Source organism: Myotis yumanensis, unplaced genomic scaffold (assembly GCF_028538775.1).
Source record: "Myotis yumanensis isolate MYYU_CA2020_CCGP unplaced genomic scaffold, mMyoYum1.0.hap1 SCAF_18, whole genome shotgun sequence".
Taxonomy (NCBI): Eukaryota; Metazoa; Chordata; class Mammalia; order Chiroptera; family Vespertilionidae; genus Myotis; species Myotis yumanensis.
The window spans coordinates 2,232,078-2,482,088 of NW_027223769.1; the positions used below are offsets into that span (position 1 = coordinate 2,232,078).

The 250,011-nt window shown below is 53.0% G+C and overlaps 12 protein-coding genes and 2 non-coding genes across 34 annotated transcripts; 6 read left to right on the forward strand and 8 right to left on the reverse strand.

The window, feature by feature from the left end:
* Positions 1–21,349: 21,349 nt before the first annotated feature.
* DEDD2 (death effector domain containing 2) lies at positions 21,350–41,771 on the reverse strand. 2 transcript variants are annotated; one of them, XM_070397841.1, is made up of 5 exons: positions 41,692–41,771; positions 40,713–41,078; positions 39,192–39,314; positions 34,320–34,460; positions 21,350–22,569 (listed from the first exon to the last, which is right to left on the reverse strand). In XM_070397841.1, exons 2-5 carry the CDS (start codon positions 41,038–41,040, stop codon positions 22,178–22,180), a joined length of 984 nt encoding a protein of 327 aa, XP_070253942.1. In that variant the 5' UTR covers positions 41,041–41,078; positions 41,692–41,771; the 3' UTR covers positions 21,350–22,177. The 2 variants fall into 2 exon arrangements, with proteins under 2 accessions (XP_070253942.1, XP_070253943.1); XM_070397842.1 differs by having other exon boundaries at positions 40,713–41,088; positions 41,692–41,755.
* Positions 41,772–42,952: 1,181 nt separating this feature from the next.
* Positions 42,953–43,059, reverse strand: LOC138997483 (U6 spliceosomal RNA). Its single transcript, XR_011468947.1, has one exon. It is a non-coding gene; the product is annotated as a U6 spliceosomal RNA (small nuclear RNA).
* A 736-nt stretch (positions 43,060–43,795) lies between these two features.
* On the forward strand, positions 43,796–48,465 carry ZNF526 (zinc finger protein 526). Its single transcript, XM_070399090.1, has 2 exons — positions 43,796–43,886; positions 45,882–48,465. The coding sequence occupies exons 1-2, from the start codon at positions 43,796–43,798 to the stop codon at positions 47,867–47,869; spliced, it is 2,079 nt and encodes a 692-aa protein (XP_070255191.1). The 3' UTR covers positions 47,870–48,465.
* A 456-nt stretch (positions 48,466–48,921) lies between these two features.
* Positions 48,922–49,024, forward strand: LOC138997497 (U6 spliceosomal RNA). The gene has a single exon (XR_011468960.1). It is a non-coding gene; the product is annotated as a U6 spliceosomal RNA (small nuclear RNA).
* A 1,686-nt stretch (positions 49,025–50,710) lies between these two features.
* Positions 50,711–60,522, reverse strand: GSK3A (glycogen synthase kinase 3 alpha). 2 transcript variants are annotated; one of them, XR_011468932.1, is made up of 12 exons: positions 59,807–60,521; positions 57,962–58,149; positions 56,485–56,568; positions 56,207–56,317; positions 54,286–54,416; positions 54,086–54,192; positions 53,294–53,391; positions 53,122–53,217; positions 52,535–52,721; positions 52,096–52,188; positions 51,211–51,385; positions 50,711–50,918 (listed from the first exon to the last, which is right to left on the reverse strand). XR_011468932.1 is itself a non-coding variant. In XM_070399064.1 (12 exons), exons 1-11 carry the CDS (start codon positions 60,087–60,089, stop codon positions 51,312–51,314), a joined length of 1,452 nt encoding a protein of 483 aa, XP_070255165.1. In that variant the 5' UTR covers positions 60,090–60,522; the 3' UTR covers positions 50,711–50,918; positions 51,275–51,311. The 2 variants fall into 2 exon arrangements, 1 of the variants encoding a protein (XP_070255165.1); XM_070399064.1 differs by having other exon boundaries at positions 51,275–51,385; positions 59,807–60,522.
* A 4,397-nt stretch (positions 60,523–64,919) lies between these two features.
* Positions 64,920–71,662, reverse strand: ERF (ETS2 repressor factor). Its single transcript, XM_070398246.1, has 4 exons — positions 71,506–71,662; positions 66,945–67,179; positions 66,491–66,606; positions 64,920–66,390 (listed from the first exon to the last, which is right to left on the reverse strand). The coding sequence occupies exons 1-4, from the start codon at positions 71,525–71,527 to the stop codon at positions 65,117–65,119; spliced, it is 1,647 nt and encodes a 548-aa protein (XP_070254347.1). The 5' UTR covers positions 71,528–71,662; the 3' UTR covers positions 64,920–65,116.
* A 9,316-nt stretch (positions 71,663–80,978) lies between these two features.
* Positions 80,979–108,243, forward strand: CIC (capicua transcriptional repressor). 8 transcript variants are annotated; one of them, XM_070398721.1, is made up of 21 exons: positions 81,652–81,832; positions 84,256–87,054; positions 98,957–99,106; positions 99,190–99,424; positions 99,504–99,633; positions 99,729–99,911; positions 99,991–100,156; positions 101,182–101,384; positions 101,480–101,705; positions 102,080–102,183; positions 102,390–103,611; positions 103,694–103,881; positions 104,307–104,428; positions 104,753–104,919; positions 105,022–105,324; positions 105,418–105,743; positions 105,992–106,275; positions 106,373–106,527; positions 106,604–106,735; positions 107,029–107,160; positions 107,242–108,243. In XM_070398721.1, exons 2-21 carry the CDS (start codon positions 84,267–84,269, stop codon positions 107,607–107,609), a joined length of 7,584 nt encoding a protein of 2,527 aa, XP_070254822.1. In that variant the 5' UTR covers positions 81,652–81,832; positions 84,256–84,266; the 3' UTR covers positions 107,610–108,243. The 8 variants fall into 8 exon arrangements, with proteins under 8 accessions (XP_070254820.1, XP_070254822.1, XP_070254824.1 ...); XM_070398723.1 differs by having other exon boundaries at positions 106,376–106,527; XM_070398722.1 differs by having other exon boundaries at positions 105,421–105,743.
* Positions 108,244–109,068: 825 nt separating this feature from the next.
* Positions 109,069–112,291, reverse strand: PAFAH1B3 (platelet activating factor acetylhydrolase 1b catalytic subunit 3). Of its 2 annotated transcripts, XM_070398729.1 has the most exons (6): positions 112,274–112,291; positions 111,585–111,678; positions 111,317–111,406; positions 110,346–110,462; positions 110,147–110,269; positions 109,069–109,393 (listed from the first exon to the last, which is right to left on the reverse strand). In XM_070398729.1, exons 2-6 carry the CDS (start codon positions 111,660–111,662, stop codon positions 109,106–109,108), a joined length of 696 nt encoding a protein of 231 aa, XP_070254830.1. In that variant the 5' UTR covers positions 111,663–111,678; positions 112,274–112,291; the 3' UTR covers positions 109,069–109,105. The 2 variants fall into 2 exon arrangements, with proteins under 2 accessions (XP_070254830.1, XP_070254831.1); XM_070398730.1 differs by lacking the exon at positions 112,274–112,291 and having other exon boundaries at positions 111,585–111,999.
* Positions 112,080–116,302, forward strand: PRR19 (proline rich 19). Of its 2 annotated transcripts, none has more exons than XM_070398727.1 (3): positions 112,080–112,169; positions 115,107–115,731; positions 115,817–116,302. In XM_070398727.1, exons 2-3 carry the CDS (start codon positions 115,113–115,115, stop codon positions 116,269–116,271), a joined length of 1,074 nt encoding a protein of 357 aa, XP_070254828.1. In that variant the 5' UTR covers positions 112,080–112,169; positions 115,107–115,112; the 3' UTR covers positions 116,272–116,302. The 2 variants fall into 2 exon arrangements, with proteins under 2 accessions (XP_070254828.1, XP_070254829.1); XM_070398728.1 differs by lacking the exon at positions 112,080–112,169 and adding an exon at positions 114,513–114,533.
* A 1,734-nt stretch (positions 116,303–118,036) lies between these two features.
* On the forward strand, positions 118,037–126,527 carry TMEM145 (transmembrane protein 145). 2 transcript variants are annotated; one of them, XM_070398367.1, is made up of 15 exons: positions 118,037–118,367; positions 119,053–119,127; positions 119,241–119,318; positions 119,397–119,483; positions 119,576–119,677; positions 119,777–119,861; positions 119,973–120,044; positions 120,139–120,207; positions 120,505–120,585; positions 120,667–120,745; positions 120,897–120,990; positions 121,943–122,115; positions 122,596–122,716; positions 125,032–125,238; positions 125,726–126,269. In XM_070398367.1, the coding sequence occupies exons 1-15, from the start codon at positions 118,053–118,055 to the stop codon at positions 125,972–125,974; spliced, it is 1,887 nt and encodes a 628-aa protein (XP_070254468.1). In that variant the 5' UTR covers positions 118,037–118,052; the 3' UTR covers positions 125,975–126,269. The 2 variants fall into 2 exon arrangements, with proteins under 2 accessions (XP_070254468.1, XP_070254469.1); XM_070398368.1 differs by having other exon boundaries at positions 118,038–118,367; positions 126,183–126,527.
* A 397-nt stretch (positions 126,528–126,924) lies between these two features.
* MEGF8 (multiple EGF like domains 8) lies at positions 126,925–170,517 on the forward strand. Its single transcript, XM_070398765.1, has 41 exons — positions 126,925–127,807; positions 133,658–133,821; positions 134,063–134,269; positions 135,289–135,469; positions 135,549–135,637; positions 136,193–136,608; positions 137,003–137,148; positions 137,271–137,393; positions 139,507–139,661; positions 139,974–140,093; positions 140,446–140,590; positions 140,664–140,827; positions 144,141–144,341; positions 144,731–144,931; positions 145,349–145,585; positions 146,626–146,744; positions 146,832–146,963; positions 147,056–147,169; positions 147,618–147,866; positions 148,366–148,565; positions 148,886–149,096; positions 149,189–149,438; positions 149,953–150,085; positions 151,526–151,773; positions 151,855–151,965; positions 152,119–152,237; positions 152,547–152,754; positions 153,260–153,440; positions 153,962–154,125; positions 154,910–155,054; positions 156,074–156,305; positions 157,382–157,505; positions 157,639–157,852; positions 158,290–158,504; positions 163,032–163,239; positions 163,400–163,559; positions 163,880–164,072; positions 164,553–164,723; positions 164,813–164,943; positions 165,403–165,535; positions 167,605–170,517. Exons 1-41 carry the CDS (start codon positions 127,621–127,623, stop codon positions 168,871–168,873), a joined length of 8,370 nt encoding a protein of 2,789 aa, XP_070254866.1. The 5' UTR covers positions 126,925–127,620; the 3' UTR covers positions 168,874–170,517.
* Positions 170,518–173,716: 3,199 nt separating this feature from the next.
* On the reverse strand, positions 173,717–185,301 carry CNFN (cornifelin). 6 transcript variants are annotated; one of them, XM_070398710.1, is made up of 5 exons: positions 184,054–185,301; positions 175,044–175,149; positions 174,492–174,602; positions 173,999–174,135; positions 173,717–173,911 (listed from the first exon to the last, which is right to left on the reverse strand). In XM_070398710.1, exons 1-5 carry the CDS (start codon positions 184,114–184,116, stop codon positions 173,822–173,824), a joined length of 507 nt encoding a protein of 168 aa, XP_070254811.1. In that variant the 5' UTR covers positions 184,117–185,301; the 3' UTR covers positions 173,717–173,821. The 6 variants fall into 6 exon arrangements, with proteins under 6 accessions (XP_070254811.1, XP_070254812.1, XP_070254813.1 ...); XM_070398711.1 differs by lacking the exon at positions 184,054–185,301 and adding an exon at positions 175,788–175,860 and having other exon boundaries at positions 175,044–175,216; XM_070398712.1 differs by lacking the exon at positions 184,054–185,301 and adding an exon at positions 175,788–175,855.
* A 91-nt stretch (positions 185,302–185,392) lies between these two features.
* Positions 185,393–202,834, reverse strand: LIPE (lipase E, hormone sensitive type). Of its 4 annotated transcripts, none has more exons than XM_070398708.1 (10): positions 202,810–202,834; positions 193,964–194,499; positions 191,805–191,895; positions 191,543–191,688; positions 191,189–191,374; positions 190,692–190,986; positions 189,758–189,985; positions 189,351–189,527; positions 186,413–186,834; positions 185,393–185,958 (listed from the first exon to the last, which is right to left on the reverse strand). In XM_070398708.1, exons 2-10 carry the CDS (start codon positions 194,477–194,479, stop codon positions 185,734–185,736), a joined length of 2,286 nt encoding a protein of 761 aa, XP_070254809.1. In that variant the 5' UTR covers positions 194,480–194,499; positions 202,810–202,834; the 3' UTR covers positions 185,393–185,733. The 4 variants fall into 4 exon arrangements, with proteins under 4 accessions (XP_070254809.1, XP_070254807.1, XP_070254808.1 ...); XM_070398706.1 differs by lacking the exon at positions 202,810–202,834 and adding an exon at positions 202,321–202,583; XM_070398707.1 differs by lacking the exon at positions 202,810–202,834 and adding an exon at positions 196,900–197,002.
* Positions 202,835–206,627: 3,793 nt separating this feature from the next.
* CXCL17 (C-X-C motif chemokine ligand 17) lies at positions 206,628–225,062 on the reverse strand. Its single transcript, XM_070397892.1, has 4 exons — positions 224,812–225,062; positions 209,228–209,308; positions 208,201–208,302; positions 206,628–207,270 (listed from the first exon to the last, which is right to left on the reverse strand). The coding sequence occupies exons 1-4, from the start codon at positions 224,885–224,887 to the stop codon at positions 207,173–207,175; spliced, it is 357 nt and encodes a 118-aa protein (XP_070253993.1). The 5' UTR covers positions 224,888–225,062; the 3' UTR covers positions 206,628–207,172.
* Between the last annotated feature and the right edge of the window lie 24,949 nt (positions 225,063–250,011).

The window sequence follows — 250,011 nt, forward strand, 5'->3', positions numbered from 1 at the left end:
CTCCCTCTGACCCGGGACACACGGGGACACCTAACGAGAACAAGAACAACAACAATAACAATAGCTCCGTGCAGAAACGGTCCTTTCACATATGTGGCTTTATTTAATGTGTACCCTCATGGGCACACACCACGCTCAGACTGAGTGCATGCACGCAGCGCCTCTACTCTACCCGTGCTGCACATCCAGGCTCACACACCCGCCACCGACCCAGACATGGCTCACAGACCTGCACACGCGTGGATGCCTGCCACACACAGAGCCAAAGTGTGCCTGCCAAGTGTGCATGCAGCGAGGAGTCCGTGAACATCCAGACAAGGGAAGGACCAGTATGAATACACACCAACTCCCTGCTGCACACGTATCCCCTACAAGGGGGACCCCAGTACCCAGCCCCACATTGAGCACACATGTCCTGACTCCACACCTTCGGCTCCTCACTCTGCCGAAGAGCCCAAGCCCTGTGCACAGTCCGTCCGTCCTGAACACGGCTCGCCAGTCACACAGGCCTCGTGCACACGCGCACGGCCGCCATGGTGGACTCTGCACACTGCGCATTGATGCTACGCTCTCCCCTGTACCCCGAACAAGGGGGGCAAATCTACCTGACAGTACGGCCAGAGACTGAAAGCTACCAAGTGAAGCAGTTCATTGGGTCTCTCTCTAAATGCAGACCTGCTCCCCAACTCCACAGGCCGCCGGAGGGAGGGATAAAGCGGGGAGTGGTCAGCCGATCAGAGGCTTTCTCCTAGGGTTTTTTATCTGGGCCTCCAACGCTCTGAGGACCCTCTCACGTGGACCCTGGCCCCAATTTCCTTCCCTTTTCACTTCCCAGGAGTCATCCATGTCATTTTCTCCTCTGTCCACACCCTTCTTTCTCAGTGGGGCTGAGTCCATAGCCACGAGCCCTCACTTAAGGTCTTCCCCTCCCCCTCCCACAGCCCCAGTGAGCATCCAGCTGGACTTGGCCAGGAGGCCAGAGGAAATAGGGGGTGGCACTGGAACCCCAGGGCAGACCCAAGCCCCCAACAGGGAAAAGAGAGTAGAAATACACTGAGGTGTGGCTGAGGGGAACTTAGAGATTCTTATCTTTGCATGGAGCCCCTCTCCCTGGAACACCATTCAAAGCCAGTGCTACGAAAGTGATGAATAAATGGAACTGAGGGAGAGGACAGAACGGAGGGGGAGACGGAGGAATGAGTGGCAGGGAGGGAGAATAAAAGAAAGGGGGGAGGAAAAGAGAAAAAGAAAGGGAAGGGTAGAGAGAAGGGAGGTTTTTAAAAAAGAAAAACTGGGCGGGGGGAGGTTTTACTGAGAGCAGGAAGAGACAGAAAAACTGGAAAATGGAGAGGAAAAGAAACCCGAAAGGAGATGGAGAAAAAGGAGGCGAGAAAGGACAGGAGGAGAAGAAAAGAGAAGGGAGTAAAGAGGCAGGAGGACTCCGCTGAGGGTCCCCCAAGTTACAGACTTTGCCCAGAGAGCTGAGGGGCGCGCCCTGGATCCCCAACATCACTCCGGACCCTGGAGCTCCACGGCCCACCTCTCTGTGCCCCATTCCTGCTGCTCCTTCTTCCCACCTTCCACCCTCCAGCAGCCCAAGACACCCCGTTTCTTTCTCTGGCTCCTCGTTCCCACCCCCTCAGTCTCTCCTAGTTCCCTACACCCTCTTACCTACCCCCTCCCGCCCCCCATCTACGCTGCTTGCTCCGGAGCTCAGCAGTCTCACCAACCATTATTGTCACTATCATCACACTAAGCCGGCCCCCACAGCCCCCAGGAAAGGGGGGGGGGGGGGACGACAGGCGGCACCATCACCAGCCTTGACCCCCTCTGGCTTTATTTTCTCCACAGTCGCCCCTTCCCAAAATGCAGGCCCCCAAATGAGGATCCCGCCCAGCCCCCGGAGCCTCTCCGGAGCGCGGAGCCAGCCTGCTCTGAAGCCGCCTCGCCTCTTCTCTGCGCCCGCTCTTTTTGTATATGGTGGCTCAGGCTTCGACGTGTTTTGTTTTCGTCTTTTTAGTGGTTTTTTTTTTTTTTCTTGCCCCTTTTCTTTATTTTCTTGGCCTGGGAGCGGTAGCGACAAACGCCCACCGCCCGGTCTCCTTCGCCCGCGCCGGCCGGCCGTCGGCTCTTTCTCTAGTCTGCGCTCCTCTCGCCTCGCTCCTTTCTCTTCCGTCTCCGCTCGCTCCTCCGTCCTTTCAGCTCGGTCCTCGGTCGCCTTGCGCTCTCTCCTCTCCCTGCTGCCTCCGCTCTGCGCCTCTCCTTTCCCCAGCCTCCGGCCCCTTCTCCCCTTTTTCTCTCCGCCTTCTCCTCTCCGTCCTTATTTCTTCCCATCCCTAACCCCCCCACCTCCACCACCATCACACACATCTCTCCTTTGGTTCTCCCGCTGCCACCGACAGCAAGCCGACCCCCTCTTGCCCCCAAATAATAAAAATACCCAGCCAGGGGGCAAAACCCCGACGCCGGGCGCCGGGAGAGAGGCGAGGGGGCCGGGGCCGCAGCGGCGGCGGCAGCCGGAGCGCGGTGCGGAGCGAGCGGCGCCCGCCCGGCTCCCGCCCGGAGAGCTCTCTGCAATAGGCCGAGCCGGCTGCATTAAGCTTCTTGCAATCAATAAAGCGCGGGTCAGATTATGCAAAGCGCAGATATTAATATGCAAAGTTTTAAAGATTTTTAAATGGAAGGACGAGCGCGGCGCGGGCGGGCGGGCAGGGGCTGCGAGGGGAGAGGGAGGAAGGGAGGGCGGGCGGGCGGCGCGCAGGCGAGCTGAGAGGAGGAGGCTGCCCGCCGCCCGCCCGCCCGGCTGCGCCGCGCTGCCTTGCCTTACCGCTGCTCCCATCGGTAGGCGCCGCTGTCTTCGCCATGCGCGTCAGCTGCACGGCTCCGAGGGGATGGCCGAGGAGGAGCCGCCGCCGCCAACGCTACCCCCGCTCCCGCTCCCGCTCCCGCGCCCGCTCGCTGCCTGCTGCTGGCGCTGCTCTGGCCGCTGCTCTTCGCCTGAGCTGCCGGCGCGAGCCCAGGCGCGCGCCATCCCCGGCTCCCACCTTGTCCCCATGGCAACCCCGGGCCCAAGGATGCTCAGAGAGAGAGAGCGCGAGCGAGAGAGCGAGGGGGGGGAGAGAGGGAGAGGGAGAGGGCGGGGAGCGCAGGGGACACGGAGGCAGGGAGAGGCCCGAGACCCACAGAGACACAGAGATACACAGAGACAGAGAGACACAGAGATACTGAGAGATACGCTGAAACAGACAGACATAGTGACAGAGAGGGGAGAAGAGCTGGGATTAGAGAAGGGCACCCAGACAAGGAGAAGCCCAGAGACCCACAGAGACACGGAGAGACACAGAGACACAGAAACACAGAAAGAGACGGAGGGGAGACGGAGGGGGCGGGAAGCAGAGGGGGATTCAATGGCAGGGAGACACCCTGAGGCCAGAGGCTCTGAGACACCCAGAGACCTTCAGAAATAGAGAGAAAAGGAGAGGGAGAGGGCAGGGAGCACAGAGGACACAAGCAGGGGAAGATACAAAGAGACGCCTGGAGACAGAGACATGCAGAGATACACAGACACAGGGAGGAGGGGGGCAGAGTGGAACTCAAAAACAGGGAGAGGTCCTCAGACCCAGAGGCTCGAAGGGACACCAGAAACACAGAGACAAGGAGAAAAGGGATAGGGGAAAGAGCGGGGTACAGGGGACGTGGAAGCAGGGAGAGACTAACAGAGACAGAGGTGACAGAGACACAGAAATATACGGGCACACGCACAGCGGGGCTGGGGGTGAGGGGCGCGGGGTGGAGAGCAGCAGAGAGGGACACAAAAGCAGGGAGAGGCACCAAGAGCCACAGAGACAAGGAGAAGAGGTCCATGGACAGAGAAAGAGACGAGGAGCCAACAAGAGGGAAGTTGCAGAGAAGAAGACACAGACAGGAGAGACAGAGAGTCAGAGAGACAGAGAGACAGAGACGGGAGAGACAGACATGCAAGAATCAGAGAAAGAGCTGCTGCAGACAGAGGAATGAAGAGGCAAGACAGAGCTGGAGCGAGACAGAGACAGGCACAGGAGAGACAGGCGCTGAGTCAGAGAGACATAAAGAAACAACCACGGGAAGAGGGGCCCAGAGCCAGAAAGACACCGGCAGAGACCAAAAGACACAGAGACTAAGACAGAGGCAGGGAGAAGGGCACACAGAGTGATAGAGACAGACAAGGGGACAGGTGATTAGTGAAAAGAAGACAGAAACATAGTGAGACATGGGGATTCTGAGCGAGAACCTAAGGAACAGACAGATAGAAAGAAATGTGCAAAGAGGGACCAAGACAGAAAAAGAGACAAAAATAACTGCAGAGATAGTGAGAAACTCAGAGACAGGCAGACAGCAAAGAGGGCGAGTTAGAGGGTCAAAGTGGTGCAGAGAAACACACACAGAGACAGAGAGAGATGGGGACAGAGACTGTGAGACAAGACAGGAGAAACCTAGGAGGCGGAGAGAGATGGTGAGAAGGAGACAGACTGGAAGAGGCTTCCTGGTGGCCAGAGATACAAGACAGAGACAGCAAGAGATAAAGGGAGCCTGGGAAGTGGAGAGTAAGACTTGGGAAAAGAGAAGCAGGACAAAAAGACAGAGCTTAGGGGAGGCAGACTGGGGCAGGCTGGGGTGAGAGCAGGGACCGGAGAGTCACAGTGGGGCTGGGGGAGGACCCAGGGGTGAGGGCGGGTAGGGGAGAGGAGAACAGCGGGGAGGGAGGCAGCACCCGGGCACTGAGCACCTCCCCTGTGCCAGGCACAGCGGCTGGGGAGGGAGAGGAGGGAGAGGGGGGCTGAGGAGGAAGGGACCCTGGGCCAGAGGAAAGTCGGCCTGGGTCTGGGGAGGGCATGTGGCTCTCGCCCCCTGCCAGCAGGGGCGCGGCAGTGCAGGGTGGAGGATGGGGCTTCCAGTGGTACCCAGACCAGAGGTTTGGGGGGAGGAGGGGAGGAGGGGAGCGCGGGTGCGCGCCGCGCGGGCTCGGCTCGGCAGCCGCAGCCACCGGGCGCTTTGTTACCCGCGCGGCTGCTCCGAGTGGACTGAGTGGGCACATGGGACCCTCGAGACGTGTGCGTGAGAGAAACACGAGAATCACCAACTGCTCACGTGTACACGGGCTCCCGAGACCTACACTGCAAGTGCGTAACTGAAATACATCCCGGAAACACCTACCCCGCGGGCGTACAAAGTCCACGGGACCGTGCGGAGGGTGTAACAGACACGGAGCCACCCACTACCTCCTGTACCCAGCAGCCTCTTGGGATCCACGCTGTGCGCCCAACACAAGTAAATGCAAGAAGCAGCTACCCTACCCCATGTGCACGCAAAGTGGATACAGGTACCTGTGCAGCACGTGTGTGAGAGACGGGGGACCACTTCACACCCTCTGTACAGAGAAGGCCACTCCCCCGCCCCACACTGCGCGTGCATAACACAGGTAAATGAGGGACTGCCGCACCACCAGCACACACACTAGGCACGCAGCACCTACAGGGCGTGAACACGGGGGACACAGAACCACACACCCAGCAGCTCCCCACGACCCACGCCACGTGCACAACACAAGTGAATGCAGGTGTGCCCTAGGCTGCGCCTACAAAGCAGACGCCCCGCCGATGAGCTGGGGGCTGGGGCGGGGGAGGGGGGCATGGTAGACCCAGGAGCAGGCTCTGGAGCCCCTGGAGTGCATATGGCACAAGCAGAGCTTCTGCACACAGAGGCACGAGGGTGCACTGATGAGGAGGGAACTCCTGAAGGGATAACAGCACAGGCCCGCCCACCCTGCCAGGAGCAGGAAGGGGCAGTGGACGCGGAGATGAAGACCCTGACAGACTCCTGAGCGCCCTGTGGGTGCTGCAGGCGAGGGGCTGCAGAGGCCCAGGGGCCGCTAGAGGGGAAGCTGGGGCCAGGGCGGGGCCCAGGATGTGCCGGCCTCTGACTCACCCCCAGCGCCTACAGGACAGCAGGTGGTGGGAGCCCATCCCTTCTAAGAATGACCAGGTAAGCGCTAATTATGTGCACAACGAACACACACTAAACACGGAGTACCGATCTTAGGGGTCCAGAAGCGCTGACATGGGAAGTCGTATGAAATGCTGGCTGCACAGCACGCTGAGGCCCAGCGGCCTGCTGTCTGCGTGTGGTCAGTGTTCCTGAGTCACCCAGAGCAGCCACGGTGAGCAGAAGCGGGCGTTCCTCACGGACTCACCAGAGGCAGATCCAGGAGGTGACTCAAGCACCTGCGGTGCCGGCTGTCCTAAATGTTCGGGGGGCTCCACCCAGCCCTGAGTCCTGACCCCGTGAGGGTGAGTGCGGCCATGTACACATGCCAGATTCATGCAACGATGTATGCAGCACTGAGCACAACACAGGGGAAACATGAGTGCTCTTTGTGCTCCTAAAAGACCCCCATTCGAAAAGCACCGATTCCTCTGAGGAGTGAGTCCGTAGGGTCCGGTCCAGGCGAGGGCCGTCTCTGGCTATGGGTGTGCATGTCGTGCCTCTTGCTGTGCAAATGACCTTGTGTGCTCAGCTCTCACTCCCTCCTCATCCTGCCTGTTCACATTTCAGAAACATGTAAAGTAACAGTCCCTGGCCTGTTCTAAGTGCGGGACTTTGTAAGCTATGAATACATTTAGTTGTGTGTGTGCATCGGTGTGTACCTACACACAGATGCACATTCTCACTGATGCATTGTGTCTCTTCACACACCTGTGGCTACCTGTCCGTGTGTATGCGTGTGTGTGCGCGTGTGTGTGTGTGTGTGCTGGGTCACAAGTCTTGGCTCTCCCTTACAACCTCAAGGATAAAGGGGTAAAATAGGGGAAATAGAGGCACACAGGAAAAGGAGGAAAGGGTGAAGGAGGAGGGAAGTCAGGCAGGACGAGGGGAAAAGAAGAGAACTGGAATGGGACCTAAGGAAGGAAGGAAAGAAGGAAGGAAGGGAAGGGGGGAGGGAGGGAAGGAGGGGGCCCTAAGGACAGAGCAGCTGGGGAGAGGGTGGGTGAGGAAGGAGCACATGAGCAGGAAGAGAATGGGGCAGGAGGAGAATGGGTGTGAGAGAAAGGAGGGGCAGCTGAGAAGGCGGAAGGGGTGAGTGGGAACTGGCTGGAGAATGGTGGAGTGCAGAGAAAGTGCAGGGAGAGGTGTCAAGAAGAGAGAAGGGTAGAAGAAGCTGTGACTATCTCCATAATTACAAGAAGATCACTATATATGATAGCTGATCAATAAATCTTTTTGTTGTCGAAGAAGAGAAGGGGACTGGGGAGAGAAGAAAGGAGATGGGAACTAGAGGGAGGGAAGCAAAGGAAAGAAATAAGAGAGACAGAGGTTTTTCTGGTCTGTACAAAATTTAGAGATTCTCCCAAGGGCCTCCCATGGGAAGGTGTTTGGGGGGTGGGGGTGGGAATGACAGGAAGCAGGAGAAAGAAGGGAAGGAAAATCATAATGTAGTTCCCCAGGATGGGCCCTCAGCTGCCTCCAGCATCCTTCAAGAGGCACGGAGGAGCAAACCAGGCCTAGGTGCAGAGGGGAGGGTGCTGGAGGAGGTGCAAGGAGGAGCAGAGGCGGGCAGACTGGGGGAGGGGAGGAGGAAGGCCAGGGCTCAAGTTGACAGAGACTTCCAAAGGTCAGCAGGAAGCTGGGGTTGGCGGGAGTGGAGAACTGAGGACCAGGTGGAGGGATGAAGCTTAGAAAGGACCAGAGGAGGCCGGCCAGGCAAATGGAGGAGCAGTTGGAGGGCTGGGTGAAGGCCATGGGCATCCTGCAGATGGGCCTGCCTTATGCACATCCCAGGGTCAGACGCTCTCCTGGGTTGGTTCTTCCAGATCATTCCATTTAAGAAGGGGAAGGGGTGAGAAGGGGACGGGGTGAGTGGGAACTGAAAGCTCTATGTGCTAAGACTATGCTATAAGCTGAAGACAAAGGTGACGGAGACTCCCTCACTGAGAACCTCGTTTGGGGGAGAACAGACAATAAATACACAGTTACTGATCCATACGGCAACACAGACGTAACCCAAAGAGTGAGAGAAGCTGGACACAGAAGACTACACACTGTAGGATTCCATTTATATGAAACTCTAGACAAAGCAAAACGTTAGTGACAGAAAAGCCGATCAGTGGTTGAAAGGAGCTACTGGTAGGCATGAGAGGGGACTGTAGCGAAGGACCAAGGAAGGAATTTGGGGGAGCCATGGAAATGTTTTGCATCGAGATTGTGGTAGTGGTTACATGGCTCTGTGTGTGTGTGCATGTGTGTGTGTGTGTGTGTGTGTGTGTGACAGATAAAGTGTACACTTAAAATTGGTTAATCTGATTGTATTTAAGTCATACTGCAATAAAGCTGACCAAAAATAAAGAAACAATTAGCCCTAGCTGGTTTGGCTCAGTGGATAGAGTGTCAGCCTGCGGACTGAAGGGTCCCGGGTTCGATTCCAGTCAAAGACACATGCCTGGATTGTGGGTTCAATCCTTTAGTAGTGGGTGTGCAGGAGGCAGCCAATCAATGATTCTTTCTCATCATTGATGTTTCTATCTCTCCCTTTCCCTTCCTCTCTGAAATCAATAAAAATATATATTTTAAAAATAAGTTAACTAATAAAAGGAAACAATTACAAGCCAGAACAGTAAGACTTGAGATAGGGAAACACAGGCTCTGCGGGGTCCAGAGGAGGTGGGTGGGCGGTGAGGGAGGACTTCTAAAAGGCAGTGATGCCTGAGCTAAAACCTGGAGGATGGGGTGGGGGGAGGGGCGTTTTCATGGAAGGACTTTCTTTTTTTTAATATATTTATTTATTGATTTCAGAGAGGAAGGGAGAGAGAGAGAGAGGAGAGAGATAGAAACACCAATGATGAGAGAAAATCATGGATCAGCTGCCTCCTGCACACCCCCTACTGGGGATCAAGCCCACAACCCAGACATGTGCCCTTGACCAGAATCGAACCTGGGACCCTTCAGTCCGCAGGTCGACGCTCCATCCACTGAGCCAAGCCGGCTAGGGCCATGGAAGGACTTTCACAAGGAAGTAGGTGAGAACTAAAAATAGTTCAGCGTGGCCCAGTGTGGCTCAGTGGTTGAGCAGAGAGCCATGCACCCAAGAGGTCGCTGGTTTGATTCCCGGGGTTTCGGGTTTCAGGCTTGATCCTCAGTAGGGGGCACGCAGGAGGCAGGAGATTGATGTTTTCTCTCTCATCAATGTTTCTATCTCCCCCTCTCTCTTCTTCTCTCTCTAAAATCAATAAAAAACATTGTTTTAAACAGCCAGTATGTCTCACACACAGAATGCAAGGTAGGACTATCAAGAGACAAGAGAAGCAAGGTCCAAAATGCAAACCCTACGACTACTGGGTACTCATGGTAGTAAGCCCCACGTGCACCCCCAAAGGCCCACAAGAGGGAAACTACAAGACAGGACTGGGGATTTCTGGTCTGCTCCTGTCCCCCCACAGAATAGCTTCTTTCTTCTGCCCTTCCAGAACTCCTTCCCTGCCCGCTCCCCGTGGGGACAGCTCTCCTCACCAGGAAACAGCCTGTGCAACAGACTGACACCTGTCCCTGCACAGCTACCCACAGGCTCCCTGGCCCCAGCGCATCCCTCCCACCTGGATTCCGTGTAGCCACTGCCCCCTGGTGGCTGGAGTGGTGTATTACTTAGGACGAAAAGAGTCCCAAGGCCAGGCTTACTCTCTGTCCTTCCAGAGCTCTGTCCAAGTCACTCCCACTGCTGTCCCCACTCCCAGACGACCTCCTCCTTGCTAAATCCAACAGGCTTTTCAGTCCTATTCGGCTTTCCTTCTCTACATCACGTGGTCACAACCATCTTTTCAAAATCCTTTTTGTAGAGCTTGTTGCTGGATGGGATGCTGGCTGATTCATGAATCGCTTAATAAAGCCAATTAAATCTAAAATAAATAAATGAAATTTAAAAATATGCCCGGCCGTGTTGCTCAGTGGTTGAGCATCGACCTACGAATCAGGAGTTCACGGTTCCATTCCCGTTCAAGGCATATGCCCGGATTGCGGTCTTGATCCCCAGTGTGGGGCATGCAGGAGGCAGCCAATCAATGATTCTCTCTCATCATTGATGTTTCTATCTCTCTCTTTCCTTCTCCCTTCCTCTCTGAAATCAATAAAAGTATATTTTAAATAAATAAATAATCCTCTTTGGACCTAAGCAAGCTCACCCCTTTGGTTCTCCTCCTTGGTCTCGGTTGCTCTCCGAGGGTGTATCATCCCCTCCCACAATGGCCTTCTCCACGCTGGTAATCCCCAAATTTGTCTCCAACTTACCCCTCTCTCCTAGCCTTCAGACCCAGATATCCAGTCACCTCTTAGAGGTCTCAAAGGCACCTCAGGACCAACACATCCAACCTGAACAGGACACCTTCCCACCAGGCCCCCCAGACCTGGGTTTCCTCTCCCCATTGATCTGGCATTCAAGTCGGAAAAACAGCCCCCAGGCTTGACAGCCTCTTCCTCACATCCAAGTCAGGCTCGAAATTTCGTCCAGTTCATTTACCTCCTTAATGTTAAGATGAACCATATAAAACTGCCAAACATCCACTGGCTTTTTCTTACAAAACAATAATTTCATAGAATTTAACCAAATATTTCTCAAATCCTCGTCTTCTCTCCCCTGCTGCAGTGTCTCAGTTTGGGCCTCCACACCTCCTGCTCACCTGCTGCATCTGCCTCCCAGCCTTCAGCCCGCCCCCCCCCCGCCCCGCCCCACACACACACACACACACACACACACACACGGGTCACTGAGGTGTTTTTTTTACTACATGGCTCTGATTAAGTCACTCCTGGGCTTCAAACTCTCTCAGGGCTCTCTGCTGCCAACAGGTGAACGCCAGACTCCTTAGCCAACCTGTCAGTCCCTTTGCGATATCTGGCTCCCCTCCAGCCACTGCCCACTCTTCACCCTGTACTCCAACCACACCAGTCCACCACCACTTCCTTGAATCTGCCTCCTCTTACCTCCTAGCCTTGGCATATGCCATTCCCTATAACTGGAATGCCTTTCTCACTCTTCTTCCCCTAGCTAACGTCTATTAAACTTCAAGAACCAACTCATGCCCTGGCCAGTGTTGCTCCGTTGATTGGAATGTCGTCCTGTACACCAAGAAGTGTCAGGTTCATTTCCCATCAGAGCACATAGGTCGCAGGTTCAAACCCTGGTTTGGGCACATTCAAGAGGCAGCCGATCGATGTTTCTCTCACATCCATGTTTCTCTCTCTCCCTAAAAAAATCAATTTTAAAAAAGTGCCAACTCACATATCTAAGGCTATCATAAATATCCAGTGTATGCATTTATGCATCAATATACGCAGCTGGAGTACCTATATAAGTACAACCTCCATGGGAGGTGCTGAGTATGCAAAGGGGGAGAGGGTACAATTGTTGCCCTCAAGAGCTCATTGTCCAGTAGAGATTCAAACACATCAATAAATCAAACAATACAATGTGCCCAAGCCAGTTTGGCTCAGTGGATAGAGCATCGGCTTGTGGACCAAAGGGTCCTGGGTTGATTCCAGTCAAGGGCATGTACCTGGGTTGCAGGCTCCTCCCTGGCCTAGACCCTGGTCAGGGCTTGTGCAGGAGGCAACCAATCGATGTGTTTCTTTCACATCGATGTTTCTCTCTGTCTTTCCCTCTCTCTGCCACTCTCCCTAAAACTCAATGGAAAAATATCCTCGGGTGAGGATTGACAAAAATGTAAAATAAAATAAAAAAACTTCTTTGAATAAGTTCAGTGCCTCCTCCTATTTTCTCCCAGCTCAATAAATGGCACCTCCGTCCACCTAGGCATCTAGGTGAGAAATGAGACCATCATCTCTCCCACCCTGATATCCAAACATAAAACCTGCTGACTTGACTTACCTCAAGGTTTTTGAATCCTGTTGCTTGCTCTGTTCTCAGGATACCACTGTCATAATACCAGCCTTTAGCACCCCTTGCCTAAGCTACTGCAGCAACTTCCTGACTTTTCCTGACTCTACCCTTGCCCCCTCAAATGCATCTCTCAAAAATGCAAAGCTGCTCTTATGCAACCCCCATGGTCCCTGAGATCAAAAGATGCTCAGTGACTGGGCCCCATCCAGCCTCTCCAGCAGCATCTTTCTCTCAAAGCTTATGCCTTAGCAACCCCCCTGCCTTTCTGCATACAATTTGCTCTTTGCCACATGTATGCTTTTGTTCATGCTGTCCTCTCTGAGTTTAATGTCTCTTTAACTTTGGAATAACTATTTCTCCTTTATTTTTAAAAATTGATTTTGGAGAGGGAGAGAGCTTTGTTGTTCCACTTATTTATGCACTGATTGGTCGCTTCTTATATGTGCCCTGACGGGCGGTTTAACGGCCAACCTTGCCGCATCAGGATGATGCTCTAATCAACTAAGCTACCTGGCCAGGACAGAACTATTTCCCTTTAAAACTCAAGAATTTCCCAAGACTGGGTCTGTGTCCCAGCACACTGTATTGTTTTTTTTGTTTGTTTGTTTTGCAGGCCTGGGCCAGAAAGGAGCCTGCAACCAAGGTACATGCCCTTGACCAGATGCCCTTGACCAGAATTGAACCCGGGACCCTTCGGTCCACAGGCCGACACTCTACCCACTGAGCCAACTCAGCCAGGAAGGAAGGAGATCTTCTCTTTTCTCCTCCTCCTCCTCCTCCTCCTCCTCCTTCTTCTTCCTCTCTTTCCCTCTCTCTCTTCCTCTCTTTCTCTCTCCCTCTCCTTCCCTCCCTCTCTTCCTCTCTCTCTCTTTCTCCCTCTCTCTCTTCCTTCCTCTCTCTCCCTCCCTCCCTCTCTCTTCTCTCTCTTCTCTCTCTCTCTCTCTCCCTCCCTCTCTCTCTCTTTCTCCCTCTCTCTTCCTTCCTCTCTCCCTCCCTCTCTCTTCTCTCTCTTCTCTCTCTCTCTCTCTCTCTCTCTCCCCCCCCCCCCCCGGGGGAAACTGTGTCCTACTATCTCCCATACATACAACTGAAGCCTTAAGAAGAGACCGTGCCCCTCAGTGGAGGAGCTCATGGGTTCCTGAGCTGAGGGAACTATGAGATAATGAATGTTTGCTGTTCTGAGATGCTGTTTGGGGTTATTTTGTTACACCGAAGCCAAGAGGGGAAAGACTTTCAAGAGAGAAATGCTGGCCCTGGTCAGTGGAGTTAAAAACTGCACATAAAGACAAAAAAAATGTCCTTAGATTTGGCAAAGGTCATTAACAAGCTGGGTCCCAATAGTTTCCGTGAGCTGAGACTGCAGTGGGGGCTGAAGGCTGGGGCTGGTGAGCAGCAGCGCTCTGCAGACATGTGTTGTTTCTGCCTGCCCAGCATCCACGTCCCCATCATCCATGGCATCGCCCTGATTTTTCTCTGAGTAGCCACCCATAGCCCACCCATAGATACTGTTCCATCAGACTGTCCATCCGGGTGCCCAGCTGCCCACAGGCCAAGGGGAGGCCACATGACTCGAGCTGCACCAATTGGAAGCTCTCCCCGGAATTTGAATCATGAGCTTACGTGGCAGGAGGCCAGGACCCGGTTAGAGCTGATTCATGTGTCCGCCAGGACCCTGAGGAAACGGCCATTCCTTCCTGTCATCTTCATCCCTGCACAGTCCTGGTTCCAGGCCTTTCCAAAGCCTGGTTCTTCGGCGTCTCCTTCCATTATGGGTGCCATTCTCATTCCCTTCTAATAAATTCCTTGCCCCCTTAAATTAGCAAGAGTCAATCTCTGTTGCTGGCAGCCAAAGTACACTAACTCATACTTGTTCTTCCAAAAATTTTGGATGAAATGAGTAGGGGAACAAAGAACAGACACAGAGTAAATGGAGGTAGAGGTTTTTTGTTAGTTTTGAAGGTGGTAAAATTTTGGATAATTTATAGGCTGAGAAGGAAGGACTGTTGAAACAGAAAAGGGAAGAATGATGGAGTAATATGCTAGGAGTCCTGATGGGATGAGTGTTGGGGAGGTTGAACTAAACAGAGCCTGGAGAAGTGACATAAATCTGGGTGTAGGTTTCAATAGGAAGTTGAAGAAAGTTGATTAAGCTACATTTATTAGCCTTAACTTCATTGGTTGAGACTGAAAGGGTGGGGTTGGGGGATATTCATGGCAGGGTAGTGACTGAGGAGGCTGACCAAGAAGTTGAAGTGGTTCCCACATGCACCTCTTTGCCAATCTCAACTACAGGGGCCCAGGTTAGGGATGTGGTGACAGGTGAGGCGCAAGGTCGGGGTGGAAGGGAATCCAGGAAGTGCTGGTCACTTTCCATTTGCCTTTCCAGGTCCACCCTCTTCTACCCATATGGACAGCATCATCCAGGCTCCCTTGCCCTCCGACTACTACGTGGGTCACCCTGGGAAGCACCAGCAGCACGTCAGAGTGGGAGAAGAAAACATCATTCAGGGTATTATCTTCAAAATCCCAGCTCTGGTGCCCTGTTTCCTGATAGGACCCTGGCTATTAGGAGCTAGCAAGAGAGATCAGATGGTCCAATATGAGGCTCTGGCTGTGCAGGGAAGGGAGAGAAGCCAGGAGGGGTCTGGCCGCCTGGCAGAAAACAGAGGGATCAAGGGGGTGGAGCTCTCTGTGAGGTGTGAAGGCATCGAGGGCCTGCCAGGCCTGGAAGGCAGGTGCTGGGATCAGAGTGTAGGAAGACACAGAAGACAGTACTGGGTTGTAGTTAAAATACATATATTTGAAATACATATATTTATTTTTATTTATTGATTTCAGAGAGAGACAGAAATATCAATTTGTTGTTTCAATCATTTATGCATTCACTGGTTGATTCTTGTAGGTGCCCTGACCATGGCTATTGGGATATTGGAATGACTCTCCAATCAACTGAGCTACCCAGCCAAGGCAAACCAGGTCTTTTTAATTTGGGACCCAAAGAGTCCTGTGTTAGAATCCTGACTCTGCCCCTGTGCTAAATGTTTCATCCAGGGAAGTGACTTCACCTTCCTGAGTGTGTATCCTCACCTTTAAAATGAGGATATTAATACCCACCTTGCAGGTCTTGTGAGGGGTAAACACATGTAACCCATTTGGCATAGCGCCTGGCATTTGCTATGAGTGCTCCGTGAGTGTCTGCTATGTGTGATGCACTTCCAGGTAATGACTCAGACCAAGGTGTGGTCATGAAAGTGGATGGCTGGAGTGGGGTGGAGGTTAGCAGAGATGAGGTAGGAAGAGACTGAGAGGCTAGAGCTCTGGGTGGATGAACCATCACGGGAGGGTAAGAATCCCAGCAGGGGCAGGATGGCAGGGGCTGGGGTGGAAAGTCTGTGAGGAGGCGCTAGAGTCTTCAGGAATGAGGGGAAGTGACCAGGGAGCCAACAGATGTCAGTGAGGAAGGGGGACAGAGGGTGGTAAACCTGAGGACATCAAGCTCAAGGAAGCTAGGTCTGCCTCATCTGAGTTCCCACTGCCCCTCGTATGTCCCTTTGAGATGCTCGCAGTGATCATGTCCTGTTCTATGACAACTTGTCAATGGAGGGAGTGGGTCAGACCCCTCCTGTAGTAGCTAGAATAGACATATACCTTGGTAAAATGATTGCTGAATGACTTGGGGATGAGGGGAAGAGAAAAGTACTGGGTGACATTTAGCCAAGTGGTAGAGCCAGGATTCTAACACAGGACTCTTTGGGCCCCAAATTAAAAAGATCTGGTTTTCATCACAACCCAATACTGTCTCCCGTGTTTGAAATCCAATATCCTACATTCTGATCCCAGCACCTGCCTTCTAGGCCGGCAGGCCCTCAATGCCTTCACACCTGTAGCCTCAACTCAGAGAGGGCTCCACCCCCTTGATCCTTCTGTTTTCTGCCAGGCGGCCAGACCCCTCCTGGCTTCTCTTCTTCCCTGCCCAGCCAGACCCTCATATTGGACCATCTTATTTACCACTGGTTTTATTCCATTTATATCTCTACATTGTTTTTACTTTTAATAGCCTAATGCTTAAAAAACACCTCTTATTCACTTTAAATAAATGTTTTCTGCAATCTTCATACATGCTATTTCACCTATCTAGAATATTATCTACCCAAAGATCTCTTACTCCTCATTCAAGAATGAGCAGAGTCTGGCTGGTGTTGCTCAGTGGTTAAGTGATGACCTATGAACCAGGAGGTCATGGTTGATTCCTGGTCAGCGCACATGCCCGGGTTGCGGGCTTGATCCCCAGTGAGAGGTGTGCAGGAGGCAGCTGATTAATGATTTATGTTTCTATCTCATCATTTATATTTCTATCTCTTTCTTTCCCTTCCTCTCTGAAATCAATAAAAATATTTTTAAAAAGAATGAGCAGAAATTGCCTACCTGGTGTGGCTCAGTGGTTGAGTGTTGACACATGGACCAGGAGATAACGGTTCTATTCCAGGTCAGGGCACATGCCCAGGTTTCGGCTCAGTCCCTATTAGGGGGGTATGTTGGAGGCAGCTGATTGATGTTTCTCTCTCTCCCTCTCCTTTCCTCTCTCTGAAACCAATGTCTTTTTAAAAATGAGTAGAAATTAACCATCAGGGAATATAAAAATAAACCACAATGATATACTACCACTCGTCTGTCAGATTGGCAAAATTTAAGTGTATTGACAATAACGTATTGGCGAGGATGTGAAGAAAGAGAACTCTCATTCAATATGGTGGGAGAGTAAATTGGTATAAACACTTTAGAAAAAATGTTTATGAATATAGTAGACTGAAAAATGTCCCCCAAAAGATGTCCATGGCTTATCCCATGTGGCAAAAAGACTTTGCAGATGTGATTAAAGTAAGGACTTAGAGATTAGCCTGGATTATGCGGGTAGGCCCTAAATGCAATCACATATATCCTTATGAGAGGGAACAAAGGAAGATTTGACACAGAAGAGGCAATGTGACCACAGAGGCAGAGATTGAAGTGATGTGGCCACAAACCTAGGATTGCTGGCAGCCACTAGAAGTAGGAAGCTGCAAGGAACAAATTCTTCCCTAGAGCCGCTGAAGGGAGTGTGGGCCTCCTGACAACTTGATTTTGGCCCAGCAAAACTTGTTTTAGCCTTCTGGCCTCCAGGATTGTGAGAAAATACATTTCCGTTGTGTTAAGCCACCAAATTTGTGGTAATTTGTTTTAGCAGTCCTAGGAAACTAACAGGCAGTTATCTACCAAACCTGAACATACTTGTACCAATGTCCAGCAATTCCACTTTCAGAAACATTTGTTCTCCACGAAACATGCAGAAGAATGTTCCCAGCAGAATGTTCACAGTGATCAAGGGGGTGGAGCTCTCTCTGAGTTGAGGCTACAGGTGTGAAGGTAGCGAGGGCCTGCCGGCCTGGAAGGCAGGTGCTGGGACCAGAGTGTAGGATATTGGATTTTAAACACAGGAGACAGTATTGGGTTGTGATGGGAGCCAGATCTTTTTAATTTGGGGCCCAAAGAGTCCTGTGTTAGAATCCTGGCTCTACCACGTGGCTAACAGCCCCCAACTGGAAACAACCCAATGTCCATCCACAGTGCAATGCATGGGCTACTTGAGGGTTGTTCATAAAACTGAGTCAACTAAAAATAAACTCATGAAGAAACTCACACACACAACACTGAGAAAAAGAAACCAAACACAACAGTAAACATATTTTATTATGCATTGATGTCAAGGGCAAAAAGAGATAAAATTAACTATATCATCGAATGCTGTAAAACTAGAAAGTTAAAGAAAGGCGAGAAATTATTACTGTCAAGTATCTGGCCAGGTTGTTCAGTTGGTTTGAGCATCGTCTCAATACACCAAGATATCTGGTTCAGTCCCCAGTCAGGGTACATACAAGAATCAACCAATGAATGTATAAATAAGTGAAATAACAAAGTTGATGTTTCTCTTTCTCTCCCTTCCTCTAAAATCAATGATTTTTTAAAATTATTTTTCTTAGAAAGGACTTCCTTAGCTGGTTTGACTCAGGGGATAGAGTGTCAGCCTGTGGACTGAAGGGTTCCAGGTTTGATTCTGGTCAAGGGCACATGCCTGGGTTGTGGGCTTGGTCCCCAGTTAGGGGGCATGCAGGAGGCAGCTGATCGATGATTCTCTCTCATCATTGATGTTTCTGTCTCTCTCCCCCTCTCCCTTCCTCTCTGAAATCAATAAAAATATATTTAAAAAAAGAAATGATTACTGTCAAAGTTAGGATAGTGTTCCCACCTAGGGAAAGAGGGGAGTTGTGATCAGGAGGGAGCACATGACAGAAAGGTGGCGGGCTGGGGGTTTCCTGGGGTGCTGGTCATGTATTCCTAAACATGAGAGGCACCGGTATTTTATAACAACTGTGCATTAATGTTTTATGCTCTTTTCTGAATATTATAGTCTCAATTAAAAGGTGTCTTGATACCCTAGCTGGTTTGGCTCAGTGGATGGACAGTCAGGGGCACATGCCCAGTTGCGGGCTCGATCCCCAGTAGGGGGCATGCAGGAGGCAGCTGATCAATGATTCTTTATCATTGATGTTTCTGTCTCTCTCTCCCTCTCCCTTCCTCTCTGAAAACAATAAAAAATATATATTTTTTTAAAAAGATGTCTTGGTGGCGATGCTGGTGGTGGTATTAATTTTTAATAGAATGAACAGGGTGCTTCTCAATCCATGAAGCCTTCTTGGGCTCCTCCAGCCTCTGCTGCTTGTACAGTCACTGACCACTTTGGGCTATGACTTAGTGTCCCAGTCTGGCTCACCCACAAGAACAGAAGCCAGAGCACAGTGTAGAGTCCTCTCAGGGTCCCCAGCAGAGACCAGCCCAGGTGCTCCCATGCCTCAGACACAATGGGCCTGCCTCATGTTTCCACTCGTCAGGACCATGTCTGCCTGCCAGCATGTGGCAGCAGATGACTGCAAATGCAGTGAGGGGGGCTGACTGCATTGCCACTTACCTTTGACTCTGCCATCTCCCTCACATCCCACTCAGGAATGGTCCCTAGGTTTAAGCGAGGTTCTCTGCCTGGAATGTCCTCTCTGTAATTCTGTTGAACTGCTCATTTTTCAAGAGCCAGCTGCAGGCTCCTCTCCTCTGTGAAGCCATGGCCTGCCTTCCTCTGGGCTCCCACAGTCCCCTATTTCCCTGGGCGGCAGCCTGTTCAGGCCCTCCCCACACATCTTTCTCCACTTCTGAAGCTCTGTGATCTCCCTGGGTTGTCCTTAAGACCTGGGTCTGACCCATTTCTGGGCCTCAGGGATCTGTGGGGACACACACACCCAGCCTTCCACAACACCTGGTTCAGGAAGGCTCTGGAGGCAGGAAACACTGCCTTAAGGTTCCTGCCACTGGCATGCACTGCGCCTGTGCACGGCTCCCAGGGCCTCAGTTAGGATCCCAGCCCACCGGTATGGCTCAGTGGTTGTGCTTTGACCCATGAACCAGGAGGTCCGGTCAGGGCACATGCCCAGGTTGTGGGCTCAATCCCCAAGTAGGGGCTTGCAGGAGGCAGCCAATGATTCTCTCATCATTGATGTTCCTATCCCTCTCCCTTCCTCTCTCTGAAATTAAAAAAAAAATTAACAAAATATTTGAAGTTAGGATCCCTTGCTTCCCACATGTATGCATGTGCCAGCGAGCGGCATGAAACCATGGAAGGGGAACTTAAAGGAGACGGGGAGTGTGGGAGGGGCCTAAGGAATAGCACTGGGCTGAGGCAGGCGGAGGGACTTGCTATGTGGAACTAAAATGGAGGACAAGCCTCAGTCTAGTTCTGTGAGGGGGCTGGTGGGGCCCATCACTCACTAGGGGTGAAGAGACAGGCACCATGGCCTGAGGGAGAGGCGGAACCTGGAATTTAGCCCAGCCAACAGGCAGCAGTTCCCATCCTTCAGTACAGTAAGTTCCAGGTGAAGTTGAGACCCAAATCTGGGAAGGTCCTCAAAAGCCAAGGAGAGTCCCACAGCTCAAGTGAAGGATAAAGAGCGCAGAAGCTCCGGTCTCCCTCGCACCCTAACTTGGTCCTCTAGGGGAGAGCTACTTCCACCTCAGTGCTGCTTTATCCCTCAGGCAAGCTACTTCCCCTCTGAGCCCATTTACTGTCTAAGTGGTATCAAATCCCTACTTCACACAGGGGACTATTAAATAGATCTTAAGTAGGTGCCCAGTAGACCTTTGCTCCCTCCCAGAGAGGATGCAGGGACAGTCTGGGGTCACACAGCAACTAGCTGGACCAGGTCTTGGACAGGACTCAACTCCTAAACTTGCCACTTGATCCTCAGTACAACACAGGTCAAGGGTCCAGGACAGGTCCCCAGGTATGGGCAGGTCCATCCCTTCCCCCAGGAAAGGCCAGCAATCAGAGCCCCTGCCCACCCGACCCCCAGCTTCCAGTCCTGGTTCCCTTCCCCATCAGGAAGGAAAACCCTGGGTATTGTGTAAGAAACTTGAGTTACTAAGCCCATAAACAAAGGATGGGGCAAGAGTAGGAGGCCACAACCTCCTGAGGGCACAGGGTGGCAAGAAGAAGTGTTAGGCCTCAGGAAGAGGAAGAAGAGAGATCCACATTTGAGAAGGTGACTGTTTAGAACAGTGGTTCTCAACCTTCCTAATGCCACGACCCTTTAATACAGTTCCTCATGTTGTGGTGACCCCCAATTTCATTGTTACAAATTAAACATAATTAAAGCATAGTGATTAATCACAAAAACAATATGTAATTATACAGTGGGGCCTGATTTACGAGTGTCCCGACTAACAAGTTTTTCGAGATATGAGCAGTCTCTCAGCCGATTTTTTGCTTTGAGTTGCGAGCTAAAATTTGGGTTACGAGCCAGCTTCAGATACCCCACCGCTAGTTGGCGCAGCGAACGTCACAGTGAACGCCACAAAATCAGCCCAGCATCACGTGTCTCACTCGTTCACTTTATGATTTGATATACGAGTAATTTGAGTTACGAGCTCCGTCACGGAACGAATTAAACTCGTAAGTCAAGGCCCCACTGTATATGTGTTTTCCGATGGTCTTAGGCGACCCCTGTGAAAGCCTGGCTGCTGATTGGTTTGGTGTCCAAACCTCTGAGCTCCATCAGCCTTGCAGATGGCTGGCCTATGTCACTGAACAAGTTAAAAATACACTCCCAAGAAGCAAAGTATGTGTGAGTGGGGCTGGGAGGGTTTGTGACTACAAGGTAGTATTTTGACAGATAAGGAAAATGAGGCCCAGAGAGGACAGCAAGCCTGTGGTGGCAACTGGCAGATGACCCAGCATCCTGCTCACCCTCCAGCCTGATACTGGGCCAGCAACTCCAGGATTGGTACTAGGCCCAGGCTCTCATCAGCTCCTTCCACAGCCCATTAAGTAAGAGTCCCAGGGAGCCTTGATGCCCACCTATGCCCCTTCCAGGGCAGTTTTATTGGTGCCATTTATAAAATACCTTTCCCATCAGCCCCCAAGCCTTTGCCTTTCCCTTTCTGAGAAGGCAGCTGACTTCTGGTCCTGGCCCCATGGCCAACAGCAGCACACTTGGTCTGATCCTGCTGGCACACACGTGACACTCTGGGGGTAGTCCTTGTGCAAGTCTGTGTCCAACTCTGGGGAGCAGGATAAGGTGAAGGGCCAGGTCTGTGTGTGGAAGGTGGGCAGAGCCCTGGCTGGCTGTAGAGATGTGTGGGCAAAGTGAGCAGGCCCCATGTGTGCCCCAGCTCCAGTGCCTGGTGTGGCTGAAGCCCAGGGTTGGGGGCGATAAAATCAGAGATCCTGAGAGAAAAGCCCTTAGGCCAAAGAACTGTGTGGAGCAGGCCAGGACAGGAGCCCAGGGGAGACTTCCATGGGGCAGTGTGTGCACACAACCCAGGGTAGGGAACATAATGTGCAGGGGCCTTTGGTGACTGTGTGGCTGCCTCCTTCCCTTGGGACCTGCATGCCTGAGGCCCTGGCCTGCTGGAGCTGAAGGAACACACTTGAGGGTCGGGTTAGGGGGAGGGGGTTCGGGAAGGAAACTCAGCTGGAAGTGGTTTAGGCCTCAGAGCCCACATCCTGTCAGAGGAGCTGTCAAGGCGCCAGGCTGTTAGGGGGGCCTGGCCATCTGTCTGTCTGTCTCAGTCAGCTGCTGGAGTGACAGTCCCCTAGGGGCAGAGATAGTCTTCATCCTCCCGAGGTGAAGGTGGCCCAGAGGCTAGGAAGTGGGGTCAGTCCTGCCAGATCCAGGATCAGGAGGCCTCCGTTGGGCGCCGTCCCCCCTCGTCCTCCATCAGCAGCAGGCGGCGCCGGCCAGCCTCATAGTCAGCCTCGTCCACACTGACCAGCAGGCGGACAGCCTCCCGGCCCACAGCCTCACGCAGGGCCTCAGTTAGGAACACACCCCGCAGGGCCTGCAGCAGGGCACCACTCAGGTAGTCCCCCCAGAAGGCGTCCAGATAGGAGAGCTCCGAGAACTTGATGTCACACACCACGGAGCCCAGGTCTCGGGAGCGCAGCACTGCAGTGGCCTGCCCGAACACATCTAGCTGCCGTGCCAGCGCCTGGGGCCGCCGAGATGCCACACCTTGCTCCAAGGCTGGCCCATGTTCGCAGTACTCTGCTCGCACCCTGAGCCGGATGTCTATGGAGGAAGAGGGACTGGTCAACGAGGGGCTGACACCTAATACACTGCACAGGGGGGCCGCCACTCCTCCTCCCTCCCTTGAGCCTCCTCTGCAGGCTCCTCCCACTACCCTGTAGGTTGCACTGCACCTGACCCACATCCTTCCCACTTCTGGTAACCACACCCAAGTATGGGTAACACCCTCACACGGCTTCCCTCCTCTGGTCTGGCCTCTTGTACCTCCTGACCTGGTGCCCTCCTCTTCCCCTCATGTGCCCCAGTCCAGCCTCACCACCCTCCTTGCTGCGCTCCCGCCCAATACTGCCAGGCAGGTTCCACCAAGCCCTGCTCTCTGTCAGCCGGGGATGCTCTGTCCCCAGTCTTCACAGGACTTGCTCCCTCACTTCCTTCAAGGTCTTTGCTAAAATATCACCTTCCCAAAGAGACCTGCCACAACCATCCCATTTTAAACTTTACAACCACCACCCTGGCCTCCAGCATTCCCAGATCCCTATACCCTGCTCCAGTCTTCCCAAGGTGCTTACACCACCATCTTACCTGATTTATGCTTTCCCTCCTGTCATACTATCACCCATATCCCCACAATGTGAAAAACAGATTTTGGTCTGTTCTGTTCACTTGTATAGCCCCGTGGCCCATAGTAGTTGCTTATATATATTTATAAAGAAATCAACGCATGAATGAACAACTTGCCTTTAGACAACTGGCCTCACCCCTCTCTTGCCTTCAAATAATTGAGATTCATGGGGAGCCAACCACATCCCCTATCCTGCACCTACCAAGCAAGCACCAGACCCAGAAGACTTGAGGCTGGGGCTGGGCTGGTTTTATTGGAACCAGGTGCTCTCTTTCCACAGAGGCTGCTAGGATGGTGGGCTGTAAGCCTGGGACTGCTGGGGGCCACTTTGCCCCCAGGAGGGGAGAAAATGAAGCCCACCCAGGGCCAACGATAAGAGAGGGAAAGACGCCTGAGCTCATCACATGAGGCACTTTTTTTCTGCTTAAGTGAGTTTCTGTCACTTACAACCCTACCCTCATCCTCCCAAATGAAATGGCAGCTCTGTGCAGTGGACAGGACATGGGACTTCTAAGGTTATCCTTATAAATGTGACCCCGGCATACCACCTCCCTTTGGGATTACTGAATTTGCACTGTGAAATGGGGCTGCTAACAGAACCTCCTCTTCACAAACGGCACAGGCTGTCCTGAGGACCAGCTATAAACTATAAATAACAGCAGTCCATACCACAGCGCACTGACTACCTGCAGGGGCCACTCCAAGTGCTAGGCTCCTATGAACTCACTGAATCCACAAACAACACTGTGAGGGAGGCCCTATCCCACCCCCCACCCCCCACCCCACACACACACTGTAAAGATGAGGAAATGGAGGCAAAGAGAAGTGCACAGACTTGCCCAAAGTCACATGGCCAGGCAGTGGCAGCACATGATAGAGGTTGCTGAACCTCCCATGTCCCAGAGAGCAGCTTCAGGTCAATGGAGCCGATTCCAATCCAGGCACTAGCCGTGTGACCTGGGACAAGTCACAACCTCTCTGAGCCCAGGTCCTTGCTCACAACAGAGGGGACAATCTCTGTTGTGAAGGGCCGTTAAGAGGATTAAAAGGAGCAAAGAATATGCCCTGGCCAGTGTGGCTTAGTTGGCTGGAGAATCGTCCTGTTCACTAAAAGGCGGCGAGTTTGATTCCCAGTCAGAGCACATGCCCAGGTTTTGAGTTCAATCCCTCACTGGGGCACATGTGGCAGGCAAACAATCGATGTTTCTCTCTCTCCCTCTCCCTCCTTCCCTCCCTCCCTCTCTCTCTCTCTCTCTCTATCCCTTCCTCTCTAAAAAAAATCAATAAAATCAGCCCTAACTGGTATGGCTCAGTAGATAGAGTGTTGGCCTGCAGAATGAAGGGTCCCAGGTTCGATTCCAGTCAAGGGCACATGCCTGGGTTGCGGGCTCAATCCCTAGTGTGGGGCATGCAGGAGGCAGCCTATCAATAATTCTCTCTCATCATTGATGTTTCTATCTCTCTTTCCTTCTCCCTTCCTCTCTGAAATCAATTAAAAAAATTTTTTAAATCAATAAAATCTTAATTATAAAAAAAAAAAAAAAAGAAAAGAAACTAGCTGGCAAAGTGCTCAACTGGTGCTCCAAGAATGGCAGCCTCCAACAGCTCCAATGTGCTGAATGCTTTACCTCTGGGGATCCAGTAGGATTAGCAGGATCAGCCCTGTGGGGCAGGAACCACATTCAACCCATATGGCAGAGGAGGAAACTGAAGCTCTGGGAAGGGAAGTGTCATATCTCAGACTCTCTTCACCTTTCACAGACAGTGTGAGCAGCAGAGCAGAAAGTAAAAGGCAGGTCCCTGCTCCCCAAGATGTCTTCTCAGTACCACCCATTTCCTCCTACCACGCAAACCCCAAACCCTTCCTCTTTCTGCCTCAAGGGGAACCTCACCCTCTCTGCTCAAGACCCAGGGGAACCTACCTGGCCTCAGCCCCCAGAACCTCCCATTCAGATCTGGCTCCCTCCATCCTAAGGACCAGAAAAGACCTCTGGGCTCACATCCTTGACTCCTATGAATGTCTGACCATGCCCTCCATCAGTGTGGGCTGGGGAACAAGGGGACTGGGAGAAGCAGCACCTGTCCAAGGCCACACAGGGCTGGCTCAGTGGCAGAGGCACAGAGCCAGGTGGCGGAGTCCGACAGACCTTGAGGTGAGTCCCGGCTCTGCCACTCTCTAGCTGTGGGGCCTTGGGCATGTGACCTCACCTCTCTGAGCCTCAGTTTTCCCATCTGAAAAACATAAACAAGAAGTCTCTGCTACACAGTGGGGTCATGAGGATTAAATGAGACAGCTTGTGAAATGCTTGACCCAGGGCCCACAACACAGAAGAAACTCAGAAACAGGAACTATGATTTTGACACCCACAGCTAATCCCACAACCACTGCCCATCTCCTTCAATCCCAGCTAAATCTTCCCATCCCTGTTCTCCAGTCACAAGGGAAGTACTCCCAAGCCAAGCCTTACTCACTCACAAAAATGACCTGCCGGCCTCCTCTGACCACAACGGCCCCATTCACCCACCATGTCCTGCCCAGATGAATGCCTCCCAGATCACCTTTCTCCTCAGCACAAATTGCTACTAGACCTGTGGCATAAACTGTCTATTCGCACAGAACCCACCCCATAACATGAGGGGTGGTGTTTAGAAAGAGGACAGAACCAGAGTGGAGTCATGTGTGTCTCATTCATTCTTTTATTCAACAGCCGTTTACTGAGTACCAGCAACAGGGAAGTGACATGAGCACCCCGCCACAGGAACTGAAAGACATAACCCCTAGTTAGGGAGCACTTGCCATGGGCCTGACCCTACCCAAGTCTTTTCCCTATCTTGGGCCCCCAAGTCCTCACAGCACCTTCATTATCCCCATTTACAGAGGAGACCACAGTCCAACCTTGAGGAGAGCGCACAGAAGTCGTGCATTATCTGAACTGCTGCTCCATCACTGGCCCTGGATCATAGCACACGTGCAATTTCCTCTTGACTCCTCACCAAAATAATGTAATAATAGGTGACACCTCTATAGTACTTCCTGCAGGCTGACACACACTTCACACCTACTGACCCTTTTGATCATCCCTGCAACCGTCTAAGGCAGTGCTATTATCCCCTTTTTGCAGATGGGGAAACCAAGACACAGGGGATGAATCACCTGCTCAAGGCCACAAAAACAAGAAGTGGAAAAGCTGGAATTCCAACTGCCTGGCTGCAGAGCCCGAGCTCTTAACTACCCTTGTTTGCTGCCTCTCACAACCATACATAGAAATCTGTAATTAAAAGACATCCTGAGGGTGAAGAGAGAAATTATAGAGAATGAGGTGTAATTTAGATTGAAATGATCACAGAGGACCTCTCCAGGAAATGACATTAGAAGTGAAATGTGAATGTGAACAAGTAGGTTGAGACAGAAAAACAGGAGGAGAGAAGAGTAGCATTCCCAGAAGAGAGGACAGCATGAGACAATCCAGAGGCAGAAAACAACTTGGGACATGCACAGACTGAGCCAGTGTGGCTGGATCACGGTGGAGGAGAAGGGCACAAGGGGACAACTGGAGGCCCTGGCAGGGAGGAGTCTGGGATCTCCCGGGCTGACCACACCTCTCCGCGCTTTAGTGGCCTCCTTCGTGAGACACCCTCACCACAGCACCTGCTCTCTTGGGCCCACTGTGAGGATTACATGGCCGGATGCAGGTGAACAACTGAGGCCAAGTACAGCAGGGTGACAGGGACAGAGCCAGGGCACCAGTGGGGAAGGCTGAAGGTGGCTGGCCCAGAATGGAAGGGGTAGACATGGAGAGAAGTAGATGGGCTGGCTCAGTGTGACAGAAAGGACTGAGGCAGAAGAGCACCAAGCATACATGTGACCTGGGCCGGGGGGCTGGCTGAGCTTTTTCCTGTGGCCAGGAACACCAAGACTTTGTCAACAGGCCCTCTCTGCTTGGACAGTTGTAGGGAAATGCTCCCTGCCCCTAAGACAGAGGGTAGGGGTATGTCTTCCTATAGAAGAGAGCTTTTCCTGTTTCCTACACTCATGTGGGCCCAAGAACTCTCTGGTCCTCCAAACCCAAACAACACTGAGGGCCGAGGAAAATGGGAGGGACTTCCTCGTGAGGGATCAGGGAAGATATGAGGGACAGGCCCAGGGCCAGGAGAGCAGGTGAACAGCCTTGCATGCCAGTCCCTGTGCTAGGTGTGGCTTGGGGCCAGAGATAATTTCACTCAGGTCTTCTCCTGGGAGTTCCTAGTAGGAGGGCTGGGGGCAAAGAGGGCCTGTGCTCCCCTGGTACGTAGTGGAGGGAGGCAGCCAGCTCCAATGGAAAGACCCCTGCCCTCCACTGCCACACAGGGCCAGGACCACCCTCCTCTGGACAACAGTAGGACCACTCCTCTCCTCCAGTCTCTTTCCCGACAGAGCCAGAGTCTAGGTGCCAAATGTAAAGTTCTTCAATCTCTACTGAATTAATGGATCAAGATAATGAGGAGAAGCTGCCACCAATGTCAGAGAAAGGTTAAGCTCACCTGAGAAGTGAGCTTGAAAAAATGAACCAACAAGCCTCTGATCAAGCCTCTCGAGCCCTAACTACCAATTTTTAGGAGATACGTATAGATAACAGAGGAACACATGCAATCAACCTTCCCACAGGATGCAATTGGCAAAATCCAGTCTTTGGAAAAGGCTATGGGACAACTACTTTCAACAAACACAATGCAAGGAACAAAGAGAGAAAAGAGTGGTGGGGGAATACAATATTTTAGGAGAGATTCAGGAGAACCAATACTCATGAGACAACTGGAAATGTGAGTGCTAATTATATATTTGATAATAAAACATTATTGTTAACTTTTAAAAATTCTGGGAGAGAACCAAGATGGCGGCATAGGTAAACACCTATACTTGCTGCCTCTCACAACCACATCAAAATTACAACTAAAAGACAGAACAACTATCATCCAGAACTGCAGGAAAGCTGGCTGAGTGGAAGTACTACAACTAGAGAGGTAAAGAAGAAAGCGCATTGAGACTGGTAGGAGGTGCGGAGGCACAGAACAGGCTGGCACCTGGGTACGCTGCTTTTTTAATCGGGAGGGAGATACAAGCTCCTGCTTGCTCTGAACTCCAGTGCCAGGTGAGACTCTGGGGGACCCAGACACATATCGGGAGAAACTGGACTGTCTGGCATCTGGGCAGGAACACGGGGGCGGCTTTCTTCCAGACGGAGGTGCTCGCAACAGTCATAGTTCCTTTGCTGGGACCTCCCTGATGCAGGGCTGACTGGCAACCATTGCTGTTTGCTCCGCCCTGGAGAGTTCCTGAGAACCCGCCCTACCCAATTTACAACCCCACACAAGCTATGCACAGCAGCTTTTGCAGATGAATGGCCTGTCCTTTCTCAGCCTAAAACCTGTCAAACAAGCTGCAGCTGGGTCAGAGAGCCCCAAAGCTATCAAAAGAAGGCCCAAGGCTGGCACCAGCACCAGCCTGCCTTACTTCACACCTGGGCCTCATCTGGGCACTTCCAAACCCCAAACAAAGAGGAGGAATCTGCAGATCTCTCTGTAGCTCCTGCTAGGTGGCCCCAGGCAGTGGCTGACTTTGCACCTCCTTGGAGATCCAAGAGCCAGTGTACCCAGTGGTCAGTGTGAGACCATACCAGATTACAACTCTTCACATCCATGGGCAACACACTCAAGGGGCAGACTCAGTGAGCACCAAAGCCCCACTGAAGCAAGTCCTGCCCCGTAAGGGTTTCTCCTACACAGCAGCTCTTCCATTGTAGACAAAGCTGGTCCTCACAGCAAATTGGCCTGGAGTTCAATTCCTCCCAGTGACACCAACAGCAATCAAAGCTCAACTACAACAAGATTGCACCCAGCCCACAAAGGGGTATACCAAGAGTGTCCACCTCAGGTGATGGGGGAGGCTGAGCCACTGGGCCCTATAGGACACCTATTACACAAGGCCACTCTATCAACTCAAGGAGACTTAGCACCTACCCAATACATAGAAACAAACACAAAATGCAGAGACAAAGAAACATGTCACAAATGAAAGAAACAGAAGAAAGCAAACTATTGGATAAAGAGTTCAAAACTACAGTTATAAGGTTACTCAAGAATCTTCTAGAAACCTCCAAGGAACTTAGTGAGACCTTCAAGGATCTTAGTGAGAATGCCAAAAAAAAAATGGAAAAGGACCAGTCAGAAATTAAGCATACGCTGACTAAAATAAAGAATAATATACAGAGATTCAACAGTAGACTAAAGGATCCCAAGAATCAAATCAAAGATTTGAAATACAAGGAAGCAAAAAACACCCAACCAGAAGAGCAAAAAGAATCCAAAAATATGAAGATAGTGTAAGGAGCCTATGGGACAACTTCAAGTGTACCAACATCCGAATTATGGGGGTGACAGAAGAAGAGAGAGCGAGCAAGATATTGAAAACCTATTTGAGAAATAATGACAGAAAACTTACCCTGCCGAAACCGGTTTGGCTCAGTGGATGGAGCGTCCGCCTGCGGACTGAAGGGTCCCAGGTTCGATTCCGGTCAAGGGCATGTACCTGGGTTGCGGGCACATCAGTAGGAGATGTGCAGGAGGCAGCTGATCTATGTTTCTAACTCTCTATCTCTCTCCCTTCCTCTCTCTAAAAAAGTCAATAAAATATGTTAAAAAAAAAACAAAAAAAAAACTTACCCTACCTGGTGAAAGAAATAGACTTACAAGTCCAGGAAGCGCAGAGAACCCCAAACAAGAGGAATCCAGAGAGGACCACACCAAGGCACATCATAATTAAAATGCCAAGGGCAAAAGTCAAAGAGAGAATCTTAAAAGCAGCAAGAGAAAAACAGTTAGTTACCTACAAGGGAGTACCCATATGACTGTCAGCTGATTTCTCAACAGAAAGTATGCAGGCCAGAAGGGAGTGGCAAGAAATATTCAAAGTGATGAATAGCAAGAACCTACAACCAAGATTACTCTACCTAGCAAAGCTCTAACTTAGAATTGAAGGTCAGATAAAGAGCTTCACAGACAAGAAAATGCTAAAGGAGTTCATCACCACCAAACCAGTATTATATGAAATGCTGAAGGGTATTCTTTAAGAAGAGGAAGAAGAAAAAGGTAAAGATAAAAATTATTATTATGCCGAAACCGGTTTGGCTCAGTGGATAGAGCGTCGGCCTGCGGACTGAAAGTTCCCAGGTTCGATTCCGGTCAAGGGCATGTACCTTGGTTGCAGGCACATCCCCAGTGGGAGATGTGCAGGAGGCAGCTGATCGATGTTTCTCTCTCATCGATGTTTCTAACTATCTCTCTCCCTTCCTCTCTGTAAGAAATCAATAAAATATATTTTTAAAAAAATTATGAACAACAAAGTGACAACAAATATTTATCTATCAACAAGTGAACCTAAAAATCAAATGAATAAAACATCTGATGAACAGAATAAACTGGTAAATGAAATAGAATCAGAGGCATGGAAATGGAGTGGACTGACAATTCTCGGGGTGAAGGGAGTGTGGGGGGGGGGATGTGGGAAGAGATTGGACAAAGATGGACATGGACAGTGGGATGGTGAGGGCCTGGGGTGGGGTGAGAACCAGGTGGAGGGGAACGGTGAGTGGGGGGGGGGGAGAGAGGAACATCTGTAATCATCTGAACAATAAAGATTAAAAAAAAGAAAAGAATTCTGACCTTTTAGAGATACACAGTGAAAAATCTATAGATGAAATAGCAGGACACCTGGAACTAACTCCCAAACAATATGGCTGATGAAATGAGATCAGCCACAAGTTGACAACTGCTGAAGCTGGGTGATAAAAGATGGGGTTCATTACACTAGTCTGCTTCTCTATCTCCTCCACAGAAAGCACTGAAGGAGCGCTAGCCGCAGCTGGGCTCAATGGCTAGAGCTTCGGCCCACGGACTGAAGGGTCCCAGGTTCAATTCCAGTCAAGGGCATGTACCTCAGATGCAGGTTACCAATCAATGTGTCTCTCTCACATCAATGTTTCTCTCTCTCTGACTCTCCCCTCCCTTCCAGCTCTCTAAAAATCAATGGAAAAATGTCCACAGGTGAGAATTAACAAACAACCAAAAAAGGACTGAATGAAAAGCAAAGTACAGCCTATCATTCAAATCCTCTAATTGCTTTCTACCATTTAAAAAACTGCAAAACCATGGCCCATGGCTCACAGGCTCTGCCCTCACCTCCTAGCAGCCTTTTCTCGCTCCCTCCACTCCAGCCTTGTCAGATTCCCTGCCACCCTTTCACCAATACTGGCATACTCCCTCTTGGGCCTGGGGTCCTGCTGTCCCCTCCATCTGGAACATTCTACCTCAACCATCCACATGTTCTTCTGAGAGGCCTTCCTAGACCACCCTATCTAGAAAATACGTCTAGAACTGTGTTTTCCATCACTCTACCCCCTTGCCCTGCTTTGTTTCTCTTCTCAGCTGACATCTGACAACTGTCTCTTGGCTTTCTCCTCCTACCAGACCTCAAGCTACTAGAAGACAAGAGCCTCCTGTCCCTGCAGCGCTTAGCATGAGGGTTCTATAAATACATATGGAATTACCAAATGAAAAACCCCAAGTTTCGGCCCAGCCCCACCACTGCCACTCTGCACAATGGGGGCCATGACCCCTATACCTCAACACTGTCCAGAAAATTCAATCAGGTGGATAGCATGCCCAGCTAAGTGCCCAGTGACCGCCCTGAGAGGGATATGAAAACTCAAGAGGTCCTGTGTCTAAGCCCTCACCCAACCCCCCTGTGCTCTCTTCCTTACACTCTATGGCCTTTGCGAGTTTAGTCTGGTTCTACCCCTCAGTGGAGGGAAGCTAACTGGGGGCCAACCCCCACAGTTGTCACAAGTGAGAAGGGGGCAAGAACAGCAGGATCCTTCCGCACTCAGGTCTGGAGGGGCCTCCTTTTACTCTAGGGACTGGGCCTCATTAAAGGTAAGCCACTGCTGCTTTCAGCAGGGCCCTACTGGGGAGCACTTCAATCAGCCCCACCCTGCCTGATGAGTCAGCAGTCAGACCTGTTTACCCATCCCTCCTATCATTGCCAGCCACACCCCATGAACCACCTCCCTGCCCTCAAGAAAAAGACCTGATGCCTCTACTGGCAAAACCCCTCCCAGGCTCAGCTTGGCTTGCTCCCTAGGCAGGCGTGACTCCCTGGGCAGCCCAGCCAGCCTGGTGGCTCTGGTAATTAGCCCTGACTGGGGGGAGAGTCACAACCTGGCAGCCACCCTTCAAGCTGGTGTCTGAGGACACAGGCTAGCTCTGTGTCCTGCCCAGCACAGGTATCTGCAGTCTCATCTATGGGGGAGATAAGGGGGCGGGCACTGGGAAGTGGCAGGCATGGCTGCTCTGTGGGCTGGAGGAGGTGCTGCAGCATGGTCAGAGGAAGCATCCTAGGCTGAGGTGTTCTGGGGAATGCAGAGCTGCTTCAACCTCAAACCTTCCCACCTATAATTCTGCCACCCTCCCACCCCTGCCTGAGCATTTTACCACCTGATCCTGTGTCCACAGACTTGCCCAACTCAGAGATGTGAGCGGGGAGGGGGAGTGAGAGAGTGCCCACCAAGGCCTGTGTCCTTCCCTCAAGACAGGTGGATTTGGATTTTCTCCAGGGTAAGGTTTGAGCATGAGTCTCCAGAGCAGAGTCCTCCCAACACACCTAACCCAACCTGTCTGCAGGTTCAGTCAGCTCTACATTTATTTCCTAACTAGAGGCCCAGTGCACAAAATCTGTGCACACGTAGCATCCATAGCGGCTGCCTGCTGATGGCCGGGGGGCCTCCCTTCCTGCGGTTGGCTGGCCGGCCCCACCCCCTGGTCAAACTCCTGGTCAAGGGGATGATTTGCATATTAGGCTTTTATTATATACGATTAGTCCATCCCCTTCTCACCCTCTCCAATGTGACCAACACAGATCAGACCTCTCCTTCTTGCTGGATTGGGTAGCCTTGTCACTCATTTCCCTGCTCCCACTTTTATTTAACAAACATCTAACAGGGCATGTACCATGTGCCTGGAGTTGTTCTAAGTACTTTACAAATCCTAACGCATTTATTAACTGTTTTTCCAGATGGAGTCAGCGTTCCTTTCAAAACAGGTATCAGATTACCTCACCCCCTGCTCAAATCCCTTGATAGCACTTGCTGCAAGGAATAAAAGCCAAACTCCCACCCACTCGGAGGCCTGTGGGCTGCTCCGCCCCATCCCCACCCCCTCTTTGAGGGGCTTATTGTATAAAGTGAACTTCAGTTTCACTGGTCTATCACTCTACTAAAAAGGTCACCTCGCCGAAACCGGTTTGGCTCAGTGGATAGAGCTTCGGCCTGCGGACTGGAGGGTCCCAGGTTCGATTCCGGTCAAGGGCATGTACCTGGGTTGCGGGCACATCCCCAGTGGGAGATGTGCAGGAGGCAGCTGGTCGATGTTTCTCTCTCATCGATGTTTCTAACTCTCTATCTCTCTCCCTTCCTCTCTGTAAAAAATCAATAAAATATATTTAAAAAAAAAAAAAGGTCACCTCCACTAAGGCAGGGACCTCCCTGCTCTTCCTGCTCCAAGCACATGGCACAGTGACAGTGAGAAAACGAGTACATAGCAAGGGCCCAGGACAGATGCTGTTCCGAGTGTATTACAAGTGTTAACTCATTTTCTCTCTCAACAATCCTAGTTGAAAGGTACCATTAACAGCCTCCTTTTACAGATGTGAAAACTGAGGCACAGAGGGGTTCAGTCACCTGCCCAAGATCAGATAGCTTATTTAACTGCTAAGGCCAGGAGGTAAATCAAGCAGCTTGTCACAGGGTCCTGTTTTCACCCCCATATCACTCCACCACTGCAGAAGAAATGATTGTTGAATAAATATACCCTTGCAAATCTTAGCTGAATAAATGAAACTGGTGGCAGTGGATTATCAGGGAAGGCTTCCTAGCACGGGATGTGATCCTTTAACTATGAGCAGAACGTACATAAGCAAGATGAACAGAAGAATATTCCACTGCTAAACAGAGAGACAAGAACCCTAATTCCTGCTAGGTGTCACTAGGTATGCCACACCTCAGACAAGTACCCATTCCTATGGCTCAGCAGCCTGCCACAGACACTGTACATGCATTCCCCAAGGCCCACAGATACCTACCACAGGTCACTTTGCCTTCGGAGGTGGGTTTGGCCTGCTCCTGCTGCTGCTGGGGGGCGGCTGGGCCCCCTCTCCGCCGCCGTCTGGCACCACCACTGGGCCGGCCCCGACTCCGCCGCTGCCGCTTGGTTGGGGGGGAGCCTGAGAAAAAAGGGATGGTTGAGCCCTGGCAGGTGTTCTCAGTGGTTAGAGTATCGGCCTGCTCACCAGAAGGTTGTGGGTTTGATTCCCAGTCAAGAGCATGTACCTGGGTTGCAGGTTCAACCCTATCCCCGGTTGGGATGCATGGGGCATGTGTGGGAGGCAACCAATCGATGTGTCTCTCACATCTATGCTTCTTCTCTCTTCTCCTCTTCCCTCCCTTCCTCTCTCTCTGAAAAAAATCAATGGAAAAAATATCCAGAAAGAGCCCTGGTTAGTGTGGCTCAGTGGTTGAATGTCGACTCATGAGCCAGGAGGTTGAGGTTTGATTTCCAGTCAGGGCACATGCCGGGGTGCTGGCTGAATCCCTAGTAGGGGGTGTGTGGGAGGCAGCCGATCAATGATTCTCTCTTAACATTGATGTTTCTACTCCTCCCCCTTCCTTTGGTTGAAATCAATTTTTAAAAAAGAGAAAAATGAAGTGGTTGAGAACAAGATGATAGGTAGAGTACCAAGGCAGATGCCTGGGGAAGAGCTCGAGGCTGCTCTCTGCCATGAGACCCTGGGTGAGCACCTCTGCCTCAGAGGCCCTGTCCGTAAGATGGGGAGTAAGTACAACCTAGCAACATCTAGAAGGGCAAACAAACACATCCCCCACCCAGCAACCCCCCTCCCAGGTGTGACCATACAGAAACTCCTGCACTGTCACACCAGGACCAGTATGGCAACAGCCATAAGGCATTGTTTATAGCTGTTAACTGCATACACTTGAAAATAATGTAAATGTGTAGCAAAAAGAATACAGAGTAATTTCCAGTATAGACTGTTTAGTGAAGTAAACCAAGATGCAAAAGAGGTGGCTACAGCTTGCTATACTTCACATAAGAAAGGAGGCGAAACATAAATATATTTGCTATTCTTGCAAGGTGAAACACTAAGGATATACCAGAAATGAATAAAACTGATTACCTATTTACTGGAGTGGGGGAACAACAGGGGAAGTGATACTTCTAAGAACATGTTTTTTTACATACTTTATAGTTTGTTCTTTTTTGTTTTTTAAATGTTTTTATTGATTGTAGAGAGGAAGAGAGATAGAGCAGTGGTTCTCAACCTTCCTAATGCCGCGACCCTTTAATACAGTTCATGTTGTGGTGACCCCCAATTTCACTGTTACAAATATGGTTCATTGAACATAATTAAAGCATAGTGATTACTCACAAAAACAATATGTAATTATATATGTTTTCCGATGGTCTTAGGCGACCTCTGCGAAAGGGTCGTTCGACCCCCAAAGGGGTCGAGACCCACAGGTTGAAAACCGCTGGAGATAGAGAGATAGATAGATAGAAACATCAATGAGAGAGAGACATTGATTGGATACCTCCTGCATGCCTTCCACTGGGGATCAAGCCCAAAACCCAGACATGGGCCCTGTCCAGGAATCAAACTGAGGATCTCTTGGTTCATGGGTCAACACTCAACCACTGAGCCACACCAGCCGGGCTACATACTTTAGTTTTGACATAGACCAGTTGTAGTTCAGTGGATGAGTGTTGACCTATGAATCAGGAGACCACGGTTTGATTCTGGATTGTAGGTTTGGTCCCTAGTAGGGGGCATGCAGGAGGTTGCCTATCAATGGTTCACTCTCATCATTGATGTTTCTATCTCTGAAATCAATAAAATATGTATTATTTTTTTTAAATTTTAAAGATGAAAGAAGCAAACCATGCCCTGGCTGGCATGGGTCAGTGGTTAGAGTGTTGGCCTACAATCCAAAGGGTCACAGGTTCTATTCTGGTCAAGGGCAGGTACCTGAGTTGCAGGTTCCCAGTGCCAGTTGGGGCAACCAATTGATGTAGCTCTCTCACATCAATGTTTCTCTCTCTCTCCCCTCCCTTCCACTTTCTCTAAAATCAATGGGGAAAATATCCTCCAGAGAGGGAGGGAGGGAGGGAAAGAAACCATAAAATTAAACACAAACAGAAACAAATAAACTTAACTATGTATATAATTGGTAACATAAACAGGTGGAAAAGAATTATTTCAAGTTATTTGGAAGAACATTCTGAGTACAAACTCTCAGTGGGATACACTCCTAAGGACCAGGACTACAAATACGTGGTTTCCTTCAAAGAGTCAGCAGTGGTATTAACATTGTAATTTTGAAGCTATTTTTTGAAAAATATATTTTATTGATTTTTTACAGAGAGGAAGTGAGAAGGATAGAGAGTTAGAAGCATCGATGAGAGAGAAACATTGATCAGCTGCCTCCTGCACACCCCCTACTGGGGATGTGCTCACAACCAAGGTACATGCCCTTGACTAGAATTGAACCTGGAACCCTTCAGTCCGCAGGCCGACGCTCTATCCACTGAGCCAAACCGGTTAGGGCTGAAGCTATTTTTTAATTGTTGTAAAACAAAGCAAATAAATCCCTATCTCAATGTTATTAAGGACCAAGATTTTCAATATAAGAAAAAAAAATCCTTGTATGTTAATTTTGAATTAAAAATACTAATATGAACTTTTCAAAAGAATAGTTTCTAAATCTATTCACTGAAAGAACCTAGAAATGATACACACACTCAGCACCCAGATCTTGGTCTCTAAACACCATTACCTCTAAAAGAAACCAGGCTTCTGACAAAAGTTGATTCCAGGGCTGGGGAAGGAAAAGCACAGGTGAGTGCCACATCCTGCAATGACACCAAGCAGGAAGTGCCCAGTGCATGATGCAGACTCATCAAAAAGACACAGGAGCTGGCCAATTTGTACACAAGGAAGAATGACTAATTGATTATAACACAGTAAATAAATAAGAATGCATGAGTCCATAGTGATACTCTCCACCAAAAAAGGAGGGCAGAATTGGAAAGAAAAATTCCTCTTGAAAAAATACCAGCTAATAGGTGTAGAAAAATGGAATAATTAGAAAATCACCAGTTTCCAAACACCAATGTAATAACTGGTTCAGGCAGGTATCACCCTTGGATGCTGTCACAGAATAGGATGTGTCCAAGTGTCATCCCATAGATTGTTTATTAACCATAAAGGGGGTGGGGGAATGTCACTTTGCAAAGGATAAATATGGCAGACACTACCTTCACCAAGTGATCAAACTTGCTCCCTCATGACAGAAAAACCAGACCTCCTGCCTCCTGATGTGCTCCAATTCAAAGCACACCGCATCAACCGAGAAGCATTCCTGCCACAAATGTGGAACCTGAATCGAATCAAGCCTCCAAGACCCAATTCCCACTTCACAGGAAATATCGAGGGCAAGGGACAAGTTAAATAATACCATTAGGAAATTATTAGACACTTCTGAAATAATCGGGATATTCTACAAAACAACGGGCCTGGTAGGGTCAAGAAGTCAATGCCATGGGAAAAAAAGAAAAAGGTGTGGGTTGGGGAGGAGTTTCATTTTAGTAAGAGCTTAAGGAGAGGTAATAACTGAATTCATAACAACTCATCTATGAGTCGATCCTAAAAATGGAGACAATCTTACAGAGACATGAAAATGGACCATTCGAATATCAGAATTAGTGTGTACTTTCTTAGGTATGGTAATGGTCTTGAAATGGTAGGGGAGAATCTTCTTATTCTCAGGAGAGGGCTGGTGATTTAGGGGTAAAGTGTCCTGATGCCTGGAATTTACTTTCAAAGAGTTCAACAACAACAACCTAAGAACAGAACTATGTATAAATTCATGTAAAATAGGGGTAGGGAACATTTTTTCTACCAAGGGCCATCTGAATATTAATAACATCATTTGTGGGCCATACAAAATTATCAACTTAAAAATTAGCCTGCTATATTTGGTCAAACATTTCATTAACTCACCCCTAATGCCTTGGCAGGGACAGACCAAATGCTTTTGTAAGCCTTATATGGCCCTTGAGCTGGACGTCCCCACCGGATATAAAGCAAAAGCAGGACAATGAGTCTAAAATGACTAAATCTATGAGCATTTTCACTGTACTAATCTTTTAATTTCTCTGTATGTTTGAATAATAAAAAAATGGGTCCTGGCCAGGTAGCTCAGCTGGTTAGAGCATCGTCCTGATATGCCAGTTGTAGGTTCTATCCCCAGGGTCAGGACACATACAAGAAGCAACCAATGGCCCTAGCCAGTGTGGCTCAGTGGATAGAGCGTCGGCCTGCGGACTGAAGGGTCCCAGGTTCGATTCCGGTCAAGGTTGTGGGCTCAATCCCCAGTGTGGGACGTGCAGGAGGCAGCTGATCAATGATTCTCTCTCATCGTTGGTGTTTCTACCTTTCTCTCCCTCTCCCTTTCTCTCTGAAATCAATAAAAATATATTAAAAAAAAAAAAGCAACCAATGAATGCATAAATAAGTGGGACAACAAATCTCTCTCTCTCAATCAATAAAATAAAAAGAAAATAAAAAACAGGGGAATTGGGATTAATCGGCACAATTAAAAGATACCAGAGTTACTCAACATGAACCTCAGAAACATGTCCAGCAAAGACACCCATGTGAATAATGAACCCATGAAGTGATGCTATTTAGATGAAATATAAAACCACAGGAAACCACTCCATTCGTTGCTTCTGGACATGTGCTTCTGTACGAATAGCAAACACACAAAGCAAAAATGAATCACTGTGCTGCTTGGGCCCCTTCCTTGATGGAGGAGATTTATCAGGGTTCAGAAGGAAGAGAGGGAAACTGCCCTCACACCCACCCAGCTGAGCTCACCTGTCTCCCACTGGCCCTGCTGAGCATCTGAAGAACTGCTTGACTGCCGACGGCGACGGCAGCTGCCCTCTGTCCTCTTTGTAGAAGAGCTGGAGGTGCCATAGCTATAGCGTTCTGGAGACACTGGGGGAGAGAAAAATGGAAAGTATTCATAGCCTCTGGCCCCTCCCTGGCCCAGCCTCCCAATTCCCACCCCCTGAGATGAACACCTGCCCCATAGGGTTCTTGAGTTCCCCAGAGGTCAGAGTCCAGGCACCCATTCCCTCTCCAACACCTCCACCCAGTTGTTGCTGGCTGCCTCCTGACATAGAGGAGGACTCAGCCAGAGTTATTCTGTAAACTGAGTCATTATAAGGATCCGTGCAATGTTGCCCACCATGAACTGCGCGCGCGCGCGCGCACACACACACGCGCGCTCTTCCTGCGGCCACAGGGAGTAAGCAGGCCTCTTCGGTTTCCCCAAATCTTCTCTTCCAGAGCCTGACCATCAGACATATTTCTCCAAATGTGCTGTCCGTTCTTCCTTAGTGCTGCCCTTCTCCTGGTTATCCAAATCCCTGGGCTTACTCTGGTGAGCGGAGCCTCACAATCCCCCTCCCTAGACTAGCCCCTACACCTCGCCAAGCAATCCTGCCAAGGCCTCAACAGCCTTGGCCTATGCATGCATGGGGCTCTTGTGCCTTACTCCCTCCAGCTTCTGGCCTTCTTAAGACTGCTGTCCTTCACAAGGATTAAGGACATCAACTCTGGGCACAAACCAACCAGCTGAGTGTGAATCCTAGCTCTTGCTTTCTAGCTGTGTTATCTGCAAGGCCCTGCCCTTTCTTTGGTCCCCTCTGCCACACTGGCCTCTGAGGATGCCAAATTCATTCCTGCCTCAGGGCTTCAAAGCTTGCACAGGGCCAGCAGTGCAGCCTCAGTTCAGATGTCACCTTCCCAGAAAGGTCTTGACTGGTTATCCAATCTAAGGGGGCCTCCCTTTACTTGGAAGAACTCCTTATTCTCTCGACCATTACTTTGCTTTAGTCTTTCTATAACCATATATGAAAACAAGTCATTTAGCTGTTCCAATATCTGGTTACCCCAATAAATGTAAGCCTCATGTAAGTACTTTGTCAGTCCCATCACCTTAAATCTCCTGTGCCCAGCACACAGGATTCAGTTCTTACATGTGAACAAGCTGCTTAACTTCTCTGAATCTGTTGTTTTCCTGCACACTGAGACAGTAACAGTGCTTCCTCAGTGGATTGCCAGGAGGATATAAAGTGATAGTTCATATGAAGGGCTTACTGTGTCTGGCATGAAACAAGCCTCCATAAAGTAGCCACAAACATCATTATTGACATGGCCAAATTCCACAAGCTCGCCCCTCCCTCTTGCGTTTCCCGGGGAGGAGAGGGAGTGGAATGGGACACAGGCTGTCGGGTATGACCCTGTCCATTATCAGGCACCACGGGAGCCCAGGTGCAGAGCGAGGGCCTCGCCCCATCGGAAGTCTATCACCCTCCCATTCAACCTTACCTGGCCGGCGCCGCCTGCGCGCCAGGTGCGGCAGCAAGTCCTGCCGGGCCAGCACTCGGAGGAGTTGCCCCAGGAGCCGCAGGTCGCTCTCGTCGCACTGCCCGCGGCGCTCCAGCTCCAGCAGCAGCTCCAGGCCGCTGCGGGTGTGGGACAGGCCGCCGGGCGCCCCGGGGGCCTCGTCCAGCAGGAAAGCCAGCAGGTCCAGTTCGCACTCGGTCAGCTGCCCGCCCACCACCTCGAACATACGATGAAGCGACAGCATCCCGTAGTAGTCCAGGCACTCGTCCTCCTCCCAGCTCGGGGCAGGGGTCGACCCAGACAGCGCCATACCCGGGGGAGGGGGTCGGAACCAGCTCGAACCAGGGCCTAGAACCCACTCGGCGGGGAAGGGGCAGTGGTCAGCGACGCGGGGCCCAAACTCTACCCCCGCCAGTGCGGCCGCCGGCCCCCGACCCGCGGGGCAGGTCTACCCTCACACCCTAGCCGGCTCTGCCTCCCTCTTCCCCCGGAAGCGAATGGTATCGTCCGAGGTCCCCTAATAAGAGGTCGAAACGTCAGACCTCACTCGACCTCCGACCGGTCAGGCCTGCAGAGCCCGAACGCCCCTCCCGAGGTGGTATGTTCCGAACCAGCCTCCGGAACCGACCAAGTGATTCGGTCCGAACGAGCCTGGGGGGCCCACCCCGGGGCACCCTGCCGACTGCCCTTTGACCCCGGGTAATTCTGCCCGGGCGCACCCTGGGCTCCGTCCAGCGGTCCTGTCCGACCAGCCCCACGGCTCCACCCCGGCGGTGCCGTCCGAAAGTGACCCTCTGGCCCCCACAAGCGCGGCTGACCACAGCAGCGCTTCGCCCCACATAGGTGGTGCTGTCCAAACCCGACCCCCTCGCCCTGCTGGGACGGTACTGCGCTCTCCCCAGCACCCAGGTGATTCCCTCTACCCGCCACCAGTCGCCCTTCAGCCTCCCTGGGTCCTCACCGGAATCTGGCGTCTGCTGACTCCTGGGCGACGGCGGCAGCCACTTGTTTTGGATCTTTCTGGCACCTTCTCTATTATTACGCCTGCGTCACCTCGCCCCTCCTCCTTCCTCCAACTCGCGCAGGTGCGACCGCCACGCCCCTTACGCGCAAGCGCAGAGTGTGGTTTCCAAGCCCCGCCCCCAGGGCCCGCCCCCAGCCGCAGCGGCCGCGCCGGCCAGTGCTGCGCCTGCGCTGAGCCCGAGGAGTTCCGCGTTTGGGTTGCAGTTGGTACAGGGTTGCTAGGTTGCTTCTGCCAGTCAGTGACTTGAACCGCCGGGCCCTTGTTGCCCCACGCCATTACTCATCTCCTGGACTACAACAGCCCCTCCTAATCACAGTTTAGACACCCACAGTACCACTGCCCATAGCAAAAGACCACAGTCACCGCCGACCTTCCTGTCTGAGTAGTGCCCAAGCCCTTATGATCAAGACTTGGGCTCTATCCAACAGAACCCCAACACCCACCTATAAGTTCCTTCCCCTGATCAAGACAAGGACTCCTCCATCTCATGGTAGGACCCAATACTTCCTTCCTGATTGCAATAGGCCCCTCCATCCCAGCTGTGCACCTCCTGCCGGCATCCACCATGAACCCCGCTGCCTCTTATAACCCCTTCTGGTATCTATCTGCCCTCCAAGGTCACGGGATCTCCCAATGTCCCTTCTCTAACCTGCACCTATGAGTTTCTCTCTGGGGAGAGCAGGTCCCTTATCAAAAGAGTTGGCGTGCAGGCTGCTTGCCCCCGCCCCGCCCCCACACTTAGGTCACTCAAGATCATGGCCACACCTGCCTTAAGCCTGGTTCTCACCCCATAATTATCTCCCCTGGAGAAGCAGGAGACCTAGGTCCTGCCAGGCACTGGCTCAGCCAGCAGTGGTTTTGCTTGGGCTGCCGCAGAGACCTCGGAAGAGTCCCTTCCTCTTTCTGATGGCAGTTGTAACCTGTTGAAGCCCGTCCTGGGTCGGACACACATTGGCGCCCAATAAGTGGATATCAAACCGACTGGAGAGTGGGAGGGAAGGGAACGCAGACTGGGAAGGAGTATGTCCATGTTGAATGGGTTATAGTGAGCAGCCACGGTGTATCAGACCCCGTACTGAGCGGGTTTTATTTTTTATTTATTTTTATTCTTTTAAGCTTATAAAATGAAGATTATGCTTTAATCAATCAAAAACATATAGAGTCATCTAATCAATTCAGGAAAACAAGGCCATGTCTTAAAAATATGGAACGCTTCAGGAATTTGCGCGTCATCCTTGTGCAGGGGCCATGCTAATCTTCTCTGTATCATTCCAATTTTAGTATATGTGCTACCAAAACGAGTACTATTTGTTTTCTATGAGAGAGAGAGAGAGAGAGAGAGAGACCTCGATTTTGTTGTTTCACTTATTTATGCTTTCATTGGTTGCTTCTTATTGGGGATCAAACCCGAAACCTTGGCACATCAGGACAATGCTCTTACCAATTGAGTTACCCGGCCAGGGCCAAAATATGTTATTTATTTGAGAGAGAAAGGGAGAGGTAGAAAAATGGATGAGAGAGCCTGCAACCCAGGCATGTGCCCTGACCGGGAATCGAACTGTGGCCTCTTGGTTAGTAGGTCGAGACTCAACCATTAAGCCACACCGGCCAGTTTCTGTGTTTGATTTCATCCAGTTCCCTCAATAACCTTGCCTATGACTCAAGGCCATTTTACACAGGAGTAAAAGTGAGGCCCAGAGAGAAGTACTCCAAGCGCGTCTGGCTCCAGTGCTGTGTTCTCAGAGACGCTCGATCTTTTCAGCTACGACACCTCCGTCAAGGCCTCAGGCCGCCCAGTCCCCTCCGTGGGCCCTCACTTCAATCGCGCGCACCCGTCTCCACCAGCAGCCTTGGCACCCACGCGGCGGCCGGGGAGAACTGCGCAGGCGCGTCTCCGAGCCCGGAGCCCGGCCCACAGGGCACGGTCGTGTGTGCGTGGAGACACTCGCCGAGCCCCGCCTGAGCTTCAACACGCAGGCTCAAGGGCGCGTGCCCTACGCTGCCGGCTCTGATTGGCCGCCACGGGTAAGGGCGCCGCCCAATGGGAGGTGTGGATGGTGAGGGGTGCCGCACACCAGGAGCCGAGGGTCTGTGTCAAGAGCGGCGGGGGCTGCAGGAGACGAGAGAGACGGGTGAGGGTCACCGCGCCGCGGGGCGGGCGGGTGAAGAGAGCGCTGGGCCAACGGAGAGGATGGAGGGAGACGAAGGGGACCCTGGAGGTCGAAGAGCTTTGGGGCCTGCGCTATGGCGGGAGCGGCGCGGAGTGGAAGGTCGGCGCTCCTTCCTATGTGCCCTGGAGCATTCATTGATTGAGCGCCGGTGGAGTGCCGGACCCTGCACTGGAGCTCGCCGTTCCCCGACACTTTGCCGGGAGCGCTTAGGTTGCAGAGTTGATACGTCTGGTCAGAGAAGAGGGGTGTGTAGCTGTGCAGCGAGAAAGTTGAACTTCCAGGCCCCTGGTGGGTTCTTTCCTGGAAGGACTTACTGGTCTACTCCCCCATTCCTCCCCCCAATAGTTTACAATCCATGATTGGGAAGTGGGGGATGTAAACGAGGGAAATCCAAATGTTAGGTCTTTCAGGTTACCTTCTAGAAAGACCTTTACTGGCTACTACTTTGCATAAACTTCACACCGGGCACTGGACCTCCTCCTAGAGGAGTGCTCTGTTTAGAGTAGGACTGTAAAACCAGAAAAAATTAAACTCTTAGGCCCTGGCAACTCAAAAATTAGTGAGGGAGTTAAGGGCAGTTTAGCTCCTGGGCTTTTGTGAATTATTTACTCAAGGAGCATTTATTGGGCACCAACTGAAAGGCAGGGTCCTGTGCTGGGCTGTTTCTGTGGGAGTTCACATCTTAGGAGAGTTGGCCTGGTGGGGAGGTGGAATGTGCACTGGGACAGTTGAATACCCAGGTCCTCACTTCCTGGAAGGATTAGTCATTCACTAAATATCTCCTCAGTGCCTAAGGTGTGCTAAGCATTGTTCCTGGCATTGGAAATACCTCAGTGATGAACAGACTAAAATCCCTGCCCTCTGGGAACTTAATAGGAGTAACGTGTATGTGCCAGGCTGTAAACTGCCCTCTGGCATTAACACATGTGTTGAAGAAGAGATGGAGAAGGTGGAAATTGAATTTGGAAAATTAGCTCTTACACTTGTGGGGTTGTGGGGAGGGGGGGTCATTTGCTGAAGGGACCTTGGGCCTCTGCTATGTGAAATGACCGATATGAATTGAGCCCACACATTTAGAAGGGGGGATGGGGCACATAGATAAAAGTTTAATAGTTAAAGTCCCAGTCCCTGGTCAGTACTTTAGTTGGTGATAACAGTCCCTATAATGAATCAGAGCTGTCCTGCGGACAAGCTCAGTGAGGAACACAGACTTCATCCCAAGTTCATGATAATGGCTATAATAGAGGTGGCACTGGATACCATAGGAACTCTGAGGAGGAGGGGAGTGGCCACCAGCCTCAGGCTGTAGACATCAGAAAAAGCTTCACGAAAGAAATGCTGGGGAGGAGTTCGCTAGACTAGAAGAGGAGAGAACTTATTTGGTAGAAGGAATAGCAGCATCAAAGACCTAGGGTCCAAAAACATTTCTGGGTAACTACAAGTGGTCCTGCCTAGCCTTTATCAAGTACCAGGGACTTTGTGGTCAGTACTACTTTTAGCCCCATTTCACAAGTGAGAAAACAGTCTCAGAGAGAGGAAGTGTGTGGTGGAGCTCAGATTCAAGCCAAGAGCAGTGTGGTTCCAGGGCCTGACCTCTTAATCTCTTTGCTGCATCTCTGTGTCTCCATGTAGAAGGAGGAAAGGTGCTGCACAGGCAAAGGCCGAGAGGCCCAAAAAGACATGTGTTCTCAGAAAGGGTGCAACTAGCCCTCTGGGTAAGGAGGGCAGCATCAGAGGCCAGACTGAGGAGGGCTGTCTCTCCTGCAGATGTCTGGCCGCCATGGGACGTGTGTTAGTTTCAGAATCACAGGCTCATTAAAGACTGAGGCACAAACACTGGATCTAAACTTGGTGACTGACAGAGGCTAATGAATGACAGGATGGACAAAGGAACTCCTAAGACATCCCCTCTCCCCTTGGATTCCTGGTGTCTCACCAGCTCCCTTCTTTCTCCAGGCACTGCTTTCCTCACAATGGCAGAGATGGCTGAGATGGCCGAGATGCTGACACAGATATCACCAAGGGCAATGGAGATGTCAACAGAGGTGACTGATATGAAACCCGAGGAGGCCCTTGCCTCATCCCTCTTTTTCCAGCACCACCAGTTCATGTGCTCCGAGTGTGGCAGCCTCTACAACACACTGGAGGAAGTCATCTCACACCAGGATCAGCATGTGCCCACTGTCACAGAGGAGGAGGCACTGACCACCCAGGACGCTGGCCTGGAGCCAGAGCTAGTGCCAGGTACGGAGGATGGGCCTTTCCAGTGTGGTGACTGCAGCCAGCTCATCCTCTCCCGTGGTGAGCTTCTTGCCCACCAGGACTCCCACCTGCAGGCGTCTGCAAGCCAGATCCAGTACCAGTGTGGGGACTGCCAGGAGCTGTTCCCCTCGCCTGAGCTGTGGGTGGCTCATCGGAAGGCCCAGCACCTTTCTACTGCAGCAGCCAGGCCACCAGTGCTGCCGCCTCCCCCACCCCCTCCCTCAGCACCACCACCTCAATCTCCTGCTCCACCTGGAGTCAAGATGGAGCCCTATGAGTGTCCTGAATGCTGTACCCTCTGTGCCACCCCTGAGGAATTCTTGGAACATCAAGGCACCCACTTTGACTCCCTAGAGAAAGAGGAATGCAATGGGCTAGAGGAAGATGAGGATGAAGAAGATGATGAGACAGAGGAGGAGGAGGAGGTGTTGGCCTCAGAGGTTGGTGACAACGCTATAGAGGGCGACAAGTCCACAGATACCCGGACCCAGAACTGTGGGGATTGTCCCCAACACTGGACCTCAGCAGGGGCACGCCGACGACACCGGCGGGCATCCCATGGTCCAGCATCAACAACCCACCCCTTCCGCTGCAGCCAGTGCCAACGCAGCTTCAGCTCAGCAAACCGGCTGCTGGCTCATGGGCGGGCCCATGTTGGTGGCACACATGAGTGTACCACCTGCTTCAAGGTCTTCAAGAAAGCATCCTCATTGGAGCAGCACCTGCGACTGCACCGAGGGGAAGCCCGCTACCTCTGCGTGGACTGTGGCCGTGGCTTCAGCACAGAACTCACTTTGGTGGCCCATCGGCGGGCCCACACCTCCAACCCATTGCATCGCTGCCGCTGTGGCAAGACATTTAGCAACATGACCAAGTTTCTCTACCACAGGCGCACCCACGCCGGCAAGAGTGGAGTGCCCCCCCTCACACCAGGAGCCTCCCTGACTCCAGCTGAGCCCATGCCCCCGCCACCGCCCCCTACCCCGCCTGCCCAGCTGCCCTGCCCACAGTGCTCGAAGTCCTTCGCCTCAGCCTCCCGCCTCTCTCGGCACCGGCGAACAGTCCATGGGCCCCCTGAGCGACGACACTGCTGCGGGGTTTGTGGCAAGGGCTTTAAGAAGCTGGTCCATGTGCACAACCACCTGCGGACACACACGGGCGAGAGGCCCTTCCAATGCCACTCCTGTGGCAAGACCTTTGCTTCTCTGGCCAATCTCAGCCGCCACCAATTGACCCACACAGGGGTGCGTCCCTATCAATGCCTGGACTGTGGTAAGCGCTTCACACAGAGCTCCAACCTGCAGCAGCATCGGAGGCTGCACCTGCGGCCAGTGGCCTTCGCTCGAGCACCCCGCCTCCCCATCACTGGTCTCTACAACAAGAGCCCCTACTGCTGCGGGACATGTGGCCGCTGGTTCCGTGCCATGGCAGGCCTGCGCCTGCACCAGCGGGTCCATGCTCGAGCACGGACAATGACACTACAGCCCAGATCACCACCTCCTGCCCCACCCCCACCCACCCAGCCTCAGCAGACTATCATGTGCACTGAGCTCGGGGAGACCATCGCCATCATCGAGACATCCCAGCCGCTGGCACTTGAGGACACACTGCAGCTGTGCCAGGCGGCACTGGGGGCCAGTGAAGCGAGCGGGCTGTTGCAGTTGGACACGGCCTTCGTGTGACACAGCTAAGGGCAACAATAAGAGTTTGGTTGCAGCAGCAAGTGTGGGCTCCTCTGGGGAGGAAGGGGACCACACCCTGGCAAGTCCACCCCAATGGGTTCCAGGATCTACCGGCATCTTACCCACTGGCTCCTCAGAACAGCCCTGCCAGGTTTCTCTTGTCACCTTTCTCTGACTGAGGGGAAACTGAAGCTCTGAGATGTGATACGATCTGTCCCAGGTCACCCCACAGCAGGGTTTGCCAAGGTTCTTTGCATCACCCTGCTACCCAGAAACATCAGGTAACCTTTCCTGAGCCCTGGCCGTGTGCTCAGGTATGTGCCCCATACATCTTTAGGTCCTTTGCTGTCCCCCAGCCCAAGCTTCCCTGGACTTCCAGCACCCAGGACTCAGCCATGCCTGGTGGAGAAAGGTACTGACTTCTCTGGGCTTCCTTAATCTCACTTTTAACAATGGAAGGAAACCTATAGGTGCCCTAGTGCTCAGCTGCAGACGGTGATGCTGGAGACCCAGGAATGAGTCAGACACGGGGCTCGACCCAGGAGGCCTATAGTGTGTTAGGAACATGCAAAAGTACAGATGGCCTTGCTCTCTAAGTGTGCCTCGTTGATTCTTTATCAGCTTGAGTGTCCTAAGTCCTCCCTGAGTGCTGGGCGATGCTTGGGGTAAGAGACAAGTCACGCTTCTGCCCTGCCCCTCAGGGGCAGACAGAGCTCAGCCCCAGGTTCCTCAAGGTTGTGATGGGGGTGCACGTGGACAGTGGGTCCCAGAGCAGGGAACAAAGCTCAGTGGTGAGAGATCAGTAGAGACCTTCTAAAGGAGGTAGGAATCTGCTAGCATAAGAGAACATTCCAGGCAGACGGCATGGAGGGTGAGTTCTTAGTATACTTGGAGACCGTCCAGTTATTCACAGCTACAGTAACAGCGAACATTGGACTTCTAGCCGTGGCAGGCACTGCAGTAACCACTATACATGTGTTATGATCCCAACAGGCCCGTGAGGTGATCTGAGAATGATCCCTGTTGTACAAATGAGAAAATGAGCAGAATGCTTACTTCGGCAGTACATATACTAAAATTGGAATGATACAGAGAAGATTAGCATGGCCCCTGCATAAGGATGACATGCAAATTGGTGAAGTGCTGCATAGAAAAAAGAAAGAAAAAGAAAATGGGCAGAGACTTGCCCAAGGTCTCACAGCTAGGCAAAGGCATTGCTGAGACGTGCACTTAGATGGGCCCTTCAGCCCATGTCCATAACCAGTGCTATTGAGTGATTGCGACCTGAAACCCTTGCAGGAGCTGGGGGCTCAGAGGAGGATTCATTATAACTGGAGGAAAGGTGAGCCAGTGTCACAGAGCAGTTGGGGTTTGGCTGGGGGGGAGGGGGTCTTTCAAAAGATCAAAGGCCTTGGGAGCAGGAAGGGATCCCCAGTCTTTTCAAAGGTTCCTTGAGGTGACAATTCTTCCCTCTCTAAACAGATGATATATGGCAGGTCAGGGAATGGGGCAGAGTGAAGCAGGGTTGTCTGGGAGGGCTAGACCTGGGAAGGCCTTGAAGCTGGACTAAATTGGAGCAGTGAAAGAAGGGGTGGGCTCCTTGGGGTCAGGGTGGGGCTATGGGGAAGATTAAAGATGGTCCAGGAGGGAGAGAACAGGCCAGAGCTGGGCACAGACCATGGGGATAGGAGGAGGGTGAGGGACGGTGACCTCATGGCTGACCAGATGTAAGGGAAGGCGTCCCCAGCAGCCCAACCACAGGCCCCCTCACCCAGGCCAGCCCTCCTCCTCTCCTCTGGCCCACATGCTTTATGTATGTATTCATCATACAAAAAAGGTGATGCCCAAATGGTTCTGAGCAGGGAGGTTCAGGGATTTATTGGGCAATATACAGATGCCTGTGGGGCTTTTTAGCAGACACTACAGACGTCCTTGAACTCCCTCTGTAACACCTCTCTTCACCAGTGGAGCACATGTTGGTTGCTCCTCCCCAGATTCCCTTCTTCCTCTGCAGCCTCTGCCCTCACCTACTGCTGACACCATGTGGAGGAGGTGCCATTTCCCTCTGCCCATGGTCCTACTGTCTGGCCCCAGCATGTTTTCTAAGTGAGGATAAAGGCCAGGCTCTCTGCCTTAACCTTCCCCAGAGGTGTCACTTCCCAACAGGTGTGAGCCCTGTTTGAGACCTGGAAATGAAGGCTTGGGGATCTGCTAGGGATTGGGGACAGCACCTCTGCCCCCATGCATGCCCACTAAGAGTCTACATCAGGCCCTGGTCTGTGTGGGTCAGTGGTTAGAGCATCAGCCTGTGCACCACAGGTTTGATCCCTAGCCCCAGTTGGGGCATGTGAGGGAGGCAACCAATCAATGTTTCTCTCTCCCCCTCCCTCCCACTCTCTAAAAATAAATGGAAAAATATTCTCAGGTGAAGATTAACATAACAAAAAAATTTTTTTTAAGTTTACATCAGGCTAAGTTTTGTGTCCTCCAGACTCTGAAGCAGCAGGGGCTGAGACAGAGCTTTGTTAAAGTCTTGACCCTGCCACTTAGTCTATGGCCATGACCTCTCTGATCCCAGCTCTCCCTCCCTGGGTGGAAGCAAATGGTTCGACCTGAGACCAAGGGGCAGGCTCCTCCCAGGCCTCTGCAGCATATAAACCAGACCAGTTCATCCTCACACAGGAAGGTTGGGCCCCTCAGCCAGGATCCAGATTCAGGCCTCAGATGGCCCAGTTTGGGTTCACCCTACCCTGTCCCCCACCAGTGAGATACAGCCCACTCCTGTCCCAGGACAGCCCCCCAGACACCTCCCTCACCTCTGGAAAAACAGCTAGACAGAAGCAGGTTTCATGCCAATAATTTATTGAACGGAGGTCTGTACACAGGCAAACCTTACTGTGGAAACTAAGACATCAGGATCCCCCCACCATCCCTAACCCAGCCCTCCAGGGTGGGAAGAGGAGGGAGGAGACCTTAGGGCAGAGGACAGGAGGGGAACACAGCTGTAGGAGGGGGAGGAGCCAGGTTGGACGGTGCGAATCGACGTTTTCTTTAAGAAAAAAATTATAACAATCTATTTACACCCGGGGGCCAGGAAAGAGGAGAGGAGATGGGCTGGGCTGGTTCTATTTACAAGGGACACAGGAAGGGAGGGTGGGTTGGAGAAGGGCGGTCTGGGGGGAGGGAAGGGGGCCAAGGGATAGGAGGTCCTCATGCCCCCAACCCCGTCCATCCTTCCTTCTCTTCCCTCCCCACAACCAGTTGAAATCCTCTTAAAAAGCCCACCATAGGGGTGAGGCTGGTGAGGAAGGAACAGGAAGAGGGAACAGGGACTCATTTACCTCTGCCCTCTAGTCTAGGGGCCCAGCCAGGGCAGGAGCTATGGCCCCCCTTTCCCAGCCCCACCTGGGGCTCCCAGATGGAAGGGTAGTTGGCAGGGCCCTCAGGAGGAGTTAGTGAGGGGAGCTGTGGCTTCGGCTGACTGCCATTCTGAGCCGGTCTGAGCCTCACTTAAACCTGAAAAGGAGAAAGAAGCAGACCAGTTAGCTTTTGCCTTTCAAACACCCACCCCCCCACCCCCACCCCCCCCAAAAAAAAACCTCCACAAGCAGGAAGTCCATGTAAGATGCTACATTTGAAATTGAAAGCTGTCACTTTAGATCCATGGTTGCAAACTCAAATGCCAAAGGGCCTGAGGAAAGGCAGGCCCATTGCTGTCCCGTCTGATTTTCTTCCCCAGGAGAAACAGGAAACCTGGACTTGTACATGAAATGGCCCCAACTTTTTTTTAATATATTTTATTGATTTTTTTTTTTTCCAGAGAGGAAGGGAGAGGGATAGAGAGCTAGAAACATCGATGAGCTGCCTCCTGCACACCTACTGGGGATGTGCCCACAACCAAGGCACATGCCCCTGACCGGAATCGAACCTGGGACCCTTCAGTCCGCGGGCCGACGCTCTATCCACTGAGCCAAACCAGTCAGGGCCCCAATTTGTTAATGTGCGCAACAAATTCAACTGTTTGTTTGTATAGCCCAAACATGTCTTTGGTTTTCTAGTTAGCACTTCAACACAAACATAGGCAATAATACCCAACACAAGTGGCCATTCACATGTTGTAAAATATGCTTTCTATACCATCAAGCTGTAATTTTTACAGGAAACTGAGAGGCTGTGAAAACAGTCCCTTTCCCCCAGCTGAAAAATGCTGCTCTACCCTGACTTACCTTGTGAGGTTGGGGTGAGGGTGGCAGTGCCCGCCGGGGACCTCAAGTGAGGAGGGATGAGAATGGCGTTGAGAGATGGTTGGATGGAGAGTTCTAGAGACAGGAATGGACATGCCTGGTCAGAGGGCAGGACATCTGCAGACCCAATTGGAGTTAGAAAAGGGCACTGAATGGGGGACCCAGCTCTTGGCAAGGCCAGTGTTTGCAGACACATGTAGCCATCGAGTACTTAATAGGAAAAACTGTAAAGAGCCTAGCACAGATCATGGGGCACGGGTGAATCAGGTTTGGGTTTCCTTGAACCATGGGGGCCTCTCCCATGCCCCAGGCCTTCCTTTTTACCCACCCTCAACTCCCCACTCCTGTCTTCAACACCAAGCTCTTCTCCACAATCACTGGCTGCCCCTCCAGTTCCCCAGACCCCAGGCTGTGCCCTCACCACCAGGACTGAAATTGAAGAGGGGGGGAAGCGAGCGGTTGTTAGGGAGCTGGATTCCGTGACATCGCAGTTCATCAAAGAAGCTGTGGGCACAGGCTTCCAGTGGGGAGAGCCTCGAGGACGGTGTGTACTCCAGCAGGCTAGAGCAGAGTGCTATGGCCTCGGGTGGCGTTCGAGATTTGAACACCTGGAGAGAAGGAGAGAGGCAGAAGTCACAAGGGTGAGGCCCTGGATACTTGCATGCTCCTGCACCTCACCGCCACAATGCCTGCAGCAAATATGACTGCCCACCTCTCACAAACCTACTTCCCAAATGAGGAAACTGAGACACCGCCACTGAGGGAAGCTCAGTTTGTATCAGGTGAGCAGCCCACCATGACTGCATGGGCTCTGCTGTAAGTCTGTTTCCCCACTAGAAAAGTAGGGCTCTTGAATCTACTGTGGGTCCTCAACTTTCAGATTACTGGAAATTCCATCAACTGAAATCTAATGAAAGTCACTGACCCTCTCCAATGCTAGATCCCCAGACCACTTGGCCTCCTATGGGGACCTCAGCCATGCTATCTGAGCCCCTAGCCCTGCCCTACCTTTGTCCAAGGGTGAGCTTTAATCTGGGGGAACTTGAACTCCGTGTAGTTGGGATTCATCTCTCGGATCTGCTCCCGGGTTGGTGTTCCCAGCACCTGTAGGAAAAGGAGGGGTCTGAGCCAAGACCCCTATCACTTAGCCCCACCTCTGCCCACCTGGCTCTGCCCTCACCTTGATGATCTCCACCAGCTGGTCTACCCCACTGTCCCCAGGGAAGATGGGCTGGCCCAGGAGGAGCTCAGCCAGTACGCAGCCAGCTGACCACACATCTGAAAGGGGAATGGGAGAGGGTCATGGTTACCATGCCCACCCCTCACAAACACTTCCATCCCTTATGATCAGAGAAGAACCACCTTGCTCGAGATCATAGTTTAGGAACCCTGGAGTCTTGACTTTGACCTCCAGGTCTGCCTGACTGTACTGTACTCTTCCCCTTCCTAGTCTGTACCTTGAGCCCTATGACAAATTCACACCTAAGGACCAGGCAGTTCCCTCACACCGGCTGATGAATGTTCTCTTCCAAACCCTTCATGCCCTCTCCTCATGCCTGGAAGGTGGCAATGTCATCCCCACCAATTGGGAGGAATACAGAGGCCTGTGAGCAGGTCACACCCTCATGGCCCACCTCAGATTCCCCAAAGGTCACCATCAGCCCCTCCCCCTGGATGAGAAGAGACAGCTAACTGGGAAGTTCCGGTGTCAGTATGGACTCGAGTTGGGTCAGCTTTCAAAGCCCAGCCCTACCCAGTCCTAGCAGTGTGACTGCGGGCAGGTGGCCTCACCGCTCTAAGCCTGAGACTGCTCATCTGTAAAGGAGCGTAAGACAATATCGCCCTCCTAAATTTGTGAGGACGGCATAAAAGAATAAACATTAAGCTTTTATCGCCAAACCTGGCACACACACACAAAACTCAAAAACTGCCATGACTGCCATCCCCACACCCAGCCTCCCATAAGTCTGACCAATAGATGAGGTATAATCAGTGGCTCCAAAGATCAGCTCGGGGGCACGATAGTAGCGAGAACAGATGTAGGAGACATTGGGCTCCCCCCGGACCAGCTGCTTTGCACTGTGGGAAGAGGTAAGCAAGAGTAAACACAGGCGAAGGTTGGGGTCCTTCCTCACCCTTTCAGCCACTCAACACACCCCAGGTCAGGCCTACCTGCCAAAATCACAGAGCTTGAGGACAGCTGTGTCAGGGTCCACCAGCAGATTCTGGGGTTTGATGTCACGGTGACACACGCCCTGGGAGTGGATGTAGGCCAAGCTCCGGAAGAGCTGATACATATATACCTGGGACAGGCAGGGAACAGAATTCCAGCCCAGCTCTCCCCAGAGCATGCCACTCACTGCTCCACCCTCTTGGCCAGAAGAGCCATTCCAGGCCCTGGCTCCAACTTGAAAATCCTTTGGTGGCCCCTTGGTTCTCAAATTTTAGTGTGCACCAGAATCACTTGGAGGCCTTGTTAAAAATAGGGGCTTCTGGGCCCCACTCCCAGAGTTTCAGATTCAGTAAGTTCAGGATGGGGCTTCTGCAGCAGCTCCCAGTGATGGTTCCGGTCCACACTGAGAACTCCTGTTTCAATCCCATACCTCAGGAGAAGCCTGATGAATAAGATAGAGACATCAGGAAGACCTTGTTTTAGAGGCTGGGAGCCAGGCACTCAGCTTCTCCAAATCCACTGGCTGGAGGAAGGGCTCAGCTTTTTATCCACCAGTCCAGTGGTGGCAAACTCATTAGTCAACAGAGCCAAATATCAACAGTACTTCTTCAAAATAGACTTGCCCAGGCCGAAAACCGACTTCTGCGCATGGGCCACGAAATTTCAATCGCACTGTACGTGCGCACCCGCACGTGGTATTTTGTGGAAGAGCCACGCTCAAGGGGCCAAAGAGCCGCATGTGGCTCGCGAGCCGCCGTTTGCCGACCACGGCACCAGTCAAACCACCCACAAGCAGCCCCTCTCCAGTTGGGTGTTCTTGCCATTCTCCCATTGACTGACTAGCACCTAAGTGCCAAAAGAGCAGTGACCTTTGTGTTTTCATCACTGCCTCACAGGGCCTGGCAAGTAATAACTGCTTAGGCCTGCTTCCTGGGCCTTCTCCTCTGTTCGTGCTGCCCTTTCTCACCCTGCGCCTGGTCTCCTCCCACAAGCCTTCTTTGATCCTTCTCACCCCAAGCAGGCGAGGCTGGGGGCCTTCTGTGTTTCCAGAATTCCCTGTGCCCCTTCTAGGAAGGCAGTTGCTAGTAGTTTTATAGTTCTCACGTGTCTACCCTGCTAAACTGAGAGGCTTCAAAGGCAAGGCCTGTGTCTTAGTCAACTGGGCCTCTGAAATTGCTCATTGCAGGGCCTGACACACAGGCAGCCCAGGACAGAGTCACCGCACTGGAGAACTCCCTGCCCCGGGAGTGAGGTCCCATAGCACCAACCACTAGCAGAGCCCCTAAGAAAGAGCTTGCAAGGGCTCACCAGGAGCAACTGGGCCCTCGAGCGACCTCAAGTAAACTTGGACCCAGCCACCTCCTCCCAATGCAGCATTGCCCCAGCCTTTGTTCTCCACATCATCACTAGGCTCACTCATTCATTCATTCAAACTCCTACAAAGGGATAGGAACTCTCAGGACTCAGCACCAGGCATTGGGGAATGAACTAGAGACAATGGATGAAGGTGCCTGCTCTCTTGGCTCTGTGGACACTAACCTTCCTCCAACCCTGCGTCCTTTCCACTCCTCTCCCAGACTTCAGTGCGTCCCCCTCTGTATTTTCTGTCACCATCACCTGATTCTGAGCTACTGCCTCCAATACCACTGTTGTCACTGGGCTCCCAGTATAGACCCAAGCAGGTACCTTGCAGCCTCCCCAGCCCCAGTCAGCCTGCCTCCCTGATTCAGTCAGGCCTCAGGATGGGCTACCCTGTATTTAGCAAGCTCCATCTCTGGGGGTATGGAAACAAGGGCAGGGAACACGAGACCTCCAAGGACCAACATAAACTTGGAGAACGAGGGAACCCACAGAAGGTAGGAGGATTCGGAGCCACTAGCTTCCTGGGCCTGGGCCCCAGAAGCCTGCCTGCCTGCCCACCTTGACATAGATGATAGGGATGGTCAACTTGGCCTTGGTGAAATGACGGGCCACCCGGTACACTGTCTCGGGCACGTACTCCAGCACCAGATTTAGGTAAAGCTCGTCTTTCTGCAGAGAGCAAAGGAGAGATGTGAGGCATTGTGAAGAAAGAGCTTGCAAGGAAGGGGGGATGGAAGGTTTAGGGGAAATGGGGAAGGACTAGCAGTCATGAGAAAGGCAGGCAGGAAAATAGGTAGAGTGAAAGTGAAGGACTCCCCCTACCCCTGAGGTCTCACCTTCTCCCCACTGGAGTAGAAAAAGTATCTCAGCCTCACGATATTGCAGTGGTCCAGCTTCCGCATAATCTGCAGCTCTCGGTTCTTAGAGGCAAAGGGAGAGAGCCTCAGAAAACCACCAGCTGTCTTTCCTCCCCTCCCTAGCACCCTTCACCACAGCCCTACTCCCCCATTCCCACCAACAGAGCTAGGCGGTTACTACTCCCTATGTCCAGGTCCCCCTGGGGCAGCCCCTAACTCCTTAACCAACTCCTTATCTGCAATCCATCCCCCTCACAACAAGCTGGAGGTCTCTGGGCTAAACCCAGATCACAGATGTGCTTTCTTCAGCCCACTTTTTTTAAATGTTCAACTTATTGCTTTTTTAAATGTTTGATTTAAAATCAAAATCCAGTTTTGCAGCTTCTCTTGAAAAATCAGATGATATGGCCCCATGAGGTCCACCTCCCTGCATGGCACAAACAACAACAGACAAGTAGTGGCCATCCAGTCCACCCTAGTCCCCACTCCTCCCTATTGTTTCCCTGGCTGTATCTTGGTCCTTGAGCCCTGGCTTGGATCCTGTGTCCCAGACTCCAGGCTCCCAATTCTCATCTTCCCAAAAAGGACCCAGCCTCAGCCTCTTCCCAGAAGGCCTGGTCTCAGCATTCTTCCCTATTCTCTGTTTCCCTCTGGGGCCTCAAAACTCCCCACCCTCAGATCCTTCTCACTTCTGGGAGGCAACACTAATCAAATTCTGACCAATACCCTGGAGCTCCTCCTGCCCCCGAGACTACTCACTGCTAGGACCCAGGGCCTGACCTGTTTCCGTCCCAGTGTAGGCTATTTCCAGATTAGCCTAGCCTCCAAAATGCCATCCTTCCAAACCAATTATCCCTCAACTTCCACTCCTCCAGCTCCTTCTCATTCCCTGGGTATCCACTAGCTCACAGGGCAGCACTAGATGAATGGACACCCCTTCTTCAGGAGGGCAGAGCCCCACACCAAGGCATGTGGTTCGGTGAGCACTGGGCAGGCTGAATTCTACCCTGCACTCGCCAAGTACCTAGGGCAGAGTGAGACAAGACCTTTGCTTCCTTTCTGCTCTGAGCAGAAGCTTAACTTAGTGATTAAGTTAAGATGGAGAGCTTAAGAATCAGAATCTAGTCTTGACCTCTGGCAATTCTCTTATCTGAGTCTGTTTCCAGTTTCTGCTTACTTAAAATGGGAATAACAATACTTACACCTCCACACAATCTTTATTAAACAAGAACTTGCCTGCCAAAAGCATTTACAAAGAGCAAAAGCCCAATAAACTGTCAGCTCTGGGCTTTCCTGGAAACTATATTCCCATCTTCCACACAACTCACTCCCTGCTTTCCCCCTTCTCCTCTGGCCCATGCTCACATCCCCTGTGGGACCCAAGGCCAATGCTCTTGCTGGAGCTCTCACCAGTCATGCCCAGTTAAGCCTCCTTGTCCCCATTCCCACCAAGTACCTTGAACCTCTTGTCCTGGAGAACCTTCTTGATGGCTACCAGTTCCCTGGTATCTGCCAGCCGTGCCTGGTACACAACCCCAAATGAGCCATTGCCAATCACTTTGATGTCTGTGTAAGCCACCTCCTGGGAGCGCTCCGGGCCTTGGCCTAGAGTGGCTACCACTGTGGTCACCTTCCCGCTGTCACCTGGGGAACAAAGGAGACACAATATCCACTGACCTTTCCCCTCTGGCCACCTCCCTATCCTGGAGCTGTGGAGGGGAGGACAGTCTCCACAGGAAGCTCTCTGGGGCCTCTTTGTCCCTTTTTCCTTGTCCCTCCTCCCATAATGAAAGACACTGACATCTAAAACTCTTGCTGACCCCTAATTTCCACTTCTAATTAAGCAGCAAACCATTGGGTCTTCTTGGTCTCAAGAGACACTGACACCTCCAAATACTGAGTCCATCCAAGCTCACTGCCCCCTGGTCCCTCCCGACTGGGGAAAGCCTAGCCTAAACTCGTCCACTGAAGAGAGCAGTAACCCTGAGGTACTTCTACTTTAGGAAAGCACTAACCTCCCTCGCAGCTCAGGGGAGGGTGACCTCTATGTCCTCCCTGGTGGAGCTGGAAACTTCACCACTGGTTTTTGGTGACAGAAATAAATGACTCCTCCTGGCGTGAGTACTAGTGCCCCCACTCACTTTTGGGGGACAATGTGCCCTTACCCAAATGCTTTGAGGTTAGAGAAGGCACTGACCTGACCTCATCTGTGTGATCCAGAGTCCCAGACCCCTTCCTGTATGTGGGTGGTCCTTAATAGATCAGCACTAAATTGAGACTAGTGAACCTGATCTGTACGATCAGAGGGCTAGCCCAGCCTCAGTGCTTCATAGGAAAACGAATTCCCAGTTCCAGTCTCTGAATGGCAGCAAACTGTGGTGGCATTCTTTGGGGATAGTGATCCCTTTTTCTTCAGGGAACTGATGGAAGGTTCCCCTAAGAAAAGGGGTCACTGATAAGTCAAATCCATTTTGAGGGACCAGTTTGATGCCTTCTTTTGGAAGAGGTGATCCTACATAGCTATTTTTCCAGAGCTGCTAACACACCTAATAATAATAAAAGGGGTATAACCCAAATCCCTATCTATGGGAACTATAACCCTCACCCTCCCCCTTCCATTTATGTGAAAGGAGACCCACCAAGCCATGTTTTTTGAAAAACAATAACTATGACTAGGTCTGAAGAGCATGCTGACTCCCAATCTGGCCTTATTTCTAAGAGGTAGCAACTATTAATTTTCACCATTGGGAGTAAAGTTCTACATATTATGGACAGGTTATGATACCAGGCCTTGTGCTTTAAAGGGGAAGACGACCTGGGTACCAGGTTTGGAAAGCTGTAGCCCTGTTCTTTGGAAACACAGTTACTTGCTTCTAAGTAATATGCACTCCAAATTCCCATCTTCTAAAGGGAAGCAAATTCAGAGCCCCCTCCTCCTATTTATTCTCTTTGGGAACAATAACCCTTGAGCCCCATTTGTAATCGACGATGACCCCTGATCCTGTTCTCTAATGGATGGCAACGTCAGAGCCCTGTTTTTAAGCCTCAAGAACCCAAGACCTCGGTACTGGAAGAACAGGAACCTGTGACCCCAGTTTCTTTGAGGGTTACTCACTCTAAGCCTAAACTCCAAGTGATGGTAACCCCCTCAACCCTTCTCTTGGAGGGGGAGAGCTCAGATCCCAGTTTTAGGTGGCAGTGACCTCGCGCTCTTATCTGGGCAGATGGAAGAACCTGATGGATGACTGAGGGGCTTCAGGGACCCTGATCTCCACCCACCACGGACGCCGCTAGTACTCACGGCCCAGCTTCACTCCGGGCGGCGGGAAGCTGGTGCCCGCACTGGGGACGCCGCTGCCTCCTCCGCCGCTGCTGCTGGGGCCACCCCCGGAACTCGAGGTCCCCACGCCCCCACCCATGGCTCCGACTGACACTTTCCCGCCGGTGCTGCCGACCGGGCCGGAGGCCGAGCCCCCAGGGCCACCGCCGCCGCCGCCGCCTCCGCCGCCAGGCTCCGCGAACGAGCTTGTCCGCGCCCGGCCCGAGCCCCCAGGGCCGCCCCCCGAAGGCGCGCCGCCGCTCATGGCGCCGAGCGCAGGCCCAAGCTGCGGGGCTCGGGCTGCCCGGGCTGCCGCCGCCTCTCCCGGCCTCCGGCCTCTTCCAGGCCGCGCCGCTCGGGCTCCGGCTCCGGCCCAGCGCCCGCCGCGGGGCACGCCGGGATATGCAGTCCACCTCCCCTCTGCGCCGCCGTCACCGCCCTCGGCCTGGAGAAAGCCGTGTGGCACGCCGGGAAATGGAGTCCGCAAAGTCCTCAGAGTAGACTGCGAGGATGATGAGCCGCGATACACGTCAGGAAATAGAGTTGTTGGCAATAAGTTGACTTCGTCCACGGCGGACCCTAAAGTACTCGGGGAAATTGAGTCAGAGTCGCACACTCACTCCACTGAGGCAACCGTGAGCCATTCAGTGTGTCTCGGAAATGTAATCACAGCCACTCCGTCAATGACCTGACGCACACTGGGAAACAGCCTAATCATTCACTGATTCTAATGGCTGTATATGCCCACCGGGGCCAGGTGCACTCTGGGAAATTGAGTCCGCGCAGGAGGACCCACACGTATAGGACAGTCAGGCAAGCTGGGAAATGGAGTCTTCGCCACGCCCTCACTGCATTGCAGGTATAAAGAGACTCCCAAAGCACACCGGGAAATGGAGTCCCATGTGATCCCTAAACCCCAAGAGGATACTGCAGTTCCGGAGACTGGCTAGGAAATGGAGTAGATTCAGCGCTCCTCCTCCCTTATAAGCTAGGCCGCAGTCCCTGCCGGGATATGTAGTCAACACCAAGGCTTCGGAGCAGTTGCTACCGCGAGCCCCTGTGTCTTCTGGGAAGTGGAGTTCAAGGCAGCCTTTTCTTATTGACTGAGGGGAGGGCTCTACCTGAGCCCGAAGCATGCTGGGGAATAGGGCACTCTGTATCCTGACCCTGTCGGCCAAGACTGACTACGCTGGCCCGAAAGTGGAGTCCAAAGGGTATCTTTGGGAAAGCGTGAGCGAAAGGGGAAAGCGGCAGTTCCCTATGGAGACTGAAGAGTGTTTCAACGTCTCCTCCCCCTCCCCCAGGTCCTAAGAAAGTACCGGATCAACTAGGAGCTGCTGGAACATGGAGACCAAGTTTCCACAAATCGGGAAGGAAAACCTCCCTGCAAACGATTTGAGAAACAAAGTTCCCGGGGTTTTTTTCAGAACAGTAGTCTTCGGATACAATCTAGTTTTTTTCTAGCATTGTGAGTTACACCAGGAGGCCAGGCGTTAGAAAATAAAATACAATTTGCCTTAAACCCCCATTCAGCTTTTTGCGTCCTCCTGCTTTCTATATTACAGGATCTTGGAGGGCCCAAACAAGGAAGCCGACTGCTAGGAGTAGCCTTGGGTTTTTGTGCATGCATTATGTCGCCCCATTTATCGATTAATGCCCGGAAGGACAATAGCACCAAAGGGAGCTGGGAAACAGTTCGTGTGAGTGTGTGTGTCCCGGAAATACTTGGAACTAGAATGAAATCACCCTCAAGCCCCTCCTGCCTCGTGGAATAATGGGAAATGCAATTTATAGATGTCACTTTAATCCGAGCCTGTGTTCATACTAACTACCCTGCCCTTTCTGAAATGTGAATAAAGTCTCTGTTCCTGACTGCAATTCCCAATGGGTGCAGACCCCCCAGGACGGAACGGTCGCATTCAAGCCTTTTCGGACTACATTAACCAAAAGGCAAAGCGCGGACCCGCGGCGCTCCCTTCTCAAGGAAAACGGCAGAATCACGCACAACCCAGAGCAGGTGTTTTCGGGAGTTGTAGTTTGTCAGCCAAACAATGCCTGCTGCCCTCTGACGGCAGCTCTGGGTCAAAAAGCAAAAATCTGAGTCAGGTCCCAAAGCCTGGGAAATGATCCTACACTGGACCACGAAGGCTCAGAAGGGCTGCGGAGTCGGGCGGGAGAGTGGCGGTTACTTAACGGCCAGAACCCGTGGGACATGCGCAGTGGGCAGCGCATGGGCAACCGCCACGAGGGCACTGGGATACATGGGAGACAGGGAATCTTAACTGGGGTGTTTGTATGACCGAGAACGTTTGTTGAGCGGTGCCAGGACGGGTTGTAAGTGTCCGACGGGCCTATGGATTTCTGGAGGTACCCAGGACAAGTGAAGGGATCTTATTGGGGACCAGTGGAGAAGTCAGAGGGAACTTGGGGTGTTCTTAAATTGTGAGAGACTGAGAAACTACTGCTAACTGGGGTACCTGAAGGGATAAGGGGTGGATGAGAAGCATCAGGAAGGAGTGTTGAGGGTTTGTGGGGGTTACAGGTATGAAGGGAACCTCTGATGGGATGAATTAATTGATGAAGTGTCATGAAATCTATAAAGGGCTTTCTACTTGGAACCAGAGATCCTGGAGGATGTGGAAGGGAGCAAGGGAATGGTCTTGCAGAAACTAAATAGATATAGGTGGGTCACTAAAGATTAGAGGGTCCACTGGAGTTTTCAAGACCAGATGCCACCTGTGACATCCTGGTCAGCCCAAATTGGGGGGATCGAGTCTGTTTGGGTCTGGTCTGACCTGGAGAGCAATTCTGGAAGTGAAAGCTTATGAATCCATGTTAGAATTGTTAGAGATGCTTTGAAGGCACTGGAATCAGAAGCTAAGACTATAGGCAGGGTCCTCCCACCTCCCCCAAGTGATGATATCCCCCTTTCTCCCTCACACCACCACCACCAAATCGGCTGCATCTGTGTTGCCAGGAGACATGCCTCATCCCAACTTCCAGAAATAGCCCAGTGTCCTCCCCACCCATGGGAATGACTTACATCACCCAGGAGAGGGAGCAGTTGCCCACAGGCTGCCACTGGAGCCTCGGTTTCCTGCCAATACCCCATCCCTGGATCCTCTCTTCATTGCCAACCTCCAGACATCATCTGGGACTACCCCACTCTAGGCTGGCATGAAAAGAGGATGAAGAGAAAGTGAGTAGGAGTTGCACAGGGTGGGGTTCCAGTGAAGCCATTCCAACAGGCCCTGAGCCCTCCATTCTCATGCTGTCTCTTAGCAGCTGTGTGGCTTTGGGAACACTCTGGGCCTCAGGCACCTCACCAGCATGTAAGGAGTTGGGCTCTCAAAGAGCACTTGCAGCCTGGATGCTTCCCTGATTCTCCCATCCTTGATGAGAGCTGTCCAAGCTAGGCCTCTAGCTTGATGAGCTCACCTCTCAGATCCTATGATCTTGAGACCATGGTCTGGATCCAACCATCCTGATCTTAGGAAACTCAGGAGGTGAAAAAACACTTCTTAGACAGACCTCATTGAAAGTTGTGGCTGAGCTTAGGGTCTTTTTTTTTTCATATATTTTTATTGACCTCAGAGAGGAAGGGAGAGGGTGAGACAGAGATAGAAACATCAATGAGAATCACTGATCAGCTGCCTCCTGCATGCCCCACACTGGGGATTGAGCCCGAAACCCCAACATGTGCCCCTGGCAGGAATCAAACTTGGGACCCCTCAGACCACAGGCTGACGCTGTATCCACTGAGCCAAATCGGCTAGGGCGTGGGCTTGGGGTCTTGAGCAAGTCATTAAATCACTTCTACCTTGCTGGATGTTGGAGATAAAGCATTGCAGCTCCTAATTAAGTACCAGATACTTAGTACAGGTCAATCAGTAGCAACTCTGCTTGTTAGTCCCATCTCACCTTATTGGCAGAGGGTGTCCCATGGTTCCATGGGAAGATCACTAAGATCCCTTGCAAGGTCTACATTTTGAGACTGTAGGCCTGTCCACAAAGGACCCCAGACTTACTCAGAAATGCCCTAAGGAAAGTGATCGGTGGGAGGACGCTAGAGTATAGTGCAAAGGGAGGTCCAGGCCTTCACCAGAGCCCAGGGACATGGATAGCAACTCATACCCAGAGAGGAAAGGCATTTCAGGCAATAGGTGAAGAGTCTAAATGCTCCTAAGGACAAGTGGTCCCCATGGAATAGGAGAGCAATCAGATGACAGTGTGCCTGAGACCTTAATCATCAGGCCCTGGGGGGTTATGTACCCCTCAAGGTCAGATCATTTCCCAGGCCCTGGATTTGATCCATTCCGATGAGATGAGGCACTCACTCTACTCTGGCCATCGATCCACTGGGGAGCCGGTCAAGGTCCCTGTCCTTCAGAATCTAGCACGGGCTATGGCCCTGCAGTGAGACAGGTCACTCCATCCAAAGGCCCAAAGTTTTATTGTTTGAATACATTCTCCAACAGCCCTCAACTTCCCTCCCCTCCCACCCTCCACCCCCAAAACAGAATAAGGCTTGACCACAGACCCTCACCCCAAGGGGCCCCAGCTGGGAGGCAGAGGGGGCTTCCAGTTTGGTTTCAGGGTTCACCTTTCCCACCCCCCACCCACCTGCCTATGGGCTGGTCCTAGGAGCAGCTGGGGGTGAAGGGGTTGGACCAGTGCTGGGGTGGGGAGTAGAAGAGGCACTTGTAGAGATTTGTGGCCTATGGGTGGCACCCCTCACCCTCCTCTCCCCCCTACCCCCTCACACACAGAATTTTTGGTTCATCATAAAATGTCCAACTCTCCCGTTGTAACCTGTGGGGTTAGAAACCCAGGCACTCATGGCCCCTGGAGGGGCAGGGAAGGCTGAACTGGGGCTAAGGATGGCTGGAGGTGGACAGGGAGAGGTACAGGAGGCACAGAACGGGGAGGGAGACAAGGCTTTACTTCCTAAGCGATTGTAATAAAAAAGTTCCTGGGCATCGAGGCCAGAGCCTCAGTTCAAATATAAATTCCCCAGAATGGAGGTGGCCCCCTTAACTCCCTCCCCCCACCCCTCACCACCACTTTGCCCAGAGCTTAGAAATCCAGAGACTGGATAGCCCCCAGCCCTGGACACCCACCCACCCTCACAATTTAAAAAAAAATTTTTTTTTAACTTTTATACAAAACATGGGGAGAGGAAAGGGAGGAGGCAGGGAAGAAATTAGAGCTGCCCTCACCTCCAGGACACAGGGGAGTTAAGGCAGCAAAAGAAGCATGGGGGGTGGGGGAACATTCCCCTGCCCATGGCCCTCAGGAATCTCGATGCTCCAGAGAGAGCTGGGCTGTGGCGTGCTGGAGGTCGGAGCTCACCCGCCTCGGGGTGAGGGGACCCCCAGCCTCCCCTCGCACCTTCTTGTCCTCACCCTCATCCTCGAGGCCCCCAGTGGAGCCCCCACCCCCCTCCAGGCGACAGTCTTCACTCCAGCGACGTTTAAAGCGCAGCTTTAGGGGCATGCACTGCGTGGCCCCAGGTGCCTCGCCTGGCTCAGGCTTGGGGGGCACAGGGGGGACACGAGGTGTCTTGAACACCTCTCCATCTTCCTCATCCTCGTCACTTATGTCAGTCACCTCCACCTCCTCCGACTCGCCTTCTGAGATAGGCTCCACCTTGATCTGTGGTGGTGGTGGTGGTGGTGGTGGTGGTGGGGCCAATGCCCCCACCCCCTCAGCCAGCCCACCTGTGCTGCCACCACTGCCAATGCCACTGCTCTTGTCAGCGCCCGCTGGAGCCTTCTCGCCAGCTGCCCGCTGCCGGCGTCCGAGAGGGGGTGGTTGGAGCTTAAACTTGAATGGGGAGGAGGACGAGGCTGATGAGGGGACCGGTGGGGTCTCAGATGCCATGGGTGGCAGCGGGCACTTGTCAGGGCGCTGGGGCTGGGGTACCACCAGCCCAGGGTAGTGCAGGAAGGCGCGGGGGCTGAGGTGGTAGTTGTAGACGCTTTGGGTGTGGGCCTGCAGGTACCGTTTCATGTCCTCAGGACTGAAGGAGAAGTGGGAGCCTCCCCCTGAGCCACTGGGGCCCCCGCCGCCACCGGGATACATAGGGCTCAGCGTGGGCGAGGGCGTGTAGGCCAGGTGGGTGGGCGTCATGGGCAGAGCTGGTGAGAGCTGAGGCGGTAACAGGGAGCCAGGCCCAGCCAGAGGGGACACAGGGAAGGGGCTCAGGGGCTCAGGGCCACCTCGGGGCCGGGGGTAAACACGGAAGACGCCAGGGTCATGGGGCAGGCGGGCCAGTGGGGGCCCGCGGAAGGCACCCAATTCCGGAGGGCCTGGTGGTCGGGCCCGGGGGTCCTCTCCCAGTGGCTCCTCCAGCTCTGAAGTGCCATCGCTACAGTCACTGACTGAGCCTCTGCCCAGGCGTCGGGCCACCACAGCCGAGAAGAGAGAGGATGAGGACGAAGAGCAGGCTGGTGGTGAGCGGGGGTCCTCAGTGGGGGACAGCACCTCAGAGGGTGTTGAAGGAGGGAATCGGAAGTGGCTGCCGCCTGATGGCACTGGAGGGGCACTCTGGGGAACCGCACCCCCTGGCAGGAAAGAAGACATGGTGTCAAGGCCACTGGCCTAGCCTGGACATACAGACCCTCTCTTCCCTCAGAGGCCATTCCTGCCAGCCCTGGTACTCACCAGCCAGCCCCACATCAATGAAAGGGTAATTAACGAGCACCAGTTTGTTGAAGTTGAATTTGTAGGTGAACCGTTTCCCCTTAGTTTTGTGCAGAATACGTTTGTTATAATAATAGCTGTGGATGCAGAGACACCATCAGGTTAGTCACCGGACCCAAATCCGGACCCCCATACCATGACATGCCTCAGGTGCTGCGCATGAAGGGAGACGGAGACACCTAGGCCACAAAGGATATGGACCAGCTCTCCCCTCAGGCCACACCCATGACTAGATTCGCTCCTCAGAATACCTCTGTTTGGCAAATGGGTTTAGAGAAGGGTTAGGACTTGCCTAAGGTCAATGGCCATGACTTGCAAGAGCCAGGAGTCAAGCCCGAAGTTTATTCCCAGAGGTCAGGGGCTCCCCATTTGGCGGGGAACTGTCCTATCTGCCCAGGGGCTGTGCCCTCCTCACCGCAGAGCCCGGCTCAGCTTGTCATAATTCATCTGGGGCTTGCACTTGCGGACGCCCCAGAGCCGGGCCACCTCGTCGGGGTCCTTGATGACGAATTCCCCGTAGTCCCCCTGCCAGGCGATGACACCCTGGTACTCCTCCTTCCGCAGCAGCTCCAGGATGAAGTGCCACAGCTGGATCTGCCTCGAGCCAGGCGACGACTCCGGCTTGTAGGCCCAATCCGGGAAGGCAAACCCTGGGGACAGCAGGCAGGGAAGTGGCTCCAGGTTAGGGTGCCAAGTCCAGGCCTCCAGGTCCCCCCCCCGCCCAGGGCCTACCTCCTACCCCACCCTCAACATGGGGAAATCCATCTCCCCTAAGCCAAGACAAGACCTGGGTAGGCAAGAGAGACAGTGTGTGTCTGTCTGTGTGTGAGGGGGCTAGATGGGGAGGGGGGGAGCTGGAGCCTGCTCCAGCAACACCGGGAGAAACAGGAAACCGTCGGCGGCGGGTGGCGGCGGGTCCCGGGGCCAGTGCCAGGGGGCCAGGCACCAAGCCAGGCCGGCGGGCAGGGCTGCCAGTGGGGGAAGGGCAGGAAGGGGCACATGTGGCCAGATGGTTGGAGCAAGGCCCCCCAGGACCCCCATTCCCATTCAGAGCCAGTCATACCGACCCCCACCGCTGCAAGCTCTGCTGGTTCCGTTCCTAGGAACATACACTGTCCCCTCCCAGGACCTACCAGAGCCTTTACTCCCACCCCAAGACCCGAGAGGCTTTTTTTTTTTCTTAAAAGGACCAGGAGGGGTGGGGTGGCTGGTTGACGATGAGGTCAGCGCTCGCACACACAGAGGCTTCTGTCTTCCCTGGAGAGTGAAACCCAGACTGTCTGAGAGAGGCCCCCCAAGCCCGGACCCTCTGTGCTGCACTGCCCTCCCCAGACCCAGGCACATGGGCCCAACCTGGCTGGAGGGCCCCAGCCCAGGCCTCAAGAGTGAATAGGCTGGAGCCTATTTCCCCTTCTGCCTTCTCATCCACAGCTATTTCCCTGCCCACCTGCCTACCCGCCCCCAGCATTAACCTTGGATAGAGGTTGGTGGTGGGCTGGCTGGTCCCTAGAGGGGGTGGGCAGCCTAGGGGGGAGAAGGTGGGGGGGCTGCGGTTGTTGTCATTTCCCAAACCCCCGGGTAATCAGGGACCATCAATAATTCAGCACTAGGCAGCCGGTAATGGAGGGGTGGGAGGAGGGAAGGAGGGGAGGAGGCAGGGCAGGGGCCCTGATGCCACTAGAGGGAGAAGGCCAGGATAGACAGCTAAAAATGGGCGGGGTCCCAAATCCCAGTCAGGCTGTGTGGGTCAGCCTCTCTCCAGGCTGGCCCTGGTTCAAGCCCCAGCTCAAGCAGGTACCAACCAAGCCTGGGGCAAGGCTGAGACTCCACCCCAGCCTGGAATCTAACAGGGGATTCTTCCTCTTGGGGACACAGGGGATCAACAGTTCCTGCTCCCACAGGGACCGCCCCCTCTAAATCCAGAGCAGACTCTCTCCCCCAGGGGGCCCAGCTCCCACCCCTGGCCAGCATTCTCCACTGAGTCCCTGCCCCATTCAGAAATCCCAGCCTCAAACTAGGGATATGTCCTACAGCAGACATTAGCAGCCACTGCTTAATTCAGAAGTGACAGCCCCTGACAACGCCTTCCAGGGACCCCAGCATCCATAGCCCTATCCTTCTCTCAGGAATCCAAGTGTTCACCCCATCATCCCCATCCTGCTCGAGAACCTAGGCCCCGGAAACCCTTGGGAACCCAAGTGACCAAACCAGAGCTCCACAAACTCTCCCATCCCCTCCAAAAAGCTCCTGGCCCCACCAGGACACCAAGCGCCATGTAGCTCCCACCTAAACTCCAATCTGGCACTCAGAGCCAGAAAGACAGGGTGGGGGTGAAGCCCCTGAGACAATCTAGGGTTGGAGGGGTGTGCTGACTTCCACCCTACCCCCCAAATTAAAGCCACCCTTCCCAACCCACCCACCCCAGCCTCCTTGTCCCGGTAACCAGGCAACGTATGTGCAGCGACAGTCCTGGGAGCGGGGGAGCAGGAGGCTAAAAATAAACTTTGCAGAAGAGAAGGAGAGAGACTACATGCAACACAAAGGAACTCGGAAAGGAGGTGGGGGGCTCTGGAAAGGCCTCAAAGGCTGCATACCAGGGGCTGTCCCAGGCCCCGTGGTGAAGCCCCCTCCCTGGACAAGCCCCCTCAGCGGCCAGGACCCTGGCTCCCACTCTGGCAGGGACGCACCCTACTACCAGGCCCACCCCACCCCTACACTGGCTTTCCTCATCGGACACGGCATACATGAGGGCCTGTTCCCAGCTTTGGGGGGAGAAGGAAGAAGAGGGTGACGTCAGGGTGTTTCAATGGGGCTCTGTTCCCCAGGCCTTGGAGCCTTGGAGCCAGGAGCCAGGCACGGGCAAGGGGAGCATGTGTGAGTGTGTGCTGTGTCTGAGTCCACGTGCTTCAATCAGGGAACCACCAGGCCTGCACCAAGAAAGCTCCGGAGTGTGGGACCTCTGCAGCATGGGGGGGGCCCCTGGGGGCAGGGAGCGAGCAGCTGACCCGAGAGGGGTTCAGGACTCCGTGGGACAGGGTGGAGAGATGGCAGCAGACAGGAAGGGTTAGCACAGCGGCCGGGTCCCAGGCGGCACACCTGGGTCCCGCAGAGGCGGGGTTGATTCTCCCTGACAGACGGTGGAAGCCGGGGGGAGCCGAACTCCTGGACGCCCCCCAAGTTCACATGACCGGCCAAACTTTTTTTTAAGAGATATGGGGGGAATCGGAAGGGAGGGGTGGTGGTAAAGGAAGAGCACGCTGGCCTCCTGGGGGGCCCCACCACCTCCCCCACTCCAGGCAGCCCTCGGTGGCGCCAGGGCCGGGAAGAAAACAGGAAGTGGGAAACAGCCGCGCAGAGGAGAGGGGCCGGGATGGAGGATCGGATGGAGGGGCACGCAGTCGCCGACCAAGAGGCAGGCCGGCTGGCGAGCCGACGGGCCACCGGGCGGCCCTCCCGGGCCCCATCCCTCCCCGCAGTCGGAGGACCCACCCGCGGCTCGGCCCCCAGATAGGGTTGGGGGAGCGGCCCGGCCGGTCCCACCAGGGGAAGGCCCGTAGCGGGGAGGGAAGACGAGGCGGGGTGGCCCGGGCGCCGGGACCGACTCCTCGGGGGAAGGGGAGTCTCCTGCTGCCCCGAAAGCCCAGCGGCCCGGGAGCCCGCGAGTCTGTGGGTCGCACGTGACTGACCCTGGCGCACTCCGCGCCCCTGCCCCTGCCCCTGCCCCCCGCCTCCGCCCCGATCCCCCAGCGCCTTCCCGACGCTCCGGAGCCCAGCTCCCAGCCCTTTAAGAGCCGCCCCCACCCACCGAGCGGAGGGGGGGCGGGGTGGGTGGGCCGGTCGGGGCACACACCCGCACACAGGAGCCGAGCCGCAGCCGCCGCCGGGGGAAGGAAACAAGTTTGAACAGCGGCGCCCGGCCCCCTTCCCCCTCCCCCGTCCCCGCCCGGGGCCGGATTCCGACGGGGTGGACGGGCAGGGGGCGGCGGGACCCCTCCCCCCAGCGCGCCCCGGCGCAAAGTCCAGCCGCCGGAGCCCGGGGGCGGCGAGGGAGGGCTGGGGAGGGGGGAAAGTCCGAGCGGGAGGGGGGCTAATCCCGCGGCCCCCCGCCCGCCGGCCGAGCGGGGGAGGGGAACCTCGGCCCCTTAAGGAGGAGCAAGTTGGCGGAGAAGAGGGGGGCGGAGGGGAAAGACGGCCGGTTGAAAGAGAAGAGCTGGGTGCGGAAGGGGGGACGAGGGGGGAGCCGCCGCGGCCACCCCACCTCCCCGGCTCTGCTCAATCCCCGGCCCCGGCCGGGCGGGAAGGAGGCACCCGGGTCTCCCCTGGGCCACCTTAAAGCCGCGCGTTCTAAGGTCGGAAACAAAAAGTTCCTTTTTCGAACGTTCGGGCTGCGCTTTGGGAACTTTGCGACTCCGCGCGGGCGGGGGAGTGAGGAGCCGGCGGAGACGGGCGGGGGAAGGGCAGCGCCGCCCGGACCCCGAGCCCCGGTGCTCACTCACGCCCTCCTCCCCAAAGCCGCCTCCGGTCCCCTTCCGAGCCGATGCAGGGCGCGCACCGCAGTGAAGGTCACCGGCCGGACCGCGCGGCACGGAACCGAGGACAGCGGGCCCCGTGGACAGCCCCCCCACGCCCCGCACACGTCCCGGCCCCCGGAGTGCAACGTGACATAACGGCGGGGTGGGACCCCGCCACCCCCTTTATCCCGGGAGTGGGGGAGAACCGAGCTTTCGGTGTCCAGGCAGGGAGAGGACCAAGACTCGCAGCACCCAAACCACTCCGCCCGGAACAAGAAATTGGGGGTCCCATGCGGCACCCCCCCGCTCGCGCCGTGAGATGCAACAGGTCTCGCGTGCTTGGGGGTCCCCCGGAACTGAGGATCACTCGGGCTCCTCCACAACCCCTCAGCCCCCCACCAAAGTTTCTCCGCCTGGTTTCCCGGGGCAACAAGTCTCCCCCACACGTGCTGCCCCCGCCCCCACCTGTGTCTGCCGGGGTCTTCATGCTGGGGGGCCCGGGGCAAGGCACCCCGACTCCGGGCCGCAGCTCCCGGGGCCCGCGCTGCCCCGTCCCGTCCCGCGCCGGTCGGGCCGCCCTCGCCGTTTCACCCGGCCTCGCCTCTCAGAGCCTCTCCCCTCCCCGCCGCCGCCTCCCGGGTTAATATCGCACTCCGGGGCCGGGACGCCCACGCCCCCGGGCCGGCGACGTCACCGCCGCGTCGCCATGGAGACACTGCGCCCGCCCCCTCCCGGCGCACTCACACACACTCTTGCCGGCGTACAGCCACTGAGGACTCGCCGGCTCTGAGCTTAAAGGGGCCGCGCAGCGGGGGAGGAAGGAAGGTGGGGGTTGGTGGTGGAACGGGGTCTCAGGGGTCATGACCCTTCTCGGAGACTCCGAGTCTGCAGATAACTTAAGTCCTCGGCACTCGGGACCTGCCTCCCCTCCTCTCCTGCCCACTGCGGGATCCAGATTGTCTTTTGGGAAGCCTGTAAGAGGGGAGGCGGGGTACCTTCTAGGGGAGGGTCAGCAACTTTTGTCGGGAGGAGGCGTGGACCTTTTGGGAGGAGACAGAATCTTCTCTGCTGGGGGGTCGGGGGGGCAGAACCTTGGAAGATGATCAAGATCACATTTCCCAGCCTAGCTTTACCCCCTGCCCTCCCAACCCTGAGTCTGAATGGGGGCAGCTGTCCAGGGGTGGGGTGGAATGGGTGGAAAGCATTTCCCAGCATCGGAAATGAGGAGGCGGCTGTGCCCTTCGCTCCTCCGGGCATGGGGGTCTTGGCCTTCTAGATAGCCCCAATCCCAGCTGGGGAGGAAGTGACCAAAGAGAATGCATTGGGGAGCTCCCCACACCATCCCCAAGCTGCAGCTGTCCAGGGGACCGGCCAACACCGGAGGTACCTCCACCTCCACCACCAGGGCAGAGGGTTCCGGTGGTGGGGCCAGGATATGAGGGGGCGACCGAAGTCCGAACAAATGTGCTCCCAAGGGGCACTGGGGGGTCGCTAAGAGAGAGGAAGGCAGGGCTTAAGGATGAAGGCCAGCGTGTAGGGCAGTGTGAAGTCTGTGCTCGGAAGCTGGGAGGGATGGAAGGAGCCTGCGGCTTCGGGAGACAGGAAATCAGCGCTGATCAGATGGCTAGCGGAGCCACCAACGGGGAAAGGGCAAATAGAGCAATACTCACAGGCCGAGCCTGGAAGCAGAGTCTCAAAAAAGACTCTGAGGTACCAGAGAATGGGGTTATGGGGGAGGGGTGTTCAAAGAGGCTGAAACCCAGAAGAGGGGCAGGGAGAGAGAGGCTACTGGGAGGGGAGGCCTGCAGGGTCAGCTCTGGGTTCTTAGGGCTTCAAGTCCAGCCTCCTTGCTGAGTTCCTAGCTGCCTTACAGCAGGAAGTCCCTCACCAGTGCCTCAGTAGAAGCCTCAGGCCTCTTCCCTGGGGAGATCAAGGAGTCCCGGGAAGCATCAACCCCCTGGTGAATTAATTATGTAACCTTGACTACTGACACTGCAGCTCCCCCACGGATATTGTAACCTTCTGGGAGCAGTGTGGTCCTGCAATCATCATCATCATCATTGTTATAACTGCTCCCAAATTCCTAGCGCTCATAATGTGCCAGGCGCTAGGCCAAGCACTGTCCAGGGCATCATCTCATCCATTTCATCCTTACAAAAGCCCAAAAAGGAGAATTACTATTGTTATACCCATTTACAGATTAAGAAAGTGAGGCCCAGATGGGGAAGTCTGCCAAAGTCCTTCAGTCATGAAGTGTTGGAGCCGGAATTCAAATCCAGATCTATTCGATTGGAAACCATCACTCTGAAGTCTTACTACCACCTTCACTGCCCTCCACCCTTGGATAAAGATAATGCAAAGTTTCAAAGACAATAGCCTTAGTGACCCCTGCCCTCCCACCATCAAGTCAGAGACCTGGGTTGCAACCCTAACTCTGCTACTTCCTGTCTGTGACAGAGAGCCAGTGTACCTCTGTGAGCCTTAGCTTCCTCATCTGTAAAATGGGGATATTAAAAGAGCCTACATAACCAGGTTGTTGTGAGAAATCTGGGATGTGAAATAAGTATGCCATAAATACTGGTAACAGTTATTAGCAGAGTGAGCTATGTACCCCATGGATAATGTAAGCACCCCTCACCCTATAGACTCCAACTGTAGACAGTAAACACACAGCATTGACAGTGTGATGGCATAATCCCACCCTGATGGTAACTCAGTCCCACTGATTCTATGAAACACAATTGTAAATGATGGGCATACTTCATGGGAGTGTCTGCACCACCCACAGAGAATGAGAGTCCCTGGCGAAAATGTCCCCTGGACAGTGTAACCTCTGGTGGTTTGTAAAAACCTGTCCACAGATACTACAACCACTTAGGGGTCCATGTGATTTCACCCTAGAAATGTGAACCCTGTTGGAGAGTTCAGTTGCCTCTTCAACACCAAGAGTCACCTCCAGGGAAGGTGACCCCTACCGTTACCATGTGAAACACCCAGGTATTGCGAACTAGTGATTAAAGTTATCCATCACTACTCATTCCTTGAAGACATAACCATCCAACCGCAGGGCTATGTCAACTCCAATGGACAAAGGGACCCATCTCCAGTTTACTATGGAAAGCCTCCTGGACTGGTGAAAAGCCCAGCCTGTCAGACCCTGAACTAGCCTGTGATGAAAAGTGTAACACTCCATGAGGAAAACAATTCTGTCTGATCAGTGAGGACACCCCTCTCCTCCCATGGAGCTAGCAATCCTTGTTCCAGTTGATTGTCCTGACATAGATAACATTCATCCGATTGTTGTCAAGCTAAGGCATGGACAGAACCTGTCCCCACAGAAGTTGCAACCCTTTAAGGCTTTACTCAAGGGAATAATAAAAATCATAGTCACAACCCACCTCCCACCCCCCTGTGATCAATAATGAAGTATTACTACTCTGTGAACATTGTAGTTCCCTTAGAAATAGTATGACTCACCCTATAGAGCAGCGGTTCTCAACCTGTGGGTTGCAACCCCTTTGGCGGTCGAACGACCCTTTCACAGGGGTTGCCTAAGACCATCCTGCATATCAGATATTTACATTACGATTCATAACAGTAGCAACATTACAGTTATGAAGTAGCAACGAAAATAATTTTATGGTTGGGTCACAACATGAGGAACTGTATTTAAAGGGCCAGAAGGTTGAGAACTACTGCTATAGAGTGTGTAGCCACTTAAACGGTGTATGACCACCCCAAACAGAAAATGTAACCCCATGATGGCATCACCCTTCCTCATCTCCCTGACCTGAAGTGCTGAAGGACCCCAGGCCTGTCCCAGTCCTCTTCTCTCCTCATGTTCATCTCCATGCTGATTGCACTGAAATTTCTATCTCCATTCAGGACTCTCCCCAATTCCAATCTCACACATTGAAGTGCTTCACTGGCATCTCCATTTGGATTTCTCCAGTTTGCCAAGTCAAGATGGTTTTCCTGCGCTCCCCCAAACTGGCCCCACCTACCCCCACCCCCCGTCTTTACCATCTTAGGAAATTGCAACTCCATTTTGTTGGTTGCTCAAGTTGAATACCTTAGAGTCACCCATGACCCCTTTCCCTCATCTGTCATCCAATCTGAAGGGATGTCCCATCAGCTCTGACTTAAGCTACTTCCGAATTAGCTACTCTCCATTATCACCACCACACCCCTGGTCTGGGGTCTTCTCACTTGTCTCCCTCCTGCCACCAGCCCCTACAGTCTGTGCTCTACCCACAGCTAGAGACATTCTATTAAATCAGATGATATCTCTTTGCTGCCCCAAACCCTCCAGTGGCCTTTTGCCCACTGGGAGTAAAAGGCAACTCCTCACCTCACCTTTCCCTTCATCTCCATCCTCTTGGCTATTTTTTTAAAAATATATTTTTGTTGATTTCAGAGAGGAAGGGAAAGGGATAGAGAGACAGAAACATCAATGATGAGAGAGAATCATTGATTGACTGCCTCCTGCACGCCCCCAAGTGGGGACCGAGCCCACAACCCGGGCATGTGCCCTTGACCGGAATCAAACCTGGGACCCTTCAGTCTGCAGGCCGACACCCTATCCACTGAGCCAAATTAGTTAGGGCCTCTTGGCTATTTCTTGAATATGCCAGACATATTTCTGCCTCAGGGATTTTTGCCAATGTTGTTTCATCTGCCTGTGAAACTTTTCTCCCCAGAAGTTGGCATAGTTCTGTCCCTCATGTTCTTCAGGTTTTTACTCAAAAAGAACCTTACCAAGAAGATCTTACCTGACCTTCCTAGATCCCAAATCCCTTTTATATACTATTTTTCTTCAGAGCCCTTATCCTCATCTGACATATATTTCCACAATGTATTTGCTTATTGTATGAATCCTTCCTCTTTATTGTCAGCTCTGAGAGAGCAGGGGTTTTGTTGCCTGCAGTATCCTCCAAGTCTGGCACAGTGCTTGACAATCTATGAGAGAATAAACTCATCTTTGAACAGTGAACTCCCTATACCCAACGTAATACCAATAAATGTAGCCCCAGACGCATAAGACACTCTCGTGGCCAGTTGATGCCAGCACAACCCCCTAAAACATCTGAACCCTGATGTGAATCACATAAACAGGAAAAATCCTTAAAGGGTTTGCTTGTCCTACTGAATGTCAGCTCCACAAAGCAGGGGTTGGGTCTGTTTTCTTAGCTGCTTTATCGCTGGTGCCTAGATTCTGGTCTGCAATAGAACAGGCTGGTAAGACTTATTTGCCGGTGTGAACTGAGTAGACACACAGCTGGTATCGCCCCACAATAAAAACCCAGCCGAAGCCGGTTTGGCTCGGTGGATGGAGCGTCGGCCTGCGGACTGGGGGGTCCCGGGTTCGGTTCCGGTCAAGGGCATGTACCTGGGTTGCGGGCACATCCCCAGTGGGAGATGTGCAGGAGGCAGCTGATCGATGTTTCTCTCTCATCGATGTTTCTAACTCTCTATCTCTCTCCCTTCCTCTCTGTAAAAAATCAATAAAATATATTAAAAAAAAAAAAAACCATACAGACAGTACAGTGTCCACAACTGATATAAACCTCCATATACAGTGTGACTCTCACATGAACAGTATAAATCCCATATAGACAGTGCTCATGTGTGACCGACAGAAAGACAGGGTAACCCTCATAAATGATATGAGCCCCATGCAAACAGTGCAACCTTCATAAACTGTGTGAACCCCATGTAAGAGGCCAACCACATAAATGGTGTGAACTGCATATAGGTAGTGTGGACCTCATAAACAGCATGAGCCCCAGATAGGTGGGGAGATGGCAATAAACAATGTGTACCCCCTCAAGGCCTATTCCCTTGTTAGTGTGCTCTACCACACAGACAGCATAACTTCTGTAACACTGTGTGAATTCCTCTGTTAACAAGGTCAACTCCAGTAACCTGGGTATGCCCACCCCCCAAAGCCATATAAACAGGGTCATTTCCATCAGCTGTGTGACTCCTCATGTGAACAAGGGCGCCCCACAGTCAATGCGGCCTCATACAGTATAACACATGGATATTGTGCCCCCTGCTCGGGTGGATCACTCTGTGAGCATGTAGACTCACCAATGGGCGCAATAAACCCTAATATCACTATGTCCATTTTATTAGGTCATGGATAATGTAGCCCTTTCCCATAGACAGGGAGAAACCCCACCTTCCACTTAAACCCTCTGGGCCTTTGTAACCTTCATAATATTATATGATCCCCTCACAAAAAAATCTTAATGCTCTCGTAAAAAGTTACCCAATTCCCTTTCAACACACATGTATTAGGACAGATGATTCCTTGAAAGGTGGTGTAACCTGTTTTGGACAATGCGGCCCTGAATGAAGGCGAAGAAATGGTGAATTCCTGAATGGCAGGGATTTCCCAGGGCCCATACAAATCACCACTCCAATTGTTAAGCACTTACTATATGCAAGGCCCTGGATTCAACATCTCATGTCATCCTTGCCTCAACTTTATGAGGAAGGAACCCTAATGGTGCCCATTTTCCTGATGAGCTGAGTGAGACCAAGAGAGGTTACAGGTCCAAGCTTTCACAGCTAAAAATCTTTTCAGCTGGGACAGCAAGCACTAGACTATAATGCTTCCTGGTGGATTAATAAATGCCCCACAGATATGCTGAACTCTAGAATCCTTCCCCCCCCCCCCAAAAAAAAAAAACCCCACCACTATTACCATAGCACAATCTAGGACAAGGTTATGAGTAAGACTGTGACAGCATATGCTCTTTAGGTAGAAATAAGCTCTCATGAATAACAAGATTCACAATAGCTAACATTTTTTTTTAAATATATTTTATTGATTTTTTCACAGAGAGGAAGGGAGAGAGATAGAGAGTTAGAAACATCGATGAGAGAGAAACATCGACCATCTGCCTCCTGCACATCTCCCACTGGGGACGTGCCCGCAACCCAGGTACATGCCCTTGACCGGAACCGAACCTGGGACCCTTCGGTCCACAGGCCGACGCTCTATCCACTGAGCCAAACCGGTTTCGGCAATAGCTAACATTTTTAAGGATTTATTCTGCTGGAGACACTACCCTAAATGCTTTGCACATGTTACTTCATTACATCTTCATAACAACCATATGCCATAGGGTTAAAAAAAAAAATTATCCTCGCTCTACCAGTGTGGCTCGGTGGTTGAGCCTTGATCTATGAACCAGGAGGTCACATTTGGATTCCAGGTCAGGGCACATGCCCTGCAGGCTAGATCCCTAGTAGGGGCTATGCAGGAGGCAGCCTATCAATGATTCTATCATTGATGTTTCTATCCATCCCTCTTGCTCTCTGAAATCAATCCTATCTAATAAAAGAGAAACATGGTAATTAGCGTACAACCGCTACCCTTCCCATTGGCTAATCAGGGCGATATGCAAATTAACTGCCAGCCAAGATGGCGGCTAATTTGCATATGTAGGCACAATGCTGGGAGGCGAAAGGGAAAGGACAGAAGAAGCTCCCTGCCACTGACGGTGGTCGGAAACCCAGGGGGTTTTCCCTGGGGGCCACCTTTGCCCTGCCCCCCAGCTGTGATCAGAGAACCAGGTGCCTTTGCTGCCCCGGCCAGTGATAGCGGGAAGCAGAGGTGGAGCCAGCAATGGGAGCTGGGCAGGGACGGAGCCAGCAGTCCGGGGAGCTAGGGATCCCTTGCCCAGGCCTAAAGCCTTGGCGAAAGACGTTAGGCCTGGGCAGGGGTGGAGCCTGCAATCGTGGGGAGCTGGGGGTCCCCTGCCCAGGCCTAATGCCTTGGCCAGAGGCGTTAGGCCCCAGGCAGGGGCAAAGTGGGAGATCGAGGGGAGCTGGGGGTCCCCTGCCCAGGCCTGACACCTCTGGCAGAGGCGTCAGGCCTGGGCAAGGGGCCGATCAGGTGATCGGAGGGTGATGGGGGTCAACGCCTCTGGCTGAGGCATCAGGCCTGGGCGAGGGTGGAGCCGGTGAACCGGGGGGAAGAGGGGGGTCCCCTGCCCAGACCTGAATCCTGGGCCAGAGGCATCAGGCCTTGGCCAAGGGTGGAGCCAGAAATTGGAGGGATCTGGGGGTCCCCTGCCCAGGCCTGATGCCTGGGCTGGAGGTATCAGGCCTGGGCGGGGGGCAGAACCAGTGATCGGAGGGGAAATGAGGGTCCCCTGCCCAGGCCTGACACCTCTGGCAGAGGCGTCAGGCCTGGGCAAGGGGCCGATCCTGCGATTGGAGGGTGATGGGGGTCAACGCCTGAGGGCTCCCAGTATGTGAGAGGGGGCAGACTGGGCTGAGGGACACTGCCCCCCCCACCCAGTGCACGAATTTCGTGCACTGGGCCCCTAGTATATATATATAGAGCAATGGGGAGCCCTCTGTGAACATTATAAACACATCACAGCCAGAGACAATCCAGGACAGCAGAAACCCCCTTTTAAAAATATTTTATTGATTTTTTACCGAGAGGAAGGGAGAGGGATAGAGAGTTAGAAACATCGATGAGAGAGAAACACCGATCAGCTGCCTCCTGCACACTCCCACTAGGGATGTGCCTGCAACCAAGGTACATGCACACCTCCTACTGGGGATGTGCCCGCAACCAAGGTACATGCCCTTGACCGGAATCAAACAGGGACCCTTGAGTCCGCAGGCCGACGCTCTATCCACTGAGCCAAACCGGTTAGGGCAGAAACCCCTTTCACTACAGCAGAGTGCTTCTCGGGGCAGGGTGAGTTCCTCCATGGAGAGTACAGACCACCCCACTGAGAATCTCTCTCTCAAACCTGATGCAAACTGACTAGGTAACAAGAAACACCATCCTAACCAATGGAAATCTCTCCCCAACATAACATAAGCTTCCATAGGCAGTGTGACTCTCCGGCCAGTAGTGCCTCCCTGAACGGTATAATCTCTCTCATACGCGTGATACAGGTAACACGGACATGCATGCCGCCACCATGGGCACTTTCTGTGGCTGCTGCGACCCCTTCCGTGAAGCCGGAACCACTCCTTCCCAGGGCCCACCTGGGCAGTGGGAGCGCTCTGATGAGCGTAGTTCTCAGGCTCAACACGCCCCAGTGTGCACAGTACTCTCTCGGGTTAGGCCAATCCGAATGTTAGGCCATACGGATCTGCAACGGGTGGGTGCATTTTCTTCACACCTGGTGTGAAGCCCGTGCTCATCCTGGGAATCCAACACAGGCAGCAGAAGCGTTCCCCGTGGCCTGTGTTTATTGCTGCCATTACCCTCTTTATCCAGGGCCAAGCTGATATGGACAAAGAGAGTATGGATGCACTAGACAGGTTAACACCTGGTGTAAACCCCGTATATGGGCAGCAAGAACCTACGACTGACAGGGCATACCCCTCTCCTCCCCAGGGTGACCCTCCCTCCCCTTAAAAAACCTCGCTCTCGCAAGATGTGAACACCCACAGTGTAGCTCTCCACGGAATGCAGTGAGAAGCACCAGGAAATACCGCATTTCTCACTTCGTGCCCCCCCACTCCCCCGCCCATGCTTAGGAGTGCTGTCAGAAACTTGCACCGCCATTAAATGTCAAAGTCTTGGTAAGGGAACTTGTCCTCAGGGCCCCCAAATCCCAGGTCCGGTCCGTTGACTACACTGCAGCGCGCGCCACCCCATACACGCACATTCTCTCCCCTCCCGGTGGCAACAGGGCTTTCCGCGGGGCCGCGCCAGACTTTCTGAGGTGGTTGATTGGTCGCAGTCCTGACCGCCCGACAGCCAATCAAGCGAGGGAAAGGTGACATCACTCTTTCTCTTCCCCTCCCCCCACCCCAAACTTTCCTACTCCGGACTACCAGCAGCAAAAACCACGTGGGGGAGGGGCAAGAGAGTAGAACCCAGTGAGGTCATTGCACCGCCCCGGACACTGCTGATTGGCCGCGGGGCTTGAGGGTGGCGGTTGGCTGTTCTTCGCACCTCCCCCTCGTGCCGCTACCGCCGCTGCTGAGAGGAGCCACCAGCGATACTAGAGCCCGGAATCCGGGTGAGTCGGGGCCCTGGGTTTAAGGTGCTCCGGTTGTCCAGTGAGACTCATGAGAAACTGCCCTTTCCGACTTTTTCTCTTCCCTGGGGTTCTTTGGTGCTTCAGGCACCTGTCACATGGGAGTTGTAGTCTGCCTTGTACTGTCGACTATGGGCCAGAGACGTAAGAAGACTACCATCCCCAGCAGGAATTGCGACTAGCCGGTCAACAAACTCTCAAGCCACGCCTTCTAAGCCTGCTCATTGGAGAGCCCGTCCCTTAGCCCCTCCTTCATGCATTTCATTGGTTACTGTCCCTCACCGAGCTGGGTTCCGGCTTAGAGTGCAAAGCGACTGGGTACTGTATTTGTCATTTGGCACTAAGACAGCTTTTAATTGGTCAATACTGATGTCAATCACTTGTTGTGGGGCAGGGTCCTAGGCGTATCAGGCAGTCGTAGGCTCTGGTTGGTGTCGGTCCCAGAGGGAGGCCTGTCTTAGATTTTGGCTCCGCCCCCTAGCGCTGCCGTGTGGGCGCGATTGGTCGTGAGGAGCGTCGCTCGTCGTCGAGAGGCGGAGCTGACCAGGCAGCGAATATCTATTGGTATAGGACTGCGCCGGTCAGCGGGGTTGTGGCCGCTGATTGGCTGGCTGCTCCAGCTGTTGCAGGTCCATTCACCATTTTGTGTGTTGGAGTAAAAAAAAGGGAGAATCGAGAGGGAGAGCCGGAGGGGGGGCGGGGAGGGACCGGACCGGACCAAGCCGGGGCCACGGCCCCCCGCCCCGAAACCCGCTGAGCCCGAGGTGAGGGGCGGGTCCAGGGCTGACACGGGCAGGGAAGATTTGGGGTGCTGGGGGCTGAGAGGGGACAGGTGGCAGGGACGGGGAGGGGGTACAGGGGAAAAAGGGTGGGTGGGATGGTGGGAAGGGTAGACAGAGTGGAAGAAGTGGTAGGTAGGAGGCGGGACAGAAAAGGAGTGATTAGGAGAGGCTGGTGTGCAGAGAATGGGTAACAGGAATGGAGGGGTGACAGTACTAGATCAGGGTGACAGGGAGAGGGAGGGGACAGAGTTGGAGGGGATGACAAGGAGAGGTGATGGGGAGAGAAGGTGGCAGGTCCAGAGATGGCTGATAGGAGGTGACTGGGAGGAAGAGGTGACAAAGACAGATGAGAATGGCAAGGGTGGGTGACTAAGGAGGGGGCTTAGGGCCTGTGAGGAGAGAGGTAGGGATAGAGGTGGTGACAGGATGGGAGAGAGAGTGGCAGAGAAGGTGGTGCCAGGGGGGCTGATGGGAGCAGAGGGCATGAGACCCTGAAGGGCCGGGCCTGGGCTGGACTGGGCTTCAGGAGTTACTGCTCAGATTCTGACGGGGGTGAGGGTCCACGGGGCATTGAGTGGGAGTTACCCAGAGAAGGTGGACAGGAAGAGAGTAGGCCCCAGGGGAAAGAAAGAGCTTGGCTCTGGGTGGAGAGGCTGGGCCGGGCGGTAGTCCAGGGGTGCCAGGCAGTGCTGATGTAGGCCCTGGTGGAGTATGCAGGGGTTTGTTTTTGGGCAGGACTGGGGCTGGGTTTCTGTTCCCAGGTTGGTGGCCTAGCGGGTCAGTGGGGGGAAGGTGGTGGTGGCTGTCCAACTCTTGGGCACTTGGGTGCCTTCCTCCGTTTGAGAAACCCCGGTCTCTCCAGGCTCTGCCTGTGAGGACCACAGGATTGGCTTAGGGAAGGGGCAGCCTGGGACTACAGGGTCCACAGGAGCAGCAGGCCTCAAGTAGGAGAGCATGGGGTCAGGGGTCCCTGAAGACTTGAATCAGGGGTGCCTCTGATTATGTTTGGTTTGTGGTCCTGGGCTCCTTCAACATCCCCACCCTCACCCCACCGCCAAGGCCCCCTTTCAGCTCCTCAGGTTCTTTTAGTCACTTCAGAGTAAAGTTTTTTCCCTTTTCTTTTCTCAGGGTAGCTTGAAAGGGGGCGGGCAGTAATGACTGTTCAGGAAGTGGGTGAGGTTGGCCAGCTGCGCTTGTCCTGCTTTCTTTGACCTTCTCCCACTTACACCCACCTGGAGTCAGGGGGCACATTTGGAGGTTAGGGGGGCCTGGCCGGCTTAGCCACCTTGCCAGAGCCAACCCAGCCAGCCCCACCAGGGTGGGGATTCATACAGGCCAGAAGAGGGGAGCTGGGCTTGTGGGTATCACACTGGGTGCTATGGGGGCAGGGCAGGCTCCCATCCAGTGGGACAGGGAAACCCTGGGGTGTAGATCCATGTCCCACTGTGTGATGACGTGTATGTGTGTGCCTGTGTGTGTGTGTGTGAGTGTGTGTGTTTGTGTGCGTGTGTGTGCTCATGCGCAGCCCCGTGGCAGTGCTGGGTATGAGCTCTTGCCTCAGACATGCCCCTGCCTGCTCCCTGCCAGGATCTGGGAAGATGGTTCTACCCGGCAGGCCCAGGGTACAGAGCAGAGTGGGCAGCCGTTCCTTGGGTCTCTCAGCTGCCCACTCCTTCCTACAATGCCAGGCCGTGCACTCAGTGGGGTGGGGCGGGGGGAGATGGAGAGAAGCTCACATCACAGCCCAGTTACCTCCCTTTCTGTGACTGTGCGTGTGCGTGTGTGAGTGCGTGTGCTCTGTGGACGGTGACAGTGCAAGGAAGTGTGCCCTCTGAGTCATGTGACAGGCAGCACACTGAGATGGTTAGGAGGACAGACTCTGGAGCCAGAATGCCTGGGTTCAGACCCTAGCTCTCTGTTTACTGGCTAGATTAATTTGGACAGGTTGCTTGATCTCTCTGTGCCACAGCTTCCTCAAGTGTGAAACGGGCTGTTAGTAGCCTTTGTCTCTTAGGGCTGTTTGAGGATGAAATGGGTTAATAAAGGCAAGTTTAGCCCAGAGGTGGCACAGAGTGAGTGCTCCATAGGTGTGACCCATTAGTGCTTCTGTGTCGCCGTAGGGCAGGCAGAGTGTGTGCATGTGCCTGCTGTGTCTTCTGCAGAGGGAGCAAATGTATGTGAGTGTCCCTGAGGAGCCAGAGGGAAGAGCTCATGGAACATGGGTGCCACTCTGTGTCTGGTTGCTGGCCAGGGGCCCATTATGAGTTGGGGACAGCCAGGAAGGAGGCCTCGAGGATCATGGAGTTGAGGCAGGAACCTCAGCAAGTAGGAACTCTGGGGGACACTGGGTCTGAGGGATTCCTGAATTGCTCCCGATGACCCTTGTCTGCCCTTCCACTCTGCAGGTGGACAAAAGATGAAGCCAATGAAGAAGGCGTGTGCTGGCCTCGCAGGTCCTATCAGTGGAGGCAAGTCCCCACCAGCCACCAGGGCCAAGGCCCTGAGGCGGCGAGGGGCTGGGGAGGGTGACAAACCAGAGGAAGAGGACTACGAGGGACAGCCGCAGCCGGGCCCAGAAGAGGCTGAGGAGGGGGAGGAGGAGGAGGCCCAGCAGGCCTCAGGGGCTGAGGGGCTCCCCCTAGAGCTACGCCCTGATGACCCGGCCCCAGGCCCAGCTGAGGACCCCAAGGCAGAGGGTGAGGCAGGCCGCTGGGAGCCTCCACTCAGCCGAAAGACAGCCACGTTCAAGTCACGGGCACCCAAGAAGAAGTATGTGGAGGAGCATGGTGCTGGCAGTGGCAGCTGTGGGGCTGGGGCCCCTGAGGAGCGGGCAGGGACCCCTGAGGAAGCTGGCGCCCTGGGTGTTCCTCCACAGCCACCCACTTCTGCCCGCTCTTCCTCCACCGACACAGCCAGTGAGCACTCAGCTGACCTGGAGGATGAGCCAGCTGAAGGTTGTGGGCCAGGCCTGTGGCCCCCAGGTGGCACCAGTGGCAGCTATGACATGCGGCAGCTGCGATCGCAGCGGGTGCTGGCTCGACGTGAGGATGGCCTCTTCCTGCCAGCTGTGGTCCGCCAGGTGCGCCGAAGCCAGGACTTGGGTGTGCAGTTCCCTGGGGACCGGGCCCTGACTTTCTACGAGGGGGCGCCCAGCGGTGGTGGTGTGGATGTGGTTTTGGATGCCATGCCACCCCCAGGTGCGCTGGTGGTGGGCACGGCTGTCTGTACCTGTGTGGACCCTGGCGTGGCTGCCTATCGTGAGGGTGTGGTGGTGGAGGTGACCACGAAGCCAGCTGCCTACAAGGTCCGCCTCAGCCCTGGTCTTGGCTCCCAGCTGGGCCCACCAGCCGCCCTCCAACAGCCGTCACAGCTGTCCCGTCATGAGCCTGAGGAGGCCATATGGGTGGCCCGCTCCAGCCTTCGCCTGCTTAGACCCCCTTGGGAACTGGAGGCCCTGTCGAAGAAGCCCCCCGTGGGCCCCGAGGAGGAGCAGGCCGAGCCAGGGGCCTCCCTGCCATCCTGTCCTGCTGCCCTGGACCCCAAGCAGCCTGAGGATGCTGAGGTCTCCAAGATCAGCTTTGGTGGCAATCTGGGGCCTTGTCACGAGGGCACAGAGAAGCACCCGCCAGCCCAGGGCACTCCGGCCCTGCTCCCACTGGCCCCACCCCAGCTCCTGTCGCCGCCACCCAAATCCCCAGCCTTTGCAGGCCCAGGCCGCCCTGGCGAGCAGCCCTCACCCTGCCAGGAGGGGAGCCAGGGTGGCAGCCGTAGCAGTAGCGTGGCCTCTTTGGAGAAGGGGGCTGCTCCAGCCGCCCGTGCCCGTACACCACTGACAGCCGCCCAGCAGAAGTACAAGAAGGGTGATGTGGTCTGCACACCTAATGGAATCCGTAAAAAATTCAACGGCAAGCAATGGCGGCGGCTGTGCTCGCGAGATGGCTGCATGAAGGAGTCTCAGCGGCGGGGCTACTGCTCCCGTCACCTGTCCATGCGAACCAAGGAGATGGAGGGCCTGGCTGACAGTGGCCCAGGTGGGGCCGGGCGGCCTGCAGGCGCGGCAGCTCGTGAGGGCAGCACCGAGTTCGACTGGGGTGATGAGACATCGAGGGACAGCGAGGCCAGCAGTGTGGCAGCTCGTGGAGACTCACGTCCACGCCTTGTAGCCCCTGCTGACCTGTCACGCTTTGAGTTTGATGAGTGTGAGGCAGCAGTGATGCTGGTGTCCTTGGGCAGTTCCCGCTCAGGCACGCCCTCCTTCTCCCCAGTCTCTACACAGTCGCCCTTCTCGCCAGCACCCTCACCCTCACCCTCACCACTCTTCGGCTTTCGTCCAGCCAACTTCAGCCCCATCAATGCGTCCCCAGTCATCCAACGCACTGCTGTTCGCAGTCGCCATCTGAGCGCCAGTACCCCTAAGGCAGGCGTGCTGACACCACCAGACCTGGGCTCCCACCCACCGCCACCTGCTCCCCGAGAGCGCCATTCCTCCGGCATCCTACCCACCTTTCAGACCAACCTGACCTTCACCGTGCCCATCAGCCCTGGGCGGCGGAAGACGGAGCTGCTGCCCCACCCAGGAACATTGGGAGCCCCTGGTACAGGGGGTGGAGGAGCTGCCCCAGACTTCCCCAAGAGTGACAGCCTAGACTCTGGTGTGGACTCAGTGTCCCATACACCTACATCCTCCACACCAGCCGGTTTCCGGGCTGTGTCACCTGCTGTGCCCTTCTCCCGCTCCCGCCAGCCCTCACCATTGCTGCTGTTGCCCCCACCTGCTGGCCTGACTTCAGATCCCGGACCCTCTGTGCGCAGGGTGCCTGCTGTGCAACGGGATTCACCTGTTATTGTCCGAAACCCTGATGTGCCGCTACCTTCCAAATTCCCTGGGGAGGTGGGCACTGCTGGGGAGGCTCGGGCTGTAGGACCTGGGCGGGGCTGCCGAGAGACCCCGGTACCCCCTGGGGTGGCCAGTGGGAAGCCTGGCCTGCCCCCACCTCTGCCGGCTCCTGTACCCATAACTGTGCCTCCAGCTGCGCCGACTGCTGTGGCCCAGCCGATGCCCACCTTTGGCCTGGCTTCCTCGCCCTTCCAGCCAGTGGCCTTCCATCCCTCGCCTGCTGCCCTGTTGCCCGTCCTGGTGCCCAGCAGCTACACCAGCCATCCTGCTCCTAAGAAGGAAGTCATCATGGGCCGGCCTGGGACAGGTAAGAGGTGCAGTGGATAGACTGAGGCTCCTATAGGTCATTTTGAGCAGGGCTACTTTCAGACTAGCTCTCAAGAGGAGCTCCTACCTTGGGAGGGATTCAAGGGGAGGCTCGCCTCTCCTCATAGATGTTCCAGTGGGAATTCATGTGTCAGGCAAAGGACTGGACTTGGGAGGCTCAATGCAGTGCTTCCAGAGGCCTCGTTGGGAAGATACTGTCGAGGGGGTCCATGGAACCATCCTGAGTAGAGCTGTTGGGGGAACTGTTGGAGATGGTAATCATGATGACACTTCTCATGTTTGGAGGACTGGTGGGGGGCATTACCGTGATAAGAACTTCGCATGGGTTATCTTGCTGAACCCTCACACCCACTCCATGATGCAACACTTAACAACATAAGGGCCCTGCTCTAAGCCCTTTTCAAATATTAGCTCCTTTAGTCTTAACAACCCTAACAGGTGGGTGCTATGAGTGTGCTCCTGTAGAGAAAACTAAGATCAGGTTAGTAACTTGCACAGGTTCACGTGGCTAGTAAATCCTGGAGTCGGCCTTCAAACAGCCTGGCTTGTGACCACTGGGCCGTAGTGCTGGTTACAGATGGGAAGACTGAGGCTCCAATAGGTCCTTGTGCCGGGAGGTGGCAAGACCAGGACTGGAGGCCTCATCTTCACCATGGTGCCCAGTAAACATCACAGGTGCTGTCAGTGCCCTGGAGGGGAGCTGGGGCTGTGTTGGGCATTGTGCCCTGGTTTGAATCCAGGTATGAATCTAGTCTGGCTGCCCTGAGGACAGGGTGTGTAACGCAAGAGTTGAAGGATGAGTTGAAATCAGCAACCATGGGATGGAAAAGCTTCCTAGGTGGCCAGTGGGAAGGCAGGCTCCACGGCCAGTAGGAGCACAGCTGAGGAAAGCCAGTGTGGTTGGAGGGCTAAGGCCAGGGTTGGAGAGAGTAGCATTTCTGAGATGGTGCTGGAGAGACGGGGGCCCAGGCCAGGCTGGGCCTTGTCAGAGCAACTCTCAGGGAGCGTGACAGACCCATCACCAGCCCTTTCCCTAGCATCTTTTTCTTGTTTACTTATGAATCCACTGTTGACTGAGGGCCCCCTCTGTGCCTGGTCCTGTGCTGGTTGGTGCTGAGGACACAGCCTTGCCCTCAGAGGGCTCACCATCCCTGGTGTAGACAGACTGCCCAGACAGTGACTGTCCAGAGAGGTCAGGGCAGGGATGTGGGAAGCTGGGGAGGACTTCTTGGAGGAGGGACCAAAACCTTCTAAAGTGAGACTTGAGGGGTGTGCAGAAGTGAGCCTGCCAAGGCCAGCAGGAGAACCTGCAGGCAAAGGGAATGTTCAGAAGCAAAGGCTTTGAGGCAAAAGCAAGTATTGGAAAGACATTGAATATGCAAAGACTGGTTGTGGATGGTGAGTGAGTGTTGGGATGTGCAACTGTATTGGAGAGCAAGGGTCAGATAATAGAGGGCCATTATGAGACTTGTGAACTTGATCCTGAGGGCACTAGGGAGCCATGGAAGGTTTTGAGCCAATCTGACCATGGCTTTTTCAGAGGCAGGGAGACAGGAAGGATGGAGCTGCTGTGGCTTGGGCTGGGGCAGAGGCCAATGTAGGAAGGAGCTCAGGCCCTGCCCTCATAGAGCTTCAGCCCAGAGCCAGGGCACAGGGACACAGGGGTTCTGCTTACTCCCATGCTCATATACTGAGGTTGTGAGCTGTGTTTTTTTGCCCCACTTCCTACAGTTTTTACATTTGTTATTGTAGTTAATATGAACAAAATTCCACAGAAGTGGGCATAGCAGGGATTTCTGTCTTTAAGCAGATGAAGAAAATGAAGCAGACGGACTCTAACCCCCACCCCTCGCACTTCCTACTTACATGCCTACAACCCCAGACATTGCCCTCATAGCGTCATCTCATGTCTACTGGCTTGTGGGGAGGGATGGCACTAATGCAGGTGACCTGAGATCTACAAGGGCAGGCCCAGCAAGGATTCCTGCCATCATTTTCCAGGTAGGAAAAATGAGGCACCGACAGAAAAGAGTCCTGATTGAGTTCATCCAGCCAGGGAGGAGCAGGACTGGGCCTTGAACCAAGTCTCCTGATCTCCAGATCACAGGACTCTTCCTATCAGAAGTTACAGTAATAATAATTTATTGAGCACTACCCATGCATGTGCCTGGCTCACTCCTCAGTAAGTGCTGACTGAATATTTACTGACTGAATCCTCATAACCTCACAGGAGGTTAGGACACTTTCTTATTTCCAGTATACAGAGGAGGAAACGGCAGCCCAAGATTTGTCCCAGGTCATCAGCTAGGATAAGATGCAGGATTTAAAAACAGGCTGTCTGGCTCCACAGCCCAGGCTCTTTTTTCTTTTTTTAATATATTTCTTTATTGATTTCAGAGAGAAAGGGAGAAGGGGAGAGAGAAACATCAATGATGAGAATCATTGATTGGCTGCCTCCAGCAGGTCCCCTACTGGGGATTGAGCCTGCAACCCAGGCATGTGCCCTTGGCCAGAATCGAACCTGGGACCCTTCAGTCTACAGGCCAACACTCTATCCACTGAGCCAAACCAGCTAGGGCAGCCCAGGCTCTTAAGCACTCTCAGTAACAACGATGAAGAAATCATTGTAAGCATTCTTTTCTTTTTCTTGTTTATTTTAATTTTTGTTAATCCACACATGAGGATATTTTTCCCATTGATTTTGAGAGAGAGAGAGAGAAAGAGAGAGAGTGAGAGAGAGAGAGGGAGGGGGAGGGATAGAGAGAAACGCCGATGTGAGAGAGATACATCGACTGGTTGCCTCCTGCACGCATCCTGACCAGGGCCAGGATTGAGCCTGCAACCAAGGTACATGCTCTTGACTGGAATCGAACCTGTGACCCTCTAGTCCACAGGCTGGCACTGTAACCACTGAGCAACTGGCCAGGGCTGTAACCTTTATTCAGCATTTAACATGTGCCCAGGCTCAGGTGTGGGGTAATCTTATCGAATTCACCCAATGCTGTGAAGTAGGAATTACCAGCCCAGTTGTTGGGGAAATCTGGGGTTCAGTTAAGGAGGAGGCCCCTTGCTGGAGGCCACCTGGTCGTCAGAACTTGTCCAGTGCCTGTCCTGTCGGTTCTGAGCCGCACCTTTCTGACAACACCCATGCTGAGGTATCCAGGTTGCCCTCATGTTCCCAGCCAGCAGGCCCTTTTGTTCTCCCAGAGGCCTCCCTATACCCTTGGGAGGTGGCACCTTGGGGCTTTCTCAGAGGTCCAGATAGGGCAGATGGTGCCCAGTGGCATAATGAAGGTGTAGTCCTGGCCTCTTCTGCTTGCCCATGCCAGAGCCTGACCCTCATTCAGGGCAGCAGGTGTGAGGGGGCTGCTGGGCAGCCTGCCTGCTTCTGCCCCCCGTCAGGCACTTGCTTCCGCTGGGGGACATGCCGGGGCAGGCGGAGGCATTCTCCACATTCTGCACATGGCCAGGCCAGCCAGCTGCCATGGCCACCTCCCTGTGACCCTCCCCCTGCTCCCCAGGAAAGGAAGCCGCCCCAGGGCCTGTAGCCCCAGCCCAGGAGGCCAGATGTCTCAGCCCAGTTCCTGGCACAGCCTTCCTTCCAGAACCCAGGGTGAGCCTGGCTACCCATATTGACAGGCAGTGCCCCTTCTCCTGGGTTTGTCTGCCTGTCTGTCTCTCCCTTGGGTTCCTATGTCTGTGTCTAGGTTTCCACTTCTGGGCCTGAATCTCTCTCTCTTCTGGAGTTCAGTCTGTCTGTTTTTCTCTGAGTCTGGCTCTCTCTACCTTTCTTGGTTTGTTTCTCCCTAGACATCAGTCCTTGTCTGAGTTTTCATCCCACCCTCTTTCTGTTTTGGCCCCCTGTGTCTCTGCACCAGCCTTACCCTATCTCCTGGCTTCCCTTCTCCCACTCTATAGACTGACTTTCGGCCTCCATTCTAGCCCCCACCGCCACCTTGTGCACATTAGGTGCTTTGTTCCTTGAAGTCAGTGGACAGTTGCTAAACATCAGTCCCCTACTTCCTTCTTGGAGTGTGTTGGGAAGTGGTCCAGGCCCTGGGACAAATTAACTTCCCAACACTGTCCCTGAACCCTGCTGAGAGGTGTTAGGAGCCATCTTCAGACTTATCTACACCCAAGCACCTGTTCCCAAGACAGGCAGGAAGGCGGGGGCTGTGCAGGCCAAGCTAGGAGATCCGGCTGTGGGGGAGCAGTAGGAAAGCAGCTCCTGTGCCCACTCACTGCTAGAGGGCATAACCCAGATCACCCTGTACCTCCTCCCTCTCCACCACCACCTTTCAGGAGACACATATGGTGCCAGCTCTATTTAACTGAGCCCCACATGTAGTCCACCCCAACAAGTAGGACCTCAGATCAAGCAGTGCCCACAAACTATGCTTGGGCAGGTGGTGAAAATGAGGCCCAAAGAGGGGCTGAGAGTCTTCTGACCCCCCCAAACCAGATCCACATTCTGCCCACCAGAAGTTGTTTTGTCTCAAACAGTGAATCCCATCTCTACCACCAGAAGTCCCTCCTCATTGTTCCACCAGGCCCAGGCTAAACAGTCCTGGGGTAAGTGGGTGGGGAAGGCAGATGTGGCTGCAGGCACAGGCAAGGATGACAGGGAGGTACAGAATCTGGGGAATCCAGAGGATAGAGACAACTCTCGCTCAATGCCAGGTGATGAGGGAGGTTCAGGAAGGCTTCTGATTGGAGGGAATTTGAGCTGAAGCAGGAGGAATGAGTGGATTTCAGGGTAGTTGAAAGAAAGGGAAGGGCGATCCAGGCCAAGGCAGCACGGGAGCAAAGGCCAGGAGGGTGAAAGTGCATGACCTGTTAGTGGTTAGTTGAGGCTGAAGCTGACACTAGAGCCTAGGCTTGGCAGAAGGGTGCCATGGAGGACAGCTCCAATGAGGCCAGGGTTGAATGCCAGCCCCTGAAGAGCCAAGAAAGGGTTTAGAGCAGGGGAGGGAAAAGGTTGCACCTGGGTGTCAAAGATCCCGGGAGACTGCACTGGAGAGAAAGGCCTAGGCTGGAAAGAAGAGGATGACTTGGGGGGAGAGAGGAGTTTGTGAGGTAGCAGGAGTGATTCTTGGAGATTTCCTGCAAGACACCGCGCCCCCCCCCGCCCCCCTCCCCCCCCCCCCCCCCCCCCCCCGCACCAAGAGCTGTGAGAGGTCAGGCTGCCTCCTGGCGGTGGCTGGCGGCAGGACCGCAGGACCGCAGGACCGCGGGGCGGCCGCGCGCGCATGCGCAGCGGTGGCGGCGGCGGGGATGTCTCAGCCCCCGGCATTAATAGCTCCATTAGTGGCCGGGAGGGAGGCGCATTAGCGGCGGCGACGGCGTCTGGCTCCCATTACCACCGGCGGCAGCGACTGCACCGCAGGCGGCTGGATACTAGCCCGTCGCGCCGCCTCCTCCGCCCGCACCCCATCCCCTATTCCCGCTCCCCACGGGAGCCTGGGCCAGGGAACTCCCGTCTCCCCATTTCCGCAGGAAAGCAGATTGTGAAGCCAGGCAGACCTGGGTTCAAATCCCGACCGTGCCACCACCTCCTGACTGCAAGATCCTATCCTCCCCTGGGCCTGTTTCTTGCGAAACGGCGGGGAGACCGTGTACCCGGGTCTTTGTAGATCCGGACGTTCACCCCTTGAGGGCCGCGCCGAGCCTCCGCGGGTACCAAGGGGCACAGGTTCCCGCGCCCCAGGGGGTAGGCCCCCCGTCGGGCCTCTGTCCTTCCTATTGGCCGCCGTCGAGCCCGACGACGCCGATTGGCGGAGACTGGTTCCCCCACCTCTGTGCCATTAACCCCTGAGCAGCCGCGCCCTCGCACTGGTGCTGTTGCCCTCCCCTGCCCCCCCCCCCCCCCCCCAGCAGACAGCTCGGGTGCCAGCTGGCCCGCACCCCGCCGCGGCCCGCGTGGGTGTCAGGCCGGCCGGGCGCCCGCCCGCCCTCCCAACACAAAGCGGCTTTGTGGGGCCCGCCGGGGACTGGCCAGGGGCCAGGCGGCGAGTGGAAAATCTCGTGAGCTCCGGGAGGGGAGGAGAACGCAGGGCGGCGCCCCCTCCTCCGCCCGGGGCCGTGGCACCTCCCTCAGCCCGCGCCGACCAGCCCTCCCAGCCCCGGCGCCTGTACACTCCCCCCCACCCCATGCCCAAACCCACTCCCCACCCTCAGTCTTATCCCGCCCATCTCCCAATCCTTGGGGACCCTCCCCCACACCTCTCGCCTGCCTTTCTTTCCCTCCGGGTCCCCCTGCATACCCCAGCCCCACTCGCACTGACTCACCCTGGTGCTATTTTTAGGCCCCCATCCTTCCACAGCCGCACCAGCCCAATCCTGGGCTCGTTCCCCAGGCAACCCTGGCCGTCGCCTCCCGGAGTGGGTGGGTGGGTGTGTATGTGGGAAGGGGGTGAGGGGATCTGGGGACACCGGGTTGGTGAGCTGAGGCGGGGTCCCAGGCAGGGTAGGGAGCAGTGGGTGGCAGGGGTGGGGTGCCTCTCAGGCTCAGTAAATAGGGCCCGTGAGTTCAGAGCATGTCTGCTGTCCCTCAGTCTGTCAGCATCCCTGGCTTTACGCCCCAGGCCTCTGGGCAGGCCTTGGCTTGTGCCACCCTGGGTGGCAATTGGTGTCTCTGTCTGGGCTTCGTGACCCCAGGCTAGGGTGGGGTTGGGTGGTGCTTTGGGCTGTTCAGGGCCAAACCTTTTGTGGAGTTAGTTAACGGGTGGTACAGGGGATGGCTGTACTGTAGTTCTGCCCCAATACCTGTCTTGAGTCAAGGATGGCTTTCCACCCCCTTTCCCATGGGGCTGGGGCCCTAGTTTGGAAAACTTCCTCAGCTTTTTCCAACTAGGAGGGCCCTAGTTAGGGTCGAGGATGGCTGGAGAGATGGAGCTGTGTGGGTACAGGACCTGCTCCCTCTTCTCCACTCCTAATCACCCCCACCCAGGGTTCCTCCACTCTGAACAATGGAAGCTAAGTATAGGGCTGGCCCAGTGCCCAGGGCAGGGGGGCCCTTCCTGCCTAGATTCCGGCCCCTCCCTGCCAGGCTGGGCCCCTACTTGGCTGTACTGTACCCTGTAAAGGGCCTCTTCCCATCCCTTCTATGTAGGCACTGTGTCTTCTACCAGATGTACAATCCGCCCAGATGTGTGGGGCCCACTTTCCCTCCTTTTCTCACCCAATAGAAGTGGGGGAGCTGGGGGCAAGGTTCCTCTGAGTCTGTCCCTGAACTCCACTGCAGTGGGGAAGGGGTTAACTTGCCAATAGGTGACTCACCGCTGGGGAGAGGAGGGGGCAGCGGTGAGGAGATAGTGGCCACATTGATTTCAACCTTGGTTTCTGCCTCACATTGCAGTCCCTGGGGTAGTGAGGTAATGGAGGGTCTGAGTCTGGGGCTGCCTATGGAGGAGGGGGCAGTCACTTAATAGTCCCTCTGGTGGCCCCTCCAGGCTCACAGCCAAGTGTCTGGTCCTGCAGTCTCTGGAGGTCACAGGGCTACAGATGTCCCCTTCCCCTCTGGGCTCTGGGTCTGCTCCCCTCTCCATGCCTTCAGCTCTGTCTATGGATGGGGCAGCTGGGAAAAGGATTTGTCTATCATTGTCTCCACCCCACCTGCGAAGGAGCCCAGTCTTGGTCCATCTGAGCCTGTGCAACCTTTACCAGCTCAGATGTGGCCCCAGGCCTCTGTCTCTATTGTGTGTGGCCCCAGGGTCTCCCTCAGGTGATCCAAGGCTTCTGATCTCTGTCTGGTGGGCCCCAGACCCCTGCCTGTGTCTCTGTGTGTGACCTCTGAACTCTCTGTAGTTAGCCAGTCTCTGTATCATAGTCTAACCATATTCCTGGACTTCTGTTTGGGAGTCTGTGGCCTGTGTCCACCCTGAGGTTAAATTTTCGTAGTGGGAAGTACATTTAAGTTGGAGCACTAGGCTGTTACTTCTGGCTGCATGATCTTGCACAATTCATTGTTTCTCTGAGCCTCATATTCTCATTTGAACAATGGACCTAAGAAAGTGTACCTCCTTAGTGGCTGTGAGGATTCAGTGAACAGATAATACATACAAGCTCCCAGCACATAGCAGCTTTAGTGTTAATTTCCTTTCCTTCCTCCTGTCCCTTTCTTGGAAGGAGTGCCTCACTGCCTAGGGTGGCGGGGCCATTGCACCGTGGTGACCTGTGAGGTAGAGGGTCCTGGGCTTCAGGCAGGGTAGCTGAATTACTATGAATGGCCATGGCACTCTGTTTACCTGCTATGCCAGGGTACTGAGGTGTAGTTAGAGCTTACCAGGGTAAGTTTCTATAGTGTGTGTGGTCACCATGATGTCTGTGAGAATTAGCCTGTGTTGGGGATGGAAGTACCTAGAAGGCAGTGTGAGTGTGTGAAGATAGAAGAGCATGTGTGATTGTGTGGGAGGGATGTGGGTTGTGTGTGATGGAGAAGCAGTGGTTGTGATGAGGTGTGCATGATCATTCTGCCTATCTGATATGTTGTGTTTGTATAATGATTAATGTGGGCCAGTGAATGTGTGATGAAGATATGCATTGGTGAAACATGTATGATAGGATATGTATGAAATGGATCACATGAAGAGGATGATGGGTGGGAAGTGATGGACCTTGAGCGTGGAAAGTAGTACACATATGTGAGCAGGTGTTCGAGGTTTGTGACTTCGTGTGTGTCAGTGAGTGTAAGACCGAAGGTACATGTGACCGTGGGGTGTATATGAAATAATGGGTGTGGTAGGAAAGTGCGTGTGCTGGTGTGAGAGTTGGTGAGAGTTCGGGGGTGACTCCCCCAACCCTACAAGCAATTCGTCTGCCCTGCGTGCCGTGTGCGCCCAGGTGGGCCAAGCGCGCGTGAGCGTGTTCCTCGCAAGGACTGGAGAGAGAGAGACACACACACACACACACACACACACACACACACACACACAACCACACAACCACACACACACAACCACACACAACCACACACAACCCAGGGGCCTCCGCAGCGCGGCGCCCCGACCCGCCCCCCTGGCTCGGTGCCTTTACTGCAGTGCGCCCGTCCTGCCTCTTTTCCTCCCGCGGTCCCGCCCCCAGACGGCTTGGGGCCAAACGGAGCCCGCCCAGCCCTGTCCTTATTTGCATATGACTGACGTTCCCCCGGGGCAGCCAATGGGGGCGGGCGCGGCGGGGCCTGACCCGCGCGCGGTGTCGGCAGCCAATGGGATTACGCACTGGGGGCCGGGCTTGCGCGGAAGGCCGTGGGGGAAGCGGGGAAAGGGCGGGGGGAGGCGCGGCGGGGGGAGGGGAGCGCGTAGTAGTGGCGGGGCGGGGAGGCGGCGGTGGTTCGGCGCGGGGCTTGCTCGGAGCGCACGGGCGCATGCACGCTGGGCCGTCTGTCCGCCGGGGGCCGGAGGTCGACAGGGTGCTGAGTCGGGGGTCCAGAAAGGCGGGGCGGCGGCGCCAGCAGCCGGGGCGCGCGGGGCCACAGCCGTTACCCGCTGGAGCTGCGAGGGAGCGGTGAAGGGAGGGGGCCGCGCACGCGCACCCGCGCCCCGCCCCGCCCGTCGGGCTTGGTGCGGGAGGAGGGAGGGGGAGGGGGCGGTGCCGATGGCCCTTGTGCCGCGCGCCCCGTGACGGCCCCCGCGGGCGCCGGGGGGCGGGGCGGGTCCGGAGCGCTCTGAACTCCCCCGCCCCCTGGGCGGCGGGGGGCAGGCGGCGTTCTACGCAGGCGCGTCCGGCAGAGACCCCCTTGTGGGGCGGCCGGAGGGGGGCGGGCGGGCGGGGGGGGGGCATGCGTCGACGGCCTCCAGCTGCCCCCGGGCCCGAGCGGCGGCCACTGAGGAGGTGCGAGCCCCGACCAGGCCCCCTCGCGCCGGACCATGTACTCAGCCCACAGGCCCCTGGTGCCCGCGTCCGGCGCGGCTTCCCGTGGCCTCGGAATGTTCGGTCAGTAGTTCCTGGGCCCTGGGACTGTAGGGGTCAAGATATTGGGGTGCTAACCGCGGAGTACCTGTGATGGGGATGTAGCAGGAGAATGGTAGAGGTAGAGTAAAGGGGTGAAGGGAAAGTTACCGGCTGTAGTGGTTAGTGACGGCAGGTCAAGTGGTTAGTGACGGCAGGTGGGAGTGTAGCGCAGTGATGGGCGTGGGGAGTGGCGGAGCAGCCTGATGTGTAGGTGATGGAGTGGAAGAGGTCCGTTGTCATTGGAGGTGAGCGGTGCAGTGTCACTGGCTTGGGAACATGGATTAGATTCGGAGCAGCCTGAGACCTACTGGCCCGAGGTGTGGACTAGACCGAGGGAAGGGGCTGCGGTTGAGCAGTGGGGCTAGGACAGGATTTGGGGAGTGAGTGAGGCACTGTTTGCTTAGAACAGTGTTGGGCTGAGTGTGTTGAGCTTTGCGGAGAGGGAGAGACCCACAGATCCTGGAGGGTAGTGCACTTGGGAGGCATTCAGGAGGGGCAGGACCAAAGGACTGTTCCCTCATTGTCTACTGGGTCCCTTCTCCACCCAGCAGAAGAGGAGGCACTGGTGAGAAAGATCTTTTTGAAGAGAGGGACAGGTTCAGGTCCCTGGGGTTGTTAAGTGGTTGGAGGGCCAAGAAGGCTTTTGTGTCCCCAGGGCTCCAGGGTTAGGGGGTAGGGTCGTCATATTGTGTCTTGAGTCGCTTCCAGTGCTGGCCTCCTTGTTCCTCTCCATTTGCCTCCATGTCTTTTTTTCTTTTGTCAGCCCTTTACAGAATCAGGTCTCGAGGCCAGCGCTCACAAAGGGCTCCCCTAGTCCAGGCGTTTGAAGGCGTGAGGGTGGTAACTCCAGGACAGAGTGGTCTGGGTCAGGGGACGGCCTGGAATGATGGAGACCAGGGCTAGGGCGTTCCCCTCCTCCCTTTATAGTCTTCCCCTACCAGGGGCCTCTGCTGCTGGTTCCACTTCCCCCAGGGAGCCAGCAGTGAGAGGGAAGCCCACTCCTGGTCTCCGCCTGCTCCAGGAGACCAGCCAGTCACCCAGCTCCTGGAGTGAAGGGGTCCTCTGGGACCAGCTCCTGATGAGGGAAGTGCCTTCCTGTGTATATCCTTAAGGAAACACCTGGCACTCTTGCCTTCCCTGGGCAGAGACTTGTAACAGTTCTTTGATTTGTCCCATTGTCTGTGCCTTCTCTTCCAAGGAGTTTACTATACCCTCCCCTCTTTCTGGGCTTGGGGCTGGGCCATGCCCTAAAGATGAACTTAAAGTTTTAGAGGGACAGGCTAGGAGGCTTCTTCACAGGCAGTAGGTTCTCTGTGGTGGTAAGGGGAGCAATGCTATAGCACCTGTGCCCAGCCCAGGAAGGGCAGGCCCAGCTCCCAGTGCCTGTGGTAGTGGGAGGGAGGCATAGAGACGGAGTCAAGACTCTGTGGGTAATGGAGGGGAAAGGAGAGGAAAGACAGGGCCATCTGTCTCAGGAAAGAGAAAAGGAGTGTGAGGCCAAGGTAAGGGGCTATGTCAGCTGGCAACATGGGTGCTGGCAACATGGCTTGGCTGGGGAAGGGTCTCCAGGCCTTCTGAGGTCTTGGGGCCTTGGGAGTGTAGGATGGCAGTCAAACATGGCCTGGTTTGTGACAGGAGCCAGTCATTCCTCTGGCCTGGTCCCTGGTGGCAGGGCTAGTGGAGGTTGGGGGAGGGAGTGGGGCAGTATATTCTCTTTCCATCCCAGCTTCTGTTTTCATTTTTATAAACCTAGAAACCTTTCAAGCAGGAGTTTTCTTTGAATGATGTTGCACGCATGTCGAGAGGTTCAGGGCTAGGAGAAGGGGGTGTAAAAAGAGAGGTGGAGCTACCTTGTTCAGGGTGGAAAAAAACCTTGGGTTGAGGGTCAAGGCCAAGATCTACTGCACAGCTCAGCTGGCTCCTTCCCACAGTGTGGACGAACGTCGAACCTCGCTCTGTCGCCGTGTTCCCCTGGCACTCCTTAGTCCCCTTCCTGGCCCCCAGCCAGCCAGACCCCTCCGTGCAGCCAAGTGAGGCCCAGCAACCTGCCAGCCATCCAGTGGCTTCCAACCAGAGCAAAGGTGAGGGATGGGGGGCTGTGGAAAGGCATGGGGATAGTGTTGAGGTGGTTCAAGAGCCTTCTGATCTGCCTCTCTGTCCCCAGAGCCTGCTGAGTCGGCGGCTGTTGCTCACGAGCAGCCACCAAGCGGGACAGGGAATGCTGACCCTGGGCGGCCCCCTGGAGCCACATGCCCTGAGAGCCCAGGGCCTGGACCCCCCCACACTTTGGGGGGAGTGGAACCTGGAAAGGGCCCCCCTCCCACCACTGAGGAGGAGACTCCTGGCCCTCCAGGAGAACCCCGGCTAGACAGTGAGACGGAGAGTGACCATGATGATGCGTGAGTGCCCCGAGACTTGGGACTGGGGGTGGGATGGCCAGGTACATGGACCTCACTGTACTTGCTGCTCTCACTACAGCTTCCTCTCCATCATGTCTCCTGAGATCCAGTTGCCTCTGCCACCTGGAAAACGCCGGACCCAGTCCCTCAGTGCCCTGCCCAAGGAACGAGACTCATCTTCGGAGAAGGATGGACGTAGCCCCAATAAGGTACCTCATCCCCACCTGTCTCCATCTCGGCTTGTGGCCACCCAAGCCTGTCTCCTTGGTCCTAATTATTCCACTTGGACCTGTGTCTGCTGTAGCGGGAGAAGGACCATATCCGGCGGCCTATGAATGCCTTCATGATCTTCAGCAAGCGGCACCGGGCCCTGGTCCACCAGCGTCACCCCAACCAGGACAACAGGACCGTCAGCAAGATCCTGGGCGAATGGTGGTATGCCCTGGGGCCCAAGGAGAAGCAGAAGTACCACGACCTGGCCTTCCAGGTAACACCACCTCCTCTTGGCTCCTCCCCAGCTTCCTCTGGTGGGTGGATGAGTGAAGGGTCCTGCCATCTCCTGCCAGGTGAAAGAGGCCCACTTTAAGGCCCACCCAGACTGGAAGTGGTGCAATAAGGACCGAAAGAAGTCTAGTTCAGAGGCCAAGCCCACAAGCCTGGGGCTGGCAGGAGGGCACAAGGAGACGCGGGAGCGAAGCATGTCAGAGACGGGCACCGCTGCTGCCCCTGGAGGTTAGTCAGCTCCTTGGCTCTCCTGCCCTACTACCTCCGTCCCTGACAGCCTCTGGTACCCCCCTTGCTTGCTCACCCCCTGCCACAGAAGCTCCTCCCTGTCACTTTTTAAAAATATGTTTTTTACTGATTTTAGAGAAAGGAAGGAGGAGGGAGAGAGAGAGAGAAACATTGATTGGCTGCCTCCTGCATGCCCCCTGTTGAGGATTGAGCCTGCACCCTGGGGCATGTGCCCTGACGAGGAATTGAACCGCTGACCTTTTAGTGCATGGGATGATGCTCAACCAACTGGGCCACAACGACCAGGGCTGCCCTGTTACTTTTATTTGAGGACCTTTACTTATAAAGGAACCAGCACTTGTCTCATGTGAAGGATCCAGAAGGTCCAGACAGATAAAACTTCCCAATAGCAATCTCATCAACTGCCACTTACTAAGCATTTACTACATACCAGGCACCAAGGGGGGTGTAATCTCTAGGATTTAGAACCATACCCCATTTTCCAGGTGAGGCAAAACCACTTGCTTGAAGTCACAGAAAACAGTAACTGGCAGAGCCAGAAATTAAAGCCCAGCTTGGCTGACTCCCAGAACCACAGTTGGAAGCCCCTCATTGATGCTTCAACTGACTGCAGTTGTCAGGGTGCCTGGCGCTGTGCTGAGGTGCTTTTCTGGAGCAACCCTGTGGGTCTGGGCTCACAACTCAGGGCAGGGATGCAGTGTGGGAACAGGCCAATGGTTATTAGCTAGCCAGCACCACACGAACCTGTCTGCAGGCTTTCTTACTCTCAGCAGGGCTGCCTCCTGGGGAGCAGTGGGCTTGCTCCTTGCAGCCCCAGAGGGCAGGAGCCATTGGGAAGGAGATGCTGGGCTGGTGGGTGGCACCTCTTTTCCGCTTGGTGGCCCAGGAATTGCAGCCTGCTTTTGTCCAGTACCTAGAAATATGGTGGGTGGCTCAACCAGTCCAGGTGCTGGTAAGAGGCTTCCTGACTCTGCAGCACTTCCCCCCCCCCTTCCACTCTACAGTGTCCTCTGAGCTTCTATCTGTCGCAGCCCAGACACTTTTGAGCTCGGACCCCAAGGCTTCGGGGAGCGGCTCCTGTGGGGCAGAACGTCTGCACACAGTTGGGGGACCTGGTTCGGCCCGGCCCCGAGCCTTCTCCCACAGTGGGGTCCACAGCCTGGATGGCGGAGAAGTAGACAGCCAGGCACTACAGGAATTGACTCAGGTCTGGGGTACAGGCCACGGGACTTGGGGAGATGGGCAGGGAGGGCTGCCCAAGGTGACAGCCTCGGCTGATCTCTCCCTCCACCTGCCCTGCAGATGGTGTCTGGCCCTTCATCCTACGCTGGCCCGAAGCCTTCCACACAATATGGGCCTCCAGGCCCCTTTGCGGTACCTGGCGAGGGAGGTGCCCTAGCGGCCAGTGGGCGGCCTCCACTGCTGCCTACCCGAGCCTCCCGTTCCCAGCGTGCAGCCAGTGAGGACATGACCAGTGATGAGGAACGCATGGTTATCTGTGAGGAGGAAGGGGATGATGATGTCATTGGTGAGCAGTGGCAGGGACCCAGAATCCTGTCCAGGGGTCAGTAGGCTAAAGTTTGGATGGGGGCAGAGATTGGATCCAGACCCTCAAACTCGTTTTTTTTTCCCCTTCCCTTTCACATATGTTCAGTTCAGGCCTGACTGAGTAAGCCTACCCCTATCCTTAGAAAGCCCCTGGCCAGATAGGCAACCAGGAGGACCCGGGCATGGCCAGGCCATTGGGCACAGTGTTAGATGCATGCTTGTGTAGGTGGACACACCCTGGGCTGAGGAGCAGCATTCCTGGACAGTACGCACTGCTGGTTTGGGGCAGAGCTGAGGCCAGAGCCCAGGTTCCAGGCTGTCCTTCTGCCAACACTGTTCCCTCTGCTCCCTCAGCTGACGATGGCTTCAGCACCACTGACATTGACCTCAAGTGCAAGGAGCGGGTAACTGACAGTGAGAGTGGAGATAGCTCTGGGGAAGACCCAGAGGGCAGCAAGGTGAGTGCTTGGGACTTGGTGCTGTCTGGTCTCTCTGAACTCCAGGAGTGGGGTATCTTCTTGTGTGTTGACAGAGAGCCTGGAGAGGGAAGTTATTTGCCCCATGGGGAATTGTGTCATAGCCTGGATGAATCAAGGCCTTCAGGTGGCCTGGGTGTGGGTGTTCAGGCTCCCTGATACGATTGTGTCTCTTCTCCTTCCACCAGAGCTATGGCCGGAAGGTGTTCTCACCTGTGATTCGTTCCTCCTTTACCCACTGCCGTCCATCGCTGGACCCTGAGCCCCCAGGGCCCCCAGATCCACCTGCAGCCTTCAGCAAAGGCTACGGGCCCACCTCATCTTCCTCATCCCCACCTGCATCCTCCTCAGCCTCAGCAGCCACCTTCTCATTGGGCTCAGGGACTTTCAAGGCCCAAGAGTCAGGTCAGGGCAGCACAGCAGGCCCACTACGGCCCCCACCCCCTGGGGGCCCAGCGACACCTTCCAAGGCCACCCGCTTTCTCCCAACGGATCCTACCACTTTCCGGCGCAAGAGGCCTGAAAGTGTAGGGGGCCTGGAACCACCTAGCCCCTCAGTTATTGCAGCACCTCCTGTGGGGGGAGGAGGTGTCTTGCAGACACTAGTCCTGCCTCCAAACAAGGAGGAACGGGAAGGCAGCGGAGCCCGCATGTCCTCAGCCCCAACCCCATCACTGGCCTATGGGACCCCAACGGCCCCCCTGTCCCGTCCAGCTGCCACCATGGTCACCAACGTAGTGCGGCCTGTCAGCAGCACTCCTGTGCCCATCGCCTCCAAGCCCTTCTCCACCTCTGGCCGGGTGGAAGCATCTCCAAATGATGCAGCTGGTGCCAGGACTGAAACGATCACTGGGTCCCGGGCACCTGGGGGCTCTCCACTGGGCGTCAGTTTAGTGTATTCGGACAAGAAGTCAGCAACAGCCTCCTCACCAGCCCCACATCTGGTGGCTGGGCCCCTACTAGGTGCTGTGGGGAAGGCTCCTGCCACTGTCACCAACTTGCTGGTGGGCACCCCAGGCTATGGGGCCCCTGCACCCCCTGCTGTCCAGTTTATTGCCCAGGGGACCCCTGGTAGTGGGGCCACTACGGGCTCAGGAGCAGGTGCTGGTACTGGCCCCAATGGGCCAGTGCCCCTGGGTATTCTGCAGCCAGGTGCCCTGGGCAAGGCTGGGGGAATCACCCAGGTGCAGTATATCCTGCCCACACTGCCCCAGCAGCTTCAAGTGGCACCTGCCCCAGCACCAGCCTCTGGGACCAAGGCAGTGGCTCCTGGCGGTCCTGCATCAACCACCAGCATTCGTTTCACCCTTCCACCGGGCACTTCTACCAACGGCAAAGTCCTGGCTGCCACTGCGCCCACTCCTGGCATACCTATCCTGCAGTCTGTATCCTCTGTCCCGCCCCCCAAAGGTGAGGCCTGGGCTGGGCAGCACAAATAAAGGGGCCACAGCCCTGTTCAGCTCCCTTTAATGTCCTTTCTTGCCTCTTGCAGCCCAGTCGGTTTCTCCTGTGCAGGCTCCAGCCCCCAGTGGCTCAGCCCAGCTGTTACCTGGGAAGGTACTAGTGCCCCTGGCTACCCCTAGCATGTCAGTGCGTGGTGGAGGAGCCAGCCAGCCGCTGCCCCTGGTTAGCCCACCCTTCTCAGTACCTGTGCAGAATGGCGCCCAGCCACCTAGCAAGGTAAGGGCATCCTGTCTGTGGCCCCACCTGTTCCTCATTCCTCTCCTGCTGGGTTTGGTCTCCATAGCCTAGAGTTTCTGAAGGACTTTCCTTCAGTCTCACTTTTCTTCCTTTTGTCTGTCTCTGGGGGAATCTTGATTCTGGCCTCAGTGTCTGCAACTTGTTCCTTTTCTATGTCCCCCACCTCTTTTGAAAACTTTCTTAGAACATTTTTAAAATTTTTGTTTTTAAAAATTTCTGTTGGTTTTTATTTATTTATTTTTATCTCTTCCCCCACCTCTTGCTGTTTTCTTTCCCTTTGTTCCAATCCCAAATTTTATGTTCCCTGTTTTGGCTGAGACCCACCACTCTCCTAGGTCTTGGTCTTCCTCTTCCCCATGCTGGGTCCTCCACTCACTGCAGCCTATGGGTGCTCTTGCCTACAGATCATTCAGTTGACTCCAGTGCCTGTGAGCACACCCAGCGGCCTGGTGCCGCCCCTCAGCCCAGCCACGATCCCTGGTCCCACTTCCCAGCCTCAGAAGGTCCTGCTGCCCTCCTCCACCAGGTAATGGCAGTTGAGCCCTCACCTGGAGGCAAGCCCAGGGAAGGGGGTGGGTGGGGCCAGATCGCTTCACTCTTCCCCTATTTTTTTTTTAATATGTTTTTATTTAGAGAAAGAAGGGAGAGGGTTAGAGAGATAGAAACATGAATTGGCTGCCTCCTGCACAACTCCCTACTGGGGATTGAGCCTGCAACTCAGGCATGTGCCCTGACTGGGAATCGAATCAGTGACCTCCTGGTTCATGAGTCGGTGCTCAACCACTGAACCACACCAGCCAGGCTCTTCCCCCATTTTTACTCTTTCCCTTCTTTCCTCTCCTTGCGGCAGAATCACCTATGTGCAGTCAGCAGGCGGGCACACGCTGCCTCTGGTCACCAGCTCAGCATCCAGCCAGGCTGGAACAGTCACCTCATATGGGCCCACGAGCTCCGTAGCCCTAGGCTTCACCTCGCTGGGGCCCAGTGGCCCTGCCTTCGTACAGCCCCTGCTTTCAGGTGAGGGATGACCTGGTCGGCAGTGCTGGGAATCCATGGTGGGTCTGAGGCAGTTCAGACCTAACTCGGGCCCCTGCCTCTCCTCTGTTTCCCTCTCTGTAGGCCAGGCACCGCTGCTGGCTCCTGGCCAGGTGGGCGTGTCACCTGTGCCCAGCCCCCAGCTGCCTCCCACCTGTGCAGCCCCTGGAGCTCCCCTCATCACGGCATTTTACCCTGGCAGCCCCGTACCCACCTCTTCAGCACCTCTGGCCCAGCCATCCCAGGCCCCTGCAGGCCTGGTCTACACTGTGGCCACCAGCACCACCCCCCCTACTGCTACAATCCTGCCCAAGGGCCCATCGGCCCCTCCCACTGCCACTGCCACTGCCACCCCAGCCCCTACCAGCCCTTTTCCTAGTGCCACAGGTGGGTGTTGGGCCAACCCAGGGTGGGGTGAGTTGGATCCAGGGAATGGGCTCCAGTCAGGCCTAGCTCAGCAAATGCTCTTCTCCCCATCAGCAGGCTCCATGACTTACAGCTTAGTGGCCCCCAAGGCCCAGAGGCCCACCCCCAAGGCCCCCCAGAAAGTGAAGGCAGCCATCGCCAGCATTCCTGTGGGCTCCTTTGAGGCGGGTGCCCCTGGGCGGCCTGGCCCTGCACCCCGGCAGCCCTTGGAGCCTGGCTCAGCTCGTGAGCCTGCTGCCCCTGAGTCCGAGCTTGAGGGGCAGCCTACAACGCCGGTCCCTCCACCTACCCCAGAGACCTGGGCTCCCACTCCCCGGAGTAGCCCCCCACCACCCCTGCCTGCTGAGGAGCGGACCAGCACCAAGGGCCCTGAGACTATGGTGAGTGTCCAGCAGTCCTGGGGGCTCCTACTGCTGCTGGGTTCTGTCCCTTGGCCCACTATCTGCTCCCCAACCCACCCCTCTTCCCTGCATATGTCTGAGATGTGCCCTTGTCCCTCGTGCTTGACTGTCCCTGGGCTTTCTCCAAGATTGTCTCGGGCAATCAGCACCTGTCTCTTTATGTTTCTGGGTTTTACCCCAGCAAGTCAGAACTCGTGTCCTTCATCTCTCTGCCATCCCCACCCCAGGCCAGCAAATTCCCCAGCTCATCTTCAGACTGGCGCGTCCCTGGGCTGGGCCTGGATAGTCGTGGGGAGCCTCCCACCCCTTCTAGCCCGGCCCCAGCTCCAGCCCCAGCCCCTGCTAGCAGCAGCAGTAGCAGCAGCAGCAGCAGCAGCAGCAGCAGCAGCAGCGAGGGCAGTAGTGGCAAAGCAGCTGGGGACAACCCCGAGCGTAAGGAGGCAGCTGGTACCAGCAAGAAGGTGAAAGTGCGGCCCCCGCCTCTGAAGAAGACCTTTGACTCTGTGGACAAGTGAGCATGGGCTGGGGGCTCTGGTGGAGCTGTGGGGTTGGTGGGAGAGTGAGCAGCTACAGGCCGAGCAGGGGAGGTGACCCTGCCCACTCTCCAGCAGGGTCCTGTCAGAAGTAGACTTCGAAGAACGCTTTGCTGAGCTGCCCGAGTTTCGGCCTGAAGAGGTATTGCCCTCTCCCACCCTGCAGTCTCTGGCCACCTCACCCCGGGCCATCCTGGGCTCCTATCGTAAGAAAAGGAAGAACTCCACTGGTAGGCAAGGGGGACTTCCGGGGTTGGTGGGGGATAGACTGGGGCCACCTCCCCTGAGCCTGCTTCTCTTGACCAGACCTGGACTCCGCCCCTGAGGACCCCACCTCACCCAAACGCAAGATGAGGAGACGCTCCAGCTGTAGCTCAGAGCCTAATACCCCCAAGAGTGCTAAGTGCGAGGGAGACATCTTCACCTTTGACCGCACAGGTGCTGATGCCATGGCCAGTGAAGCACTGAGGGACCCAGGGCCTGCCAAAGGGGTGGGGTCTCATGAACTGGGTTAGAAATGGGAGAGGTGGAGTGGGTGTCACTGAGGTTAAGGGTGGGTTCGAGAGTCCAGCAGGCCCCTAAACTGCCATGTGACCTTGGGCATGTCCCCTCTCTGAACTGCTGTGAAATAGAGTTCAGTGAAGGCTAGCTGGACACTTAGACAATGGTGTGAAGGTGGCATGGCCAGGCTTCTGCAGTGGCCTTGATCATTCTCCCTGCCTTTGTCCCAGGTACAGAAGCTGAGGATGTGCTTGGGGAGCTGGAATATGAGAAAGTGCCATACTCGTCACTGCGGCGCACCCTGGACCAGCGCCGGGCCCTGGTCATGCAGCTCTTCCAGGACCATGGCTTCTTCCCATCAGGTGAGCATGTCTTGGAGTCTTGAGGAGCATTTGGAGGGGATCTGCCTGCTCATCTCATCCCCTCAATCCTTCCGTCCCTAGCCCAGGCCACAGCAGCCTTCCAGGCCCGCTACGCAGACATCTTCCCCTCCAAGGTCTGTCTGCAGTTGAAGATCCGTGAGGTGCGCCAGAAAATCATGCAGGCAGCCACTCCCACGGAGCAGCCTCCCGGAGCTGAGTCCCCCCTCCCTGGACCGCCCCCGACTGGCACCGCTGCTGCCTCTGTTCCCACTCCCAGCCCTGCTGGAGGCCCTGATCCCACCTCACCCTGCTCGGACTCTGGCACAGCCCAGGCTGCCCCACCACTGCCTCCACCCCCAGAGCCGGGGCCCGGACAGCCTGCTTGGGAGGGGGCTCCCCAACCCTCCCCCCCACCTCCTGGTCCCTCCACAGCTGCCACAGGCAGGTGAGGGGGCCCCTGAGAAGATCCCAGGACCCATAGTACCCCCCCTCAGGACATGGACAATATGTAGGTGGCAGAAACCGGGAGGGGGAGGGAGCCAAGATGGTTACTTCCTCTCCAATAAAGCCATTTCGTCCTTTCAATTTTGGGGCGGAATGAGGCCTGCCCCTCTGTGTATCCCCATGCCCCACAGCTCCCTCCCAGTGATGGGGGTAGCCGAGGGGAAGCAGGGGCACAGTCTCCCTCCACCGAGCCCCTGTACATAATAACCTGGAGTGTGTGACCTTCAGATCTTTTCACTTGTACTTTATGCAAAATGGCTCGTGAGGGCTGCAATCAGAGAGAAGTGAGGGCCTTGGGCCACAGGGAGGCGCCTGTGGAGTAAGGGGTTCATGCACCCCTTTTTTCCCCAGAGGGGCTGGACTCAGGTTAGTTTGGGGGTAGGGGCTCCTGCACTTTGCCACAGGCATGGGGAGGGTTCTCTCCCCACCTCTCTGCCCTCCCAACTTGGGTTGTACTTTCTAAGAAGGTGATTCCCCCTACTCTTGTCCCCAACCCCAGAACAAAACATGTTGATCATGTGCAATATTTCTTACTGTGCCGAAAAGCCACAATGACCGCAATTAAAGCTGTTTAACACACCTGTGTGACTGCCCATTTGAAAGGGCGGGATGTTGGTTGTACCAGTCTTGTCGCCAGATGGCCATGGACCTATATACTTTCCCCCCAGTGAGATGAGGATAGCAATGCCAGGATACTCCCTCTCAACATCAGAAGGACCCCATGACCTAAGGTCCCTGACCACTGAAGGCTGGGTGGCTCCCTTCTAAGTCTGGGGCTCAGGGACTTGTGACATCTCTGCCTCTCTCAGGCATCCAGTATGAATGGGCTTGTGAAAGGCCTAGATGTGCAAGGGCAGTTGACCCTCTAAGCTCCAGCTGGACCTGAGGTCTGAGCTCAGAGGTGACACTGTCCCAAATACTGTGCTGTCCTCAGTAACCTCTGTTGCCCCCACGTGGTCTAAGCCAGCACTGCAGCCAGGAGTCTCCTGGATTTGTGGATAGTACCCAGCTGAAAAATGCCTGTACCCTGTGTGGAGAGATGACTGCTGGGAGTGGGAGGGTCAGGAAGCTTCCAGAGTACCAGCCAGGAGAATAGCCTGTGCAAAGATTGGAGCACTGTGTTAGGCCACTATGTTCCCAGAATTCTTTCTTGACCCTGATCCTTTAGGGTAGTGTTAGCAAACTGGTTTCACCTAGTGTTACTGATTGGTAAGTGCCTGCCTGGAGCACTATTGTACAGTATAAATCTGCCATACTCTCCAAGAACCAGAATGCCTTGAAAGATGGACGAGGCCTTCTTTGGGCAGAAACAACACCCTGCAGAGCTGCAGGGTCACAGAGATCAGGGCTGAGGCTGAGGTATTCAGATGGGCTTGGCCATAAAACAGAAAATGGGAGGGAGACTGAAGAATAAGAATTTAATGTTGCAGGAAAGCAGATGTTAGAGTGTGGGCTCTGGCAGAGGGCCACCCTGACCCTGGTCTTGGGCCAGCAGGCGGAGAAGCAGGGAATGGAGGGCTCGGCAGACAGGTGTATAGCCTAGGCGGCTCAGGTGCAGGTAATCATACATGTCATGGTGGCTGATGGTACCATCTGAGTGCACGAAGCCAGGGTCAGCATCCAGGAAATGGGCCCGTGGGTAGCCAGCCAATGCTGCCCGTACCAGCTCGTTCACCCGCCGGTTTTTCTCACGAAGTGGGTTAGGGTGCTGGCCCCTTGGAAGCAGGCCCTGAGGAGGACACCAAGAATTGTGAGAAGATATCCTATCAAAATCTGGGTCCTACTAGCATCTCTGTGCCAAACTGTTCTCCAACCCCCACGATGAAGTCCCCAGCTGCAGAATACACGAAGGATGGGAAACGGGAATGAGAAAGGTACTTCCTGATGCCTGGTCTAAGACCCCATTCAGCAACAACAGCCTTATAAAAATGTTGACAAGCCAAAACCGGTTTGGCTCAGTGGATAGAGCGTCGGCCTGCGGACTGAAGGGTCCTGGGTTCAATTCCGGTCAAGGGCATGTACCTGGGTTGCGGGCACATCCCCAGTAGGAGATGTGCAGGAGGCAGCTGATCGATGTTTCTCTCTAATCGATGTTTCTAACTCTATCTCTCTCCCTTCCTCTCTGTGAAAAAATCAATAAAATATATTTAAAAAAAAATGTTGACAAAATGGCAAGGGGTTAACCCCTCTTTCAGAGGAGGAAATGCCCCACCTTGGGAATGCCTGACAACTTCTGGCTATTTAAATACTTTGAGTTTTAACACCCCAAAATCTCTAGTGCTCCCCTGGGCAAAAGGGCCTAATTGGTCATTGAACATGTCCTTATTCACAGCTGCTCTGATGGATATAGCAAGCGTCAATGTGAAATTTTGCCTGAAAGCCATTGCTCTGTGCCAAGCTACCCAGAACCATGCCCACTGTGGCTACACCTGAGGGGGTCCCAGAACACTGCCATCCATTCTCCCCGCCTTCCCACTCTCACCAGCACCACGACCCGGGCCTGGGGCTGCCGCTGATTCACCAGTTGCACGATGGCCTTGATGCCGCCAGCCACCTGCTCTGCTGTGTGCCCATGGTTGTTCGTACCCACCCAGACCACAACAATCTGGAAAGAGAGTCATGAAGCAGTGGTGAGGGAGCAGGCTAAGAGGGCTTTCACTGCCCACCCAAGCCCTACTTACCTTGGGCCGGATGTGTTCAAGCTCCCCATTCTCCAGCCGCCATAGCACGTGCTGTGTACCATCACCGCCAATGCCAAAGTTAAGTGCATGCAGAGGAGAAAAAAGCTCCCGCCAGATCTGTGGGCAAGAAGTGGGGTGGGCACAGGGACATTGTCAGCATGCACTACTCTGGATCCAAATGTTAACCAGATGTCATTACGGAAGAGCCTCTCCATGGAAGCAATCTCATCCTGAGCAAACCCCAGTATGGTCCAACCTCACGTTATGCAAACCTATATGTGTTTGGAACCCATAGAAGCAAGACTCACTTTATGGAAACCATTCTGCTTGAGTTATGCATTGAAACAACAGTTAAACCTCTCTTTGAGGAAAACCATTAACCTTGCTTACTGGAAAGATATTATACCCCAGCCCCTTTATGGAGAACTATTACAGTTGACCTTCACATTGTGGAAAGAACTGTAGCTTTGTGGAAATCCATTAAGCAAACAATAGAGCCTCACTTTAGTCCAGTGGTTCTCAAACTTCCTAATGCCGCGACCCTTTAATACAGTTCCTCATGTTGTGGTGACCCCCAATTTCATTGTTACAAATTGAACATAATTAAAGCATAGTGATTAATCACAAAAACAACATGTAATTATATATGTGTTTTCCGATGGTCTTAGGTGACCCCTGTGAAAGGGTCGTTCGCCCCCCAAAGGGGTCGAGACCCACAGGTTGAGAACCGCTGCTTTAGTCAATCTTGCAGGGAAGCCTCATTTTAAGACTGATTATATACAATAACAGCCTGATAAAGCCAGGGCACACACTTCCTTCTCAGTATGATGTACCTTACACTGAAATTCTGGGTGCTGGGAGCTACCTGAGGTTATTTCGGGGACCCCATACACCGCCTGGCCTGAGGTCTGGTCCAGGTGAGTCAGTGAGCGCAGGCCTGGGTGGGGCAGGAGGAGGGAGATCGGCCTCACCTCGCACTGATGCATTAGCTGGACCAAGGAGTCCCCGATGAAGACGACTTCGGGTTCTTTATCTTTGCTGTCGGCCACGAACCGATGGTGCTTCGGGGACAAACACGGGGGGGTTATGGCACGCTCGCTCCCGGGGCCGTCAGACAGCACCACACCGCCCCACTGCCCTCAGTTTCCCAATCCCGTAGTGAAAGCCGCGCGAGCCAGCTGAACTCCCGAGCCGCGGCCCCACCCCCGACTCCTGATTATCGCGGGCGGGGTCGCTCACCAGGGACATCCAGCGTCCATCGCCCTGAATGTCCTGCACCGGCGTGGGCTTGCTGGCAGGGTTCTGCTCGCCACTCATCTTGGCGTCACAGCTTCTGCAGGACGAGCGAGCAAGGTCGGCCCGAGTGTTCCCGGAGGAGGTGGTCCGCCACTCCCACTCCAACCCCCAGGCAACAATGGACGGTCCGGACGCCGCACTCCACCGGTGGACGCAGGCGGATCCCGGGCGCCGCCTCTTCTCCAGGGGCGGAAACCTCCACTTAGGAGGGGAGGTGGATCGGGAAGCCCTGCTTCCCCCACGGCGGCCGCGCAGTGAGCTCGTCCGGCGCTTTCCGCCCGGGCGCTTTCCACTCCCGGGCCTCTGCGGCGGCGGCGGCGGCGGCGGCGGCCATACTCGCGCACCTGGGATGGGGAGATGAGACCAGCCAGCATCCGGGGGCGGGGGGCGGGGGGGGGGGGGCGAGGAGGAGGGAGAAACCACCCGAGCGCGTCAGGAGGAGGGTGAAGTGCGGAAGGCCGAGAGTGGGCGGGGGAAACCTAGCGCCTTGTCTCGCGGGGAGAAACCATTTGCTGCAGGACGAGAAATGTGCGGAGGGGCCTGCCTACCTTCTCTCTCTCTCTCTTTTCTCCCCCCCTCTCCCCTTCCCCTTTCCCTCCCTCCTTCCCTTTCTCTCCCCATCCCCATCTTACTCCCTCAGTGTGTCCCATTCACGCGGTGGGGGGAGGGGGGGGAGTGAGTGGACGAGTCCATTCGTGAAGGGGTGGCTCATACACACCTGGCTAGGAGGAGACGCTCCCATTTTCTACTGATGTGGGGGACAGGAAAGAAAAATGGCAAAAATCACAGGCTCAGCCCACCCAGCCAGCAAGCCCACCCCTGGCCCGTGTGGCTCGGTTGGTTGAGCGTGTTCCATGTAGCAAAAGGTCCCCGGTCTGAATCCCAGTCTGGGCACATGCTGGGGTTGCGGGCTCCATCCCCAGTAGGGGGCGTGCAGGAGGCAGCCGATCGATGTTTCTCACATCAGTGTTTCTCTCTCTCAAGTCAATAAAAATATATTTTTTAAAAAATTAGAGGCTCAGCCCTAACCAGTTTGGCTCAGTGGATAGAGCGTCGGCCTGTGGACTGAAGGGTCCCGGGTTCGATTCCGGTCAAGGGCATGTACCGTGGTTGCGGGCACATCCCCAGTTGGGGATGTGCAGGAGGCAGCTGATGGATGTTTCTCTCTCATCGATGTTTCTAACTATCTCTCTCCCTTCCTCTCTGTAAAAAATCAATTAAATATATTTTTTAAAAAATTAGAGGCTCAGTTGTAAGGAAACACTCTAAGGCCACGCCAGGACTTTACTGAGCCTATCTGCTCATGGGCCTCCCCTACTCAAAAACACCAGTTTAGTGGCATAAAAACTAAGTTACATGTCATTACAGACATCGCAGGTCCTGCAAGGAGGTTAGAAGAAAGTGCAGAACGAGAAAGGAAATTAGAGACGCTGCAAGGCCCAGTTCCCGCCTGGCAAACCTCCCACAGCTGCTCATCTTGCAGATCTGTGGCCTCTGCTCCCCTCTCTAAACCTACTGCCAACCAATAACTGCAGCTGGGTGTGTCTGGGCTCTGAAGCCTACATCCACAGCCAAGGCCACCTAAGGTCTATCTTCCCCCACCCCAACTTAATCTCAGATCTCAAGTCTTCACAGATCTCCCAGTTCTTGGGGACCAGGTGTTTGTAGGGGTTCCACACCCCCTAAACCTCCTGGCCATATTCCCAAATGGGATCTTCTTATCTACCCATTCCTTCTAGGCAGGTTGATACTGAGATACAGAGGAGAGTCTACTGTTTATGTTTTGCCTCAATTCACTTGCCTGGAACAGGATCTGACTCATAGTACCAAGTACTGTGGCTGCTCACAAGTACTTGCTGAATGAATATTAAATGAATGGATCTTATCCTGGCCTAGTCCCAGTGTGTTGGGAGAGACAGATCCTGGGGAAAGGATTAAGGTTGTGATTAAGGGAGGAACTGGGGACCTCTGGAGACGAGGCAGAAGAGGACTCTGATGGTGGGTAGGTGTCCTAGACGGAATAGTATCTGAGTTAGGATTTGAAAGATCATGAAGGTTAGCCAAGCAATATTACACAGATAGTACAGCTCATTGGGACATGGGGAATGCCCTGGCATAGTTTGATTTTAAAGTCTGATGGGACAAGTGTAGATAAATAACTTGGAGAGGTAGCGAGGCAGTTCCTGAAGCAAAGCTTAGTGAGAAACAAAGCTTTGAAGCATTAATTCATCAAGTGCTATTTTAAGTTAGATGTTGGCTCATCTCATACACTAACAGTATGAAGGAGATACTATTATGAACCCAATTTTACAGAGTAGGAAACTGAGACTCTAAGTAGTTGCCCAATTCTCCAGTTCACACAGCTCAAATGTGTCAGTCTGGACGTTTGAACCTAGTTCCAGAGACCAGCTCTGAATGGTGACTGTCTAGGGATGATGTCTGTGACCGGCAGGGGCTGGTTGGCCCTTTCGCCCCGTGTGCCTCGCCTGTTTCGCGCGCTCCAGACAGGAAGTCCACTTATAGACCTCTAAACCAATCAGATTCAGGAAGGGGAGGGCCTAGTGGACTTCACAGCCAATTGGTGGCTGGGAGCACCTCCTTAGGCACCCTGAGGACAAATGGGAGGTTTCCGGATATAAGGCTGAGATGGGCGGGGCTTCAACAAGCTTTCGGAACCCTGGGCACGTGCCTCTGAGCCTCAAACCTCTAAGACGCAGAGAAGTCAAAGGGCAAGGAAGGGGCGCGCGCATGCTCAGGAGGCCCGAGGCCGGAAGAGCGCTAGGCGCGTAGTGAACTGGGGTCACCTCGGAAAAAAGAAGCCATTGCACCCCACAGCGTGGTGGGGTAGGGTGGGCGGGGGTAAGGGGCCAGGTTCGTCGGGGGTAAGAGACGGTAAGGTGCCCCTCCCCCGTCCTTACCTCACCAGACATATTCCCGGTTCCTACTTCAACCGCCCCACCCTCGCAACCTCGCCAACTCACCTCTCCCAACCCCCGCGACCAAGCCCCAGGCCCCCTCCCCCATAGCTCCGCTGTCGCCCTTTCTGTGTCTTCAAGGTTTTCTCTGTACAACTTCTCTTCTGCTGTTTCTTCTGCTTTTCTTTTTCTACCATCTCTCTACTTTCTGCATTCTCCAGGGACCCATGATCCTTTTCCCATCCTCCATCTTGTAGCTATTTCCTCATGCCCCTGTTCCCTGTAACTCCTCTGGTGTTCCCTGACAAGTCTTCCCATTCCCCAGGACTCCCTTGATCCCACCCTATGCCTGTGACTTCTTCCCAGAACAAGCCTTTTCCATTTTTAGTATATATGCTGCCAAAGCGAGCACCCAAGCCTTTTCCAATCCCTTTCTGCCCACTCCCTCTCTCATATCGTCTCCCACCTCACCCCAAACTATCTCCTTCTCGCGACTCACTTTTAGGTCCCTAATTTGTATACCGATGACCACCCTATCTTTATTTTCCAGGACTCTATGGACCCCCGGGGGCCAGCCCCACAGTCTTTCCAGAGAGCTGAGAAACCTGGTCGGGTCCGCCGTCGGAAGACCAGACGGGAGCGTAATGAGGCCCTGGTGGGCAGCCGCCGGCCATTGGCTCATCAGGAGCCTCCTGTGGCCAGTCGGAATCCACCCATGGATCTCCAGGATCATGTGGCCCCTACTGCCCCCAAGCTAGTGGTCATAACCCAGGGCCGGCTAAGCCGGGAGCACCGGGGTCTCTTCAACCATGAGGTGAAATCTCTGGACGTGACACGGCTGCTGAGCAGTGGGTCCCTGGAGCCAGACACTCCCACATTTTCCACCAAGCCTTCCCCAAGCCCAGGCAGGGCCCAAGAACCAGGCCCACAGTCAAGGGGCAAGGAGAACCAGGTGCCTGGAGACTCGGGCCCAGGCCCACCTAGTCCCCTAGAGCTCCCTGGCTTGGGGCAGTTGCTGGGGGAGCTGCAGGGCCAGCTGATTCTGCCACAGGCCTTCCCCAGGAGGAACCTAGTACAAGAGGCCAGGGATGCCATCCTGGGTACCTTACAGGTATGCCATGGTTGTGTGCCCGACCTTACCCTGGTACTCCGAGGCTGCCAGCCATCCTTGTCAGGTGAGCTCACCTCCTGCCCCCTGTGCTCCCCTTCCCCTTGTCTGTTTAGCTCAGTTGTCCCCCATGCTTCTTTCCTCTATGCCAGGGACCAAGCCTGGGGACTCTGAGAGACGAAGGATCAACAGCCCTGAGCAGGCCCCAGGGGAAGGAAGGCAGAGGAGGAGAGAAGGACAGGGGACAAAGGAATTCACCTTTGCTATGCCGCACACCTCCAGCACTCTCACTACACACAGGGTGAACCTGGCACCTCCAAAAGGTGCTTGGCCACCCACATTGCCTTCGACATCTCCGGTGGCCTGGGGCCCCCCAACAGCCTTTGACCTGCTGAAAAGCATCTGGCTAGTAGCCACACCATCCCCTTCCTGGCCCTGTGGGGTCAGCACACCACAGTCCCTGCCTCAGCTACCATCCCCCTTGTTTCCCCGAACCTCTGCCCTTGACTGGAGTCCCTGTCCTCCTGCCCCACTGCCCAACCTCTCCTATACAGTGGCCCAGAGCAGCCCAGAGGCCTGGTCCTTTCCACCCATGAGACTATACTAAGGGGACTAATGCTGGGCTAGGGGCAGCACTCCCAATCACCTCAATAAAATACCTTCTTCATGATTTTCAGTGAGTGGTTGACTCAGGAGAGCAGCTTCCCTTAACTCGTGAAATGGAGGGGAAGGTATTATCACTTGTCACCTTTCTAGGGCCTGAGGGACCAGGAGAATGGAGAAACTTGGGGCTTTAATCAGTTCAACGCATCCACCCACTGAGGCCAACTGCGTGCCGGACTCTGAGCTCTGGCAATGCTGGGGCCTCTGAGTGATAGGCTCTGTCTCCAGGAGACTCTAGTGGTGGGAAGGGCTGGGGGAGTCTGAGGAGGGAGTGATGACTCTGCTTCAGTGATGAGGGAGGTCTTCAAAATGGAGCTGACACAGACCGTTGTATATCTCAAGATTGGTAGAAACTTGCTCGTAGAGGAGGGAGGGAACATTTGAGGCAAAGGGAACAGAATGTACAAGGCCTGGAGCGGGTGAATAGGAGATATGGGACCATTTTCATTCATCCCGTATCTGTGTGAGTCACTTATGGGCCCTGCGATAGAGGGGCTCTTGGTTGGCTGGGCATAGGAACAGTGTGTGCGCGGGAAGGGCAGATGAGGCCTGAATCTGGCCCAGACTTTTCTTTGGCCTGTGATATGTTTTAAACTTTTGAGTCAACTGCCTACTGTTAATACAGTCATACAGTTTGCTTTAAAAAATTACATTTCTGGCTTCTAAAAAAGGAAAAATGGAAAATGATCTGGCATCCCACCTATTATTCCTCCTGGCAACCACTGCCTCAAATAGAGTAGCAGAGGCCCCTTTTTGTGGGACCCACACTCTCCCTTGAAGTGCTTCACACACTTATGTTTCTTGTTGGTCCCTTGGTTTAGAAAGTTTTTAAACATGGTACTTTGTGGAGTGCAAATTTTTTTGAAGTGGAGGGGGAGGGATGAAACTAGAAAAGTTTTGGAATCTGATCAGGAAAATTGAGTTGAGGGGCTTGGAGGCTACTCTGTATAGCTTTTCCAGGTTTCCCCATTGCCACTGGGAAACTAGGGTTGGTACCAGCATGGAGGGGACTGCACCAGGAGATCACACAGCTGTGACTTAGCTGAGGTCTGATGGGGAGAAAGTGGCAATACTGTAATCTGAACCCAGGCAACTTATTTCAGTCTGCTAGACTCACAACACTTCTGCTTCACAGCAGCCCCATTGCACACCCTGGTAGCTGCCAGGGACAGGGTCAGGAAGAGGGTTATCATGGTTGAGGGTGAGGGCTGTCTGCCACCTCTGTATTGTGTGACCCAGAACAAATGGTTTGCCCTCTCTGTGGGCACTTCCCAAAGTACAAGAGGTGTGGAACACTGGCATCTGGCTGGACCCAATGGGGGATGGCTGGCATGGGGCTGAGCAATCAATGAGCAGTTTTTTATTGATTTCAGAGAGTGAGGGAGAGGGAGATAGAAACATCAATGAGAGATAATCATTGATCAGCTGCCTCCTGCATGCCCCCCCACTGGGGATCGAGCCTGCAACCCAGGCATGTGCCCTTGACCGGAATAAAACCCAGGACCCTTCAGTCCGCAGGCCGATGCTCTATACACTGAGCCAAACCGGTTAGGGCTCAAAGAGCAGTTTGAAAACCAAATTGAGGGGAGGTCAGGACTGAGCTGGGGTAGGGGAGTTGGACGTCAGGAGGGAGGAGGCAGGGCTTGCGGGAATGGGAGTTCAGTTCAGGACACGGGGAGCCGAGGTACGTCACGGGTGGACTGGGGCTGGGTCGGGGTAGAGAGGATGGGAAAGGAGCGTCCCCTTCCTCGTGGTTTGGAAAGGGGCCCTAGCGGGCCATCCGGATGGAGGGGGTGGGAACCGCAGTGCCCTGCGGCCCCTTTAAACGGGGGCGCGCGCCAGCCGGCCTGCTCGTTCCCGCCGCCGTCGCCGGGCTGGAGCGGGAGCCGGAGTGGAGCCCGGGCTGGGGCCGGAGCGGGCGCAATGGAGGCCCCGCGCGTGCCCGCTCTGCGCCGCCTGCTACCGCTGCTGCTCTTGCTGCTGCCACTGCCCCCCCGCGCCCGGGCCAAGTACGTGCGGGGCAACCTCAGCTCCAAAGAGGTAAGCGTGCCGGGCCCACCCCTGCCACCCGCCGGGCAGGGAAGAGAGGGAGGGGAGGGCAAGGGGCTGCCCCGCCCCTCTCAGACGGACCGAGGGGAGGGGGCCGGGGGCCAGGGGGGACTGGGTCAGGGCTGAGGCTGAGGGGGGCGGTGGGATTGAGACTCCGCGGTTGTAGGAGGGACACTGAGGTCAGAGCTGGGCGGGGAGGGAGAGTCGGAGTTTGGGGTGGGGGCGGGAGGACAGCGAGGTGGTGCTGAAGGGACAGCACTTTTTACTCCTCCGAGAGCCTGAGTTCACGCTGGGGCTCAGGACCAGGAAGGGGCCATCTAGAATACTGCCAAGCTCAGGGTGTCTCTGGGATCAGGGGCGGCGTGTGGGTAACTGGGCGATGTCAGTCCGATGGTATCTGGGGCAGAAGGTGGCCAGGATGGGGATCTGGCCTCCAGGGTCTTTCTCAGGGCACCTGGGCAAGGGGAAACGTGTTTGGGGAAGGGTCATTTGAGGCAGGAATCCTGGAACCACGGTGAAGGGATCACGGACGAATTTTCGAATTTTGATCCCCTTAGGGCTTAGGCTTCTTGGGAGACCAGGTACGAGGGTGGGGAAGAAAAGTTGAGGGTCTGTACAGAGTAGAGGAGAGTCCTCAAAGGGCTGGGAAGAGGGTCTGACTGGGGCCCTTTTCCAGGACTGGGTGTTCCTGACAAGATTTTGCTTCCTCTCGGATTACGGACGACTGGACTTCCGTTTCCGATACCCCGAGGTGAGCCTTCCCCAACCATTCCCACACGAGGCTGGCTGTTCCCTTGGCCTTCCGAGGCAAGGGCTACCCCAGCTCCCACACTCCCCCACACCTTAAAATCTCTGGGCCTGCAGGCCAAATGCTGTCAGAACATCCTACTCTATTTTGATGACCCATCCCAGTGGCCGGCTGTGTACAAGGCAGGGGACAAGGTGAGGGCTGTGAGGAGGATGGATGGGAGGGAGAGGTCGAGGCTGGCCAGGGAGTGACCATGTCCCTATCTTCCCCAGGATTGCCTGGCTAAGGAGTCAGTGATCAGGCCTGAGAACAACCAGGTCATCAACCTCACTACCCAGTATGCCTGGTCAGGCTGTCAGGTATGGGCCCAGCCTGGGGGAGGGGGCAGGTGCTGAAGGTCAAGGGCCTGAGGACAGTGCAGACAGGCTTCAGCCTTCTCGCTCCTCCCCAGGTGGTGTCAGAGGAGGGAACCCGCTACCTGAGCTGCTCCAGTGGCCGAAGCTTCCGTTCAGTGCGTGAAAGGTGGTGGTATATCGCGCTCAGCAAGTGTGGGGTAAGGGGCTGTCCTGGCCACCTGGGTCTTTTCCTTCTTACCTCCCTGCCAATCCCCTACCTGCCCAGGGCCCTCCTTAGGCCTCCTCACTCCCCACAGGGAGATGGGCTGCAGCTGGAGTATGAGATGGTCCTCACCAATGGCAAGTCCTTCTGGACGCAGCACTTCTCTGCTGATGAGTTTGGTGAGCGTATGGAGACCCGAAAGCCAGGATCTTTGAGGGATCCCAGAGTTGGGTGCCTGCTGAGGGACAGCAGCCTGACTGAGCCATATTCTCCTTCCACCAAATTGGCAGGGATCCTGGAGACAGATGTGACTTTCCTCCTCATCTTCATCCTCATCTTCTTCCTCTCCTGTTACTTTGGATGTGAGTCCAGCACATCGCTGGGGCAAGGTTGGGGGAGATGAGCTGTTCTCCCTTCCTGTCTGTGAACAGCCTTCCCCTACCCCCACCTTCCCAGATTTGCTGAAAGGTCGTCAGTTGCTCCACACGACTTATAAAATGTTTATGGCTGCAGCTGGAGTGGAGGGTGAGGTTTAGAGTATCTCAACCTTTGAGTTCTGTGAGAGGAGGGACCTGAGGCCCAGACATCAGGGCCTGAGGGAGGAGGGGCTAGAAACCTGGACTCCTGAGTCTGAGGTGGGAGGGGGTGGGGGGCTGGACTTCCGGGTCTGAGGGAGGAGGAGGCTGGGGGCCTGGACTCCTGGGTCTAGAATCCTGATGGGGACGGAGGAGGGTTCTGGTCACCTGGATCACAGTATTAGGGATCAGTGATGCCCCAACGCCAGTTTCTGTCCTTTCCTTTATCTGCCCATCCTCCCCTCAGTTCTGAGTCTCCTGTTTTTCTGCATCTACTGGGGCCAGTATGCCACTGATGGCATTGGCAACGAGAGTCTGAAGATCTTGGGTGAGAATGATGGGGACCAGGGTAGGTACTCGGGCTCCTCTGCCACCCTGTCTGAGCCGCCCTCTCCCTCCCTTCTCCCAGCCAAGCTGCTCTTCTCCTCCAGCTTCCTCATCTTCCTGCTGATGCTCATCCTTCTGGGGAAGGGATTCACAGTGACACGGTGCCCAGGCTGGGTTGGGATGGAGTGCTGGGAATGGGGAGTGGCTGGGCTGGGGGGTGGGGTGGGGGCAGAGGGGCTGGGCTGGGGGGTGGCCACCCACTCCTCCCTGACAACCCTACTCCTGCCATCTCCCCTCATGGCCTGCTGCCAGGGGCCGCATCAGCCACTCAGGTTCTGTGAAGTTGTCTGTCTACATGACCCTGTATACTCTTACCCACGTGGTGCTGCTCATCTATGAGGCTAAGGTGAGTCCCACTCACCACTGCCCAGGCCCTTGCTCCCCCTCCCCCACCCCCCCCTGCCCCAGCTTTCATGGCTTCCTCTACCTGTCTGCTAGCCCTCCATATTGCACTCCTGGCTATCTCTCTCCCACTCTGTGATTTCCCACCTTCCCATCTGTCTAAGTGCATTCCTCCCCTCTTCACTGTCTCTGAATAGCTTCTCCCTCCTCCCTCTGTCTCTCACACACTTGTGTTCAATGCCATGACCAAGAGTTCAGGAATCACACAGACCTGGATTCCATGCTGGCTCCGCCCCCTCCAGTAGGACCTTAGGCGATGGCCCCCTCTTTGGGCCTGTTTACGCCTTTGTAAAATTAGGAAGATCTTACACACCCCAGAGGTTCCTCTAAGGCAGCGGTTCTCAACCTGTGGGTCGCGACCCCTTTGGGGGTCGAACGTCCCTTTCACAGGGGTCGCCTAAATACATCCTGCATATCAGATATTTACATTACGATTCATAACAGTAGCAAAATTACAGTTATGAAGTAGCAACGAAAATAATTTTATGGTTGGGGGTCACCACAACATGAGGAACTGTATTAAAGGGTCGAGGCATTAGGAAGGTTGAGAACCACTGCTCTAAGGCTTTATATTACCTTGGCTTTGGCTTCAGCCAAAAGGTGTCTCTCTCAGCCTCAGTTTCCCCCTCTGTGAAGAGGGGTGATCATAAGCCCTACCTCATAGAGTTGATAAATGGAAAGCTTCCACATGGCAGTGTTTACCTGTTGGGCCCATGGTAGATGTAGTCTCTTCCTATCTTTGTCACCCTCTCTCTATCTCTATATGTTCTGTCTCCATCCCTTGTTCTGCTGCTTCTGTCCTGACCAAGTAACTCTGTCCCCTGGGTGCCCAGGGGTGTGGTCTGGGGTTCCTATGTGGAGGCCAGGGCTATGACAAACCCTCTCCCTTGGGTCAGTTCTTTGACCCGGGCCAGGTACTGTACACGTATGAGTCGCCGGCAGGCTACGGGCTCATCGGGCTGCAGGTGGTGGCTTACGTGTGGTTCTGCTACGCCGTGCTTGTCTCTTTGCGCCATTTCCCGGAGAAGCAGCCCTTTTATGTGCCCTTCTTTGCTGCCTACACCCTCTGGTGAGATGTGCTGGGCCTTCGATATGTCCCCGTGTAACCTCACACAAGTCAATTAACTTTTGCCTCATTTTCCTCATTTGTTTAATGGAGGTGGAAATGGTACTGCCTCATAGAGCCACTGTGAGAGTTCAATGAATTCATAAATGTAAAATGCTTAGAAACAGATCTGGCATGCAGTAGGTCTTTAGTTGTTATCATATGTTAATTCATTCATCAAATAGCTATTGATTTTTCTACCGAGTGCTGGGATGTGGGGTGGGGTGGAACTGAGTTCAATTCAACCTAGTCCTTGCCCCCCAGAATTTCCCAGGCCAGTGGAAATCTTGCCCCTTTTAACCTCTGGATTTTGAAAGTCACACAACTTCCCTCCAGTTTGGGACACACCTGGGGCCTGTGTGTGTGTCTGGCAGGGGAGTTGGGGGTAGGGGTGGGTGGAGGGCGTGTGGCAGTGTCTCTACCAATTCAATTCCTCCTTTTCAGGTTCTTTGCAGTTCCTGTCATGGCCCTGATTGCCAACTTTGGGATCCCCAAGTGGGCTCGGGAGAAGATTGTCAACGGCATCCAGCTGGGAATCCATTTGTATGCTCATGGCGTGTTCCTGGTGAGGATGAGCACCCGGTGGGGTGGGAAGCCAATAGGCCGTGAGACTCCCACCCTGATCTGCCTGAACTTTTGATCCATCTCTTTCACTTCATTCCTTCAGTCATTTAATAGACACTGATTGAGAGTCTGCTAGGTTCCTGCAGGCTTCTCTCCTGTGTCCCTCAGACTCTGCTCTCTTCTGTTCCTCTCTCCCACCTTGTGTCTGGGCTCTTCCCCCAACCCACCCTCTTTCTTTGCCCCCCTCCCCATTCCCATTCCTGCTCTTGTGTCCCCAGACTCGAATTTCTCTTCTGTATCCCCACTGCCTCTCCCAATCCTCTTGGTCTCTACTCCACCCTTCACCCACACAATCTCTGGTATCTGTCACTCTATCACAGGCCATTGTTTGGAAAGAAGCAGCTGGGGTGGGCCAGGCTGGGGCTCCAGGGTCCTAGATCAGAATGACATCAAGAGGGTACCAGCAGCAAACATCTTTTCTCTGTTTTATATCCTATCTAGACTTCTAGGTGACAGTTCTTATATTAATTCATCAATCCAGCCACTATCCACCCATCCACCATTCAGTGAGCACCTGTCTCAAAAGGTGTCTCTCTCAGCCTCATGATCACTCCACTTCACAGAGGGGGAAACTGAGGCTGAGAGAGACACCTTTTTGGCTGAAGACAGCCTTTGTTTCATGCTAGGAACACCCAGATGCATTTATTCCTAACCTCTTTTTCTAAGTGTCAGAGCAGCCCCAGGACAGAATGGATAATCGTCATTGAACCCAATATACAGAGAAGGGAAGCTAAGTCCCAGAGAAGGCAGGTGACCAGCCAGGGCTCCAAGGCCTTTGGTGTCAGGGCAGGGGCTTTGAACCTGGTCCATCTCCGGCAGACCACAAGAGCTGGCATGAGAGGGAAATAGGCATCACTGAGGGCTCCAGCTCCTGACCCCAGGGGTCTACCATGTGCTGTGTAGGAAAGGTTCTCAGCTGAAGGAGGGGGCCAGGTCCTCTAGTTGCTACTCCAAAGCCTGACTCAGGTACAGTCTCCCCTTCCTGGGATGGTCCATCTTTAGGCTCTGCAGGAAGTCAGAAAGGAGCAGAGAGAGAAGTGATGAGAACCCACCATGGGCCAGGCTCTGCACCAGTTTTCATTTCCACCCTTTTCTCATCTTTCTGAGTAGGCACTGCAATCCCTTTCCCCAGTGAGGCGTGGGGAGTTTAATCAACATGCCCCAGATCCTACACTTACTGAGCTGTGGGGCTGAGAGGTGGGGTGCAGGCTCAAAACACCAAACACTGTGCCCCTTCTTCTGTATTTCACCTTCAGCCAGTTTCATTCCTAAAAATGCTCACATTAGCTCAGCCCAGCTCCACCACAGACATTCCACTGCTGATTGGCTTCAGCTTCTTATTAATTTATTCAGCACAATCTTAGAGGGGTCATGCTGGCTTCTTGGGTGCAGTACTAGATTCATTCCCAGGCACTGCCTTTCTACTAGACCAGTGGTCGGCAAACTCATTAGTCAACAGAGCCAAATATCAACAGTACGACGATTGAAATTTCTTTTGAGAGCCAAATTTTTTAAACTTAAACTATATAGGTAGGTACATTGTTATTAACTTAATTAGGGTACTCCTAAGGCTTAGGAAGAGCCATACTCAAGGGGCCAAAGAGCCGCATGTGGCTCGAGAGCCGCAGTTTGCCGACCATGGTACTAGTCTAATTGGGGAGACATCTCTACACTCAACCAATATTATTGAGAGCTTATATGTGCCAGGTACTGTTGTAGAAGGTATTGGGGATTCAGCAGGGAACAGAACAGTCAAGTTCCTGCCCTCATGGAGCTAACATTCTAGAAGCTGCTAGTTCAATTGAATTTTCTGTGTTTATGAAAATATTCTATGAATTTTTGATGTTCGATATGATAGCTACTATCCATATGTGGCCATTGAGCACTTAAATATGGCTAGTGTGACTGAGAAACAACAAATTTAGTTTAACTTTTATTAACTTAAATAGCCACATGTGGCTAGTGGCTATCGTACTGCACAACGCAAGACGCTGAAGCTTAACTAGCGATAACTAACTCAGCGATCAGGGCTCTGATGGAAGAAGCATTGGCAGAGTAATGAGTTGTGGAGGAGGAAAAAGTCAGAGCCCAGGGCACTTGAGAGCCCACAGGAGGCGCCTAATCCCGCTTGAAGGGTTGCAGGGAAGCGTGGGGGTTTCCAAGTGCAGGGGAATCCTTAGGGCTCCATGTCTATGGAGACAACCTGAGGCCTGTACAGTGAGTGCGTCTTCAACCTGCACCTGGCCCCTCGCCCAGATCATGACACGCCCCTCGGCGGCCAACAAGAACTTCCCCTACCACGTGCGCACATCGCAGATCGCTTCGGCCGGTGCCCCGGGGCCCGGAGGTAGCGAGTCGGCAGACAAGGCCTTCCCGCAGCACGTCTATGGGAACGTGACGTTCATCAGCGACTCGGTGCCCAACTTCACGGAGCTCTTCTCCATCCCCCCGCCCGCCTCCTCCGTAAGCCCCGCGCCCCCGGCGCCCGAGGAGCTGCTGGCGCCGCCCCTGGAGTACCTAACCCCACTCCCGGCCCCGCCACCGCTCCCCGCGCCCAGGCGCCTGAGCCCACCCCCTGCCTTTCGCACCCCCCGCGCCCCGATGCCGCGTCGCGACCGTCCCCCGGCGCCCGCGCCCACCCTGCCCGACTGGGTCCTGGCGCTGTTGCGCACGCCCCCGCGGACGCCGCGCGCGGTGCCCCCGCCGCTCGCCTTCCGCAGCTCTCCCCCGCCTCCCCCGCCGCCGCCGGAGTTCGCCCCGCGCGCCCCGACGCCACCCCTCGAGTATCTGGCCCCGCTGCCCAGGCGCCCCATCACCCGCTCCTTCCCTGACTGACATGGGCGCCCACACCTCGGGAGGGGGGTCCTCCGGGGGGAGGGGGACGGGCCTTCGGGGCCGCATCTGCCCCCCGAGGGTCCCGGACGGCCTCTGACCCTGACCCCCCTCCCAGGCCGGGAAGCAGGTGGAGGAGACGGCGGTGGCGGCGGCGGCGGCCCCGAGGGGCCGCGTGGTGACCACGGCCGAGCCCGGCGCGGCCTCCCCGCCCCCACCCTCTCGGTTCCCCAAAGTGGCGGACCCGAGCTGGGATGGCCCGACGCCGCCCTACCAGCCGCTTGTGCCCCAGACGGCGTCGCCGCACACCGGCTTCACCGAATACTTCAGCATGCGCACGGCCGGGGGCACCGCACCCCCAGTCTGAACCCCAGCACGCCCCTGCCCCATGGGCCGCGCGCCGGGTCCCGGACCCCCGCTCTATCCCAGCCCCAGGGCTCAGCCATCCCAGGCCTTCCCGCCCCGCCCCACCCCGCGCGCCCAGGCAGGGGTGCGCGGTGTCCCGCTCCTCCCCTCCCCCTGACTCTTGTGCCAAACGGTCCCGCGGGAGCCGCTCTCCCCGTCCCCTCCCTCAGCCCCTGCCCCGAGCGCCGGATTCTGGGCTCCCGCTGTTCCGTGACCTCCGGCCCCCTGGCCCCCTCCGACACCTTTGACCCCGCCGGAACCCGGAACACCAGTGAGGATCGCCGGGACCCAGCCCGTGGACGCGCCAGGAGGACTCCGCAACCCCCAGCCACTGCTCTTGGGACGGATACTGTGAAGCTGGCCGTGACTCTGAAAACTTCCCTTGGATCTGTGACTTCGGACCCGTGCTCTGTCACCCCATCTCTATCCCGGGGGACCTCCCTCAGGTCCCCGGTAGAAAGACTTTTTCCCCTTCTTGCCAAAATAAAGAGGATTCGTTGAGTTTGTATCTATAAGATGGCCTCTTTTATTTACATTGATGATGCTCAGAGACGCGGCTGAGCAAGAACCGTTCCAGACTCGGGACCTTAGTGTGTCCATCTGTGAAATGGCCTTTTGGGAGGGGCCTGCATAACCTGACCCAGAATCTGAGAGCACCCGAAAATATGAATCATTTAGGCCTTGTACTGCACCGCTCTCTTATTTTGACCTCTTCCCCAGTCAGAGATAGAGGCGCCCTCCAGTGGCAGATACTTTGCTCGGGCATCTGCACCCCGAGCTTGGGTTACAATTTTAGCATTGCGCATGTGCAATCCTCTCTTTTTCACAGGCCAAGCCGATCTATGCTGCGCATGCGTCTGGGTACAAATGGGCGGGGAAGTTTCCGGAAGTCCCTTTTGTGGAGGGGTAGGGTTTGGGGTTCCGCAGTCCTCCCATGGCCGCTCTGACTTTAGGCTCCGCGACTTCTCGCCTCCTCTCCCAGCCCCCAGTCCTCCCACAGCGGCCGCTCGGCCCCGCCCCCTCGCCCACCCCGCGGTCTTCCCGGGCCGCTCTGGCTCGAGAGTCCCTTCGTCTCTGTGGTCTGGCCTATCCGGCTCCGGAGGGAGGCACGGGTGGGTGAGCCAGGGAGTGAGTCCTGCGTTCCAGGCCCGAGCTGGTGAGGACGGGCTCCGCCCCCGCCGGGAGTCTCTCCCGGCCCGGCCCGGCCCGCACCCTCTTATGGAGGCCCTCGTCCGGCTGTAGGGCCCCTCGCCTCATGGGGACCCACCCATTTCTAAGGTCCGGTTTGGCCCGCAGCGGTCCGCGTCTGTAATTGCTGGACATCGTGTATGGGGTCAGCCAGCCTATGGGGGCCTGTGTCTATAAGGGACTCCCAAGGTCCCTAGGGGTCGGCCGTGTCCATAGCAACCCCATTTACAGGGCCTATCATGGGTCTGTAGGGTCCACCTTTCGACTTCCAGAGCCCGTAAACAGAGGCAGGTCCCTTCGCGGGGACTGCGACTCCTGGGCCTCCCCGGGCTACCAGGCCATGTCCCGTCCATAGAGGTCGCATTTTCAGCATCGGTGGAGGGTCCGTGCCATCTGTAAGGGTCAGTGCTGGAGGCGGCGATGGCCCTGGGCCGGGCTCTGGCCGCCGTGCTGGCTCTGTGTTTGGCCATGCTGGGGCCGATGTCCCCTGGGGCCCGGGCGGGAGACTGCAAGGGGCAGCGGCAAGTGCTGCGGGAGGCCCCAGGCTTCGTGACGGATGGTGCGGGCAACTACAGCGTCAATGGCAATTGCGAGTGGCTCATCGAGGGTGAGTGGGGCAGTGCGGGTCACACACCCAGTCATTTGCTGATTCATTCATTTGCGAACTCATTCATCCCTTCACCACATCCCCAGAGTCCTTTTCTGTGCCAGGCCCTTTGCTCTAAAAAGCAGCCCACCTGAGCCCTGCCCTGCAAGGCCTTGAAGTCTGGTGGGGGAGTTGTACCCAGAGCTAGGGCATCAATATGGGTATTCTGAGTAATTGTTAGAAACTCGGGCTCTGCGCCCAACCATCTTGCTTCAAATTTCGGATCCACTTCTAACTAGTTTTGTAAATTTGGGAAGGTGGCTTTCTTTTTCTGAGGTTCAGCTTGCCCTCCCCCACGTGGGGATAATAATAGTACTTCGGACTGCTCCACTCCCTCAGAGGGTCGTTGGAATGAAATGAGAACAGGTTTTTAACATGCCTGGCAAATAGTAAATGCTCAGTACATGATATTAGGATTATTACTGTTGTCATTTTTAAAGTATCAATAAAAAGCATTTTTTTCAATCATTCATGTGCCAGATACTATATTTGCTACTGAGACATAGCAGAGACCAAGGCAGTCCCAGAAGTCCCTGATGACTTGAGGCTTGGGATCCAGTGGGGGAGACAACACATTAATAGTCAGTCCAGAGTAGTTGGTACTGTGATGGAGGAACCCCGCAGGTGTGGGGGATCCTAGAGGAGGTGCCTGGCCTGGGGACCAGGGAGAGCAGAGGGCTTCCGAGAGGAGATGTCTGAGCTGGGAACTAAAGGACCAATAGGAATCAGTCAGGAGGAGGAGGAAGAGCAGTCCAGGAAGAGGGAACAGCCTGTGCAAGGGCCCCAGCCCTATCCTCATGGGCTTCCAGTCCAGTGGGGGAAGCACACTTACCCTCAAGGAGAGGGAAGCCCAGAGAAAATGACTTAGTTTGGGCAATAGCTGAGACCAGAGGCATATGTAGGAGGGAGCATAAGAGCATTCCAGGCAAGGAGAACAGCCCGTACAAAGGCCTGGCTGCAGGAGGGTATGCTGCTTTTGAGGAAGTAGAAATGCAGTGTGTAGAATGAAGAATACAACAAGATAAACCATGAGCCAGAAGCTGAGGCTTGAGGGGAGGTAGAGGGTGTAGGACCTTGTGATTTTGAACTGTGTCCTTAGGGCAATAGGGAGGTGGAAGAGAAGTCCAGGAAGGCTTATCTTGGCACGGATATAGGAGCTGGCCTCCAAGGAGAGGTGGGGGTCCCCCAGGGGAGGTCCTGGGCAAAGGCCAGAGGTGCGCTAGGGCCTGGATTGTGTAGGGCCTCCGTCTGTGGGCTGTGGAGCTTGGTCTTTACCCTGGGGCACTGGGAAGTCATGGAGGGGGTTTTCTTTTCTTTTTTTAAAAAAATATTTTTATTGATTTCAGAGAGGAAGGGAGAGGGAGAGAGAAATATCAATGATGAGAGAGAATCATTGATAGGCTGCCTCCTGCTCGTCCCCGACTGGGGATCGAGCTCACAACCTGGGCATGTGCCCTTGACCGGAATCGAACCCAGGACCCTTTAGTCTACAGCCTACGCCTATCCACTGAGCCAAACCTGCTAGGGCCATGCAGTGGTTTTTCAACAGGGGAAGGACATGATCTAATTTATGTTTTTTTTTTTTTTAAATATATATTTCTTTATTGATTTCAGAGAGGAAGGGAGAAGGAGAGAGAGATAGAAACATCAATGATGAGAGAGAATCATTGATCGGCTGCCTCCTGCACACCCCCTACCGGGGATCGAGCCCACAACCCAGGCATGTGCCCTTGGCCGGAATCGAACCCGGGACCCATCGGTCCGCAAGCTGACGCTCTATCCACTGAGCCAAGCCGGCTAGGGCTAATTTATGTTTTATATGTTAATTATCTATGGCTGTTGTGTGGGGTGTGGATGAAGCATGTTTCTTGGGCATGTGTGTCTGTCCCTAGCTTTGGGGGCTATTTCTGTCTGTGGGGTGGTGAGAACAGAATGGGAAGTATGTGTATGTTTTGGGGGTATGTGGTATCTCCTGGCCTTGAAGAGCCCCAGTCTGTTTGTGGACACAGTGAGCCCAGGTCTGAGACAGAAGGAGGTACAGGGTGGGTAGAGGAGCCTATAAGGGAGTGAGAGGACACTGCTGGGGATCACAGAGGAGAAGCCACTGGAGCAGGGTTCTGAAGCATGCATAGGAGTTTACTGGATAAGAACAGGGAACAGCCTCTATGAAGACAAAGAAGAGGTTGGTGTCTTAGGAGCCACATATAGGTTTTTCTAGTCTGGCTGGACTGTTAGTTGAAAGGTGAGGAGGGCGCCAGAAGCAGGGGAAGAAGGGTCTTGAATGGCACTGAGACCAGCTTGGCTTTGCTCTTGGGATTGAAGGGGAGCTACAGAAGGATTTTGAGTAGGAGTGGGACTTTGCTCTCAAGCCAGGTGGGGGCAAACTGGGAACCTGGTGTGCTAGTCTTGCAGGAGAGGATGAGTTTTGACTCGGCAGGAACTAAGGAGGTGGAGAGGCGGGGAGAGCACTGAGAGATGTTTGTGAAGTTTCACCGATGAGACTTGGGGACCAACTGGCTGGATGTTGGGGTAGGGAGGAGTCTGGGAGATTTCCAGATCCCCTTTGATCTCCCATTCTTCCCAAAGCCTATCACCTCTGAAACCAACATATTCCCCTACCTATTAAAGAAATAAGCCACTTACTTTTGTACTAAGTTCACATTTTATTGTGCAGTCCTCATAATATCTTCATGAATAAGAGGCTTTTGCTTTTGAAGAGCAGGGGGTTTTGTGGTTGGATCTATTCTGGATGGCATGAGGGTGGGCCCATGTTGGGTGGAAACAGGAGACCTTGAACTTAGGGAGGAACTTGGGGAAGGCAGATGGTGAGCCTGCCTCTGGCAGGCACTTAACAAAGATGTACTTGTTTTGAGCTTTATAGTTTGGTTGAGGCTGGTAAGACTGGGAGTTCTTGTCTGGTCTGGCTGAATGGTTCTGCGTTCCCCAGACCATAGCTCGGGTCTGTTATGATGTTCTCTGGAGCTGTGGTCATTGCCTGAGGGAGGGCTGCCAACTTCATTATTTTGTCTTTTGTGCATTTCCTCATTCTTTCATCCAGCATTTCCCAAGCCCTTGCTCAGTGCTAGGCTCTGTGCTGGGTAATGTCAGGGAGGGAACCCAAGATGAGTTAGGTCCAGGCCCTGGCCTGTGGGCCTCCTCAGCTGCAGGGGAGACAGACCTGGCTACAGATGGTCCTGGCTCAGAAGAATGAAGGTTATGATGGGAAGTGAGAACCCCTAAGAGGGGTACCTAATCCAGCCAGGGGGTATGGGGGAAGGCTTCCTGGAGGAGATGGGGAAACTTGCAGGCAGGCAGGGAGAATGTGCTCCAGATAGAGGGAGGAGCATGTGCAAAGGCCCAACACCTGGTAGAGCTGCAAGCAGTGGAGTGATGTGAGACCAGGTGAAACTTCAGATATCAGGTTAGAGAGCTGGATTTTCTCCTGAGAATGGCGGGAGCCACGGAGTGCTTTTGAGCAGCGAAGGGCCAGGGCCAGATGTTGAGTTGGGAAGGTCACTCAGAGATCCATGTCAGAGCAAGATGGAAGGCTGAGAGGCTAGGACGGAGACTGATCAGTGGTCCCGGTAAGAGCACAAGGCCTGGGCTGGCACATTAGAGTCACTGTCTCGAATCTCCACTCTAGACTTAGTGGGTGGGGAAACTTATCCCCATTTTACATGCAGGAAACTGAGGCTCAGAGAGCCCGTGGCACTGGCCCAAGATCACACAGCTAGTTGAATTCTCTGTGAGCATCTCCAGTATGCAGATGACTCTACCCACAGGCATGGCGGAAGGGGCTGGCCCAGGGTCTTCAACTAGACCTGGAACCCAAGTCTAGTTGCCCTAGCCCAGAAGACTTCCATGAGCTCTTAGTGTGAGATGTGGGATGAGAGCCTTCTGGAACCAGGACCTGGCAGAGAGCAAGAATCTTAACAGTACTCGAAGTAGCAGCACTTAGGACTGCTAGGCCCCATTAAGCCCTTTATGTGCATTATCGCCTCTCATGCAGGCACAGTCATGTGTCAGCTGAACACTCACTCACCTGGGCTGGGCATCCAAGAATCCTGCTCAGGGCTGGCAGTTGATGCTGGCTGTCAGCTGAAAACTCAGCTGGGGCTGTCAGCTGGGATGCCTACAGGTGGCCCCTGCATGTGGCTTTGGCTTTTTATAGCATGACAGCTATGTTCTGAGAAGGAGCATTCTATACCGCTCAGGTAAAAGCTGCGGAGCTTCCTCTGATCTAGCCTCAGAAGTCCCAGAATGCCACTTCTGCTGCTTTGTTGGTCAAACTAGTCTCTGAGGCTCTTCCCAGATATAAAGGGCAGGGCCTCAGCCTTCCCCTCTCACTGGGAGGAGTGGCCAGGGTGTGAATCCACCACAGCACCATTATATCCTCACTTTACAGATGAGGAAACCTATCCAGAGAGGTTAGGTGATGTGTTCAAGGTCACATAGCTAGTAACTAATACATGGCAGAGCCAGGATTTGAGTCCTGGCAATCTGGCTCCAGAGTCTATGCCCTTAGGTACCACAGTAACAGAGAGGTGAGACCCTGGGTGGGCCAGAGAAGAGCTGTGGTGCTCTAAGGTTCCACCTGTGTGCAAGGGAAGGAATCAGCCTCTTCCCTAGGAACACTATTTGGCCTGGAACCGGGAACTTTCACAGAGGCCCTTTTCCATCTGGGATATGCCTCTCTGCTCGGGCCTGGGCACCATCCCCCAGGCCTGGGTGTGTCTGAAGCTAAATGAGTGTGGAATCTAATGAACAAAATAAACTGATCCAGAGAAATAGAAGCATAGAACCGACTGCGGAATCTCAGAGGGAAGGTGGGGGAGGGTAGGTGGGTAGGAAGAGAGCAACCAAAGAACTTGTATGCATATATGCATAGCCCATGGACACAGACGATAGGGTGGTGAAGGCCTGGAGTCAGGGGTTGGGACAGGCTAGAAGGGATCAGTGGCGGGGAAAAGAGGACATATGTAATACTTTCAACAAGTTTTAATTAAAAAAAAAAAATGAGCCCGGCCTGCATGGCTCAGTGGTTAAGCATCGACCTATGAACCAGATCACAGTTCGATTCCCGGTCAAGGCACACACCTGGGTTGCGGGTTCCGTCCCCATCAGAGTGGGTATGGGAGGCAGCCAATCAATGTTTCACTCTCACATCGATGTTTTTCTCTCTCTTCCTTTCTCTCTAAAATCAATAAAAACATATCTAAAAAAGCCCAGCTGGCATGGCTCAGTGTCAACTATGAACCAGAATCATTGATGAGCTGATCAATGATTCATCATTTTTTTTCTTTTTTTTCCCCTTTATTGAATAAGATATTACAAATGTGTCCTTATCCCCCCAATGTCCCCTCATCCCCCCAATCCTGTCCTCACCCTCCCCCCCTGTTGTCCACATCCATCACTTATGCTTATGATTCTCTCATCATTGATGTTTCTTTCTCTCTCTCCCTCTGCACTTCCTGTCTGAAATCGATAAAAAAAAAGAAGAAGAAAAAGAAGAGTAAATGGGAACAGCTCTGTCTGGTCACTGAGATGGGCTTCCTCTCAGCAGGTCCATTGCCCATCCTTTGGGTGGTCATCCCGACCTCAGGAGTCCTCTCCAGGGCTGATACTGCAATCCTTCTCTGAGCTCTGACCTCCCTGGGCTGTGAGACCAGGAGCCTCAAAGACAGGGCCCAGATCAGACTCACTTGGGTCACCTCATTATGCAGAGCAGGGTCTGGTGTTTGTGGGTGGTCTGCACGGAGGTGTGGGGCGAGGGTTCACATCTGAGCCTGGCCCCTCTGTTTCCCCGCCCAGCACCGAGTCCCCAGCACCGGATCCTGCTGGACTTCCTTTTCCTTGACACGGAGTGCACGTATGACTACCTGTTCGTGTATGACGGTGACTCCCCCCGAGGGCCCTTGCTTGCCAGTCTGAGTGGAAGCACCCGACCCCCACCCATCGAGGCTTCCTCTGGCAAGGTTGGTGGGGCCGGGCCGGGCCGTGGGCTGTGGCTGGAGGATCTCAGTGCAGTGTGGGGCAAGTGGGTAGATGCACACAGGGAGGGACAGAGAGACGGTGGGAGGGACATGGCATCAGGCAGAAGGACACAGGGACAGAGAAAGGTGGAGAGAGACAAAGAAAGGAGGTGGGGACTTCCAGGGGGCAGGAGTGGACCACCTCCCGGTCAGGTCCCTGAACCCTGCCCACTTGTGCCTACAGATGCTGCTGCACCTCTTTAGCGATGCCAACTACAACCTGCTGGGCTTCAATGCCTCCTTCCGCTTCTCCCTGTGCCCTGGGGGCTGCCGCAACCATGGGCAGTGCCGGTCCCCAGGGGTGTGTGCCTGTGAGCCAGGTTGGGGGGGTCCTGACTGTGGCCTGCAGGAGTGTTCAGCCTACTGTGGCAGCCATGGCACCTGTGCCTCGGTGAGCCTGTCCCCCTGGGCCCTGACCTGTGACCACACCTGCTGCTCCCATCTCCTGGATCTGACTGCCCTTGTCTGACTCCCCCTGCCACTCCATTGACACTGACCCCACACCAGCGACCCTGCTCTCATCCGCAGTACTGCCCTCTCATTCCAGATTTCACCCTACCTCAGTGATGGCGAACCTTTTGAGCTCGGCGTGTCAGCATTTTGAAAAACCCTAACTTAACTCTGGTGCCGTGTCACATATAGAAATTTTTTGATATTTGCAACCATAGTAAAACAAAGATTTATATTTTTGATATTTATTTTATATATTTAAATGCCATTTAACAAAGAAAAATCAACCAAAAAAATGAGTCCGCGTGTCACCTCTGACACGCGTGTCATAGGTTCGCCATCACTGCCCGCCCTACCTGCTACTCCAACCCCACCCCACCTTCGCCTGGGGCCCCTCGTCTGCCCGAGCCCACTCCTGTTCTCATCTACAACTCACCTCTCACCTTGCTTCCTCTTGCCAGGCCTGACTCCATCCCCCCACCCAGCCACGCAGTCTGGCATTATTCCCCCAGCCATGACTTTGACTTGCAACCACTGACTTTGGCCCCAAGACTTGCATATCCATCTTTGGGACTGGATCACGCCTTGAGCCCTACCTGTCTTGACCTCCTCAGATCTGAGCTCTTCTAGCTCAGACATTGACCTCACCATCTTTGTTTGCCAATCTGTTTTCTTTCTGTCCTCATTTTTCCCTCTGGTCTTCCTCTTTGTCTCTCTGTCTGTCCGCTTTTCTCCACCTCTCTTCCTCCTCTGGTTGTGTCTCTGTGTCCCTTTTTTCCACTATTTATCTGTCTCTCTCCCTTTGCTTATCTGTCTCTTTATTTCCCCCCATTCTCTCCTTCCCTTTTCATCTCTCTCCTTCTCCCTTTCTGCTCCACGTCTCTCACTCTGGCTCTGGCTCTCTTCCCCATCTCCCTGTCTCTCTCTCTATCCCCTGCCTTTGTGTCCCCTTCCCCCTAGCCCCTGGGACCGTGCCGCTGTGAGCCTGGCTTCCTGGGACGTGCCTGTGACCTGCACCTGTGGGAGAACCAGGGGGCTGGCTGGTGGCACAATGTGAGTGCTGGGGACCCTGCCTTCCCTGCCCGTGTCGGGGCAGCTGGTGCCTTCCTGTCCCCACCAGGACTGTTGGCCGTTTTTGGAGGTGAGCAAATGGGTGTGTGTCTGGGGTCTGGAGGCCTGGCAGCCTGTGGCCAGGGCTTGAGACCATCCACCTTTCATAGGCCAGGACCTCAACAGCGCCTTGGGTGACCTCGTGCTGTATAACTTCTCTGCCAACACCTGGGAGCGCTGGGACCTGAGTCCTGCTCCGGTATGGACCCTGCCTCTGCCCTGCCTGGAGGCGCCTGCCCACTCTGTCAGCCCCAGTAAGGGCCTCCCAGAGCCACCTCTTCACCTATAGCCCCTCTGCCTGCAGCTTGATAGGGGAACACCTGCTCCTTTGTTTCTGCTTTCTGTCTCAGATTTTTTTTGTCTTTCTTTATATCCCTTTCTACATCTTATCTTTCTGTGTGTCTTGTCTCGCTCCTGGTCCATCTCTCTGACCCTTGATCCTTGTGTCTCCTTCTCTCTGGACTGTATCTCTACTTCTCTGTTTTTCTCTGTCATTTCTCCTTCTATTTCTGTCTCCCTGGCTCTGCCTTCCTTATTGTGTTTCTTTGTTTCTCCTCTGCTTGTATTCACATGTGTCTGTCTTTACGGGTCTGTCTCTCTTCTGTCTTTGCTGCTCTTTGTCTCACCGTCTGTCTTTCTCTCTGTGTCTGTCTCTGTCTCTGCATCTCTGTGTCTGTGTCTGGCTCTTTCTGTCATTCTGTGTGTCACCATCTGTTTTCCTCTCCATCTCTGTCTCCTCGTCTCTTCCTCACAGGCTGCCCGTCACTCCCATGTGGCTGTGGCCTGGGCCGGCTCCCTGGTGTTGATGGGCGGTGAGCTGGCTGATGGCTCCCTCACTAGCGACGTGTGGGCCTTCAGCCCTCTGGGCGGGGGCCACTGGGAGCAACTGGCACCACCTGCTTCTAGTTCCTCGGGGCCGCCAGGCCTGGCAGGTCATGCAGCTGCCTTGGTGGACAACATCTGGCTCTATGTGTCTGGTGGCCGCACCCAGCACGACCTCTTCTCCTCCGGCCTCTTCCGTTTCCGCCTTGACAGCACCAGTGGGGGCTATTGGGAGCAGGTGATTCCGGCAGGTGGGCGGCCGCCTGCCGCCACCGGCCACTCCATGGTGTTTCACGCCCCATCTCGAGCCCTGCTGGTTCATGGTGGACACCGGCCCTCCACTGCCCGGTGAGTGACCTGCCCCACAACCTCTTCTCTGCAGGGCCAGGCCTGGCCCAATACCCGGGCTTTGTCTTTAGTGGGCTTTGCCAACCGATAGACTCCTGTAGGCATTCAGTCACTCCTTCCTTCATTTATTCACTCATGCACGCACCCACTCAATCTCTTGGTCACTTGCTTCCCCACACACTCCCACTGTCCGTCCATTCCACCAGCCCCTCCTTGGTGTCCAGCTCTGGCTAGATTATGCAGGACCCAGATATAAGTCTAACCTGGGTCCTGTCCATAGGAGCTTCTAGTTCTGAAGAGACATAAACCCTGAGTGATTACACAACTTTAACAGCCCAGAGGAGGGACAGAGGCCCCTCGTGCCCTGAGCCCTGCCTTCTGCCTTCCCTCACAGGTTCTCTGTGCGGGTGAACTCCACTGAGCTCTTCCATGTGGATCGGCGTGTGTGGACAACCCTGAAGGGCCGGGATGGGCTGCAGGGCCCACGGGAGCGAGCCTTCCACACAGCCAGTGTCCTTGGCAACTACATGGTGGTCTATGGTGAGGAGGCTTCCTGCCTGTCTGCCTGCCGGGGGTCCAAAGCAACCCTGAGCTGAGGCTGCTTGCGCGGGTGCCCCACCTCCCCCAGCCTTGCCAGCTGTGCCCCTTTCCTTCTTTCCCAGGAGGCAATGTGCACACCCATTACCAGGAGGAAAAGTGCTATGAAGATGGCATCTTCTTCTACCACCTGGGCTGCCATCAGTGGGTGTCAGGGGCTGAGCTTGCCCCGCCAGGAACGCCTGAGGGTGAGTGACCCCTCTGTTTTCCTGAGGGGGTCCTGAAGGTCACACTTCCCCCTACAGTGAATCTGGGCTTTGGGCAAGAGCCACCTCGGTCCTTGCCGGGGTGAGCCAGACATGCTATTTGAGCCTGCTTAGGGGGCAAGCCTGCACTGCAGACAGGACTAGGGCATTGTTGTCATGGAGATGGGAGGCAGTTACAGCAGCATCAGACCTAGGTTCCAGTTCAGGTTTGCCAGTTTCCATAGGGAAATGCCCACGAAGAGGTAACTTTTTCAGGGTCACACAGTGGGCAAGGCAAAACCAGGATGGCTGGCCCCAAAGAACTACCTGTGCAAAAGCCATAATTAATGGGGGTGTGGAGAACCTTTCAAACTCATTAGATCAGGTCCCTTCCTCACAAAGGGGGCGTATCATTTCAGGGGACTATGGACTTCCCAGAGGCCAGTCTGTTCTCCACACTCCACTGAACAGAAGAGCAGGGACAGAGGAAGGGTGGACACTTAGAGGGAAGGTCCCCAAGGATTTGTGTAGCCATCAGGGATAAAGCCTGGGCCTGACATTTGAGATCTCCCATCCAGGACTCCTCTGCCTGTCCCTCTCCCTCTTTTAGGCTCCTTTACTGGGCAGGCGAGAATGTGAGATTTTTGGAAGTCTCTTCCTCTTTTGTAGTTTGTGATTCCCTGAACCAAGACCCAGGTGCTTACAGAGCATTCGGGTTCAGTAAGAGGGTGGGGGAGTCACCAATCACTGACCACTTACCTGTCGGTCAGGACTCTTGGCTGTAAGTGACAGAAATCTAACCCAACCAGCTTAAGCAAAAGGGAGAATTTCTTGGCTAACTTGAGTGAAAACTCTGGCCAGCTTCAGGTTGGGCTGGATCCAGGTGCTCACATGATGGCATTAGCCATTTCTCTCTTCAGTTCTCACTGAGTTTACTTCCGTCTCCAGCCAGCTTTCCTTTTGTAGATGGTCACCAGCAGCTCTTGGACGATATTTTACCCCTTTAAAATGCTCAGAGGGGCCCTGCCGGTGTGCCTGTTTGCTGAGCATTGTCCCATGCACCGAGAGGTCGAGGTTTGATTCCCAGTCAGGGCACATGCCCAGATTGCAGGCTAGATCCCCAGTAGGGGGCATGCAGGAGGCAGCCAATCGATATTTCTTTCTCATCCATGTTTCTCTCTTGTTCCTTTTCTCTTCCTTTCTCTCTAAAATTAATAAAAACATATTTTAAAAAAATTCTCAGAGGGAAGAGAGTGTTTTCTCCACCAAGAATTGTAGGAATTGAGTTCCATCCTGAACTAATCACTGACACTGATAAGCCTGGGCTAAAGCCCCACTTTTGCCTGAAGCAGGTATGGCTTGATTTGAACCTTGTGGACTGGGAGAGGGAGAAGGTTGTTTTCTAGGGGAAAATCAGAGGCTGTCCCCAGAAGGGAGGCTATTGCCAGGCAGACAAAAAGCTGGTGAGAGCCAGGCAGCTCCCTAAGGGCAGAGAACACAGAATCGGAGACTTCGAGTTTCTTGCCCAAGGCTACCCTGCTAGCCAGTAGTTGATCCATGATTTAAACCCAAGTAAATGTTAGATCCAGGATTTGAACCCAAGTTTTTCTTTTTCTTTTTCTTTTCTTTTCTTTTTTTTTTTTTTTTTAATATGTTTTTATTGATTTCAGAGAGGAAGGGAGAGGAAGAGAAAGATAGAAACATCAATGATGAGAGATAATCATTGATCGGCTGCCTCCTGTACGCCCCCTACTGGGGATCAAGCTCACAACCCAGGCATGTGCCCTTGACTGGAATTGAACCAGGACCCTTCAGTCCGGCGCTCTATCCACTGAGCCAAACCAGCTAGGACGAAACCAAGTTTTTCTGACCCTAGAGATCATACTCTGTCTGACAGGTGGCTTGTGTAGGGTTATGGGAGGCCAGAGGAGAGAAAGGACAAGCTGGTGCAGGGCCAGGCAGGCTGGGTGGGTTTCCATGGGCAGGTGGTTTGAAGCAGGAGCTAGGAGACTGAGCTGAGGCTTAGAAGAGCCAGTGTAGTCCTCTGGGCAGGGGAGCCACAAAGGGGGGAGGGGGATTGGGGATCCCATGTCCTTGGGGGTCTGTATTCTTCTAGGCCGAGCAGCGCCTCCCAGTGGTCGGTATTCACATGTGGCAGCTGTGCTTGGTGGCAGTGTCCTGTTGGTGGCTGGTGGGTACAGTGGCCGGCCCCGTGGGGATTTGATGGCCTACAAGGTGCCCCCCTTTGTGTTCCAGGCACCTGCCCCAGACGTGAGTATTGGGGTGATAGGGAGAGGGTGGCTGGGGAGGAGGCGGTGTGATTCCCACAGATGAGAAAGTTGGGAGTCCTTGGGATAAGCAGTGGGAGTCCCTAGGTTCATGAGAGGAGGAATGTTGGCTCCCAGGTTCAGGGGAGGAGGGATGGAGGCAGAGGGGCAGTGGTTCCTGGCACTGGAAGAGGATTGGACAGGGATCCTCAAGGTGCTGAGCAGTTGGGGTACCCTGGGATGATCAAAGTGAGTGGAAATCTAGGAACAAGCCCCCGTCTGAGGAGCCCATTCCTCCACTCCCATCTCTCTACAGTACCATTTGGACTATTGCTCCATGTACACGGACCACAGTGTCTGCTCTCGAGACCCCGAATGCAGTTGGTGTCAGGGGTCCTGCCAAGCTGCACTGCCTCCTGGGACCCCCTCAGGGGCTGTGAGTAGCTGTCCTCACACTGCCCCTCGCACAGAGACCATCTGTCTCCCTCTGCTGAAACCAAGTGAAGAAGGACTCCCCCCCCCATACACACACACGGGAGACTTGTTTCACATCTAAGATCAGCGTCCCCGATTCCTGATTGCTGACCCCTAAACTTTGACCCTTTCCCCAATCCTTTTGAACTTAATCTGTACCCATATCCCCAGGCCCTGTCCTCTTCATCTTTCTCCATTCTAATTGAGTTTCAATTCCCTGATCCATTCTACTCCAAAACTCCTAAATCCATAGCCCTTTCCAGATCTCATAAGCCCCGGTGAACAAGGACCCCTGTCCCCTTCCTTTCCTGCAGTGTCTGGCTGCCAGCTGCCTGGGCCTGGGGCGCCTCCTGGGTGACTGCCAGGCCTGCCTGGCCTTCAGCAGCCCTGCAGCTCCTCCCCGGGGACCTGGTGCCCTGGGCTGGTGTGTGCACAATGAGAGCTGCCTCCCTCGGCCTGGTGAGTGACCAGTGAAAGTGTGGGAGGGGGCAGTGCTGCACCCCACACTGACCCCCTGCTCCTGTCCTTATAGAGCAGGCCCACTGCCGAGGAGAGCAGATCTCAGGCACCGTGGGCTGGTGGGGGCCTGCACCTGTCTTCGTCACATCCCTGGAGGCCTGCGTCACCCAGAGCTTCCTGCCTGGCCTGCACCTCCTCACCTTCCAACAGCCACCCAACGCCTCCCAACCTGACAAGGTGGGGAGCTGGGGATGGAGTGTTGAAGGCTGGTCCTAGGGTTTTTGTTTTCCAAATAGATCTTTACCACTTATATGTTTAGCTTGTAAGTCTCTACATTCAAGGGTCTGATTTTCCTTACTGAGTTAAAAACATTTTAAAAATGTTTTTAAAATTGTGATAGCCCTGGCCCATGTGGCTCAGCGGGCTGAACATTGTCCCATGCACCAAAAGGTTGCCAGGTTGATTCCCGGTCAGGGCACAGGCCCAGGTTGTGGGCTCCATCCCCATCAGAGTAGGTGCAGGAGAGCTGATCAATGTTTCACTCTCACATCGATATTTTTCTCTCTCTCTCTTCCTCTCTAAAATCAATAAAAACATATTTTAAAAAGCCCAAGTGGCGTGGCTCAGTGGTAGAGCATTGACCTATGAACCAGGAGGTCATGGTTTGATTCGCAGTCAGGGCACATGCCCCGGTTGCAGGTTTGATCCCCAGTGTGGGACGTGCAGGAGGCAGCCGATCAATGATTCTCTCTCATCATTGATGTTTCTATCTCTCTCTCCCTCTATACTTCCTCTCTAAAATAAAATATATCTAAAAAAATAATAAAATTGTGGTAAAATACACATAACATAAAATTTATCATTAGTGACATTTAGCACATTCATAATATTTGCAGCTGTCACCACTATCTAGGTCCAGAACATTTTCATCACCCCAAAGGAAACCCTGATTCATTAAGTAATTACTTTCCATTCCCTTCTCCCCTAGCCCTTAGCAACCACTAATCTGTTTTCTGCCTCTGAATTTGCCAGCTGTAGATACGTCATATCAAAGAAATCATGTAACATGTGGCCTTTTGTGACTGGCTTCTTTCACTTAGCATGTTTTCGAGGCTCATCATGCATCAGAACTTCATTCCTTTTATGGCTGAACTAGAGGCCCAGTGCATGAAATTCATGCACCGGTAGGGTCCCTAGTGGCTACCGGCTGCCGGCCGGGGCCTTCTTTTGTTCTGTGCCACCCCCTGGTGGTCAGTGCACGTCATAGCAAGCGATCAAACTCTGGGTTGGTCAAACTCCTGAGGAGACACTTTGCATATTAGGCTTTTATATATATGGATACTCTTCCATTGTATGGCTCTGCCACATCCATTCATCAGTTGATGAACACTTGGGTTGTTTCCACCTTTTTGATATTGTGAATAGTGCTGCTATGAATATTCATGCACACATTTTTTGTTTAAACACCTATTTGGGTCTGTATCTTTTTTTTTTTTTTTAAATATATTTTATTGATTTTTTACAGAGAGGAAGGGAGAGAGACAGAGAGCCAGAAACATCGATGAGAGAGAAACACCGATCAGCTGCCTCCTGCACATCCCCCACTGGGGATGTGCCCGAAACCCAGGCACATGCCCCTGACTGGAATCGAACCCGGGACCCTTGAGTCTGCAGGCCGACGCTCTCTCCACTGAGCCAAACCGATTTTGGCTGGGTCTGTATCTTGGGGCAGAATTGCTAGGTATTTGTTTAACTTATTGAAGACCTGCCAAACTGTTTTTTTTTTTATAGAAGTTCCTATTGATTTTTAAAGCAGGTAATATAATCCCATCATTTACAATTCATAGCGATGTAAAAAGTTGTTGAGTGAAAAGTCTCCCATCTACCCCACGCCCTACCTTCTCATTGGAGGAAGTTGGCCTTCTTATCCCCACAACCAAGACCAACCTAACTCTCTCCAGATCTGCTTGTATTTCTTTGATATCTTTCCATGGTCTACTTATTTCAATACAAGTAAATATGACTTTTTTTTAAAGGCATACAACTTTTTTTTAAAACCTTTTTTTATTTTATTTTAATATATTTTATTGGTTTTTTTCAGAGAGGAAGGGAGAGAGATAGAGAGTTAGAAACATCGATGAGAGAGAAACATTGATCAGCTGCCTCCTGCACACCCCCTACTGGGGATGTTCCTGCAACCAAGGTACATGCCCTTGACCAGAATCGAACCTGGGACCCTTCAGTCCGCAGGCCGACGCTCTATCCACTGAGCCAAACTGGTCAGGGCAAGTAAATATGACTTTTAATCATTTTTCTTTCTTGCACAAAAAGTAGTATATTATCCACACTATACCACCACATCCTTTTTTTCTTAACACATCCCATTAGAGAACTTAGGAAACATTCTTATTATCTTTACAGCTGCATAATACTCCATTTATTTTCTAACACCTAGTACTGTTGTTTATTTAAGCAGTCTCCCATAATGAACACTTGGCCTATTCCATTCATTTGCAATTATAAAAACACATACTTAGCAAAAAATCATGTCTGTCACTTTGAATGTTTTATCTGGAATCTTTTTATTTTTTTTTTATTATTATTAATCCTCACCTGATGACATGCTGAGAGACAGAGGGAGGGAGGGAGGGAGAGAGAGGGGGAGAGAGAGAGAGAGAGAGAGAGAGAGAGAGAGAGAAAGAAACATTGATTGGTTGCCTTCCTCACATGCCCTGACTGGGATTTGAACCCATAACCTTTGGTTGAGTTGGTGCTCAACCAACTGATCCACACCGGCTAGGGCTGGAATCTCCTTTTTTATTTTATTTATTTACTTATTTTTAAATATATTTTTATTGATTTCAAAGAGGAAGGGAGAGGGAGAGAGAGATAGAAACATTAATGATGAGAGAGAATCATTAATCGGCTGCCTCTTGCATGCCCCCTACTAGGGATGGAGCCTGCAACCTGGGCACGTGCCCCCAACAAGAATCAAACCTGGGACCCTTTAGTCCGCAGGCCAACACTCCATCCACTGAGTCAAACCAATTAGGGCTGGAATCTCCTTTTAAAAAAAGCCTGTGTACTTGTTGATTATATAACAGAGGATATGATACATAGGGTGAGGTCCAGAGGTTCTGAGCACAGGTCCCCATGGAGTTGGGTGCGACATCCCCCAGGCACATAGGTGTATTCATTAGCCTGGAAGTTTTCCATAACCCATAGTTAAGGGATTTAATTTAAATTTTTTTGTTATCTAGACTCCTGAGGGCTTAGGTGGAAAGGTGGGGCATTGGGGAAGAGGATCCTGAAGTTTCATGAGAGTGGGGATGAGCAGGGCTGGGACCCTGTTTGTTTTCTGAGTTGGCGTCCTGACTCTTAGTTATCCCAGGTGAGCAGCCCCCCTGCCCTAGCCTTGGTCTCATTCCATGAAATAGGGAAGGAGGTTGAGTTGCCTGATCTTTTCTGGCTCTGATGTGGCCTGAGGGGTGTGGGGACCGTGGGCCACGCAGAGAGGCGCTCATTCATACCCCTTCCCCGGCTGCCACAGGTCTTGATTGTCCGCAGCACAACCATCACCCTGACACCCAGCCCAGAGACCGACGTATCACTCGTCTATCGTGGCTTCATCCACCCACTGCTTCCGGGAGGGCCCGGTGGGCCAGGGGCTGAGGACGTGGCTGTGTGGGCCCGAGCCCAGCGCCTACACGTCCTGGCCCGGATGGCCCGTGGCCCTGACCCAGAGAACATGGTGAGGGTGCCTGGGACACTCAGAGGGTTGTTTATGGTCAATACGGGTGAGGGGATATGTGGTGTGGAGAAGACTAGGGAGAAATCCTTAGGCAGGAGATGTATCCTTAGTGGAGGGAGGGCCATGGAGCGTTCAGTTGTGAACACAGTTTGGGAAATTGTGAAGAGGGTGGGGAAGGTTTGTCTTACCAAGTCAGATTCCCCTGAGGAGGAGGAGGGTCCCTGGTGGATTTGGGGGCACTTGGAGGTTCTCGGAGTCTAAGGAACCCTGAGGCGCCCCTCCTCTTCCCAGGAGGAGGTGGCTGCTAGGTGGGTTTGAAGCTCTCAGAGGTTTCAGAGATGGGGGCTGTGGCAAGTCCTGAGGCCCTGTCTGTCCTCACCCTACTGCAGGAGGAAGTGGGGCGCTGGGTGGCTCAGCAGGAGAAAGAGACGAGGCGGCTACAGCGCCCAGGGTCTGCTCGTCTCTTCCCACTGCCTGGCCGGGCCCACAAGTACGCGGTGGAGATCCGGGGCCAGCTCAATGGCTCGGCGGGCCCTGGGCACAGTGAGCTCACCCTGCTGTGGGACCGGACTGGTGTGCCAGGTGGCAGTGTGAGTACCCAGACCCAGGCCTCTGATCCTCTGGGATTTCTGAACCCCAGGCCACAAACCTTTACTTCTGAACTTTGGACTCACCTTGCACCTCCAGGCTCCGCTTCCTGACCCCCAGACTCTGACCTGACCTGACATTCTGACTCCTGCCCACATCTGTACCTCTTCCTTCCCTAACCCCACTGCTCCTGACTTCTGCCCTCCATACTTTGACCTCTGATCTCTAGAATGTTTCAAATACTGATCCCCTTTTGTCTGCTAATGGCCTAAATTCTGACTTGGTACACGCCTGACTTCTCAATCTTATCTCTAAACACTTAAGTCTTTAGCTCCAAACTCTGATCCCTACTTCACACCTTGACTCCTGACCCTCAAGTTGGAACATGGGCCCCTGACTTCCTATGCCTCCTCCCCCAGGAGATCTCCTTCTTCTTCCTGGAACCCTACCGTTCCACGGCCTGCGCCTCCTACTCCTCCTGCCTGGGCTGCCTGGCAGACCAGGGCTGCGGCTGGTGCCTGGCCAGCTCCACCTGTCACCTGCGCCAGAGTGGGGCTCACTGCATGGACAGTGGGGCCCGCAGGTCCTTGCTGGTGCTGGTGCCTGCCCTCTGCCCGCTCTGTGAGGAGCATCGCGACTGCCACGCCTGCACACAGGTGCCTGCCAGGCCACTGAGGGGGCAGTTTCAAGTTGGAGGCAACCAAAGCAGGGGACTGGGGAAGAGGGACATGGTCAGCCAAAGGTCCCCAAGGTGGCAGTATGGGGCCATAGCTGGGGCCATTGTCTTTGAGCTATAGGTAGACATGAGCCAGGTGGGGAGCAGAGGAGAGGGACTGGAGAGGGGGCTCCTGGCAGTCAGGACTTTAGGGGCCAGAAAACCCAACGCGTCGCCTCTTCACCAGAGGGGCATTTATCGGCTTGGGCTGCAGAGTCCACGGGTAGGCCTTCGGGCCTGTGACCTCCGATGGTTTAGACCAGTGATGGCGAACCTATGACACGCATGTCAGAGGTGACACGCGGACTCATTTTTTTGGTTGATTTTTCTTTGTTAAATGGCATTTAAATATATAAAACAAACATAAAAAATATAAGTCTTTGTTTTACTATGGTTGCAAATATCAAAAAATTTCTATATGTGACACGGCAGCAGAGTTAAGTTAGGGTTTTTCAAAATGCTGACACGCCGAGCTCAAAAGGTTCGCCATCACTAGACCATGGTTTCCCTGGAGGGTCCTTCCTTGGGAATGGCAAGGGAGCCACAGGGCTCCAGACTTGCATCCCTCGCTCAGCCAAGTGGAAAGAGTACCTTTCTGTCCCCACCCCACTGTCACCCCCCAGGTCCACAGGGGTCCCAGAAGTACATTTTACTGCCTCTGGTTGGGTCTTGTGCCAGCTCTAGGATCAGTCAGTTTGGCCAGGGGTGGGGGTGGCCACTTGCCTACCTCTGGATCCCAAGGATTGCATTTGCCCCACCTGGACCATACAAAGGGATTCTTGTGTCCAAAACGCGAGAGGGTGCTGGGCAGGCAGAAGCCATGGATGTTGCTGGCTGAAGGGGAAAGTCTGGAGGGGCAGGCAGTGGGAGAGGGCAGGGGCTTGGAGGGGTGGTCTTAGGGGTTGGGTAGGTGAGGGAAGCAGGGCACTGGGAGCCGAAGAGAGAGGGCTAAGCTGGGCTCTTACTTCTCCAACCCCCCAGGACCCCTTCTGTGAGTGGCATCAGAGCACCAACCGTAAAGGGGATGCGGCATGCAGCCGGCGAGGCCGGGGTCAGGGTGCCCTGAAGAGCCCAGAGGAGTGTCCCCCGCTCTGCAGCCAGTGAGCCCCACTGGGCCCAGGGAGCAGGTGTGGGTGGGTGTGTATAAACCAGCATGGCGTGACCCTGTCTTCACTCCTCACCCCCAGGCGCCTGACCTGTGACGACTGCCTGGCCAACTCAAGCCAGTGTGCCTGGTGCCAGTCCACCCACACCTGTTTTCTGTTTGCTGCCTACTTGGCCCGGTACCCATATGGGGGCTGCCGAGGCTGGGATGACAGGTGCGGTCAGGGTGGGTAGCTGGGCTTATGGAGCGGAGGTTGGAGGCGGAGGTGGCTGGGCTCTGACACCCTTCACACCTGCTGCCCTGCAGCGTGCACTCAGAGCCCCGGTGCCGGAGCTGTGACCGCTTCCTAACCTGCCACGAGTGTCTGCAGAGCCATGAGTGTGGCTGGTGCGGCAATGAGGACAACCCCACGCTGGGGCGGTGAGGCCTGGGCGGGGGGGCAGGTGGATGGGCAGGATGGGGTGGGCAGCTCTCCACGGCCCTAATTCTAACGGCTGCCTGTTTCTCTGCCTCTTCGTCTTTCCCTTACCATCATCTGTTTTTCTCCCTCCCCCCTTTTCTTAGTTTTTCTCTTTTGTCCCTGCTTCTGTGACTTGTTTTCTCTCATTGTCCTTCCTTCTTCTTGACCTCCTGTTTCTGTCTCCTTTCATTGTGTCTCTATCTCACTTCTGTCTTTCACTATCGTTTTTGTTTGACTACTCTTGCTTTCCCTCTGTCACTTCCATTTCTCCTTCTTTCTCTCTCTCTCCATATTTATATTTCTCTCTCTCTCTCTCTGATTGGCTTTCTCTCTCCTTGTAACTATTTCCATCTCTTGTTTCTTTATCATCTCCCACTCCACCACCTTCTTCAATCTCCCACCCTCCAGGTGCCTCCAGGGGGACTTCTCAGGGCCCCTGGGTGGGGGTAACTGCTCCCTGTGGGTGGGGGAGGGCCTGGGGCTGTCCGTGGACCTCCCTGCCCGCTGGGCGTATGCCCGCTGTCCTGATGTGGATGAGTGTCGCCTGGGCCTGGCACGGTGCCACCTGCGGGCGACCTGCCTGAACACGCCCCTCAGCTACGAGTGTCACTGCCAGCGAGGTTACCAGGGTGATGGCATCACATACTGCAATCGCACGTGAGTGGGGCATGGGTTTCCATGGAGATGCTGCCCAGGGCTGGAGCATGTGGAGATGGGGGGAAGAAGTGATCATGGTGCTGGAATCCCTGCTGTGGAACCAGCATCCCAGTGAGCCCCAGGTTTTTACCTTGCAGACTAGGTCTTCATTAGAGTGACAGGGTCCCCAGTGTAACACTCCTTACTGTGGAGGCGGGTCACCCATGTACTAGTAGTCTTCAGAGTTGCCATGGAGATGGAGGAGAACCAAGTTGAAAGGGGTTTTCATAGAGAATAGATCACTAGTAGTGATGTATAGTTACTATAGAGACAGGAGTTCCCACGTGTGATGGGGCTACCTTGGAGACAAGGCCACCCACGTAGTCTAGGACCAGTGGATCAGGCAGTAGCTTGTGATGGTGTTGCCATGGAGATGATGGGGTGGAATGGGATGGCAGGGGATGCCTTGGGCACTCTGGGCCTGCCCAGCCCTTCCCTCACCCCTGTCATGGCCCCTCAGGTGCCTGGAGGACTGCGGCCATGGTGTGTGCAGTGGACCCCCTGACTTCACCTGTGTGTGTGACCTGGGCTGGATATCTGATCTGCCCCCGCCCACGCCTGCCCCGGGACCCCCCGGCCCCCGCTGCTCCAGAGACTGTGGCTGCAACTTTCACAGCCATTGCCGAAAGCGGGGGCCTGGCTTCTGCGATGAGTGCCAGGGTGAGTTGCCCTCCTCCCAGACGCCCCTGGACTGGCCTCAAGGGAGCCTCCTCGGGGTTCCAGTTTTCTTTTCTTGGTGTGGGCTTCAGTGTCCCCTCATCCCACTACCTGCTCCTGACCCCTGACCTGCTTCAGTGGCACTCATCTCATTGGTGGGGCCTTAGTCCCCACTCTTAGGACTTGCTATTTCCCCAAGTCTGGGCCTTGGTTGCCCTCCTTTGAAGCAGCCTGGTGAGGTCAGGGATCTGGTGAGCCAGTTGGGCAGGCCCATTCCCACCCTTGTCCCTGACTCTCTGTCCTGCCTGCTGGGGCCTCCACAGACTGGACCTGGGGGGAGCACTGCGAACGGTGCCGGCCCGGCAGCTTTGGCAACGCCACGGGCTCAGGCGGCTGCCGGCCCTGCCAGTGCAATGGGCATGGGGACCCACGCCGTGGCCACTGCGACAACCTCAGCGGGCTCTGCTTCTGCCAGGACCACACCGAAGGTGCTCATTGCCAGCTCTGCATCCCTGGCTACTATGGGGACCCCCGGTGAGCCAGGGGCCAGACAGGTGGGATAGGGGTTAGGGACACGTGGGATGGGGCAGGACTGGTCTGACACTGGCTCTTCTCCATCTCCCCAGGGCCGGTGGCTCCTGCTTCCGGGAGTGTGGGGGCCGCGCCCTCCTCACCAACGTGTCCTCAGTGGCACTGGGCTCACGCCGGGTTGGGGGGCTGCTGCCTCCAGGTGGTGGGGCAGTGAGAGCCGGGCCAGGCCTTTCATATTGTGTGTGGGTTGTCTCGGCCACTGAGGTGCTACAGCCCTGTGCTCCTGGGACCCTCTGTCCCCCACTCACCCTCACCTTCTCCCCCGACAGCAGCACCCCCTGCACGGTGAGCTCCGAGGGCACTAGGGTTCAGACCCTTGTTTTCCCCACCCAGTTGGACTCCTTACAGACCCTGACCCCCATCATCCCATTTTTTATCCTTCAAACCCCAAACTCTAGTCCTTCAACCCCCAGCCCAAAGACCTTCCCATTTGTCAGATCACTCTTGTTTCCTGGACTCCAAGTCCCCAACCCCCAGATCCTCAAACTGCCTTCCTCAGTGCAGCATGGTAAATACACGGCGTGTGCTAGCTCCCACCAGCTGGTGGTGGCCACCAGGAGCTGTGCATTGAGAAAGAGGCACCAGGTGAGAGTGTCTGATTGATTAGCCATGTCTGCTGTCAACAGGGGGGGAATGGTGGTCTCCATGCCACAGTTTGACAGTCTGCCCAGTATGTTCAAACAGCCCATTTCCCTGTCTCAGATTGTCCTCTCCTCTTGAACTCCTCCTCCTCCCAGACCCCAAGCATCCCTCTTTCTCATCCTCATCATCTCCTAATCCTCGCTCTGCACCCCTCCAGCTGAGCTACGTGCTGGCCTTTGATGGCTTCCCACGCTTCCTGGACACAGGCGTTGTGCAGTCGGACCGTAGCCTCATTGCTGCTTTCTGCGGCCAGCGGCGGGACAGGCCCCTCACTGTGCAGGCCCTCTCTGGTATGGGGACCAGGGAGGTGGGGCCTCTGTCCTGGGCTGTGTATCCCTCGCTCCCCTGCATCTTGCTGACCAAGGTGGGCTTAAGACCCAGCCCACCTCTGCCACTGACTTGCTGGGTGAGGCAACCCCTTGCCACCTGTGGGTCTCTGTGTCTTCAGCTGAGAGGCAAATAGAGTATTGCTGGGCTGCCTCTGGAGAGAAGGGCCAAGCGGATGTGTCACACAGAAGGGCTGGTGCGAGGGCCCTGAAACCTCCTCAGCCTCGGTTCCCTACCCGGGCTGATGATGTCCTTGGGGCATGTGGCTGGCGGTCATGATTGGGGGTGCTACTGGTATCTCATGGGTAGAGGCCAGAGGTGCTGCTCTATATCCTGCAGTGCACAGGACAGCCCCACAACCAGGCTCAGCAGGGCTGAGGGAAGCCCAGCTCAGGCTGATGGAAATGCACTAGAAATAATTTGTTACCATGTCTGGAAATGCTTCCTTTCGTACTGCAAATCAGAGTGGCTCCAAGGCTGGGAGAGAGAGGCAGAGTGGTAGCTGGCAATCCAGACCCCTCACAGTGAGTGAAGAACCGAGGGGCCCCTCATTTCGTTTCACTCACCAGGTATTTACCGAGCACCTGCAGTGAGTCAGGCCTGAGCTAGAGGTTAAGGGTGCAGCAGTGAACAAGGGGCACAAGTGCTGCCCATGGTTCACTGTGTGTGCGTGTGTGAGGGGAGGACATCAAACAAAGTACATTCAAAATAGTGAGGGACAGAAGGAAGTGGAAGAGAGTGCCTGGCCTGTTGTGGGAGTCCTGGAGAGCTTCTGTGCAGAGGTGAAGTCTCATTTGAGACCTGAAGGGGGCGGTGTGGGTAAGGGGGACTCCTCAGGGGAGGATTAGCAGGTGCCTGGTCCCTGAGAAGCAGGAGCCCGGCCTGGTGCTAGAGCTAGAGGGCCAGGGGAAGGCGATGACGTTAGAGGGCCTTCGGGGCCTTTTTATTTTTTTTCAATATAATGTTGACTCATTTTTTACATATTATTAATTCCTGTCTCCCCTGCCTCCTTCCTCCTCCTCCGCCCCCCACATCTTTTTAAGGAGACTTTGAAAGAACAGTAGGGAGTTGTGGAAGGTTTGGAGCTTGCGAGTGACAGGTTCAGATTCATGTTTTTTAAGGATCACGTGGGATGACTGAAGGGCAGAGTGTAGGTGAGCCAGGGAGACTAGTGGGGGGTCAGACAACTGAGGAAGTGGCAAGCAGTGGGTGAATAGGAGAGAAATTTAGGCTTTAAGACCAATAGAACTTAATGGTCTGGACAAGGGAGAGGGGTGCAGTGAATATAGATGATCGGGTGGCTGGCTTCCCTGCCCAATTACATGGGTTTTTCTCAAAACCTGGGGATGGAGCCGCGCCTGGACCTTGGCCTTGCTACATGCCGCTGGCCTCTCTCCCAACAGGGCTGCTCGTGCTGCACTGGGAGGCCAACGGCTCCTCGTCCTGGGGCTTCAACGCTTCAGTGAGCTCTGCCCGCTGTGGGTCAGGGGGCCCTGGGAGCTGCCCTGTTCCCCAAGAGTGTGTGCCCCAGGATGGGGCCGCAGGGGCTGGCCTCTGCCGCTGTCCCCAGGGCTGGGCTGGCCCACACTGTCGCATGGCTCTGTGTCCTGAAAACTGCAATGCCCACAGCGGGGCAGGGACCTGTAACCAGGTACAGGCGGGATGGGGTGAGTTAGGTGGGACAGGGGTGGTGCTCAGGGCTCCCGCCGAGCCTCCTTCTTCTGTCCCCCAGAGTCTGGGCGTGTGCATCTGTGCTGAGGGCTTCGGGGGCCCCGACTGTGCCACGAAGCTGGACGGCGGACAGCTGGTCTGGGAGACCCTCATGGACAGCCGCCTCTCAGCTGTGAGTTGTGGAAGCCCAGTTTCTGGGGAGGTTCCACACAGCCTGGATCATTCTCCCTCCTCCACTCCTGGGACCATTCCCCAGACCCTATATTCAGCCTGATACTGTCATGACCTTAGCCTGACCCCTCATGTTCCCCACCCCCACCCTCAGGACACTGCTAGCCGCTTCTTGCACCGCCTGGGGCACACCATGGTGGAGGGACCTGATGCCACCTTGTGGATGTTTGGGGGCCTGGGCCTCCCCCAGGGGCTGCTGGGAAACCTGTACAGGTGAGAACTGCCTGGGGAGGTGGGATACCTAAATGAGAGAGAGAAGGTCACTTCAGCGATGCTGAGATACCTGTCACATAAGAGTCCCTCGGGGATGCAGAAAAGGACACTCCAAAGGACACTGTGACACTTGTCCCAGGAAGTTCACCTCAGGGATGGATACTTGGGTGGTGCTACTCTGGGGGATCGTAAGGTGACTGTCATAGGAGGGTCACCCTAGGGGATGCTGGGATATCTGCCAAATGTGGGGTTACCCAGGGGATGCTGAGATGACTGGACAGTGAGGCTGCTTTTTTGTGTCGGTTCCAGGTACTCAGTGAGTGAGTGGAGGTGGACACAGATGCTGGCAGGAGCTGAGGACGGAGGCCCAGGCCCCTCACCCCGTTCCTTCCATGCAGCTGCTTATGTGCCCGCTGGCCGTGGTGCCATGTACCTGATGGGGGGGCTCACGGCTGGGGGCGTCGCCCGAGACTTCTGGGTCCTCAACCTCACCACCCTACAGTGGCGGCAGGAGAAGGCGAGCATGTCTCCCCACCCCCAAGCCCTAAAACCGGGCTCTGGCTAAGATGACCAGGGAACTCCTGCCAGCTTTTTCCCCAGAGGACATGGCTTCCTCCTGGGCTCCAGCACAAGTCCCAGAATTGAGTTTCATTGGCCGTCTGGGTCACATTGTGTTCCCCAGCTGATCTGGTCAAGGGGTCTGATGCCCTGGTGGGCCAGCCTGTGGAGCGGTACAGTCAGCCTACACAGCCAGAGTGAGAGCAGAGGGGCAAGGGCTTCCCAAAGGAGCCCAGGCTGTTGCTGCCTGAAGAGGTGACGCTGAGAGGCAGGCATGGGAAGAGGCCTGCTGCACACCTGCTGGGACTGGGGCCGAGCCGAGGGCCTGTGGTCTGACCAGCCCGGGCAGCTCACTATCTCCTTAGCGAGTTCAAGCGGAGTGTGGGGAGTTTTGAGTCTTGCTTCTACCCTCAAGATGACCCCTGACCTCTGGCCTCCCATGACTTCTGCCCTCTGTCTCTCAGGCCCCTCAGACTGTGGAACTGCCAGCTGTCGCTGGTCACACCCTCACTGCGCGCAGAGGCCTGTCTCTGCTCCTGGTGGGCGGTTACTCTCCTGAAAATGGCTTCAACCAGCAGCTGCTTGAGTACCAGCTGGCGACTGGCACCTGGGTATCCGGAGCGCAGAGTGGGACACCCCCCACAGGTGGGCTAGGGACCGGAGAGCACAGCCGTCTCTCATCCACCCCACACTCTGTGGCCGCTGCCCCTCACACCTTGTTACCTCCCTGTCTTCCCCTGACCCTACCCAGATCCTCAGGTACCATCTCTTGAGAATGAGGAGTCAGTTTCTCTGTCTAACACCCTCCCCTTGACTCCATGAAAAGCTGGCCTCTTCCTGTCCAATAACGCTGGTCACCATCTCCTCTCCCCAGAGCACTATCCCTCAGATAGTCTCCTTTCTCTTCCTCTCCTTCTATTCTTTGATCACTCTCCCTAGGACATTCTGGCCACCCTGTCTCCCTCTTCCCTTCCCCAGAGCTTCTGGTGGTTATCCTTTGAACTCATGGGAGAGAGAGGGGTTGGGAAGGGCTCCTGAGTCTGTGGCCTCAGGGCCTGGGAAGGTGTTGTGATCATGAGAAGGGGAGCCCGGGAAGGTGGGGGCCTTCCTGATCCCCAGGCCTTCCCCAGCCTCTGTTCTCACTCTCCCCCGCCACCCCCCCCCAGGTCTCTATGGTCATTCTGCCGTCTACCACGAGGCCACCGACTCTCTCTACGTGTTTGGGGGTTTCCGCTTCCATGTGGAGCTGGCAGCCCCGTCCTCCGAGCTCTACTCCCTGCACTGTCCTGACCGAACCTGGAGCCTGCTGGCCCCTTCTCAGGGGGCAAAGGTCAGGAAAGATGGTCTTGACAGATGGATGTAGTGGGTGGAAGGGAGGGGGCCTCCCTATCCCAATGGTCCAGGACTAGTTCTAACCTGGACTCCTACTTCCCCTTCTTCCCCGTCCCCTGAACTGAACTGTGACATCCCAAGTCCCCCCTGTTCCATCCCTGGCTTGGAAGAAAGAATCCTAGACTAGGAGTTCAGAGGCCTGGGTTCTGCTCCTCCCCGCTCTTGGTGCAGCCCTGGCAGGCCCCTCCCCCTTCCTGGCCACCCCATCTGGAACTGGGGCTTTGAGCTCCTTGCACTTCCTGCCTTCAAGGCCAAAAGAGAGGGGTGTGGGAGAATTTGCAACCTTGGATGTGCTGGTTAGAGACAATTGCGTTTTCCGTCCACCAGACATATTTCAAAGTCCTTCACAGATGCCCCCAGCCCAGCTGGTGAGGTTACGTGAAAATGTGACGTCCATTTTAAGCAGCCTGGGCTAGTTCCTGGGGAGTAGCTTGTAACCAGTCCAGGGCCTGCACTTGGTGCCAGGGGTCTGCTTGTCCAGGGATCAGGCCCACAGGTAACGGAGCTCACAGAGCACAGGGTGTGGGAGTGCAGGAACAGGAGGTGGCTCTGGGGCCCGCTGAGGAAGGAGGGAGGTTTCCTGGAGGAAGGAGGTGAGATCTGAGGAAGGATCACTGGGTGGGCTGGTAGGTGCTGGGGTGTAGGGAGAATCAGCGTGGCCAGTGGGCTGAGAGAGTGCGCAGAGGACTGTGGGCTCTGACAGGCCACCTGTCTCCCAACAGCCCCACCCCCGACTTTTCCACGCCTCAGCGCTGCTAGGGGACACCATGGTGGTCCTGGGGGGACGCTCGGACCCTGATGAGTTCAGCAGCGATGTGCTGCTCTACCAGGTCAACTGCAACTCCTGGCTGCTGCCTGACCTCACCCGTAAGTTCATTGCTGTCCCTGCGAGCCCCCGGCCTGGGACCCCTGCTCATTAGGAGTCACTTGGGTCCCTCAGACTCTCAGGCAAAGCTCCTGTCCTCTCCATGGTATCTAAACACCCAAGGGGATGCCCTCCTTCCTTCCTTTTTTCTTTTTTCTTAGAAAAGTTTATTTTGCTGCTTTTATTGGGGTCTACGGTGGGGCCTAGGATTTCTACTGGCTCACTCATTATTGGTGAATTTAATACATAAGAGCAGAATTTAAAGCACAGGAAGAGCCCTAACCGGTTTGGCTCCGTGGGTAGAGCGTTGGCCTGTGGACTGAAAGGTCCTGGGTTCGATTCCGGTCAAGGGCATGTACCTTGGTTGCGGGCACATCCCCAGTTGGGGGTGTGCAGAAGGCAGCTGATTGATGTTTCTCTCTCATCGATGTTTCTAACTGTCTATCTCTCTCCCTTCCTCTCTGTAAAAAAATCAATAAAAAAATATATTTAAAAAAAGAAAGGTTTATATATATAAAATAAAGCACAGGAAGAGAAAACAAACAAGTAGCCCAAATAGTCAGATACTGAAATCAACCAAGTTCTCTAAAACAGAGGCACCCCCATCAGGGAGGCGCCCAGCTCTATCTACCTGGCCCTGGGGTGGCAACGTGTGACTCCAGATAGCCTTCCTTGAAGCAGATGCTTCTTTGAAAAGGATGTCTGGCAGTCAGAGATTCAGCCAGGCACTTGCCTTACAAGAAGAAAAACAACAACTGTTGGGGCTGTACTGCAACATTTGTCTCATTCTTCATTTTACTCGCCGCTCCTCTTTTTCTCTGTGTGTCTCTCTCCCTCTCTTTGGTTTTGCTATCTGTGTCTGATTCCCTGGCCTGTCAGGCCTTGTCTGTCGTTCCCTGTCCTGCCCCGACTGTCTTTCCTCTCCTGAGCCTCTCTCACTGCTTGCTCGGTGTCCCTCTCTGGCTGGTATCTTTGTGTAGGTCTCTTCCCGGGGTCTCCTGCCTGTTCTCTCTTTCCCCAGGCCAGGCCTCTGTGGGGCCCCCGATGGAGGAGTCTGTGGCCCATGCTGTAGCGGCAGTGGGGGGCCGCCTGTACATCTCAGGGGGCTTTGGGGGAGTGGCCCTGGGCCGCCTGCTGGCCTTGACCATGCCCCCCGACCCCTGCCGCCTGCTGCCGTCACCTGAAGCTTGTAACCAGTCTGGAGCCTGCACCTGGTGCCATGGGGTCTGCTTGTCTGGGGACCAGGCCCACAGGTAATGGTGCTGACTGGCAGCTCGGGAGGGTGGTGCTGGTGCTCTCCGAAGGGGTTCTGTGCTGGGCCAGGCTGGATGCCGGCTCACATGGGAATATGGGCAGCTCATCACAGGCAGGGCGGGCTGGGTGACTCGGAGGGGGCAGTCCTGCTTGTGGGAGCGTTATCCATGTGGCTCAGGCACCACCTGAAGGAGCTGGGTCTGAACTGGGCCCCAAATGACCAGGAGACTTTACACCAGCAAAGTTTCAGAGGTGGGGCTGCGACTGGCGTATTTGAAAGACCACCTGAGCTTGGAGAGCACGAGACTGGAAAGTGGCGTGGGGTGGGGTCGGCTCAGAAGGCACTTCCCCAGTGCTTGGCCGAGGCACTGGCTCCATCCAGTCCACAGAGCCCGTCATCTGTAGTTTGGGAAGCTGGACGCGTCAGGAAGCTGAGCTCGCTGTTGTAGGTTTAGCACGGACTCATTTGGCTCTACTTGTCCCATTAAATGTGCCACCATCTTTACTACAGCAGTAGTAGAGGGTTGGATTTATGGGGTGTTATATAAGAATGCGTACATCCACTGCTTTTCTGAAGTCTGGAAAGTTCTGAAGCACATGGGCTTTCAAAGATTTTGGGTAAAGGGTTATGGACCTCCACTGTGAATGACAGGGAGCCGCAAAGTTTTGTGCAGGAGGTGGCAGGGGCAGCCCTGGGCAGAAAGTGAGGTTGGGGCTATTGTGAGGGAGGGAGTGACCAGGGGAGGCTGCAGGTAGAAATGAGACAGGAGGCCAGGGCAAGGGGACGAGGCCTGAGCAAAGGTCTGCAGAGGTGGACAGGAGGGGACGGTCAGAGAAATTCAAGAGGCTGAAAGCCTTGGTGCTGGAGGGGCAGGAGGATGTAACATGTTGTTTAGTGTCACTGGCCTGGGTGGCCTGTGGACATGGGGCCATTGGCAGGTGGGATGGGGAAGGAGCAGGATTGAGTCTTGTGCTGAGCGCAGTTTGGCATACAAGAGGGCCTGGAGGCGGGGATGGGAGGAGGAGGGACGAGGCCTGGCTGGGTGTGATGAGCCAAGGCCTTGTGTCTCCCCAGACTGGGCTGTGGGGCACCGGCTTGCTCCCCAATGCCTCATTCCCCTGAGGAATGCCGACGTCTCCGGACCTGCAGTGAGTGCCTTGCCCGCCATCCCCGGACCCTGCAGCCTGGAGACGGAGAGGTGAGTGGTGTGAGGAAGGGTGGAGGGGCTCAGGAACCACCATGCTCTTCAGCTGTGATTGGGCGGGAGGATCTGGGTCAGGAGGGATGCTGGGGACCCCGAGGACCTCATAGAATCTGTCTTCCCCCACCAGGCACCTGCCCCCCGCTGTAAGTGGTGTACCAATTGTCCCGAGGGTGCCTGCATTGGGCGCAACGGGTCCTGCACCTCGGAGAATGACTGTCGGATCAATCAGCGAGAGGTCTTCTGGGCAGGGAACTGCTCGGAGGCTGCGTGTGGGGCTGCCGACTGTGAGCAGTGTACCAGGGAGGGCAAGTGCATGTGGACACGGCAGTTCAAGAGGACAGGTGAGCACCGAGGCTGGGTCCCTGAAAGGAGAGTTTGGGGGCCTGGACTCCTGTTTCTGAGGGAGGAGGGGCTGGGGGCTGGACTCCTGTTTCTGAGGGAGGTGGGGCTGGAGAACTGGACTCCTGGTCTGAGGGTGGAGGGGCTGGGGGCCTGGACTCCTGGTCTGAGGGTGGAGGGTCTGGAGATATGGACTCCTGGTCTGAGGGAGGAGGGGCTGGGGGCCTGGACTCCTGGTCTGAGGGTGGAGGGGCTGGGGGCCTAGACTCCTGGTCTGAGGGAGGAGAGGCTGGGGGCCTGGACTCCTGGTCTGAGGGTGGAGGGTCTGGGGGCCTGGACTCCTGGTCTGAGGGTGGAGGGGCTGGGGGCCTGGACTCCTGGTCTGAGGGAGGAGGGGCTCCCAGCATCCCAGTTCTAATCACTATGCCCCCAACCCTAGGGGAGACCCGCCGCATCCTCTCCGTGCAGCCCACCTACGACTGGACATGCTTCAGCCACTCTCTGCTGAACGTGTCCCCGATGCCAGTGGAATCATCACCCCCATTGCCCTGCCCCACTCCCTGTCACCTCCTGCCCAACTGCACCTCCTGTCTGGACTCCAAGGGTGCGGACGGGGGCTGGCAGCACTGTATCTGGAGCAGCAGTCTCCAGCAGGTACTGCACTCTGCCAAGGTCCGGGCTCTTTCCTCTCTGCCCTGCCCTGACTCTCTCCGCTGCCTCCTTCTCTATCCTGCTTCCTCTTTATCTCCTCACTCTGGTCTCGCCTTCACTCCCATTCTCTTCTCTCCTCCCAGCGTCTCTGTCTTCCCTCCTTGCCTCGTGAGCCTCCCTGTGTCTTCTTGCCACACTCTCTCAGCTCTTCCTCACGCACTCAGCTCTCCCCGCCATCCTTCCATGACTCCTAACCATCCCTCTTCCTACCAAACCCTTCCACTTCCTCCTCCATCTCTTTCTCTCTCTGCGTTTGAAACTTTTGCTTTTAAGAAACAGAAACCCACTTGAGCTAGTTTTATGATAAGGAACTGGGTGTATTTGATGGGATGTAGACAGGAAATACTGCTGCTCTATGGTTCTTGGGCCACGTGGTCTCGGATCTCAGCTGTTCTCTGCATGTCTCCATCCTCCGGTTTCTCAGCTCGGTGATAACACACATGGCTAAATAGCAGCCCTGACCCTCAGTCTAGGTGACGTTCTAATTCTAGAGACCACAGTCATCTCTGTTCATTGGTTTGCTGACATTCTCAAAGGGACTTCAGCTCAGCTGAGGAGTTAGGTGTCCAGCCTTGGCCCAAGGGGACAGCCAGGGAGGGGTAGGAGCACATGGTTCTAACTTAGGGTTCAGACCCACCCCTCATCCGTGGCTGTGGGCTGGAGAGATAATTCTGGATGGTCTGGGGAGGCACTATATATGCCAGTGACAGTCTGCCCCTTGACTGCCCAGTACATACTCTCTCATAAAGCCCATTCTTTTTTTTTTTTTTTTAATATATTTTATTGATTTTTTACAGAGAGGAAGGGAGAGAGAGAGAGAGTTAGAAACATCGATGAGAGAGAAACATCGATCAGCTGCCTCCTGCACATCTCCTACTGGGGATGTGTCCGCAACCCAGGTACATGCCCTTGACCGGAATCGAACCTGGGACCTTTCAGTCCGCAGGCTGATGCTCTATCCACTGAGCCAAACCGGTTTTGGCAAAGCCCATTCTTTAAAAAAATTTTTTATTGATTTTGTAAAGGGAGGGAGAGAATGAGGGAAGGAGGGAGAGAGAAACATCGATTGGTTGCCTCTCGCACACATCCTGATGGGATTAAACCTGCAACCTGGGTGTGTGCTCTGACCAGGGGTTGAACTCCCTTTTGGTGTATGGGATGACTCGCCAACCAACTGAGCCACCCGGCCAGGGCATAAAGCCCATTCTTAAGGTGCCTCTGCCCAGCATGCTTTATTGTCCCAGTGACAGACATTGAAAGCATTTATCCTCCCACCCTTCCCCATCGGCAGACAAGATTCACCTCCTGCTGTCATATCTGGAAGCAGTGTCACTGGGCCAGAGTTCTGAGTCTCCAGTTCCCACCAATGTCCATGCCCATTCATATCTTCTGTTGTAAGACCCAATCGAGGTGTGACTCCCCATCTCAACCCACGAGTCTACACGAATCCTTGGTAAAATAAGACTGATATCAACAGACCCCATGTAAGGTGTTTCTTTTTTTTTTAATTTTTTTTTTTTTATTCATTTCAGAGAGGAAGGGATAGGGAGAGAGAGGAACATCAGTGATGAGAGAGAACCACTGATCAGCTACCTCCTGCATGCCCCCCACTGGGGATTGAGCCCGCAACCGGGCGTGTGCCCTGACCAGGAATCGAACCATGATATCTGGGTTCATAGGTAGATGCTCAACCACTGAGCCAAACTGGCCGGGCCCCATCTGAGGTGTTTCAACACCAGTGACCAATTCACCAGTTCTCCAGATACAACCTGGAAGCCAACAACTCAATACACTTCTGACACTCTCCACTTGGAGCAGTGCCAGATCCCACAAGTTACGGAGCTCAGAAGACTGCCCTCGCTCCAGACGTCAGTCACAAGGCCAGGCCTCCTGTGCTTCTGACCCACCAGCTATAAACCCAGTGCCCAGCAACCCTACTGCAGGTTTGCTGATTTGCTAGAACAGCTCACAGAACTCCGAGAAGCATTTCCTTACTAATGCCAGTGTATTACAAAGGGTGTGATTTAGGAAGAGCCACGTGGGGAGGTTAATAGGGCCACGGGAGGAGGGTGTACAGAGTTTCCATGCCCTCTCTGGGCACACTAGCCTCCCAGCGGATGTGTATACCGACTCTGAACCTTGTGTTTTTCAAGAGTTTTTATAGAGCTCAATCACCAGGTCAGTGGGTGGGGCTAAAAGTTATACCCCTCTAATCATTTGATCTTTCTGGTGACCCTCTCCAAGTCACCTCAGGAGCATAAACTCATGGGAGAAAGGGGCTCCTGGTGAATTGTAGCTTTGTGCCAGGAATCGGACAAAACCCACAGTATTTTTTTGTGTTGCACCACATCATCCTGTAGGCAGGTTGTACAAATTAAATGGGAGGATGTGTTGATAGAACACGGAGCAGAGCCTGCCATTAAGTAAAAACTCAGCAACGCCCCAGGTTCCACCCACGGGAAGATTCCCAATCTCCACTTTCTGGGACACACCCGGAGGATCCCTGCATGGGGTGGGGAGTGGATGTCCCCGTGGGGGTCTCAGTGTGACCCTGCAGTGTCGGTGCTGAACAAGCAGAGGCCTCTCCTCCCCCAGCCTGGGCTCTATCTGGTGGTGGAACTTCTCCCAGATATTATTGAGATGGCCATCATTCGTCTCTGTGGGTGCTCCAGGGACCAGAAAGAGAGCACGTGCTGCTCCCCCCGCCCCTGTGGGCCTGCCAGGCTCTCAGGGCAGCTCCAGGCCTGAGGCAGGCGGAAGTGATGGAGGGCACCAAGTTGATTCTGCCTGTGAATGTGAGAGGACTTCCACCAGATCTTCTGGTTAAAGTGTTGGCTCAGGTTTTTAAAAACCACCACAGCACAGACCAAGCATAAGAGTGTGCAGGCCAGGGCTGTTATGATCTGGCTCAGGGGCAGCTGTATTTCAACCATCCAGCATGTTCTTTTATGGCTTTGGCCTCAGAGCCTGGCACAGGCTCTCTTCCCTGGCTGGCTGACTTCTTTCCTCCTTCCCTTTCTCCCTTCAACAATAATATATATAATTGTTGACAGTATTACAGATGTCTCCCTTCCCCCCACCCCTTTAACCCTTTCACCAATTTCTTTTTTTTTTTAATTCTCACCCAAGGACATTTTTAAAATTGATTTTTAGAGAGAGTGGAAGGGAGAGGGAGAGACAGAGAGAAACACCGGTGTGAGAGAGACAAATCGATTGGTTGCCTCCCGCATGGGCTGGGAGTCTATAATCAAGGTACATGCCCTTGACTGGAATCGAGCTCAGGACCCTTCAGTTTGCTCTATCCACTGAGCAAAACCAGCTAGGGCCACCAAATTCTTTATTGAACACCTCCCTTGTGCCCAGACACTTTGCTAGGCTGTGGGCACGTCATAGATGAGCTTGGATCCTGCTCTCGGAACTTACGTTCATATGTCTCTGCCAGGAGCACAGGCAATGCAGTTGGGCAGCATCGCATTTGGCCATTAGGGAGGTCATAGCAGAAGGCGCTGTGCAGACTGGAGCCTTGGGCTTCTCTCCACCAACTTGCAGATTGCTCTGCTGTCTGCCGATGGGTGCACTAAATTTAGATCCAGAGGCCTAGCCTGGTAGAGAATTTGACTGTTGAGCAAGGCTCAGCTCACCGCTGGCCATAACCCTCAATGGGCTCAAAGCTCCGGCCACAGCAGTCAGGGTTTTCTATTTCAGGATTACATGCTGGCTTTGGTTTTTCCTAAGTGCTGCCAGCCAACCAGCCCAGACGAATCTCTTTCCTCTTATACTTTACTTAAGACCCAAGCAGTAAATAAAACGGTCTTATACACTGAAGTCCATTCCCAAGAGCCTGACCCTCATTACGCACCTTGTCTGGGTCTCAGGATGTGATAAGTGATGGCATGTGAGCTGCTGCTCAGCCGCTGACGGTGGACTTCTCAGCTTCCCAGGCCAGGACGGGAGCTGTTGCCCCAGCAGCCAGGTCCTTCTGATTCTCATTTCTGTCTCCACCTGGGATCATTGTAAGAAGCAGCTGTGCCCTGAGCCAAGGGGGTAAAGAGGACTCACTGCACCAACACAGAGGACCTCTGGGAAGCCTGGTGGAGAGTGCAGCCAGGTGTCCCTGGGGACGGGAGCTGGAGCTGGAAAGCTGCCTCTCCATTGGGGTTTGGGGGGGTGGTGCTCATCTTCACTTTCTTTTCCTGCTTCTTCCTCTCCTCGTCATTGCTGTCATTTGCTCATTCAAACGGCCCTGCAGCCCTGGGTTACATAATCTTCTAGTTTCAAGGGTGTCCCTAGTCTGACTCAGTTATGGATGCTTGAGAGGGAGAATGCCATGATGACCCAGGTGGTGTCCACTTTGGCCCACCCAGCTGTGGCCAGGGAGGGTGAGCTCTCTGAGAAGAGGGTGTAGCTGGGAAGATACCCAGGATGTGTTTATCTGACCCAGTGGATCTGCATTTCTCCTCCTCTGGACAGTGTCTGAGCCCCTCATACCTGCCCCTGCGATGTATGGCTGGAGGCTGTGGGCGGCTGCTCCGAGGGCCCGAGAGCTGCTCCCTGGGCTGTGCTCAGGCAACCCAGTGCGCCCTGTGCCTGCGGCGCCCCCACTGTGGCTGGTGTGCCTGGGGGGGCCAGGATGGGGGTGGCCGCTGCCTGGAGGGTGGACTCAGCGGCCCCCGTGATGGTGAGAGGGGCTCGGGGGTGGGGTGAGAGGGGCTGGCAGGGAGCATGGAGGGGTGCTGGGGGCTGTCTCAGAGGTGGGGCTCAGGGGAAGTAGGAGCAAGGGCCTGGGTGGCTGGGTGGGAGGTACAGAGGCCCCAGTGAAGCCCTGCATCTTGTGCTAGGGCTGACGTGTGGGCGTCCTGGGGCCTCCTGGGCCTTCCTGTCCTGCCCCCCTGAGGACGAGTGTGCGAACGGGCACCATGACTGCAATGAGACACAGAACTGCCATGACCAGCCCCACGGTTATGAGTGCAGCTGCAAGACGGGCTACCTCATGGACAAGTGAGGCTGCAGCCGGCCTGGGGCCTGGGGCGGGGTCCAGGGGAGAGGGTCCGGACAGACTGGAGTAGGAGAGTGTAAGGAGCAGTAAGGGATGGAGCATGGACCAAAGCAGGGTGAAAGAAAACGGTCCCAGGCGTGATGGTGGTAGGATTGATCCAGGGGGGCTGGGTCGTGGAGGGCAAGGTTATGAATTTGAGGGGTACCCCAGTAGAGGGGCTGTGGGCAGGCTCCTACAGAGGGGAGAGATGGAACAGCAGGGGTGAGGACGGTGAGGGTGGGCTCGGCCACGGCCCTGCCCTGACCCCGCCCTGTCCCTGCAGTGTCACGGGGCTGTGCCGCCCAGTGTGTGCCCAGGGCTGCGTGAATGGCTCGTGCGTGGAGCCTGACCACTGCCGCTGCCACTTTGGCTTTGTTGGACGCAACTGCTCCACGGAGTGTCGCTGCAACCGCCACAGCGAGTGCACTGGCGTGGGGGCCCGCGACCACTGCCTGCTCTGCCGCAACCACACCAAGGTGGGCCGCCAGGCCTCGGGCCTGACCCCGGACCCGGCCTTCCTTGCCTTCAGCCCATGTTCCGGCATCTTGAGCCTCAAACGGGGTTGGGGATGGCATGACCCTGTCCCAGAGAGGTGTGGGAAGGCTTTGGGGACACTGCTCCGGTTGGATTCACAGAGGGGCTGCCTTGGAATAGTGGACAGTTGGTGCTGGGCCAGGGAGGGTGGTTACGTAGAGGAGGATTTGGAATAATTTAGGGAAGGGGCTCTCTGAGCTCAGCTTGGGTTGTAAGGACTGACCCCTTGCCACTAGAGGTGCGTAAGTGAGGGCGGCAGGGGGAAACAGATAGGCTGGGATTGCCCACGCCAAGTGCCAAGCCTGCTGCCCTTTTGTGGGAATCTCAGAACCTAGGACCTCCCCACTGTGGTGCCCCCCCCACCCCCCCGCGCCCCACCATGATTCTCCAATCCTTCTGACCACATTGTCCCTGGCTTCCAGGGCAGCCACTGTGAGCAGTGCCTCCCGCTGTTCGTGGGTTCTGCTGTGGGGGGCGGGACCTGCCGGCCCTGCCACACCTTCTGTCGTGGCAACAGCCACGTCTGCATCTCCAGGAAGGAGCTTGAAATGGCTAGGAGGGAGCCAGAGAAGTACTCCCTGGATCCCGAGGAGGTGAAGGGACTGGGATGTCGAACTCCTGGGTCTGAGGGAGGGGGGCTGGTCCATGCCTTCTCGTGATTACACTGTCCTTCCTTGGCCAGATTGAAAACTGGGTGACAGAGGGCCCCAGCGAAGACGAGGCTGTGTGTGTAAACTGCCAGAATAACAGCTATGGGGACAAATGTGAGAGCTGCCTCCACGGCTACTTCCTCCTGGATGGGAAGTGCACCAAGTAAGTGGACGGGCCTAGGTCCTTTGCCCTATTCATTGGGCAGAGCTCTGGGAGTCAGACCCCTCCTCAGTCCTCAGGAGAAGATGAAATCCCCAGGGAGCCCCCGGGCCAGGTGTGGGGGGAAGGAGCTGGACTCAGATAGGAGACCCCCAATCTCAGAGGCAGTGCTGAGGTGCAGGCTACAGAGCAACCGTGGTGGAGACTAGAGGGCAAAGAGAGGGCTGCTGAGGGAAAGGCCTCAAGATACCCTCCCGGCCTGCCTTTCTTCTGAATGGTCAGCTCAAGCTGGGCTCTGGTCCTCACCCTGCCACTTAGCAGCTCTGTGGTCTTGGGTGAGGGCTGGACCTCTGTGAGCCTGTTTTCTCTTCTGGGCTGGTTTGGAGCTCACATATGCAGTGTCCAACAGGGCCCCTGCAGGTCATGAGAGCACTATAACCCCTGTCTTCCTCCCCTCCTCAGATGCCAGTGTAATGGCCACGCAGACACCTGTAACGAGCAGGACGGGACCGGCTGCCCATGTCAGAACAACACAGAAACGGGCACCTGCCAGGGGAGCTCCCCCAATGACCGCCGAGACTGCTACAAGTACCAGGTGCGGCTGGAGACACGAGTCACGGGCCCAGGGCCCCGCAGCCCCCAGGGATCAGAGCTGGGAGGAGGCAGCCTGGCCCAGGCAGGACCGACATTGTGGTTTTGAACTCTGAGGTCATGGGATCAAGGGCAGCTTGATCGACTGTTTCTGAGGCCCAGTCAGTTTCAGGCCCCGGGCAGTGAGGCTGGGCGACCCAGAAATGAGCCCCTTGGGGGATCACTCGGGCTCGTGAGGAAACAGACTGCACTGTAGATAGTCACGACTTAAATGTTGCAAATGCCAGAAAACCCATCTGTAGTAGCTTAAACGAAAAAGAAATAGTATTGGCTCTCAAAACTGGGGTCTGGAGTCTGCCCTCAGGAGTGGTTGGATCCAGGCGCTCACACAGGGCCGTCAGGAGTATCTCTTCCCTTTCCGTGTTGGTTTCTGTCTCAGGCAGGTTTCCTCCAAGTGGCAGCTCCTACGTAATGACCTTGAGCTGATAGGGGATCTTCATGTCGTTACTGACACCCATATTCAAATTCCTTGAGTCCATTTCCTTTCTCTGGCCAGGGGGTCTCCTGGAACCCCTGCATTAGCCACCAGGTTGGCTGCCTGTTGCAAGCTCGCCTCCCACAGAATGGATATTCCATGCTCCTCCTCGGAGTACAGCTCTCCCCCACGCCCCCGACTTCTCTCTCTAGTTTAGAGGGGAGAAAAAAATCCCTGTTTGCCTCAGTCACCCCCACCCATCTACAGAAGTATCATATCTACAAAGATGCAACTCACCCAGAATGCCAGTGGAGCTTCGCAGGCCTTTCTGATGCTTGACATTTCCATCCTGGACCAGAATTGTTGCTTTCTTGATAAATAATCAGAGGCCCATTGGCCTTAAAAACACACAGAAAGAAGTCCCAGGGATTAACTCAGCCCTCCTCCTCCAGCAGCTCTGTCGGCAGCTATGACGCAGCGGTTTCTTTAGGTTCTAGTAACGATAGCGGTAGGGAGGATGGATGTGGGAGGCCCGTCACCGAGGGGCGTTATGCTGTGGAGACAGTGGAGATGGCAAGAAGTGGAAGGCTCTTCAGGGCTGTGCTGGGCCTTGGTGAGGTGTAGATATAAGAGGAAAACGAGGCTCAGAGACGTGCCATGTCCTCTTTCAGGTCAGCCAGCCAGTTGGGTTTGGAGCCTGGACTGATTTTGGTCTGATCCTAGAGCCTGAGTGGTTTCCACTGGACAAAATAGCTGTGATCCATCCACTCATTCACGTTTACTGAGCACCTACTATATGGCAGGCACGGTGCAAGGCGCTGGGGCACAGTAGGGAACAAAAACGGGCACAATGATCAGTTCTCAAGGAATTTACATTCTCATGGGGCATCCAGCAACGAACAACTGAACAAGTCAGATACACAGAGTGGTAGTGATGAGCAGAAAGGAGGGAAGTTAAGCAGCGAGGAGGGCTGGAAGTGTTGGGAAGCGAAAATGGTAGATACTGAGGCCAAGGAAGGCCTCAGTGAGAAGATGACACGAGTAAAAACCTGATGGAAGTCAGGATGCCAGACACACAGACATGGGGGAAAGGCAAGGGCAGATGGAGAGTGATCCAAGTAGAGGATCAGCCAGTGCAAAGGCCCTGAGGTAGGACCTATCCACACAGTCCAGAAACAGTGAGACTGGCCCTCCCTGTGCTGGTTTCAGCAGTCCTGTGAGCGAGCCATGTTTACTACCTATGTACAGAGGAAGAACCTCAAGTTTAGTGAGGTTCTGTCACTAGTTCAAGGCTGCACAGCTAGTGAGGAGGTGGAGCCAGGATTCAACAGAGTTCCTCATCGCTGTGCTCAGAGTTCCAGAGGCCTCAGCATCAGGATGCTGTGGTCACTGGGTGGCACCAGGGATAGCAGTGCTGGAGTTTAGGGTCCTGGCAGCGTCCACTCTGTGCCAGGGGGCCCAGGGGGATCCCAGAAAGCAGCTGGGCCACTGGGAGGACTGGGGCCTTGCTACCTACCAACAGGTACAGAGTGCCAGTTTTGCTTGGAGGAGTGCTGGGCACTGAGCTCAGCCTGATGGCTGCCTCCACCCACCCACAGTGCGCCAAGTGCCGGGAGTCATTCCACGGAAGCCCGCTGGGAGGCCAGCAGTGCTACCGCCTCATCTCCGTGGAGCAGGAGTGCTGCCTGGACCCGACGTCTCAGACCAACTGCTTCCACGAGCCCAAGCGCCGGGCCCTGGGCCCTGGCCGCACGGTCCTCTTTGGTGTGCAGCCCAAGTTCACCAACGTGGACATCCGCCTGACGCTGGATGTGACCTTCGGTGCCGTGGACCTCTATGTCTCCACCTCCTACGACACCTTCGTGGTCCGCGTGGCCCCCGACACGGGTGTCCACACAGTGCATATCCAGCCACCCCCACCCCCACCGCCGCCCCCACCCCCTGCAGAAGGCGGGCCCCGTGGGGCTGGGGATCTGGGGGGACCAGGGACCGGGAGTGGGTCGGGCACCCCAATGGAGCCACAGGTGTGGGAGGTGTGGCCACGGGGCCTGATCACCTATGTGACAGTGACGGAGCCATCAGCGGTGCTGGTGGTTCATAGTGTGCGGGACAGACTGGTCATCACCTACCCCCACGAGCACCACGCCCTCAAGTCCAGCCGCTTCTACCTGCTCCTGCTGGGCGTGGGAGACCCCAGTGGGCCTGGCGCCAACGGTTCGGCTGACTCGCAGGGCCTGCTTTTCTTCCGGCAGGACCAGGCCCACATTGACCTGTTTGTCTTCTTCTCCGTCTTCTTCTCCTGCTTCTTCCTCTTCCTCTCACTCTGTGTACTCCTCTGGAAGGCCAAGCAGGCCCTGGACCAGCGGCAGGAGCAGCGCCGGCACCTGCAAGAGATGACCAAGATGGCCAGCCGCCCCTTCGCCAAAGTCACCGTCTGCTTCCCGCCCGACCCTGCTGCCCCAGTTCCTGCCTGGAAGCCGGCTGGACTCCCACCACCCACCTTCCGCCGCTCTGAGCCTTTCTTGGCACCCCTGCTACTGACAGGGGCTGGCGGGCCCTGGGGACCCGTGGGAGGGGGCTGCTGCCCACCAGCCATCCCCACCACTACTGCCGGCCTGCGAGCCGGGCCTATCACCCTTGAGCCCACGGAAGACGGCATGGCAGGTGTGGCCACACTGCTGCTCCAGCTGCCTGGCGGGCCCCACGCGCCCAACGGGGCCTGCCTGGGCTCGGCCCTGGTCACGCTGCGGCACAGGCTGCATGAGTACTGCGGGGGTGGTGGGGGTGCTGGGGGCAGTGGTCACGGGGCCGGTGTAGGTCGGAAGGGACTTTTGAGCCAGGACAATCTCACCAGCATGTCCCTCTGACAGGCCGGGTCCCTCAGCCACAGCAGCCAAGTGCCCATGGGGGCCCCTAGACACTGTCCTCAGAGGACTCTGGTTTCCTTCCCCTGGGGGTCCCCAGACAAGGCCTCCTTCGTTGTGCATTCAACAATTATTTATTGAGTTCCTACTGTGTGCCAGGCACTGTTGAAGGCACCGGACCGGGCAAAGGGGAACCGAGGCAGAAGTGTCCCTAGTCTTGTGGGACTGATGTGGAAAGTCAACTGGGCATCCGAGAAGCTAGATAGAAACGGAAGGAAAGGCTGGGGGAAGTGTGTTCAGGCAGAGGGAACAAGGTTCCTGATGTGCAAACCAGCTGTTTTAGTGGAAAGATCATAAAGCTGGCCAGTGTGACCCCAATTGAGTGAAGAGGAGACAGGGCCAGGGTTAGGCCCCTGGGGCTGGACCACCCAGGGCCTGTGGGCCCCAGATAGGGTTTGGGGTTTTGTTCTCAGGACAATGGGAAGCTGATGGACAGTTTTGTGAGGGGGGCTGACAGGATCCGATGTACCTATTTAAGAGGTCACTCATCTGTGGCAGGGAGAATGGATTGGAAGGGCTGAGCGAGACAGCAGGGGGTGGTGGCCGTGGGAGGGGGAGTCGGGGACAGAGCAGGATGTGGGTAGAAGGGTGTATGGGTAGTGTGAGTGTCAGCATGAGGGAGGGAGGAAGCCAGAAGGGCCCTAACTTTGTGGCCCATGGATGGTGGGGTCGTTTATTATTATTTTTGTTATTCCTCACCTGAGGATATTTTTCCGTTGTTTTTCTTTTCAGAGAGAGTGGAAGGGAGGGAGAGAGAGAGAAATACATTGACTGGTTGCCTCCTGAACTCCCTAACCAAGGGCGGGAGGGAACCTGCAACCCAGGTACGTGCCCTTGACCAGGAATTGAACCCAAGACACTTTGGTGTGCTGGACAACGCTCTAACCACTGAGGAACCTCAGGCAGGACTGGGTCATTTATTAACATGGGCAGACTGGGGCTTGGGGCAGATCAGGAGCCTATTTTTGGGCCTAAAATGCCCTTTAGACATCTCAAGTCAGGTCCAAACGGGAACAGAAGCCACTCAGTATCTCAGCAGAAGGAATTGAATGCAGGGATGGCTGGGCTGGTGGAGGGCAAGGCTGAGAAGAGTCAGAGGCGGGACAGTGAGGCAGCCCAGGGACAGGAAGCAGCTGCTGCCACCCCTTGGCTGGAGGGACAGGGCTCTGGCGGTGTTGCCTGACCCCAGGACTAGGGTCACAGGCTCAGGGGGAGCCAGGAGACAAAGCCACTGCCTGAGGTGCCCCAGGCATGGGGGCGAGGGGGTTGGGGTGGACACCAAGGTGGGAGGTAAAACTGGTGGAGCCCTCAACACGCCAGACGATGCTGCCTGGAAGACTTTTGGGTCCTCCCAGGGGCCGTTCCCACCTCGGCCATCACCTTGGACTTCTGAGCTCCTCTCCCCCTTGAAGACACCCACCTCCAATCCTAGCCATCTTGAAGTTGAGACTCTCCTTTCCCGAGACTTCATCTGTCAGCTGCTTTTTGGACCTTGGAGAGTTGGGCGCTGCATCTTCCCCTCTGCCAGGGGCCGGCTGAGAGAATGGGGAATGATCGAATCAACAAATAAAGAGTGTGTGAAAACCAGTGTCCCAGGCCCTCTGCATGCAGGAGACGGGCCCCTGGGCTCTGACCCTGACCCTTGGTGCCTCTCTAAGCCACACGGCCAGGGCTCCTCTGTGCCCCTCCTGGGCAGGAGTTGGGGTGGTGCCACCATAGAAGCTCTTGTTCCCAGAAAGGACAAACCAAGGGACATGAGGGCAGTGAGGCCTTGGACTCTTCCCCAGATCTCTGTCGCAGGGAGACCTCTTTTAGGAGGGAAAACATACTTGCCTTTGTCCCAGGACCAGGTGTAATTCTGGCCCCTGACGAGAGTTCAGGCACGGAGACTGAAAGAGGCCCTAGCATGACGAGCTTTCTCTAATCCAAGTAGACTCTCACAGCCCAAACCAAAGCATCCTGGGAGCTTTATCTGCCAGTCCCACGGCAGCAGGAGCGCTGAGGCGAGGGGAGGTGGGAGCCGCAGGTCTCCAGCCCCGCGGTGGCCTCCGTCACAGGCGCCTCGCTGTCACAGGCGCCTCGCTGCTGCGGGTGTTAATGTACCTTTCTGTGCAGCTTAGCCTCCAGGCCCCAAGCAGGCTGCTTCCCCTGACATTTAGCCAGGACGTGCTGATGTTTTGGACCTGGGAGCAGATGGGTTTCCAGTGTGGTCCGTGAATGTCAGTGTCTTCAGACTTTCTGGCCGTTGTGATTTTCAGGGATTTCTCTGCCTTCATGAGCTGATGGTAGCACCTTACCTCCAAGATGTGACTGAACTTGTATTTACTGAGTCCTGGTGCTAGACAGTTTGCGTGGCTTGTTAACTGCTGTGGTTTCATTTGATCTTTCCATCAGCTGTATGAGGTAGGTACCATGCATCCCCTTTTTGCAGATGAGGAAACAGGTTTTTAGCTGTTGAGTGACAGCTGTCATCTGAACCCAGACCTTCTGACTCTCAAATTCAGATGCCTGACCACCAGGCTCGTCTGTATTTTATTGTTATTAATTCCAGAGAGAGGAAGGGAGACAGAAACGTTGATTGATTGCCTCCCGTACGTTCCTGAATAGGGATCGAACCCACAGCCTGGGTCTGTGCCCTCACCAGGAACCGAGCCTGCCACCACCTGCTGCTGCCTGAGTCTCAGGGCCAGTGCAGAGGCCTCTCCTCACTGTCACCTGGGACTTCGCCTTCCTGAGGAGAGCGTGGCACTGCGCCTTTTCTCCGGATGCAGAGCCACCCTTCTTCCAAGTCTTGTCACTGGCCTGCAGGTGTCTACAAACGCCCTCCTCCCTCCATGTCAGCCCCTCGGCCGCCCCCACTCCCTAGTGGCCGCACTCCTGAATGCAAGAGGCGTCTGGAGTGTGAGAAGACCTGGGTGAGGGAGGGGAGAGCCTGATTCTAGCCTGTGTGTGGCCACCAATGCCCTAAGGATTGGTAACGCTCAGGAAAAGGGGGAAATGTTTCCAAGGGCACCCCAGGCACTGTGCCTGGTGCTTGGCACGACTTGTAGTCTTACCAGCACCTCTGCTGGGAGATAAAGGCTTGTCCCCTCATCTTGTGGGTGCAGAAGCCAGAGTCCCTTGCCTAAGACCTCAGGGCTAATTAACAGGCAAGCCCAGATTCTGACATCAGCCTGAGTTGTCACTGCCCCTCCCCATCACCTCTGAAATCACTTCCCTTTGTTAACTCCACACACTGTCCAAGGTGCTGGGGACACAAATGAACGGTCCCTGCCCTCATGGAGCCGACAACCCAGTGGGGAGCCCCATCATAAACAAGTAAATGATGGGGAATGTTGGGAGATGACCAGGAAAACGGCAACGAAGGAAGGGCAAGGGAGGCTCATGCTTGCTACTTAATGTAAGGTGGGAAGGGAAGGCCTCGCTCATAAGAGAGCAGAAGTGAAGGGACACCTGAGGGGGAAAGAATTCCAAGTTGAGGGAACAGCCAGTGCAAAGGCCCCGAGGTGGAAGTGTGCCTGGCCTTTTAGAGAAACAACAAAGAGATTGTGTGGTTGGAGTGGCGAGAATAAGGAGAAGACAAAGTTACAGAGGGAGCAAGAGGCAGATGGTGCAGGTCCTTGGCCCAGGTGAGCACTGGGCTTTTACTCTGTGTGGGAGGAGACATGAGAGGGTTCTGAGCACAGGAGGGATGTGATCTGACTCCGATGTTCACAGGGCTCCTCTGTGGGGAAGAGACTCAGGGGGGTGGGTAGGGAGCCTGCATTCAGGCTGCAGAGGAGGGTGGCTGGAACAGTGTGGGGGCGCGAGTGAGGAGAAATGAGATTCTGGGTCTATTTTTAAAGAACAGGCAGAATTGGTTTACAGGTTGGATGCTGGGCGAGAAAGTGACTGAGCGCCTGGAAGGTTGGGGCCTGCTAGTTCTCTAACTGTGGGAGAGCGGGTTTGGGAGGGAAGCCGAGTGAAGTGTTGGACGTGTTAAATCTGAGATGCCTATTGGATATTCCAAGTGAAGTTGTCACTCTGGTTGGATCCACAGATCGAGAACAATTACAACAAATAACATTAACATTTGAATAGTTATCTTGTACTCTACATAAAATAATATTAACAACTAGCAACAATAGTTTATTTTCACGCTTGGCCTTCCCATCTGTTCCATCTCTTGCCTCCAGTAGCCACAGGACCTATAGGGATTGCCCCCCGAGGACACGGGCTCGGAAAGGTGTATTAGTTCACTGACGACACAGTACGTGGCAAGAGTCAAGATTGAATCCCGGGTCTGTCCAATTTTGAGACCAGAATGTTTTCTAATCTGTATTTGCTTTTGTGATTGAGTGGATCCAATCGGATGCCTTCCTGCTCCAGAAAGCCCTAAACCTGGCAGTTCTCTGTTAGGAAACAAAGGTCCCCTGACAGTTAGAGTTGTGTGTAGGCTAAGAATCTGTAGGTAGTCAAGGAGCAGGGGCTGTCCTAAAACTTCTCTCTGAACTTGAGTGCCCGGATCCTACCAAGATGGCCGCTGGGTCTGCTTATGTTCACAATCTGGGCAGAGCTTCCGACAGGCAGGGTGAGTGGTTTTGGTTTGTTATTGGGGACACCCTGGCCTAGAGAGGGAAGAGACTGGCCGGTGTCATCCACGGCAGGTATGTGTGTGAAAGATCTGACCCCGAACTCCTTCCACACCTAGGCATCTTCCCCGTGTCTCCACCTTCCTCACCAAACCTCCTTCTCCACCCAGATTCCTTCCCTGGGACAGAAGATGTAGGCGGAGCTGGTTTTCAGGTTTTTATTGTGGGTGTATTTCTGGTGTCAGGATGGGCGGAGGGGCAGGCCCTCCCAGGAGGGGCAGAGGAGGCAGCATTCCAGGGGGAGGAGGGCGGGGGACCCTTTACTCTCGGATCTTCAGCTCCCTCGCCATCTGGCAGAGGCTGCAGGGCAAACAAAAGGTGAGGGCCGCCCAGTCATGCCCGATGGAGCCCTAGAGGGTGGGAGAGAGCGGTTAGGAGCCCTGCCGGGTCCAGGAGACCAGTCCCCACCCCTGGCCCCCTGGCGCCGCCCCTGGCACCTGGATGCGATAGCGCTCCCGCATGCCGGTGCGCAGGGAGTGCAGGCCTCCGGGCAGGTAGGGCGCGCAGCAGCACTCGCCGAAGTCGTCCGAGATGCGGCAGGCGAGGCACAGGGGGGCGAAAGTGCCACACAGACCTGCGGCGGGAGCGGGCGGTCAGGGAGGCCCCCTCCTGCCCCCCACCTCCTGCCGGGTCCCTGGAGCCAAGTTGAAGGTCACAGAGGGAACTGAGTGCCGGGGAGGTGAAGGTCCCGGGGCAGTTGGGGGGGAGGATTAGTGGTTGAGAAATAGGGTATGAGGTGGTGGGGGAGGTGGAAGGTGTGAAGTCAGGACCCCAGGAAGTTTTGGGGTCCGAGGAAGGCGTGAGGGGTAGAGTGGGAATTCAGGGTCCAAGGAGGGGAGAGGGGAGTGGAGGCAGTGGGCGCAGGAGGGGCGTGTTGGAGGGGACGGGGGGGGGGGGGGGGGGGGGGCGGGGGGAGCGGCGGGCACTCACAGAGGGGCATGTCGTTGCAGCAGTCCGTGAGCCCGGTGTGCCAGTCGCTGATCTGGGTCTGGTAGCAGCTGGTGGCACACTGGGGCTGACTGGTCACTGGGTAGGACATGGCTGTGGAGGTGGGGACGGGGGTCAGCGGGCAGCCTCGCAGCGCCTCCTGGGTCCCCGCACCCGCCGCCCCTCCCTCTGCCGGGCAGTCTGGGCGCGGCCAGCAGGCCGCCCACTGAGGGGACACCACTGAGCTCCCTTCCCTCTGCCACATCTGGGCATGACACCCCGGCCTGTCCCCAGGCCGCTGCCTCCTGCACATCTGGTTGAGCTGGGGGTGGGGCTCCTGCACGTCTGGGAAGGGTGCTGCCACATGTGGGCGGGGCTGAGACGTGCTGCCGCCTTCTCCACGTCTGGGCCTGGGGTGCTGGGTTCCTGCATTTCAGGGGCCTTTGGGGTACAAGCAGGCAGGCACCGTCTGTCTTCGAAGCCAGGGCGCCCAGGGGAGGGAAGCAGCCAGGTTCCAGGGACTGGAGGGGTTGCTGGTCCATCCAGTGATCCCACCTTTGCCTTTCACGTTGTCGTGCATCTCAAACTGCATCTTGCTGGCCCTGAGGAGGAGGCCTTGGGGACGGCGGAGGTGGCAGCGGTGACAGCAGCGGAGTCTGTCCTAGGGACACTGGATGCTGAGGGAGGGGAGGGCAAGGGCGGGGCACTGGGTTCTCAGGGGAAGGGTGCTGGGGAGAAATAGGCCACGTCAGCCTGCTGGCTAGAAGAGACTGGGGGTAGGGGTGTATGGGGTGGGGGCGAGAAACTCGCCCATCTCTGTAGAGCTGCCCGACAGACCCCAGAGGACCCTCCTCCTTCCAGAGGTAGAGCTGGAGAGAGAGACCAAGAGACAGACAGGCTGAGTCGGAGATACGGGAGGAAGAGCTCAGCGCCAGGTGCCCACAGAGATGCCACCAGCCACGCACTGACTTCTCCGCAAGCCCCTTTCGCAGGTGGAACACTGAGGCTGAGAACGGCGAAGAGAAATGCCCCACATCCGATGCCAAGGGGGTTAGTAGAGGGGGTGCTAGGCCGTAGGATTTCCAGACTCAACCCAGTGGTACTCAGGTTGAGGAGGGGCACAGGCAGCATTGAGAAAGGATGGAGAGAGAGAGAGAGAGAGAAAGAGAGAGAGAGAGAGAGAGAGAGAGAGATCTGCAAGAAGACAGAGAGATGTGAGTGGAGCGGTGTGAGGGAAGAGCAGAGCAGAGGCCTGACCTCAGAGCAGAGGGCTCGGGGGAGGGGAGGTGGGGTGCCTACCTGCAGGAGGGCGGCGATGCGATGGCGATGAAGGAGACAGGTGTGGGTGACACGGGCACTGAGTTCTCAGGCTCAGGCCCGGAGCTGCTTATATTGGGCGGGCCACAGGCCTGGGCGGGGCTCTGACAGAGGTGCCCAGGGAGCCCAGCCGGTCAGGCTGAACCTCTCCCCCCACCACCGGAACTGCCCCTCCTCCCTCTCCACCCCTCCCCCTCCCCTCACTTGCCCTCCTCCAGGACTTCAGAAGACCTGGAAATTGTGGGGGAGGGTCCAGGGATGAGGAGCTGGAGTGGGGACAGAAAGGGGAGTGGGCCGAGTGCTGGGAAGGGAAGGCAGAGCCAAGGTGCAAGGGGCACAGCTGGGTCAAAGGACAGAGACCAAAAGAGAGGGAGAGACAGAGAGATGGCGAAGGAAGGGGGACACAGAGACAGAAGGGAGGTCCAGGTCAGAGAGAGCGTTTTAGATATATGGAAGGAGATGAGAAGACAGAGAGGGATGGAGAAATAGATGCCTAGACAGAGAGGCACAAAGATCTGGGGAGAAATGAAAGGAGGGGAGACACATTCAGAGAAGAGAGATGGGAAGGTGGAGGGGCAGGTAGGGGGAGGCAGTGGGAACCACTGGACTCGGTGGGAAGGGAGAGGGGAGAGAAGAAAGGCCTGCAGTGCAGAGGGAGTGCAGCGAGGGCTCCCTTTGAGGCTCCTCCCATCATCCTTAGTGAGGTCCCCATTTCCCTGGGAGAGGGGGCATTGTCCCCCCATTCAGGGCCCTGGGGCACGTGGGGGGCGCAGTGTGTTTTGGCTGCGATTCATGTTGGAACCAAAGTAAATAAACACACCTCACCCACCTCCAAATTGGGAAGGGGGAGGCTGGGAACTGAGAAGCCTGGTTCCTGAAGGAGGCGGCTGTGGCCCAGGCCTCCTGGTCCTGACAGAGCAGAGGACCGGGGCCTGGACTCCTGGGTCTGGGGGAGGAGGGGCTGGGGTCCAGGTTCTTGGGTTAGGCCGCTGCCTCCCTCAGTGGGGCAGGGTCCTGGGACTCAGACCTGCGGGTTCCTGGGGGTAAAGCTAGGGGCCCGGATGCCTGAGTCACCAAGGTCTCCCCTCCAACAAGCCTGGCGGGATTGGAGGTGACTCAGTGAGGGAAGCAGCATTAGAGCCGGGTGGGGTTCCCAGGACGGGTGTCACCCCAAAAATGTAGGAGGCACTGGAAAATTGGGGTGTCACCTGCAGAGAAGGTGGTGTCATCACCCCACTGGGCATGGGGTGATGGCAGGTGGAGCACCCTGTTCCCCGGGGATCGCAGCTTTCCCCCAACCCCCTGGTTCAACACAGCAGGTCCCAAGCCTTGGTCCCCGGCCCCACACGGGCGGCTGCTGTCCTTGCCCCAGACTTGTGGGCAGCGCTCAGCATCTTGCCTGCGTGTGCCCATCACTCAGCCGGGAATCTGAATGTCTGTGGAGCTCTCTCTCCTGTTTCAGTGTCCCTGTCCCCCCATCCCTGCATCTTTGTCTCCAGCTCTGAGTCTCTTCTCTTTCTTTTCGAATCTCTGCCTATGTTTCCAGATTTCTCTGGTTCTCTGTGCCCCCACCTCTGAGTCTCTCTCCACCAAACTCCATGTCTCTTGCCCTTCTGCGGTCTTGGCCTCCTACCTCAGCATCGCCCCCTCTCCAGGCCTGCTCCGTGGAGGCAGCCACCAGCCTCCCCCTCCCCCAGCCGTCAGACCATGGGGTGCAGGTGACTCAGGGTCAGTCATCTCTGAGGACCCTGGGGCTTCCAGTATGACAACCGGAGCTGTCCTCCAGCTTCCTCTCCCCACTCTTACACCGCCTGGGGGCAGCAATTAGATACAGCAACTCATGTGGATGAGGAAATAGGGACTGGGGAAGTTGTGAGGTGGCCTGCTTAGGGGGGAGGGGGAGGGTGAGGGGAGGGGCAGGAAGAGGAGAGGCCTGGGGGCTGGAGTGACCAGGCAGCGTCTCTAGCATCTGGTCTCCTCCCCCTCAGATAGGGTTGCCTGATAAAGTGCAGGATGCCCAGTTAAATTTGCATTTCGGAGAAGCAGCAAATATTGTTTTTATTTTTATTTTTTAAAATATATTTTTATTGATTTCAGAGAGGAAGGGAGAGGGAGAGATAGAAACATCAATGATAAGAGAGAATCATTGATCAGCTGCCTCTTGCACCCCCCCTACTGGGGATCGAGCACACAACCTAGGCATGTGCCCTTGATCAGAATCGAACCCGGGACGCTTCAGTCCATAGGCCGACACTCTATCTACTGAGCCAAACCAGCCAGGGCAGCAAATACTGTATAAGCATGTCCCACACAATATTTGCAATATACTTATACTAACAAAAATTTGTTGTTAATCTGAATTCAAATTTAACTGGTCATCCTATATATACTCTGGTTTCTCTTCAGATCGTATAAATCTTTTGCCTTTTACAAATTTAACTGTGCATCCTGTATTTTTATTTGCTAAACATGGAGCCCTACCTTCAAAGACAGAAGATCCAAGTACCTGGCCCCCTCTTTTCCCAGAACCCAGGATTCTGGCCCCCAGCCCTCCCTCCTCAGGCCCCAAGAGTCCAGGTCCCAATCCCCCTCCGCTCCGCCCTAGAATCCATGAATGGGACACCCAGCCCCTTCTCCCCAGAATCTAGGAGTCCAGGCCAGGTCTGGGTCCAGTTGCCCAACAAGGGTTTCATAAGGCGGGTGGTGCCATCCATGGCCTGGTGGAACCAGTCAGGCTGAGCAGGCAAGTGAGGTGGCCAGCCCCCTTTCCATCCTAAGCCTGCTGCTTCCTCGAGGGCCAGCCCAGGAACAGGGAGCTCTGGGTGGGTCCCTGTGTCTAGGTTTTGGTGTGGTGTGTGCCTCTGTGGGTGCTGTGTCTGTGGGGATTGTCTCTGTATGTGTCACTTTGTGTGTGTCCCTGTGTTCTGGGGTGTGAAGGGGTTTTTCCTATTTGTGTGTTTCTGTTGGCTTCTCTGATTCTACTACCTACTGTGCGCCTGAGTTTGGGTGTGGTCTCAGCTGTCAAGGTTCTGTAATTCTGACTGGATTAAGGCTGCCATTATTTATTGAGTGGTAGCCTTGCACAATGGACTAAAAACCTGAGTTTAAATCCTGATGGCCTCTTACTGGTTGTGAAATGTTGAGCAAATAACTAACCTGTCCTGGACCTCCAATTTCCATCTGCAAAATGGGTTGTCACAAGTAGAGTTTTTGAGAGGATTAGCTGAGTTAATTCATGTAAAGTGCCTAGACTTGTGCCTGGCACATAGGAAATACTTTGTGTTCACGGTGATGATGGTGATGATGATGATGATGATGATGATCTGTTCGAGTTGCTGGGGATACAACAGTAAATGAAACCAAGTCTTAGTTCACAGTCCACGTAGGAACTGGCTGGATGTCCATCAGTGACTGGCATGTAACTGCATGATGGGGGTATCTGTGTTGCATGTGGGATAGGCTATTTCTGGATGTGTTGTCTGCAGTGATTCTGTGATTGTGTGCCTATGTTTGTGTTGGTAGGTGATTGCATGTGCTGTGTGTGTGAATCTCTGATTGTGTGGGTGTAAATGCAAGATTACCTCAGGCACGTGTCGTAGGGCACGTGTTCTGTGTGCTCTTGCATTTCTGACTCTGAGGTGCTAGTACTGTGTCTTATCTGGGGCCCTGTGAGGTCGGCACCTTCCAAAGTGAGCCTCAGTTTCTCCCCAGTGGGATGGGGGGTCCAATGGCTTTGGGAGAAACACCGGTGAAAGGGAAGGTGGGAGGAGGTGAGGGAGACCAGGGGGCGGCTGAAGAGTGAAACATGTTGGGGACACGAGAGATGGCGGGCTGGGGCCAGAAGAAGAGATGCAGAGAGCGATGTGGATGTTGTCCATCCACTCCATTAGCACTGGCTGAGCCCCTGGCTGAGCCAGGACTCTGGTGGGCACTGGGTCAAGGTCTGGGGGAAAGTAGAGGGACCCAGAGAGTGAAGACCCACCAGCAAAGTTGTTGCTGCTCCGGGTGCCTCATTTGTCTCTACGAGGGACTTGGCAATAGTTCTGAGTGATGGAGACTCAGCGATGGAGAGGGACAGAGAGGGCCCTGCCCCTCCCGAGTCCTCTCTGAGGTCTGATCTGTCCAGATCAAAGAGGCTGTGGGGGAAAGACTCCTCCCAGGCCCAGGGCACCCCCATGAATCATTTTCTTATCATCTCCTAATAGGATAATGACACAGCTGCTCCCTGTAATCACTATTTTTGACCCCAACCAGGCCAAATGCCCAGAGCAAGAAGGGCTGGACGGCACGGTGTGTGGGAGTCAGGGTAGGAAATACCGGGAGTCCCCGTCTTGGTCTTTCCTCCTCCAGGACCCAGGAGTCTTGTCCTCTCAAGGCCCCGGCAGTGTCCTGGCTCTCAGCTCCTCTCCTCCCCCCCTTGTTTATCTTTTCTTCCCTCTCTGGGTCTGTGTTTATCTGTTTATCACCATCTGTGTTTTGTGTCTCTCCTGTCTCTTTACATCTTGATTCTCTCTCCCTGGGTGTCAATTTCCTCACTTGTAAAATGGGGATTATAATAATAATCCAATCTCTTAGATCTGTTATGAGGAAGATATGAGATAATTGTGTAAAATGCTTAGCACAGAACCTGGGCCACAGTAAACTCCATTCAAGAACTCTATCATTAATTTCAAAATCTTAATCTCTCCATTCCTATCTATGCTTTTCTTTTCCTCTCCACGTGAGTTTCACGTCTCCTCCCACTCTGGGTTCCTTTCGCAGACAGCACCCTGCCCCTGACTTCCCTTTTAGGGACGAGGAAAGGGCATATTGAGGTCAGAGCTTCTCCTAAGCCTCTACATCATCTCTAGTCAAGCCCCACCTCACAACCCAGAACACTTGCCTGGGGACAAGCCTGGCTCCAATCCCATAAGGAGCCACATAAAATACTGAACTTCAAATCTGTCATCCGTGGGTAGGCCAGTGACTCTTGGGACCAAAGAGTCGCCATCCCTAGACCCCAACCTTTCAGGTTCCCAGTTCCCTCCTCCCTCAAAATCCAGGCATTCAGGCTCTCAGCCTTCTCCTCCTCCCAGACCCAGGAGTCCAGGCCCCTAGTTACTCCTCCGCAATCCCCTCCTCCCTCTGGCCCCCAGCCTCCTCTCTCAAGTCTCCATCCTTCCTTAGGACCCAGGGTCATGCCAGTGAACAGTCGAGGTTCATGCAGCCAGAAACCCCACTGACTTCTCTCTTCTGCAGTCAAACACTGCTCTCAACTACCTCCCGGGTTGTTTTGCCAGAGGCGGGTCTGACACGGAGCCCAGCTGTGATAAGCTACTCGTGACATCATTCACTATTATCCAGCCGATAGACACTCGTCTCCTACTAGCCTGGGCCACTCAGAGCGCGTTCCTTAGTGGGCGGGGCCCCGCGCGTCCTGCCAGTCTGCCAATCGCCGGGGCACCGGGGGGAGGGGGAGGGTGGGAGTCCGCGGGAACTGGAGCCGGTGGAGAGGGCAGGCTCTGTGGGTCGGGCCAGCCGGGTACGCCCTGCCAGCACGCCCCGTGTTGGGATTCTGGACTTAGCTCCGGGGGAAGCAGTGGGCGTGGTGAGGCTTGAAGTGGAGTTTAGGTGGGCCCCCGCCCATTTTGCTTTGTTAGAGAAACTGAATCTCAGATATTCTTCCGTCCATTCCATTTCTCCCACCCTAAATCTGATTCTTCTTGTCTGCACCTCTCTGCCCTGCCCACGGGTCCGTTCAGTCCTTCCTACCTTCATTGATTCTCTCACTGATTTCCTCATATAACCCCCACACCACCCATTCACACTTTCACCCACCCATTACTTAAATATTTCCGGAGGCTTCCAGGGTGCCAGTCTTCATGCTGGGCAGTGGTGGTGACCAAGATGAGTCAGGCCCGGGTCAGATGGCAGAACAGACGCACACAGTGATGTGCAGGTATGTGCAGAGGTAAGGGTCTTTTGGGGTTTGGTGAGTCAGGAAAGGGTTTCCAGAGGGGCCATTGCAGCTGGATCTTGGAGGAGCAGGAGTTGCCAAGCAAGGGTGCAGGACAGCCTGAGGGGAGGGCATCTCAGCATGAGCAAAGACAGGGAGGCATGCAAGAGTATTACTGCCTGGCCCAGCCGGTAGCTCATTGGTTCAGCGTGGACCTATGAACCAGGAGGTCATGGTTGGATTCTGGGTCAGGGTACATGCTCGGGTTGCAGGCTCAAACCCCAGTAGATGGTGTGCAGGAGGCAGTTGATCAATGATTCTCTCTCATCAGTGATGTTTCTCTCTCCCTCTCCCTTCCTCTCTGAAATCAATAATATACAATATATATAGCATTACTGTCTTTAGGTGCCCAGGCAGAAGGCCAGTCAGACTGAAGAGGATGAAGAGGTGGACAGAGGCCATGCTGAGGAGCTTGGACTTTGTTTGGGGGGCCAGGAGCAGGTATTAGGATGCCATGGAGGGTTCCAGGGGTGGGCAAACTTTTTGACTCGAGGGCCACAATGGGTTCTTAAACTGGACCGGAGGGCCGGAACAAAAGCATGGATGGAGTGTTTGTGTGAACGAATATAAATTCAAAGTAAACACCATTACATAAAAGGGTACGGTCTTTTTTTTTTTTTAGTTTTATTCATTTCAAACGGGCTGGATCCGGCCCGCGGGCCGTAGTTTGCCCACGGCTGGTTTAGAGCATGGGAGGACTGAGTCAGAGCTAGAGCCAGAACTGGAGGAATAAGACTGGAAGCCAGTAGCCCAGAAGGTGGGTTGTGGAGGGACTCAGGTGGGAGAGGAGGGAGCCTGGATTAGGCCAGAGGCTGAAGGGAAAAGGCAGGAGGCAGAAAGAATAGATGAGGCTTGATGGGCTATGGGGTGGAAGGTTGTCCAGGACAAGAACAGTCCTCTGGCCTGGTGGGCTGGGGGAGGATGGAGCCGTCCCTGAGACAGGGACAGGGAAGAAGAGCAGGTTGGTGGTGATGACTGGGCAGAGATGAGCAAGGGGTCCAATGAGCTGGACAAGAGGATCTGTGGCTCAGGCCAATGGGTCTGGACCTGCAGGGAGAGTTCTGGGCTATGGCTCCCTCCCCCATCACAGGACCTGAATCAGAAATCACTTGGATGAATGAGGGTCTCTGTGATGTGAGGGTCCTCCTCTCCCCATCTCTTCAGGAAACTGCTTTCTTGTGTTTCTGCATCTTTCCTCCCTCCCTCCCTTCCCTGGCAGCATAAAAACATATTCCATCACCTCTAAACACACACACACACACACACACACACACCATGAATTAGCTTTCATCCCTTTTATAGCTAAAGACTTGTACCCACCAGCTCAATATCTTACCTTCTACTCCATCCTCACCCCTCCACATCTGGCTGCCCACCTCCCATGGCCCTGCAGCAGCTCTGTACAAGGTCATCAAGGACCCACCACTCATTGCTGAGGCCTGAGGGTAACGTTTGGGTTCTCATCTGACATAGATCACTCCCACCCCTAACATTCCCCTTGCTCTATATCCTCTTCTTTCCTGGTCAGTTTCTTCCCTCTCCAGCTACTTAGAGCCCCCCAGGCTGCCCTTTACTGAGGGCCATGGTCCTCAGGGCTCTGTCTGTCTGTTCCAGCCTCTGCTCATCCCACTAGAAAGGTTCCAGTCCCTCAGCTTCAGTCAGAAGTGAGCAGCTAGCCTACTCTCCTTCTGCCTCCTGCATGTCCCCCTGGATAGTCTCATTAAGACTTTTTAAAAAAGACATTCCCCACTTTTATTCCTTATCTTCTCTTTTAAAAAAACATTTTAATTATTTATTTTTATTGATTTCAGAGAGGAAGGGAGAGGAAGAGATAGAAACATCAATGATGAGAGAGAATCATTGATTGGCTGCTTCCTGCATGCTCCCACCCTCACTGGGCATGGAGCCCAAAACCTGGGCCTGTGCCCTGACTGGGAATTGAACCATGACCTCCTGGTTCATGGGTCGATGCTCAATCACTGAGCTACTGGCTTGGCTCATTAAGGCCTTTTTGATCTTTCTGTGTGCAAAATAGCCCTCCAGTCCCTCCAACCCCCTCACACACACTTGAGCCTCCTCCCAGTAGAGACAGCCTAACTGTCCACCTACTGCTCTGGCCAGACCTGAGTTTCATTGTAGTCCCCTTATTCTCCTGTCACCTCTGTTCTACACTTAAGTCCTGTTCATCCAACCCAAGTTACGGCTGGCTCTGGTATCTGCTCCACCCCTACTCCCACGCCCTACCCTCCTTACCCTCTGCCCCTTCTCAGGTCTTGTCTTCCCTGGCTCCATCCTCCTTTGCCTCCAGGGCTCCATTCTTGCCCTTTTCAGTGCCACAAGCTGATCCCGTCCTCCACTGCCCTCCGGTTATAGTCCAAATTGCATGTCAGGTCCTTCAGGATTGCTCCTGTTGACCATGCCATGTCCCTCAGGCCACTCCCCACTTTGCACCAGACCTTCTGTCTGGCAGAGGCCTTGATCACTGTCCACTGGCTCTGACAACCTTGCATGTTTCATCTGCTTAGCAAACTTGTACTGCCCTAGCTGGTTTGGCTCAGAGAATAGAGCGTTGGCCTGAGGTCTGAAGGGTCCCAGGTTTGATTCCAGTAAGGGCACATGCCTGGTTGTGGGCTCGATCCCCAGAAGGGGGCGTGCAGGAGGCAGCTGATCAATGATTCTCTCTCATCATTGATATTTCTTTTTTTTTTTTTAACTATATTTTTATTGATTTTTTACAGAGAGGAAGGGAGAGGGATAGAGAGTCAGCAACATCGATGAGAGAGAAACATCGATCAGCTGCCTCCTGCACACCTCCTACTGGGGATGTGCTCACAACCAAGGTACATGCCCTTGACCGGAATCAAACCTGGGACCTTTCAGTCCGCAGGCCGATGCTCTATCCACTGAGCCAAACCGGTTTTGGCTCATCATTGATATTTCTATCTCTCTCCCTTCCTCTCTGAAATCAATAAAAATGTATTAAAAACAAACAAACTTGTGTTCATCCTTTAAGGCCAATCATGGATCACCTCCTCTGTGAAGCCCTCCCTGACTACTACAGGTGGAGTCCTTGATGGGGGCTGTGACAGCCTGTGTTTGCATCCATCCATCCTCCATCCTCCCTGAGTCCCTTGAGTGTAGGCTGTGGATTGAAACCATCTCTGCTCCAACCCAGAGCCTTCAAAAGGGTGAGGTCACAGAGTCTTGGCTGAGGGACTGAGTGACTGTCACAGCTGGGCAGAGCTGGGGCCTCCAGAATTTTGGGTGACCATTTTGTGTCTGGTGTCTTGTTAGCTTTGTTCCACTTCTCTCTGGGGTGTGGGTTTCCTTCTCCAGGTGGGCGCTGGGGTTGGGTTGAGAAAGGGAAGTAGCTAAGAACCCAGAGTCCTCTGGCACTCTACCTGGATCAAATCTGTGGGGCGGTGGATCTCTCTGCACCCGAGAATCCAGGCCCACAGGCCCTCCTTCTTCAGAATCCAGAAGTTGGTCCCTCAGCCTTCAACTCTCCAGTCCTAGGTTTCTCATTCCCAGCAGCTGAGTCCGATGCTGCCCCCTGATGGACAACCCCGCCCCCATTTGCAAGAGGCCAAACTAATTAAGTACTTTTATTTACAAACAAAAACAAACCCACCCGCAGGTAGGGCCAGGCCCCGCCCCAGCACCGGTTGCAGCCGCAGTGGAAGGCAGCGGTGGGGTACAGGTCCAGCTGTGACTGGTCTGCGTGCGCCCCTTCCTTCCGGCCAGGGTTTCACTCCCGGGCCTCCCGCACCGTCCGACTTAAGGCACAGCCCACCCCGCCCCGCGGCCCTCCTCCGGGGCAGATGCAGTACAGTATTCACGAAGAGGCTGCCGAGGCAGGTGGGAACAAGAGGCCTTTAGTGCCGCCCCCCACTCCCCGCCCCCCTGTACCGCGCGGCCTGGCTGGTCCGAGGCTCAGACCGGTGCGGCGGGCGCGGTGGTGCCGGGCGGAGTGAGGACCAGGCGGATGCGCTCCACGCACAGCGCGGCGGCCTGCCGCGTCTCCCGGCACAGCGCCGCCAGGCTCAGGAAGCCGTGCGGCAGGTCCTCCACCACGCGCAGCGTCACAGGCTTGCCCAGGCTGCGCAGCCGCCGCGCGAACATGACGGAGTCGTCTAGCATGGGGTCCAGCGCACATGCCTGCGGGACAGTGGCGGTGAGGGACAGGGACGCGTGTGTGAACCAAGGGTGTGTGTGTGTGTGTGTGTGTGTGTGTGTGTGAGAAACACGTGGACAAGGGGGCAGACAGAGGAGGGAGACATGGGAGGCCAGAGGAGGGAGAGGTGGAGGGATGGTGGGGAGTTGCAGAATGAGTTTAACTGGGCTCCGTGACCTCTGCCGGCTTCTCCTTCCCCCAGGACCCACCGTTTCCTTCTTCCCCTGACGCTCCAAGCCCTGTGGCTGCCCCACAGCCCCATGGTGCCTAGCCAGATTGCAAAAGAAAACTGCAGCCCTGACTCCCTTCCATTCTTCCATTGCCAGGCGTTCCTTCCTTCCTGGGGGCATAGCTGTCCCTTGGGGCCAGGCTACTGACCTCCCCGCTCCCGGGAGCTCTCATCCCACCCACCCTCCTCGCTGCTCATCTGGCACTCACCACGATGTGTACAGGCGGTAGGGTCTGCAGCATGCTCTCAGGTGCCAGCAGTGGTGACATGAAGGGGTTCTTGGCGATGGGCGATGAGTAGATGGGCATCTGAGTGGGGCCTTGGCTGGAGCGCCTCGGGCGGAAGCCCTTAGGGAAAGTGGCACGAATTCCCCGGCCTCTGTCCTCGGGGCTCAGCTCATCTTGGGCCTCAGCCTCCTCTGATGTATCCTCACGCCGGAGTAAGAAGTTGACGTCTGAGGACTTGGAGGGACCAAGTGTCTCCGCCGACAGGGACAGCTCAGAGGTGCCTGATGTCTCGGAGCTGCTCTTGAGACTCAGGTCATGCAGTGTCAGGTTCTTGAGGGAGTCCGTGCCCTGTGGGTCCTCAGGCTGGTCCAGCGCTGCTTCAGACACACTGCGCCGCATGGACTCTGCAGGAGGAGCAGGGTCAGGGCCCGCTGGGGCTGCAGGTTGGCCAGCTGTGTTGGCTGGGTGTGTGGGAGGCTGGCAGGGAAGGTCACAGGAAAGGCAGAGGCCTCTGGAGGAGGAGTTGCATCCTAGGGCTGTGGAGACCTGGAGTGTTCCCCCAAACACCCTCCTTGGGGTGAGGGGTGGGAACTCAGGTGCCCAGGCTGCAACTTCAAGGGAGAGGCAGAAAGAGTTGTGTGGTCCTGGAAGTGGAGCCTTGTTCTAGTGGAGGGGTGTGTGTGTGTGTGTGTGTGGTGACTGGGAAGGTTAAGAGCAAGTCACTTTACCTCTGGGAGTTTCAGTTTCCTCATTTGTACAAAGTGGATAAAAATAATCTTTACCTCATAGGAGGTGCTGAGGATTCAGTGGGATAAGATATTGGATTAAGTCCTGCTGTTTTATTACCAGGCCTGACACCCTGTTCCAGCAGCCTCCTGGCCCAGCAATCTTTTTATGGCTGTTTGACACTGAGGGTATGAATGGATCAAAGTGGAATAAGGCCCGCAGGTCCACATGGCTTTAAAGGAGGCTAAAGAGGGAGCTAAAAAGAGTCTTGGGCCCTAACCGGTTTGGCTCAGTGGATAGAGCGTCGGCCTGTGGACTCAAGGGTCCCAGGTTCGATTCCGGCCAAGGGCATGTACCTGGGTTGCAGGCACATCCCCAGTGGGGAGTGTGCAGGAGGCAGCTGATCCAATGTTTCTCTCTCATCGATGTTTCTAACTCTCTATCCCTCTCCCTTCCTCTCTGTAAAAAATCAATAAAATATATTTAAAAAAAAAAGAGTCTTGGGGCATATTAGATTCCCAGGGATCCCACACCTGTAGCCACATAGATCTACTGCCAAAATGTCCATTATGTTCTTCAGTTTTATCCCTTGCCTTTGAGTGACCACGCAACAAGTACCCAAATGATACTATAGATGTGCTCCTGGCCTATCTTGTGTGCCCACCTTGGCCTCAGGTCCCTTAATTTTATCAGACCCAGGATGCTATTTATCACTAGGGCCAAGACCTATATTTTTCAGTCTTTATAAATCCATGGAGGCAAAATGCAAGATATAAAAATAACTGCATAAGTGCTCTGTGACCCAAGGGTCACTGGAACAGAACTATTGACTAGAGTCATAGAGTCCAGCTAGTCAGGGGTGCTTGCATCCTCTAAGACAGTGGTTCTCAACCTTCCTAATGCTGCGACCCTTTAATACAGTTCCTTATGTTGTGGTGACCCCCAACCATAAAATTATTTTTGTTTTGCTACTTCATAACCATAATTTTGCTACTGTTATGAATCGTAATGTAAATATCTGATATGCAGGATGTATTTCATTGTTACAAATTGAATATAATTAAAGCATAGTGATTAATCACAAAAACAATATGTAATTATATATGTGTTTTCCGATGGTCTTAGGCGACCCCTGTGAAAGGGTCGTTTGACCCCCAAAGGGGTCGCGACCCACAGGTTGAGAACCGCTGCTCTAAGAGCACCTACTGTGTACCAGTAGGTATTTTGCTGGGTGCTTGGAATGAATGGTGCATGCAGTCCTTATGAGGCAGGCACTTCTACTGTAGTCATTTCACAAGGAACAAAGCAAGGCTCACATCACCCAGCAAGTACCTGGTATAGTAGGGAGTTAGACTGGTGGTGTCTGCAGGGGGCTCTAGGGGCTGTACCTGTTACCTTTATCCTATAAGATAAACTCCAGTGCTCAATGGTCCATGTGCCTAAAATGCAAATCCCTTTTGGTTTTGTGTATATTTATTTGCATCCATTTGACTATCCTAAAAACCAAAACTTAATTTAAAATAAAACAACTGGAATAATTTTCTGAGTATTCATATACTTTTGAATATGCATTCCTATTACCCAGAAAATACTGTTGATTTGTGAGAGATAGAAAATGAGTTGAGTTGGTTATGCTTTAAAATCCTTAAAATGTTAAAGGCGAGACAAAATGGATTCCTGGATGGAAGTGACTTTGGGCTGCCTGAGTGTCCTGCCACCCACCCAAGGCTGGGAATCTCCTCCTCTTGCCGAGGTCCATCCAGTTTGCTGATCTCCCTGCCCTAGCCTCCCAGGTTAGCTTCTGCAGCAGGGATATTGCCCCCACGTGCCTCTGTTTAAAGTCTGGAAAGAACCTAAGAGGGCTGACCTCCACCTGAGGGCCCTCCTGGGACATGCCTTCTGAGCATTTACTGAGGGCCCTTTCTGGGAAAGGCTGTTTGGAAAGTTAAACCATATAGTTCCTGGGACTGAGATGACCTGGGGCCAGAAATCCTTGAATTCCCAGGCTGTGGACTGTTGTGGAAAATCAAGGCTTTGTGGTAGGGACCAGGACAGATACAGGGCAGAACCAGGAAGGTGATCTCTGCTTCCTTGAGGGCCTCAGGGCACAGCCTCTTCCACCCTCAGATCTTGTGGTGTGCCAGGCTGTCCCTCCTGGGCATGCTGGATGGGTGTGTGGGGAGGCTTCATTTACCTGCTATGGGCACTGAGTCTCGGGGGGACTTGCGCCCACTCAGCTCCAGGAAGGAGTTGAGCCACGAGGAAGCTCCCAGGCGGAGGTCCCGGAAGAGCAGGGCTGTGTCCCGCTGAACCAGCCCCATCATGCCCAGTGCCTTCTGGTCTGAGTTGGAGGGTTCCTCTGTCTCCCCACCTGCGGAGTGTATGTGGGGGCTGGGTTGGTCTCTTCTCTTTCTGGACCCAGTCTCAACCCCAGAGCTTCAGGAATCTATGCCCCTGGGAACACAGGAATAGCTGATGGCTTCAGTAGGAGTCTTAGATTTTTGTCCTCAGCCCCTCCTCAGACCCAGGAGACTGGGCTCTAGCTCCTGCCCCTGTAGGCCCTGGGCATCCTGACCCCCAGGTCCCAGCGCTGGGCCTTACCAGCATAGGCACTGACACACTTGGACAGCACGCTGAGGGGCAGCAGGGGGTCCATGAGGCTCAGAAGGCGGGAGGGAGAGGCGGTGGGCTGCAGCATTGTGGCTGGATAGGCTGCCATGATGCCGTCTGGCACCCGCACCCCGTAGGCTGCTGCCCGAAGGGAGACGGTGAAGCAGAGGTTCCCGCCTGCACTGTCCCCTGCGAGGCATATCCGCTCGCCTGTTGAGCCTGGTTTGGAGAGGGGCTTGGTCAAGCCTGGCAGGGAGGAATACAGCTCTGGTCCAGGAGCATTGGGCTCTCAGAGCGGGGCTGTGCAAGCCTAAGGTCAGAGCCTGGTAAACAGAGGCAGGGATTTGGACCTATTTGGAGGATAGTAACCAGAGAATCAGGCTGACTCAGGACATGGAGAGGCTTGGAGATCCGGAGGCTGTGAGGAAGCTTGGGAGGCTGGAAGCAAGGTGGGGGTGGGAGTGAGAGGAGAGGGAGGGAGGGGCATCTGAGGCCAGGAAATGGAAGCCAGGGTTCAGGCTGACAAGGGGCCATGGGCTCTGTGGCATGGGCACAGTCCCATCCTGCTCTGTGCCTCCCAAAATGTCGGAAGTGGAATGTCAGAGGAGCTGGAACAATGGGCTGGAGACATGGGGAAACAGGAAGGAAAAGGTCGGAGGAGATAACCACGGGGGAGCTGGGGGGATGGAGTGTCAGGGCTGGAGTGGGGAGGAGGAAGTGGTTGATGGAAAGTTGGGTGAGCAGTGGGACAATGGGAAAGCGCTGAGGCAGAGATGGAGGAGTGGGCAGTGGCGGGCGGCCAGGTGGCAGAGATGGAAGAGGAGGCAGGGGGTGAAGATTGAGGCTTGAGAAACAAGATAGCTCACTCCCCTTCAGTGTGGGCTGGGGCAGGAACAGAGTGGGTGGCAGTGAGGGCTGGGCTCACCGAGCAGGGCGCAGTTCTTGATGGCCCAGCAGTAGGCGTAGAAGCACTCCTCCAGCGCGCGGGGGAAGGGGGCCTCTGGGGCCAGGGAGTAGTCGATGGAGAGGATGGGGACGCCCAGCTCCTGGGCCCAGGTCTTGAGGTAGGGCTCGTGGGACTTGGAAGTCTGGGCCACAAAGCCACCACCGTGGATATGCACGACCAGGTACCGAGAGCGGGGTGCCTGCTGTGGGCGTGGCCAAAGCTCCAGGGTCCGAGGACCCTCAGACTTCACCAGGCTGCTGAGCTCCTCACTGTCCTGGGGGTGAGGGAGGAGGAGGAGGGTGAAGCTGGGGCAGCCTGCCTAGGCCTCCCCCCTCCAAGGGGATGTACTCAGAGAGACAGGAGGGGAGCAGGTGTGAGCACTGAGAGTTGAGACAGCATGGAGGGAAAAAAGAAGGGCATCTGGGTGAGGGTGCCCCTTGCTCTGTACCTGTTCCTGGCTGAGGCAGGGGCCCTACCTGTCCTTCACGAAGGTCATAGGAGATGAGCCTGACGAGGACTGGTGCAGGGCCCATGTGGGCCAAGGGGGGTGGGATGGTGACTGTAAGTTTGGGGTCAGTGGTCAGTGGCATTTCAAAGGCCTCCGGTGGCAGACTGAGCAGGCGGCTTACCCTCACGGTGGCTGATGCCATGTTTGCTAGAGACTGGTGGGAGGAAACAGAAAGGGCACTGGGGATGGGCAGCTTGAGCCCCCAGTTATTCCCTCATGTGCCATCCCTGGGCCTGGAGCCCTGCAGAGACCTGATGTGGTCTCTGGGCCCCTGTGTCCCCTTTTTGTAACAGGTTAGGGCCCTATCAGGCCCCATGCTCACCGATAGCACCTCGATCTCAGTGATATTCCAAAAGGCTTTCCAGAAATGCACATCCAGGTTCTGAGTGATTCGCTCAAACTCAGCCCCACGCAGCTCTGGGTCGATAGCAAAGCGGCCACCGGTGAAGAGGGAGCTGGCGGCCACACCTGGGGGTCGGGAGGGTGTCAGGAGGCCCAGGCAGGTCAGGCTGTAGGGGTAGGGACAGGGAGGGGGACGGGAGGGCAGAGGTGGTGCAGGCAGGGCCCGGCTGGCCAGGACTCACTGAGGCCGGTTTCGTTGCGTTTGTAGTGCTCCCCAAAGGACACCAGCCCGATGGAGAGGGTCTGCAGGAATGGCCTGATGGCGGGCGTGAACTGTGGAGAGATGCTGCTGTCACCCACTGTCCAGGAGAGGGACTAGGGCAGGCAGGAGTGAGGGGCAGATAGTCGTTCAACAAACATTTACTGAGCTCCTACTGTGTGCCAGGCACTGCTCTAGGCACATGCCATATAAAGTCAAGTAATGACTAAAGCTTTTAAAGACAATAGGTGGAGGGGACATAGAATGATGACTAGGGGTTAGGCTACTTAGATGGTCTCCAGGAGGGGACTTGAGGAGGGACCCAAATGAAGTGAGGGAAGGCTGTTCCTTGCAGAGAGCACGGAAAGTGCAAAGGCTTTGAGGCGGGCCTTGCTCAGCGTGGATAAGGAAACCTGGGGCCATTGTGGCTGGAGCAGGGTGACTGGGGGTGGGGAGGGCCAGGGTGAGGTCAGAGAAGCAAAGTGGGTTCACATAGGGCCTGAGAAATTTAGATTTATTCCAGATGTGGGGTGGAGCCACTGGAGAATTGTGAGCTGGGAGTAAGGTGATGTAGGGATTTCCTGAAAGTCAGCGAGGACAGAGATGAGGTGTGGACAGCAATGGGGATTAGTTACAGGTCAACAGGAAGACAGATGGGAGATGCTCAAAGATAGGGCCAGAGATCTTGAGGCAGAAAGACAGCCAAAGGGGAGACAGTACCTGAGAGAGAAGCCAGGCAGCTTAGGGAAGACAGAGGATGGGGAGACAAGATCAGAGGGAAAAAGCCACAGGAGGTGGGCACAGGGCCAGCAGGCTTCTTCTGTTCATTCAGCAAATACTGAGCGTGAGGCACTGGGCTGGAGCAGGGGCTGAGCAAGACCCAGACAAGGGAGACCTCTGCTCTCTTGGGGCTGACATTTTAAAGGGGGAGGCTGTCCTGCAACAGTTGGGCCGTCAGAGTAGCTGCCAGGCTTGGCCCTCCCCCTGGCTGGGGGCCCAGTAGGCCAGAGAGCACAGGGGTGCCTGGCCACTGTGGCTGGTTGCTGGCTCAAGTGGCCCTAGGATCTCTCTCCCGTGACTTGAAGGTCATGGCCAGTACATAGGGAGGAGCTGGCTGGCCCAGCTGGGCTGATCAATATTTGTGGGTTCAGCTTAGGTGAGGGGGAGTTTCCAGGAACACCCAGGCTGGGTCACTGAAGAAGGGCTGCCCCACAGGGAAATGGGGAATGGTGGGTGGGATAGAGACTGAGAAGCTGCTAACCTCAGCTATCACCTAAGTGGGGGGAGGCCATGAGAGGGTCTGAAAGGGGCTATAGATACTCCTGGTGAGGTTCCCTGATGTGGCTGGGGGACTAGGGGATCTGGCACTGACCCCAGCGAGGGGCAACTGGGTCTCTGCTCTGAGCCTGGTGCCCCAAGAGTCCCCCGATTCTCTGAGTCCACAAACTACTTTTCCTATGAATTGGAAGGCCTCCTTGTTGCCTCCCTGTTAGTGCTGAGATGAGCTGTGTCTCCCTGAGAGTGGTTTGGGGTGAGCAGAGGGTAGAAGGCCTGCAGTGGGCAGAAGTCAAGGTCCTAGTTCAGGGAGGAGAGGGGTTGAGACCAGGTTTTCCTGTCACCAACTTAGACTGCTCCTTGGCCCTACCCTACCCTAAGCCTGAAAATCCCGATTTTACAGCTCCTCAGGTGAGTCCAAAAGTCCAGACAGACCTGGGTACAGTTGAACCTCTGTAAAATGGGGTTCACACCCCTCCTCTTCCCTTCCAGGCATCCAGCGGTGCACTTACAAATGGGCCTTTGAGAACAATACTGACTATCCTCTTGGGGGTCTCAAATGATCTCGGGGGCCAGAGAGGTAACATAAAAGAGTGAATGGATCTCCTGAGTATAGGACCATGGAGAACAGTGGGGAACCTGGTGCAAAAGCTATGCAAATGAAAGATTTCTTGCGACATGGTGGATGCAGCCTGGGGGCCACATGTTTGAGGTCCTGGTGTAGCTCTGTCTAGGCCCAGACAGCTTCCCTTTCTGTTTCCGCAGTTTTCTGAACCCATGACCCCTGTGGTTATTCTACACTATTGGGCCAGATGAGGGGCCACCAGATGCCTTCACTGTGGGTCCAGGGTAGGGCAGGGGGCTCACCTGGAAGCCCAGGCAGCGGCCGTAGAAACAGCCCTTGTGCAGGGTGACATACTCGCGCAGGAAGTCTGTGGTGAGTCCTTCGTCGCCCTCGAAGAAGAGTCCCCCTGGCCGGTTGGTGGCCAGCAGGCGCTGGGCGTAGTAGGTCAGAGCTCGGAGCTGGGTGAGGGCGGCCAGGTAGGCCTCGAGTTCAGCCAGGTTGTGGCTGGTACGGAAGAAGATGCTGCGGCGGTTGGAGGCCACGTAGCGTGATTTGTGCAGCAGGTGCGCCATGCAGCAGCGGGCTGTGTGCACCAGGCTGCGGTACCCATTGGCCGGTGTTTCTGCATCCAGGTCAAAGAGGTGTGCCACACCCAGCAGGCGGCCCAGGGCTGGCTCCAGCCCCAGCGCCTGCTCCCGAACACCTGCAAAGACACTTGACAGCCGCCGTGCTGTTTCCCCAGGGCCCTGGCTGGAGAAGAAGGCCATGTTGTCCTCCGCCAGAGTCACCAGCGACTGTGTCATCGTGCGTAAGTCCATGTTGTGTATGAGCTGCAAGGCTGGGGGCAGTGGAGAGGCTCATTAAGCAGGGTTGGATCACACCTTGCTCAGCTGGGCCCTGGGCTCCAGGAGTCCAGGCTCTATCCCCTTCCTCCCTCAGATTCACACATCAGAATCCAACCTCCTCCTTTAGGCCCAACAGTGGAGCCTACGTACCCAGATCTTTTCCTCCTCAGGAGCCAGGAGTGCAGACCCTCAGCCTGTCCTTCCTCAGGTGTCCCTGCTCTCTCCTATTGGTTCCTTTGCTCCAGTATCTCCTACACCCTAGAGCCTTCCTACCCCTTGTTTTCTTTCAAGGACCTAAGAGTTCAGGCATCTGTCTCCATTTACTGTTCTTGGCCCAGGACTCCTTCTAGGTTGTCTGGACTCCAGCTGGTCCTCTCTCAGGACCCAGATGTTAGGCCCTCGTCCTACCTCCTCAGGCCCAAGGCATTGCCCACAGGCTCTTCCCCTCCACCAGTATTTTGGAGAGTTTCTCTCTCAGCCCACCCATTCCCATTCACCTGGTGGTGTTCTAGGACCCTGGTCCCAAGCCCAATTCTCTTCCTGAACCAAGGAGTTCAGCATTATAGCCTTACTTAAAACTGAAGAGTCATTCTTGCCCCTTCCTGGCCCCTTAAGTCTGGCTGTGGAACCCCCTCCAAACTCCAGCTCCCTTCCTGTTCCTCTGTGCAGTTCCAAAACTCCATCTCACTCCTCTCCCAACTTGGACGCTCTGGCCTTTGGGCCTGTCCACTCCGCTTAGATTGAATGGGCCCGCTCTGCTCTTCTGCCTGGAATAATAGTACTCACACTCATCGCTATCGTTGACCTTGAGTTCACTCTGTGCCAGATCCTGTGTCAAGAGCATTGTGTGTGTTTTTGTTCATTTGCTCTTGTTAACTCTCTGTGACACAGACAGCCTCAGTTTACGTTTCAGCTATTAGTGGTAGCATCCCATTATACAGGAGAGGAAACTGAGGCTCAGAGGTGTTAAGGAGCTGAAGGTGGCATTAAAAATGATAGAGCCCCAGCTGGTTTGACTCAATGGATAGAGCATCGGCCTGCAGACTGAAGGGTCCCGGGTTCAATTCCGGTCAAGGGCACATGTCCCAGTTGCGGGTTCAATCCCCAGTAGGGGGCGTGCAGGAGGCAGCCAATCAATGATTCACTCTCATCATTGATGTTCCTCTCTCTTCCTCTCTGAAACCAATAAAAATATATTTTTAAAAAAATGGTAGATCCCTGGCCGGTTTTGCTTAGTGGTTTGAGTGTTGGGTTGTGGACTGAGGGTCCAAGGTTCAATTCTCAGTCAAGGGCACTCAGAGGACCATAAGAACTGCTTCACGCAGGCAGTTTGAAAATAAAGTTCCAGAGAAACAAAACCTATTTCAGGAGGACAATGGAATTCCAGTGCATCTAAAGGATGGGGTAGCTGATGCCTTCCTGTATAGAGCTACCATGATTCTTACAGTTGGTAGAACAACTTATGCCATATATCAGCTGGCTATAGCTTCACTTCCCAAGAAGCGGGTTTGACTTTAGTTATCCTCCCAGCAATCAGGTGGTTCAATTTCATTCAGTAAGCTGAGAAATAACTGAGTTTTCCTTTAGGGATCAATATTTATTGACTTGTACTAACTGCAACCAATAAAGCAGTCTTTAACATGAAAAAAAAAATGGTGGAGCACCCTGGCCAGATAGCTCAGTTGGTTTAGAGCAGTGGTCGGCAAACTTCGGCTTGCGAGCCACATGCGGCTCTTTGGCCCCTTGAGTGTGGCTCTTCCACAAAATACCACGTGCGGGTGCGCACGTACAGTGCGATTGAAACTTCGTGGCCCATGCGCAGAAGTCGGTATTTTGTGAAAGAGCTACACTCAAGGGGCCAAAGAGCTGCATGTGGCTCGCGAGCCACAGTTTGCCGACCACTGGTTTAGAGCATCATCCCGATATGCCACGATTGCAGGTTCGATTCCCCGGTCAGGCACACACAAGAAGCAACCAATGAATGCATAAATAAGTGAGCAACAAATCGAATTTCTATCTCTCCCTTCCTTTCTCTCTAAAAAACAAACAAAACCCAACCAACCAAACAAAAAACAGACATATATAAAAGGGGTGGAGCAGAATTCAAACCGAGATCCAGAGCCATGTCTCCCTCCCGGTGCTCTGGAGGCTGGGCCTCTAGCTCTGGCCCGCAGAAACTGACCCTCCTCACAATTGAGGGTCCCCCTTGATGGGGATGCCCTCTGCTCCAGAGACTCTTCCCTCCTGCAGCCCACCCAGCACCTTGCCTGGCTCCTGTGTTGATGGCCCCCTGCTCCTCCCAGGTGTCTCCTCTCCCTTCCAGGCCCTCGGGTTTGCCAGTGGCCATTCCTCTCTCAGGGCCATTCCTGTCTCTCAGCTGGCTGTGCACTCACCCTTCTAGGCCTCTTCAGAGCTTCTCCGAGACTAGGACTGCTGGACTGTGGGACTGTGGCTTGTGCCAGTAGCAGCCTGGGGCGATAAACCCGGGGAGGGGCCCAGCCTGCCCAGGGTGTGGCCACCAATCCACCTCCCAACCCACAAGGGACAGTGAGAACCACGTGCTGTAAACAGAGCATGGAGCCCAACTCCCTGCCCCCCTGTCAGCTCCCAGCTCCAGTTTAATTCTGCTTTAGAACCTCCAGGAGTACCCAGCCCCCCTCCTCCCTCAGACCCAGGAGTCCAGGCCCCTAGCTCTCTCCTCCCTCAGACCAGGAATCCAGGCCCCCAGTCCCCTTTGGACCCAGTTGTCTTAGCCCTAGTCCTGAACAAACTGTCCCCTCTCACCCAGCCAGGCTGCCCTCCCTCTCCAGGGTGGATTCAGGGAGCAAAGGCCCCATGATCTCAGCTCCTGCCACTCCCATCCCCCCAGGCTGGCCCTGGCAGAGCCAGCCCCAGCTGCTGGGGAAAGAGAGGGTAGCCAGCCCTGCCTGACCCTCCAGGGAGGACAAAGGCAGATTATAGGTATTTCCAAGCCTAGCTAGGGGCCTGAGCCACAGGTCCTATTGTGTGGTGTTCTCACACTGGCATCCTGTACCTGCCAATTAGCCTTCACAGCACATCCTGCTGTGACTGTGCTGTCTACCTCACATGTGGGGAAAGCAAGGCTGAGGGACACATGCTCCTTGCCTGGCCAGCTCTTTCTTTCTTGCCCTTCAAGAAAGAGCTTGTCATCTCCTTGAAGAAGCATTCCCTAACTGCTCATCTCTAAAGGAGATAAGCCACCCAGCACTATTTTCTGCCAACATACTTAAATTGTTCTTCCTAGAACTTTACACATTTGCAATTATACATTTGTTTGTTTACATGTGTATTATTTCTCTCCCCCCAGGGGCAGAACTGGGATTTAGAGCTGTGAAGTTTATAAGAACTATGAAGCTTACATGTGTGGAAGTGGGGCTATTTAGGTAAAGGAATATAAAATCACAAATACAAAATCAGTTACAGGATCTTGGAAGGGAATAGTGCAAATGAGGCCCTGAAGTCTCAGTGTCATTGGCTTGGCTGGAGGTGAATCCTGTCTCTCCCCCTAAAATACCCATCCCCATGAGGGCAGGCCCATCAGGGGGCCTAACACACAGTACAGGGGTCCTCAAACTACGGCCCGCTGGCCACATGCAAATACAAATATTGTATTTGTTCCCGTTTTGTTTTTTTACTTCAAAATAAGATATGTGCAGTGTGCATAGGAATTTGTTCATAGTTTTTTTTTAAACTATAGTCCGGCCCTCCAACGGTCTGAGGGACAGTGAACTGGCCCCCTGTTTAAAAAGTTTGAGGACCCCTGACATAGTAGGTGCCCAGCAAATATTTGAAGAAGGAAGAAAAGCCCGAAGAGTCACAGTGGAATGGAGAAGGGGCTGGGTGGGAACTTGGGAGATGACCACCCCTCCCCAGGGCAGACAAAAGATGGACAGACAGAGGCCTCTGGAGGCGACTCTAAGCTTGGTGGCTGTGACAATGGAACACTGGCCCAAACCACTCACCAGGTGATCCTGGATGAGCCAGGTTTCTCATCTGGAAACTGCACTTGGCCATCCTGCCTGCCCCTGGGCAGCCTTTTCTACAGCTGTCTGTTTGGTGGTTCACACGTGGCCTCACCAAGGTGTGTACTGGGTCATTTTCCTCTGTGGTACCAAATGCTAGCATACTAATTAATTGACTATTTATGTGTTTGCTTTTTGTCTCCCTCATCAGTTTATAGGCTCCCTGATGGCAGGGACTTTGTTTTATTGCTGTACCTGAACCCCTTGCACAGTGCCTGGAGCATGGCCAGCATGTGGTATTTATTGCCTAATAGACTGTGGTTTCCCACTTTATAAACCACTGTTATTTACTGCCCTCCGTGCGGTAGGGCTCTTTATTGAAGATGAGGACAGAGGAGACTGGACCGAACAGTGACTTGCACAAAGCATTGGGGAATAGGCCTTCATGATTCTAGGGCTCTGCCCTTCGCCCTGGTCTAGGCAGCTCCCTGGGGGCTAGGCTGGGTGGAGCTGGCAGGAAGGGATGTTGAGATTGCCAGAAACTCGCCAAGAATCCCAGGCAGAGGGCACTGGGGCAGGGGCAGGCCCACCAGGGCCATGGGCGAGGACTGGGACAGAGGTAGGGCTGAAGGGTCCCGTTGTCTGGGCACCAGCCCTTTGCCCTAGAGAGCCACTGGGCAGCTGAATCAGGCCTGGATTTTGGCCCCTGGGGACTGAGCAAGGCAATGGGGGAAAGAAGTTGGGGGGAGGATGGAGGAAGGGCGAGGTCTGGGGCCTGGGAAGAGTAAGGGGTTCTGCATGGGAGATGCCTGGGTACAGGTGAAGAAGGGGGGCCAGTGAGTGTAGCCAGTTCCCCGAGTGTTCCCACCAGAGTAAACTGTACTCTAAGGACTGACTGTAGTGTGCCAGGCACTGATCTCTTTATGTGCTTTATGTGAAGTAACTCATCTTATCCTCCCCAGGATGCATGAGGTAAAGACTATTATCACCCCTTTTGGCAGATGAGAAACCAGACCCAGAGAGGTGATGTGCTGCCCAAGGTCACAGAACCAGCAAGGATGGTGGATCTGAGTGTTGTTCCTTCTCTCTGTCATGTCTCAGCTGTGTGCTTTCTGGGTGGTCAGGTGTGAGTGTGTCTGAGGTTCACATGTATGTATGTACACATAGGTTCGGGTCATGGCCATTATATGTGTTTGTGGGTGGGGGTGTTGACATTTTTTCTCAATCTGTGCGTTTTCGTTTCTTGGCATATCTGAAGGCATGTTTTTATGCATGTGTCACAGTCTACGTGTGTTTTTCTCAGCCTGTGAGAGAGACTGTGTGGGCATGTGTATGTATGAATATGGATATATATAGATATTTGTGCATATCCGTGTGTGTGTGTGTGTGTGTGTGTGTGTGTGTGTGTGTGTGGTGTAAGCATCACTCCCCATTTGCTAAAGCCAGAATCCAGGGAATCATCCTGACCATCTCCTCTCCCCATCTAATCCATCATGAAGTCCTGTCCACCCTGCCCTCTAGAAACCTCTGGAACCCGATCCTTTTCCCACCCCCCTGCTCCCATATCTGGATAACTGTAACTCATTACAGTCTCTGATTTTGCCCCTTTCAATCTTTGCTCCACATAGCAGCAAGAGGCTCTTTCTAAAACACACTCCCAACTCTCAACAGCCCAACCCCTCCTCTCAGGAAAAAGCCCCACATCCTGGACATGGTCTCCTAAATTAGAGACCCTCTGGGACCCATGTCCGCCCAGCCTTTCTTCTTCCTCTCCCTCGATGAGTGACCTCTGTGCTGTAATGTGCTGCTTTCTTGGGCCTCAGGGCTTCTGCCCATTCTGTCCCCTCTGTCCTCCCTGACCCCCTTGCCCAAGCAGCCAACCATGGGTCCAAAGCCACCTTCTTGGGAAGCCTTCCTCTTACATTATCTCAGGAATTTCCCTCTTGTATACATCGTAGTTTATAATTATATCTGGTTTGTGAGATTATTTGATTAATGTCTGCATCTACAGCTCCAATGTGTCTGTCCTTGCCACCAAGAGCCCAGCCCTGGCCTAAATAAGTGTTCAGTGAATGTCTGATGAACGAATTTGTGTGAATTAAGGTTGGGACACACAGCAATTTTGAGCTCACACACTCCCTGCCCTCAGGAGGCTGGGGGCAGCTATCTCTTTGACCTCACTGGCCAGGTAAGAAAACCCAGGTGACCTTGTTCCCTCAGAGTCTCAGTGTCATCATTTGGGAAATAAGGTGATCATAATGACACTATTGTCATCAGGTTACTGGCAAGATCAAATTGATGACTAGGACTGCACCAGCCAGCCTGGATGCCCTTGGGGCAAGGGGTGGGGAAATGATTCACCCAACTGAGACCTGGCACCAGGGCAGGACCTCAGGAAATGAGAGGCAAATCTCAGAGCTTGGGGGAATGAACCTTGGTGAGTAGGCGGGCCCATGGATTTGTGAGGACTGGCTCAGCCCTGTGCAGGAAGTCCTGCCCAAGAGGATTCTGACTCCTCATGACAATCCCAAGTGCAACACGATGATTATTGTCCCAGTGTTACAGTTCACGCATTCCTTTACTTATTAATTCAATAAATATTTAAGTGTCTATGTGCCTGGCATAGCAGGCTCTGGAAATGCAGGGTAAACAAGGCAGACACAAACCCACTCTTAGGGAGCCTGCTTGTCTAATGGGGGGTAACTGTATTCATTCAAACCTCACCACAGCCCTACAAGTCAGGCACTCTTATCGTATCCATTTTATCGCTCAAAAAGTTGAGGCAGCGAAGGAAGGAGCCTGTTGCCCAGTGTACCACAGGTTATAGCCTGAAGAACCTGGTCTCCAGTGCCCATGTACTTAACCAAAGTCTGTACTGACTGCCTCTGGGCACTCTGCCCTGCTTGTGATGCTGTTTTGCTATGTGACAGTCAATGCCCTCGGGCAACAGTCTGAGCCTGTCTGAGCCTGCATGTGCAGCTGGAGCCAATTCCAGCTCTATCCTTGACAGGGATGTGCAATGCAGAGTTTGGGGTCTCTGGGGCCCAGGGGCTAAGCCAGTTTCTTGTCTGCACAGGAACTTTCCACAGGCCCTCATTTGGATTGACAAATATTCAAAACTGAGCAAGGAATTACTGCCAGCCCCTGCCCACCTCCGTTGGACTGTCTTTCAGTTAATAATGTGGCACCCTAGGAACCCGGGCGACAGACCTCCCCTCTCCTGAGGGAGAGCGTGGCAGTCAGAAACCAACCCAGGAACCCCTCGTCCTAGAAGGAGTGGGGGCCCGGAAGTCAGGCCCCAGGGAAGGGGGGCTGAAGCAAACAGGTGACCTGACAGGAAATGGCGGGGCTGAATGAAGGCTGGGAGTACCGGTCTGGCATTTCCCTCTCTGGGGCACCTTTCCTCCTACCTTTCTCTGACTCACTCCTCAACTTCCTCTTTGGGCAACAGCTTATAAACTTCTTCCCTACTATCCTCTCAGGAGTGCCCGAGACCTGAGAACCGGGCGCTCCGACCATTTCCCAGGTGGGAAACACTGAGGGCAGGAGTTGCCCACGGCCACACAGCGAGTGCGGAGCCAGAGCCGGAACTCTGGCCCAGAAGACTCGCATTCAGGACTCTCCTCCCATGACAGCAGCGGAGCGTCCGGCAGTCTCTACGCTGGGGGTACAGTCCGCTCCCAGCATCGCCGCGTTCCCCCGCAGAGCGGCAATGGGCCAGTCCATGGACTCCCCTACTTCTCGAGCCGGTGGGTCAGTCCACTCAGTCCCCAGTCCCCCGCAGGATGTCCAAGGTTCCTTCCGGGCTGTTGCCGGCCCCCGCGTGCTCACCTTTGGCCTTGATTTTTCGCCATCGCCGGCGGCTTTGCCTCTTGGATCTCTCTTTGTCTTTCTTCGAGGCCCGGTCCCCAGGGGCCTCGGCGGGTCCCTCTTTCCCGGCTGACTCCATCAATTCTCCTCAGTTCCCCACGGGGACCAATTCCAAGCCCCACGCCCCGCCCCGAGTGCCAATCCTGTTAACACAACACCGCCGGGCCCCCATACCACCCAATCCTGGCCTTGCTCCGCTCGGGATCCCGCCCCCTGGACTATCCGGGCCTCACCCCACCGCCGGGCCCCGCCCCCGGCTGCCGGGACCTAAGGATTGGCCCCGCCCCCTCATACGCATCAAGGACCCGCGACCGGCAAAAAATGCAGCCCTGGAGGCGGCGCAGAGCGTCCTTCTTCAGTCGGGACTAGTGGGGAGTCGCACGGTTTCTCCCTAGCGCGGAAGCCTCGGTCGGATCACATGCTGGTTCTCAGCCTTGTCCGCCCACTCACCTTCCCATGTGGGGATCCCTTAGAACGCCACCCGGCCCGCACGCTGGCGAGGCGCCGCGGAGCCGCCCCTTGAGGACAGGGGGCGGGCCAGGTCCTCGGGCGATTCAAAGTCGGGGCGGGCGCCAGCGCTGGAGGCGGGCTCTGCCTGCGAGCCATTGGAGGAGGAAGCCCTTCTCCCCGCCCCCTGCCTGCTAGTTCTCTCATTGCTCGGTTTCTCGCGGTTCCTTTCTTTACCTTCTCCCTCAAGAATGACAGGGAGAGGCAAGGAGAATACTAGGCGCCTGCGTAGTAGCCCCAAGAGCTGGCCAGGGGCAGGGAGGGGCGGCGGTAGGAGAGGCGCGCGCCCGGGAAAAGGCGGGAAACGGTGGAGGCTCGAGGCTCGCGCATGTGCACACGTTCAACGGCGCTTGGCTTCAGGGGCGGCGGCCTGGTCGCTCCGGCGGTTTGGGGGCCTAGAGACACAACCCTTCACCTCAGCACCGGAAAAACGCCTGGCACCCTCTCTCCCTCTCTTTCCATCCACCCCTCCATCCCCCCCTTCCCAACGCCTACCGCCAGCCTTGGCACCGACACCAATGACCTTCTCATCCCTGAGAGGGTCGGGCCAGCCCCTTCGGCGGGGAGGCCTCTGGGCTGGGTCAGCGGTGCCGGTGCCGGTGCCGGCCCTCGGCTTCTTGAGTGGAGCTGCAAGCTTCCCCCCTTCCGACTACTTCAACAAGCAACCCTTCATTCCAGGGAGAACACTTGATGCCTGCTTCTGCCTGGCAGGGCTTTGGAGCCTAGAGAATGGGGATGGGAGCTAGACCCCCCTCCCCGCACTGCTTCAGAGGAGGGGAGGGAGGGCAGGCAGCCATCACCCCACCTCCCACTCCCCCCAGCTCTGCCTTCCTCCAGCCCCGCCCTTGTCTGGGACTTGGCAGACCCCAGCTCCTCTCCTAGGCTCTCCCTTCCAGAACACACCCCATAAGGCCTTCAGGCCTGGCTGGACTGGGACTTCTGTGGGGGGCCAGCCTGGGAGGAGAGCAGGTGTCCTGCTGCGGAGGGAAGACCGGGCAGCTCAAGGATGGCTAAGGCACAGACGTGGGCCGAGTGGGATGGACACTCCCTGAGGTTAGTAAGGGGCCCCCTCAGCCTGTGTCTCTGGATCACACTCCAGCGTCTGCCGCCGAATTGCGCTTCAGTGGGTTTGGGGAGGGATGGATGAATACACCAGGCTTCCCTGTTGCTCTGGCCCCTGGCTCAGAACTTCTCACACTTCGATTTACCCCAAATCCTTCGAAGGAAGGCAGCCTCGTTGGCTTTGAATCCTGGGCGGGCCACTTCCCACTGCCCCCCTCGTGTCAGATCCTTCACGTCTCAAGGCCTCGGCTTCCTCATCTATCAAATGGGGCTGTTGATCTTTGTTTCACAGAACCTTTGAGGGATCACCTGAGCTGACCTGAGAGAGGCAGCTCTCGGTACTTCTTCTATTTTAAGTTAAAGGGTAAAGGAAGGACGCGTGGAGCTTGGGAGTGAGGAAGCTAATGGTGACGTGCCCGGGGAGGGGGCCAGGGGAGGGAGAGGCACTGGCTTGCTCCCGGGATGGAGGGTCTCAGCATTTCATGATGAATGAATAGCCATCCCTGGGAGACCCCGTTCCTCCAAGCCCAACTCACCCGTGTCCCAGGAGTGTCTGTGGTTCTGGTTGCTGGTTTTCGTCTCTTGGGCTGATGTCCCACCAGAACCTGACATCTCTTCATCACCAGGCTTCTCCTTGAGGTCCAGCTTCATCCCCTGGGCTGTGGTTCCATCCTTCATGGCTGGTGAGTCCATCTCGAACGGATACCCCGGATCTGATTCTGAGTCAAAATCTGTGATCCACTCAAGAAATGTCTTCCACTCCGAGGCAGGCCGCTGTATGGATAGTTCGTGAAGTTTTGATAGAAATCCCCACTCGCTCAAAGATCCCCGCTGGGACTTGTCTGGAGCTGTTTGCTGGCCATTAGGGTCTGACTGTCCTGCTTTCTCTTGGGGCATAGGTTCAGTTTGGGAAGGAGGTGTTGATCCAGCTTCTTGCTGAGCTAGAGGTGGCTCTACTGAGCCAGGTCCTGGCTGAGCCACATGTTCCTCTTCCACTTCTGGCTCCTGTTGAGTTCTAGATTCTTTTTCTGTCCCAGGACCTTGCTGTGAGGCAGCTCCCTCTGGAGTGAAGGGCACCCTTTGGATGGGAGGTGATTGCTGTGGTGCAGGCTCCTGTGGGGCAAGGAGTTCCTGCTGTAAAGCGGATTTTTGTTGGGCTCTAGTTTCTTGCTGGGATTCAGCTTCAGGTTGGGCAAGGGACTCCTGCTGAGTGAGGGGTCTTTGCTGGGAAGCAGGCTCCTGTTGGGTATTGGGTCCCTGCTGAGTCGTAGATGCTGGCTGTGCTGTGGGTGTCTTTTCTGGGCCAGGCTCTGGCTGGGTGATAGGTATCTGGTGTGGCTCAGGTTCCCAGTCAGGACTAGATACTGACTTAGAACCTGGGTCCACTGTTGTTAATTCCCTCATGGGAGATGTTGCTCTCCCAGGCTTCATCCTTCTGGCCCCCACCAGGCCTCCTTTGTTACAGATGCCTCATTGATTCCTCATGATGACACCTCTCTTTGGGTTCCACTCCTTTATCCTGGCATTTCTGGTCTTTTTTAGGCAGTTGGCAAGTGGGCTGGCCACTGCTGGCCCCCACTCCTGTGGATTAGAAACAGGAGGAGGCTGGTTGCCCACCACTCTTCTACCAGAGGGGAGGGGCTTGCCCTTTTGTGTCATAAATAGGGCCCCACCCTACTCACCACTCAGTTAAAATGCTTTTGTTTTCCTTTTCTTATAAGGCAGCATCCAACTTAGTCCTCTGGGATGACAGAAGCCAGATTCTGGATGAGTGTTCCTTTTTTTTTTTCTTCCCTTCTGATGTTTGAGGAAAGGATCAGAGGGGGAAGCTGTCTCTGTACTGCAGTAATAATCTTTTCCTCTTTATTTATACTTTCAAATGGTTGCCAGTTTAATTTCCTTATATTATTACTCTATAATTTCACTCCCATGTTAAAAAAATGAATGATGGCCTCTCATTTGAACAGCTTGAAGCCCTTTTCAATGGTATTTGAGATCTTCCACACTATCTCTCTAGCTCTGAATCTATGGTTCTGCATATATGTCTTCTGTACTAGTTTGGAAACTCACAGAGTACAATGACCCTTGATGAAGATGATGATGATGATGATAACCACAAATCCTAAAGGTGTTCTATATACTAGGAAATTACCTAGTATATAGTTTTTTAGACCTATATTATCTTTAACTAGAGGCCTGGTGCATGAAATTCATGCACGGGGGCGGAGGAGTCCCTCAGCCTGGCCTGCACCCTCTCGCAATCTGGGACTCCTGGCTCCTAACTGCTTACCTGCCTGTTTGCCTGATCACCCCTAACCACTTGCCTGCCTGATCTCCCCTAACCGCCTCTGCCTCAGCCCCTGCCGCTTCATCCGGAATGACATCCAGAAGGTCGTTCGGCTGTCCAGTCTAATTAGCATATTACACTTTTATTATTATAGATAAGACCGTGTCTGATTCATTGGTATACCTATTTTCTTTGTCCCACTTATCTCTTACCTTAGAAAGGTTGGTTGAAAGAGTAAAAGAATAAAAAATTTGACAGGAAAGACACACACACACAGCGCTATTTGGTGTGAAGAAGTATGTGTAGATGTAGAATCTGGGTTGAATTTGTAGTGAACAAGGAAAAGTGGGTCATCTGGATTGAATGCGAGTTGCTAGACCCCTTTTGAAAGAAATGATTTTGGCCTATTACACTCTTTTCAAAATATATTTTTATTGATTTCAGAGAGGAAGGGAGAGGGAGAGAGAGAAACATCAATGATGACAGAGAATCATTGGTTGGCTGACTCCTGCATGCCCCCCACTGGGGATCTAGCCTGGAACCTGGTCATGTGCCCTGACCCGGATCGAACCATGACCTCCTGGTTCATACATAGGTTGACCCTCAACCATGAGCCACATTTGCTGGGCCCTATTACATCTAAAAATATTTATTGACTTATGTTTGCTACTTGCCTGGTTGTATTTAAGGTCAGATGGAACCAGGGGGGAGCCAGGATTCCTGGTTTCTTTCAGGTAATTAAGTTTAAATGAAGCCTGAGTAATGAGAGGGTACAGGAAAAGACTGACAAGAAAAAGCACTAGAGGGAACAATAATCAAAATAATCTTGGGAAAAATGCTGTGTGAGAACCCTGGAATGATTTAGAGAGTGGGGACAAGGAGAGGGAGTTGAGGTGGGAGAAGAACATTCTCTTTTGACTAAGAATGTTTCATTGGGAGAGCAGGCTCTCAGAGTTCCTATAGAGGCAGAGTAAAGCTTGCTAGCTGACAGCGTTTGATAAATTGCTGGCAGGCTCTGGAGTGCTTGTTTGGCTTCCTGTGGTGCCTTTGGTGCCCTAGGGTGAAAATAAAGGGGAGACACTAGTGTTAAAAAATTTTTAAATTTATTTTTTATGAGAGCTTTTAAGATTATAAAAGTAAGACTCATCCAGTGGAAAATAATTAAAACAAAAAAATATATGCAGTAAAAAATGTAAAAGGACAACTCTCCCCCAATTCCACTCCCCATTCCCAAGAAAAAACTACTGTTAATATCTTACTATATAGTTTCCCATATCTTTTTTTATGTAAACTATTAAGTTTACTTTAAAAAATAAAAATGAGCCCTAGCCAGTTTGGCTCAGTGGATAGAGTGTCAGGTAGGGGCGCAAATGGGAGGCAACGAATCTATGTGTCTCTCTCACATTGATGTTTCCCTCAATGTGAAATTTTCCTCAATAAATTATTTAGGAATATATATATATATATTCCTAAATAATTTAGTTTAATTTTGCCTATTTTAAAATATACTTTTAATTGATTTCAGAAAGGAAGAGAGAGGGAGAGAGAGATAGAAACATCAATGATGAGAATCATTAATTGGCTGCCTCCTACACGCCCTCCTAATGGGGATTGAGCCGGCAACCCGGGCATTGACCCGGAATCCAACTGTGACCTTCTGGCTCATAGGTCAACATTCAACCACTAAGCCATACTGGTTGGGTGACACCGGTGTCGTTTTCAGAGATCAATGATCAGGTCCCACTTTGATAAGCAATGGGGTTCTAAAATCTAAGACTTGGTTAAACCTCTCTAGTATTAGTAGAATTGTATCCTGCTTTTCTTCCTCTTCCTGTTTCCCCACAAGTTGACACAAGTAGAAAGCACTGAGATGTTTATCCTGGTCTCCATTTCACCTCTATTGTCTGTTCTCAGCCCCTGCTTCATTCCTAGTTGATTACACTGAGTGACTCTGGTTTAAGAAGTTTCATTCTTTTGAAACTTACTGGTTTTCTTCATGTTGCCCTTCAAATGATCACAGGGACACTGCTTTTTTGGAAGCGTGGGCACTGCCATGAGTTTTCTTTTAGGAGCTCTCAGGAACCAATCTGAAATAACAGGGTTGCTGCTTAGATGGGAGGATTAGCATGTTTGAGAGTAGGGAGTAAGGTAGGGCTTTACTTGCCATCTTTGCTTTTTTTAATACTGCAATAGGATGGGGAAAAGGGTCAACATGGAACAGTGGAGGTATCCAGTTATAAATATACTAGTGGCCCAGTGCATGAATTTGTGCATGGGTGGGGTCCGGCAGGCCCGCCCCGATTGGGGCTGATTGGGCCAGGCTGGTGGAGGGGGAGAGGGGGGAGGGGATGCGGGAGGTTGGCTGGCTGGTCCTGCCCCTGATCAGGGTGTGTGTGTGTGTGTGTGGGGGGGTGATCAGGGACAGGGCTGGCCGGGGGGAGGGGCCTCGGGTGGTTGGTCAGCTGGCCCTGCTCTGCCCCCGCTCCCTCCAGTCAAGTTCTCGGTCGAACTCCTGGCATATTAGGCTTTGCATATTAAGCTTTTATTATATAGGATTTCTGAGCATTTTTTTTCTGATCTGTGTTAGCAAGAATTTAGTGGCAGGTGTGGAGAAGGCAGCAGGATATCATTAGGGAGACTAAAAAATGAAGAATAAGACATAGGTGTCAGCCTTCCAGTAGCTGCTTTACCTGGAGCAAGCCATTTTGCCTGATTTCAGTCTTACCTGTGAGTAAAATAAGGTTGAGAATAAGATCCAGGAAGCTTTTGGAAGGTGGCCCTGGGTTCTTAGGGAAAAAATAAGGGGGAGTTGGCAGGCAGAGATTTAGACCTTGGAGGAGTCAGGCCTTCTTAGGAGACTCCAGAAGAAAACAAGTGTTGCTGCATGTGGTGGGCTGGTGCAGATAGGAATGGGTAAGTCAGCTCAGCTAACTTCTGCACTGGTCTCAGGGACTCAAGGGAGAGGATCGGGGTATCAATGGTGATCACTGTTGTTGAGACTGAGTTACTGACCTTTGCACTCACATTCTTGGCCACCTTCCTGGAGCCACCTCCCAGAAGACTGGCGTTTGTCCTTGTGGCCTCTGGCGACTCCTATTGAAAGTAAACAGGTCACTTCCAGACACTGGAAAGGAAAAGGGCCAACAGAAATGATCCCCCAGCATTGTGCTACCTAGTTTAGCTCAGTTCCATTTCTTTTCCATTTTTTTTACTTAGGGATCTAGTAGTATTTTAACTCAAGTACTGAAGAGTATTTTAAATGGATAAGGAATTGAGGTTGAAAATCCAGTCTAGAGAAAAGTTTAGCTGGAGGTAAGTAGACAAAGAATGTCTTCTGGCTGGAAGAGAGGACAGAGATGGGGCTTAATCAAGACCCCCCCACCCCCCTCAACACACACAATAAAATCCTCATAACTTAAGGAACAAGCAGATTATTCCATAAACCCATCAGGATCTTCACCTGACCTCTAAGTTTGCTGTATTTGAATCCCTAATCCCAGTCCAACTATAAAAATATGATATTTACCTTTGCTCCCCTGAAACAAAGGCCATTCCTCTTTTGGCCTCTATTCAGGTATGTCTTATCACCTGATGCTTTTCTATTCCCATTTTGTGATAACTAAAATATTTTCATGATAATCAAAGGATGATGGTTTATATATAGACTTGAGGTTCTGGAGCTAGAACCAGGCCGAGGTGATTATCCTCTGTATAGTAGTTTTGGCTGTTCCTGTCAGAAATAATTATTCCTTCACATGGTTCACCATCATATTTGAGTGCAGTTCTATTTTTGCACCATTATAGTTTTTTGTTTGAAATCTGTTGTGAATTGAATTGTGTCCCTTTCAAAATTCTTGTTGAAACCCTAACCCTCAATACCTCAGAATGACTGTATTTGGAGATAGGGCCATTAAAGAGGGGATTGAGTAAAAATGAAGTTGTTTTGGTGGGTCCTAATCCAATCTGACTGGAGTCCTTACAAGAAGATATCTGAACACATAAAGAAACACTATGGATGTATGTGTACAGAGGAATGACCAAGAAGAGGTCCATTTGCAAGCCTAGGAGAGAGGCTTCATAAGAAACCAAACCAACTCCTAGCTTCTAGAACTGTGAGACAGTATTTTGCTACGGCAGCCCTAGCAAACTAAAAATCTTTTTCCCTTCTAGACTCTGAACCAGTAGCTAAGTAGTCATTCAGTTGCATGTTCCTGACACATGGTAGGCACTTGGTAAATATTTGTTCAATAGTGAGTGGATAAGCTGTTTAGAGAGGGCCCTTAGAGATCATCTGGTTCAGTTCAGGTCTCCTGTTTCCCAGACTTGTGCCCTTTCTACCACCAAGATGGAGGGTGTTGCATCATTTCCTCAAGTGCTGGTTTTTAAATGTTTTTATGTGCTGTTAAAAGTAATTTAAACAGACATAGCCCCTGCCATGTAAACTTTTCTAACACTTTATTCTCTCCTGACTTCTCCTAGTTCCAGGGAAAAGCCCCCGAATATTAGAGCCAGAGGAATCTTGTTTGGATCTCTTCATTGAAAAGCTTTTTGTTTTTTCATTCTAAATGTAATATAACTACATTAGAGAAAATTTGGAAAGTACAAATAAAGAAATCTTTATTCTTACCAACTGTTGGTATTTTGGTATGTTTCTTGCATATAATTTTCTTTATATAGTGATAACCATAGTACCGTTATGTGAACAAATTTTTTTTTGTTTACTTTGTAAGCATGTTGCAATGTCACCTGAGGATATTTTTTCACTGATTTTTTTTGTTTTTGTTTTTAGAGAGAGTGGAGGGGAGGGAGAAGATGGGGCGGGGGGTGGGGGGGGGAGAGAAACACCAATGCGAGAGAGACATATCAATTGGCTGCCTCACTCATGTGCCTTGACTGGGGATGGGGATCAAGCCTGCAATCCAGGTTTGCACCCTTAACCAAGAATCAAACCCACAACGTTTCGGTCCTTGGGCCGATGCTCTAACTACTGAGCAACCGGCTAGGATGACATCTTTGTTTTTAAAAATGGCATAACACTCCCAACAAGTATATGTGCTCCAACTTATTTAACTTTTCTTCCATTGCAGAATATTTAGATTGCTTTATTTTTGGATATTGATAAATTTGTGTGCTTGTACCTATTTTCTAAATTTTGTATTATTGTCTTGGGCAAAATTTCCTAAAATGGAATTTCTGGATCAAAAGTTAAGAACAGATCTATGTTTCTTGGTATCATTACTAAATTGCTTTTATTTTTTAAAAAATTTATTGATTTTAAGAGAGAGGGGAGAGAGAAACATATATCTATTGTTCTACTTATTTATACATTTATTGTGTAAATGTATAAATACATTTATACATTATTGTAGAGGCCTAGTGCACGAAATTCGTGCAGGGGAGTGTCCCTCAGCCCCGCCTGCACCCTCTCACAATCCGGGAGCCCTGGGATAGGGTCCCTAGGCCTGGCCGGCGATCAGACCTATCGGGGCTTTCCTTCCTCCAGCTGCCAGCAGCTGGCTCTGCCCCTGCCATTGCCACTACTTGCTATCTGTGTGGCACTGTCCCCCCTCCCTCCCCACCAGTTGCCTCCCTCTGTAGGCAACAGGTGTGGGGTGCGATTGCTTGGCTGTCTTGGGCCTCCCTCTGTGGGGCAATCACTGGCTGGCCCCGCACACCTGCCACAGCATCACTGGCTGGTGGCCTGGGTCTCCCTCTGTGAGGTGATCCATCGTGGGGGGGCCCCCAGATTGATCGTTCTGCAGAGGGAGGCCCCACCCTCCTGTCATAGCAGAGGGAGGCCCGCCCAACTGGTTCCACAATGGATTGCTCTGCCGAGAGTGGCCTGGGCCTCCCTCTTTGGGGCAATCGCGGAGTCCCCCCTCCTCCATCGATAGCCCCGCTAGCTGGTGCCCTGGGCCTCCCTCTGCGGGATGATTGATCGTGGAGCTCCCTCATCGTTCGGCAGAGGGTGGCCTGGGCCTCCCTCTGCGGGGGGGGGGGGGGGGGGGGATCATGGGGTGATGGCGGGGCCCCCTGACCAATCGCATCGCACCTGCCTTGGCTGGCCTGGCGCCAGTGCATGTCATAGCGTGGTTGTCTGGAAGGTCATCTGGATGGTCGTTTTGCTGTTCAGTTGATTTGTATATTACACTTTTATTATTATAGATTATTATTTTTTTAAATCCTCACCTGAGGATATTTTTCTATTGATTTTTAGAGAGAGTGGAAGAGAGAGGGAAAGACAGAGAAATATCGATGTGAGAGAAGCACATTGATTGGTTGCCTCCTGCACAAGCCCCAGCCAGGGAGGAGCCTGCAACTGAGGTACATGCCCTTGATTAGAATCGAATCTGGGACCCTTTGGTCTGCAGGCCAATGCTTTATCCACTGGGCAAAACTGGCTAGAATGGTTGATTCTTTTATGTGCCTTGGGATCAAATTCGCAACCTTGGTGTATCAGGGTGATGCTCCAACCAACAGAGCTACCCGGCAAGGGCCCCAAATTGCTAATGAAATCACTATCTCTCATTTTTCAGAGGCCCAGAGAGAGCAAACGAAAGGGCCACATTCATAAAGGTAATGGAGACACATCTAGAGCTAAAATTCGGGTCCAAGAGTTGTACTTTCTGCAGCCCTATTTGACCGTAACATCATGGTGTGACTAAAAATGAAATGGTATGTTTGCTATAGCATTTATGGACTATCTTTATGATTTTTGCTATAGCTTGTACCACCTCTACTGTTTACTTCATACTTTTTCTTTAAATTTAATTTATTTAAAAACAACCTTATACTATGGAATATTAATTATGAGGTTATGGGTTTGATTACGTGCTTAGGTTTTTTCTAACATGCATTAAATTAAACATAACTACTAAAATAAAAGCCACTTTATGCTTAATCTAAAATTAGTTTTGAAAATTACTGACACAGTGGAATAAGCATGGACTTTATATCCAATTGGATCTGGGGTTAACTGCTTGCTCTGCCACTTAACTATGTAGTCTTGGACAAGTCACTTAGCTTCTTTGATTGTTGGTTTTCTGATTTGGAAAATGAATAAATGAGATACTGTGAGTGCCCAGTGCTCAAGCAGGAGTTCAGTACATGGTAGTTTGTTTTTTTAAGTCCTCACCTGAGGATATTTTTTCGTTGATTTCTAGAAAGAGTGAAATGGAGGGAGGAAGAAGGGAGGGAGGGAGGTGGGATGGGAGAGAGAGAGAGAGAGAGAGAGATTGGGAGAGAGAGAGATTGGTTGCCTCCGTGGTTGCTTCCCTCACATGCCCCTACTGGGGCTGGGGAACCTGCAACCTGCAATCTTGACCAGAATTGAATCTGAGACCCTTCTGTCTGAAGGCCGACACTCTAACCACTGAGAAAAACTGGAACTTTGGCCAGGGCAATAGTTTTTATTGTGGTTGTAATTGCTGACTTCTAGTTAATGCCCAAAGAGAGGGTCTATGCTGGAATATTAGGCTTGTTACTTTTTGCTGACTTATATGTGTAAAGAAGCTATTCCACTTGTTAGGACTCATGGTAAATCTATCATTATTTTAATTCCTTAGTTCCACCACATATTAGCTTTGTAATTTTGGACAACTTGCTTAACTTTTCTGTACTGGATTTGTAGAATGGGACTAGTAGAGCATTAGTGTGTATATGGATACACTTATTTCCTGGCTCTATCTACTAGAGAGCCTGGAAGCAATAGCACCTAGAAGCAATGGGCAATTCTCCTATGAAAGAAATCAGGGCTCCTTGAAGAAATGGCTGATTCCTGACCTGGGGCAGGTAAATATAAGATAAGCCTGAAACATCTTGTGGTGTCAGGACTGCTAAAAAATGACATGTTAAAAAGACAGCCCAGCCTGTGTGGCTCAGTGGTGACCCATGAACCAAGAAGTCACTGGTTCAATTCCCTGTCATGGCACATGCCCTGGTTGCGGGCTCCATCCCCAGTAGGGGGCGTGCAGGAAACAGCTGATCTATGATGATGTTTCTCTCATCAATGTTTCCATCTAGCTATCCCTCTTCCTTCTTCTCTGTCTAAAATCAATAAAAATATATCTATAATAATAAAAGTGTAATATGCTAATTAGACTGGATGACCTTCTAGACGAAGCTGGGGTTGCCAGGGAAGCCTGGGTCCCGGGTGCCAGAGGGAAGCTGGTGTCAGCAGTTGGGGGAAGGAAGGCCTACTCTTACACAAATTTCGTGCATCGGGCCTCTAGTAAAAAAATAAAAAGGCATAGAAACCAACTTATAGGAGCTCTCAATGGCTAGTTTTGGGACAATATGAACAACATGATAAAGAATGATAGTAATGGATTATATAATCCATAAACATGAATCTTTACTTATATTAATAAATAATTGAATAAATAAATGGGAGAGAAGGAAAAGTTCTTCCTTATAGAATTCCAATTAATAAATGTAGAAGGAATGATGGAAATAGAAAACCACCATTTGACTAATGGCATAGAAATACTTGTTGTAGGCAGGAATCATCAATGAATTTTAAAAATTAATGGTCAAATGGACATAAGACACTGCAGGGTAGGGGAGGCCGGGGGAATGTCAAGGGGCAGGGAGAAGGAGACATATGTAATACTCTTTGTAATAATTTAAGCAATAAAAAAACCAAAAGACAAATATTTCTTGAATATTAAAAATATTAATGGTCAAAAGTATGATGAAAAGAAACAGGCTATTTACAGAGTCTCAAAGTATCTCTTTACAAGATACAATGGCAAAAATAGTAACTTCACAGTAGAGCAATCTGGCAGACACCACCTTAACCAAGTGTTCAAAGTAAACATCACCAGTAATGAGAGATATTGATATCATGGGCCTTCAGATGTGGTGTACTGAGAAGGCACACATCACTTTTGTGGTGTTCTTGCTAAAAATGCATAATCTGAACTTAATCATGAAGAAACATCAGACAAACCCAAACTGAGGGAAGTTCTTCAAAATATCTGATTAGTAGTCTTTAAAAGTGTCAAGGCCATGAAAGACAAGGAAAGCTGAAAAGACTCTAGATTAGAGGAGACCAAGGAGACATGATAACTTTATTCAGTGTTGGCTCCTGGAGTGGATTCTGGACTAGGAAAAGGACATTAATGGGATGATTAGAAAATTTTAAATACTTGTACATTAGTTAATAGTGTTGTGTCAACATATTACGGTTATGTAAGATGTTATTTGAAAAAAACTGGATGGATATACTCTGATTAGTTTTACAACATTTTTGAAAATCTGAAATGTAAAAAGTTAAGAATTTACAAAATAGGTTATGCCTGGCATATAGGAGTGTCAGCTAATATTATAAGTAATTTTAAAATTAACTAGAGGCCCAGTCCATGGAATTCATGCAAGGGGTTGTGGGGGTGGGGGGCATCCCTCAGCCCAGTCTGCACCCTTTCGCAATCCGGGACCCCTCAGGAGGTGTCTGACTGCTGGTGGATCGGGCCTAAACTGACAGTCAGACATCCCTCTTGCAATCCTGGACCACTGACTCCTAACTGCTCACCTGCCTGTCTGCCTGACTGCCCCTAACCACTCTGCCTGCCTGCCTGATCTCCCTTAACCACTTGCCTGCCTGCCTGATTGCCCCTAACTGCCTCTGCCTCAGCCCCTGCTTCATCCGGAATGACGTCAGGAAGGTCGTTCAGCTATCTGGTCTAATTAGCATATTACGCTTTTATTATTATAGATAAGTAATTTTATAAATAATGAGTAAACTGTTATAATAAGTAATTTATTTCCTAACATTCTCTATATTCTCACTTATCTTACCCCCTCCTGTGAAAAGCATATTTTGCATATATGTGGTTATTTTAAGAGATAAAGTATGAAATTTTATTTTGAGAATTTTTTTGGGGGGGGCGATGGTGGAGCATCATTTTCTCTAGCCAGAGTTAGCCTGCTCTGGCAATACTATGCTTGGCTGGGAAACAAGCCTTGAGCCTGGCCTCCACTGATTTAATAAGGTTTTTAATAGCGTCACTTGGCAGTACAGTGAGCTTTCTTGATTCATTGCCCTTGTGCTTTAGGAGCTACTTTATACATTAAACAAAAAAAGTTTTTATTGATTTTAGAGAGAGAGGAAAGGAGAGAGATAGAGAGATAGAAACATTGATGAGAGAAAGACATCGATTGGCTGCCTCCTGCATGCCCCTGCTACTGGGGATCAAGTCCACAACTTGGGCATGTGCCCTGACCAGAATCTGACCTGGAATCTAACCGGGACCTCTTGGTTCATGGGTTGACACTCAACCACTGAGCCACAGTAACTGGGCTAGAAATTTTACTCAATCCATTTATTCACTTTTTTCTAGGTACACATTATAGATTATTTAATCTTCACAAAAATTCTATGTGCTAACTATCATCATTTTTATTCATTTTAATATAATAAAACTGAAACTCAAAAGAGTGAAGCAACTTGTCCAGGGTTGCAAAGTAAGTGGAAGAGCCAGGATTTGGATCTAGATTCCCCTGGCTTCAAGGCTGAAGTGTAGGTAAGTCTAAACGTGGAGGGAGAAACCAAGATGGCGGCATAGGTAAACACCGGAGATTGCTGCCTCGCACAACCACTTCAAAAATACAACTGCCGAAACCGGTTTGGCTCAGTGGATAGAGCGTCGGCCTGCGGACTGAAGGGTCCCGGGTTTGATTCCGGTCAAGGGCATGTACGTTGGTTGCGGCCACATCCCCAGTAGGAGATGTGCAGGAGGCAGCTGGTCGATGTTTCTCTCTCATCGATGTTTCTAACTCTCTATCTCTCTCTCTCTTCCTCTCTGTAAAATATCAATAAAATATGTTAAAAAAAAAATACAACTAAAAGATGGAACGGACATCATCCAGAACCACAGGAAGGCTAGCTGAGTGGAAATTCTACAACTAGAAGGAAAGAGAAAAGCATACCAGAAATAAAATAAAAAGGTGCGGAGGTGCATGCGGAGAGGGCTGGTGGCTGAAGACATGGTTGTCTTTTCCAATCGGGAGGGAGTCTCAAGCTCTGAGCTCCAGTTCCAGGCAAGTCTCTGGGGACCCAGACTCATACTGGAGAAACGGGACTGCCTGGCATCGGTCAGAACTCGAGGGCAGCTTTCTCTTGGAGGTGCTTCCAGCGATTGCCGAGACACTGAGAAGCAGGGCCTCTGAGGGCAGGACTGAGAGCAGCCATAACTGCTTGCTCCGCCCTGTTGATCCCCTGGGACCCCGCCCCGCCCAAGCCGTCCACGGAGGCTTTTGCATATGAAAGGCCGGGCCCTTTGCAATCTGAAAATTACTTAATAAACTGCAGCTGGCCCAAGGCCCCACAGCAACTTGCATTGCTTCACAGCTGGCTCCTGCTGGGTAGCCTCAGGAAGAGGCTAGATTAGCACCTCCTTAGAGATCCAGGAGCCAGTGTGCCTGGTGGTCAGAGTGGGACCATCCAGATTTCAGCTCCTCGGATCCATAAAGGACACACTCAGGGGGCAGACTCAGTGAGCACCAAAGCCCCACTGAAGCAAGTCTTGTCCCAGAGGGGTGTCTCTAGCACAGAAGTTCTCCCACTGCAGAAACAGCTGATTCTCACAGCCAATTGGCGTGGAGGTCAACCCCTCCCAGTGTTACCTACAACAATCAAGGCTTAACTACAACAAGACTGTGCACAAAGCCCACAAGGGGGTGCACCAAGAGTGTCTACCTCAGGTAATTGGGGAGGCTGAGCCACTGGGCCCTATAGGACACTTAGCACAGAAAGACACTCTATGGACACAGCGAAGTATAAAAAATGCCGAGACAAAAAAACAGGACACAAATGACAGAAATGGAGGAAAGCAAACTACTGGATATAGAGTTCAAAACCACACTTTTAAGGTTTTTCAAGAATTTTCTAGGAACCGCCGATAAACTTAATGAGACCCTCAAGAAATCTAGTGAGACCCTCGATGTTGTGATAAAGGACCAACTAGAAATTAAGCATACACTGACTGAAATAAAGAATATTATACAGACTCCCAACAGCAGACCAGAGGATCGCAAGAATCAAGTCAAAGATTTGAAATATGAAGAAGCAAAAAACACCCAACCGGAAAAGCAAAATGAAAAAAGAATCCAAAAATACAAAGATAGTGTAAGGAGCCTCTGGGACAGCTTCAAGCATGCCAACATCCGAATTATAGGGGTGCCAGAAGAAGAGAGAGAGAGCAAGATATTGAAAACCTATTTGAAGAAATAATGACAGAAAACTTCCCCTACCTGGAGAAAGAAATGGACTTACAAGTCCAGGAAGCACAGAGAACCCCAAACAAAAGGAATCCAAAGAGGACCACACCAAGACACATCATAATTAAAATGCCAAGAGCAAAAGACAAACAGAGTATCCTAAAAGCAGCAAGAGAAAGAAAGTCAGTTACCTACAAGGGAGTACCCATATGACTGTCAGCTGATTTCTCAACAGAAACTTTGCAGGCCAGAAGGGAGTGGCAAGAAATATTCAAAGTGATGAATAGCAAGAATCTACAACCAAGATTACTTTATCCAGCAAAGCTATCACTCAGAATTGAAGGTCAGATAAAGAGCTTCACAGATAAGGAAAAGCTAAAGGGGTTCATCACCACTAAATCAGTATTATATGAAATGCTGAAAGGTATCCTTTAAGAAGAGGAAGAAGAAGAAAAAGGTAAAGATACAAATTATGAACAACAAATACACATCTATCAACAAGTGAATCTAAAAATCAAGTGAATAAATAATCTGATGAACAGAATAAACTGGTGATTATAATAGAATCAGGGGCATAGAAAGGGAGTGGACTGACTATTCTTGGGTGGGAAAGGGGTGTGGGGGATTTGGGAAGAGACTGGACAAAAATCGTGCACCTATGGATGAGGACAGTGTGTGTGTGTGTGGGGTGAGGGCGGAGGGTGGGAGGGGAACCGGGTGGAGGGGAGCTATGGTGGGAAAAAAGAAGAACAACTGTAGTAATCTGAACAATAAAGATTTAATTAAAAAAAAGATTAAGGACAATTAAAAAAAAAAGTCTAAACGTGGAACAGGCTTGAGAACTATTTGTATAGAGAAGTGGTTCTCAACTGGGGAGTGAATTCACCCTCCATGGACCATGGCAATGTCTAGAGATATTTTTGGCTATCTTAAGGGGTGGAGAGGCTGCTATTGGCATCTAGTGGGTAGAAGTCACAAGGATGCTGCTAAACATCTTACAATGCAGAGAATAGTCCCCTACAACAAAGAATTATCCAGTTCCAAATGTTAATAGAGTTGCTATCAAACCTTAGGGTAGTGTGTTCAAGGGCACCTGGGAATTTATTCTTTCACTTAGCAAATATTTACTGAGGGATATGGAAATAATACACTAGATTACAAGGAGATTATAGTCTAGAAGGGGAGGAGATAAAGGTATGAGAGGCAGATCAACACCTTTAGTGTAAGGTAGAATATGATAAGTGCAAGAGAGTCAACTGAGGGCTAAGCATGCACACAGAAGGTAGAACTCACTTCTAGTCATGGGAGGAAACAAGGGAGGCTGTAGAGAGGAGGTGGTTTTGAAGTTGGGTATATGAGCAAAATTGAGCTGGTGGAAAAGTACAAGATCTTTATATATATACTAGAGGCCCGGTGCACAAAAATTTGTGCACTCGGGAGGGTCCCTCAGCCCGGTCTGTGCCCTCTCAAAGTCTGGGATCCCTTGGGGAATGACCACCTGCTGGCTTAGGCCCGCTTCCTGGGGGGTTGGGCCTAAGCTGGCAGTCAGACATCCCTCTGGCAGCCCGGGAGCCCTCGGGGGATGTCCACTTGCAAGCGGGGAGCAGGCCTAGCTGCAGTCAGACATCCTTAGCGCTGTTGAGGAGGCGGGTATGAGAGGCTCCCACCACCACTGCTGTACTGGCAGCCGTCAGCCAGGCTTGTGGCTGAGCAGAGCTCCCCCTGTGGGAGCACACTGACCACCAGGGGGCAGCTTCTGCATTGAGCGTCTGCCCCCTGGTGGTCAGTGTGTGTCATAGTGACCAGTGATTCCCAGTTGCTCTGCTGTTAGGGTCAATTTGCATATTACCCTTTTATTATATAGGATAGAGGCCTGGTGCATGGGTGGGGGCTGGCTGGTTTGCCCTGAAGGGTATCCCAGATCAGGGTGGGGGTCCCGCTGGGTGCCTGGCCAGCCTGGGTGAGGGGCTGAGGGCCGTTTTCAGACTGGCCACACCCCCTTCAGGGTGGGATCCCCACTGGGGTGCCTGGCCAGCCTGGGTGAGGGGTTGAGGGCCGTTTTCAGGCTGGCTACACCCCCTTCAGGGTGGGGGTCCCTGCTGGGGTGCCTGGCCATCCTGGGTGAGGGGCTGATGGCTGTTTGCAGGCTGGCCACAGCCCCCAGCCACCCAAGCTCCCAGTGGAGGCTGGCTGGAAGCAGGTATCTGGGATTTATTTAGCTTCTATAATTGAAAATTTGTTGCCTTTTGTGGAGGCCACAGCTGGCCAGAGCAGGCGGGAAGCTAGGCTTCCTCCATCACCGGGTCAACCAAGCCTCCTGCTTGCTCCAGCTCCGTGGCTGCCAGCCGCCATCTTGGTTGGGTTAATTTGCATATAGTCGCTCTGATTGGCTGGTGGGCATGACTTAAGGCGTAGCGAAGGTATGGTCAATTTGCATGTTTGTTCTTTATTAGTGTAGACTAGAAAATTCATGCACTGGACAGGGAGTCCCTCAGCTGGGCCAGCCCCCTCTCACAGTCCGGGAGATCTCAGGGGCGGGAGGTGACCTGGCAATCAGGGGAAGGCGATGCCTGCATCACACCTCTGCTGCTGCCACTGCTGGCAGCGCAAGCCTCGACCAGCCCTGGTTACCTGAGCCATCTGAGGCTTGCCTGTGCCTTGGGCCTGCCCTGGGCAGCTGGGCAGCCGACATCCAAGGTTTGCCTGCTCCTCGGGCCAGCCCTGGGCGGCTGGGAGCTGAGGGAATGTCTGGCTGCGTCATGCGCCTGCCGCCCCTCCCCCCCACCAGCTGGGCTGAAAGGACTGTGGGACTCTGGCAGGGCTGAGAGGACTAGGCGCCACCATCTTGTGGCTATGGGTGCTGCCATCTTTGTGACAGTGTGATGGTCAATTTGCATATTACCTCTTTATTAGATAAGATACTAGTGGCCTGGTGCACGAATTTATGCACATTGAAAGGAAATTAATTAGAAGAAATATTTTGATATCACTATTTGCCCTTCTCTATAATAGAAGTGTCAACCAAATTCACGATTGACAATGACAGATGGAAACACACACACGTGAGATTGGCACCAATGAGAGCTTTATATGTACAGTGGTGCCTTGACTTTAATTCGTTCTGAGACCGAGCTTGTTAAGGAGCTCGTTAAGTCAAATTACTCTGTCAACTCAATGCAAAAAATTAGCTGAGAGACAGCTGGTATCTCAAAAAACTCGTTAGCCGGGACACTCGTAAGTGAAGGCCCCACTGTATTGTGCATGGTGTGAGTCAACTTAGCCTTTTATATATATAGATAAACTTGCTTAATTAGACCTGCTTTCTGATTTAGCTAAACTTTTTCCATCCCAGTGAAGCACCCCAACTTTTTCAGGTAATTTCAAGGTCCACCATTTCTTACTTCTTTTTAGTTGGGTCAAGTTTCTAAGCTTTCTAAGTCTCCATTTTCCAGCTAATGAAAAGAAAATAGAATTCTACTGAGTCTCCTATCTACCTACTCCAGGACTTCTGTGAGGATCAAATGAGATGAGGCATGGGAAAACACTTCACAGACATTTGGTTGAAGGGTAAAATGTTTTCACCTGTGTTCCTGGAACTCCAAGGAGGCTAGTCGCTAGGGAGAGGAAGCCAGGTGTTGCTACATGACATCATTAACCAGCATCCACAGCAACTGTTTCCAGGCTGGGCTGGGCTGTGGGCTGCATTTTGCACCATGGGGTGTTGGCAGTGTCGGCTGCAATTTAGTGGGCTGTCACTCCAGGGTGAGGGTGGGGCCTGTGTCCCACTTGGGGGAAGCTGAGTGTTGCTTTCTGGGCGCCAGGTCCGAGGTGCCGTTTTTTTCTGTGCACATCATGGCAGCTCCTGCATTGAGCATCTGCCCCCTGGTGGTCAGTGTGCATCATAGTGACCAGTCGGAAGGTGGGAAGGACACTTAGCATCTCTATATATAAAAGCCTAAGTGACTGGTGGACCGGTACCTATGACGTGCACTGACCACCAGGGGGCATACGTTCAACACAGGTGCTGCCCCCTGGTGGTCATTGTGCTCCCACAGCAGGAGCGCTGCTCAGCTGACCAACAGGCGCCAGACATGAGGCTCACAGCTGGTGAGCGCTGCTGTGGTGGCACAAGCCTCTCCCACCTTCGTGGCAGCACTACTGAGCAGCAGAGGTGGCAGGCGCAGTGGGACCAGGATGAGTGGGAGCCCGGCTCGGGCTCCGGTTCCTCCCCAGCTGCCTGCCGCATCATGCACTACTACATCCCTCGGGGGATGTCGGACTGCTGATTTGGGCCCCATCCCCGCAGACTGGGCATCCCCTAAGGGGTCCCGGATTGCAAGAGGGCGCAGGCCAGGCTGAGGGACCCCACCGGTGCATGAATCCGTGCACCAGGCCTCTAGTATATATATATTTTAGAGAGGAAGGGAGAGGGAAAGAGATAGAAAGATCAATTTTGAGAGGGAATCATTGATTGGATGCCTCCTGCATGCCCCCTATTGGGATTCGAGCCCACAACCCCAGGCATGTGCCCTTGACTGGAATCAAACCCAGGACCCTTCAGTCCACAGGCCAATGCTCTATCAACTCAGCCAAACCAGCTAGAGCAGCACAAGACCTTTTTAGGGAACAAAGTGTAGTTTAGGTGGAGCATAGAGCATTTGGTAGTGAGTTGGAGGGGGTGGACTGGAAAGGCAGGTTGTGGCTAGAGCTTTGTAATTATTTTTCCTTTTTTGAATATATTTTTATTGATTTCAGAGAGGAAGGGAGAAGGAGATTTAGAAACATCAATGATGAGAGAGAATCATTGATTGGCTGCCTTTTGCACGCCCCCTCTTGAGGATCGAGCCTGCAATCCAGGCATGTGCCCTTGACTGGAATCGAACCCAGGACCCTTCAGTCCTCAGGCTGATGCTCTTTCCACTGAGCAAAACTGGCCAGGGCATGGCTGGAGTTTGAATCCAGGCTGAGGACTCTAGGTTGAGGACTCTAACCTTGGTGTCTGCCATAGTAATGGAAAAACCTTCTCTTCCAGAATGGTGGGCTAAGCCATGGGGCCCAGTAGCCTCCAGAAAGCACCTCTCTATAAGGAAGAAGAAATTGGGGTGGAGTCGGACTCTTATTTTGTTAATCCTCACTGGAGGATATTTTTTCCATTGATTTATTTCTAGAGAAAGTGGAAGGGATGGAGGAGGGGGCAAGAGAGAGAGAAACATCGACTCAAGAGAGACACATCGATTCATTGCCTCCTGCACCTGCCCCTACTGGGGCTGGGGAACCAGCAACCCAGGTACCTGACCTTGACTAGGAATTGAAACCATGACCCTTTGGTCTGTAGGCCGAGGCTCCAACCACTGAGCAAAACTGGCCAGGGCTGGAGTGAACTCTTGATTTTAGGACCAAGTTCATGCTGAGTATGTAACAAAGCTATTTCACTCAAAGTAGCCCTTGGGGAGATGATTCTCTCAAGTATAAACATCCATGAGGATGAGCTCTCTTCTGCATGGGTTTTCTGCTAAGAGCTGAATGACCGGAACTGTTTAAAAAACCCTAACCAAGACCTAGCCGGTTTGGCTCAGTGGATAGATCATGGGCCTTTGGACTGAATGGTCCCAGGATCCATTTTGGTCAAGGGCACAAGCCCTGGTTGCAGGCTCGATCCCCAGTAGGGGGCGTGCAGGAGGCAGCCAATCAATAATCCTCTCTCATCATTGATTTTTCTATCTCTCCCTCCCCCTTCCTCTCTGAAATCAATAAAAATATATTTAAAAATAAATAAATAAATAACCCTAATCAAGAGCTGCTTCAAAAGGTTGAGCTATCAGAACAGGGGTTGGTATGGCTAGCTTTTCAAATATAGATACTATCTGGTGGTATGATTTTTCTGGTTTATTATTTTGCCATTAAATCGCATTATAATTGTTGGTGGGTTGTCTAGTGCACTCTAAAGAATATAAGCAAGGACTTCCTTATTTTCTACAAATGTACAACTGCTCTCAACACCTTTACACCACTGCCACCAAGATTGGCTGTGGGGAAATTCATTATTTTGCTGGAAGAGAGATCTGGGGGAGATGTAGGAGATCAGATCTTTGCTGAGCCAATTTTTAAAATTTTTCTTTGCCAGCTACAGTTTCAGACATTTTCATATACACTATCTCATTTGACTCTCACAACACTCTTTGGATGTAAGTACAGTTTTCTCCCTTTTGTAAATGAGGAAATAGGTGTTGAGATAGGCTAACTTACCTCAAATCCTGTAGTTAAAAGGAGCTACGTTTTAATGCAGGTTGTTGTTTTTTGCCAAATTTTCTTTTTTTGTTTGCCACATTCTCCCCCCGCCCCACCTCCCACTTTTATAGAAAATTAATGTTATTTACCTGGATTTGGGTTGCTAGAGACCACGGACATCAGCACTAATGGCAGCAACAGGAGAAAAGAGATTAGAACTTTCATTGTGACCGTTGGTGCTGCTGTAAATTGCTTGAAGAGGGTGTGGAAGGTTCCCAGTTAGAGGCTCTGGACTTTTTGGGATGACTCAGGCCGCTGTACTTGGCTTGTTGGTTTGTGCTTTAATCCTAGGCCAGTGTTCCCATTTGAGGAGGAGAACAGGTAAGTGACGCTGGCTTTGTTAGGTAACAGGTTAGAGTAGACCACGTGCTTTACGGGAATCTGGGAGGTAAAACTGGCCAAACAAAAGACATGAAGCATTCTTAAGAATTTAAGAAGTAACTGATAACTTGGCAACTATACTTGTTCCCTCCCCTCTCCCTCCCACCTCCAATGTGTTATGATTTCTTCCTTAAGTCTTTTTGCTCCTTTGAACTTCCTTATACCTTTCAGAGACTCTACTAGCTTAATATCTGGTAGGAAAGTGAGTATGCAGGGTTGGCAGAAGAGAGGATGACAATCATCTGTTTCTCCTTTGCATGTTCCCACTGCCATCCTTGGCACACAATATCACAATAGTAGTGTTGTTGCCTGGGAACTTGTCCTGTCCTCACTCTGTTTACAATTTCCTCCCATTTATATAAGGTGGGAAGCAGATCAAGGAGGAGAGGCTATACTCTCTTGCCAGAAACCCTGGAGCAGTGGGTCAGACCTTGTTGTTGGTCAGGAAGGTGGCTTAGTTACTCCAGTCTAAAGGAGAGGGAGCTGGGTTGATGGAAGACCCTCAGGACTTCAGGTCCAAGAGGGTTTGAGAAACAGGAACCACAGGAGGGAAGGTGTTTGCCCAGACCACTGGAGCTCTTGGCTCCAGACCTTGTTTGGAAATACAAGCAAAACCAGAAGGTACTACTACTTAGAGTAAGCACTAAGGATTATAGAACATTAGCACTTACCTTGAGCCATTCCAGAGACTTTAGGAAATGTGCTCAAAGAAAGAGGAGAGGCCAAGCTTGAAGGCTGGTTGATAATTATGGGACCCAGGGCAAGTTAACAAGGAAGCTTCCAGGCAGGAGTGAGAAAAGGTAGTGTGACTTTATTTCACCTAAGAGGAGGGAAGAGGCAAGGCATGAGTCAAATCCTTTTTGATTTTTGTTTGATCATCCTTAACTTCTCAATTTTCAGATTATCCCTGCCTACTGACAAGTTGTAGAATCTTTGCTACTACAAAATTTATAAATTGTCTGCAGGAGGCCAGGCACTGTGCTGGGCAGTGGAGATTGTCCTCCAGTTGAAGGTTAAGGGTTGGCCTGAGCTTGGTCTGATATAAACTGCTGATGTGGTTTCTCTCTGGAAAATTCTAACAATGGTCTCTCTCCTTAGGAGGCTCAAGCCTAACCAGGGAGATAACATTCACTTCAGAAAACCTGAGATATAAGTGAAACCAAATTTCAGAAGTGGCAGGAATTCACTGTGGCCTGGGTCAGGTGGAACTGGAGCTGGGTCTCACAGGGTGGGGTAGGACTTGGGTTGATGGAGGGCAGAGAAGGGCAGTGCAGAGAAGAAACATGAAGCTAATTGGATATGGGTCTTTGAGGGCAGGGGTGCCATATATAGTGTGTGTGTGTGTGTGTGTGTGTGTGTGTGTTGCTGAACTTATATGGAGCCTGATACACTGGGAGTACTCTATAAATGTTTGTTGAGTTGAGAGATATTTTTGTAACACTTTAACTAGGCCTGATATGTTACAAAGCATGTGAAAGTGCAATCCATTACTAGGAAGAAAATTTTAGTGATGAATGGTTATGCATACACAAGGAAACTGATGGGGGTTCTCTACTTTCTCATTGAGTTGTCCATCAGTCCACTCCCAAGCAGCTGCAGGATCAGGGCGCTCCTCCTCAGACCTTCCTCCCTTTCCCCTCAATCTGTTTACCTCTCTGCTTTCCCCATGTCCTGGCTCCCAGTCAGTTCACTCTGGCTGATTTCCCTCTCCATGGACTTGGGATGGGATGTATGGTCCTATGTTCCACAGGAGGGGGCTTGAGATCCCTCAAGCCCATTGATATTGACAAGAAAACAATGTTGAGATGTTCTAAATCAGTGGTTCTCAACCTTCTGGCCCTTTAAATACAGTTCCTCATGTTGTGACCCAACCATAAGATTATTTTCGTTGCTACTTCATAACTGTAATGTTGCTACTGTTATGAATCGTAAGGTAAATATCTGATATGCAGGATGCTCTTAGGCGACCCCTGTGAAAGGGTCGTTCCACTGCCAAAGGGGTCGCGACCCACAGGTTGAGAACCGTTGTTCTAAATAAAAATTACAGCAGCCAGAGAGTAAGAGAGAGAGACTTAACAATTTGCCTGTTAATAGCTGTGTACCAGCTCTGACAAAAGACTGATCACATTTCTGTACATCTGTTGGAATTTGGGATTAATCTGCAGGTGACTATTTCTAAGATTATATAAAAGAGAGAATAGCCAGCACCATAGAGCCCCAGGGCCTCTGCTTATTTGCATATGAATTTTTCAATCTGCTGCCCATAGCCAATCCACAAGAGCAGACATTTCTTTCTTTCTTAAATATATTTTTATTGATTTCAGAGAGGAAGGGAGAAGGAGAGAATGATAGAAACATAAATGATGAGAGAGGACTCACGGATCGGCTGCCTCCTGCACGCCCCCACAGTGGGGATCGAGCCCGCAACCCAGGACCCCTCAGTCCGCAGGCCGACACTCTATCCCACTAAGCCAAACCAGCCAGGGCCAGACTTTTCTTTCTTGCAGACTCTGCCGAGCCTACCCCAGAACTAGTCCTTCCCTTTGTCTATAGCTAATGTAAATCCTTACATCTTTCTCCTTCCTACTTGGTGTATAAAAATGTTAGGGGAGGGTTAAGGGGAGAAAAAAAAGAGGAGACATATATAATACTCTTTGTAATACTTTAAGCAATAAAACAATTAAAAAAATGCTTGCAGAACTCAGGGATGGACATGATGTCTTTTTAAAACTACCTGCTGGTGGTTTAGATTCCATGGCTCAAGACCAGTTTCCTCTTCTTCTTTCTCCTCCTTTTCTTCCTTCCCTGCAAGCAATGGCAAACCCTTTCTTTAAAATAAGATAAAAAACTTTCAGCCATGTGTGGACGAAAGGGGCCACATGCTGACCTGACAAGCTCAGGGGAGGCCTGCATGGTGGTCTTGCAAACTCAGAGACCTAAAGTAATCAAAAAAGATGGTCTGAAATTAAACTTTAACTAAAAGCAGTTATGGTGGGCAGTTACGTCCTAGGCGGGTATCTTCACTGACAAGGTCAACCTTTACCTTAACTGAGCCTATCTGTCTTTTTGCATCTATGATAACATACCCTTGAAATGTCTGGGTAACTTGTAACTTCCCTTTTTCTGGAGCCCCTGGGGCACCACCAAATGTGCTGGGCACCAGGACAGATACCACAAATTCCTTCATTATCATGTTAATTGATCCTGCACCCACCTAAGTATGTGTCCATCATTTTACTTTTTATGCAATCCCAGGGGTTTCCCTGCTTTGCTTATCCCTCCTCCTTAATCTATCACCAATGAATTTCATGTAACCCACCTATGTCCCTCCTTTGATTGCAATGTATAAATACAAATGTAACCCCGCCATTCTCCGGAGCATTATCTCAATTCGTTGAGGTTCTGCTTCTCGGCATATGTCAACAGTTTGGCTCAAATAAACTCACAAAAATTATTTACAGGTTTCAATGGTTTTTTTTATGGTAACACATGGAATTTAAAGTATTTTTCTTGTTTGTTTCACAATATGAAACACACCTAAGACAAAGTTCTCTTGTTAATATTGACAACTACTTAGAGCCCATCTCCAGAACATTGTGTCAACACAGTCTGATTTACAAAGGCCTCCCTCCAGGAAGGAGAGAAGGGGAAAGTGGGGAAAAAATACCATTCTGCCACGGTTATTTGGTTTTCCCCCTCCACAGTGTACTTAGTAAACATTTGGAAATATTTGTTGGTTGAGTCCATTACTCATGTTGCTCTAGTAACAATCATTTGTTCATACATACATTCAGGGAACGTGAGTGCCCAGTGCTTTTCAGGTGGTGGCTACCAAAGGAAGAAGGTGTGATATTGCCTCTGAGTTCTCACGATACACATACGCCCATGGATAGCTAATCCTACAGCTCCACTTTAAAGAAATGGAAGTTAAAGTGCAGGGAACCGTGGAAGGCCCCCTGCCAGGGAAGGTGCTGGCTTTCTTTTAAATTCATGTCAACTGAACCCAGGATGAAGGCAGAGCCTTATCTTGGGGGCATATCTAACCAAGAGGTGGGAATGCCTCCGTTGACCTTCAAAGCCAGGTGCCAGGAAATGTGTTCTTATTTAAATCTAGTCAAGCACCAGGAATGAATGTGATTCGGACACACCCGGAGTTGACTATTTAGGAGGAAGCTACAAGAACGCACACATTCCCCCTTCTATTTACCCTTAGTAAGACTTCCTAGTATTTGGCTATATATAAAAGCTGCTGCGCTGGCTCTGGGCCCTGTTCATCTATCAGAGAGCAGAAGCCACACCTGGTCCCAGCTTTCCTCTATTTCTGTCTCAGCCTTGTTTTATTCATTTTTCCTTAAAACCTTGTCGCATTCTATTCAAGATTTCATCGACCCCCAAGTTCTCTCTCTCTGCGCTGGTCGCAAGAAGAGAGAACGCCATTTCCCCCATATCTGACGCCATGAACAGGGATCCCCATAGGGAACAAGATAGGATTTGTTCAATATCACAGGCTAGCATCAGTTAGCCTCAAAGCAACAGGACAAACTCATTTCCTGACTTGCTAGAATTTCTGTTCATGTGCAGTTGCCTGGCTGCTGCATGTGCAAATGTGGTGAACTCTGACAGGAGAGAGGGGACATTCAGAATGAGGTGGCAGCCCACAAACACCTTGGAGGAGCCAGAAGGAAACGTCCAATCCAACCACGACTGCAAAAAGCACCATCAGGGAATTTGCATTCTTTTTTCCCCTTTGAGCTTGAAATGAGGAAAAGTGAGCCCAGAAAACCCAAAATGGACATTTTCACAGAGGTTTATCAGATGGGCCAAAAACCCCTATCAAGGTGTAGTCCTGTGGCTCTGCTGCTGTGGTTAGAAGACTCTTAGAATTCGGAGTTTCCTGTGGTTGACACACTTCACTTTCCCGCAATAAAGTGGCAGAGAGTGTTTCATTTGGGAAATGGCTAAGAGAAAAGGGGAGGGACTCATGGTGGTTATTCAGAAATATTTGAAGGTCTGTTGTATGAAAAGGTATCAGACCTGTTTCAGTGCCTACAGAGAGTATGACTAGGATTGGTGAGTATTCATCAGACACATTTTGGCTCAGGATGAGAAAGAACTGTCACAGTTCTTGTAAACTTGGAAAATTACAAGTTTACTGGCAGAGTTCAGGCAGGGGCTGGATGTCGGAAAATAAGTCACAGTGATTTTTTGTTTTGAAGGTTACAAGGGCAGAGCTTGGTTTGGAACCTTGGTTTCCCACTAATATTACATTTCATTAGGTTTTATAAGAACTGCCCTTTGAAATGTGACATTACTCCAGGATACAGGCTGAACTCTGACAGTTACTTCCAGGCATTGTGGGTGGTTGTGAATTGGTAACATGGACTTCACCCTCTCTGCCAACCTTCCCCCACTCTCCTTTACTGGTATGAACTTGAAAATTAAGTGCATTTACTGATCACAACCACAAGGTGGCAGCGCTGTCCCACTGGTATTTTCTAACACTTGGATTGCGGGAAACGAGTTAAGTCGGCTCGCGTGAATTGCGCGTACTCCGCGGGAGCCGTCTTAACTCGGTTCATATAGATTTGCGGTGGAGTGCGGGAAACGTGTAAACTCGGGCCGATTGTAACTGCGTATTACCAAATATTTGTTTGTTTGCCGTTCACAAAGATACCTACCTGCGTATGCGAACCGTTTCATACCCATTGGGGTAATAGGTATCATAAAAATCCCTTGTAAGTAGAGAACACCATGCAGGCTATCGATGGACATGAGAAAGCATACGTTACAGGCAATTGTCGGAAGTGGAAAAAAGAAAAACATTTTGAGAAGGTGTCGCGTATGTTCCGTTCATAAATTGCGCAGTGAGACACGCTACATGTGCAAATTTTGCAATATACCTCTACATAAAGGGGCGTGTTTTGAAAAATATCATACGCTAAAAAACTATTAATTTCTATTTGTTTTGATTTATTATGAAAATTTTATTTTAAACTTTAAAAATATGTGTATATTTTTAGGTAATAAGTATTTTTTGGGTTTTTCGTATTTAGTTTATATATATCGAATTATTTATGTACTGAATAGATAAAAAAATGTCTGTGATTGAATAAATTTTCATTTTTTACACAAGAAACCGAAAATTTCATTTCAATCGAACCCATACTTCAAAAGATATAGGCATTTTAAACTAACTCTGATTTTGCGCGGGAAACCTAAATAATTGCCCGCGCCATCTTATATTTTGGCGGGAAATTCACCCGACACCGTAGTGCTAAGAATGCTACCTGGATTTGGGCAAATCTGAGAGCCGGAATTCAGATTAGAAAAATGGCACAAATGAAACGATCGGGTCCTCCCCTCCCCCCCACCCCCACCCCCACCCCTTTCTTGGTGAAATGACAGTTGAGATGAGTCTGAAACCATTGCGTTTTAGAACGGAAAGACATTGTAGAGAAGTGTCTCAAACATTGATGTGTTTACGGATCACCTGAGGATCTTGTTTAAACACAAATCCGATTTCTTTTGGGGTCTGAGGTTTTGCATTTCTAATAAGCTTTTGGATGATGCTGTCACTGCTGGTTGGTGGGCCACACTTTGAATAGCAAAGGTTTAGAGGTCATTTAGAGGTTAATTCTTACTTCACCCAATTAATGAATGAAGAAAAACTGAAATCTAGAGGGAGAATGTGACTTGCCTAACATAGTCATACTTTTTTTTTTTTCATTGATTTCAGGGAGGAAGGGAGAAGGAGAAAGAGATAGAAACATCAATGATGAGAGAGAATCATTGATTGGTTGCCTCCTGCATGCCCCCTACTGGGGATTGAGCCCTCAACCCGGGCATGTGGCCTTGGCTGGAATAGAACTTGGGACCTTTCAGTCCAAAAGCTCACACTCTATCAACTGAGCCAAACTGGTCAGGGCATAGTCATGACTTTAGTGTGTAACTTTTTACATTTAAGCCCAAGCTTCTGACTTAATCCAGTTCTCACTCCACTACACCATGTGGCCTCCTTTAATCTTTTTTTTTTTAAACATATTTTATTGTGCCATAACCGGTTTGGCTCAGTGGATAGAGCGTCGGCCTGCAGACTGAAAGGTCCCGGGTTCGATTCCGGTCAAGGGCATGTACCTTGGTTGCGGGCACATCCCCAGTGGGGGATGTGCAGGAGGCAGCTGGTCGATGTTTCTCTCTCATCGATGTTTCTGACTCTCTCTCTCTCTCTCCCTTCCTCTCTGTAAAAAAAAATCAATAAAATATTAAAAAATATATATTTTATTGATTTTTCACAGAGAGGAAGGGAGAGAGATAGAGAGTTAGAAACATGGATGAGAGAGAAACATCGATCAGCTGCCTCCTGCACACCTCCTACTGGGGATGTGCCCGCAACCAAGGTACATGCCCTTGACCGGGATCGAACCTGGGACCTTTCAGTCTGTAGGCCGACGCTCTACCCACCGAGCCAAACTGGTTTCGGCGTTTAATCTTGTTATTGGTATCTTTTTAACTTAGGAACCCAGAACTCCCATTTTTACCATCGTCCTCTTTGGTCTTTGCTCAAGCTGTCACTTTGGTTACCCAGAACCTTCTGTTGCTTTTCTATAACCACAGATCAAGTTCAAATGTCTATGACTGTGCAACAAATGGTCCCACTTTAGAAAGGTTACCTAACTTTCCTGTTTCTTAGCCCTGTCTTCCATTGTAATTATCCCCATTATTTCCTGTTTCCTAAACATACTGTGTTCAGGCTTCTCTCAGTGGTAACGGTACTGGCAAGGATTCTGGAGTTAGACATACCTACTTTCTAATCTCATCAGGTCCACGACCCAGCTTGGCAAGTTAATTCATCTTTTTAAAGATCAGCGTCCTCCTCTGAAACAACCCCATACAGTGGTTGAGAGGAATAAATGGCATATGCAGGCCCACTCTCATTCCTGAAATCACCTTCAAAATTAGCATCTACAATGGTGCCTGATACCTGGTTCCCTGTGCTTGTGTTTCTCCTTGTCTCTGTTTCCCTGAAACTTAACCTTTCAAAGGCCTAACCTGAATCCTGTCTCTTTTTTGAAACCTTTCCCAGCCAATCCTGACCTGATGGTCCCACTCTTCTATAAATGATTTCACCCATGCATTAGTGTCTAATTACTAGTATGCGCCAGCCCTCTCAGTGAGACCGTTTGAGAGGCTTGAGGGATAATTGGCTGTGTAATAATTGAGGGATAACGGAGTTAATTGTTTTTTTAGTGCTCCCTGAGTGTTAGAGCTACCTTCTCTTTTGTCACTTACTGCCTCCCAGCAGCTCCTGCGCCAGCAACCCCAGATCCTGGTAGTTGGTGAATACTTTAGGGCTAGTTCTCCTTCCTGGCCCCACATTTTGGTTAAATTGGTGTGTGTGTTATCACATGGCTCCTCCACGGGAGGGGTTGATGAGCCCTCTTTATGGAAACCCCAAGTTAATAACACTAAGGAAGCTGAGCACAGTGTTATCAGCCTGGACAGGAAATGTGTACACCTTCCTATTTTGTAACATTTATAGCAAGGTCCTTACTCTCTTACTTCAGAAGAGATTAAGGGCAAAAGACTAAGTGGGGAGGGAAAGAGTATTTAAGGGAGATCACATACCTCTGACCTAGATTCTGTGAATTACTCGTTCAGCTGTGCCCAGAAGTGGTTATCTTTGCATGTGTGGCATATATTTTATCACATGATCCATAATTCCCTCCCTCAGTGGCAATTAGGAGCTCATGTCAGGCTTATGACAATAAAATTATATGGTGGGTGCTTTCACTGAAGCAAAGGTTTCTCTGAGGCCTGGAGCGGAAACAGACCAGGAGGGCTGGACACTTTACTTAGGGTCCTGCCTTCTCTTTTTATTGGACAACAGTCTTCTCAATCAGGGGATTTTTGGGCTTTCTATTTCCCGACCTCGGGTTCATGCCAAAGTCCAGATATATTTATCTGTGCCTGGAACAAACTGTCTTGTTTTTTTTTTTTTTTTAAGGGAGGCCCAAGGAATGGGTTCCTTTTAGTTTTCCAGGATTTTAATCTCCATTGTCTACACTGGTGGTTTCCAACCTTGGATGCTGGTTGGAGTCACCAGCTGGGCATTTAAGGCCTGTGCCTTATCCCCAGAGAGCCTGATTTGATTGGCCTATGGTGTGGCCCAGGCGTTGGTAGTTTAAAAAAGCTTCCAGGTAAAATAGTCACTTTACAGTGGAGAAACCTTAGCCAAATGCTCAAAGTTAACATGACCAGTAATGAGAGATACTGATATCACAGGCCTCCTGATATGACAGACTGAGGAAGCACAGCCTCCCTTCTGTGGTATCCTTGCCGAAAGTACATAACCTAAGTTTAATCATGAGGAAATATCAGAGGAGCCCAACCTGAGGGTCATTCTACAAAATAACTGACCAATATTTTAAAGAAATGTTAAGGTTATGAAGGAAAAAGAAATCCTGAGGAACTGGCCCAGATTAAAGAAGACTGAAAAGCCAAAACAACTAGCTGCAATGTGTGAGCCTTGCTTGGCTCCTTGTCTAGAACAAGGACGTTAGTGAGAAGGTCAAAGGAATTTGAATAAGATCTGTAGATTAGCTCATGATATTACATTGATGTTAATTTATTCATTTTGATCATTGTTCCGTGGTTATCTGCAGCATTAATATTTGGGGAAGTTGAATGAAGGATATATAGAAACTGACTATTTTTGGAACATTTTTGAATGCCTAAAATTATGTTAAAATGAAAAGTTAAAAAAAGAGAAAAGGGAACTTCTGGGTAATTAATGAGTTGCCAGAGTTGAGAAACACTTACCTAAGTCATCTTGCCTAATATTGTCAGAGTAATCTTGAAATGCTATTTTGTCATGTTTCTGACTTTCTCAAAGTGTTTCAGTGACTCTTATCATCTGTAGGATAATGTTCAAATTCCTTAGGCTGCCATTAAAAAACCCAAAGCATGGCCCCAATCTGCTCCCTTTGTCGATGCGACCTGAACTGCATTTTACTTTCTCATGTATGAGTTTATTATAATTATTTCCCTTCTTCCTATAATACTCTTGTTTTCCTGCCCAGCCTCCTGAATTATTCTTCATTCTAAAGCCCATTTCAGATTCTGTCTCTTTATTGAAATATTTTATGAGTATTTCTGTTAGAAGCAGTCATCTTTTGAAATCTGGTAGGTAGGGTAGTGTGGCATGAAAACATGAACTTTAGATTCAGAAATATGTAAGTTTGAATTCTGATTCTATCTTTAATCAATCCTGGCATTAGTAGTTTAAAAAAGTTTCTTGGCCTGGCTGGCATGACTCAGTGTTTGAGCATTGACCTATGAACCAGGAGGTCACAGTTGAATTCCTTGTCAGGGCACGTACCTAGGTTTTGGACTTGATTCCCAGTGTGGGACATGCAGAGGCAGCCGATCAATGATTCTCTCTCATCATTGATGTTTCTATCTCCATCCTTCTCTCTTCCTTTCTGAAATCAATTTTTAAAAAGTATATATATGTTAAAGAAAGCTTCTTAGATAAGGCACAAGTTAATTGACTTCTTGGAGTTTTGGTTTCTCATTTGCAAAATAGGGATAATGGTACCTACTTCAAAGGGTCACATTAGATGAGGTGCAAACACAAAGGTGCCACATTCAGGATGTTCTTCCTCCTCTTGTTTGTAGCTCAGTGGTCCCCAAAGGGATTGTGGGTGGTCCAAAGGCTCTGTCAAAATTTCCTGCAGAGCCTATAAAAGATATTTGTGTTTGGTCATCATAATTAGACAGTCTTTTTTTTTTTTTTTTTTTTTAATTTTTTAAAATATATTTTATTGATTTTTTACAGAGAGGAAGGGAGAGAGATAGAGAGTTAGAAACATCGATGAGAGAGAAACATCGATCAGCTGCCTCCTGCACATCTCACACTGGGGATGTGCCCGCAACCCAAGTACATGCCCTTGACCGGAATCGAACCTGGGACCTTTCAGTCCGCAGGCTGACGCTCTATCCACTGAGCCAAACCGGTTTTGGCGACAGTCTTTTTTTTTTTTAAAAAAAAAAAAAAATATTTTATTGATTTTTTACAGAGAGAAAGGGAGAGAGATAGTTAGAAACATCGATGAGAGAGAAACATCGATCAGCTGCCTCCTGCACACTCCCCACTGGGGATGTGCCCGCAACCAAGGTACATGCCCTTGACCGGAATTGAACCTGGGACCCTTCAGTCTGCAGGCTGACGCTCTATCCACTGAGCCAAACTGGTTTCGGCAGTTAGACACTCTTGAATTGAATTGAGTGCTTGGGGCTTTAAGGACTTCAACTAAGCTTTCCCCCCCTAGTACCTAACTCAATAAATAAGTGGCCCATGGGTAGAGGAAGGTAACCCAATAGAGGTAGACTGAAGACACAATGGGTTTCTAAAGGGAAAGAGCTGTGATGCCTCCCACACCCAGCCCTTTGCTCTCAGTCAGTTGGCTTTGAGGAAGTATGGCTCCTTAATAAAACTCCTTAAACCGTGAGTCCTGCATAGCAACCCTCCAATAACTTATTTCTTGCCCAATTGGTGTGTACATAGGTGAGTCAGGTCCCTTTTGAGTTGAACACTTTACTCCCCTTTCTGCTACCTCCACCCACACAGCACACAGTGGTTTGGCTCCAGATCTCCGGCCTCTAGTACTGCTTTAAGAGCACAAGACCAGGAAGGGCAGACTGAGAAGGAAGTCAGAGGCCAACAGGCCTGGAAAGAGACAGGTGGGGCTGCAATTGTTCAAAGGCCACAAACGCTGGGTATGTTTTATGACTGTGTCTGATTTGGAATCTCCTCCCCTTTGTGACTGTTCCAGGGACTCTCCCACCTCCTGCTTCCTTTTCATGATGCATTCTTTCCCTAGTGCAATCCTTTTATGGCCAGAGAATGGCTGTGCAAATAGTTGACAATTTAATGAAAATAACTTTTCATGGTGACCGGGAACCAGATCCTGTTTCTTCTCAAAAGATATCGAGGCCCATAAACACAATTATGAGGTTCAAAAAAGCTTTTGTGATGGGATGTGTAACTGTGAGTTTGGTGTTAGGGAATGGGTGCACAAGTGAAGGGCAAGGCAGAAAACAAAGTACTGACTGTTTTTTAAATCCTGAAAATGAAAGCTGGATTTCATTCAGGAGACCTCAGAAATCTTAGTGTGTTCTCTGCCCAGATTAAATTATTAACATTTATTTGGGTGAGAGATGAGGTTAAATGATGGAGTTGTGCAATGTTAGGTAAATTACTTAATTTCTCTGTCTCAGTTTTTTAATGTGTTAAAACAGAATGATAATACTCGTGGCATTGTGTTGTTGTAATGTACCCCGAGAATCACAGAAGGACGCCTCAAGAAGTCGAATTAAAGAGTCACATTTATTGCAATCCAGGACTATGAGGGGCCATTCCCAAATCTGATAGCAGTAAGATGGTGGCAAAACCAGATTTACATAGGCAAAAATCACACAGGTATTGATTACATCTCAGGGTTTGGAATGAGGCACCTGGCTCGCAAAAAAGCAGATTACAGAAGCAGAATTAAGCATGTTAATTACAGTTTCGGGTCCCAGGGTCACTGAATTGACAGAAATACATTATCTAGAGCCCTCGGGTCTCCTGACCACTGAGTTGTCAGGACAATTTAGAGTAATTATGCTGTTCTGGTCTCGGGACCACTAAGTCAGCTGGAACGCACCACCTGTGGCCACTAAAACATTTTAGGATAATTGTGCTGTCCTGTTTCCCAGGTACAGAAGAATGTGCTTCGATAACCAGTAAGATCACAATCAATGGGATAGTCATTCAATCAATAAGGCATTCAATCGAATGGGATAATTTATACAATTCAGAAAACCAAAATAACCTGTCCATTGTTAAACAAAGCAAATAGGTACCATACTTCAATGTGTTTGTGTGTGAAAACTGCATCTATAATAATAAAAGTGTAATATGCTAGTTAGCCTGGATGTCCTTCCGGAAGACCCTCCGGATGAAGCTGGGGCTGTGGGGGAAGCCCAGGTCCCGGTTGCCAGAGGGAAGCTGGTGCCAGCAGCTGGAGGAAGGAAGGCCTACTTTTGCATGAATTTTGTGCATCGGACCTCTAGTCTACATATAAAACCCTTAGGATAGTACCTGGCACATAGTGAGTGCTGAGTAAGTGTGAACTATTATAATTACGGGACTAGGCAGAGGTGCCACCCTGGTCATCTGGAGTAGAGAGGCATTTCTAGCCAGGGTCCTGGAAGGCCAGCTGGAGATGAAGATGATAGAGGAAGGCTTAACTTGCAGGAATGAAAGGATTAGGTAGCACTAAGTCATTGACAATATTCTGGAAAATTCAACATGTCTTAATTTAACAGCAGAAATACCAGAGGGTGTGCAGCTTCTGTCACAGTTATATTCCTGGGGGGGTCTATGAATGTGTCCTAGAGTTAAATGGTTTTGCTGAAAGCCAAGCCTAGAAACAAGCTTCCGGGGCTGTCTTGCAAATAGCATTCTTTTTTTTTTTTTTGGTTTAGCAAAGATGGAAATTTAGAAACAAGTATAGACTCCCACGTGGGAGGGGGAAAGAGTCCCACAGCACAGACTCCCACGTGGGGAGGGGAAAGAGTTCCCGCAAATAGCATTCTTGCTAACGGAATTCCCTACTGTGGCCCAGACATTCCTTTTGTCTCTGTACTATCCTTATCGGAGAAAGACTGATGAAGGATGAAATAAGAAAAATGAATGTATAAATTAACAGGGCAGAATTGGGGCTGGCATGTATAAGTTACAAGGAACTGTATATATAAGTTTTATGGGAATGTAAAAAGACTTTGACCTCTCCAAATACAAATAACTCAAAGAAACAAGTCTCTAGGCATCAAGGAATATGGTTAGAGATTTTTTTTTGTTGTTGAAAGAGTAGAAGGGAGAGGGAAAGAGAGAGAAATATTGATTGGTTTTCTCCTGAATGAGTCCCAATCAGGGCCAGGTCAGGGAGGAGCCTGCAACCAAGATACATGCCCTTAACTGGAATCGAACCCAGGACCCTTCAGCCCACAGACCGATGCTCTATGCACCGAGCCAAACCAGCTAGGGCTGGTTAGAGATCTTTTATGGGGCGAACCAATAAACTTTCTGGCAATTCGGAATTAGATAGAGTAGCTCTGACTTTGAGGCTGTGGAGAATGTGCTCATGAAATTTGTCGTTGAAAGCCCAACCTTTTCTGCTTTTTCCCTCCTTGTTTCCTGTAACACTAAAGTGGGCAAGGTCCCAGTCCCCAAACCCAGTTTCCTGTACTTTGTAGGAGGGTTTGTTTCCGTTGTTGAGAGGTGGATGTGTAGCTCTGAGGTTTTTTTTCGCCAATTAGGGAAATGATAGAGTGGTTCCATTCTCTACTAACAGTCTCCTAATGGAGTCATCTAAATCTCATCTTAATTCCTCCACCCTTTACGGAGCCACGCCTTTTCCTGGCCCACTTAGATCCAGGGGGAGTCACAGACTATACAACGCACTATGTGAGGGAAACTCACCAAACCCAGTGGTGAGTAAGAACTGTTATAATTGCCTCTATTTTCTTAAAGTATGTGTTCCTTTCTCCCTTCCCCCCTCTCCACCCTGATGTTTTAGGGCCACGTCTTGATCTCTGGCACAAAACTGGTTTCTTTGCTTCTGCTGTGGTTTTGTTCCACCCACTAAGACAATGAACCTATTTTTTCCTATAGTCAAAGGCCCTTGTGTTTTGTCCTAAGAGTTGAAGTGGTGCCAAAGCTCACAACTTCCTGTTCTGTTCCTTCCAGGTCACTTTGGAATCTGCAGGCTTGTAGGGTGTGGTAGGGGGTCTTGAGTTATGTCCAGGGAAAAGGGAAGATTGTGGGAATCTCACTGAGCTTGGGAGAGTCTTCTATGTCTATTGGCAGAAAAAGCAGAGTTGTCTGCCAGGGGACCTGGGTCCTGGTGTTGGTGACTAAGCTCTGACCCTTAGTAGATTTGTTTCTCTAGGCTGTAGCCTTATCTGCTTCAAATGAGATTTGACTAGATAAACTCCAGCCCTACATACAGCTGGAATGCCCTGGCTGTGCATTTCCCCCCCTTCCTCACTAGAACTGTTGTAATGTACCCCGTGAATCACAGAAGGACGCCTCAAGAAGTCGAATTAAAGAGTCACATTTATTGCAATCCGAGACTATGAGGGGCCATTCCCCAATTCTCATAGTGATAAGATGGCCGCAGATTTATATAGGCAAAGATCACAAAGGTATTGATTACATCCCAAGGTTTGGAATGAGGAACCTGATTTGCAAAAAGCAGTTTACAGAAGCAAAGCAGAATGTTGTCTAAATTATAGTTTTGAGTCCCTGGATCACTGAATTGACAGAAACACATTATCTAGAGCCCTTGGGTCTGGCCCAGGTAAAGGAAAATGTGCTTTCTAAGACCAGTATGACCACAACCCATGGGATATTCACATTACAATCAATAGGGTATTTAATCAAATGGGATAATTTATATAATTCAGAAAATCAAAATAACTTTTCTATTATTTTAGCAAACAAATAAGTACAGAAACCAAACAGCAGGGTTAAAGTTAAACTATAGATTCTACCTGAGATGATTGCTACCATACTTCAGAACCTGTTTCATCCCTTCAAGGGCCCAAGGATGCTAAATTCAGTTTTGGATGTTGAGATAAAATGCCTGTGGACTATCCAGGTGGAAATACTATATAGGCAGTGGGAAGAAGCTCTAGAAGGAGGCTGGGCTTGTGTGAGGGAGTGGTGGAGGCCAAGATGGGGAAGCAGAGGGAGACCAGAGCCTGTGCCTGTGCAGTCTGCTGGATCTGGTCTCCTCTCCTTGTCATAAGGCACAGGGCTGTGTTCTACTCTTCATCAATCTTTTCTTTGTTGATCAGAATGACTTTTCAGGGTTTTGGCCAGATAAGATATTCTTAGCCTGTGAGGATGTGTGGGTGTGTCATATATTAACTTGCTGGGGTATAATCCCAGCGGGTCCAGGGGTCCCCAAAGGTGTGGACGGAGTCGGCGAAGAAGGAATGACACGAAGACAGCCTTCAGTTGATCAGCAGCCTAGTCAGGACCTCTAGCCAGGATCTCCAGCCAAAGTTCTGGTCGGAGTTCTGGTTAGGAACTGATGAGGATCTGATGTGGATCTGATGTTTATTGTCTTGTTACATCCGTATTTATACCAGCCGATTTTAATCCTGTCAATTTCTATTACAAAGGTTAGGGCGTTTCTTATCTCCATTCCAGGGAGTAAAGATTATGTAGCTTAACTACCCGCCTGGCACTTAATTAAGGGGTTGTATCCCCTCCCTAACCTCAGGGAAAAATCCCCACCTGGGGAAACAACCTTTCTCAGAGAGGTGACCTTGGTTAAAACACATGGCGCTAAGGAGAGCAAACATATTAAGAACAATATGCTATATATGCCAGGTGAAAGGGCGAGGGCTAGGCCCTCCACCTTGCCCCAGGGTAAGGACTAGGCCCTCCACCTTGCCCCAGGGTAAGGGCTACGCCCTCCACCTTGCCCCAGGGTAAGTGCTCCATCTTACCTTGGCCACGTGCTTGGCAAGGAGCTTCTTCCCGGAAGTCTAAGCCTCTGCTAGCCACACCCAGGAACAAGACACAGACTTGTGCCTGGCCAATCGGCAGAGCACAGTCCTTTCTTCTCCCCTTCCTCCAACTCCCCCTATATAACCCGTCTCCACACAGAGTTATCTCTCTCTGCTTCCTGTCGCTGCGTCGGCAAGGTGGGGGAGCCGAGCTAGCTCGAATAAAGACTCTTATGCTTTTGCATCGGACTGGCTGGCTCCCTGATGTGGTTTCTTGGGGATCCTGAAATCTGGGCATAACACCAGGTCCCTTGAAACATATGCTGTGCAGATGTTTCTTTCCTGCAGCGACTGTGTCAAGCAGCAAGGATGGACCGGCTTCTGGCATTAACTGCTTATAAGTCTTTTAAAAAATGTTTTTATTGATTCTAGAGAGAGAGGAAGGGAGAGGGATAAAGAGATAGAAACATTGATAAGAGAGAAACATCATCAATCGGCTACCCCCTCCATGCCTCCTACTAGGGATCAAGTCTGCAACCTGAGCATGTGCCCTGACCAGGAATCGAACCAGTGACGTCTTGGTTCATGGGCTGATGCTCAACCACTGAGCAACACTGGCCAGGCTGCCTACTAGTCTTTTGGAAAATGGGGGCTATGAATCCATGAGGAGTGAGATAGAAAGGGGAGGAGGAAAGGAGGGATGTTTGGAGAAAGATAATAGAGAAGAGCAGGCAACTAAAACCCATACCATAAAACACTTTAACATGAAAATTTAAAGTTTTGTTGAGAACACCCTGAGGAGTAAGGGTGAATTAGGAGGGCAAAGGGGAAGAAGTAATTTAGAAGGATTAAGCTCATAACTAGGTTACTAGGTCTAGAAATCTCTTTGGAAGCCTTTTGGTAGCTTAAAAATTGCTTGATCTGTCAATTTCTTGGGAGTAATGAGTTTTATAACATACTAGGAGCCCAGTGCATGAATCCATGCACCTTGAAAGGAGCTGTGGGCCGCAAAGCTGCAGTAGGCACAGGGGCGGGTCTCAGCCCATCCTCTGCGACCCTGCCCGGTCCCTCCCACTGCAGCCCCCAGTCCCCTGTTTGCTGGCAGCCCCGCTCCCGCCGCCACCGCTCCCACATGCTGATGGTGCTGGACCCACTGGCATCCTGCTGATGGCATGGAGCAATTGGGGCCCGGCGCCAGCAGCGGGTGTGAGCAGGGCTGGTGCTGTCAGCAGGTGTGAGCAGCGGCTGCTGCCCTGATTTCCCCTCAGGAGCAGGGGGATTTAGAGAAGCCCTCAGGGGTGATCAGGGCTGGAAGCCACCACTCGCACCTACTGATGGAGCCGAGTGATCTGGACGGTGCCCGGCACTGGCAGAAGGTGCGAGCAGCGGCTCCAGCACTGGCAGCAGGTGTGAGTGCTGGGTGGGACCGTGGCTCATGGGAGCAAAGAATTTTCAGTAACCATCAGAGGCTCATCCTGATGACAGTGACCAGCGCCCTGCCTTGGTCTGGTGCCCCTGCTCACCTGCTCCACCATCCCGCCAAGGCTAATGCCAGCCATATTCCACACATGCACCCTTGTGATCAGTGCACGTCATAGTGACCAGTTGTTCCACAGTTTGGTCTATTTGCATATTAGCCTTTTATTATATAGGATGGCATGTAAAATACTAATAGCCAAGAAATATGGTGTAGTTACTAATTATAGTACAATTGACAACTAGTACAACTGATTGTGTATTAATATAACTAATAGCCAACAAATATTGTGTGCTTGTTAACAGCCAGGCAGTGTGGTAAACACTAACTAGATGACCTCATTTGATCCTCATAACAGCACAGGAGGTGGGAATTTTTATTAGCCCCATTTTACAAATGATGGGAATAAGGGTAGTTATTTGCCAGGACCTTGCAGCTTGTGTGCTAGAGCCAGAATTTGAAGTTGGAGAACTTCATAGCATCTGCCTTTAACCACTGAGCAGTCCAATGGGAATGTGATACCAGAAAGGGGACCTGGCCCTGAGAAGGTCTGCCTCAGGACAGCCAGTAGTGTGTGGGTTCTTGATTTCATGCAGGCACATTTCCACACACGAATCCAGGTGAATTTTAGAGGACGTTTATTAAAGCTGGGGACGTGAAATAAGAAAGGGCTGGGGAAATGAGCCGAGGCTAGTCTGCTTTGACGCACCAAGAAGTCAGAGAAAAGGGGGCCTTGGGGACAGGTTTGCCTGGGATAAACTACCACTGCCCATTGCTGCCCTGGTTGCAAGCCTTTTAGGGTCCATTAGAGTTTAGGAGATGCATACCTGTGGGTGTGGAGAGTGTGCACTGGGACCTTAGTTTTGAGGGGTTTTAAAGGTTGGGTGTTTAGGGGAATTCTTATGGGAGGATCTTAATAGAATATTCTAGGTTTTATGCTGATGTACCAAAATGGAATTATTCTCTTAACCTCATCTGTCCTTGGGTGTGGTTGGCAAATGGCGCTGATTGGATTTCTGCTGTCTATCTCCTTGATTAGGGTAATTTAAGCTTTTCACTCTCTGGTTGGGAAGAAGTGCAAGCCATTTACTCTTAAATATATTTTTATTGATTTTAGAGAGGAAGGAAGAGGAAGAGAGAGATAGAAACATCAATGACGAGAGAGAATCATTGATTGGTTGTCTCCTGCATGCCCCCTACTGGGGACCTATTCCACAACCCGGGCATGTGCCCTGACCAGGGATTGAACCATGACTGCCTGGTTCATAGGTCAACACTCAACCACTGAGCCACACTGGCTGGCACAAACCCTCATGCCCCTGGTTTAGGGAAAATAGGATTTACTAGATGCCTGCAAACTGTCTGGCATCTAGATTTCCTAAATGGCTGCAAACTGCTGTTTAGCTGTCTGTCTCCGTTTCCCTATTCTGCTAGTCCTGGCCTACTAGCCTGTCTCACTCAGACCTTCTGTATCAGATTGGTATGTTTGTTAAACACTGAAGAACTATAGGTCTTACCTGGGATCAACTGAAAGCAGAAATTCTTTTTTTTAAAAAATATTTTATTGATTTTTTACAGAGAGGAAGGGAGAGAGATAGAGAGTTAGAAACATCGATGAGAGAGAAACATCGACCAGCTGCCTCCTGCACATCTCCCACTGGGGATGTGCCCGCAACCCAGGTACATGCCCTTGACCGGAATCGAACCTGGGACCTTTCAGTCCGCAGGCCAACGCTCTATCCACTGAGCCAAACCGGTTTCGGCAGCAGAAATTCTTAAACACTGATATTTGCAACTTCTGAGTTGGGGCTGGATGTCTGGGTTCTCAAAGGCAATGGAATCTTGGTTTCTCTAATGGTCCCCAGTTTGGGTCTTGTTCCTCTGTGAAATTGACAATGTGGTCTATGCTTTCTTTCTTTCCTGGGCTATTGGAGGGGTGCATTTCATTCTGAGAATGGATGAGATCATGCTGACATTCATGCTAGAGGAGGCATTTTTAGTTAGTGTCTTTTATACACATTGTCCTTTCACCCTTCATTTGCTTCTCTTTTCTTATATCTCCTCCCCCCATACACACAGTCCTCCCCAGGGGTGGGTTTCACTTCTCTGCTTGTCCTCTGGGTAGCTTACCATCTGGCAGGTATAGAGATTGGAGCCAGCTGAGCCTGGGTGTGGTTTGGTGCCCAGTGGGGGATGTGCACTGGGAGGTAGCATTTGCACTGTGGTTCCTCTTCGACCAGGCCATCCTCTCACCTGGAGATGGAGCTTCCCAAGGAGTTTAGCTCCTTCACCTCAGTCTGTTCAAGAGCAGGGACAAACTGAGAGCAGCAGTGGGGACAGTGGAGTTGCAGCCTGGGAATTTTAGTGGAAATCCTGCATCCCCATATTTAGTGGTCTGCTGTACCCACATATTTTCTGACACAGAGGGTTTATCTCCCTAAGGCTCTGAGCCGGGCAATGCCAATAAACGGCAGGAAATGGGAATCTGTCTTCTACTAGCAAGTTTGGATGGCTGATCCAGTTACACCCTCTACCTTGAATAAGGATAATGGAGAGTTTTTACACAGTTCACTTTGGAGGATTATTCACACACTGTGGCCTCTGGAAGATGCAGAGGTGGGGAGAGTCCTGGGCTGGGAGTGAGGGGACCTGGTTCTGAGTCAGCTAAGCAACCATTTTCCTCTGTTACCACTTGGAGTGCGGGAAACGAGTTAAGTCGGCTCGCGTGAATTGCGCGTACTCCGCGGGAGCCGTCTTTAACTCGGTTCATATAGATTTGTGGTGGAGTGCGGGAAACGTGTAAACTCGGGCCGATTGTAACTGCGTATTACCAAATATTTGTTTGTAATCCACCCTTTTGGTGGATGGAACAAAACCAAAAGACAGAGCCATCTTATATTTTGGCGGGAAATTCACCCGCACTCCAAGTGTTACCAGGAGAAAGTCACTCGACTACTCTGGACTTGAGTTTTCTTATATGCAAATTGTTGGGTTGGGTGAGACAGTCTTTCCTGTTTTGTTTTGCTCATTAGTTCGTATTCTATGATTAGTAGCAAGGAGGCAGGCCAGGTGTGACAGAACCTTGCATGCTGCTGTTTTTTGGGTCTCTTATTCCTCCCTCTCTCCAAAAAAGCAGGCTTTGAGTTCTATTTGTACCTCCTCTTGCACAGCTGTGTGTTTCAGTGGCTTGAAGATGCCCATTGTGGGTGTGGTGAGGAGAGTCTCTGAGCCAGGAGTCCCCTTGACCCTGGGGAACATGGACCTTGCCCTCTGCCCTTGCATGGACTTCTCATGTTTTGGTGTGATATGACTTCCTGTTCTTCTACCTCCTCTACAACCGACCCCCGAGCTTCAGTTTCAGGATGGGTTATCATTGTTGTGATAACTTTCCTGGCTGTTTCCTGCCTGTGATTCTCTGAAACAAATAGCAGGAAATTGTTTTCACAACCATCAGCATCTTTGCTTCATGTTTTCCTCTTTCCCCATAAAACCTGACATAACATACAGGCACACAGAGACACATTGCATGCTCCCAGCATTCATCTATGGGGAAGGGTGGGGTGGGGTTATGTTCTTCATATTGTCTAGAAGCCTGCATAACATGTGAATCAGAGTGGCGTCTCAATGTCTTGTATGTTTCTGTCACTTAAGAATTTAGAGTGGGCGCTATGAATGTGCATGAGTGTATATTACATGTGCCTGGGTGTGTGCACGTGGGTCAAAGTGTGGAGTTAGTGGCAGTTGCTGCTGAGGGGAAGTGGCAGATTCAGGAGTTGGTTTTGCTCTCTTTAGTTTCTGCTTTTAGTGCAATGTTCTGGTAACTTGTGTTGTCAGAGAGCTGATTAGAAAGGTGATAGAAATTTCCTTAATCCGGTCTGAAATTCACCTTGTTTTATTCTTGGGTGTGTAATATATGAGGGTGTGGGGAGGTGGAGGATGAAACAAAGTGTGAGGTCAGTTCTCCGAAACTGGATGTTTATTATTTAGCCATCTCCACCCTTGGATTTGTGAGTAGATCCAGGGGATTTGAGAGCTGCTGTGGCACCGGTATTGTCCTCTTCTGGGAAGATTAGAGACAAGTTGACAAGCAGGAAACAGGTCAAATTTGTGGCTTGTTTCTAACCAACATGTAGGCATTCCAGCCCTTTAAAAACAATTTAATATCACTGATACTGCCACCTCCCTACCAACTGTCAGGTGCTAGGAAATTCAATTCCTGTCCTCAAGAGCTAATAGTTGGTCTTTTCTTGAACAAGGCTTTCTGGGCCTCATTCCCTCAATACCCAAATCTGTCTCACTGGTAAGCCTTTGGGGACAGACTCTCAGAACCAGGCAGGTGAGGTCAGACTGAGGTCAGATGCTGGCTGGATTAGCTGGTGGAGGAGAGTGGGGCAGGAGTCCAGGCTTGTGTATTTTCTGACCCTCCTTTTTAGGAGCACAAACTAAAGTAGGAAACTGGGCTCCTTAGGATGGCAACTCCCATTGTCCTTTAGTTTGTCTCTCAGCTCCTCACCAAACGCGTGCCCTCAAGCATCCCCAAAGATGGAGAATGAGTGTATGTCCCTTGGGGCCTGGAAACAGGATTCATTAGCTACTCTTAAGAATATTAGCAGTGAGAAAGCAGGACAATTTGAGACCTTGCAGAATTGTCTCTAGGGAGCTAAACTACTTCATTCAGACCAGGACGTTGGGCAGTAGCTAAGGGTGGTGTAGAGAGAAAGATGAGCAAAATGCCCAGATTAACTGGTGCCAAATCTTTTTCTGAGGCTGTCATACTAACCGAGGTCCCCTCCACCATACTCTGGTGGGACTCCCCTCTTTGTTAAAAACTCTTTCTACTAAGGCTTTGTGATGTCTTTTTGTGACTTATTTTCATTTTCAATACTGCCTTCGATATTCATTTTAGTCTGATGTTACTTGTGTAAAATAACTGGGGGTAGAGTGAGTAAAAGTTTTCCATATCCCACATTTTTAGGGTTGGCTCTGGAGCCTGTATGTTTTTTTACTTTGGTCCTATTATAGTTCTTTTACCAGCCCAGCTGCTTCCTAAATACAGGAGAGAGAGAGAGAGAGAGAGAGAGAGAGAGAGAGAGAGAGAGAGAGAGAAGGAAAAGAGTGAGGTTTCAAGCACTGAAATGTGTCAGGTGGCCATGTACCTTTGGAGTCAGATAAATCAGATCTGGATTTAAATCCACTCTTTGTTCTTTATTAATTGTGTGACCTTGGCAAGTGACTTAAGCTCTCTAAGACTCAGTTGCTTCATCTGTAAAATGGAGATAATGCCCATGTAATAGTTTAGCTAAAATGCACTTCACACTTATTAATTCAGTTAATCTTCATAATATTTCTAGGAATTAAGTATTAATGTAGTGGTTATTTTTCAGATGAGGAAATTAAGACACAGAGAAGTTAAATAGCAAGTTCAAGTTAATGTAACTTGTAAGTGGCAGAGCTGGGATTCTGAATTTGGACAGTCTAACCCCAGAGCCTGTGTCTTTAACTATTGCACCAGACTGTATAGGTCACAGAATATGAACAAGGATTAATTGAGATAAACACTTAAGCACTGGGTACGGTGCTTGGCACAGAGTAGGTACTCACTAAATGGTAGCTGTTACCACCAGAGCTGAGAAATCTGCCTCCATGTGGGCATGTGGAAGTGTGGCCCTGGGTCAGGTGATGCAGGACAGACATGGGCCCTCCTGCTGGCCTGGGGTTTGCACAGTGTCAGGGCTTCTTCCATCCTAGTTCTGTCAGACAGGGCTTATTGGCAAAAGCCTTGTCTGTCCTATCCCAAAGCTGCCTGACAAGCCCCGAGAGGAACACACAGGAGCTGAAACTGAGTGACCGTAGGGCGGGGCTCCCACCCAGCGAGCCAGTTAGTTGCTCAGGAATCATTTTTCTGGCTCAGCTTCAGAGGAATTTCATTTCCTGGTGTCTTACCCGTTGGGTCAGGACTGCCAGATAAGCTGCCTGTGGAACAGAGTAGGGCCGCTGCCTAAATTGGCACAGGGTGAAGGATTAATGCCAGGAAGCCAAGGAGACCCTGCAGGGACTCGGGGAAACCCAGATGTGGGCTTCAGAGGAGGGGAGTATTAGGCTTGCTTTTGTTTCCTTGACATGTGGATCTTGGCCCTTTGCCTCACCCTGGGAGCAGCTGGGTCAGCAGTGAGCAGTTCCGGCACACCTGCCCCCTGTGGTGCTATAAAGGCAACATGGTTTATGGCTAAAGGCTTTTGGATTCCCATCGTGGCTCTGCCACTTTTCAATTGTGTGACCTTGGCTGTTTATTCCTCTTCTCTGAGCCTCGGTTTTCTCTTTTGTGAGAAAACTCTGAGAATCAAATGAAGTAACCTAGGACAGCAACTTATATACCATAGGTGCTCAGTAAATGTCCTTAGTCATGGATAGGTGCAGCTGGGGAATGTGGAGAAACATAAAATACAATCCCTCACCTTTAAGGAAGTTATAGTCTAGGTGGGGGAGAGGTAATAAGACAGGTAAACATATAAATCACAATGCCAGGACTGCAAATAATATACACAAGCCAACAAGTGTAATGGACAATGAGAGCTTTGGGGGGTCAGAGGTAGGATAGCTGCCCTGTGGGCTAAGCTGGTCAGGAAAGACTTTCCGAACAAGTGAACCTTGCAGGTGTGCAGAAGTTGGGGATGAAGGTGAGGGGCACCCCAGGAAAACATCTGAGATGAGGCTAAGTAGTTGAAGTTCAGGCGATGGAGAAGGGACCAGTTGGACTAGAACCAAGGGTTTGTGAGAGACTAGAGTGAGATGGGATTCAATCGGTAGATTGGAGCTAGGTAGTGAAGGGCTTTGAATGCCACGCTAAGGAGTTCGGAATTTATTT

Excerpts from the sequence above, each read along its gene's own strand:
- DEDD2 (XM_070397841.1), bottom strand. The coding sequence starts at position 41,040 with ATGGCGCTGTCTGGGTCGACCCCTGCCCCGAGCTGGGAGGAGGACGAG. Across the intron at positions 34,461-39,191 it reads GCAGGGCCAGTGGGAGACAG|GCTCCCCCCCAACCAAGCGG; the intron begins GTGAGCTCAGCT and ends CTTTTTTCTCAG. Across the intron at positions 22,570-34,319 it reads CGAAGGCAAAGTGACCTGTG|ACATCCGGCTCAGGGTGCGA; the intron begins GTAGGTATCTGT and ends CTTCCTCCATAG.
- ZNF526 (XM_070399090.1), top strand. The coding sequence starts at position 43,796 with ATGGGAGGTGTGGATGGTGAGGGGTGCCGCACACCAGGAGCCGAGGGT. Across the intron at positions 43,887-45,881 it reads GCAGGAGACGAGAGAGACGG|GCACTGCTTTCCTCACAATG; the intron begins GTGAGGGTCACC and ends TTCTTTCTCCAG.
- GSK3A (XM_070399064.1), bottom strand. The coding sequence starts at position 60,089 with ATGAGCGGCGGCGCGCCTTCGGGGGGCGGCCCTGGGGGCTCGGGCCGG. Across the intron at positions 56,569-57,961 it reads TCCAGGACAAGAGGTTCAAG|AACCGAGAGCTGCAGATTAT; the intron begins GTACTTGGTGGG and ends TTTGCCTCTAAG. Across the intron at positions 53,218-53,293 it reads AGCTGGTGGAGATCATCAAG|GTGCTGGGAACACCAACCCG; the intron begins GTGAGGGCAGAG and ends CTTTTCCTACAG.
- ERF (XM_070398246.1), bottom strand. The coding sequence starts at position 71,527 with ATGAAGACCCCGGCAGACACAG. Across the intron at positions 67,180-71,505 it reads GAAGACCCCGGCAGACACAG|GGTTTGCCTTCCCGGATTGG; the intron begins GTGGGGGCGGGG and ends TGCTGTCCCCAG. Across the intron at positions 66,607-66,944 it reads AAGCTGAGCCGGGCTCTGCG|CTATTATTATAACAAACGTA; the intron begins GTGAGGAGGGCA and ends CTGCATCCACAG.
- CIC (XM_070398719.1), top strand. The coding sequence starts at position 84,267 with ATGAAGCCAATGAAGAAGGCGTGTGCTGGCCTCGCAGGTCCTATCAGT. Across the intron at positions 103,882-104,306 it reads GCGCCCAGCCACCTAGCAAG|ATCATTCAGTTGACTCCAGT; the intron begins GTAAGGGCATCC and ends TCTTGCCTACAG. Across the intron at positions 106,528-106,603 it reads GAAAAGGAAGAACTCCACTG|ACCTGGACTCCGCCCCTGAG; the intron begins GTAGGCAAGGGG and ends TCTCTTGACCAG.
- PAFAH1B3 (XM_070398729.1), bottom strand. The coding sequence starts at position 111,662 with ATGAGTGGCGAGCAGAACCCTGCCAGCAAGCCCACGCCGGTGCAGGAC. Across the intron at positions 111,407-111,584 it reads ATGGACGCTGGATGTCCCTG|CACCATCGGTTCGTGGCCGA; the intron begins GTGAGCGACCCC and ends TTGTCCCCGAAG. Across the intron at positions 110,270-110,345 it reads TTGAACACATCCGGCCCAAG|ATTGTTGTGGTCTGGGTGGG; the intron begins GTAAGTAGGGCT and ends CTCTCTTTCCAG.
- PRR19 (XM_070398727.1), top strand. The coding sequence starts at position 115,113 with ATGGACCCCCGGGGGCCAGCCCCACAGTCTTTCCAGAGAGCTGAGAAA. Across the intron at positions 115,732-115,816 it reads CTGCCAGCCATCCTTGTCAG|GGACCAAGCCTGGGGACTCT; the intron begins GTGAGCTCACCT and ends CCTCTATGCCAG.
- TMEM145 (XM_070398367.1), top strand. The coding sequence starts at position 118,053 with ATGGGAAAGGAGCGTCCCCTTCCTCGTGGTTTGGAAAGGGGCCCTAGC. Across the intron at positions 119,484-119,575 it reads ATGCCTGGTCAGGCTGTCAG|GTGGTGTCAGAGGAGGGAAC; the intron begins GTATGGGCCCAG and ends GCTCCTCCCCAG. Across the intron at positions 119,862-119,972 it reads CTTCTCTGCTGATGAGTTTG|GGATCCTGGAGACAGATGTG; the intron begins GTGAGCGTATGG and ends CCAAATTGGCAG.
- MEGF8 (XM_070398765.1), top strand. The coding sequence starts at position 127,621 with ATGGCCCTGGGCCGGGCTCTGGCCGCCGTGCTGGCTCTGTGTTTGGCC. Across the intron at positions 140,094-140,445 it reads CTGGGACCCCCTCAGGGGCT|TGTCTGGCTGCCAGCTGCCT; the intron begins GTGAGTAGCTGT and ends CCTTTCCTGCAG. Across the intron at positions 144,932-145,348 it reads CTGGTGTGCCAGGTGGCAGT|GAGATCTCCTTCTTCTTCCT; the intron begins GTGAGTACCCAG and ends CTCCTCCCCCAG.
- CNFN (XM_070398710.1), bottom strand. The coding sequence starts at position 184,116 with ATGGAGCCCTGGAGGCAAAGGAGGATGGAGCCAGGGAAGACAAGACCT. Across the intron at positions 175,150-184,053 it reads GACCTGAGAAGGGGCAGAGG|GACAGACTCCGCTGCTGTCA; the intron begins GTAAGGAGGGTA and ends CAGTGTCCCTAG. Across the intron at positions 174,136-174,491 it reads CTGCAACGACATGCCCCTCT|GTCTGTGTGGCACTTTCGCC; the intron begins GTGAGTGCCCGC and ends CTCCCGCCGCAG.
- LIPE (XM_070398706.1), bottom strand. The coding sequence starts at position 202,438 with ATGGAGTCAGCCGGGAAAGAGGGACCCGCCGAGGCCCCTGGGGACCGG. Across the intron at positions 189,986-190,691 it reads CAAGAACTGCGCCCTGCTCG|GCTCAACAGGCGAGCGGATA; the intron begins GTGAGCCCAGCC and ends TCTCCAAACCAG. Across the intron at positions 189,528-189,757 it reads GTGTGTCAGTGCCTATGCTG|GTGGGGAGACAGAGGAACCC; the intron begins GTAAGGCCCAGC and ends TACACTCCGCAG.
- CXCL17 (XM_070397892.1), bottom strand. The coding sequence starts at position 224,887 with ATGAAAGTTCTAATCTCTTTTCTCCTGTTGCTGCCATTAGTGCTGATG. Across the intron at positions 209,309-224,811 it reads CTCTAGCAACCCAAATCCAG|GAGTCGCCAGAGGCCACAAG; the intron begins GTAAATAACATT and ends TACTTTCAATAG. Across the intron at positions 208,303-209,227 it reads CCAAGAATGTGAGTGCAAAG|ATTGGTTCCTGAGAGCTCCT; the intron begins GTCAGTAACTCA and ends CTGTTATTTCAG.